Source organism: Phyllobates terribilis, unplaced genomic scaffold, assembly GCF_046119375.1.
Source record: "Phyllobates terribilis strain yellow unplaced genomic scaffold, ASM4611937v1 Scaffold_7__3_contigs__length_470593459, whole genome shotgun sequence".
In the NCBI taxonomy this organism is placed as follows: Eukaryota; Metazoa; Chordata; class Amphibia; order Anura; family Dendrobatidae; genus Phyllobates; species Phyllobates terribilis.
This window is the reverse complement of record NW_027362767.1, coordinates 92,373,704-92,662,061: the sequence shown is the minus strand read 5'-3', so window position 1 is coordinate 92,662,061 and position 288,358 is coordinate 92,373,704. Positions and strand designations below refer to the sequence as shown.

Genomic DNA, 288,358 nt, shown 5'->3' with positions numbered 1-288,358 from the left:
AGTGATATTTTAAAGGTTTAGACTTTTACAAACGTGGTGATATCAAATATATTTATTTTTGTAAGGAGCATCATTTATGGTTTTGTGTTACCTTTTTAATTATCTTTTACTCTCCTTAGGGGACTTGATCCTGCAAAAAATTGCCATCTGATTATGCTATGGCTGTGGCTGGGATAAGCAGGAGAGGAGTACAATATTGGCGGACTCTTCAGTAAGACGCCAACTGCTATGAAAACTCCTCAGCACCCTGTGATTGTGTTGTGGTGTGATAACAATGGCCAGACAGAGGGAGTCTGTGGTCACTTTAATCTCAGCATTTGCTGTGAAAACCCAGCTGTGAGTTACAGCCATGCCACAATCTTGTGGGATCAATAGACATACCTCACAACCGACATATCTGTCATTGTTCCTTAATGGATGGCAAACTGTCTCTTCAGAGGGGAAGAGGACTAGAACTCTAGCGCCACCTATTGGAAGCAGCAATCCTAAAAGTCAATTTTGACTCTTTAACAAGCGTTGCCACATGACTTAGGATAAAAGCCAAACCAGAATCTCAATTTGCAGACACGTGTTTTGGGGTGTTGCCTCTCGTCAGTGCAAAGTACGAGATTTGATTTGGCTAGGTGAGAAGCTCTGGACTGAGGTCTAAAGGGTAAAAAGAAGGTTTGCTGGACTCACCGCATGTGTTTAGCGTGTTCTCCACTCATGTATTATGTGGGAGCCATTCACTGCTGGTCTGCAGTATAGTCAGAAAAAAATCAAGGGAAAAAGTAATTGGCACTCCCAGGAGAGATATAAGAACAAGATTTTCTTTATTGATATCTTCGTTAAAAATATCGCATATGCGGTTCCATGTTAACCCTCCGACACATTTCTGGTGTATCGCACTCCCTTGTTCAGTAAGCAAAACACAGATCCGGTAGAAATAAAAGAAAAAAAACGGATGGCATGTGAACACAGTCTAACCCACCCACTGAAGCTTCATCGCTGGCTCTCCATCAATGTCTGGTCTTTGGTGATAGGTTGTAGTGGTGAAGTCATGACTACAGCGCAAGTGACCACTGCAGCCAATCACTCGGCTCAGCAGCGATGTCGAGATAGTCACCACTAAGTTCAGTGATTGGCTACAGCGGTCAAAAGCGCTATAGTTGTTACAACACTAATGCAGCCTATCAACAAAAAGCCAGTACTAGAGCAGATATGTGAGTAGGCCTTGGTTCATTTTTAATCTTTTGCAAGTCTTATTAGGCTGTGTGCCCACGATGCATTTTTTTTAAGCGTTTCCGCAGCGGCAATTCCGCTGTAGAAACGCTTAAAAAACGCTTGGTAGAAGGCCTGCCATGTTCCCCAATGATAATCCGCATGTGCTATGCACATGCTGCGGAAATTTCCGCTGCGGATTATCATTGGGGAAAAAAAACGCAGCACTACCAATTATTTTGCGGAAGCGCTGCATTTTCGCCGCCATTGACTTGCATTGGAACGCATGGAATATGCATCACGGCATCTGCACATGCGGAATCCAAGCGTTTCAATGTGCGGATGGTACCTGGGTGTGGAGGACAGGAGACTCTCCTCCGGACCCGGGTACCATAGAACCTGTAAAAAAAAGAATAAAATAAAAAATAAATATTATATTTACCTTCTGATGGCACCAGGTCTCCTTGTCTTGGCTTGCCGGCAGATCGCGGTGGACTGAAGGACCTGCGCTGACGTCATTTAGTCATGTGACGGGTCACGCGACGCTGACGTCGGCAGATCCTTTAGTCTACTGCGAGCTGCCGGCAAGCTAGGACGGATTGAATAAAGACTCCGGGGGCCATCAGAAGGTAAGTATAGATTTATTTTTTACCATTCTTTACGGTCACACTATAAAAATCTATGCAGTTTGCATGGATTTATATAGTGTGACCAAGTTGTCAAGCACTTTCCAAGTCATGCTAAAATCGCTTGGAAAGCGCTTGACAACCCGCATGCAGAAATGCATGTGAAGAACACTTCACATCCACTTGTCCCTGGCAAGAAAAACGCATGTACAATCCGCATGCTTTTTTTCTGACAGGGAGATGCAGAAATGCTCAGGAAAAAATCCGGAGCATTTCTGCATCGTGGACACATAGCCTTACTTGGAAAACCCCTTGTATAACAGCCACATAGGTACTTTGTGACAACCGGACCATAGCACTGCCGACTTCCTACCTGCTGGCACCTCTGATTACCAGGCACCGTGTTGTCCTTGGGTAACAAGTGCCTGAGATGCCAGCAGGTAGTGGGAAGTTTGCCATACTCTGACCCGGATCCATAGCAGCGTAGGAAGTCTTGGTAACTTGGTGATCGGTGGGGTCTGACTGCTGGGATCCCGACAACAGGGGTGTCTGAATGGACCTGTGTATGCTGGGCGTGCACCCCACCGCTCCGTACACCGTCTATATGAGGGGCGCTGTACGCGACTCTCTCCAGCTGTACCATAGACAACGAATCATGGGCAGCTATAAGTCTAAGGCCTCATTCACACATCAGTTTTTCACGCACAAGTGCTATCTTGTACTGATGACAGTCTATGGGGCTGTTCACGTCAGATTTTTTCCTTGGACTGAGTGGGTCGTGCAAAATCACTCAGACATGTCCAATATTGATTTCAACGCATGTCTATGGGTACATGAGAAACCTGACAGCACTCGGATGCCATCGGTGTGCAGTCTGCTTTTCACTGATTGGTACATTAGTGAAGGTGGAGAAACTTTTTTTTGTTTTTTCATTAGTGGAAAAAAAATGTTGGAACTCTGATGACATTCAGTATGTTTTTCTTCTACGTGAAAAATATGTCTGAATGAGTCTCATTCACACATCAGTATTTATAAACAGCATTTAATCAGTATTTGTTTGCAAAACTGGGGGTTTCTCCAAAACACAGAACTGATGTCAGTTTTTGGCCATGGCCCCACTATCAGTATTTGGTCAGTATTCTGTCAGTATTTTTCTCAGGAGTGGGAGCCAAAACCAGGAGTGGGTGATAAATGCAGAATTGGTGACTTGTTTCTATTATACTTTTCTCTGATTATTCCTCACCTGGTTTTGTCTCCCACTCCTGAGAAAAAATACTGACTGAATACTGACCAAATACTGATCGTGGGGCCGTGGCATTTCCATTATAGTTTTTCTCTGTAAGTTCCACTACTGGTTTTGGCATACAAATACTGATCAAAAATACTGATGTGTGTATGAGATCACACTGTGTATGGGGGGTCACACTCTGTATGGGGGGGGGGTCATACTATGTATGGGGGGTCACACTCTGTATGGGGGGTCATACTATGTATGGGGGTCACACTGTGCATGGAGTTATACTGTGTATGAGGTTAAACTATTCGGGGATCACACTATGAATGGGGGCACACTGTGTATGGGGGTCACATTGTGTTTGGGTGGTCATACTATGTATGGGGGGGGGGGTCACACTATGTATGGGGGGGTGGTTATACTATGTCCCATCACTCTGCACCCTCCTCCTCCTTGTTACTGCCCACTACACAGAAACTCGCGAGATAACTCTAAACGTAGTGACGTAACGTGGAACCTCACTTCCGGCTGCCTTTACGTCACTTCTGGGTTGTTTCTAAACGCGCGACCTAATTTTCGCCGGAAGTTGCCGAGAGTGCTTCCTGGCAGGTGTACGGTTGGTGTGTGTTTTGTGCAGAGCTCGGATATGGTGAGTACGGGCGCGGCCTGGTAATGCATCCTGCTGGCTGTGCTCCCGGCTCATACACTGCTGGGCCCGGGGTCTCCGCCCGCTGTGTGCTCCGGCTCCGCGTGCTGCGGCCTGTATGCGGCCGCTGCAGGATGCGTTGTTGACTTGCGTTTTTTTTTTTTCCTGAAAGCTGCGACTTTAGAGCTGAGCTGCAGGTCCGCGTGCGCTGCTAAAGGGGGATTCCAGCCTCTAGGAATATTAAGCCAGATAGAAGGACCCCGCAAACTTTCACTCCTTAGTGATCCGGGTTATCCTGCTGGTGTTTAACCCGTTCATGACCGGGCCATTTTAATTCTTCTTATGTGACGTTGTAGAAGATCTAATGTGTTGTTTTTTTTTTTGTTTTGTTTTGTTTTTTTTCCTTTGTTGCTCATATAATTTTTTAGATCGTGCAGCCTAATTTTTATCTTCGTGTTTATTTTTTGTTGATATCTGGGGGAAAATTAAACATTTACTGTTTTTTCCTTTACAGTTTCAAATGACCACAAAGGGCTACTAGGATATATTTTAAATTGTGCACCCCTTCTTTCCCTTAAAAGGGGTTTTCCCGTTTTCTAGAATTCTGCAGACTTTTGACTCTATGAAGCTTGCTCACCACGTGCTGTCAGGATTCTCTGGAGCTTGTAAGAGCGGGAGGTCACAAGTATGAGATCTGTATCATCCCAGACACATTCCCACTAGACGTGCGCAACTTTGCACAGTGCAAGTGCAATGAGAGAACAGAGCACGTCTAGTCTGAAGGCTGTCAGGATTCAGAAATTGGTAGTCGCATGGAGTAAGTGCCGACTTATAAGATGTCCGGACCACCCCTTTAACATCTGCATTTTTTTTTAAGAAGTTGGATGATGGAGACATTTTTTTTCCCCTCATCTTCTCCTGACCCGATGGGGTCAGATCACACATAATCTGCCTTATTCTCTTGGATGAGAGCATACACAGCCATCTGCACCTGCCCTTAGACTGTCACATACTTTCCATAGTGCATGAGACAGCTGGCTCCCAGGGCAAGCATTAGCGTCAAGAATAAAGTCAAATGGTTCGCTTATCGAAACTCACTTTCATGTTCGAAACAAGTCAGAAAGCATGATATATTGGTTAGTGTGTTTTCATTGGATTGTGTGTGCTGCCAGCGCCATTTTTCTTTGGGGATACTAGTCGTTCTTAAAGCAGCTTCATGTCGTAGCACCCATAGGGCACAAGTACAAAGAGGGCTAACCCCTTTAATTTAATATATATACATTTAAAGAGGTCATCCAACTTGTTTAAAAAAAAAAAAAAAAGTGCAGATGTTAAAGGGGTGGTGCAGACATCTGGTAAGTCTGCAGTTACTCCATGTGACTCCAGCCTTCTGAATCCTGACAGCCTTCCGACTAGACGTGCTCTGTTCTCTCATTGCGCTTGTATTGAGTGAGGCTGCTCACGTCTAGTTGGAATGTGTCTGGTAGGATGCAGATCTCCTACTTATGACCTCCCACTCTCACCAGCATAGGAGAATCTTGACAGCATGCAGTGAGCATGTTTTAAAGAGTCAGAAGTCTGCAGACTTCTAGAAGACTGGAAAATCTCTTTAAAGGGAATGGGTGCACAATTTAAAATGTTAGTAGCCCATTCTGTCAGTGCGCTGAAGTCAACCACACTCAGATGTCATCCGAGTGCGGTCCAATGATTTCCACAGACTCTTGACTTTCATGTCCGAGTTCCATCTGATTAAACTCCGGCATGCTGTGATTTTTCTTTTTGTCTGGATATGTGCACGGCCCATAGAGTAACATTGGTCCGAGTGTGATCCGATGTGTTGTCGGATCGCACACAGAGAAAAAATCCGCTGCTGTACACCTGCCATAAAGCAGCGTTTCCAATCTCCAGGCCTCACAGCCCCTATCATGATTTTTGGCTTTCCCTAAAATTGCACAGGGGAGAGAAACTGGCAATTTCTGATGACTTGAGAATAACTCCATCCCTGGTGCAATGCTAAGGAAATCCTGAAAACATCTGTTGGGGCCATGAAGACTTGAAACTGCTGCTCTAAAGCCGCCTTCTTTATCTCAGAACAACTCTGATCTGATGCGTTTTATGGACTCCCGATAATTCATGACTTCCACTAGCAATAAGAGCTGATCCTCAGTGATGAGTTGATTGCTGCTTGGGCCTCAGGTTTTAGATAACATCTGCTTAAATTGAACAAATTCTTTAGCCCTAATTTGTGATGCTGCCTTTCCTTGGCCTTCTTATGTCAAGCACATGGCTTTCGTTTTATTTTTATTTTACTTCTCACACCCACTAATTACAAAACCAAACCCTTTAGGCTACATGTCTACGAGGAGTATTTGAGTTTTTGATGTTGCCGAATTCCTGCACCTAATAGGTAAATCTGGTTACTTGCTTTTTTTTTACCTGTGGATTTTCCTCATCTAATGCAATTATATGGAGAAAATCAACACACAAAACTTTGTACTCGAAGAGAAATTGACTTGGATTTCAAACATGCAAAAAAACAGTGGGCAGGAGATTTCTATAAATCCTCTTTACTGTCAGATACCGATTGTTTTCTTTGTATGTGATCACTGCAGCAAGGTAAGCAAAGACTTTGGGACCACCAAGGCAGTAATGCTGGAGCACGTGGTTTGACAGGTGGTAATTCATTTAATTTTATCACTTTTTTTTTTTATCCTTGACAATCCTTCTAAACTCATAATAATTCTATTACAGTAGTTATCCGGATCAGCTCACTTCTGTCTGAGGAGTGGCACTGATGGCATTACAACCCCATACACCCGGCACTGGGCCTGGCACCTCTCTAGCAGCTATTACATTGCAGTGTGTATATCTGGCCACTGATCCGGTTGTGGTAACATGCATGTAGCCAGGGAGATAACTGACTGCCAGTCACGTCTGACACTTCTGTCTGCAGGGTTTTCTTTTTCTCAAGAAGTCTTGAATGCACAATGATAGTTAAAACACAACAGCCGTCTATAGAAATAGCGTATTAATGTACAAATACATTTTTTTATTTTGCAGTCTCATACAATCTTGCTTGTCCAGCCTACGAAGAGGCCTGAAGGAAGAACATATGCAGATTATGAATCGGTCAATGAATGCATGGAGGGTATGAGCTCGTTATTTGACTCTCAAGTATAGTACATCATGTGCAATACATATTTTATTTTTTTTTACGTTTTATGCAACCTTTATCCAACATTGCAGTAATATATTACATATAACAGAAAAAAAGTTGTCAGCACTGCTGTTGTCAGCATGTACAACCCCTGGCAAAAAATTATGGAATCACCGGGCTCGGAGGATGTTCATTCAGTAGTTTAATGTTGTTGAAAAAAAGCAGATGATAGACATGGCACAAAACTAAAGTAATTTCAAATGGCAACTTTAGGGCTTTAAGAAACACTAAAAGAAATCAAGATAAAAAATGTGGTAGTCAGTAAGGGTAATTTTTTTCAGACCAAGCAGAGGGAAAAAATTATGGAATCACCCTGTAAATTTTCATTTCCAAAACTAACACCTGCATCAAATTAGATCTGCTCGTTAGTCTGCATCTAAAAAGGAGTGATCACACCTTGGAGAGGTGTTGCACCAAGTGGACTGACATGAATCATGGCTTCAACACGAGAGAGGTCAATTGAAACAAAGGAGAGGATTATCAGACTCTTAAAAGAAGGTAAATCATCATGCAGTGTTGCAAAAGATGTTGGTTGTTCAGTCAGCTGTGTCTAAAATCTGGACCAAATACAAACAGCATGGGAAGGTTGTTAAAGGCAAACATACTGGTAGACCAAGGAAGACATCAAAGCGTCAAGACCGGAAACTTAAAGCAATATGTCTCCAAAACAGGAAATGCAAAACAAATGAGGAACGAATGGGAGGAAACTGGAGTCAATGTCTGTGACCGAACTGTAAGAAACCGCCTAAAGGAAATGGGATTTACATACAGAAAAGCTAAACCTAAGCCATCATTAACACCTAAACAGAACAAAAACAAGGTTACAATGGGCTAAGAAAAAGCAATCGTGGACTGTGGATGACTTGATGAAAGTCATATTCAGTGATGAATTGTGAATCTGCATTGGGCAAGGTGATGATGCTGGAACTTTTGTTTGGTGCCGTTCCAATGAGATTTATGAAGATGACTGCATGAAAACAACATGCAAATTTCCACAGTCATTGATGATATGCGGCTGCATGTCAGGTAAAGGCACTTGAGGAGATGGCTGTCATTACATCTTCAATAAATGCACAAGTTTACATTGATATTTTGGACAGTTTTCTTATCCCATCAATTGAAAGGATGTTTGGGGATGATGACATCATTTTTCAAGATGATAGTGCATCCTGCCATAGAGCAAAAACTGTGAAAACATTCCTTGAAAGAAGACACATAAGGTCAATGTCATGGCCTGCAAATAGTCCGAATCTCAATCCAATTGAAAATCTTTGGTGGAAGTTGAAGAAAAAAAGGTCCATGACAAGGCTCCAACCTGCAAAGCTGATCTGGCAACAGCAATCAGAGAAAGTTGAAGCCAGATTGATGAAGAGTACGGTTTGTCACTCATTAAGTCCATGCCTCAGAGACGGCAAGCTGTTATTAAAGCCAGAGGTGGTGCAACAAAATATTAGTGATGTATTGGAGTGTTCTTTTGTGTGTTTGTTTTTCATGATTCCAGAATTTTTTCCTCAGAATTGAGTGATTTCATAATTTTTTCCCTCTGCTTGGTCTGAAAAAAATTCCCCTTACTGAGTACCACATTTTTAATCTTGATTTCTTTTAGTGTTTCTTAAAGTCCTAAAGTTGCCATTTGAAATGACTTTAGTTTTGTGCCATGTCTGTGATCTGCTTTTTTTCAACAACATTAAACAACTGAATCTTCCGAGCCCGGTGATTCCATAATTTTTGCCAGGGGTTGTAATCAAGGGAAGAAGTTATGGCATTCGCCCTTTAGTGAAATATTAGCGAAACAGGGCAAAAGCAGGGATAACATGTAGCACCCAGCCATTTCAGCTCCTCAAACACTTTCTCAATCCTTACCATCGGGATTGGTCATCAATATCCAATCGGTGGAGGTCTGCCACCCCACCGATCAGCTGTTCAGTGGCGGACGGATGTACGCAGTAGTGGGACTGAGCAGCACGGCTCCATGAATTGTTCAGTGGCTGCTGTCGGACACTGCCGATCCAATTCTATTCATTTGGATTTTAATTAGGATTGGTTATCAATATCAGGTTGGTGGAAGTCCAGCACTCGTCTCCCCGTCCGATCAGCCGTTCATGTACGCAGAGCTGACCAGCCACGTTTAGTGGCCGCTGCTGGGTACTGAATATCTAGTCCTATTCGGTTTTACAGGAGCGGATCCGCAGTACTAGCCCACAACCACTGTACAGATGACGTAGCTGTGCTGGTCAGCTCTGCATATGGCTGACACTGAGAACAGCTGATTGTTGGAAGTCTTGGATCTCCACCATTGTTAGAAGCAGCAGCAGACTGTTTCTGATGACCTAATTTTCCCCACACATCCAATTCTCTTAAGCTGCAAAATTCTTTTGATTCAAGCAATAAAAAATAAGTAGCAACAAAAATTCTCCCGAGATATTTCATAAATAATTGTCACATTTCAGCTGTATAAGACAATTTATCATTCATCAGTTATGTTCTTATGAAGGGGCAAGCAACAAATCTATTAAAATGTAGATATTCCCTATTGATAGTTTTTTTTTCTTTTGACCTTTATTGAGAGATCATCAGACTGATGGGTAATTATTCAGTAGGAGTTCTCCCACATTTTCTCATCACACTTCTTTGTTATGATACAGGAGTGTGTAAGATGTATGAAGAACATTTAAAGAGAATGAATCCCAACAGCCCGTCCATCACGTATGATATCAGCCAGCTGTTTGACTTCATTGATGACCTGGCAGACCTTAGCTGTCTAGTGTAAGTATATGAGCACTTCACCATATAATAAAACAACTCTGATTACCATAAGGTGGTGGGTAATACAGGTTCAAGTATAAAATGAGCACTAAACTGCAGAAAACCTCTGTATTTCCACCCTTATTGCTGCAAGAAAGTGTGGTCTGTTCCCTAAAAATTGCATTGCAGTATTAGGAAAGTGGAAGGATTTATTTTCCAGTCGTAAAAATTCTCCCAACGTTGCCCCAGCTCTACCAGTTGACTCCACGTCATCCTTGTCCCTTTGAAGGTATCACTGGACACCATGTAGTATAGGCTCTGGTGTTACACAAACATAAATAGAAGGACTATAATTGCAACAGGAAGACCCTGGAGATTAATATAAATATATTATTTATTATTATAATGCCATTTATTCCATGGCACTTTACATGTGAAAAAGGGTGTATACATAGCAAAAAGAATTACAATAATCTTGAACAAAACGTGACGGCGACTGGTACAGGAGGAAAGAGGTGAGGGTAGAGCTGGTCGTGCAGTGTTATGGTGGAGCGATGGTTACTGCAGGTTGTGGGCTTGTCGGGAGAGGTGGGTCTTCAGGTTCCTTTTGAAGGTCTCCATGGTAGGCGAGAGTCTGATATGTTGGGGTAGAGAGTTCCAGAGTAGGGGGGATGCACGGGAGAAATCTTGTATATGATTGTGGGAGGAGGGGATAAGAGCGGAGTAGAGCAGGAGATCTTGTGAGGATCGGAGGTTGCGTGCAGGTAAGTACCGGTAGACTAGAACACGTATATGGAGGAGACAGGTTGTGAATGGCTTTGTATGTCATGGTTAGGGTTTGAACTGGAGTCTCTGAGCAATGGGGAGCCAGTGAAGAGATTGACAGAGAGGAGAGGCTGGGGAATAGCGGGGGGACAGGTGGATTAGTCGGGCAGCAGAGTTTAGGATAGATTGCAGGGGTGTGAGAGTGGTAGAAGGGAGGCCACAGAGCAGGAGGTTGCAGTAGTTGAGGCAGGAGATGATTAGGTCGTGCACTAGTGTTTTTGCAGATTCGATGTTGAGGAATGTGTGGATTCAGGAGATATTTTTGAGTTGGAGTCGGCAGAAAGTGGAAAGGGCTTGGATATGTGGTTTGAAGGCAACAAACTTGCGGGACTGGGGAGAGTGAACAGCCATTGACTGATGGATAGGTCTGTTTGGGGGGGTTGAATTAGATGGGGAGGGGGGGGGGTGAATTCTGTTTTGTCCATGTTAAGTTTTAGAAATCTAACAGAGAAGAAAGATGAAATAGTGGACAGGCAGTGTGGGATTCTGATTAGTAAGGAGGTGATACCAGTTCTAGAGAGGTAGATCTGTGTGTCATCAGCATAGAGGTGATAATGAAAGCCATGAGACTATGAGCTGTCCCAGGCCGAAGGTGTAGATGGAGAAGAGCAGGGGTCCTAGAACTGAACCTTGAGGGACACTGACAGATGGGGGGCGAGATGAGGAGGTGGTGTGTGAGTGGGAGACGCTGAATTTCCGGTCTGTTAGGTATAAGGAGATACAGGATAGGGCCAAGTCTGTGATGCCGAAAGATGAGCGAGTCTGGAGTAAGAGGGAGTGGTCCACTGTGTCGAAGGCAGATGACTGATCCAGGAGTACTAGGACGGAGTAGTGACGCTTGGATTTGGCGATTAGTAGGTCGTTGGTGACTTTAGTCAGGGCAGTTTCAGTGGAGTGATGCGGTCAGAAGCCAGATTGTAACCTGTCAAAAATGGAGCAGGAGAAGTGGGAGGACAGTTCAAAATGGACGTGTTGTTCCAGTAGTTTTGAGGCATAGGGGAGAAGTGAGATATAGATAGAGATTTGTGTGTGTGTGTATATATTATATATTCCCTTGCGCTACCCACAGACATGCATGCTTGGTTGAGCTTGCAAGTTTGTGCATTAGGTAACAGGTCACTAAGCCCCTGCTACTTATTGTGTGTGGGTTGAGGGGGCGGTTTCTACAGTATTAATCCCAGAATAAAAAAAGATTAAACTTGTTGAAATTAAAAAACGACCGACCCTCTTGTATCCCAACATATGCTGTTTGGGGGGACATTTCTGATGGCCTCTTTAATATTTATCCCAAGGTCACTTTCACATTGCTCTTTTCTGCACTTTCATTGGTTGCATTGGGGCTTCCATCCGAACCACCCAGCAAAACTGGATTTGCACGTATGCTCCGGCAGGGCCATAACTATAATGTTGCTGACAGAGTAAATGTGTGCTCTGATGTACATCATTTTTGGGCATATATACGCCTACTGGAGGCGGACACCCAAACGCAGTCAACTACGTCTGAATTTCTGCCTCCAGTAGGCTTATATGCCCAAAAATAATGCACACAGAAATGAAAATAATTGAAAAAGGGAACGTTAAGTTTGTCAATTATTGATTATTTTATGTTTTGTTTTTTTTTTACTAAAATGTTCCTGTGCTGTGCCCCTGCAGGTATCGGGCGGACACTCAGACATATCAGCCCTATAACAAAGATTGGATCAAAGAGAAGATTTACGTCCTCCTTCGTCGACAGGCTCAGCAAGCGGGGAAATAGGGAAGTGTGGAGGATGACGGTGTACAGCGGGCAGTAGAGGGCGGTTTTGTTTTGTAATATAGTGCTTTGTGTTTTGTTTGTACTAGGGGACAACGTTTTAGACCAATATGGAAAAGTCATATGTTACAAACTTACACACGACTTCTGTTAAGTTTTGTTCTCTTTGACCAACAGAATTAAAATAGCGACCGATTCTTTGCTTGTACCCCTGATAACCCTGCACAGTCTGGCTCTACCTTTCAGGATGGCTGGAGTGTGCAACATTTTTCAAAGCTCCTTTTTTTTGAATGGATTCACTATGCCCTAAAATTTAATATTTCAGACAAAAATAAAGTTACTTGGTAGTTAAAATCTGTGTTTTATTTATTTTTTTTTAAATGTATGATTGTAATAAGCAGCAGTAATGCTCAAAACACTAGTGGGCATTTTTTTCCTCTTGACCATTGCATTCATAGAAAAGGTTTTCCACATTTTTCTTCCACAATGCTTCTCCGATGCTGTCTCTAGTCTTTTAACATTTCTTTAGATGTGATGTCATGACTGCAGCATATGACCACTGCAGCCAATCACAGGGTGCATCTTTGACTGCTGATCTTAGTACTGGCAGCAGTAATCATGTGCTGTAGATACGATGTCACCACTACAGCCCTGTCAACAAAGGCCGGGGGTAGTGGAGTACAGACCATGGAGCCGCAGCAGTTAAAGGGGATTCCCATCTTCAAGATCCTATCCCAATATGTAGCAGGTGTAATAATATTAGCAATTTCTTTAATTAGAAACGTAGTGTATTGTGATTCACTATTTTGCTTACCCCATGTGCAGGGCATTGCAGTAGCTTAGGTATACATGGTTACAACCACTGACAACTGTCACTGAGTGGTCGTAACCATGGATGCCTAAGCTACTGCAATGCACATGGGGAAAGGTATATAGCGAATCAGAAGAACTATACTACATTTCTAATTGGAAGTATTTGCTAATATTATACACCTACTACATATTGGGCTAGGATCTTGGAGATGGGAATACCCCTTTTAAAAGGGACTCAGTTTGAGCAGTCATTCCGTGCTGACAAAGTCCTGCCGCTCTGTACTTCACGGCGGGACCAATCATTTATATACACATTCCCACCTGCTTGTTTTTCATCTATCTCCACCTCTTATTTTATTGACAGCTCTGGTTTCATAGGGCCAAAGAGGAGCTGAGATAGATGGAAACCAAGCAGGTGGGAAGGTGTATATAAATGATTGGCCCTGCCGTGAAGCACTGAGTGCCTGTGCTTGGTTTGAACAGTCATTCTGTGCTGATAGTCCCTTTAATGTCAGGTTGCCCTCCTTGATGAAACTCACTATGAAAATTAATTTTACAATTTTTTTTTTTCCTGCTCTCAAGTAATTGGAATTATTCTGACATCCTCACCCTATGTACACTAAGTAATTTACTGCTTCTATATTTAACAGTTTTCTGATTATAGCAAGTTATGTCTTATCCATAGGATGGATACGTTTCCAGGGTCTCGTCACTTACAACCTCGCCCCACTTGTGTTTTCCTGACCCCCATTTTGTATAGTGGCGTGGTCACGAATGGTATGCCGCCAATCCATTTACTCGCTACTGCTTGACCGGAGATATCTGAGCGTTGTCCTCTGCTGTCTGTCAGTCCCATAGACTATATGAAGTGTGGCTTGTGTCACTGCCTCTTAATTTATTCTTGGCAATGAAAGGTAATTTCTCCTATATGATGAGCAGCCTGAAGAATGGTGTTTTTATCTGCTACTGAGGAGACAGGTTGGTACGGGGTGGGGTGGCACACTAGGGTTTGGTGGTTGCACTGGAACCTTGCCATTGTTCTATTAGGCGGCATAGATTTGCGCCTTTAAAAACAGATTTTCTCCATGAATACGAAGTGGTCTTTACCCTTTAAGTCGACGTCCGTTGTGTCCACATGTCCGCTCCCTTTTCCAAAGCAGAGATTTTTCCCTGGTGTTGGAACTTCTACATCTTCAAACTGAGAGATTGTTGTCTTCTGCTCCATTCTCTCCCGAATGTTCTGTAGGTCTGCTGTTAGCAGGGCCACGTCAGTCTTCACGTCCTCAATCCCCCTTGGAGGTGACAGTCTAGGATTGGATCGTGGGTAACGCCTGCTTCAGCTTGAGCTCAGGTTCCTTATCCTAATCTTACACTGCTCCAACATAAGGCATCGGCTTATCCAAGGGTATGTGCAAAAAATTTCTTCATCAGGAGAGGAAGATGCTTTAGGAATGCCTGCTTTTTTTTTTTTTTCCAGAAATGTCCTTTTTGCAGGGGGGGGGGGTTGTTTTTGACCACCCGTGTTTAGGTTTTGTTTTTTTTCTTGAGCATTTTTGTGGCTGCTTTTGCACTGGAATTTTCCAGACCTTTTTTTTTTTTTTATTATTTTTTAATTTTTTTTTAACTGCAGTCAAAAAAGAAGAAACAGCATTGAGCACTTTTTTTTTTTTTTTTGCTTTAAAAAACACCTGGGTGTCTTATTGACTTCTATTGTAAAGTATAGAGAGTTTTCAGAGAAGAAAATGCCTGAAGAATAGTAAGCTCATTAGGATCGTCCCTCTTAAGCCATTTATATCGGCATGCAGGTCATGTGAAGCTGAATAAATTGATACCTTGATATCTGCGATCCAATGTCTTATTTTAGAGAAATCCATGTTTTTCTTATATGTAAATGATCTGTGGGCTGGACACTGATCTGCGGGGCTCGGAAGGGAAGGAGCACCATTTGACTTTTTAAATGCAGAATTTGCTGTAATAATTAGCGGACGCCATGTCGTGTTTGGAGAGCCCCTGATGTGCCTAAACAGTGGAACACCACACCCCCCCTCCTCCCCCAAGTGACCCTGTTTTTGAAACTAGACCCCTCAAGGATTTTATCTAGACGTGGTGAGCATCTTGAACCCACAGGTGCTTCACAGAATTTTACGTTGATCTGTCAAAATGAAGAAAAAATTTTTTTCCATAAAAATGTTGTTTTAGCCTCAAATCTTTTAATTTTCATGAGGATAGCAGGAGAAAATGGACCCCAAAATTTATTGTGCAATTTCTCCTGAGTACATCGTGACCCCCATATGTGGTTGAAAACTACTTTTGAGGCATAGTGCAAAGCTCAGAAGGGAAGAAGCGCCATGTTGGAGATCAGGTTTTGCTGGACTGGTTTGACGGTGCCATGTCACATTGGTAGAGCCCCTGAGGTGCCAGAACAGCAGACCCCCCCCCCCCCCCCTCCCCCAAATACCTCAAAACCCCCCCCCCCCATAAGTGACCGCATTTTACAAACTATACCTCTCAATTAATTCATCTAGGGGTACAGTGATCATATTGACATCACAGAATTTTATACCATTGTGTGATGAAGAAATAATAATTACAAAATGTTTTGGCCCCAAGTTTTTAATTTTTATAAGGGATAATAGGAGAAAATGGACCTTTCAGCTTGTTGTGCAGTTTCTCCTGTATGCTCCAATACTCTACATGTAATGGGGAACTACTTTTGAGGCACAGTGCAAAGGTCAGAAGGGAAGGAGCGCCGTATTAGTGCAGATTTTACTGATATGGTTTGCGGGTGCTGTGACTCTGGCAGAGCCCCTGAGGTGCCAGAACAGCAGAACCCCGCTTATAAGTGACCCCATTTTATATAACATATAATAATCTATAGGAGAAGATTTGCACTCCTTCCTTTCTGGTGTTGTTACTGATTTTGATTGAGTCTGATTCTCCAAGTCATTAGTGGCTGGGGAGGACATTTTTCTATGGCTCCGTAAGCCACATTCAGTATTGTACATCAGTATTTGTAAGCCAAAACCAGGAGGGGTGATAAATACAGAAGTGGTGACGTGTTTCTATTATACTTTTCCTCTGATTGTTTCACTCCTGGTTTTGTCTTACAAATACTGATGTACAATACTGACTGTGTGCACATGGTCTTAGATGGGACTCCTTAAATTACTTAATTTGTCCCTTTTTGGAACTTTTAAATCATTCTTTTTCAATTGAAAGCTTAAAACATGAACTTCAGCACTATTTCCTTACTTAATAAATACATTAGACACTTTTTATAGGTTATCCTTATTTCTGGGCATATACCGCAGGACAGGTAACTTATTAATTACTGTTCGTTATTAGGTTAGTTTCTGGCTCTGCACTTTCAGTGATATGGTAATTCCTTCTTGGGTACATATTGAAAAGAGGTACTATACATATTCAAAGATGGCCTGTCAGCAGGTCAAAAGTGACCAGTTTTGCCCTTATGTAATTCCCGCTGGCCCCTATAATTCTGATTTTTTTGTTTCTTTAAAATCTGCCATACAGTTCCAGAAATATGGGCCTTTTTATTTCATGCTAATTTTTATGCTCTTTACAAGGGGACGGTGCTCATAAAAATTAGCACTAAATAAAAAAAAAAAACATATCTCTGGAACCATATGGCAGATTTAACACCTTCACAACATGCACATAACATTGAAGGCCTCCATGTTTGTCATTGCAGAGCTCTTTGAAACCCAGTTTCTGTCTGGGCTTGAACCCCTTCACGACCGATAACGTATAGGTACAGCGGAAGCGTGTCACGAGACACAGCCATCGGCACCTCTGTCACATGATTGCGGGACGCCTATGGGTTGTTACGCCACCCCGGGGGCTCTGCAGAAGACCCCCATGCCTGTCGTTGTAAATATCCTATGAACATCGGCCCGTGGCCATCGTTCATAGGAGATCATGATCTATGCTACGATGTATAGCACAAGCAATCGGATGATCACAGCTTCAAGGCTCCTAAGGGAATTATTAAAACTAGAGCAGAGATGGGGTATCTGCGCTGGTCTAGGTGGATGTAGAGATACTAAAGAAGTGGCTGTAGACAGATATTAAAATCAAAGTATTTATTCGTAATTAAACATCAGTTAGAAAGGTAGTTTAAAAAGTATGGGTGTCACATATACGGGGTTCAATAAAATGAGTGGGGGTGACTAGCCCCCTAAAAACAGGTAAAAAGTGACGCTGAGTGCCGTGATAGTAGGAAGGTAACTTGAAGCTTGCTTCAGGGGGTATTATAGGTGATGGCCTGAGGTAGATGGAGGAGGCCTAGGAGAGAGGAAGGGAGGGGTAGTTAGATAGGCCTAACACTTGAGGGTTTATACCCTAGATTTGATATGGGAAGGAGGTAATTACCTGTTTAGGGTTGTAGGGTATTTGATGTAGGGTGATGGAACGGCTTCAGAAGGTTGGTCTGAAGTCCAGGTCTGTGGGAAAAAGGGATATTTAGGGGAAAGGAAAAGCAGCTGCACGCAGATTGACCAGTGGGTGGTGATGTACCTGAGTCCTTTGGGGTGCTGGAGGTTGCTGGTAGAGTGCAGGTTCAGTGTGGTCACGTGACTGCAGGCTGCTACGTCTGACTGGTCAAGTTTAGATAAAATTGGTATAGTAGAGTATATGGTGTCCTGTTTGTTAAGGGGATAAGGATAATTAGTACTGATATTATTATTAATATTACCTTGTATTTAGGTAGAGAAATTGTTCCTGTGTACCACTGGGTTACATTCCTTAATGTATCATGGAGCACTGAGGCTGGTGGACAGGAAGGGAGGATTATCCCCCTTCAGGTGCTCAGGAATCACTGTCCGTGATGCTGAGCGTGGATGAAGGGCAGCAGAGCCTTGTTGTGTCGGTACAGAGGTCGCGTACCTGTTAGAATGGTGGTGGCTGCTGGCGTCGCAGGCACGTGGATTTGCTGCAACTTCGCTCGTTGGTGGTGCTGAGTGGATCCGCAGACAAACATTGAGGCTCAACCAAGGATATCAAAATTACGGGTATCCAAATTGTGCAGAAATATTGGAGACGGGGCAATTACATCAACCAAATGTCCCGTATCGAAAGCAGCTGGATTTTTAAACTCAACTCACTGAGACCTAAAGGTCTTAACAGTGAGATAGAATTGTTTGCATTTAATTAGACTGCACAACCGGAATACCTATTAATTGCAGCTCTCAATCTATTAACCTATCTATCCAAGCTATACTTTATAATCAGCAGCAAGTTGCTATTAATCCCTATTAAGGACTCTAGTAACCACAAGAACTTGCTCATCTCATCTGTACATTAATGGATTCAATTAAGGAGCACATGAGGACCGAGTACTTACCTATATCAGGAAGCATCCAGCACTGAAGGACCATCCCTGACGAAGGATTCCGTGCAAATCCGAAACGCGTAGGAAAGGTCCTCAGTGCTACCCGTACCTGCTCCATCGCGAGACTCCGCGGGATCCTACGTCACACACCACGTGACCGGACGTCCTGCCTATCTGCGCGATTAGGAAACAGGTACCTGGAACGCTCGCTACCACCGGAGCCTCCGGCCGGGACTCCATGTGCGGCGCGACGCAGCCAGACCATCCGGCTCTCATCACCAGGTCAGTACCTGCGGATCCACTCAGCACCACCAACGAGCGAAGTTGCAGCAAATCCACGTGCCTGCGACGCCAGCAGCCACCACCATTCTAACAGGTATGCGACCTCTGTACCGACACAACAAGGCTCTGCTGCCCTTCATCCACGCTCAGCATCACGGACAGTGATTCCTGAGCACCTGAAGGGGGATAATCCTCCCTCCCTGTCCACCAGCCTCAGTGCTCCATGATACACTAAGGACTGTAGCCCAGTGGTACACAGGAACAATTTCTCTACCTAAATACAAGGTAATATTAATAATAATATCAGTACTAATTATCCTTATCCCCTTAACAAACAGGACACCATATACTCTACTATACTAATTTTATCTAAACTTGACCAGTCAGACGTAGCAGCCTGCAGTCACGTGACCACACTGAACCTGCACTCTACCAGCAACCTCCAGCACCCCAAAGGACTCAGGTACATCACCACCCACTGGTCAATCTGCGTGCAGCTGCTTTTCCTTTCCCCTAAATATCCCTTTTTCCCACAGACCTGGACTTCAGACCAACCTTCTGAAGCCGTTCCATCACCCTACATCAAATACCCTACAACCCTAAACAGGTAATTACCTCCTTCCCATATCAAATCTAGGGTATAAACCCTCAAGTGTTAGGCCTATCTAACTACCCCTCCCTTCCTCTCTCCTAGGCCTCCTCCATCTACCTCAGGCCATCACCTATAATACCCCCTGAAGCAAGCTTCAAGTTACCTTCCTACTATCACGGCACTCAGCGTCACTTTTTACCTGTTTTTAGGGGGCTAGTCACCCCCACTCATTTTATTGAACCCTTATATGTGACACCCATACTTTTTAAACTACCTTTCTAATTGATGTTTAATTACGAATAAATACTTTCATTTTAATATCTGTCTACAGCCACTTCTTTAGTATCTCTACATCCACCTAGACCAGCGCAGATACCCCATCTCTGTTTTTTACCTAGGCAGCCTTTTTGGTTCACTGTAAGTATCAGCAGCAGGTCCAGGTTGTGAGTTTACCAGCGCCACCTACTAGTATCTTCAATAACTATTAAAACTATTAAAACAAGAAAGTTTTTAAAAATATGAAAAAAAAGCTTAAATCACCCCCCTTTTGTCCCGTTCAAAATAAACAAAAAAATACACGTTTGGCTTCACTGCGTTCAGAAATATCCGATCTATCAAAATATAAAGTAAATTACCGTATTTTTCGGACTATATGACGCACCGTGCCGTAAGACGCACCTAGGTGTTAAAGGAGGAAAATAGGGAAAAAAATGGAAGCAAAAAATGTGGTCATGATGCCCTTTTATGGGGGAGGGGTTCTGCTGCTGACACTGGTATTGGGGTAATGTCCCCCAATTCTGTTAATATCCTCCATCCTGGTATGTATGGCCCCTCCTTCCTGGTATAAGTGGCCCCCATCCCATCCTAGTATGCATGGCACACCTTTATCCCCCATCTTGGTATGCGTATGCATGGCACCCCTTTATACCCCATCTTGGTATTCATGACACCCCTTGATTCCCCATCCTGGTATGCATGGCACCCCCTGAGCCCCCATCCTGGTATGCATGACACCCCTTGAGCCCCCATCCTGGTATGCATAGCACCCTCTGAGCCCTCATCCTGATATGCATGGCACCCTCTGAGCCCCCATCCTGGTATGCGTGACACCCCTTGAGCCCCCATCCTGGTATGCATGGCACCCTCTGAGCCCCCATCCTGGTATGCGTGACACCCCTTGAGCCCCCATCCTGGTATGCATGGCACCCTCTGAGCCCCCATCCTGGTATGCATGGCACTCCTTGAGCCCTCATCCTGGTATGCATGGCACCCTCTGAGCCCTCATCCTGGTATGCATAGCACCCTCTGAGCCCTCATCCTGGTATGCATAGCACCCTCTGAGCCCTCATCCTGGTATGCATGGCACCCTCTGAGCCCCCATCCTGGTATGCATGGCACCCTCTGAGCCCTCATCCTGGTATGCATAGCACCCTCTGAGCCCTCGTCCTGGTATGCATGGCACCCTCTGAGCCCCCATCCTGGTATGCATGGCACCATCTGAGCCCCCATCCTGGTATGCATGGCACCCTCTGAGCCCCCATCCTGGTATGCGTGACACCCCTTGAGCCCCCATCCTGGTATGCTTGGCACCCTCTGAGCCCCCATCCTGGTGTGCATGGCACCCCTTGAGCCCTCATCCTGGTATGCGTGGCACCCTCTGAGCCCCCATCCTGGTATGCGTGGCACCCCCTGAGCCCCCATCCTGGTATGCATGGCACCCTCTGAGCCCCCATCCTGGTATGCATGGCACCCTCTAAGCCCCCATCCTGGTATGCATAGCACCCTCTGAGCCCCCATCCTGGTATGCGTGACACCCCTTGAGCCCCCATCCTGGTATGCTTGACACCCCTTGAGCCCCCATCCTGGTATGCTTGGCACCCTCTGAGCCCCCATCCTGGTATGCATGGCACCCTCTGAGCCCCCATCCTGGTATGCGTGGCACCCTCTGAGCCCCCATCCTGGTATGCGTGGCACCCTCTGAGCCCCCATCCTGGTATGCGTGGCACCCCCTGAGCCCCCATCCTGGTATGCATGGCACCCTCTGAGCCCCCATCCTGGTATGCATGGCACCCTCTAAGCCCCCATCCTGGTATGCATGGCACCCTCTGAGCCCCCATCCTGGTATGCATGGCACCCTCTGAGCCCCCATCACGCTGCCTGCAACAACAAAAAATAAACACTCATACTCACCTCCTCTCTCCTCCAGCGCTGTCACACTCTGCTGCTGACACTCACTGTGTGAGCCGCGCATGGCAGGGCGCGCATGGCGTCCCTGCCATGCGCCCTCACACAGTGTGAGACGCTGTGCTGGAATAGTCACCGCTCCCCACGCACAGAGTCCCATTCAGTGACCATTCAGTCTCTTCAATAGCCGGTACACGGTACTGCAGCGCGGCTCCTGCTGGGGCCGGCGGTCAGTATGCCCGCTATTAAAGACCATGCATATTCACTACAACCCATGGGAGTGGGTTGTAGGGAATATTTGACGCGCCCCTGGGCCTGTGTCGTGCTGCGTTGCGCACGCGGGAGCTTACCCGGAGCCGGATCTGTTGAGGGTTGTAGTCTCGTGGCGGTGACCTGGTCCGTGCCCAGGGAGTCAAACTGAGCGGCGATGTATCAGCGGTAGATGACTACGCCACCCGTTGAGTACAGCTAAGGAGCTGCTGCTGCAGGGCAGACCGCTGAGGCCGGTGGTAGGATTGTGCAGCGTGATAGTATAACCCCCAACGGGAGGGGTATGGCCTCAGGGCAGCCGACGTGGATGATGGGGGTAGCAGGAACCACTCGGAGACGATACGGTGTAGTTCAGGGTCTTTACTGGTGACAAAGATAGACCCTCCCGGAGTACTGGCTAGCGATTGGGGCCTGGTCAGTCCTTGAGCAGATGGGATCTCCCCTGGCCAGGCGGAGTTGTAGGCCTCCCAAACTAACTGTACTCTTCTGGCTACCTTGCTAGAGGCGGGTATAAGTAGCCCACGTCCCTGAGTGTACCGTGTGGTGCTCACCCGTATGGCCGGTGACTCGGGGCCTTCTAGTAGCTTCCGCTCCACGACGGCGGTGCTGGTCCCATGCGTGTGACCGTGCCTTCGGGTTTCTTGGCCAGAGGACCTGGAATCCCCTGCCTGACGGATTCTGCTGCTGGGTAGGAGTTAGTCCCCACAACCTCGGACTCCGGGTCCGGTAAGAAATCTTCTCAGTCAGGGCGAGCTCTGCAGCTGCCAGCCCCTGACTCCTTGTAACACTGCTCCCACAGAGCTCCTGATGTTCTGTTCCTATATTTGCTTCTTTTCTCTGTCTCTACTTCTTCTCTACTCACTAACCCTGCCTCAGCCCTAGGTTTATATAGGGGAAGTTCTTCCCCTCCCAGGACTGGGCAGGAGGTGTGGTATGCATAGGATTCCTGACCAAGAGACCTCCCACCTGCTCTCAGACATAACATTGCTGTTACTGTGGAAACCAGATCCCTGGGGTGCCACATTCCCCCCTAGTGAAATTTAGTACTCCGGGACTAAACATATTTTAGAAAAACATAACAAGATATAACAATAACAATACAATAAAGAAACACATAAAGGTGGTCACGGCATGTCCGTAACCGGATGCAGTCTTTGAAGAAAGCAAGGTGTCCATTTCACCAAAACAGGGAGACGTAACCAGGTAGGGGTCTGTCCTGCCCCGAGTCCTTAACAGTCTTTAGTCCGTCCTTGGTTACGCTCCAACTATGTACACAGGATTCCCGGTAAATCCACCAAAGACTCCTATAAACAACTAGAAACACATAATTATACACAAGCAACAAGAAAAACAGGTAACCACAAATAAAACAATTTATACACTTCAAATCCTCCAACGTGCGGGTAACTGGCCTCTAGTGGTCCTAGTGGACCTACGGAGCTGACTGTCTGGCCCTGAACTACAGGGTGTAGGAGCTGTTAAGGGTAAACTGGGCAGCGGTCTACGGGCTCTTTGGCTCACTAGGGATATGGCAGGCTCACTGCAAGCAGAGGGTTGATCCTCCTGGTCTGCTGGTGTGGGGTCTTCTGCCTCCTGGACCGGCTGTTCTTCCAGCTCTACCTGTTGCTCCGTAGGTGCTTGGGATGCTGGTTGGAGGAAGGTGAGTACGGGTACCACAACTGCACCATTGACTTGAGTCCAAGACCGAGGGAAGTCTCCGAGCACAGTACTAACCATATCTTCCCTTTCCTCTACGGGTCGATGGTCTTCTTGTTCCTCTTCAGGGTTCCGTAGCTGTTCAGGACACTTCTTCAGGTGATCCCGGGATACAATGGCTGTGGTCTCCCCTCCGTCTTTACTGATGGTACAGACCTTCGGGTTCTCGTGGCTTGAGGGCAGTACGGTGTACGGGTCCTTCTCCCACTGGTCGTCCAACTTGTGGAGCCGTCTTTTCCTCTTCAAGACCTGCTCTCCGGGCACCAGGGGAACAGCGGGAGCATACTGGTTGTAAGTTTTCTCTTGTCTCTCCCTAGCCTGACAGAGACTTCGCTCCACGCTCTCCTGTACTTTCTGGTACTGCTGCTGCCTCTCTGTGTCCCAGTCTGCTTCTGGTGAAGTGTCCTCGGGTGTCAGGACTCCCATTTCCAGGTCAACAGGTAACTTACCAGGTCTCGCCCTCATTAGGTAAGCCGGGGTACAGTTGGTGGAACCTACCGGGATGTGGTTGTATAGGTCCACCAGATCGGGCAGCTTCTCAGGCCACAGACTGCGTTCTTCCAGGGGCAACGTTTTCAGAAGATCCATTACCACCTGGTTCATTTTCTCACAAAGTCCATTAGTTTGCGGATGATAGGGTGTCGTCCTTATCTTCCGGCAGCCATACAGATTGCAGAATTCCTGGAAGACCTCCGCTTCAAAGGCAGGTCCCTGGTCCGTCAGCACTTGGTCCGCGTACCCGTGTGGACGGCAGAAGTGCTGCTGGAAGGCTCTAGCTGCTGTTTGAGCCGTTAAGTCCTTGACGGGGACGACAACCAAGAACCGGGAGTAATGATCCACGATGGTTAACGCGTAGACGTAGCCACTTCTGCTTGGGGTCAGTTTTACATGATCCAAGGCTACCAGTTCCAACGGCTGCCGGGTGACGATGGACTGCAGGGGAGTCTTCTGGCTGGCACGGTCCTTCCTCCTCAGGTTGCACGGGCCACAGTCTCTGCACCACCTCTCGATGGTTCCCCTCATGCCTACCCAATGGAACCGCCCGCGCAGCAGGAACTCCAGCTTCTTCCATCCGAAATGCCCAGCTCCATCGTGGTATGCCTCCATCACCATGGCTGCCTCTCGTCGTGGCACCACTACTTGCCAGATTAGTTCATGTGTCCGGGAGTTAACCATCCTGCGGCACAACTTCCCCTTGTAAAGGAACAGTCTACTCTTTTCTGCCCACAGTTGCTTGGCTTCCTCCGGAGCGTCTGGGTCAAGGCGAGCCTCTGGCTGAGTCAGCATCTCCTTCACCAGCCGGACAGCAGGGTCACTGTCTTGCGTTTCCGCCCAGTTGTAGTGAGGTAAGGGGTTAAGCGTAGCGCCTTGCTTACTCCTTACCCGATGGGAATACTGGATAGTCCCATGACGGTGAAACGCGGGGAGTTCGACTTCTTCCAGTCCCTCTGGATCTTCTCCTACGTCCGGTAGGTTTGGCATCCTGGACAGGGCGTCCGCGTTGGTATTGGAGCGTCCTGCCCGGTATTTGATGGTGAACTCGTAGTTGGACAGGCGGGCCATCCATCTCTGCTCTAGGGCACCGAGTCTTGCCGTGTCCAGGTGTGTCAACGGGTTGTTATCCGTGTACACGACGAACCGGGAAGAAGCGAGGTAGTGCTTAAAGTGTTCGGTGACTGCCCACACCACTGCCAGGAACTCTAGCTTAAATGAGCTGTAATTCTCAGGGTTTCTTTCGGTGGGTCGCAGTTTTCAGCTGGCGTAAGCGATTACTCGCTCTTTCCCCTGCTGGATCTGGGACAGCACGGCTCCTAGCCCGATGTTACTTGCGTCGGTGTAGAGGATAAAGGGCTGGCTGTAATCCGGGTACGCCAGGATTTCATCCCCCGTGAGGGCCATCTTCAGCTGGCGGAAGGACTCTTCTTCCAACTTCTCCCATCTGAAGGGCGGCTTCTGGTTCTTGGCCTTCCGGGACTGGCCTATCAGGAGGTCCTGCATAGGAGCTGCCTTTTTGGTGAAACCGGGGATGAACCTGTGGTAGTAGCCTACCAACCCGAGGAACTGCCGCACTTCCTTTACACTGGAGGGACTTGGCCATTCCTTAATTGCGGTGATCTTATCAGGGTCGGGAGCCACTCCGTCAGCGCTCACCACGTGTCCCAGGTACTGCACCTTTGGTTTCAGGAGGTGACACTTGGAGGGTTTCACCTTTAGGCCGTAGCTTGCCACAGCTTCGAACACTTCCGCCAGGTGTTTCAGGTGGTCCTCATAAGTCTTAGAATATACGATGACATCGTCCAGGTACAACAGGACCGTCTCGAAGTTTCTGTGGCCCAGACAGCACTCCATTAATCGTTGGAAGGTTCCTGGTGCGTTGCAGAGTCCGAACGGCATGCAGGTAAACTCGCTAAGTCCCATCGGGGTGGTGAATGCGGTCTTCTCCCGGTCCGCCTCTGCTACAGGAACCTGCCAGTACCCGCTAGTGAGATCCAAGGTAGAGAAGAAGTTAGCAGATCTTAAAGCAGCCAAAGACTCCTCTATCCTTGGTAAGGGGTACGCATCCTTGTGTGTGATACGGTTGATTTTCCGGTAATCTACACACATCCTCATGGTGTTGTCTTTCTTTTTGACTAAGACTAGTGGAGCTGCCCAGGGGCTACAGCTATCCCTGATCACCCCAGCCTCCTTCATGTCTCTAAGCATCCCCTTGGCGTGTTGGTAGTGTGCAGGGGGTACGGGTCGATACCTCTCTTTTATGGGAGGATGGTCTCCCGTGGGGATGTGGTGTTCTACCCCCTTGACTCGCCCGAAGTCTAACGGGTGTTTACTAAACACTCTCTCGTACTCTTGAACCACCCGATAGACTCCCTGTTTCTGGTGTGAGGGAGTGGAGTCAGTACCCAAATGTAGTTGCTGACACCAGTCCTCCATTGTTTTCTTAGAGCCGTTACCTTCCTCCGGGTGAGATGGAGGCAAGGGTTCCACAGATTGTATAGCATTTTGGTTAATGGTATATAATTTGGCTAGCGTGGCATACCGGGGCAGGTACACTTCCCTCTTCCCGATATTGATTATGCGAACGGGCACCCTCCCATGGCGTACATTAACCACCCCCCGTGCTGTCAAGATGGTGGGCCTACTGTCTGAGTAAACTGGTTCTACCATTGCCTGGTAATCTCTACCTCTCAGACCAATAGCTGCCCGACACCAAATCATCATTTCACTTTTTGGGGGCATGGCAATAGGGAAAGGGTCACACATTCTCACGCTACCAATCTCACCGCCGGAGAGTTCCACCTGTTGCCGTCGCATCAGTGCCCGGATCTCTTTTTGGAGCACTCGCTGCTCGCCGGAGCTGGCGTTCTTGGCAACCTGCTGTAAAAGGAAAATCACCTCTGCAAGACAATTTTCAATTACATTAGTTCCTAGAGTTATCTTTGGGTGACTCTCGTGTTTGTCAATGTCTACAATGATCAGTCCCTGTGCTGCCAGTTCAACTCTACCAATTTTAATGATCACCTCTTTAAATCCGATCTGTGGCACGGGCTGGCCATTGCTGGCGATGATACTCAAGTCGTCGTCAGGGTAGCGGGTAATATCCGAGTCATTCCAGTACTGCTTGAAGAGCACGTACGGGATGGTGGTGACCTGTGACCCGGTGTCCAGTAGGGCACTCATAGGAATGCCATCCAGTACCACAGGCAAGACTGGACGTCCTCCCACATATTTGTCGCGCCAGTTCGATGGGCCTGATGATCTTTTTCCTAGGGGTTGGCCCTCTACCCTAGGTTGTGCCAGTTTAAAGGACAGTACCTTGCCATATGTCCGGGTTGATTACAGCGGCGGCAGATGGGTCGTCCGTCCTCGTTGTATCGGTCGCTGGGTCTTCCTCTGGCCGGTGGGGTCCTCCTTGGTCGACGCCACGGGATGTCCTCCGGTCCGGATGCCAGCTGGATCTTCCCTGGAGTAGAAACCTGTAAAGACTGCACAGTTCGGGTTAGCGCAGCAACGCTTTTAGCTAGCTCTTGGACCTGATGGTGCAGGTCTGGAGCCGGGTCATTGCTCAAAGCCTGCGCATCAGCTCCCACAGGCCCTGCCGACAAGGGCGCCGCCTCCTGGTGGTAAGTAGTAGTGGGGCGTCTGTGGGTCACAACGCCACCTGGTGCCGGTTCTCGGAGCACCCGTATGGCTCTGTCCTTGAACTGTGCAAATCCCAGATGAGGGTCCTGTAAGGCCATTGCCCGCAACTGGGTTCGGTGGGCATTGCAATATAAACCCTCTATAAATTGTTCAGTCAACAGCCTGTCCTCGTCTCCCACGCCGTCAGGGTCGGTCTGCTTAATGGCTCTCAGGGCCTCTTGTAGGTTCAGGGCATAGTCCCTTATACTCTCATGTGCCCGCTGTTTGCACCCGTAGAATCTAAGCTTGATCTCGGCTGAGGTGCGGGTATCAAAGGTGTCCCTCAGCCGGGTTAGTATCCCTGCGACAGTCCTCCCCCCAGGTGGCCAGGACTTTACCTCCCTTCGGGCTGCCCCAGTTAATTGGGCCACCAGGATGCTCACTTTTTGCTCTTCTGTGAGGGGGTACACCTGGAAGAGGCTATCCAGCTTTTCTCTAAAGTCATGCAGGGTATGTGACTCCCCTGAGTACTGGGGTAGCCAGGCCGCTCCCGGGATATAGGGCATGGTGAAAGGCATGACTGCAGCAGCGATGGCGCTGGCGGGGGTTGAGGCAGTGAAGCTCTCCTCCGTATCCGACATCCTCCTCCCCCCTAGTGGACCGTGGCCTACCTTGCGATGATCCTCTTCCGTAGGCCGCGGCTCCGCAGTAGATCGTCAGGGTTGAGGACCTTCCGTCGCGCTCCTGTGACGTCGGCGTCTGCTGGGCTCCTTCCAGGACCTTACGCGACGTCCGGACGTGAGGCGGGGCTTCAGTTCTCGCGCGCTTTCGGAGTCCACGCCCCTCTTCTTCCCGCGCGACGTCTTCAAGATGGCGTCCAACGGCGGGAAAACTCCACGGAAGGCGGGAAGAAGGCTGAAAATGGCGCCGGATGGCGGGAATCTTCACCGATGGCGGGAAGATGGCTGAAGATGGCGCCGGATGGCGGGAATCTTCACCACAGGTAAGTTTGAACAGTCTCTTTCAGGCACGCAGTACCCGGTGGTTGCGGGCACGACATCCTGCCGACTACGCCAAAAGTTGACGCGCCCCTGGGCCTGTGTCGCGCTGCGTTGCGCACGCGGGAGCTTACCCGGAGCCGGATCTGTTGAGGGTTGTAGTCTCGTGGCGGTGACCCGGTCCGTGCCCAGTGAGTCAAACTGAGCGGCGATGTATCAGCGGTAGATGTTGGACGACTACGCCACCCGTTGAGTACAGCTAAGGAGCTGCTGCTGCAGGGCAGACCGCTGAGGCCGGTGGTAGGATTGTGCAGCGTGATAGTATAACCCCCAACGGGAGGGGTATGGCCTCAGGGCAGCCGACGTGGATGATGGGGGTAGCAGGAACCACTCGGAGACGATACGGTGTAGTTCAGGGTCTTTACTGGTGACAAAGATAGACCCTCCCGGAGTACTGGCTAGCGATTGGGGCCTGGTCAGTCCTTGAGCAGATGGGATCTCCCCTGGCCAGGCGGAGTTGTAGGCCTCCCAAACTAACTGTACTCTTCTGGCTACCTTGCTAGAGGCGGGTATAAGTAGCCCACGTCCCTGAGTGTACCGTGTGGTGCTCACCCGTATGGCCGGTGACTCGGGGCCTTCTAGTAGCTTCCGCTCCACGACGGCGGTGCTGGTCCCATGCGTGTGACCGTGCCTTCGGGTTTCTTGGCCAGAGGACCTGGAATCCCCTGCCTGACGGATTCTGCTGCTGGGTAGGAGTTAGTCCCCACAACCTCGGACTCCGGGTCCGGTAAGAAATCTTCTCAGTCAGGGCGAGCTCTGCAGCTGCCAGCCCCTGACTCCTTGTAACACTGCTCCCACAGAGCTCCTGATGTTCTGTTCCTATATTTGCTTCTTTTCTCTGTCTCTACTTCTTCTCTACTCACTAACCCTGCCTCAGCCCTAGGTTTATATAGGGGAAGTTCTTCCCCTCCCAGGACTGGGCAGGAGGTGTGGCATGCATAGGATTCCTGACCAAGAGACCTCCCACCTGCTCTCAGACATAACATTGCTGTTACTGTGGAAACCAGATCCCTGGGGTGCCACATATTCATGAGCTTTAATAGTGGGCACACAGACCGCAGAGCGCAGCAGGAGCCATGCTGCGGTTCCAGTGTGCCGGCTATTAAGAGAATTGAATATTCATTGCTCTCCACGCCCATGGGTGTGGGGAGCAGGGAATATTCATTTTTTTTAGTAGCGGGCACAGGCTAGGCTGCAGCAGGCGGCTGCTGCCTCCTGTGCCCCGCTATTCCCCCGCTGCCGCTCCCCCACACCCACCACCATGCGGCCATACAATAATATAGTATTCGGACTATAAGACGCACCCCCCCACTTTCCTCCAAAATTTTGGAGGAAAAAAGTGCATCTTATAGTCCGAAAAAATACTGTAATCAGATCGATAAACATCGTAATGAGAACTGAAATCGAAACCCCAGAATTAAGTTTTTGGCTCCACAACATTGCAATAAAAGGCGATCAAAACATAGTCTCTACCCCAAAATGCTATCGATAAAAGTGTCAACTTGGCACGCAAAAAATAAGCCCTCACTCGGCCCCAGATCCCGAAAAATGGAGAGGCTACGAGTCTCGGAAAATGGCGACATATGGAGACACTACGAGTCTCGGAAAATGGCGACATATGGAGACACTACGAGTCTCGGAAAATGGCGTCATATGGAGACACTACGAGTCTCGGAAAATGGCGACATATGGAGACGCTACAAGTCTCGGAAAATGTTGACTTTTTTTTTCTGACAAACTTTGGATTTTTTTTTCACCAAATAAAAAATAACCTATACTTGTTTGATATCTGCGAACTCGTAATGACCTGGAGAATCATAATGGCAGGTCAGTTTTAGCATTTAGTGGACATGGTAATTAAAAAAACAAAAAAACAATTGTGGAATTACACTTTTTTTGTAGTTTCAGCGCACTTGGAATTTTTTTCCCATTTTCCAGTACACAATATGGTAAAACCAATGGTGTCGTTAAAAATGTCACCTCGTCCCGCAAAAAAACAAGCCCTACATGGCCATATTGACGGAAAAATAAAAACATTATGGCTCTGCAAACAAGGGGAGCGAAAAACGGAAAATCGCCAGGGGTTAAGGGGTTGAAGGAGACCATGATTTTCACTATATGCAGCAATGGTGTGGCATTGCTGTATAAAACACAAGTGATCAGATGATAGCAGCTTCAAGTCCCCTAATGGGGACTAACAAGAATAGTGAAAAGTAAAAAAAAATGTTTTAAAAAATATAATCCCCTCTCCCCCCCCCCAAAAAAAAAATTCTAATCACCCCCCTTTATCTCATTAAAAATAAAGATAATAAAAAAACGTGTGTGTGGTATCACTGCACTCAGAAAAGTCAGATCTATCAAAATATAAAAATAACTCAATTGGTAAACACCATAAACGGAAAAAATTCAAAAATGCCCAAATTAATTTTTTTTTTAAGTCGCTGCAATACCACAAAAAATGTTGTAACAAGTGGTCAAAACGTCATATCTATCCAACAATGATATCAATAAAAATGCTGTCTTGCCCCACGAAAAACAAGCCAATACACAGCTCCATCGACCGAAAAATGAAAACGTTTTGGGTCTTGGAAAATGGCTACACAATGCCAAAAATGTATTTTTGCAAACTTCTTTTTTTTTTTTTTTCACTAATAAAATAAAAAAAACTGGGCATGTGTGGTATCACTGTGATCATACTGATAAGCAGAATCATTACCAGAAAATGTACACTGTAAAAGCAATTCCCAAAAAACAATGTCAGAATTGCGGGGTTTTTAATTTTACAATGTCCCCCCACTTGGAATTTTTGGCCCATTTTCCAGTACGCGATGTGGTAAAATGAATAGTGTCATTTAGTTGTGTAACTGGAGTTTGATGGGCCCCAGTGCAAGATTTGGACCCGCCCAATCCTGGTATATACAGTGGGGAAAAAAGTATTTAGTCAGCCACCAATTGTGCAAGTTCTCCCACTTAAAAAGATGAGAGAGGCCTGTAATTGACATCATAGGTAGACCCCAACTATGAGAGACAAAATGAGAAAACAAATCCTGAAAATCACATTGTCTGATTTGAAAATAATTTTTTTTTCAAATTTTGGTGGAAAATAAGGGTATGTGTGTAGCACCCTGAGGATTCGGCTGCTACAGGGGTATTGCACCTCAACCCAGAGGTGTGATATTCCACTCCCGGGTAAGGATGGAGTGTGGACCTGAGCTCGGTAGGCTGCATGCACTACACACATCCCATTTCCGAGGAGCAGACCGACGGTACTCCCACTTAGAAATGTGCAGGTACGACCGAGTCTGTTCCTGGCTGGAGTGGGAGGGGGGTGGTACATCCCAAGTAGTGTAGGGGCAGATAGGGGGAGCAGCCTGGGTAAAGATAGGAGCTCATTGGGTGCTGGTCACCTGAGCTCACACATAGAGGGTGTATATAAGGTGGGCACCATCAAAGAACAGGGTCAGTCAGTCAGCCTTTGCAGAGGAGTCAGAGGAAGAGGAGCAGAGAAGCCCTAGAGAGAGAGAGAGAGGAGAAAGAAGGAAAGACCCAGAGAGGGGACAAAGAGAGGACTCTGAGAGCCCAAATCCAATCTACGGGTGAAGAGTCGGCATCAGGGTACCGGAACCCAAGCTGGTGGGGGCAAAAACACACCCCAGCCAGAGACCGGAGGCCGTGGGCAGCGTCTGCCACGGCCACCCACCACATCCACCACGAAGGCATACCACGTGGAGGGTCAGGGAACCCAAGGCCAAGGGTCACCCAACAGAAGGCCCGAGGGAGCTGGACCTGGGTGGATCAATAGTGGGGACGGCCAGAGAAAGGACAGAAGGAGAGCTCAGGGTCACGCTCCGGACTCGCTTGGGGGTTGGCTGGATCCAGGACCTGGTGGACGCAGCACGGCTCGGGAGGTCACTTGAAGCTGGAGTGACCGGAACATCAGCAGTGAGTAAATACCCTAAACTGCACAACCCGACTCTGTCTTCCTTTAACATCTATGCTGCACCACCACAACCCCCATCCTCTGCACCTGACCCCCTGAGGCTATACCCCACCCGTTGGGGGTTATACCACCAAAAGCTGCACCTACACCATCAGCCTCAGCGGACCCTGCTGCAGCGGCGGCCATAGTGACCGCAATACAACGGGTGGCGTAGTCGACAATAAAGAACTTAATAACATCTGTAGGACTGCCACATACAACTGAGTTTGACACCCTGGGCACGGACCGGGTCACAGCCACTCGGAAGACTACAACTCCCATCTGATCCGGCTCCGGATATTCCCCCTAAAGAATATGGCCCAGGGGGCGCGTCATGTGCCCACGCAGCGTTTTACAAGCGTATATGCTGCGGAATTTCCGCAGCGTAAACGCTTGTGAAACGCTTGTTAATCCGTCCCCCATGGTCCCCAATGAGAATCCGCAATTTTTCCGCAGTGTTTTTGATGTACTCAAAAATCCACAGCATGTCCATTAATTTTGCGTTTACGCTTGCGGAATTGCCTTGTCAATGCAATAAAAAATGCAAGACAATTCCGCATGTCACAAACGCTTCAAAAACGCGCGAAAAACGCTTGCCAAATTCTGCAAGCTTTTTTCCGGGAGAGGACTTGCGGAAATTAAGCAGAAATTTTTTGCTTCATTTCTGCAACGTGGGCACATAGCCTAAGTATTTGGTCAATTACAAAAGTTCATCTCAATACTTTGTAATATATATTCTTTGTTGGCAATGACAGAGGTCAAACGTTTTCTGTAAGTCTTCACAAGGTTGGCACACACTGTTGCTGGTATGTTGGCCCATTCCTCCATGCAGATCTCCTCTAGAGCAGTGATGTTTTGGGGCTGTTGCTGGGCAACACAGACTTTCAAATCCCTCCAAAGGTTTTCTATAGGGTTTAGATCTGGAGACTGGCTAGGCCACTCCAGGCTTGAAATGCTTCTTACGAAGCCACTCCTTCGTTGCCCTGGCGGAGTGCTTGGGATCATTGTCATGCTGAAAGACCCAGCCACGTTTCATCTTCAATGCCCTTGCTGATGGAAGGAGGTTGGCACTCAAAATCTCACGATACATGGCCCCATTCATTCTTTCATGTACACGGATCAATCGTCCTGGTCCCTTAACAAAGAAACAGGCCCAAAGCATGATGTTGCCACCCCCATGCTTCACAGTAGGTATGGTGTTCTATGGATGCAACTCAGAATTCTTTCTCCTCCAAACACGACGAGTTGTGTTTCTACCAAACAGTTCTACTTTGGTTTCATCTGACCATATGACAGTCTCCCAATACTCTTCTGGATCATCCAAATGCTCTCTAGCACTTCAGACGGGCCCGGACATGTAATGGCTTAAGCAGGGGGACACGTCTGGCATTGCAGGATCTGAGTCCCTGGCGGCGTAGTGTGTTACTGATGGTAGCCTGTGTAACGTTGGTCCCAGCTCTCTGCAGGTCATTCACTAGGTCCCCCTGTGTGGGAGTTTGGAGGGAGTTGAAAGTCTGTGTTGCCCAGCGACAGCCCCAAAACATCACTGCTCTAGAGGAGATCTGCATGGAGGAATGGGACAAAATACCAGCAACAGTGTGTGCCAACCTTGTGAAGACTTACAGAAAACGTTTGACCTCTGTCATTGCCAACAAATGATATATAGCAAAGTATTGAGATAAGTATTTGGTCAATTACAAAAGTTCATTTTCCACCAAAATTTGAAAAAAAAATTGTTTCCAAATCAGACAATGTGATTTTCAGGATTTATTTTCTCATTTTGTCTCTCATAGTTGAGGTCTACCTATGATGTCAATTACAGGCCTCTCTCATCTTTTTAAGTGGGAGAACTTGCACAATTGGTGGCTGACTAAATACTTTTTTCCCCACTGTATATGCCCTCCATCCAGTGTCTATGTCCCCCTTTCTGGCTCCATCCTGATATATCCGTATATCCCCTATCCTTGTATATGTACCTTATCCTGGTATGTATGTCCCCCATCCTGGTATATATCTCCCATTTTGCTGCTGTTCTTTAATGTATAGAAAAAAAAAAAACAATTATACTCACCTTCCCTCTGCTCCCCCGCCATTTGGCGTCCTCTTCTGAAGCCGTCAGCTGACTTCAGCGTGCAGGCGACAGGAGCACATGTCACTGCCATGCTCCCCCAGTCAGGTGCACACTGACGTCAGCTATTGGCCTCTGATTGGCTGGCAGCGTCTATTGCCACGCACTGACCAGACGGGTCTGTGTGCCGCAATACACTTCAGCTGAATGTGCGGGCCTCTACCCACACGGACCTGGTCGCAGTTGCGACTTCTTTGACCGCCTTAGTTACGCCCCTGGTGTCATTCAAAAGTACAACTCGTCACGCAAAAAACAAGCCCTCATATGTTTATGTTGACAGAAAAATTAAAAAGTTATGGCTCTTGGAAAAAAGGGGAGGAAAAAAAAGTGCAAAAAAACGGAAAATCGGTTGGGAAGCGATTAAAAGGCGCTCAAAAGCCTGTATATATAAAGAGAAAGTAATTTACCCATACCAGTGAATAAGACAATTTTTTCTAGCTTTCTGTCAGCGTTTTTTTCCGGCCTTTTTATGATTCATAGAGGCAGAAAAAGATGCATTGTGAACGTAGCCTAATGGATGTAAAAATTGGCCAAAAAAAACACTAAAAAAGGGAAAAAAAGAAAACACACCAAAAACGCCCCAAAAAAGGTTATTAAAAACATCAACAGAAATATTAACAAAACGCTTCAGGAAACAAGCAGATAAAAAGCAGCCGGAAAAACAAATGCAACATTTCCGCTAAGTGAGAACATGGCTTTTAATAAAAGGTGCCCACACCAGTACACAATAACAATCTTCTCTGATTATTTTGTTTTCCTGATTTCTTAATGCTTTTATTTAATGCTTTTATTTAATGGGTTTTTGTTCTAGCATTTCTTAATGCGCTTTTTTTTTTAAGTACAGAAATGCTTTGATTCTGCACTTAAAAACACAGCTGCGATTTTTACGTGCATTTTTTCAGGCTCCCCTTGGAAACCTATAAAGAAAAAAACGCTCCAAAAACCGCACAGTTCAACAGAGTCTATAACTGCACAGTGGATATAAGTTTTCATGAAATCACATCCATTTTGCTTGGACAGGTAAATGTAAGCAGATTTTATCATGGAAAAACCCAGCGGACAATACTCAGTATTTACCCAACTTGGGAACATGGCCTAAGAAAAATGCTTTAGGATAAAAAAGCCTGGCATTTTCTTAAGTGGTTTCTGCTTGAAAAAATTTTTAGTTTTAGACCACCAAAAAAAAAAAAAAATACATAGATTTTTTTTAACTTAGATTTTTCTGGCATGATAAGCTGAAACTGTATAAAAACAAATAAAGACGAGCTAGCTTTTTCATACTTTTGGTGTGTTTAGTACAATAGGCAAATTTGGTGTGTTTTCCATGCTGAAAATGCCTCAAGAATTTATATGGAGTGAGGTTTTTTGTGTTTTTTTTTCTTTTCCTGAAAAAAGCATGCTTGAAAAACAAAAAGTGTTTCACTATACATGCATTTTTCCATTGGAATCAAGAGGAATACACATTTTTTGGTGGTTTTGATGTGTAGTTTGAAGCGGAATCGGCTCCAAAAGCTATGCAAAAATTTTCTTTTAAAACACCCTTTTATGCTGCCAATTTTTTTTGGGTGTGAAAACGACCTTAGAGAGTGAAAAAAATGAACCCAATGAGGAATGGTGAAGCCTGGATCCTGTTGGAAATCCTGCATCCAGCACTTTGTGATTAGGTCTCCATGACAACCCAGCACCTGGTAGTTTCCCAGTGCAGGCTTCAGGCCTAAAATCTCCTGGCTCCGCAAGCTCATGGCAGCACCCAAGTAAAAGGTATTAACCGTATTTTTAACATAGTTAATGTACTTTAAGGGGCTTTTTAATATGTATTTTTTGGTGAACAATAATATTCTTCTTTAATTACATTTTAATACACTTAATATTTTTATTATTTATGCCATCCTAAGGGGACTAAAAAATAAAGTAAAAAAAATGTTAAACACCAAAAAATGTAAGTTTGAATCACTCCCATTATCTCCCAATTAAAATAGAAAAATACTCATGGTATCATTATGTCAGTAATCCTGATCTATCAAAATATATGAAGCAACTCCACAAAGAAATGCAATAACCATAAAAGTCTGTTCACACATTACTTTTTTTGCTGCAGCCAAAATCTACATTCTGGCAGTAAAAAAAAAAGCCGGTTTGCTTCACTTTTATTTATTTTTTTAGTGCAGATTATAATTGTGAGTTGTCTACAGTATATGTAATAAAGTTAGTTTTATTCACCAAAAAGGCAGCACAAACATCGTTACGTTTATGCAGAGCTTTAGCAGTTTCTCATAACTTGCAATGGGTAAGAAATGCAATAAGAGTCCGTTCACACATTTCTTTTTTTGATGCATTTTTTTTCTTCAGCCAAAACTTTCATTCTTGGCAGTAAAAAAAAAAAAGTTTTTGTTATTTTAGTGCAGATTAAAAGTGTGAATTGTCTACAGTACGTTTAATAAAGTTAGTTTTATTCACCAGAATCGCTGCAGAGTTTTTGCAGTTTCTCATAACTTTCAATGGGTCAAAAAAAATGCAGCAAAAATGCTGAAAGAAGTGACGTGCTGCAGATTTTACAAAACGCTGCTCAAATTTGGTCAGGGAAAAAACAAAACAAGCGTATGCATGATACTTCTGAAATCTCATTGCTTTTGCTGCTACTGTAAAAAGCAGCTTATTTTTCACCCCACAAAAACGCATCCAAAAAAGCAGCATATGAACATACCCTAAGAAGCTCTTAAAATGCCGTATCTATCCTAAAATGGTTTTAACCATTAACGTCCACCAATATGCCTTTTAACAGTGTTCATTAAGCGGCCATATTCCTCAGCGCTGCTTTTTAACGGCACTAAGTACTAAGTGAATGGCACCGCCCCGCGGCTGATATTCACACTGGTGACAGTTGTACATGATAGCTGACTGCCTGTGGTATCGGCCCGGTCAGTTTTGAAACCGATCGGGGCCAATTAACCCCTTAAATACCACTGTCAATCGCAACAGCGGTACAACAGCATTATCTAAGTGGTTTAAAAGGGGGGTTATAAGACCCCTTTAGGAAGGATTGCCCCCCCCACCCCTGTGATTCGTAATCGCAGGTGACGATCATTGCCATGGGTATCCTGAGGTCATCTGATGACCCCAGGGTGCGGTGGCCTGTGACATCCTGCTATAAGCTGGTTCTTACAGGCTCTGTCACTGATACTTTGATCACTGGTCTCGTGTACTGCAGTGTAACAAAATATACTTGTCCCACAGTGAGACTAAGTGGAAAAGTAAAAAAAACAAGCGCGCAAAAATCACAAAAAGCAGTTTCGCCACTAAAAATGATAAATTTGGAGAAAAATGCGGAGTATTATAGACTCAGATAAAATAAATATTTATTGGAAATATATTAAAATACACATATTAATTCATACAACACAGACAGAACAGACAATAAATTTATAAAGTCGTGTGCAGCCCTAGGTATCACCATTTAACCTTTAATGGAGTCCCACCAAAGCTGTAGTGGACAGTTAAGATACAGAATATATTGCCAAGGAGGAGGGCAGAGCCATAGATAGCAATTTCCCACACTTGTGATTGTAAAACATAATGACTCGACTTCTATCTCTCACACAATAAGCAAGAAAAGTCCATAGGTAAATGCATTTACATAGTATCAATCAAGTGATATGTTCACAACCTACCCAGGTAGCAGGACAGCCTGAAGTAAGGGAGGCTGATACACAAGATTCCCCCTAAGAGACCCCTACGCGCGTTTCGCTTCCAGTGTTTACCGCTTCATCATGGCGGATATAGCCAGCAGCCCATATAGGACCTTTAAATCCACATGGTAACGTGTCACATGGTATGAGGGTGGCCAATAGTAAAGTGCTCACGGCGCATATGCGCCATAGTGAACATATCACCAGGACCAGCTTTGCAGGTCACATGGTGGCAATAACGCCACCCCCATTTGGTGATGCGTGTCGGCGCATGCGCGCTCAGATACACGCAGCCCGGCGGTACGCCGGCAGCGTCACCGCCATTGCGCGGGAGCCAGGACGCGTCACCAAGGTGCACGCGCACAGCAGTACTGGACGCCCCGGGAACCCTGGACCACGGGAACCGAGCAGCGCATGTGCACCGCACCACCAATTGCCTAATACAGACCCCGGAGGACCACAAACAAATACAGATACAAAAAAGTAAGAACATAATTCTGGCATAAATAACAAAGATAGAACACATGATGTCCTCTTGGATAAACAGCTTTCTGATAAAATCCGTATAGAAAGTGATAGCAGCATAGATGGTGCACATAACACAGACACAATATGCAGTATACTCTTGAATAAATGACTTCCAAAAAGAGGGTCCAAATTTATCATTGTTACATATGGAGTTTAATTGGGTTGCGCAGTCGATACTTTTTTGGCTGAGCACCTGAATATACATATAATGCCTTATCTGGGGTTGTTTGTGTCGCTACTAAAAATACAGCCTTTGCGATAAAAAAAAAAAATCGTAATGATGCTCAGCTTACATTTATCCTGTGCTCTCCCCTGAGCGCTTACATCAGGTTTTCCCAAAAACCGTGATTCAGATGAAACCCCCGGCGGAACCACTCACTTATGAAGCACATCAAGTCCCTTTGGACTCCGTCTGGTCTCTGTGCCAGTGGTGTCCTATCATTTTAGACATCTTTTTAGCACACAAGTGTGGTTGACCACAATCCTGTGCATGCCTAGAAAGATGGATACCACCGGAGCCGATGCCAAACGGACTCCAAAGTGACTCCATCTGCCTCTGGAAAACCAACATGGCTCTCGTCCCCGCAAATAAAATCCAGTGAAATCTGCATTCCCAAATCCAATTGACTCCTTCTGAGCCCCACTGTGCCTAAACCGTAGTAAGCAGCCTCATATTTGGCATTACTGTGGAGATCTGTTAACAATTTACGGGGAGAGTGTTGCCAGAAGCACAATGTATGGGGGCACTAAAATATATGGGGGCACAATGCATGGGCTCTAAACTGACAGATTTGCAATTGTCCAAAAAAATGCACAGCATGGATGTTACAAAATAGTCACTGCAGCCGTAGATGAATTCATTGAGAGGTGTAATTTCTACAATGGGGTCACTTTTGTTTTTTTTTCTGCTGTTCTGGCATCTTAGGGGCTTCACACGTGTCGCCTGCCAACTATTCTAGGAAAATCTGTGCTCCAAATAGTGCTCCTTACTTCTCAGCCCTAACATGTGGCCTAACACTAATTACTGACGACATATAGGGCATCACCACGTTCGGGAGAAATTGCACAATAAATTGTGGGATCTAGTGTCACCTATGATCCCTTGTGTAACTGTCAAATTTGTAGCAAATAAAAATAAATTACATTTTACGACTAAAATGTTATATTTCCACATCCTAATGTTATAACATTATGTGAGGCACCTGTGGGTTCAATATACTCACTACACCCCAGATGAATTCCTTAAGCAGTGAAGGTTCCATTATGGGGTCACTTGTGAGGGTTTCTGGTGTTCTGGCACCTCAGGGGCTCGGCTAATGACACCCACAATCTATTCAAACTGAAAGTGCATTCTAAAAGCTAAGTAACGCTCCGTCCCATCTGATCTCTGCTGTGTGCTGAAATAGTAATGTACAACCACATATAGGGTACTGCCACATTCAGTAAAAATTGTATATCAAATTATGGGGTCCATTTTCTCCTATTACCCCTTGTGTAAATTAGAAAGTTTTGTGAATCACCTGTAGGTTAAAAATGTGCAGGACACCAATAGATGAATTCCTTGAGGGGTCTAGTTTCCAAAATAGGGTCACTTATGTGGGGTTTCTGCTGTTTTGACATCTCAGTAGTTCGGCTAATGGAGACCAAAATCTGGTCAAACAGAGTCTGCATTCTAAAAGCCAAGTAGCGCTTATTCTTATCCGATCCATTTTGTGTGCTCAAACATTAGTATATAACCACATATGAGTTACTGCTACATTCAGTATAAATTGCATAACAAATTATGGGGTCCATTTTCTCCTATAACCCCTCGTGTACATTACAGATTTGGGGCTAAAACAATATTTTAGCGGAAAAACATAATTTTAATCTTCACATCCACATTTTAAAAAGGTCTGTGATACACCTATGGGTTCAACAAGCTCAACACACCCCTAGATGAATTCCTTGATGAGTCTAATTTCCAAAACGGGTCACTTGTGGCGATTTCTGCTGTATTGGTACCCCAGGGATTGTGCAAATGAGACATATGATGTCTGCAATCTATTCCAACCAAATTTACATTCCGAATTCTAAATTTAGCTTCTTCCTTTCTGAGCCCTGCCGTGTGTGCAAACAGAACTTTTTGACTTAATTTTAGGTATTGCCATGCTCAGAAGAAAGTAGGTAACAAAATGTGGGGTTCACTTTTTCAAGTTACCTCTTGCGAAAGTGAAAAATTTGGGGCTAAAGGACATTTTCATGAAAAAAAAATGAAAATTTTCAATATGGCTACCTAATGTTATCAAATTCTGTGTAATACCTTTAGCAGTCACTTTAAATTTCACATGGGCTGGAAAACGTTATAGAATTCCAAAGACTGTAATGTTGGCTGATAAAAAGATAAGAGGCCTAGCGGCACCTAACTTTGTTCATTATTATTGGGCATCACACCTTCGCACGATCCCATCGTGGTCTTCTAAACCTGCCTATACAAAATGGATGGAGATTGAAAAATTATGGTTAACCCCAGCTCAACATAACTCCCTGATCTGGAATGGGGCTTACAATCCCCCTTCAATAGACCCACTAGGTCCAATGATGCACACCAGAAATATATGGAGGGTCTGCTCTAAAAAATTCAATCTGGCATCAACGAATTCCACTCTTACTTCCTTCTTTTTCCATCCGAATTTCCCTGAAAGTCTAACCCACTCATTGACAGGAGTATGGACTCAATCTGGCTTGTTTAACTTCGCCTACATAATCGACTATAAAACGTGAATTTTACATTCCTATGATGAGCTGAAAACAAAGTTCTCTCTCCATTCTTTTTCATTATTCCAATACATTAAGATTAGGTACTGTACTTTGCCTCATCATTATTCCACGGTCTGCAGACCTCCATTCCCACCTCCTTCAAGAGACTGGGATTCCTTTTGGCCATGTTAAATATTTGACCTGTATGAGATGGATACAAATAGGTCATAACATTCCATATAATTTCTCCCCCTTTCCTTTTGTCTGAGTCTGTGTTTGTTTGTAAGGTTTTATTCTTTATATACTTGAAAATGTTTAACCAAATGTTAAAGTATTACTATAATATAAGATTGGTTGACAACCTATAAATGATAGTGAAAAATTTAAAATAGCTATTTTTTTTTCCAATAAAAATTGAAAAATGTATTTCAATAAAAAAAAAAAATCTGTGTAATACCTGTGAGTTCAAAATGCTGCCTATATTCCTGGATAAAATTCTTGACGGGTGTAGTTTCCAAAATGGGGTAAATTGTTTAGGGTTTCTGCTGTTTAGGGACATTATGGGCCCTGCAAATGCAACATGGCGTCAGCAATCTATTTCAGCCAAATTTGTGTTCCAATATTCAAATGGTACTTTTTCCCTTCTGAGCCCTCCCGTTTGTCCAAACAGAGGTTTCTGACCACATGTAGGGTATCGGCGCTCAGAAGAAACTGGGTAACAAATTTGGCAGTCCGTTTTGTCATGCTGTCTGTCAAGGATGACAGACGGGAGATCACGCAAATCCCACAGTTGCCATCAAATTATCAAGGAACCAACAGGTGGAATCACACAGATCTCCCGGCTGGTACTGATTTGTCAAGGATAGCACCAATATGTCAGTGAACAACACTCCGCATCCTCCAATCGTCAGCACAATTATGCAAGTGACTGGATGAGTGATGGACAGGACCGTGTCGGTTTCCACCACTAGGACAGTTGTTGGGGAACTCACAGTGAGCGTATAGTATAGACACATCCGATTCCAACACATGGAATATGTACTGTGTGTGTGTGTGTGTGTGTGTGTGTGTATATATACAGTTGAAACCAGAATTTTACATACACTATATAAAAAGACACATGCATGTTTTTCTCAATATCTGACATGAAATCAGAATAAACCTTTCCTGTTTTAGGTCAATTAGGATTACCATAATTTTTAATATTTGCCAAATGCCAGAATAATGAGAGAGAATGTTTTAATGCATTTTTATTACTTACTGCAAAGTCTAAAGTTTACATATATTTCATTAGTATTTGGTACCATTGCCCTTAAACTGAATGACTTTTGGGCCCATTCCTCCTGACAAAACTGGTGTAACTGATTCAGGTCGCCTTGCTCGCACCTGCCTTGTCAGCTTTCCCCATAAATTTTCAATAGGATTGAGATCAGGGCTTTGTGATGGTCACTCCAAAAATTGACTTTGTTATCCTTAAGCCACTTTGTTACCATTTTGGCATTATGCTTTGTGTCATTGTCCATTTGGAAGACCCATTTCCATCCAAGCTTTAACTTCCTGGCTAATGTCTTGAGATGCTGCTTCAGTATTGCCACATAATCTTCTTTTGTCATGGAGATGTGTCACCCAGGGTGATATAGGGGACTTGGTACCCGTGCCTTTTACCTTGCTTAGGATGTCACGGCAGTCGGCTCCCGGGCCCGTACTCTGGGGTCTCTCTTGAAAAAGGGATTTTTAGTGTATGGTTTGTTTCGTGACACCACCTGTGGTTTCCGGTAATGGTTACGGGCGCTGCTGCAGACCTTCGGGGGGTGATGAAATGGCAGCTGGGATGTTTCTGCTCCCCATAGGCGGAGCGGACCCCCGGGGCAGAGTTGATGGAAGGGATGCACGTGAGAGATGGCCAGGTCAAGGGGAATGACGGACACTCACACAGGGGATTCGCTTCAGTACCTTTACTGGTGTAACGGCAGGTATGGTCCAGGGTACTTGCTAGGAAGGGTCCACTTCAGGACTTCTCCCCAGTGAGCGGGTGTAAGGCCTCCTGATCCGTGTCTCGCTCTCTCTAAGCTTCTTGCCAGCCTGAAACTTGGCCTAGCTTCTGTGTTGTGTTGCTCTCTCACCTGACCGCTTGGTAGTAGGACCTTTCTTTGGCAACCACTATCCCTGGACACCGGGGCCTTTGTGGTTCCTAGTCCTGTTATTGCTGGTAGCTCCAGGATGACCAGGGGTCTGGAAGCCTCCTGGTATGCCGGTTGTCCCTACTGGGTATAGAGGACCCTGTAGGCGCAGACCCGGTGTCCGGATTATGTATTCTGGGGTGAGCCTGTGATGCTCCTCTGCCCCCTTAACTCCTTTCTCCTCTCCTCTTTGCCTCCGGCCACACTCGGGACCCTCAGAACACAGCAGCAGAGGTGCTGCTCCTTCACTGGTCTCAGCGCCAGCACGCTCTCAGACTTCCTCTCTGTCTGAACTGAACTCTCTAACTGACTGCCTAACTCCACCCTCCATATATATATCCCTAACAGGGCTCCCTCTGGTGGTATGAGGTGGAAGGGTGGAGGTGTCTGCATGTAATGAGGGCCTCTTGTGGAGAAGTCCGTCCATGCACCCTTTTGGGTCCTGTGGTACCTGTGGTAGCAGGGTGCCACATCCCCCCCCTAGTACAATTCAGTACTCCTGGACTGAAGCATTTTAAAACGGGTAATAACAACAAGTTATAATTATTATAATAACAATAATAAAGTTACAGTAAGTCCCGTAACCTGGTGTCCATTTCACCGAAGAAAGAACATGAGGGACCCGCCTGAAAACCCTCAACGTAGGCCCTGGGCGTGGCTACAGGGCATAAGTGATCCAGGTGTTGGACCAAGTCTTCGGCCACGCCAAACGAGTTTTTGTTCTGTGGTCAAATAAGGGGGCACTTTTGATGAGTGCAACTATTTACAAGGAAAGTTTTTGGCTGCTCACAGTTCTCAGCCTACAAGTCTTTATACCCTGACGGGTAACTACAGGCACACATTAATTTCAGTTTACACAATAAACAATATGCAATACCCAACTGGGTAACTATTTATACTTTAGGCATTTTGTATTTTAATCCCTAAACCTGGCAGGGATTTGGCCTTGTGTGCTGCGAGTGGACCTTCGTAGCACTGGGGTGATACTGTTGTCTGTGCATGCACTCTCTGCTAACCTATCAGGTGTACGTGCTGGTAGATTATAAAACTGCCTCAATCTCTCTATGGGACTGGCAAGTACACTGATTACTGGGCCTTCAGGCTCTGCTTCAACGGGTGATCCTCCTCTGACTGGGGACTCTTCCTGTTCCTGAGCAGGTTCCTCTAGGGCGCCCACAGGTTCTTCTTGTGGTTGATAGAAGTATATTACTGGTATAATAACTGCTCCATCAAGTTGAGGCCAGTCCGCAGGGAAATCTCCTAGAACTATGTGAAGCACATCTTCCTTGGGTTCTTCCGGTGCTATAGGAGGTACTTCTTCCTCCATTGTCTTCAGTAGACCTGGGTACACCTTCAAGTGGTCTCTTGAGACTGTTGCGGTTGTCTTACCGCCATCCTTACTAATCAGGCAGGTTTTACTGTTGTCAAATCTGGAGTTTAACACAGTGTAGGGCTCTCTTTCCCACTGGTCATCGAGCTTGTGACCTCTTCTTTTTCGCTTTAGCACTATCTTTCCAGGTGCCAAGGGTTCTGCTGGTGCATGTTTGTTATACTGCTCTTCCTGTCTTTCCCTCCCCTTGTTTAGACTGTCTTCGACACAGGCCTGTACCTTCCTGTACTGCTCTTGCCGACTTGTGTCCCAGTCTTCAGTGGACGTATCTGCAGCAGGTTCTACCACTCCGAGCTCCAGGTCCATGGGCAATTTTCCAGGTCTGGTTCTCATAAGGTACGCTGGGGTACAATTAGAAGAACTCACGGGTATGTGGTTATACAGGTCCACTAGGTCAGGTAGCTTTTCTGGCCACTTCCAAAGGTAGGGTTTTCAACAGGTCTATAACGATGTTATTCATTTTCTCGCAAATACCGTTGGTTTGCGGATGATATGGCGTAGTCCGGATCTTCTTGCATCCATACAGGTGACAGAATTCCTTGAATAGCTCAGCTTCAAAAGCAGGGCCTTGATCTGTGAGCACCTTTTCCGGATATCCATGGGGTCTGCAGAAGTAGGCTTGGAACGTTCTTGCTGCAGTTTCTGCTGTCAGGTCCTTGACAGGGGCTACCACCAGGAATCGGGAATAGTGATCCACCATGGTCAGGGCATAGGAGTAGCCTGATCTGCTGGGTGACAGTTTGACGTGATCCAGAGCGACAATCTCCAGGGGTTGGGTTGTTTTAATGGATTGTAAGGGTGCTTTCTGGCTGCCGTAGTCTTTCCTTCTGAGGCTACAGGGCCCACAATTCCAGCACCACCTTTCTATGGAACTCCGCATTCCAACCCAATAGAACCGGTCTTTCAGCAGGGTTTCCAGCTTCTTCCAGCCAAAGTGACCTGCCTGGTCGTGGTAGGCCTCTAACACCATCTGGATATCTGTCCTAGGTACAACAATCTGCCACACCATTTCATGGGTCTTGGGGTTGACATACCTTCTGTACAGCTTCTCTCTGTAGATGAACAGCCGGCTTCTCTCATTCCACAGGTGTTTGGCTTGTGGGGGAGCATTCTTCTCCAGGTGAGAACCTTCTTGGGTTATCAGTCTTTTGATGAGGCTGACAACCGGGTCACTGTCCTGGGTCTCCTTCCAGCTGTGATGAGGTAGAGGGTTTGGCGTCCTACCATGACATCTTCTGGAGGCGTGCTGCTCGTGGACCATTCCATTTCTGTGGAAAGCAGGTAGTTAAATTTCTTCGAGATCATCCACTTCTTCCTCGGTGTCCGACTGGTGGGGCATTCTCGACAAGGCATCAGCATTGGTATTCTTGTGACCTGCCCGGTACTTGATTGTGAACTGATAATTCGACAGTCTGGCCACCCAACGCTGTTCCATGGCTCCCAACCTGGCTGTCTCCAGGTGTGTCAAGGGATTATTGTCGGTAAAGGCTGTGAACTTAGTTGAGGCTAGGTAATGCTTGAATCTTTCAGTGATAGCCCAGACCAAGGCCAGGAACTCCAGCTTGAAGGAACTGTAATTCTCCGGGTTCCTCTCAGTAGGGCGAAGCTTCCTACTGGCATAGGCAATTGCCTTCTCTCTGCCGTTTTGCTTCTGGGACAACACAGCTCCCAGTCCCTCGTTGCTGGCGTCGGTGTACAACAGGAAAGGCTGGCTGTAGTCAGGGTAAGCCAGGACTTCTTCACCAGTTAGGACTTCCTTCATTACTGCAAAGGATTCAGCCTGTTCCTTACCCCACTGGAATGGGGGACTTTTACCTCTCGTGGACTGTCCTACCAGGAGATCTTGTAAAGGTGCTGCCTTTTTGGTGTAATCCTTTATGAACCTCCTGTAGTACCTGACCAGTCCCAGAAACTGACGTACTTCCTTGATTTTTCTCGGTTCAGGCCACTTCTGGATGGCAGTGACCTTCTCCGGGTCTGGTGCTACTCCCTCCGAGCTGACTCCGTGTCCCAGGTACTGAACCTTCTGTTTGAGCAGGTGGCACTTGGAAGGTTTTAGTTTCATCCCATACCGGGACAATGCTTCAAATTCCTCCGCCAGGTGCTTCAGATGGTCTTCATACGTCCTCGAGTACACGATAACGTCATCCAGGTACAGCAGCACTGTCTCAAAGTTCCGGTGTCCTAAGCAACACTCCATCAGCCTCTGGAACGTCCCGGGGGCGTTGCAGAGCCCAAACGGCATACTGTTGAACTCGCATAATCCCATCGGGGTGGTGAAGGCTGTCTTCTCTCGGTCTTCCTCAGCAACAGAGCTTGCCAGTACCCACTAGTGAGATCCAATGTGGAGAAGTAATTGGCAGATTTTAGTGCAGCCAGGGATTCCTCTATACGGGGCAAAGGGTAACATAGTAACATAGTTTGTAAAGCCGAATAAAGACTTGCGTCCATCAAGTTCGACCTGTTAGTTCTGTAATTGCTAAAGTTGATCCAGAGGAGGGCAAAAACCCCAAATGATTTAGCCAATCTTCACCTGAGGAAAAATTCCCTCCCGACTCTGAAACCAGCAGTCAGAATAAATCCCTGTATCAACATACTATTTTATTTTATTTTTAAGTATATGCTGAAATCTGCCTGGTATCTAGAAATGCATCCAGTCCCCGCTTGAACTGGTGTAGTGAATCTGACATTACCGTCTCCTCACTCAGTGAATTCCATATTCTCACTGCTCTTACCGTAAAGAACCCCTTCCTATGCTGGTGCTGAAACCTTTTCTCTTCCAGTCTTAGTGAATGCCCTCTTGTTACCGTAATATCCCTCCTTTTGAACAAATCCCGGGCAAGATCTCTATACTGTCCCCTAACATATTTGTACACATTTATTATGTCCCCCCTCAACCTTCTCTTTTCCAGGCTGAATAGTCCTAGTTTTGCCAACCTCTCTGGGTATTGCAGTCCCTCCATTCCCTTTATTAATTTTGTTGCCCTCCTTTGTACCTTTTCAAGCTCATTTATATCCTTTCTATATATTGGGGCCCATAACTGAGCACAGTATTCCAAGTGTGGTCTGACCAGTGCTTTGTACAGTGGAAGAACAATGTTCTCATCCTTTGCAGCTATACCTCTTCTGATACATCCCATTACCCTGTTTGCCCTTACAGCAGCGGCCTGACTTTGGGCACTCCAATTTAGTTTGCTATCAATCAAGATGCCCAAGTCCTTCTCCATCTCTGAATTCCCCAATGATTTCCCATTCAGTGAGTACTGGTGACTTCCATTTTTCCTTCCCATATGTATGACCTTACATTTCTCCTCGTTAAACCTCATTTGCCATTTAATGCTCCACCTACCCAGCTTATCCAAATCCCTCTGTAAGTCTGCACTGTCCTCTTTTGTATTAATTGTTTTACATAACTTTGTGTCATCTGCAATTATTGATATTTTACTATTTATCCCGTTGACTATGTCGTTAATAAAGATATTAAATAACATTGGGCCTAGTACAGATCCCTGTGGTACCCCACTAGTGATGCTTACCCAATATGAGTATATTCCATTTATAACCACCCTCTGCCTTCTATCCCTTAGCCAGTTAGCTACCCACTTGCAGACATTTTCCCCCAGCCCCATCATTCTCATTTTGTATACCAACCTATTATGTGGCACGCTATCGAACGCTTTTGAGAAGTCGAGATACACGACATCCACTGGTTCCCCCTGATCTACTCGAGAGCTAACCTCCTCGTAGAAGTCAATCAGGTTTGTTTGGCAGGAGCAATTCCTCATGAATCCATGTTGGTTCGGGATTAAAAGATTATTAGCATCAAGATGCTCCGTAATTACCTCTTTAATGAAGCTTTCAAAAATTTTGCCCACAACGGACGTCAGACTCACCGGCCGATAGTTTCCGGTGTCACTTTTCGCTCCCTTTTTGAATATTGGCACTACATTCGCCTGTCGCCAATCAAGTGGTACAGACCCAGTCTCAACAGAGTCCTTAAATATAAGATATAACGGTCTGTCTAGCACATTACTTAGTTCCCTTAGTACCCGTGGGTGTATGCCATCAGGTCCTGGTGATTTGTTTATTTTAATGTTACTGAGGCGTTTCTGTACCCCAGCTTGGGTTAGATTTGTCATACTTAGTGGAGGATTAAGCTTGTCACTTCTCATTTCTCCTGTTAGTTCTATTTCCTTTGTGAAAGTTGTCGAAAAAAAATAATTTAATAGATTAGCTTTATCCTCATCTTTCTCTATGATTTTGCCTTCCTCACTTTTTATCGGTCCAATATTATCCGATTTAATCCTTTTACTATTTATATACGTAAAGAACAGTTTGGGATTTGATCTACTTTCCCTAGCAATACGTCTCTCTGTTTCCTCCTTCGCTATTTTTATTTGTTTTTTACAGGTTCTCGTTTTTTCCTTGTAACACATTAGTGCCTCCTTACTGTTTTCCTGTTTTAATCTCTTGAATGCCTCTTTTTTGCTATTTAACACCCCTTTTGCGTTCTTGTTCAACCATATTGGTTTCCTCTTATTTCTGGCCCTTTTATTCCCATACGGTATATATCTCTCGCACTGAGTATTCAGAATTCTTTTGAAGGTTTCCCATTTACTATTCGTATTCCATTGATTAAGTACTTTGTCCCAGTCAACAAGTTGAAGGTTTTCTTTCAGCTGATCAAACTTCGCCCTCCTAAAGTTTAATGTTTTTGTTGTTCCCTTATTGATAACCCTACTGAAGGGCATTTTGAAGTCGATAATATTATGATCGCTATTACCTAGGTGCCCCCCTATCTGTACCTCAGTTATTCTATCAGGCCTATTAGTCAATATTAAGTCCAACACGGCCTTCCCTCTCGTTGGTTCCTGCACTAGTTGGGAGAGATAATTATCCTTAATATTTGTCAAGAACCTTTTTCCTTTCTGAGATCTACAGGTTTCTGTTTCCCAGTCAATATCCGGGTAGTTGAAATCCCCCATTACAATCACTTCATTATGTTTTGCTACTTTGTCTATTTGTCCTAATAGCAGATTCTCATTCTCCTCTGTTTTATTTGGTGGCTTATAGCAGACCCCCAGTAATATTTTATTATTATTTTTTGCCCCCTCTATCTCTACCCACATGGACTCGACCCCCTCTTCTCCCTCTCCTATATCTTCCCTTAGTCTGGGTTTTAGACATGACTTTACATATAAGCAGACTCCTCCGCCTTTCCCCTGTTTCCGGTCCCTTCTAAATAAACTATAATCTAATAAATTTACCGCCCAGTCGTAGCTATCGTCTAACCAAGTCTCTGTTATACCTACGATGTCATACCTCTCCTCCGATATAAGCGCCCGCAGCTCATCCGCCTTATTGGTCAGGCTTCTTGCGTTGGTCAGCATGCAAGATAAAACTTTAGGGTTATTTAGCATCCTATTCTTCTCTAACGATCTAACTGTACTATCCCCACCCCCCTCTCCACCCTCATTATATTCACTTCTCCCCTTCCCCCTTGCTTGCCTCACATCCCACCTATTTCCTTGGTTTCCCCCCCCGTCTCTAGTTTAAAAACTCCTCCAACCTATTAGCCATCTTCTTCCCCAGCACCGCTGCACCCTCCCCATTGAGGTGCAGCCCGTCCCTACGGTAGAGCCTGTAGCCGACCGCGAAGTCGGCCGAGTTCTCCATGAACCCAAACCCTTCTGCCTTGCACCAACTCTTTAGCCACTTATTCACCTCCCTAACTTCCCGTTGGCGCTCCTGTGTGGCTCGCGGGATTGGTAGTATTTCTGAGAAAACTACCTTGGAGGTCCTTGCCCTAAGCTTCCTACCTAGGTCCCTGAAATCATTTTTAAGGACCCTCCATCTACCACTCACTTTGTCATTGGTGCCGATGTGGACCATGACCGCTGGGTCTTCGCCAGCCCCACCCAGTAACCTGTCAACCCGATCCGCGATGTGCCGGACTCGAGCGCCAGGGAGGCAGCACACCGTTCGGCGATCCCGGTATTTGTGACAGATTGCCCTGTCTGTCCCCCTAATAATAGAGTCACCCACTACCAGAACCTGTCTTGCCTGCCCTACACTTCCCCCCTCCCCCTCATTACTGGAGCATACACTCCCCCGGCGGTCAGAGGATCTGTCGTGCTCCAATAATGCCGGTTCTAAACCAGCCTTCCTATACTTCTTCCCTCTATCCCTCCTAACTGTTATCCAGCTCCCTGCCTGTTCAGCCTGTACTTCCCCTCTATGCTCCACCCCCAGTATTGACCCATTGAGTGTCTGCTCGGTGAGCAGCAAACTCCGTTCCATGTTGTCGATGCTCCTCAGTACTGCTATCTGAGCACTTGGATCCAGAATTTGGGCTTCCAAGTGCACGATATGCTCACATCTCTCGCAGCAGTATGGATCCTCGAGCGGTTGCTCACGGAATGCATACATTGCGCAAGATGTACACTCCACGGCTTCGGCCAACATGGACGTCATTCTAAATATGGGGATACAGTCAGTATATATATACACAAGTACAAAACACAACTATTTATATATAGGTGTATGGACGGGGATCAATTAGGGATGTGCAAGTGTATCAATTAGATATCGGCGGGGGATCAGTTAAGTATGGACGGGGGATCAATTAAGTATCAAGTATGGACGGGGAATCAGATAAGTAGGTCAGGTGGATTAATTAAGTAAAAAGTAAAGTAAAGAAAGATATGCATCTTTATGTGTTATTCGATTAATTTGTCTATAATCTACACACATCCTCATGCTACCGTCCTTCTTTCTGACCAGGACCATGGGAGCTGCCCAGGAGCTACAGCTATCCCTTACTACCCCTGCCTTTTTCATGTCATGCAACATTTCCTTGGCTTTTTGGTAATGTGCTGGTGGTACGGGTCTGTAACGCTCCTTAATGGGTGGATGGTTACCGGTGGGTATGTGGTGTTGTACCCCTTTAACCCTACCAAAATCAAGTGGGTGTTTACTAAACACTTGTTCATATTCCTGAACCACTCTGTGGACACCGTGTTTTTGATGGACAGGAGTGGCGTCCGTTCCAACATGGAGCTGTTGACACCAATCCTCCAGCTGAGCTTCGGAGTCATTGTTCTCCACTGTGTCTGGTGGGGTCAAGGATTCCGCTGTGTGTATGGCATCATTATTCACAGTATACAATCTGGCAACAGTGGCGTATCTTGGCAATTTAACTTCCTCCTCCCCACAATTTAGGAGACGTACAGGTACCCTTCCATTGGCAACATCAACTACCCCTCTAGCAGTTAGGAGTGTAGGTCTGTGCTCTGAGCTAATGGGCTCCACTACCGCCTGGTAGTTCTGTCCCTTGAGATCTATTGCTGCCCTACACCAAATCAGCCTTTCAATCTTTGGGGGAATCACAATGGGTATCGGGTCTGTCACCCGTACATTACCAATCTCACCACCTGTTAGTTTTACCTGTTGCTGGTACAGGAGGGCTTGAATTTCTTTCTGGAGCACCTTCCTCTGCCCTGGTTTGGCAGTGTCAGCAATCTGTTGAAGTAAAAACAACACTTCTCCCAAACAGTTACCAACAATATTTGTACCAAGTATCATATACGGATTGGTATCACCAGAGTTAGATTCTATGACAATTAGTCCTTGGTCCTTTAGTTCCACTCTCCCAACCTTCACTGTCACGTCCTTAACCCTTACTAGGTTAAGAGGAAGGCCGTTAGAGGCATACACAGAGAGGTTCGGGGCTGGCAGGTGGAGTTCATCTATGGACCAGTACCTTTTGTAGAGGACATCAGGTATGATGGTTACCTGTGAGCCGGTGTCCAGTAATGCAGGTGTTACTATGCCGTCCAGCACGATGGACAGGAAAGGCCTTCCTCCTACGAACCGGTCGTACCAGCTGGATGGGCCTGGTTGATCTACTCCTGGGTGTCGGCCCTTGGCCCCAGGGTTTGCCCGTTTAAAGGACAGTTCCGCCCGGTGTGGCCTGCCTTGTGGCAACGGTAGCAGATGAAGTCTCCTGGAGGGTGACGTTGGTCGTTGGTCCTCCCACGGGGTGGCGTTGTCCTCCTATGGGGTGGCGTCCTTCTTCTTCTCCTCATCCAGGGGACATCCTCAGGACTGTCGGCGAGTAGGATCCTTCCCTCCGGCTCGGGCTCCGCCTGTAGCTGCAGCGCGCTCAGGACAGTGGTCAGGGTTTTACTTAGCTGACGAACTTCAGAGCGCAGGCTGTCCAGCTCGCTAGGGGGCACTGTTTTCATCTTTGTTTCAGCCGTTAATGAAGGAGCAGTGGGTGCTGCGGGCACTGGGGTGGCCCCACCCTGGTAACGCTGGATAGCAGTATCTGATGGTTCCAGGGGCTGCAGACCCTTAATAGCCATGTCCTTCAGGGCGTCAAAGGTGGCATTTGGATGATCTAAGGACCACCACCGTACGGTTCTGCTTTCCTCCTGGGACCTCAACCCTCGGATGAACTGTTCTGTCAGCATTTTGTCCTCACCATGTATGCTGGCTGGACTAACCTGTTTCAGGGCCCGCAGGGCTTCCTGTAAGCACCAGGCATAGTCCCGGATACTGTCCTCAGGTTTCTGCACACAGTGGTAGACCCTCATCCGGAGATCTGTCTCAGTGCAGTTTTCAAAGACAGTTTGCAGTCTCTTAAAGATAATGGATACTGATTCCTGGTCTGCGGCTGGCCAGGTTTCAACTTCCCGCTCTGCGGCACCAGTCAATTGTCCCAGCACAACAGCGGCTCTCTGCTTACCAGTCATTGAGTACATATCCAGTACACTGCATATTTTCCTTTTGAATCCAGACAGGGTGTCTGGTTTGCCGTCATACTGGGGAAGCCATTTTGCTCCAGGGATATACGGCAGGGCAATGGGTATTAACGGAGTCACGACCCCTGCTGGTGGGGCGGCCACTCTGGCCTGAGCAGCGCCGGGTGCAAGTTGAGCATCGAGAGCGTTATGCGGTGCTCCGGCGTCTTGCTGGTCGTTGGCCATGGTTGCGCCCCCCTAGTGAACCGTAGCCTACCTCCTTTACTTTTGATCGGGTAGGCCGCAGCTCCGCAGGCGACGGTCTCCTTCCAGGACCTGATACTTCCTGGTTCGGCGTCGAGGCGCGAGGCGGGGCTTGAGCTTCGCGCGCTACCAACAGTCACGCCTCTCTGGTTCCCGCGGTTACGCCCCTCTTCTTCCCGCGCGGCGACGCGGTAATGGCGACGATGTTCACCACAGTTTAAACACAGTTCAATTACGGCACACAGTACCCGGTGGCAACGGGCACGAAATCCTGTTCGCGACGCCAGGAAGAGAGATGTGTCACCCAGGGGGATATAGGGGACTCGGTACCCGGGCCTTTTACCTTGCTTAGGATGTCACGGCAGTCGGCTCCCGGGCCCGTACTCTGGGGTCTCTCTTGAAAAAGGGATTTTTAGTGTATGGTTTGTTTCGTGACGCCACCTGTGGTTTCCGGTAATCGTTACCGGCGCTGCTGCAGACCTCCGGGGGGTGATGAAATGGCAGCTGGGATGTTTCTGCTCCCCACAGGCAGAGCGGACCCCCGGGGCAGAGTTGATGGAAGGGATGCGGTGAGAGATGGCCAGGTCAAGGGGAATGACGGACACTCACACAGGGGATTCGCTTCAGTACCTTTACTGGTGTAACGGCAGGTATGGTCCAGGGTACTTGCTAGGAAGGGTGCACTTCAGGACTTCTCCCCAGTGAGCGGGTGTAAGGCCTCCTGATCCGTGTCTCCCTCTCTCTAAGCTTCTAGCCAGCCTGAAACTTGGCCTAGCTTCTGTGTTGTGTTGCTCTCTCACCTGACCGCTTGGTAGTAGGACCTTTCTTTGGCAACCACTATCCCTGGACGCCGGGGCCTTCGTGGTTCCTAGTCCTATTATTGCTGGTAGCTTCAGGATGACCAGGGGTCTGGAAGCCTCCTAGTATGCCGGTTGTCCCTACTGGGTATAGAGGACCCTGTAGGCGTGGACCCGGTGTCCGGATTATGTATTCTGGAGTGAGCCTGTGATGCTCCTCTGCCCCCCTAACTCCTTTCTCCTCTCCTCTTTGCCTCCGGCCACACTCGGTGCCCTCAGAACACAGCAGCAGACGTGCTGCTCCTTCACTGGTCTGATCGCCAGCACGCTCTCAGACTTCCTCTCTGTCTGAACTGAACTCTCTAACTGACTGCCTAACTCCACCCTCCATATATATATCCCTAACAGGGCTCCCTCTGGTGGTATGAGGTGGAAGGGTGGAGGTGTCTGCATGTAATGAGGGCCTCTTGTGGAGAAGTCCGTCCATGCACCCTTTTGGGTCCTGTGGTACCTGTGGAAGCAGGGTGCCACAATGCCATCTATTTTATGAAGTGCACCAGTCCCTCCTGCAGCAAAACATCCCCACAACATGATGCTGCCACCCCAGTGATTCACAATTGGGATGGTGTTCTTTGGCTTCCAAGCTTCTCCCTTTTTCCTCCAAAAGTAACAATGGTCATTATGCCCAAAAAGTTCAATTTTAGTTTCATCATACCACAGGACATGTCTCCAAAAATGAAGGCTTTTTTTTCTGTGTGCGTTTGCAAACATGAATCTGGCTTTTTTATGTTTCTTTTGGAGTAATGGCTTCTTCCTGGCAGAGTGGCCTTTAAGCCCATGTTGATACAGTACTCGTTTCACTGTGGTTATTGACACAATCTTACCAGCTCCCACCATCATCTTCACAAGGTCTTTTGCTTTTGACCTTGGTTTGATATGCACATGTCGGACCAAAGCACGTTCATCTCTGGGACACAGAACCCGTCTCCTTCCTGAGCGGTATGATGGCTGGGCATTCCCATCTTTTTTGTACTTGCGTATAATTGTTTGTACAGTATGTATTGTATAAGTACATATTTCACATAATCATAGTGTGTCCATGAGACAAAAACTAAAAATCTTACTCTCTGCTGAATAATGTGTATAAAGAGGTTTAGGCTGGGCTTTCAAGAAAATATGACTCCTCTGGTGGTACACTGTGGGGTAGAGGTATGGTAACATTGTAGGATCAGGTGCTGCCGTTATGAGTAAAGTGGTGAAGTATAGGAGGTACCTTATTGTAATCCAGGTGGCGCTGGCTTTGGGTAAGTCTAAGGGGAATGGGACAATGAATGATTATTGGGGTTAATTGGATATAGGTATAGGTTATATAGCAATGAATTTTGTGGACACAGGTATATTGGCAGCCAATAGAAAGTTATTACCTTATGCGTGGAAGCCGGTATGTAGCCCGTAGCGGGGCTTGGATGTCCGTAGGATGTCAGTTGTGGACAGCGGCGCTAGCTGCGCCTTGCTTCTGGGAGGCCGTGGTGTGTAAGGGGAGGAGGGCCCTTCTAAAAGTCCGCGCGGTCGCCTGACCGGAAGGGGCTGGCCGTCGGATATGGCGTGGCTGTGCAGGGAAGGTTGCTATGGGTACCATCTAAACAGTGAGTCCAGTGGCGCCTGCACAGTGTGTGCGGTTATGGGGGCGTGTGGTGGGCGCGTGCGCAGTAAGAAGTATAGGATACTTGTAGGTGGCTGTGTTTAGACTGCAGGAGGGGCGCCACATGAGCGCTAGTGCAGCATACATGGTAGGCATATATATAGAGGGAATGGATGCATGTATCCAGGGAGTGGGAGCACAGTCAGATTTACATATGGGTTGGGGAGGGAAGGAGATATGATGTTGTTAATAGGGGTGGACAGGGGCTGGTTAATGCTATTTGGGGAACGGGGTACCTAGACTACTAGGGGTGGACAGAGACTGGTTAGTGCTATTTGGGGAACGGGGGTGTCTAGACTACTTACCCCAAAGGAAGAGTTGGATCATTGTGTCTGTAAGGGAGATAAAATTAAAATGATTATTAGTTGATCCAATCAATTTCCCTATTCAGACCTTTTGGGGAAAGCGTTTGTAGGGTAAAGATCCAGTATGCCTCACGTTCCTTCAATATCCTAATGTGATTACCTCCCCTCCTTGGTCTAGAGACATGTTCAATAAACTGGAATCGTAGTTGCGCTATGGTGTGTTTAAATTTGGTAAAGTGATCTGGTAGTGGAAGCCAGTTTTTACCGCAGCGGATTGTAGATTTGTGGCTGGCTATGCGATCCCTTATGTGCTGCGTTGTCTCACCTACGTAGATAGAGTAGGCCACATGGACACTTGATTACATACACAACAAAGTTCGAGTCGCATGTATAGAACCCTTTGATTGGGTAGCTTTTACCCATCCTAGAGTGCGTAATGGTATCAGATTTGGTTATATTGGAGCACGCGGCACAGCTCAGGCAGGGGAAGGTACCGTGTCTCTTTGCGCTAAAGAGGCGTTGTGTGGCAGTGACCTGGGAACTGCCTAGGTCAGCCTTGATAATTTTATCTCTGATATTGGGGGCCCTTCTAGTACACATAAGGGCCGGGTTAGAAAACGCAGCAATTTCTGGGTAGGCTCTGGAGAGTAGTGACCAGTGTTCTTGATCGTGGTATGTATTTTCGACATCAAGGGGTGGTAGGTGTGTACGAATGGGACTCGTTCCGTGTTGGAAGAGGGGGTCCGTTGTTGTCTGGGTTCTAGTGCTCTCGATCTTTCCTCATCGAGGAGTTTAGTGGGTTAGTGCCCGGCTTGAAATTTTTGTGACATGGTCTGTATTCGTTTGGGGAGAAGGTCCGGATTGCTGATGATACGTGTGACGCGATGGAACTGGTAACTGGGTAGGCTGTTTTTAGTAGTTCTGGGGTGACAGCTGGATAAATGTAAAAGACTGTTACAGTCTGTGGGCTTGGTGTATAAATCGGTCGTAAGGTGACCATCTGAATCTTTGAGGACAAAAGTTTCCAGGAAGGAGATCTGAGCTGGGTCATGGTTCAGAGTATATTGGAGTTCTGATCTGATGGAGTTGAGTGTGGTGAAGAAGGTGGTCAGGGTATTTGTGGGCCCTTACCAGATGCAGAAGATATCATCAATATAGCGGTGATACGTGATGCAGTGTAGTTCATTAGTGTAGATGTAGTCTTCCTCAAATTTATGCATGTACGCATTGGCATAGGCTGGCCCTACGTTAGAGCCCATCGCGGTACCACTCTTCTGTATATAAAAATCATCCCTGAACATGAAATAATTTTCATGTAGAACTAGAGAAAGTAGTTCCAAGCATAGTCGGATGGAGTTGGGTGATAAATTGGACAGAGAGAGTAGGTGTGCGGTCTCTTCTAGTCCTCTAACGTGGGAGATGGAGGTATATAGGCTATTTACATCAATTGTAACCAGCGTACTTTCAGGGGGGATGTTCGGGATGTTCCTAATGATGTTCAAATATTGGTTAGTATCGAGTAAAAAGGCCTTGGTTTTCTGGACCAGTGGTGTAAGGATTTTCTCCAGATACTTTGCTAGGGGCGAAAGGATAGAGTCGGTGGAGGCCACGATGGGGCGGCCTGGTAGGTTGGTAAGTGACTTATGAATTTTGGGTATTACATAGAATACCGGGATTACAGGGTGTGGAATGGTCAGGAATGTGACTGTTTTGGAGCCAATGGTATTGAGGGTGAGGTGTTTCTTGAGTACATCCTGAATTTTAGAGTGGATGGTACTGGTGGGATCGTGGTGGATTCTGCTGTATGTGTCTGTATCTGTTAGTTGGCGATAGATTACATGTAATACGACTGGTCCATGATGACCGTTGCCCCTCCTTTGTCCGCCGGTTTGATCACAATGTGTTTGTTGTTTTGTAGGGACCTTAGGGCTTGTTTCTCATCGTTAAAGAGGTTTTGGTGTGTATGGTAGAATCCTAGGTGTTGTAACAGACCTTTGATATCTTTATCAATAAGAAATACTGTAGTCTCAGCTGCATGGTAAATGTGTGGTGGTGAGAACGAGCTTGCATTGCTTAACCCTAGGGATACAATAGAGAGTTCTGGTACAGGCGTGCCCCCGGTTGGGGGAACTCTGTTAACGGATGTCTCAATAGAAAGTCCAAAATGAGTCTTGAGGCGTATTGAGCGGTAAAATCGCTGAAGGTCCTTTTCCAGTCAGAGATAGGTTTGCTGCGAGTTGAGTTTCTGTTGCCGCAATGCTTTTTCCTGTATCCTTGATAGCCTTCTGTAAATGCTCAATGGTCAAGATGATTATATCAAGTGAACATTTATTAAGGATTTTCTTAAATGTATCACAGTACTCGATATTGTCGGTAAAAAGAGTGGGGCGGAGTTGACTCCGTAGGCCCCTGGGGATTTTCCCCAGTCTATGGTACTCAGCGAGAGTAGTAAGGTGTAGGTCATAGGAGACCTATCTTTATCTCTCTCTTTCGTAATCTCTTGTATGGATTTCCTCAGAAGGGATTCTGAGGAAATCATTGGATGTAGTGACTAGTGACAGTATACTGTTACTGGTGGCATTATCATAAGCAAAGGTATTCGAGGTCATTGGTAGACTGGTGCAGACGCCCAAGCAGTCATTAATAAGGGGTTAAGTTGGTGTGCACTCTGTCTTGAAGCGAGGTACAGATGCAATGGGCTTGTTTGCCCAAGCTTACACAATAAAGTTAATTCATCGCACTCTCATAATTATGATGATACAAAGTGTGATTTATTTATACAGCATAAACCAAGACAATTAATCAAACCAGAGGTGGGTGGCGACAATAAATTGAAACGTTTCGGCCTGAACTCGCCTTATTCAATTCAGTTGCTACTGTAAGAAAAGAATAGGTGCATAAATAAAGGTGATCAGTTCAATAAAATGGTTTAGTGACAGTGGTACAACAAATAAAACAATGAAACAATAAAACATAGAATTCCAAGTTGTTCAGGGAGAACATCTAATGCCAGGGACAGGGGGAGGGGGTTGGGGTGGTGGTGGGGGGGGGGGAGGGAGAAAGGAATAGGGGAGAAAGACATCAGTATGTATTGTATAAGTACATATTTCACATAATCATAGTGTGGCCGTGAGACAAAAACAAGATCTCGCCTCGTGGGTAAGGCCGTTTTCACACGTCCGGATATTTCCGGTAACAGAGATATCCATGCACCGTGTGCCCTTGTGTGTGTTTTACGTGTAAGGGTATGACTCGAAATGTTCCTCACCAGATGGGTCATCTTACCTGGGACCGAGTGGTCATTTGTTGTCCTCCGAGATCTTCTGGTGGGTCTACGCGTTGGCGGCCTCCTCGTCTGCCTCTCCATAAAAAACGTCCTTTTGGGCCAGTGGAGGAGTCTCTTCCAGAGCTGAAGGATCCTTGGATGCGTTGTGGATACTGTCGATGAGAGTAGTTGGCAGAGGAGGTGTTCCATCTGTATACACGATCGTTGGCGTAGTCGTCGTTATCACGTGGAGCACACGGACACATGGTCCGCAAAAACACACTGAGGTGTACACAGACCCATCCATTTGAATGGGTCTGCATGTGTCAGTGTTTCCGGTACGTGTGGAAACTGTCACCACTCGTACCGGAGATACTGACATGTGAAAGAGCTCTAAGGATGATTCTGAGAAAGGTCATGAATCAGCCCAGAACTACACAGGAGGACCTGGTCAATGACCTGAAGAGAGCTGGGACCACAGTCTCAAACATGACTGCGTAGTGTGTTGCTAATGGTAATGGATTAAAATCCTACAGGGCACACAAGGTCCCCCGGCTCACGCCAGCACATGTCCAGACCCGTTTGAAGTTAACCAGTGACCATTTGGATGATCCAGAAGAGGCACGGGAGAAGGTCATGTGGTCAGATGAGACCAAAATAGAACTTTTTGGTATCAACTACACTCTCCATGTTTGGAGGAAGAAGGATGAGTACAACCCCAATAACACCGTCCCAACTGTGAAGCATGGTAGGGGTGCTTTTCTGCGAAGGGGACAGGACGACTACACCCTATTGAAGAAAAATGGATGGGGTCATGCATCGCAAGATTTTGGCCAACAACATCCTTCCCTCAATTAGAGCATTGAAAATGGGTCGTGGCAGGGTCTTCCAGCATGACAATGACCCGAAACACACAGCCAGGGCAAATAAGGAGTGGCTCCGTAAGAAGCATTTCAAGATCCTTGAGTGGCCTAGCCAGTGTCCAGACCTGAACCCAATAGAAAATCTTTTGAGGTTGCAGAATATGTTGCCCAGCGGCAGCCCCGAACCTAAAAGATCTGGAGAAGATCTGTATGGAGGAGTGGGCCAAAATCCCTGCTACAGGGTGTGCAAACTTGGTCAAGAACTACAGGAAATGTCTGACCTCTGTAAATGCAAACAAAGGTTTCTGTACCAAATATTAAGTTCTGTTTTTCTATTGTATCAAATACTTATTTCATGCAATAAAATGCAAATTACTGCGGTAGAAATCAAACAATGTGATTTTTCTGGATTCTTTTTTAAGATTGTCTCTCACAATTGAAGTGTACCTACGATAAAAATTACACACCTCTCCATTCTTTGTAGGTGGGAAAACTTGCAAAATCGGCAGTGTATCAAATACTTATTTTCCTCAGTGTGCGTGTGTGTGTGTGTGTGTGTGTGTATGCACACATACAGTGTGTATATATATATATATATATATATATATATATATATATATATATATATATATATATATATATATATATATATATATATATATACATACACTGCTCAAAAATATAAAGGGAACAGTCAAATAACACATCCTAGATCTGAATGAATGAAATATTCTCATTGAATGCTTTGTTCTGTACAAAGTTGAATGTGCTGACAACAAAATCACACAAAAATCATCAATGGAAATCAAATTTATTAACCAATGGAGGCCTGGATTTGAAGTCACCCCCAAAATTTAACTGAAAAAACACACTACAGGCTGATCCAACTTTGATGTAATGTCCTTAAAACGTGACGTTGGTGAATAGAGCGAGACATGATGTCCCAGATGTGCTCAATCGGATTCAGGTCTGGGGAACGGGCGGGCTAGTCCATAGCTTCAATGCCATCATCTTGCAGGAACTGCTGACACACTCCAGCCACATGAGGTCTGGCATTGTCCTGCATTAGGAGGAACCCAGGGCCAACCGCACCAGCATATGGTCTCACAAGGGGTCTGAGGATCTCATCTCGGTACCTAATGGCAGTCAGGCTACCTCTGGTGAGCACATGGAGGGCTGTGCGGCCCTCCAAAGAAATGCCACCCCACACCATTACTGACCCACTGCCAAACCGGTCATGCTGAAGGATGTTGCAGGCAGCAGATCGCTCTCCACCGCGTCTCCAGACTCTGTCACGTCTGTCACATGTGCTCAGTGTGAACCTGCTTTCATCTGCGAAGAGCACAGGGTGCCAGTGGTGACTTTGCCAATCCTGGTGCTCTGTGGCAAATGCAAAGCGTCCTGCACGGTGTTGGGCTGTGAGCACAACCCCCATCTGTGGACGTCGGGCCCTCATGCCACCCTCATGGAGTCGGTTTCTAACCGTTTGTGCAGACACATGCACATTTGTGGCCTGCTGGAGGTCATTTTGCAGGGCTCTGGCTGTGCTTCTCCTGTTCCTCCTTGCACAAAGGCGGAGGTAACGGTCCTGCTGCAGGGTTCTTGCCCTCCTACGGCCCCCTCCATGTCTCCTGGTAGCGCCTCCAGCCTCTGGACACTACGCTGACAGATACAGCAAACCTTCTTGCCACAGCTCGCATTGATGTGCCATCCTGGATGAGCTGCACTACCTGAGCAACTTCTGTGGGTTGTAGAGTCCGTCTCATGCTATCACGAGTATGAAAGCACAACCAACATTCAAAAGTGACCAAAACATCAGCCAGAAAGCATTGGATTGGTACTGAGATGTGGTCTGTTGTCCCCACCTGCAGAACCACTCCTTTATTGCGTGTGTCTTGATAATTGCCAGTAATTTCCATCTATTGTCTATTCCATTTGCACAGCAGCATGTGAAATTGATTGTCAATCAATGTTGCTTCCTAAGTGGACAGTTTGATTTCACAGAAGTTTGATTTACTTGGAGTTATATTCTGTTGTTTAAGTGTTCCCTTTATTTTTTTGAACAGTGTATATATATAATAATATATATTATACATGCCCGCACACTCGTGGCCGAAAGTGTTGACACCCTTGAAATTGTTCCAGAAAATGAAGTTTTTCTTCCAGAAAACTAATGCAACTACATATGTTTCGTTACACATGTTTATTTCCAGTGTGTGTATTGGAACAATAGAGAAAAAAGGCAAAATTGGACATAATGTCACACAAAACCCCAAAAATGGGCGAGACAAAATTGTTGGCACTTTTCCAAAATTGTGAGTAAATAACTTTATTTCAAGCATGTGATGCTCGTTCAAATTCACCTGTTGCAAGTAACAGGTGTGAGCAATATGAAAATCACACATGAAACCACATAAATAGCGGAGGAGTTGACCCAATCTTTCTATTGGGTGTCTGTGTGTACCACACTAAGCATGGAGAACAAAAAGAGAAGAGAACTGTCTGAGAACTTGAGAATCAAAATTGTTGAACAATATAAACAATCTCAAGGTTACAAATCTATCTCCAGAGATCTTGATGATCCTTTGTCCATGGTGCGCAACATAATCAAGAAGTTTACAGTTCATGGCACTGTAGTTAGTCTCCTTGGACGTGGATGGCAGAGAGAAAGTGATGAAAGATTGCAACACCGGATAGCCTGCATGGTGAATAGGCAGCACCGATCAGGTTCCAAAGAAATTCAGACTGTCCTGCAGGCTCACGGTGCATCAGTGTCAGGTCGAACTATTTGTCGACATTTGAATGAAATGAAACTCTATGGCAGGAGACTCAGGAGGACCCCACTCCTGACACAGAGACATAAAAAAAAGCTTAACTGAAATTTGCCAAAATGTACGTGAGTAAGCCAAAATCCTTCACGGAAAATGTCTTGTGGACATATGAGATCAAGGTAGAATTTTTGGTAAAGCACATCATTCTACTCTTTAACGAAAACAGAATGAGGCCTAAAAAGAAAAAGAACACGGTACCTACAGTAAAATATGGTGAAGGTTCAAAGATACTTTGGGGTTGTTCTGCTGCCTCTGGCACTGTGTGCCTTGACTGTGTGCAAGGCATAATGAAATCTGAAGATTATCAAAGGATTTTGGATAACAAGGTTGCAATGTGGTGCCTAGTGTCAGCAAACTGGGTTTGTGTTCTAAGTCTTCCAGCAGGACAATGACACAGTGGATTACCGCCAATGGCGGCAGGCCACGCGGCTGCTATGGGGCCTATCAGCTGGGGTGCCTGGTGTCCGCGCTAGCACTGGATCCCCCTTCCTCGTCATTGCAAGTTCAACTACACACATGGTCAAAATTGTTGATACCCCTCGTTTAATAAAAGAAAAATCCACAATGGTCACAGAAATAACTTGAATCTGACAAAGTAATAATAAATTAAAAATCTATGAAAATGAACAAATGAAAGTCAGACATTGCTTTTCAACCCTGCTTCCACAGAATAAAAAAAAAATTAAACTCATGAAATAGGCCTGGACAGAAATGATGGTACACCTGAAAATAATGTGACAAAAGGAACATGTTTAATCAAGTTGTGTCCACTAATTAGCATCACAATTGTCTACAATCTTGTAATCAGTCAGTGGGCCTGTATATAAGGCTACAGATACTCACTGTGCTGTTTGGTGATATGGTGTGTACCACACTCAACATGGACCAGAGGAAGCAAAGGAAAAAGCTGTCTCAGGAAATTAGAAAGAAAATTATAGACAAGCATGTTAAAGGTAAAGGTTATAAGACCATCTCCAAGCAGCTTGATGTTCCTGTGACTACAGTTGCACATATTATTCAGAAATTTAAGATCCATGGGACTGTAGCCAACCTTACTGGACGTGGCCGCAGGAGGAAAATTGATGACAAATCAAAGAGACGGATAATACGAATGGTAACATAAGAGCCCAGGATAACTTCTAAAGAGATTAAAGGTTAACTTCAAGCTCAAGGAACATCAGTGTCAGATCGCACCATCCGTCGTTGTTTGATCCTAACTGGACTTCATGGAGGCGACCAAGGAGAACACCATTGTTGAAAAAAAAAAAAAAAAAATGTGCCAAACTACATGTTGACAAGCCACAAAGCTTCTGTCTGATCTGTCCTATGGACAGATGAGACAAAAATGGAAGTTTTTGGCAAGGCACATCAGCTCTAAGTTCACAGATGGGAAAAAAAAAAGCATATCAAGAAATGAACACTGTCCGTACTATGAAACATGGAGGAGGCTCTATTATGTTCTGGGGCTGCTTTGCTGCATCTGGCACAGGGTGTCTTGAATCTGTGCAGGGTACAATGAAATCTCAAGACTATCAAGGGATTCTAGAGCGAAATGTGCTGCCCAGTGTCAAAGCTTGGTCTCAGTCGCAGGTCATGGGTCTTGCAACAGGATAATGACCCAAAGCACACAGCTAAAAACACCCAAGAATGGCTAAGAGGAAAACATTGGACTATTCTGAAGATTCAAGTTATTTCTGTGACCATTGTGGGTTTTTCTTTCATTAAACGAGGGGTACCAACAATTTTGACCACGTGTGTATATCCTCCAAACAATATACTGTGCTCCCCATAGTCCTCCATACAGTATAATGGGTACCACATAGTCCTCCATACAGTATACTGTGCTTCTCATAGTCCTCCATACAGTATACTGCGCTCCCCATAGTCCTCCATACAGTATACTGCACTCCCCATAGTCCTCCATACAGTATACTGCTCTCCCCATAGTCCTCCATACAGTATACTGCTCTCCCCATGGTCCTCCATACAGTATACTGCGCTCCCCATGGTCCTCCATACAGTGTACTGCTCTTCCCATAGTCGTCCATACAGTGTACTGCGCTTCCCATAGTCCTCCATACAGTGTAATGCACTCCCCATGGTCCTTCATACAGTCTAAAGCGCTCCCCATGGTCCTCCATATAATGTACTGCGCTCCCCGTAGTCCTCCATACAGTGTACTGCGTTCCCTGTAGTCCTCCATACAGTGTTCTGCGTTCCCCGTAGTCCTCCATACAGTGTAATGCGCTCCCCGTAGTCCTCCATACAGTGTACTGCGCTCCCCGTAGTCCTCCATATAGTGTAATGCGCTCCCCGTAGTCCTCCATACAGTGTACTGCGCTCCCCGTAGTCCTCCATACAGTGTAATGCGCTCCCCGTAGTCCTCCATACAGTGTACTGCGCTCCCCGTAGTCCTCCATATAGTGTAATGCGCTCCCCGTAGTCCTCCACAGTTCATACAGTATAATGCATTCCCCATAGTCATCTATACAGTATTATAGCCACCACAATTTACTCATTGATTAAAAAAAAACAATACTCAGCTCTTCTTGTTTCCCTGCTGCTTCGATCTAGGCAGCAAGCACCCTAAAGCACCAGGGCATCTTAGCAAAGTGGGCACCATGTAGTGACGTCATCGAGCCTGCTGCGCTGAGACGTCAGGTGCCAAGGAAGCAGGATGGGGAAGGTAGCACAGTATAATGTTTGGAGGACTATGGGGAGCACAGTATACTGTATGGAGATCTATGGGGAGCGCAGTATACTGTATGGAGGACTATGGGGAGCGCAGTATACTGTATGGAGGGCTATGTGGGGGCCATTATAATATTTGGAGAGCTATGTGGGGGCCATTATAATATTTGGAGAGCTATGTGGGGGCTATTACACTGTATGCAAGCAATTATACAGTGTGAAGGTTTGTATGGGGTCCATCATACTGTGTGGGGGCCATTATACTTTTTGGAGGTCCATTATAAAGTACTGCATGGAGGGCTGTGTGGGGGTCACAGGTGGGGGATCATACTATATTGGGGTCACTATACTTTGCCGGGGAAGTTGAGATGAGGTACAGTAGGGTCATCATACTGGCGTGTGGAGGGCACTGTGGAAGAATTCACTGTGGGGGTATCATACAGTGTTTGGGGGGCTCTTTTGTTGGCATCATACTTTATGGGTGCAATAAAAGAGGAATCTAGGGCTTCAGTAGAAGGATAATTACTTTGTGAAGGCTGCAAAGTTCTGAGATATGCTCTTCTGTGACCCCACCGAATATATATATTTTTTTTTTGGGTGGGGGCCCAATTAGAACTGCTGCTATGGGGCCCCATGATTTCTAAGTACGCCCCAGCAATGACCCCAAACATACTTCAAGAAGCACCCAGATATGGATGGAAACAAAGTACTGGAGAGTTCTGAAGAGGCCAGCAATGAGTCCGGATTTAAATCCCATTGAACACCTGTGGAGAATTCTTAAAATTGCTTTTAGGAGAAGGCGCCTTCAAATATGAGAGATCTGGAGCAGTTTGTAAAGAAAGAGTGATCCAAAATTCCAGTGGAGAGGTGTAAGAAGCTTGTTGGTGGTTATAGGAAGCGATTGATTGCAGTTATTTAAACACACACACACACACTGCTCAAAAAATAAAGAGAACACTAAAATACCACATCCTAGATATCACTGAATGAAATATTCCAGTTGCAAATCTTTATTCTTTACATAGTGGAATGCGTTGAGAACAATAAAACATAAAAATGATCAATGTAAATCAAAATTATTATCCCATGAAGGTCTGGATTTGGAATGATACTCAAAATCAAAGTGGAAAATCAAATTACAGGCTGATCCAATTTCAGTGGAAATGCCTCAAGACAAGGAAATGATGCTCAGTAGTATGTGGCCTCCACGTGCCTGTATGACCTCCCCACAACGCCTGGGCATGCTCCTGATGAGGTAGCGGAAGGTCTCCTGTGGGATCTCCTCCCAGACCTGGACTAAAGCATCCGCCAACTCCTGGACAGTCTGTGGTGCAACATTGGTGGATGGAACGAGAAATGATGTCCCAGATGTTCTCGATTGGATTCAGGTCTTGGGAACGAGCGGGCCAGTCCAAAGCATCAATGCCTTCATCATGCAGGAACTGCTGGCACACTTTAGCCACATAAGGCCTAGCATTATCATGCATCAGAAGGAACCCAGGGCACACTGCACCTGCACATGGTCTCACAATAGGTCTGAGGATCTCATCCCGGTACCTAATGGCAGTCAGGCTACCTCTGGCTAGCACATGGAGGGCTGTGAGGCCCTCCAAAGAAATGCTTCCCCACACCATTACTGACCCACAGCCAAACCGATCATGCTGGTGGATGTTGCAGGCAGCAGAACGTTCTCCACGGCGTCTCCAGACTCTGTCACGTCTGTCACATGTGCTCAGTGTGAACCTGCTCTCATTCCTGAAGAGCACTGGGCGCCAATGTGTAATCTGCCAATCTTGGTGTTGTCTGGCATATGCCAATCGCCCTGCACGGTGTTTGGCTGTAAGCACAACACCCACTTGTGGATGTTGTATTCTGATGCTGTCCTGATGGTGGGTTGTTGCCCTCCTACCGCCCCCTTCACGTCACCTGGTGTACTGTCCTGCCTCCTGATACAATATCTGCTCCATGCTCTAGACCAGAGGTCTCAAACACGCGGCCCACGGGCCACCCTGAGGCTTCTCTATGCGGTCCGCAGGCACCACAGAGTCAGACCCCAACCTGGTCCAGGAGTAGCCGCCGACAGCAACGCTGCATTGCCGCGCATTGCGTGCAGAGACAGTCTCCCAGCACAGCATTACCAATGCCAGCCGCCGGCCAATCAGAGGCCAGCAACTGACATTTGTGTGCCGGCGCAGCGGCGTATGACGTCACTGCCATGGGCAGATATCAGCTGCTGGCCTCTGATTGGTCGGCGGCTGGCATTGGTAATGCTGTACTGGGAGACTGTCTCTGCGCGCAGTACGCGGCAATGCAGCACTGCTGTCGGCGGCTCCTCCTGGACCAGGTCGGGATCATCAAGGGGTCTGACTCTGTGGTGCCTGCGGGCCACATGTGCAGAAAGGATGCCAAGGAACGGAGGACAGGTGATAATAATCTTTTTTTTTCTCTTTTATGTGCGTGAAGAACAGCAAAATAGGGGACATAGCCACAACATGGGGAGCTGGATGGGGGACATAGCCACAACATGGGGACATAGCCACAACATGGGGACATAGCCACAGCATGGGGACATTGATGGGGACATAGCCACAGCGTGGGGACATTGATGGGGACATAGCCACAGCATGGGGACATCGATGGGGACATAGCCACAGCATGGGGACCTGGATGGGGACATAGCCACAATATGGGGACCTGGATGGGGGACATATCTACAATATGGGGACATATCTACAATATGGGGACCTGGATGGGGATATAGCCACAGCATGGGGACCAGGATGGGGACATAGCCACAACATGGTGACCTTGATGGGGACATAGCCACAACATGGTGACCTTGATGGGGACATAGCCACAACATGGGTACCTGGATGCGGACATAGCCACAACATGGGGACCTGGATGGTGACATATCTACAATATGGCGACATATCTACAATATGGGGACCTGGATGGGGACATATCTACAATATGAGGACATATCTACAACATGGGGACCTGAATGGGGACATAGCCACAATATGGGGACCTGGGTGGGGACATAGCCACAATATGGGGACCTGGATGGGGGACATATCTACAATATGGGGACATATCTATAATATGGGGACCTGGATGGGGATATAGCCACAAGATGAGGACCTGGATGGTGACATATCTACAATATGGGGACCTGGATGGGGGCATATCTACAATATGGGGACCTGGATGGGGACATACAATATGGGGACCTGGTTGGAGACATATCTACAATATGTTGACATATCTACAATAAGGGGACATACCTACAATATGGGGACCTGGATGGGGGACATAGCCACAGTATGGGGACCTGGATGGGGGACATAGCCACAGTATGGGGACCGGGATGGGGTACATAGCCACAGTATGGGGACCGGGATGGGGGACATAGCCACAGTATGGGGACCGGGATGGGGGACATAGCCACAGTATGGGGACCGGGATGGGGGGCATAGCCACAGTATGGGGACCAGGATGGGGGGGCATAGCCACAGTATGGCGACCGGGATGGGGGACATAGCCACAGTATGGCGACCGGGATGGGGGACATAGCCACAGTATGGCGACCGGGATGGGGGACATTACTACAAGATGGGAACATTACTCCATGATGGGGACCAGGATGGGGCATTACTCCAAGATGGGGACCTATTTGGGTACATTGCTACAAGATGAGTACCGGGATGGGGCACATTACTACAAGATGAGTACCGGGATGGGGTTCATTACTACAAGATGAGGACCGGGATGGGGCACATTACTACAAGATGAGGACCGGGATGGGGCACATTACTACAAGATGGGGACCGGGATGGGGCACATTACTACAAGATGGGGACCGGGATGGGCCCATTACTACAAGATGAGTACCGGGATGGGGCACATTACTACAAGATGGGGACCGGGATGGGGCACATTACTACAAGATGAGTACCGGGATGGGGCACATTACTACAAGATGGGAACCGGGATGGGGCACATTACTACAAGATGAGTACCGGGATGGGGCACATTACTACAAGATGAGGACCTGGATGGTGACATATCTGCAATATGGGGACCTGGATGGGGGCATATCTACAATATGGGGACCTGGATGGGGGACATAGCCACAGTATGGGGACCTGGATGGGGGACATAGCCACAGTATGGGGACCGGGATGGGGTACATAGCCACAGTATGGGGACCGGGATGGGGGACATAGCCACAGTATGGGGACCGGGATGGGGGGCATAGCCACAGTATGGGGACCGGGATGGGGGGGCATAGCCACAGTATGGGGACCGGGATGGGGGGGCATAGCCACAGTATGGCGACTGGGATGGGGGGGCATAGCCACAGTATGGCGACCGGGATGGGGGACATAGCCACAGTATGGCGACCGGGATGGGGGACATTACTCCATGATGGGGACCAGGATGGGGCATTACTCCAAGATGGGGACCTATTTGGGTACATTGCTACAAGATGAGTACCGGGATTGGGCACATTACTACAAGATGAGTACTGGGATGGGGCACATTACTACAAGATGAGGACCGGGATGGGGCACATTACTACAAGATGAGGACTGGGATGGGGCCCATTACTACAAGATGGGGACCGGGATGGGCCCATTACTACAAGATGGGGACCGGGATGGGTCACATTACTACAAGATGAGTACCGGGATGGGGCACATTACTACAAGATGGGGACCGGGATGGGGCACATTACTACAAGATGAGTACCGGGATGGGGCACATTACTACAAGATGGGAACCGGGATGGGGCACATTACTACAAGATGAGTACCGGGATGGGGCACATTACTACAAGATGAGTACCGGGATGGGGCACATTACTACAAGATGAGTACCGGGATGGGGCACATTACTACAAGATGGGGACCGGGATGGGGCACATTACTACAAGATGGGGACCGGGATGGGGCACATTACTACAAGATGGGGACCGGGATGGGCACATTACTACAAGATGGGGACCGGGATGGGGCACATTACTACAAGATGGGGACCGGGATGGGCACATTACTACAAGATGGGGACCGGGATGGGGCACATTACTACAAGATGGGGACCGGGATGGGGCACATTACTACAAGATGGGGACCGGGATGTGGCACATTACTACAAGATGGGGACCGGGATGGGGCACATTACTACAAGATGGGGACCGGGATGGGTCACATAACTACAAGATTTAGACCGGGAGGGGCACATTACTAGAAGATTGGGACCGGGATGGGGCACATTACTACAAAATGAGGACCAGGATGGGGCACATTACTACAAAATGAGGACCAGGATGGGGAGCATTACTGCAAGATGAGGACCAGTATGGGACATTACTACAAAATGAAGACCAGGATGGAGAACATTACTGCAAGATGTTTGCCAGAATTATTATATGGTGCTAATTGTAAGACAGTATTAATGTATGTGGCCAATTGGGGAAACAAAATTGTAAAAGTTAAAAAAATAAATAAAAATAAAGCATGAAAAATATTTTGGCACTAAAAATGCTGTTTTATATATAAACTAAAGTAAACATTAAAAAGTGCACGTTTATTATCGTCCCATCCATTATGACCCAAGCTATAAAAAAAATAAAATAAACACAGCAAAAATGTTCAAAAGGTGTATCACTAAAAATGTCACTTTGACCTGCAAAGAATGCAGCCCCCCAAATTCAAATTTTTCCATGTGCTGCCCATATACTCAGCCGCGTTTGAGACCCCTGCTCTAGACACTGTGCTGACAAACACAGCTACCCTTCTGTCAGAATTCCTGTTGTCTTTCTACAGTTTGACCACTAGTGGCTGCTATTGTTCACCTTAATAATTATGCTGCTATCCCACTCCTTACCACTGGAGGCTGATGTTGTGTTCTTCAATTGCCCTCTACTAAGATGGCAGATTCTGAACCTTGGAATCCATCTTGTATCCTGTTTGGGCCTACTTAAAGCCACATGGATTTCTCACTCATTGCTTGAGTGTTGTGTCTAGCTGTTAGCTTAGTTCCAGTCACAACTCCTGAACATTATTTCCCGGACTGTTCTCATTCATCTACGGATTGAATGACTCCTCCTACAACTCCTTTTTATATCCAAGAAGCGCTTGCTGTTCCTGCCCGTTCTCCTTCGGCCACTGGTTTCCAGCAGTTCTACGCCAGTATCGTAACACCTTTTTGTCACAGCTCTCATTGATGTGCCATCCTGGGTGAGCTGTACTACCTGAGCAACTTCTGTGGGTTGGGACGCCACCTCATGCTACTGTACCTCTAGGGGTGAGAGCAATTACAAAATGCAATATTGTCCAAAACAACAGCCAAAAAGGATGAGAACAGAGAAATGGTCTGTGGTCACCACCTGCAGAACCTCTCCTTTATAGGGGGTGTCTTGCTAATTGCCTATCATTCCTACCGCTTGTCTGTTCCATTTGCACAATAGCAGGAGAAATTAATTCACAATCAGTGTTGCTTCATAACTGAACAGGTTGATTTCACAGAAGTGTGATTGACTTGGAGTTACATTGTGTTATTTAGTGTTCCCTTTTATTTTTTTGAGCATTATATATATATAATTAGGCACACATATACAGGTGCATCTCACTAAATTAGAATATCATCAAAAAGTTAATTTATTTCAGTTCTTAAGTACAAAAAGTGAAACTCATATATTATATAGAGTCATTACAAACAGAGTGATCTATTTCAAGTGTTTATTTCTGTTAATGCTGATGATTATGGCTTACAGCCAATGAAAACACAAGAGTCATTATCTCAGTAAGTTAAAATAATTAACAAAAAACACCTGCAAAGTCTTCCTAAGCGTTTAAAACGGTTCCTTAGTCTGTTTCAGTAGGCTCCACAATCATGGAGAAGACTGCTAACTTGACAGATGTCCAGAAGGCAGTCATTGACTCACTTCACAAGGTCCCAGAGTTCCAATTTTCATTTGGAAATCAAGGTTCCAGAGTCTGGAGGAAGAGTGGAGATACCACAATCCAAGCTGTTTGAGGTCTAGTGTGAAGTTTCCACAATCAGTGATGGTTTGGGGAGCCATGTCATATGCTGGGGGAGGTCCACTGTGTTTTATCAAGACCAAAGTCAGCGCAGTCGTCTACCAGGAAATTTTAGAGCACTTCATGCTTCCCTCTGCCGACAAGCTTTTTGGAGATGGAAATTTCATTCTCCTGCAGGACTTGGCACCTGTCCACACTGCCAAAAGTACCAATACCTGGTTTACACACAACAGTATCACTGTGCTTGATTGGCAGCAAACTCGCCTGACCTTAACCCCATAGAGAATCTATGATGTATTGTCAAGAGGAAGATGAGAGACACCAGACCCAACAATGCAGACGAGCTGAAGGCTGCTATCAAAGCAACCTGGGCTTCCATAACACCTCAGCAGTGTCACAGGCTGATCGCCCCCCATGCCACATTGCCGCATTGATGCAGTAATTGATGCAAAAGGAGCCCCGACCAAGTATTGAGTCCATTTACTGAACATACATTTCAGTAGGCCAACATTTTGGATTTTAAAAACATTTTTCAAGCTGTTGTTATAAAGTATTCTAATTAACTGAGATAATGACTTTTGTGTTTTCATTGGCTTTAAGCCATAATCATCAATATTAACAGAAATAAACACTTGAAATAGATCACTCTGTTTGTATTGACTCTATATAATATGAGTTTCACTTTTTGTATTGAAGAACTGAAATAAATTAACTTTTTGATGATATTCTAATTTAGTGAGATGCACCTGTATTTACACACATAGATATACAGTGGGGAAAAAAAGTATTTAGTCAGCCACCAATTGTGCAAGTTCTCCCAATTAAAAAGATGAGAAAGACCTGTAATTGACAACATAGGTAAACCTCAACAATGAGAGACAAAATGAGAAAACAAATCCTGAAAATCACATTGTCTGATTTGGAAAGAATTTTTTTTTTTCAAATTATGGTGGAAAATAAGTATTTGGTCAATTACAAAAGTTCATCTCAATACTTTGTTATATATCCTTTGTCGGCAATGACAGAGGTTAAACGTTTTCTGTAAGTCTTCACAAGGTTGGCACACACTGTTGCTGGTATTTTGTCCCATTCCTCCATGCAGATCTCCTTTAGAGCAGTGATGTTTTGGGGCTGTCGCTGGGTAACACGGACTTTCAACTCCCTCCAAAGGTTTTCTATAGGGTTTAGATCAGGAGACTGGCTTGGCCACTCCAGGACCTTGAGGCTATGTGCCCACGATGCAGAAATGAAGCAGAAAATTTCTGCAGCATTTCTGCATCTCCCTGGCAGAAAAAACGCATGTAGATTGTGCATGCGTTTTTCCTGCAGAATACATGCGGATCCACATGCGGATTCACATGCGTTTCCGCATGCAGATTGACAAGCGCTTTCCAGGCGATAGCATCACTTGGAAAGTGCTTGACAACTAGGTCACACTGTATAAATCCATGCAAACAGCATGGATTTATACAGTGTGAACCGTAAAAATTAAAACAAATAAAGCTATATTCACCCCCGAGGCCCCGGCGTGGCTGCAGCGCTCGTTCCTGTCTGGTTCCCGGCTGCCGGCATATCGCGAGACAGAGCGGTGAAGGGCCTGCGGTCACATGACTGTGACGTCACCGCAGGTCCTTCAGCGATGCCGGCATTCAGAGAGAAGCCTTCGGAAAGGTGAGTATAAACTTTATTTGTTATTTTATTCATTTTTTACAGGTACAATGGTACCCAGGTCTGGATGAGAGTCTTCTCTCCTCCAGAACTGGGTACCATCCGCACATAGAGACGCATAGAAGCCGCTTGTAAAAATGTACAGTCGCGGTTTCTGTGCGTCTCAATGCAAGTCAATGGCGGGAGTTCCGCTGCGCTTACGCAAAATTAAATGACATGCTGCGGATTTTTGTACGCAGCATAAACGCTGCAGAAAAATCCGCAGCATGTGCATAGAACATGCGGAATCCCCTTGGGGACCATGGGGTGCGGATTACCTAGCGTTTCACAAGCGTTTCCGCTGCGGAAATTCCGCAGCATAAACGCATGAAAAACGCTACGTGGGCACACAGCCTGAAATGCTTCTTACGAAGCCACTCCTTCATTGCACTGGCAGGTGCTTGGGATCATTGTCATGCTGAAAGACCCAGCCATGTTTCATCTTCAATGCCCTTGCTGATGGAAGGAGGTTTGCACTCAAAATCTCACAATACATGGCCTCATTCATTCTTTCATGTACACGGATTAGTCGTCCTGTTCCCTTGGCAGAGAAACAGCCCCAATTCATGATGTTGCCACCCCATGCTTCACAGTAGATATGGTGTTCTTTGGATGCAACTCAGCATTCTTTCTCCTCCAAACACGACGAGTTGTGTTTTTACCAAACAGTTCAACTTTAGTTTCATCTGACCATATGACATTCTCCCAATACTTTGCTGGATCATCCAAATGCTCTCTAGCAAACTTCAGACGGGCCCAGACATGTAATGGCTTAAGCAGGGGGACTCGTCTGGCACAGCAGGATCTGAGTCCCTGGCGGCATAGTGTGTTACTGATGGTAGCCTGTGTAACGTTGGTCCCAGCTCTCTGCAGGTCATTCACTAGGTCCCACCGTGTGGTTCTGGGATTTTTGCTCACCGTTCTTGAGATCATTTTGACCCCATGGCGTGAGATCTTGTGTGAAGCCCCAGATCAAAGGAGATTATCAGTGGTCTTGTATGTCTTTCATTTTCTAATTATTGCTCCCACAGTTGATTTCTTCACACCAAGCTGCTTGCCTATTGCAGATTCAGTCTTCCCAGCCTGGTGCAGGGCTACAATTTTGTTTCTGGTGTCTTTCTATGGCTCTTTGGTCTTCACCATAGTGGAGTTTGGAGTGTGACTGTTTGAGGTTGCGGACAGGCGTCTTTTATACTGATAACAAGTTCAAACAGGTGCCAGTAGTACAGGTAATGAGTGGAGGACAGAGGAGCCTCTTAAAGAAGAAGCTACAGGTCTGTGAGAGACAGAAATCTTGCTTGTTTGTAACTGACCAAATACTTATTTTCCACCAAAATTTGAAAAAAATTTCTTTCCAAATCAGACAATGTGATTTTCAGGATTTGTTTTCTCATTTTGTCTCTCATAGTTGAGGTCGACTTATGATGTCAGTTACAGGCCTCTCGCATCTTTTTAAGTGGGAGAACTTGCACAATTGGTGGCTGACTAAATACTTTTTTCCCCACTGTAGATATGTGTAAATATATATATTGTAAGGTGGCTAATGTTCGCGTAGTCAATGGGAGATATGTGTCACAGAGACGGCTGGTCTTTGTTATGTAGCCCGGAGTGTTTCTCTAGGGCACATAAGCACTAAGAGGATCGTTTGGTGCACCTGGGAGCCGGGGTACGGGTTGCTAGGAGAGAATGGGCGGGTCCAGCTACCCACATACTTCACCTCTGGGTGTGGCTAACAGCCTATAAAATGGAGGCTGTTGTTTGGCACATGGTCTGTGTATTTGGAGGGAGAAGGCCTCCTGTGTGTTGTTGTCTCCAGACTAAGCCATAATACTGGACGCTACCCCAGCCTGTGGGCTACACAGGCCTGAGTGAGAGACCTGCTAAGGGCGTTTACTTTGTTTGCCTGATCTAAAGGCTATTTGCTTTTCTGTTTATGAAGCAGTAAACCCACATGAACTTTTAAAGGAACATGCTCCCTGTTTTCCTCCTGTCGCACCCAAGTGAGTAAAACCCCTAGAATTGGTGTTAGACGTGCGGGCAGCGTTCCCAGCAGAGACATGTGACTTCTACAGGACAGACTGCATGTCCTGGGTAAAATCTGCAACAAGCCAGCAAGCATCGCCAGACAAAATGGAGGACCTGCTGAAACACCTGGTCCAGTCACAGCAGCAGGAGACCAACAGGCTGTTGTTACCGGAGATCCAGCAGCACCTGCAGGAACACCCGCAGCAGATGCAGCTTCTGGCAACCGCCATCCAGAGCAGGACGAGCGCCCCAACCCCCAGTCCGGCTGATGAGACCCACGTCCGGAAGGCGGTAAGATGGGCTCTGCAGAAAAGAGCCCCAGAAGGCGTACTATGATTTAGCTTTCCAGGACGCCAAGAGTATGGCAACTTAAAAACTGATATTCTTGGGGGTAACAATGACTATCAGGGCACAGTGGGTTCACCGCTGGGTGTATCACTCGGACAAACCACCTTGCTCCCAAATGTTTGACCTGTTGCACCTGGTCCAGAAGTGGCTGCAGTCGGAGTCCTCTATGCTTGCGCAGATGGTAGAGCGCGTGGTGATGGACCGGTTTGTGCACTCCCTGCCGAGGCCCATACAGACTTGGGTTGTCCAGGGTGATCCCCAGAATGCGGATGAACTTGTTGGACTGGTCAAGAGATACCAGGGGGTTGAAGGTTCCTTGGGAAGGCAGCCCACTCCATACTGGGGGTCCCAACAGGGCATGGAGGCCCAAAAGGGGGTGGGGCGTCCAAGGTCCAAAGGGGCGGGGGAGGTGGTGCCCCAGGTCCCTACGACTGATGTTGTTTGCTGGAGGTGCCACGGCCCAGGCCATATGGCTGCCCGTTGTCCCCTGACCGTCAAGCCGATGAACTGCAGCATAGGACGCTGTTGTTCATATTATGCATATCCGGCCTGCAGTGTGAACTGTCCACCCAGTGAGGGGCCTCAAGCATGTCTCTTGAAGGTGAAAGGGCGGGAGGTAACGGCACTGCTAGACTCCAGGGGTCTTGTGACCCTTGTGAGGGCCATCCTTCCTCTTCAAATGATCCTGGTAAAAAAAGTCAGCGTTTGGTGCATTCATGATGATGCTAAGGACTACCCTATGGCCAGAGTGGACATTGAAACGGCCCACGGTACTGAGTCCCACGAGGTCGGCGTTGTTCAGGACTTATTGCACCCTATTATTATAGGCCGGGACTTTTGTTTATTTTGGGAACTGTGGGGAAGGATTCCAGGTTTGCTGTCTCAGATAAGAAAACAGTTAACCCTGATGAGGTATCACCACACCTAGAGTCAGACAGGTTTCCCTTTTGTGTCCTTGTGGGGGACGAGGAGATAGTGCCCCCTGAGTCTAACATTCTAGAGTTAGGGGTGACCAGCGAGAATTTTGGGTCTGCCCGACATAGGGACCTTACTCTGAAGGAAGCCTTTAATAATGTCACTGTCATAAATGGGGTTGCACAGGAGCCGGGGGCTGACACAAGGTTTCCCCATTTTATGATGAGTGGGGAGTTGTTGTACCCGGTCACGAAAGTGAGGAAGGAGCGTGTGGAGCAGTTAATAGTGCCGGGCTCCTATAGACGGAAGGTGTTGGACATGGCCCATTCACATGTCTTGGGGGGACATCAGGGAGTTGGAAAAATGCAGGAACGGATTGTGCAGAGTTTTTTTTGGCCCGGATGTCACCGGGAAATATTGAAGTATGGCAGGTCTTGCCCTAAGTGTCAGTTAACCGCCCCCACCTCTCACTTTCAAAGTCCCCTCGTGCCATTGCCCATTATTGAAGTGCCGTTCGAGAGAATTGCTATGGACTTGGTCGGTCCCCTGGTTAAATCTGCTCGTGGGCATCAATATATATTGGTTATCCTGGACTATGGCACCCGCTATCCTGAAGCGATTCCACTGAGAAACTCTTCCATAAAGAGTATAGCCCGCGAGTTGGTCCACGTTTTTTCCTGAACAGGCTTACCAAAGGAGATCCTGACCGACCAGGGAACTCCCTTTATGAGTAAGGTGATGAGGTAGTTATGCAAAGTCCTGCAAATTTCCCAACTGAGGACTTCAGTGTATCATCTTCAGACAGTTGTTTTGTTTTGAATGATTTATTTATTATGAATCAAAGAGTAAAGACATATCAGAAAACATCAATGGTGGAGCAATACCTGGAAATAGGATTTTACAGGAAAATCAAAATTAGAGAGCAAAAAGAAGTGCCAGTTGTGGCAAGATAAAGGTTAGAATGAGTTCCGTCAAAGAAGAGGGAAAACTTAGATAAATTATTCAAGTTTTTTTCATGAACAAGAATAAATACTAAAATCAATTTTAACAATTTTAGACGTTTCTATAATAACAAGATTAAACAATAGAGTCAGAGTTAACAATTCTAGTCATTTCTGAAATCTTAGGTAAGGAAAGGAATGAAAATAACTAGAAAATGGGAAGTCATTAAAGAAGAGGGGAAGGGAGGTGGAGAATTAGAAGGGGGGGGGGAATAGATCCATAGATAAGTTAAAGATTTTACATTTCTATAAGTAAGATCTAGGTGATTAAGGGAATAAATTTGACCGATTTCCTAAAAGTTTCCCATGGAGACCAGATTTTAGTGAAAAAGGAAAAGTTTTTTTGTGAAAGAGCAGCCACCTCTTCAATATGATACAATTGGTCAATTTTAAGAATCAATTGTTTCTTGCTTGGGATGTTAGGTGTGCGCCAAAGCGCGGGAATAAGGAGTTTACTTGCTGATAAAATGAAAAAGGCTAGTTTTGATTCAGATTTTTTGTTTACGTCTATTGGTAGATTCAAGAAAATATGTTCAGGCGTTAGAACAACGTGCATGTGAAGAACTTCAGACAGAATTTGGGATACGATTTTCCAAAATGCTTGTATGGTCTGGCAAGACCACCAAACATGGAGGTATGAACCTTTTTCACTTTCACATCTCCAGCAAAGATCTGAGGTGGTAGGAAACCATTTGTGCGTCTGGAGAGGTGTGCTGTACCATTGGGTAATTATTTTGTAGCTATTTTCATGGACTCTAATGCATTGTGAAGGGACATGGGAGAATTTATGAATGTCTTTAATTTGAGGTTCAGTGAAAATAGAACCTAATTCTTTTCCCCATTTCAGTAAGAAAGCTCTTTTCGAAGAAGCATCTCTTGTAATCAAAATATTGTAGACGGATGAAAGTACTTTTTTCAGGGTTTTTATCTGTGAGCACATGGTTTCAAACTCGGTTAGCGATCTTGTGGGATCTCCTCTAGATATGATTTATTGTATTGTCTTCTTTAACCCTAGAACGCATACCTGGAGCCTCGCAGGCACGCCCTGTTAATTGTTTTCTATTTTCTGCAAGATTTCTTTAGTTAGAATTTTGAAACTCTAGGTATTCCTCAGATATATAGTTGTTTGTCATTTCCAGTTGGTCATTTATTTATTATTTGCACACGGCCTAAAAGGCCCCAGGTATGTGAAAGTGTAGATTTTTATGGTCATGCTTTCTAGGGTTAAGGATTCGTAATGGATAAAGGTGTAGTTTGACATTGTGGGAAGTGTATTTAGTTCTTGAAAGGAGATGAAGGAGCCTTCATTATATAACTCATCAATTAGAGGTGATGTAGCAGAGGTTGTGTCTTTTTCTAAGTCTGGTGCTATGATCTCTGATATTCGAGCTAGTGGGGACGGGGTTGGAGAAAGGTGGGCCGCAGCTAGTTTCCAGCATTTGGCCGTTGTGCATGTAAGGAGGTTGTGAAATGTAATTTTATGCGTAAGTGTAGAGGGGGAAAGAATAATTGACCGCAATTGGATGGGAGACATATGTTCCTCTAAGGAGAGCCAGGGTTTCTCCTTTGGTTTCCTTGCCCACTCAATAGTCCTAGACAGTGTGGCAGCTAAATAATAGTTACGGTATATATATTGGGAGCTCCCATGCCTCCATGTCTCTTTGGCAATGAAAGTGTGTGTGAGTTAAGCCTTGGTCGGTGTTTGTTCCAGATGTAGTTAAAGAATGCAGAATTGATTTTGGAAAGGAATGATTTTGGAAGAGCGATGGGTAACATTTGAAAAAGGTAGATGAGTTTAGGCAATAGGATACTTTTCATAAACTTTTTTCTACCCATCCAGGAGAGGAATGGGGCCTTCCATTTTTTAGTTTGATCTAGAATTGAAGTAAGGAGTTGTTTGTAGTTCAGGTTAAAGAGATATTTATTGGATGTGCTAATCTTAATGCCCAGGTACTTTATATACAGTATTTATCTGGCCAATTGAAAGGAAATTGGGATTTAAGATGTACTAAAGCGCTTGTAGGTATGTTTATTCCCAGAGAACAAGACTCTGAAGAGTATGTTGAGGAAGGCTATATATATATATATAGGAATGTCCATATACCTACATTCTGGCATATATGCGGAGTTTTCTCTTCACCTTCCGTGTGGCTGGACCTGCGCATGCGCTCCTGCGCACCTCAGCTGTCGCTCATTCTCCGGCACTCGGGCGACGCGCGCACACGTGGGTCAGGGGAAGTGCACCCTCTGACCCATGCGCGTCGCTGTGAAACCCCGGATACTGGGCATTACACAGCGTGTGTGATGGCACACATGTGCTGGGTTGGTCCTGACCACTAATTGTACAGCTGCGTTTGCAGTATATAAGAAACACAAGCCTCCTCCCACACCAGGTCACTTTCCCCTTGAAAAAGGTGCTATATGCACCGAAACGTGCGTAGGGGCACGGGGTACTGATCCAGCAGTGCAGAAAATCAGGATAGGTACTTATCACATGGAGAGATTTTCTTTACATGTTTATTAACTTTTACAGCCCTGGTTTAATGAGAGATTTGGACGCTTAATCTATGTCTAATGAAGCTTGTTTGCTTCATGTATAAATAACCCTTTTTTCCATGAGTTAAACTTACATATAACATGCACAAATGTGATTTATGACTCATGGTAAGGGATTTAGTGTTCTGTGACCAGTGGTACTTTCTGGTCTTATTCCCTCTTCTCGTATGCACAAACATGTGAGCTGCACTGCAATATCTTTTTTGAAGCCTATATCTGGACCTCGTCTTAACTGTATGAGGCATTGTCCTCTTGTTCTGGTGTTCATTTGAACCCAGCTCTTTTATTGTATTTGTATGAATTTTGTCTAATAAAACTGTGTCTACTTTTTCAAAATGATTGACTTTTTGGATCTTTTTATGACTCTTATTTGGTGTGTTGTAGGTTAGTTATATATATAGGACGGTAGAGACTGGGACTGTCTCATACCGTATCTGTTGTTTTCCATCCGAGAGGTTCCACAGGCCTCTGCAGGGTTCTTCCCATTCAAACTCCTATATGGCCGACATCCACGGGTCTCCTGGATGTCGCAAAGGAAACCTGGGAAGCCGAGGTCATGCCCCACAGCAGCATGATCGAGCATGTCGCTCTGATGGAGGAGAGGATTGCGAAGGTGATTCCCATCGTAAAAGAACATCTCCTCCAGGCACAAGAAGCTCAGGCCAGGGTCTACAACTGGCCTGCCAGAGTGAGGCAATTCAATCTGGGAGACTGAGTCCTCGTGCTAATTGCTACGCGGGAGAGTAAGTTCTTGGCCAAGTGGCAAGGGCCGTATGAGGTGGCAGAAAAAGGGGGTGAAGTGAACTACAAAGTTCATCAACCGGGACGATGTAAGCCATATCAGATATACCACGTCAACCTCATCAAGCTTTGGCAAGACAGAGAAGCTGTGGAAGCTCCATGCTTGCGGTGCAAGCCAGAAGGTGACTTGGAGGAGTTGCAATAGCGGAAACGCTAACGAAGGCTCAGAAACAGCAGTGTCAGGAGTTGCTGCAGAAGAACCGGCATCTGTTCTATGAATTGCCGGGCTGCACAATGGTCATAGAACACAAGGTTGTGATGGAGCCACGTGCTGTTGAATTTGAAGCCCTATCGAATACCTGAGGCCCGATGAGAGTTGATCTCCAAAGAGGTGGCTCGTATGCTTAAACTCCGTGTCATTGAAGAATCCAAGAGCGGTTGGTCGAGCCCGATCGTTTTGGTCCCAAAGCCCGATGGTGAGTTGAGATTCTGCAATGACTAACGGAAGTTGAATGAGGTCTCCAAATTCAACGTATATCCTATGCCAAGTGTCGATGAGCTGATTAAGAGGCTTGGGCCAGCGAGGTACATAACCACATTGGATCTGATGAAGGGATATTAACCGATCCCCATGGCACAGGGAGCAAAAGAGAAGACTGCGTTTTCTAAGCTGGACGGATGCTTCCAGTATGTCCTGATGCCGTTTGGACTGCAGGGGGCCCCTCCAACCTTCCAGAGAGCCATGGATCGCATCCTTGCATCCCATAAGAAATACGCCGCAGCATACCTGGGCGATATTGTTATTTTCAGCCCAGACTGGGAGAGTCATCTGGAAAAGGTCCAGGCGGTGTTTGATGCTGTGAAGAAGGCAGGGTATTCAATAAACCCGAAGAAATGTGCCATGGGGAAAGAAGAAGCCAAGTACCTCGGATATGTAGTAGGTAGAGGCGAGATAAAACCCTAAATATTAAAGTGGAAGCAATCCAAAATTGGCCGAGACCTTTGTCGAAAAAGCAAGTCAGAGCCTTCCTGGAAATCGTGGGATACTACAGGAGGTTCATCCCAAACTTCGCCATGATGGCCGCCCCACTAACTGACCTCCTTAAAAGGACAAAATCAGCCATGGCCAAGTGGACTGCAGAGGTGGAGACGGCCTTTCAAGAGTTGAAAGTGGCTTTGTGTAGGCTGCCGCTCCTGGTTGCCCCCGACTTCAAGAAAGAGTTTATACTCCAGACATATGCCTCAGATGTCGGTTTAGGAGCAGTCCTTTCCCAGGAGATACACGGGGAGGAGCACCCTGTCCTCTACCTGAGTAGAAAGCTGTCCTCCTGCGAGAAAAATTATTCGGTCATAGAGAAGGAGTGCTTGGCCATAAAGTGGGAGGTGGACACCTTACGGTACTATCTGTTAGGTTGAAAATTTAGATTAGTATCCAACCATGCCCCACCCAGATGGATGAGGGAAACAAAGGGAAAAAATGCCAGGGTCACCTGCTGGTTTTTAGCCCTACAGGACTTCCACTTCCATGTAGAACGTAGAGCAGGGAAGCTACATGGTAATGTCGATGTCCTCTCGAGAATCCCCTGTCTGGTAGTAGAAGGTGTCAAGCCCCATGGCTTTTGGCAGAGGGGGGAGATATGTAAGGTGGCTAATGGCTGCGTAGACGATGGGAGGTATGTGTCACAGAGATGGCTGGTGTCTGTGATGTAACCCGGAGTGTTTCTCTAGTGCACATAAGCACTAAGAGGATCGTTTGGTGCACCTGGGAGCCGGGTTACAGGTAACTAGGAAAGAATTGGCTGGTCCAGCTACCCACATACCTCACCTCTGGGTGTAGTTAACAGCCTATAAAATGGAGGCTGTTGTTTTGCACATGGTATATATAAATACACATATGCACATGTAGGGCCGGTTCCAGGTTTTTGTGTGAAAGAGTCTCAGTGGGCCCCTTTAACACATACCACGATTCATGATGCACAGATACCGCAGAGAAATATTTATATATTACAATGCCAAAGATTTCACTTCTTACATTACATGAGGGATATCTATTGTGAATTCTACAATAGCTCAGAAACCGGCGAATCTTCATGGCACACAGTGCAGACAGGACAGTATAGTCCTCCATACAGTATTGTGGGCACCATATATTGCTCAATACAGAATAATGGGCCCCATATAATGCTCCATACAGAATAATGGACCCCATATAACGCTCCATACAGGATACTGGCCCCCATATAATGCTCCATCCAGGATACTGGCCACCATATAACGCTCCATACAGGCTGTACCCACCCCACATAATGCCCCATGCAGGATGTCCACCCCACATAATGCCCCATGCAGGATGTCCACCCCACATAATGCCCCATGCAGGATGTCACCTCCTCCCCATATAATGCCCCATGCAGGATGTCACCTCCTCCCCCCCATATAATGCCCCATGCAGGACGTCACTTCCCCCCATATAATGCCCAATACGGAATGTCACTTCCCCCCCATATAATGCCCCATGCAGGATGTCACTTCCCCCCCCCATATAATGCCCCATGCAAGATGTCAACCCCCCATATAATGCTCCATGCAGGATGTCACCCCCCCCCTCATATAATGCCCCATGCAGAATGTCACCCCCCCATGTAATGCTCCATGCAGTATGTCACCCCCCCATATAATGCACCATGCAGGATGTCACCTCTCCCCCCCATATAATGCCCCATGCAGGATGTCACCCCCCCATATAATGCCCCATGCAGGATGTCACCTCCTCCCCATATAATGCCCCATGCAGGATGTCACCCCCCCCCATATAATGCCCCATGCAGGACATCACTTCCTCCCATATAATGCCCAATGCGGAATGTCACTTCCTCCCATATAATGCCCCATGCAGGATGTCACCTCTCCCCCCCCATATAATGCCCCATGCAAGATGTCAACCCCCCCATATAATGCCCCATGCAGGATGTCACCCCCCCATATAATGCCCCATGCAGGATGTCACCCACCCTCATATAATGCCCCATGCAGGATGTCACCCCCCCATGTAATGCTCCATGCAGTATGTCACCCCCCCCATATAATGCACCATGCAGGATGTCACCTCTCCCCCTCATATAATGCCCCATGCAGGATGTCACCGCCCCCCCATATAATGCCCCATGCAGGATGTCACCCCCCCTCATATAATGCCCCATGCAGGATGTCACCCCCCCATATAATGCTCCATGCAATATGTCACCTCTCCCCCCATACAATGCCTCATGCAGGATGTCACCTCTCCCCCCATACAATGCCTCATGCAGGATGTCACCTCCCCCCCCATATAATGCCCCATGCAGGATGTCACCTCCCCCATATAATGCCCCATGCAGGATGTCACCTCCCCCTCTTATAATCCCCCATGCAGGATGTCACCCCCCCTCATATAATGCCCCATGCAGGATGTCACCACCCCTCCCCATATAATGCCCCATGCAGGATGTCACCCCCCCATATAATGCCCCATGCAGGATGTCACCTCTCCCCCCATATAATGCACCATGGAGGATATCACCCCCCATATAATGCCCCATGCAGGATGTCACCACCCTCCCCATATAATGCCCCACGCCTCCATACATAAAAAAAAATCAAATACTCACCTCACTTCTCCTCACCTGCTGCCGCTGCTCTGGTCTCCTCAGCGTTGCCGGCGTCTTCCTGCTCTGCGCTGTGACTGCTCAGGAGAGGGCGCAGTGGAAAGACGTCACTGCGCCCTCTGACCTGAGATGTCACAGTGCAGCAGCCGCGGCAGACTCTGGACCTTCTGCGAAGGCACGGGGAGAGGCAAGTATTGTCCCAGTTGCCGGGGCCCTGAACAAGCAGGTGGGGGGGTGCTGTCACCGGCACCGCTTTCCTCCGCTCATGGGTCCCATAGCGCGCCGGGGTGCCCGACGGCAAGCGGGCCCCCGCCTGTTCAGGGCCCGGCACTTGCCCGGGTGCGCCGGGTGCTGACGCCGGGCCTGGGCACATGCATACATAGACACACGTGTACATACATATACACACACTCACACATGCGTACAAACACTAGCATACATACACTCTCACATGTGCATACACTCACGCACAGGCTTGGACTGGCCCACCGGAGCAGGGCCGGCTCCAGGTTTTTCTGGGCCCCGGGCGAAAGAGTCTCAGTGGGCCCCTTTAACACATACCACGATTCATGATGCAGAGATACGGCGGAGAAATATATATATATATAGTACAATGCAAAGATTTCACTTCATGAGTGATATCTATTGTAAATTCCACAATAGCTCAGAAACCGGTGAATCGCTCCACACAGAATAGTGGCCCCCATATAAGGCTCCATACGGAATACTGGTCCCCATATAACGCCCATACGGAATACTGGCCCCCATATAACGCTTCATACGGAATACTGGCCCCCATATAAGGCCCCATACGGAATACTTGCCCCCATATAAGGCCCCATACGGAATACTGGCCCCCATATAAGACCCCATACGGAATACTGGCCCCCATATAAGACCCCATACGGAATACTGGCCCCCATATAAGGCCCCATACGGAATACTGGCCCCCATATGAGGCCCCATACGGAATACTGGCCCCCATATAAGACCCCATACGGAATACTGGCCCCCATATAAGACCCCATACGGAATACTGGCCCCCATATAAGACCCCATACGGAATACTGGCCCCCATATAAGGCCCCATACGGAATACTGACCCCCATATAAGGCTCCATGCGGAATACTGACCCCCATATAAGGCTCCATGCGGAATACTGACCCCCATATAAGGCTCCATGCGGAATACTGACCCCCATATAAGGCTCCATGCGGAATACTGACCCCCATATAAGGCTCCATGCGGAATACTGGCCCCCATATAAGGCTCCATACGGAATACTGGCCCCCATATAAGGCTCCATACGGAATACTGGCCCCCATATAAGGCCCCATATGGAACACTGGCCCCTATATAAGGCTCCATATGGAATACTGGCCCCCATATAAGGCTCCATAAGGAATACTGGCCCCCATATAAGGCTCCATACGGAATACTGGCCCCCATATAAGGCTCCATACGGAATACTGGCCCCCATATGGAATACTGGCCCCCATATAAGGCTCCATACGGAATACTGGCTTCCATATAAGGCTCCATACGGAATACTGGCCCCCATATAAGGCTCCATACAGAATACTGGCCCCCATATAACGCTCCATACAGGATACTGGCCCCCATATAACGCTCCATACAGGATACCGGTCCCCATATAATGCTGCATGCAGGCTGTTACCCCCCACATAATGCCCCATACAGGCTGTCCCCCCCTTATAATGCTCCATGCAGGCTGTTACCCCCCACATAATGCCCCATACAGGCCCCTCCCTTTTAATGCTCCATGCAGGCTGTTACCCCCCACATAATGCCCCATACAGGCTGCCCCCCCCCTTATAATGCTCCATGCAGGCTGTTCCCCCCCACATAATGCCCCATACAGGCCCCCCCTTTTAATGCTCCATGCAGGCTGTTACCCCCCACATAATGCCCCATACAGGCTTCCCCCCCCCCTTATAATGCTCCATGCAGGCTGTTCCCCCCCACATAATGCCCCATACAGGCCCCCCCCTTTTAATGCTCCATGCAGGCTGTTACCCCCCACATAATGCCCCATACAGGCTGCCCCCCCCTCTTTATAATGCCCCATGCAGGCTGTCACCCCTCCTCTTTATAATGCTCCATGCAGGCTGTCACCCCTCCTCTTTATACTGCCCCATGCAGGCTGTCACCCCTCCTCTTTATAATGCCCCATGCAGGATGTCCCCCCCTCTCTTTATAATGCCCCGTGCAGGCTGTTCCCCACCTTATAATGCCCCATGCAGGCTGGTCCCCACCTTATAATGCCCCATGCAGGCTGTCACCCCTCCTCATTATAATGCCCCAAGCAGGAATCCCCCCCTCTTTATAATGCCCCATGCAGGCTGTTCCCCACCTTATAATGCCCCATGCAGACTGTCACCCCTCCTCTTTATACTGCCCCATGCAGGCTGTCACCCCTCCTCTTTATAATGCCCCATGCAGGCTGTCACCCCTCCTCTTTATACTGCCCCATGCAGGCTGTCACCCCTCCTCTTTATAATGCCCCATGCAGGATGTCCCCCCCTCTCTTTATAATGCCCCGTGCAGGCTGTTCCCCACCTTATAATGCCCCATGCAGGCTGGTCCCCACCTTATAATGCCCCATGCAGGCTGTCACCCCTCCTCATTATAATGCCCCAAGCAGGAATCCCCCCCTCTTTATAATGCCCCATGCAGGCTGTTCCCCACCTTATAATGCCCCATGCAGGCTGTCACCCCTCCTCTTTATACTGCCCCATGCAGGCTGTCACCCCTCCTCTTTATAATGCCCCATGCAGGCTGTCACCCCTCCTCTTTATAATGCCCCATGCAGGCTGTCACCCCTCCTCTTTATACTGCCCCATGCAGGCTGTCACCCCTCCTCTTTATAATGCCCCATGCAGGATGTCCCCCCCTCTCTTTATAATGCCCCGTGCAGGCTGTTCCCCACCTTATAATACCCCATGCAGGCTTGTCCCCACCTTATAATGCCCCATGCAGGCTGTCACCCCTCCTCATTATAATGCCCCAAGCAGGAATCCCCCCCTCTTTATAATGCCCCATGCAGGCTGTTCCCCACCTTATAATGCCCCATGCAGGCTGTCACCCCTCCTCTTTATAATGCCCCATGCAGGATGCCCCCCCTCTCTTTATAATGCCCCGTGCAGGCTGTTCCCCACCTTATAATGCCCCATGCAGGCTGGTCCCCACCTTATAATGCCCCATGCAGGCTGTCACCCCTCCTCATTATAATGCCCCAAGCAGGAATCCCCCCCCTCTTTATAATGCCCCATGCAGGCTGTTCCCCACCTTATAATGCCCCATGCAGGCTGTCACCCCTCCTCTTTATAATGCCCCATGCAGGATGCCCCCCCTCTCTTTATAATGCCCCGTGCAGGCTGTTCCCCACCTTATAATGCCCCATGCAGGCTGGTCCCCACCTTATAATGCCCCATGCAGGCTGTCACCCCTCCTCATTATAATGCCCCAAGCAGGAATCCCCCCCTCTTTATAATGCCCCATGCAGGCTGTTCCCCACCTTATAATGCCCCATGCAGGCTGTCACCCCTCCTCTTTATAATGCCCCATGCAGGATGCCCCCCCTCCCCTCTTTATAATGCCCCATGCCTCCATACATTAAAAAAAAAAAAAAATCAAATACTCACCTCCCTTCTTCTCACCTGCTACCTGCTGCCCGCTGCCTGCTGCCCGCTGCTCGGCTCCGAACTCCAGCGTTGTCGGCGTCTTCCCGCTCAGCGCTCCCTGTGACGGCTCAGGGGAGGGCGCGGTGTAAAGACGTCACCGCGCCCTCTGACCTGAGACGTTACAGGGAGCGCAGAGCAGGAAGACAGCTGATCTGCGGAGGCACGGGGAGAGGTAAGTATCGGGCTGCCGGGGCCCTGAGCAAGCGGCGGAGAAGGGCGGGCGCTGACACCGCTCTCCTCCGCCCATAGCCCAGCGGGGTGCGCGACCGCCAGTGGGCCCCACTGCCTGCTCAGGGCCCCGGCATTTGCCCGGGTGCGCCGGGTGCTGACGCCGGCCCTGCACCGGAGGACAGGAGAATTCTCTGGTGGGCCCCTGTGCAAGAGTGGGCCATCACCCTTTTATATGAGCAGTACTTGGCACAATATACTTAAATCAATATTTACAGACAAAGGCAGCATCTTATTCATTTAACAATCAACCCAGTTCATTGTTATATAACTTTGTGATTGAGGATAATGTCACATTTACAAGTTATTGAAAAGTGGGGTCCTGAAGTTTGTTACTGGTGGGCCTTTGGCACCCCAGTCCAATACTGCTCACACACACATGCATACGTAAATACGGTTAGAAGAAAAAAAAGGTTTGGTACCATGTTAGCCAGTTGAGAAAAGATTGCTCTCAGTGGGAAAAACAAGATAATCTTGTAGTTACGATACCTTTCGAATGGCTAACAAAATTAAAATAAATGATGTTACAAAGCAAGCTTTTGAGACTTCTTAGGTCTCTTCCTCAGGCATGGTATAACAAAATTTCTAATGAAACACAAATATATGCACAAAAAAAGGCAGAGACATGGCATAATAAATGGACATTTAAATAAACACACAAACTGAGCTTGGAGAGTGAATCCTTAATTGGATTAAATTAGTGGTGTGAAAGTTTTGTGGTCCCAATATCCTTGTAAGATCAGAGATCTGGTGCTCTCCTGTCTCTGGCACAGATTTTTCAGATATTGTAGTGAGTCATAAATCCTCCTGACAGATTTAGTGTTGTGTAGAGGGAATGAAAGACTCTAATAAGTTTGTTTTCCTAAACCATTTGATGTTTCTCTGATTTAAAGTTGCCTTTTTATATGACAACTTTAATATTCTCGATGTTGTGTCCTGAACCACAGAAAAGTTTGGCCACTGGCAAATGTTTTTTTTTTGTTTTGTTTTTTTATCTGTAATTGTGTGGCGATGAGACTTAATCCTTGCTTTCAGTTTCTGTCCTGTTTCTCCCACATAGAGACCCCCAATAGAACATATAGTGCAAAGAATTAAGTACACCACATTGCAAGAGGAACATGTGAATGTCCTGCTGTGTGTTAGGGATCTGTATCCTGTCTTTGGTCTCTGCATGAGTGCAGGTTTTGCAGCTCTTCACATTGCCAGGAAAAGTTCATCTTGGTGCATCCGAGGGCATTGAACTTCGGATCATGATGTTTCTTAAATTTGGAGGTTGTCTGTAGCACAGCAAGGAAGAGTCTATGAATATTGTTTTAAATCGGTCATCCTTATGTAAGATGTGACTTTTTTTTATCAGTTTTTCTCAGTACCTCAAGCTGTGGGTTGTAGGTCACCACCAGAGGAACACGATTATTTTCCTTTTTTTCTCTGTATTGAAGAAATTGACTTTTAGGGATCCTTGTGGCTGTAATGATCTGATCATCAATAGAGGTGGGGAGGTAGCCTTGGTTTAAAAATGTCTTTTTAGGATGGGTTAAGCGTTCATCTGTCTGTTGGGCTGGAACAGATACGATTATATAAGTGGGAGTCGTTATACAAAGGAGAGCTTATTTTAGAGAAAGCATATAGGCTGTGTTTAATATTGTTATTGCAGTACTTGTATACTGCTGCTGCATCATTAAAAAAAAGTCCTTCTCAGGGATATATACTGTCCTCTCACTAGTAAAACCGCTGTGACTTGCATTCAGTGTAGGGATAGCTGGTTGCAGAGGGATAGTTTTGGATTAGAATTATATAGGCCGTGTTTAATATTACTATTTCAATACTTGTATATCACTGCTGCACCATTAGAAGAAAAGTCCTTTTCTGGGCTATATATGTTCTTTTCCCTATTAATACCAGAAAGTTTGCAGGCATATATTTACCTAATTTAAAATGCGCAAGCCATGAGCTAAGCAACAGGGAAATGGATGTGTTTCTGATGGTGCATGTAGAGACCGAGGCTGTGGGCCAGGTGAAACTGTGCCTGCTGCAGGAGCACAACAAACACGGTCATCCACAAGACCTAGCTTCTTGTTCCACTTTGCATGGGGGCATGGGACACCACTCTTGAAGCCAGGACAGTGCAAACAGGTGGTCGGTTGGATGGCAGATAATGCATCCAGTATGTTTCCCAGCACCATCCTGTCTTCCACATGGTCCAGTCTCACTAGCAAAGAGTCTGGACCACATAATCCTCACCCTGATCCTCTTTCCTCCCACCATGGTGAGTCCTAGGAGACAAGTGATCCCACACTCGGACTCTCCAAGTAGCTTTTTACAATGTCATTTATTGATTCTGGCCCCTCGCCCAGCACGTTTCAAGATGGACATGAGGAAATCGTATGTAGAGATGCCCAAATATTTGATCAGCCCCGGTGACGAGAAGACAACAGTGGGGTACGGCAATTAGTGTGTCAAGAGGTAGATTATGATAAGACACAGTTGCCAATGACTGATTGTCATTAAGTCAACAAGTCAGGAGGACCAGAGTGCGGAGGAAGTTGAAGACAATGTGGTGGACGATGAAGATATTGACCCAACCTGGGAAAGTGCCATGCAGAGAGGAATGTATCCACAACACCGCAACAGGCAGGAAGTGGGGTGGCCAGAGAGAGAAGGCGGGCAACTGTTCCCCAGAGCACCCACACGCTGCAACTTAACAGACCAAGGGTTAGGTGTTCCCCAGTCTGGCGTTTTTTTAAAGAAAGTGCAGACAATTAAAAGAATGGTCATTTGCAACCTGTGTCGCACCAAGATCAGCAGGAATCTGATCACTACCAGCCTGACCACCACCAGCTTGCTCAGGCATATGTCATCAAAGCACCTGACTAGGTGGGCCGAATGCCTGGGTCCACAATCAGTGTCTGCGGGTGACACCACTGCCTCTTCCCCTGTGTTACTTGCTTGTCAATCCCCTGTTAAGGACACAGGCTGTAATGCACATGCCCGGACTGACTGGCGTGTGCGTGTTTATGTAGTGATTCCACTGTGCCATGAACCGGAGAGTGTCTGGAGGGGCGTAACTAAGTATCTGCCCGATCCAACCAAGGTCGCACGACGGCATACGACGCCAGTGCACCAGGGAGGAACCGAGCAGAGGAACCAGGGTCTACTCCAGGTCAGACTCCGGACACGGCTGTTGACCCACACCGGGGAATACAGGAACAGGCTGGGTAGGGTCCAGTACAGACTGGGAGACAAATTCGAAACCGCAGACGCGGTGGACAGGGCAGAGCAAAGCGAAAACCGCAGACGCGGTGGACAGGGCTGAGCAAAGCGAAAACCGCAGACGCGGTGGACAGGGCTGAGCAAAGCGAAAACCGCAGACGCGGTGGACAGGGCTGAGCAAAGCGAAAACCGCAGACGCGGTGGACAGAGCTGAGCAAAGCGAAAACCGCAGACGCGGTGGACAGAGCTGAGCAAAGCGAAAACCGCAGACGTGGTGGACAGAGCTGAGCAAAGCGAAAACCGCAGACGCGGTGGACAGAGCTGAGCAAAGCGAAAACCGCAGACGCGGTGGACAGAGCTGAGCAACGCGAAAACCGCAGACACAGTGGACAGAGCTGAGCAAAGCGAAAACCGCAGACGCGGTGGACAGAGCTGAGCAAAGCGAAAACCGCAGACGCGGTGGACAGAGCTGAGCAAAGCGAAAACCGCAGATGCGGTGGACAGAGCTCTGTTCACACGGAACAGACTAGAAGGGAAAGGCAGAACCAGATACCCACAGGGTACTTGCAGAGAAGTAGCGAGTGGACCACAAACTCACAAACGGAAGTACAGTGACAACGAGCAGGAGTTAGGTACGAGTTCAGACTCTGCAGAAAAAGGGAAAGTACGAACATAGAGAAAAACAAAACAGGCTAGGAGAGAATACAGACAGGACACAGTTCAGACACGGGAACTGATACCGAAGGCAGGAAACATAAACGGGACCTGGCATATCAGTGACCAAAGGCCAACTGACAGAACACAATGCTCAGGCAGGGATTCATTGGAGCAGCTGGGTTAAATACCAGATGGCAGACAGCAATAGGCTGAGGACGCACAAGGGGTGTGTCTGCAGCAGGTACAAAAAGCAGGAAGTGATCGGGCGCGGCCCTTAAGCAGCAGACACAGAGGCAAACAGACAGCATGGAGGGAAGCCAGGCTAGCAAACTGGACTGGAGATCAAGTGCGCGCTCTTGCATAGTGGGAGATGGACCACTATGCAAGGACGCCGCCAGGTATGTTACAGTACCCCCCCCTTACGCCCCCTCTTCTTCAGGCCTGCCAGAATGTTCCGCAGGGAATTCGAGGACCAATCCTTTACTTCAAGGAGATCACTTCCACTGTCCACCGGAAAAACTGGTCTCCTCTGGGTAGCTAGGATGCTACCTCCTATCCAGCCATTCTCAGCAACAGACGAAACGGGTGGAGTACCAGGAATAGTACACAAGGAAGTCTCTCTCCACTTATTATCAGGTAGCACCCCAGAGGGTTCAGGAGACAACTGGAAGGCCTCCGACGGGTTGGAGTGGTGCAGAGACTCGGGGGTAACCTCTGCTTCGGGGTACATCTTGTCAAGCTCACAGGATGAAATGGGCGAGGTATCAGGTACAAGGTGTAGAAAAGTCACTGTCTCTTTGTTATCAGGTGGTACCCCGGAGGATTCAGGAAACAACTGGGGGTCCTCCGCCGGGTCAGAAGAGTGCAGAGACTCGGGGGTAACCTCTGCTTCGGAGTACACTAGGTCGGACTCACTGGAAGAAGCGGGCGAGGTATCAAGTACCGAGTATAGGAGAGTCTCTGTCCATTCGCTATCAGGTAGCACCCCGAAGGGTTCAGGAGACAACTGAAGGTCCTCCTCCTGGTCGGAGGGGTGTAGAGACTCTGGGATAACCTCTGCTTCGGAGTACACTAGGTCGGACTCACTGGAAGAAGCGGGCGAGGTATCAGGTACCGAGTATAGGAGAGTCTCTGTCCATTCGCTATCAGGTAGCACCCCGAAGGGTTCAGGAGACAACTGGAGGTCCTCCGCCTGGTCGGAGGGGTGTAGAGACTCGGGGATAACCTCTGCTTCGGAGTACACTTGTTCAGACTCACTGGATGAAGCAGCCGAGGTATTAGGTACCGAGTATAGGAGAGTCTCTGTCCATTCGCTATCAGGTAGCACCCCGAAGGGTTCAGGAGACAACTGGAGGTCCTCCGCCTGGTCGGAGGGGTGTAGAGACTCGGGGGTAACTACCGCTTTGAGGTACCCATTGTCAGGCTCACAGGACGGAGCAGACGAAGTATCGGATACCGGGTGTAGGGAAGTCTCTCTCCATTTGTCATCAGGTGGTATCCCGGAGGATTCAGGAGGCAACAGGGGGTCCTCCGCCAGGTAGTAGAGATGCACAGACTCGGAGGTAATCACTGCTTCAGAGTACCCTTGGACAGGCTCACCGGTTAAAGTGGGTGAAGCATCAGATACTGGGTGCAGGAAGTCCTCCAGTGTGGATTCTGGGTAGGCAGTAGTCTCTTCGGGCAGGAGAACTGGTGCGCTACCCACGCACATTACCCGTCGAGGCTGCTCCGGGATACAGGGAAGTGAAGCTTCAGCAGGAACCTCAATGTTGGAATCAGGAGGTCTTTGGGAGAACAGACCTTGGCGTGACGGCTTGCCTCTACGCCTAGCACTTCTTGACTGCCTCTTGAGGTCGTGAGAAGTATTCCGGAGAGCGTAGTCATCCTGTGTGGATTCTGGGTGGGCAGTAGTCTCTTCGGGCAGGAGGACTAGTGCGCTACCCACACACATTACCGGTCGGGGCTGCTCCGGGATATTGGGAAGTGAAGCTTCAGCAGGGGCTTCAGGGTTAGGGTCCTCAAAGACCATACGAAAGGCCACCAGGAAAGCCTGCAGGTCAAGGACGACAGGATCCCATGCTTCCCATAGGGGGGTGACCCATTTCAAGGCATCACCCGCTAGGTAGTCAATCAAAGGCCACTTTAGCCAAATCGGAAGGAAAATAGAGAGGGTAGGCCTTAAAGTGTAGCATGCATTGCTCCACAAATGCACGACTCTGTCTTGGATCCCCATAGTACCGTGGCGGATCCGCAGGAACGAGTGCAGAAAGATCCATCTGGACGGGTGCGTAATTCGCCTGGAACTCAGACAGAGAAAAAAAAAAAAAAAAAAATTATTTATTTATTTTTAATGCACGTATTCGCTGGAAAACGTCTCAGAGAGCGAAGGCCGTGGGGCTCAACGGGAACCATGGCCTGAGCATGCTGTAATGCACACGCCCGGACTGACTGGCGTGTGCGTGTTTATGTAGTGATTCCACTGTGCCATGAACCGGAGAGTGTCTGGAGGGGCGTAACTAAGTATCTGCCCGATCCGACCAAGGTCGCACGACGGCATGCGACGCCAGTGCACCAGGGAGGAACCGAGCAGAGGAACCAAGGATAACTCCAGGTCAGACTCCGGACACGGCTGTTGACCCACACCGGGGAATACAGGAACAGGCAGACTAGAGCACAGGCTGGGTAGGGTCCAGTACAGACTGGGAGACAAATTCGAAACCGCAGACGCGGTGGACAGGGCAGAGCAAAGCGAAAACCGCAGACGCGGTGGACAGGGCAGAGCAAAGCGAAAACCGCAGACGCGGTGGACAGGGCAGAGCAAAGCGAAAACCGCAGACGCGGTGGACAGGGCTGAGCAAAGCGAAAACCGCAGACGCGGTGGACAGGGCTGAGCAAAGCGAAAACCGCAGACGCGGTGGACAGGGCTGAGCAAAGCGAAAACCGCAGACGCGGTGGACAGGGCTGAGCAAAGCGAAAACCGCAGACGCGGTGGACAGGGCTGAGCAAAGCGAAAACCGCAGACGCGGTGGACAGGGCTGAGCAAAGTGAAAACCGCAGACGCGGTGGACAGAGCTGAGCAAAGCGAAAACCGCAGACGCGTTGGGCAGAGCTGAGCAAAGCGAAAACCGCAGACGCGGTGGGCAGAGCTGAGCAAAGCTAAAACCGCAGACGCGGTGGGCAGAGCTGAGCAAAGCGAAAACCGCAGACGTGGTGGGCAGAGCTGAGCAAAGCGAAAACCGCAGACGCGGTGGACAGAGCTGAGCAACGCGAAAACCGCAGACGTGGTGGGCAGAGCTGAGCAAAGCGAAAAGCGCAGACGCGGTGGACAGAGCTGAGCAACGCGAAAACCGCAGATGCGGTGGACAGAGCTGAGCAAAGCGAAAACCGCAGACGCGGTGGACAGAGCTGAGCAAAGCGAAAACCGCAGACGTGGTGGACAGAGCTCTGTTCACACGGAACAGACTAGAAGGGAAAGGCAGAACCAGATACCCACAGGGTACTTGCAGAGAAGTAGCGAGTGGACCACAAACTCACAAACGGAAGTACAGTGACAACGAGCAGGAGTTAGGTACGAGTTCAGACTCTGCAGAAAAAGGGAAAGTACGGACATAGAGGAAAACAAAACAGGCTAGGAGAGAATACAGACAGGACACAGTTCAGACACGGGAACTGATACCGAAGGCAGGAAACATAAACGGGACCTGGCATATCAGTGACCAAAGGCCAACTGACAGAACACAATGCTCAGGCAGGGATTCATTGGAGCAGCTGGGTTAAATACCAGATTGCAGACAGCAATAGGCTGAGGACGCACAAGGGGTGTGTCTGCAGCAGGTACAAAAAGCAGGAAGTGATCGGGCGCCGCCCTTAAGCAGCAGACACAGAGGCAAACAGACAGCATGGAGGGAAGCCAGGCTAGCAAACTGGACTGGAGATCAAGTGCGCGCTCTTGCACAGTGGGAGATGGACCACTATGCAAGGACGCCGCCAGGTATGTTACACAGGCGTAGATGCCTCCCACCCTGCACTTGTCGTTGCACATTCGCAAGAACCTTTAGCAGCCTCGTCCAATTGTTTGTCCCAGCTCAGTGTTCAGCAGTCCCTATCCCAGGCCTTGGAATGCAAACTGAAATACCCAGTCACCCACCCACAGGCCCAAACATTAAACGGACACATTTCCAGACTGTTTGCCTTGGAAATATTACTGTTTAGGCTTGTGGACACTCAGGCTTTCCACAAACTCATGGCGTCGGCTGGCCCTCGGTACTCTGTCCTTAGCCGACGCTATTTTTCCTGGTGTGCCATCTCCTCCTTACACACTGGTGTCCCATAGTCTCACCCATGCATTGACCAATGTAGTTACTGGGAAGGTCCACTTAACGACCGACATGTGGACAAGTGCTTGTGGCCAGTGACGCTACATTTCTGCACACGGAGTCAGACCCTGGGACGACACAAGCCATCGATGCTGAGGATTGTGGGCTGTAGTTCCATCAGGGTTTCCTCCACCTCCTGCACCCCCTCCTTCATATCCGAATTGTCATCTCTGAGCATGTCGTCCATATCAGTCTCAAGCTGGAAGCACTGCAGTACTGCTTCGGTGAATAAGTAACGGGCTCTGCTGAAACTAATTTGTTTAGGTGACAAACAGCACACCAGTGCAGAGTTGTGGAAAGGTATAATAGACCACACAGACCTGTGGGTCTTGCCACTGAACCTACAACCAGGCATGAAGAGACTAGCACTTGCTTCATCCATAAAATCAGGAACAATTCACACAGCAGTACTCCAGTGATTAAAGACCGAACAGGTCAGAAACGTGTTGGATTATCTTTTTTTAAGGTTTCCCTATATGCCTCATGGACCTCGAACACGTACCATGCCTGGCCCACGTGCTCAACTTAGTGGTCCAGCTACCGTTGCCACCAGTCTAACAGTGCTGCAGCAGTGCTTGCGAGTGCCAGCTCAATGACTGGTGTGCGACGTGACCACACTCTGGAACTCCACATTTCATATGTTGGCAAGGCTTTGTGAGCAGCAGAGGGCAGTAGTTGAAAACCAGCTACAACATGCCTGTCGGTATTCCGGTCAGCCTCCGTACATAACAACCGACAAGTGGGCTTGGATATCTGACATCTGTGAGGTTCTACAAAACTTTCAGGAATCAACCAAGATGGTAAGTGGCGATGATGACATAATCAGTGTAACCATCCCGCTTCTGTGTGTACTCAAACGTTTGCTGCTCACAATTTAAGAGGAATCTTTGCATGTGGACCAGGTTGAGAAGGAGGAAGAAAGTACACAGGGTGATACTACCCAGCCTCATCTCATCTTCCTCCTCCTCTTCAGCCTCCTCCTCATTATCACTCAATCCACGCTGAGAAGAACAGGAGATGGTTGCCTGCACTACAGAGGCTACTACCCATACCAGCTTCATCCCATCTGTTCAGCGTGGATGGGCTGAAGAGGAGGACGAGATGGAGAGTCGTCCTCCTGGTGGGGACAGAGAAGTCTTGCCTGTTGGGAGTCTTGCACACATGGCTGACTTTATGTCCCCCTGCCTTTCCCGTGACCCTCATGTTATACGCATTTTTGACAACACTGATTCCTGGTTGTTCACCCTTCTCGACTCGGACTACAAGGAGAACTTTCCATCTCTCTTTCCTGCGGCGGAGAGGGCTAGTAAAATGGTGCAATACCAGAAGGCCCTAGTCAAACAGTTAGTACAAAAATTCCCATATGACAACGCAGGAGGCAAAGGTCATAGATCCTTGGACAACCAAGGAGGAGAGACTAGGTCCAGCAGAGGTAGGGGAACACTATTAAAGTTCTGGGACAGTTTCATTAGACCCTCCCAGTGCCCAGGCCCTGATGCGCGGGATAGTATGACAAGGAGGGAAAAGTATTGGAGGATGGTGAAGGAGTACCTAGTCGACCGTATCAGCATCCTCTGTGATTCTTCTGTGCCATACAACTATAGGATATCCAAGCTGTACACATAGCATGAATTACCCATTCTACGTCTTGGAGGTGCTGGCCTGCCCTGCTACTAGCGTTTTGTCAGAGTGGGTTTTTAGTGCCACTGGGGGCATAAATGATAGGCGCATATGCTTGTCAGCTGAAAATGCTGACAGGCTTACTTAGCAAAACAAAGTCTGGATTGGCTCAGACTTCTCAACCCCGCCGGATGACAGCAGCGGAACATAGCCAATTCAAATGTTCCTTTTTTTCTGGTGTATTCCCATGCACCCGATGCCAACCAAAAAAAGGATATACAGTGCTGCTCACCATTATTGGCACCTCTTCATTTTTTTCATAGACTGTACAATATCTTCATAAATAAATGGAAATGTACCAAAGTTATATCCTTGGGATTTTTTAATTAGTGATCCAACGTAATGCAACAATAAAACATTGTTTTTCAACTTCCATGTTGCAATTTCAAAGAAGAAACAGAATAAACAGCATGTGCAGCAATAAAGGCACCCCTAATTAATACTTTGTTGCACACCCTTTGGCATTGCTGACAGCCTCCAAATGTTTCTTGTAGCCATCTATAAGCTACATAGCAGGATCTTATTATCCCACACATAAGCAGACGAATGTCTCTTAAGAGAGGAATTCACATTGATAGGGTCCTGGTATTTTGAGAAGCAACTTATTGCGGCTACCAGGTACACATAAATTGGCCAATTTATGTGCTAAGATTTCTCATTTATTTCTATTTTAAACAGCAGTAATGCTATTCATATTTCATGTTTGCATACTTAGCGTTACAGAGTGTTACTTTGTTTGTTAGTTGTATATGGAGATGGCTGCTCCTAGTAAGCACCTGTTCACACCTATTTCTTGTTTTGGAAGTGCCGGTCAGTTTTTTCTAGCTCAGGGAAGCTGGCCAGACTAGATGTGTCTTTGAGCTGAAGAGAGAGAGCCAGGCCAGAATCTTTCTCTGAGAAGTCTGCAGAGGCTGTGTGCAGAGAACCGCAAGCATCAGTGGTTACTAGGGACAATAACTTTTGTTTGACCGAGCTGGGGCTAGCTCAGCCGTGTCTGAGGAGCCAGGTTTTGCTCTGTTGTAGTTAGCGCCTGGACAAGTCTAGGTATTTATGTTTCAGTTTGTTCTGCTGCTGTACAACCTGTGGAAAGCAATAAAACCTGCACGTGTTTGGACCAAAACTGAATTGCCTGTGTGAACCCTTCCTAAGGCCGAATGCTTACCAGAGACAGCGAATCCTTACAATACATACATACATGAATATACACACGGTCAAAATTGTTGGTACCCCTCGTTTAATGAACGAAAAACCCACAATGGTCACAGAAATAGCTTGAATCTGACAAAAGTAATAATAAATTAAAAATCTTTGAAAATGAACAAATGAAAGTCAGACATTGCTTTTCTGCTTCCACGGAATTTAAAATAAAATTAAACTCATGAAATAGGCCTGGAGAGAAATGATGGTTCTTCTTAATTTAATATTTTTTGAACAACCTTTTTGGCCAATCACTGCAGTCAAACGATTCCTGTAACTGTCAATGAGACTTCTGCACCTCTCGACAGGTATTTTGACCATTCCTCATGAGCAAACTGCTCCAGTTGTCTCGTGTTTGAAGGTGGTCTTTTCCAGACGGCATGTTTCAGCTCTTTCCAAAGATGCCCAATAGGATTTAGGTCAGGGCTCATAGAAGGCCACTTCAGAATAGTCCAATGGTTTCCTCTCAGCCATTCTTGGGTGTTTTTAGCTGTGTGTTTTGGGTCATTATCCTGTTGCAAGACCCATGACATGCGACTGAGACCAAGCTTTCTGACACTGGGCAGCACATTTCTCTCTAGAATCCCTTGATAGTCTTGAGATTTCATTGTACCCTGCACAGATTCAAGACTCCCTGTGCCGGATGCTGCAAAGTAGCCCCAGAACATAACAGAGCCTCCTCCATGTTTCACAGTATGGACAGTGTTCTTTTCTTGATATGCTTCATTTTTCCATCTGTGAACATAGAGCTGATGTGCCTTGCCAAAAACTTCCATTTTTGTCTCTTTGTCTCATTTGTCCATAGCACATTCTCCCAGAAGCTTTGTGGCTTGTCAACATATAGTTTGGCAAATTCCAGTCTGGCTTTTTTATGTTTTTTTTTTTCAACAATGGTGTTCTCCTTGGTCACCTCCCATGAAGTCCACTTACGATCAAACAATGACGGATGGTGCGATATGACAATGATGTTTCTTGAGCTTGAAGTTAACCTTTAATCTCTTTAGAAGTTATCCTGGGCTCTTATGTTACCATTCGTATTATCCGTCTCTTTGATTTGTCATCAATTTTCCTCCTGCGGCCACATCCAGGGAGGTTGGCTACTGTCCCATGGATCTTAAATTTCTGAATAATATGTGCAACTGTAGTCACAGGAACAGAAAGCTGCTTGGAGATGGTCTTATAACTTTTACCTTTTAACATGCTTGTCTATAATTTTCTTTCTAATCTCCTGAGACAACTCTTTCCTTTGCTTCCTCTGGTCCATGTTGAGTGTGGTACACACCATGTCACCAAACAGCACAGTGAGTATCTGTAGCCCTATATACAGGCCCACTGACTGATTACAAGATTGTAGACACCTGTGATGCTAATTAGTGGACACAACTTGATTTAACATGTCCCTTTTGTCACATTATTTTCAGGGGTACCATCATTTCTGTCCAGGCCCATTTCATGACTTTTTTTAAAAAAATTCTGTGGAAGCAGGGTTGAAAAGCAATGTCTGACTTTCATTTGTTCATTTTCATAGATTTTTAATTTATTATTACTTTTGTCAGATTCAAGCTATTTCTGTGACTATTGTGGGTTTTTCTTTCATTAAATGAGGGGTACCAACAATTTTGACCACGTGTGTACATGCACAGCCACATATACACACATTTCACAAATACATATGCACACAAACACACAGATATATAACCCCTGGCAAAAATTGTGGAATCACCGGGCTCGGAGGATATTCATTCAGTTGTTTAATGTTGTTGAAAAAAAGCAGATCACAGACATGGCACAAAACTAAAGTCTTTTCAAATGGCAACTTTAGGGCTTTAAGAAACACTAAAAGAAATCAAGATAAAAATGTGGTACTCAGTAAGGCTGCGTGCACACGATGCGTTTTTCATGCGTTTATGCTGCGGAATTTCCGCAGCGGAAACGCATCAAAAATGCATGGTAATCCGCACCCCATGGTCCCCAATGGCATTCCGCAATGTCAATGCACATGCTGCGGATTTTTCCGCAGCGTTTCTGCAGCGCTCATAAATCCGCAGCATGTTCATTAATTTTGCGGAAGCGCAGCGGAAGCGCCGCCATTGACTTGCATTGAGACGCATAGAATCCGCGTCTGTACATTTGTACAAGCGGATTCTATGCGTCTCTATGTGCGGATGGTACCCAGTTCTGGAGGAGAGAAGACTCTCATCCAGACCTGGGTACCATTGTGCCTGTAAAAAAAAGAATAAAATAAAAAATACAGTTTATACTCACCTGTCCAACGGCTTCTCTCGGCATGCCGGCAGCGCTGAAGGACCTTCAGTGACGTCACAGTCATGTGACCGCAGGCCCTTCACCGCTGTGTCTCGCTATATGCCAGCAGCCGGGAGCCAGACAGGAACGAGCGCTGCAGCACACGCCGGGGCATCGGGGGTGAGTTTAGCTTTATTTTAAGCATTGTTTTACGGTCACACTATATAAATCCATGCTGTTTGCATGGATTTATATAGTGTGACCTAGTTGTCAAGCACTTTCCAAGTGATGCTAAATGCCTGGAAAGCGCTTGTCAATCTGCATGCGGAAACGCATGTGAATCCGCATGTATTCCGCATGTATCCTGCAGGAAAAACGCATGTACAATCTGCATGCGTTTTTCTGCCAGGGAGATGCAGAAATACTGCAGAAATTTTCTGCTTCATTTCTGCATCGTGGGCACATAGCCTAAGGGTAATTTTTTTCAGACCAAGCAGAGGGAAAAAATTATGGAATCATGAAAAACAAACACACAAAAGAACACACCAATACATCACTAGTATTTTGTTGCACCACCTCTGGCTTTAATAACAGCTTGCAGTCTCTGAGGCATGGACTTAATGAGTGACAAACAGTACTCTTCATCAATCCGGCTCCAACTTTCTCTGACTGCTGTTGCCAGATCAGCTTTGCAAGTTGGAGCCTTGTCATGGACCATTTCCTTCAACTTCCACCAAAGATTTTCAATTGGATTGAAATCCGGACTATTTGCAGGCCATGACATTGACCTTACGTGTCTTCTTTCAAGGAATGTTTTCACAGCTTTTGGTCTATGGCAGGATGCATTATCATCTTGAAAAATGATGTCATCATCCCCAAACATCCTTTCAATTGATGGGATAAGAAAACTGTCCAAAATATCAATGTAAACTTGGGCATTTATGGAAGATGTAATGACAGCCATCTGCCCAGTACCTTTACCTGACATGCAGCCCCATATCATCAATGACTGTGGAAATTTGCATGTTCTCTTCATGCAGTCATCTTTAGAAATCTCATTGGAACGGCACCAAACAAAAGTTCCAGCATCATCACCTTGCCCAATGCAGATTCGCGATTTATCATTGAATATGACTTTCATCCAGTCATCCACAGTCCACGATTGCTTTTCCTTAGCCCATTGTAACCTTGTTTTTTCTGTTTAGGTGTTAATAATGGCTTATGTTTAGGTTTTCTGTATGTAAATCCCATTTCCTTTAGGCAGTTTCTTACAGTTCGGTCACAGACATTGACTCCAGTTTCCTCCCATTCCATCATCATGTGTTTTGTTGTGCATTTCCTGTTTTGGAGACATATTGCTTTAAGTTTCTGGTCTTGACGCTTTGATGTCTTCCTTGGTCTACCTGTTAGAACCCTCCTGTTTGTTTTTGTTTCTATCTTGTGTTTTGCGGTCACGTGACCATCTGCCTATATATTCCAGCTCTGCCCTTCTGGCTTTGCTGGACTTCAGTGTTGTTTTGACTGTCTCTCTAGCCAGGTGCTTTTGTGCCTATCTCTCTCTAGTTCGCTTGGTCCTCTGGGACCTCTAGTACTTTTTGTCAGTTTATCTTTTTGCTCTGCAACAACTTCTGTTAGGAGGTGTCCCATATTGTCCCAGTCCTTCGTTCTTTTAGGGATCCCTCCCTTTCTCTATAGGTCTCCATTCAGACTAGCCGAGGACGAAGGCGGATCTGTTCACAAGGAACAGGTTGCCCGCTACATCGTAGGGACTCAGCTTAGTCTTACTGTAGGGACAGCTCTCCCCATATTTCCTTAGCCTATGTTGCAGATCATAACAGTAAGTTCAGCCCAAACAAAAACTTTAAGGAAAGAAATCTGGGGATCAGTATGGTTTGTGTTCAAGATTTGGCTCAATGCCTGCAGGGATTGTCTCTGGAGGTGTCAGAGCCCCGGCAACACGTGAGTAGCTGCTCTGGAGCGCATTTTGTGGAACCCAAGGTAGGACTGCCTGATATTTTTTATGGTAAACAACAAGATTTTTTTTCCTTTAAAAATGCTTGTTTATTATATTTTCGTTTGAGACCAAGGTCCTCTGGGAATGAATCACAGTGCATTGGGTTTATCATGTCACTTTTGCGCAAGGAACCACAGGGGTGGGCCTTTTCTCTCCAACCTAATGATCCCTGTTTTAGGTCAGTGGAGGATTTTTTTTCTGCTATGGGGCTATTGTATGACGATCCTGATCGAGTCTCATCTGCTGAGACAGAACGGAGACGTTTGAAGCAGGGGTCAGGTGATGTTGAAAATTACTGTAAACACTTCAGAAGGTGGTCCTCAGAAGTGAAATGGAATGATTCGGCAAGGGGCGTACATAGAAATCATGGGGCCCCATAGCAAAAGTCCAAATTGGGGCCCCCCTTCCCCGTAAAAAAAAAAATCTGCAATGTAACTGGAATCACAGTGTATAGGCGCAGTCACAAAAGGACATAGCTATCTACTTTTGAAGACAGGGAAATGGACATGTCTTGTAGCATATACATAGTAAATGTGCCCATACTGAAGCCTTTTAGTGTTCTCAACCCTTTTATCGCCCTATAGATTAAAATACCCCCAAAAATGCATCCAACACACTGTATAACCCTTACAGTAAATTCCCCTACTGTAACCCCCACATGCACAGTATGATGACTCCATAGTCCCCCCAGCAAAGTATGATGTCCACACAATATGATAGCTCTGACAGCACCCAAACACAGTATTGATGGTCCACACACACACCCCACAGCAACCCCCCCTCACACAGTATGAAGGTCCCCGCAAAGTATGATGATCCCCACAGACCCACATTGTATGATGATCCTCACACAGTTTGATGGCCCCATAGGCCCTCCACAGGACCTCCAAACAATATGATGAAGGTACCCACAGTATGATGGTCAGCACATTTCCCCCACACACAGTAAGCAGCACGGTGGCTCAGCGGTTAGCACTGTATGATGTCTCAGTGGTTAGCACTGCAGCCTTGCAGCGCTGGGGTACTGGGTTCAAATCCCACCAAGGACAATATCTGAAAGGAGTTTATATGTTCTCCCCGTGTTTGTGTGGGTTTCATCTGGGTTCTCCGGTTTCCTTCCACACTCAAAAGACATACTGATAGGGAATGTAGAGTGTGAGCCCCAATGGGGACAGTGCCGATAATGTCTGTAAAGCGTTGTGGAATTAATGGCGCTATATAAGTGAGTAAAATAAATATATACCGTAATTTGTGGATTATAAGACGCACCCCAAATTTTGGGGTGCAAAATAGAAAAAATATATATATATTTTTTTAAATAAAATGGTGCGCCTTATAATCCTTTTTACCTGGGGGCAGTGGTAGTGGAGGTGGGGTCACAGGAGCCAGGCTCACACATACCGGAGACTGGCGGCAGAGGAGGCTGCAGCAGGAAACGGACGATGCTGCGTCCCCGCCCTCAGAAGAAATGTCAGTGATTCAAGACGGTGGTGGTGGCGGCGGGAGCTAGGCGAGTTCAGCGAGGCGATGCTGCGGCCCTGTCCTCAGAAGTCGGCGGTGAGCGGAGGCGAGGTTCCCTATCTTGTACATAGCCCTGCGCTGTGCTTTTGTAAAATGGCCGCCGGAGCATGCACAGATCGAGATCTCTAGAGAACTCGGCCAGCTCCCGCCGCCATCACCACCGCCTTGAATCACGGACATTTCTTCTGAGGGCGGGGCCGAAGAATCGCCCCGCTACTGCCGCAGCCGCCGCCAACCTCCTGTGTTTGGGACCCCTATCCGACGCCGCCCCCAAAGTAACCATAACTTTTCATTATAAGACTCACACCCTTTTTCCTCCCAAATTTGGGGGGGGAAAGTGTGTCTTATAATCCGAAAACTACGGTGAGTAAAATAAAATAAATATTGGCCCCCACAGTAGTCCCCCCACCACAATATGATGGTCGCCACAAGCCCCCCACATCGTATGATGACCCCCTTTCAGTAGTCCCCATCACAGTATAAGACCCCACAGACCCTTACAAGTCCTGACTAGAAGAGCATGAGCTGCCGTGCAGATAAATGTGTGTAAAGCAGTAATTTATACAATTTATTAATGTTCAGCTGTAATCCCCTCTGGTCCCAGAAGTTCCTCCTCAAGCCTTTTGGTGACCGACACAGGACAGTGTGACAGTAGCTCTAGCTCGGTGTGAAGGAGGCTTCCTGACTCTCTTTGTGCACAATCACAGCCCTCCTCCAAATAAACCTGTAAATAGTTAGCAGAATTCTATTTACGACCCCTCCCCCTGCCGTAACACCCGCACATCCAACAATCAGCATGCAGGTGGAAACTCATCTGACTGAGTCATTTCACACAGAGAGCCCAGCGCTGCCCTGCTAACCTGCAGTGTCAGCTGAGTGTCACTCCTGCATCCAGGACGGCTCCCTCTGTCTCCATTAGCCAGACTCCAATGATCACCACGCTCCGGGTGCTCAGCTCCTCTCTGCTGTGCACGCAGTGCAGTGATCTAGAGGGGCGTGTCTATGGACAGAGCAGCTGGCTCCCGGCCCCCTGAACGCTGGGGCCCCATAGCAGTCGCGTGGTCTGCCTCTATGGGCGGTACGCCACTGGATTCAGCGTTAAAATGTTTTTTTCTTGCTGGTCTAAGTGAAAGGGTTAAGGATCTGCTGATTGCATTCCCTGCACCTGAGACCTTGCAGGAAGCCATGCAATTAGCTATACGTGTGGACAGGAGACTGCGTGCCAGGGTTAATGATAAAAAAATTCCTGAAATCGCAGCTCCTAGTTCCCAGAGGGTCTGCTCGGACGGCGGAGAACCGATGGAGGTTGGGGCGATATCACTCCACTCTCAGGAAAGAGACCGCAGGTTTTCCAAGGGATTGTGTTTTTATTGTGGTAAAACTGACCATTTGATTAAGAACTGTGAGCTTCGTTTAAGTAAAGAAAAAAAAAGGTCAGTTACGCCTGTATAGCTTGTTTGAGCTCTAAGGGAGTATTTCTTTCAGGGAGTACCTCATTGCAGGAAGATTTGATTGAATTTCAGGTATTTGTGGATTGTGGTTCAACACTTAATGTGATTGATAAGGTTTTTTTGGAAAAACTTAAATTGGAATCCAAACCTTTGTCATCACCTATTTCTGTGATGGCAATTGATAACACTCCTTTGAAATGTATTACTCACAAGGTTGCGGCATTTCCCCTCACTATCAATTGTATTCACCAAGAAATTTTGGACTTGGTGGTATTAAATAATTTACCCTCTCCAGTCGTTTTAGGTTTGCCTTGGTTAAAACTGCAAAATCCTTTACTGGACTGGTCTACTAATGAGATTAAGTCTTGGAGTCCTAAGTGCTATGATAAGTGTTGTAATGGTCGCATTGCGGCTGTGGAAAAAGGGGAATTACCTGTACCTATTCAGGATTTTTGGAAGTTTTTTTCAGAAGAGGAGTCAAAAGTTTTACCTCCTCATAGGGACTATGATTGCACCATTGAGTTTGTTCCTGGAGCTACTCTTCCCAAGAGTCGCTTATTTAATCTGACTATCCCTGAGAGAAAGGCCTTGGAGGAATACATACAGACGAGCTTGGCTGCTGGTCACATTAGACCTTCTAAGTCACCTGTGGCCGTTGGATTTTTCTTTGTTAAAAAAAAAGGACGGCGGTTTACGTCCATGTCTGGACTTTCGTGAAATTAATAAGATTACCGTACGCAATTCTTACCCATTGCCGTTAATTCCTGACTTGTTTAACCAGTTAGTGGGGGCCAAGTGGTTCTCTAAAATTGATCTCCGGGGGGCATACAATTTGTTACGTATGAAGAAGGGTGATGAATGGAAAACTGCTTCTAACACTCCGGTAGGTCATTTTGAGAATCTGGTGATGCCTTTTGGTCTTATCAATGCACCCGCGTTTTTTCAGAACCTTATTAATAACATCCTGAGACCTTTGATTGGTAAGAATGTGGTTGTGTATTTGGATGACATTTTGATTTATTCACCAGATCTCGAGTCCCATTGGCAGAGTGTACGTGAAGTGTTGCAGTTATTGAGTGATAATTCACTTTTTGCTAAGCTGGAGAAATGTGAGTTCGCTGTGCAGAGAATTAGTTTTCTGGGCTACATTATCTCCAGCGAGGGCTTTGAGATGGACCCGGTGAAGGTTCAGGCTGTGCAGGAATGGCCTAGGCCTATTGGTTTGAAATCGATACAGAGATTTTTGGGTTTCGCCAATTATTACAGGAAATTCATTAAGAATTTTTCTGCAATTGTTATGCCGCTGACAGATCTCACCAGGAAAGGTGCGAATACGGTCCAGTGGACTACTGAGGCCATTGAAGCTTTTGTGTATCTCAAAGAGAGGTTCAGTTCTGCCCCTATCCTTATGCAGCCCGATGAGACCAAGCCTTTTTTGGTCGAGGTCGATGCTTCTTCGGTGGGGGTTGGTGCAGTTTTGTCTCAGGAGAACAAGGATGGAGTACATCCCTGTGCTTTTTTTTTGAAAAAATTTTCAGAAACCAAAATTAATTACGATGTTGGTAATCGGGAATTGCTGGCAATTAAACTCGTGTTTGAACATTGGCGTCATTTCTTGGAAGGTGCTAGATTTCCTATTCAGATTTTCACAGATCATAAGAATTTGATCTATCTGGATGCTGCCAAACGCTTGAATGCCCGTCAAGCTAGGTGGGCACTTTTTTTTTCTCAGTTTAATTTTTCTGTTACTTATATCCCTGGTACTAAGAATGTTAAAGCCGATGCTTTATCTCGCAGTTTTTCTCCCATGGTTGGTACCGAGGAGGAGGAGAGAATTTTACAGAAAGGAGTTGTGGTAGCAGCATTGGACTCCATTTTGGAAGATGTGATTCTTAAAGCCCAAGAGGATGCCCCATCTAACACTCCCCATGGGAGGTTGTTTGTGCCCAGAACCTTTAGGAGAGATTTTTTTGTAGAGTATCATGAGTCTCGGTTGGCAGGTCATCCAGGAATTTCTGAGACTAAGAGACTTATCAGTCGCAGTTTTTGGTGGCCTGGGTGGCAGAAGGAGGTCATCAAGTGGGTGCGTCAATGTACGGTGTGTGCTAGGTCAAAGGCTTCACATACTCCTGCTGCGGGGTTGCTTTGCCCTCTGGAGGTTCCTAGTGCGCCTTGGACGCATCTTGCAATGGATTTTATTACTGACCTTCCTGTGTCCGAGGGTTTCACTGTCATCTGGGTGGTCGTGGACCGTTTTAGCAAGACGTGTCATTTGGTTCCATTCATTAAGCAACCCTGCGCTAAGACACTCGCTAAGGCGTTTGTTAAGGAAATTGTCAGGCTCCATGGCGTTCCCACCGACATTGTTTCTGATAGGGGACCTCAGTTTGTGGCTCGCTTTTGGCGTGCTTTTTGTGACAGGTTGGGAGTCCATTTGTCATTTTCATCTGGGTATCATCCTGAGTCTAATGGACAGACTGAAAGAAAGAACCAGGATGTTGAACAGTTTTTGCGTTGTTTTGTGGCAGACAATCAAGAGGGGTAGTCTGAGTTTCTGGCACTCGCAGAATTTGCTCTTAACAACCATACATCCTCCTCTGCTGGGTGTTCTCCTTTTTTTTGTTGTACTGGGAGACATCAGTCTTTTGGTTCGTTCTAAAAATTGGGGTCGGCGATGCCAGAGGAGGAGAATTTTTCCGGTGATTTGGAGAGAGTTTGGACTAATGTACGTTGTAACCTTCAAGAGGCTAACAAAAAGTCCAACAAGTATTTTAACAGGAAACGTAAAGAGGTTTTGTTTACTGTGGGTGACATGGTTTGGTTGTCCTCAAAGAATCTGCGGTTGAGGATTCCCTCTAAAAAATTGGGTCTGAAGTTTGTGGGGCCATTTAAGGTGCTTCAGGTGGTTAACCAGTCTACTGTTAGGTTGGAGGTCCCCACCTCCTGGAAGATTAATCCTGTGTTTCATGTTTCCTTGTTGAAAAAAGCTGATGTATCGGATAGGGAGGCCACTGTCACAGTTCCTCCTGTGGTGGAAGACGGCAAATATGAAATTTCTCGTATCCTGAATTCTAGAGGGCATAGAGGGAGATTGCAGTATCTCGTCGCTTGGAAAGGTTTCGGTCCCGAGGATAACTCCTGGGTAAGGGCGGATGATGTCTCTGCCCCTAGACTTGTCAGAGCTTTCCACAGGAGATTTCCTGATAGGCCTGGACCTGGAGGATCCGGAGGATCCTCGTAAAAGAGGGGGTACTGTTAGAACCAAACAGGAGGGTTCTATCTTGTGTTTTGCGGTCACGTGACCATCTGCCTATATATTCCAGCTCCGCCCTTCTGGCTTTGCTGTACTTCAGTGTTGTTTTGACTGTCTCTCTAGCCAGGTGCTTTTGTGCCTATCTCTCTCTAGTTCGCTTGGTCCTCTGGGACCTCTAGTACTTTTTGTCAGTTTATCTTTTTGCTCTGCAACAACTTCTGTTAGGAGGTGTCCCATATTGTCTCAGTCCTTCGTTCTTTTAGGGATCCCTCCCTTTCTCTATAGGTCTCCATTCAGACTAGCCGAGGACGAAGGCGGGTCTGTTCACAAGGAACAGGTTGCCCGCTACATCGTAGGGACTCAGCTTAGTCTTACTGTAGGGACAGCTCTCCCCATATTTCCTTAGCCTATGTTGCAGATCATAACACTACCAGTATGTTTGCCTTTAACAACCTTCCCATGTTGTTTGTATTTGGTCAAGATTTTAGACACAGCTGACTGTGAACAACCAACATCTTTTGCAACATTGTGTGCCGATTTACCTTCTTTTAAGAGTTTGATAATCCTCTCCTTTGTTTCAATTGACATCTCTCGTGTTGGAGCCATGATTCATGTCAGTCCACTTGGTGCAACAGCTCTCCAAGGTGTGATCACTCCTTTTTAGAAGCAGACTAACGAGCAGATCTAATTTGATGCAGGCGTTAGTTTTGGAAATGAAAATTTATAGGGTGATTTCCATAATTTTTTCCTCAGAATTGAGTGATTTCATAATTTTTTCCCTCTGCTTGGTCTGAAAAAAATTACCCTTACTGACTACCACATTTTTAATCTTGATTTCTTTTAATGTTTCTTAAAGCCCTAAAGTTGCCATTTGAAATGACTTTAGTTTTGTGCCATGTCTATCATCTGCTTTTTTTCAACAACATTAAACTACTGAATGAACATCCTCCGAGCCCGGTGATTCCATAATTTTTTGCCAGGGGTTGTATATTCACATTCACCTATAATGGCATATATATCTATATACACACGTATGCAATAATACATATACACACACACACACGAACACATTTCAGATACTCATACCCACACATATACAGATTATTATACATACTCAAATATGCACAAACTTACATACACACAGACATATGTATTTACACATTCACTCATATGCACACACAATCTCACACTCCAATATACACACACATATATATATATATACACACACATATACTAATACATACACTGATATACGCACACATATATACACATTACATATGCACACATGTATACTTAATTATGCTTTGCTTATATAGTGCCATCATATTCTAGACATTATCATCACTATGTCCATTGGGGCTTACAATCTAAATTCCCTATCAGTATGTCTTTGGAGTGTGGGAGGAAACTCACGCAAACACAGGGTGAACATACAAATTCCTTAAAGCTGTTATGCTAACCACACACATATACATACCCATGCTCACACACACACACAAATACACTAAAACCCATATGCACACACATACATGTACACACAGATATACAAAAACTCATATGCTTACACATATACACGCAAATACATATCCACTTATTTACATGCGCACACGCACATACACACACAATGCCTGTGGAAAAGTATTCATAACCCGTAAACTTTTCTACATTTTTCACATTATGCCCACAAACTTAAATGTATTTTATTTGAATTTCATGTGATATACCGACACTAAGTGGTTGGTATAGGGGCATTACGACTGTCATATAGAGCATTGACCGCACTGTATGTTTTCATAATGGCATAGGGGGCTTTTTGGTTGTCATGGGGCACTGAAGTTGGTTGAGAAGTCATTGCAACTTGGCTTTTGAAGTTGTTTCAGAAGGTATTATGACTTTCCTGGAGACAGTGTGGTTGGCCAATTCAGTACTGATGACATTCTGACTTGTATGGTAAACTTTGTGGCTGGCATGGGAGCAATATGACTGGCATATGAGGCATTGACAGCATGGTTTCAATAAGAGTCATTGTAGCGGTCACGAGGGCACTTTGGCTCGAGTTAGTTATTTATATTGTGGGTATTATGATGGCATTGCAGTTTTTATAGAGACATTCTGGTTCTCATTTAGGGTATTGACTGTACTGTGACTGGCATGGCAGAAATTGTGGCTGAAGTAGGAGCATAATGACTCGCGTGACTTTCACGGAGAACATTGTGGTTATTATGGAGCATTAAAGAACCATGGGAACTGGTTTACTGTGACGGGGGCATTGACGTCTTTGTGGTGGTCATGGGGCTATTCTGTCTGAGATTAAGCACATTGTGACAGGTTTAGAGAGCATTGTGTCTGAAATGGGAGAATTGTTGCAGTCAAAGGGCATTTCGACTGCGACTGGCATAGGGAATATTGAAGCTTGCATAGGGGTCATTTCTTTTGTCATTGAGCTGTTAGCTTGTTTATATGGCAGTGATATCGTTGTAACAGTGGCTGAGATTGGGGTCACTGTGGCTGGGATGGTCTTTTGTAGCCAACATGGTAGCTCTCTGGGGGGAATCTGTGCATTGATGTTGAACAGGCTGCAATTAGGTACATTGTAGTGGTCATGTTCAGCATTCTGCAGACATTGAAGACCTTTTTAAGGAAATTTTTGTCATGGAGGTAGTATGGTTATTTGTTTGTTGTTAGCCATTGTTTTTGGAATAAAGTACATTCAGGTAGATTTATCAAAAAAAATTTTAGACTGTGCAATCTTAGGCTCGTTGCTCTGAAAACGTTACAGATATCACAGTGGCTTATGCAGGTTGAAAAATTCCATTCCATTTTACACAATAAATAGTATGTAGATAATCTTCAACTTCATTCTTAAGAATCCTCCCCTTGTCCAATTACTTCCATAAATGTAGAATCGTGGGGATTAGAGCTACCATATATACTTGTGTATAAGCCGACTTTTTCAGCACATTTTTTATGCTGAAAAAGCCCCCTCGGCTTATACTTGAGTGAGCAGGGGCGGACATACCACCAGTGCAGCTGCACCGGGGCCCGGAGGTGGAGGGGTGCCCCTTGCAGGACGGCTAATAATGAGGGCAATCTGGCCTGCTTCTTGGGGTCCAAGGCTCCGGGGGGCCCATGGCCAGGTTGCCCTCATTGTGTGCGGCGAGCAGGGAGTGATCCTGAAAATGGCAGCAGAGCGGAGTTGCAGGGAATCATCCTCTGCTTCCTGCCCGACGCTTTCTCCCTGACACAGGCACGCGCGGCTTGATGGCGTCATCATGAAGTGTGAGCCTGTGTCAGAGAGACGATGCTGCAGGGGAACGCGCTGAGAGGTGAGTTGTTGTTTTTTTTTTTTACTAATACACTGGTGAGAGGTCCAGGACAATATGGGGATAGGGGAGATGACAATGATGGAGATGGGGGAGAACAAGGATGGGGGAAAACAATGATGGAGGTGACCCTCTTTTCCACTTACAGAGCTAATTTACTGTTTTTCTTTTAAATAAATATTCAAAAACATTTAACCTACTGATGCCTCAATTAATGTAATTTAATTGGTATCTAATTTTATTTTTGAAATTTACCAGTAGTTGCTGCATTTCCCACCTTAGGCTTATACTCGAGTCAATAAGTTTTCCCAATTTTTTTGTGGTAAAATTAGGTGCCTCGACTTATATTCAGGTCGGCATATACTCGAGTATATACGGTAACTGGAAGCGCAGCAGATGGACAAATGAAGTGGAATCCAGCAGTGATGGATACGAGTTGAAACATAGTAGAAGAGATAATGGAGCATACAAAACAAGGAACACATGAGTCTCAATCCCAAGACACAGGTGTTTATGTCAATGGGCTTGAAATAGGGTTAGGGAGATGTCATTTATACACACCAGGCAACCTGCAATACCTGATGTGGAGCACAACAGACGGCAGCGAACCCAATAGAAGGGAGTGGAGCCTGGGATACGTGTGTAACACTGTCATTTTAGATATCTATTGATGACCAAGAGACTTTTTGAATGAATGTAAAAATAATGCATATAAAAAGTCTCATATTAATAAATCCTGATTGAAGGTGTTCTAAAGCAGGGTTCCCCAACTCCAGTCCTCAAGGCCCACCAACAGGTCATGTTTTCAGGATTTCCTTAGTATTGCACAGGTGATGGAATTATTGCCTGTGCAGGTGATGCAATTATCACCTGTGTAATACTAAGGAAATCCTGAAAACATGACCTGTTGGTGGGCCTTGAGGACTGGAGTTGGGGAACCCTGTTCTAAAGTAATAGTATTAAATCCTGTGTTTATATAGTATCAAGGAGATTGACAGTGGCATGGTTTCTGGTGATTTGTGAAATATTTAAAGACTCAATTTAGAGACAATTTGCTACTAGGGGAGCCCCAAATTGTAAATTATGGTAATATGAATTTTGAGCAGCACATTAGATTTATCTGAAAAAAATGTGGAAAGAAAATAAAACATATACAGATTGCTTAACACATAGACTTGTTCATCTGGTTCCACTTCTCTTTTCCTATGTTTTGTCATGAAGTTAAAAGTATCTGTCATAAAATACAGATGACCCTCTCCATAGCCAGATTTTCAGTGCGCTGGTATTGAATTGTCTGTGTGCGTTTAGCATGGGGAAACATCTTCTGCTAAAGGAATTGTACTAATAACACACTGTTCAATTACGGTAATTAAAAAGTTTGAGATTTTTCATATAAGCTCATACTGTATATTGAATGGTAGAAATATGAGCCATATATTTCAACACAAATTATGATCCGTAAAAGTATCTTTAACAAACACAATGACTGTTCAAAAAATTAGGTAAAATTATATATATATTTCAAATTTATTTTTTTGTGAGAACGGCTATTCCTATGGAACTGTGACTTCTTGGATAACGAGCCAATCAGCGGCCAAATGATTAGAGTCATGAAGTCAACAATGCAGAGGAATTGCGAACAATAAGTTAACATTAGATTATTACAAAATACTGTTGTCTTTCTGGTACAGTTTCCATTGAAAAGGAACGCAATAATATTTAACTTCTAAGACAATCAGCTCGGTCGTATACACAGGAACACAAAACTATTAAAGCTAGAGCTACAACTCCCCCATGTTTTATTGACATGCAGAGCCAAGTATCGGAGGGTTGGATGTCGGAGCCTCTAACATTTAGAATTACATGTATGATGAACCCCAGCAGAGCTTGAACATACAGAAAGGCCATTTGTTTTCCATCATCAAAAGACAATATCTGTGCAGCTTAGATCTTTGATCCATTCACATGGCCTCGAACACACAAATGTTAAGTATCACGTCCCTGGCTATTTCAAAGTCTTAAAAATTAGATTTTCGGTAACACGTATCACTTACTACACGTCAAGAAGTAACATGGTTATATTACTTTAGGATGAAAAGATCCCGGTAGCCTTAAATAACGTAACTGGTTTTAAGAACATCACATCTGTACTTACTGTGCAAAAGAATAAGTAAACTTGCTGAAAACATAAAATTAAGGGACCAAAATACCAAATATGATACCAAGGTGAATTAAAAACAGTTGGCGTCTGCCACATCCAGAAGCAAAATGGTCCCCTTTAAAAATAAAACCATGACAATATCATGTATTGCCACCCATGGTCTGGCAGTGTCTAAACACCTACAAGGAGTCTGTGTATTTGATGTTTAGAACCGGGTGGTCCATAAAATGTTCCAGTGTCCCCTCTTCATGGATCACGTCCATGCAAGATGGTGATGATATGCATTCAAGTTGCCTGAAGTAATTCCCACTGTTGACTTGTAAGATCCGACTGGCAAGGGTTGATCAGGACCCTGGAAGAATGAGTATCCAAGCACATTGCACTGCTCAGGTGCTGCAAGAAGTGTCCTTTCAACTTCCATTTCTACAAACAAAAAATAGGAATAAAAGTCAACATTATATACCAGTAATGCTGCCATAGTTTGAAATTTTTTTAAACACAATAAAAGGATCAGAAAGTTTGCTGTTTTACAATGGTGACACAATTTCTAAAATATGATGAAAGATGGGAAGGACAGCAATATAAAATTGTATTTTACAATTTTTATATTTTGCAAAATACAATATTATCAAGGACACGCTGTAAAGACAACAAAATAGTACTAATAATTTCTTGACTCGCACAAGTTAAGTAATTCAACCTGGCCAGACTGAGTGTCATATTTCAGGTATACTATGCCATCAGGGTATACACTGTGTAGGTGTTTCAGCTCTCTGGTATCCACTTGGATACGCACAGGCTTTTTATATCAAAACAGAATAATGTTTATTGTCCTTCAGAAACTTTACAGATCCAAAATGAAAACAGCCATTTTTCAGCACAAATGAATAACAGAACAATCCTTTCATAAGCACAAATGTATCAGAGAACAGTCTTTTCTCTGAGTAAGGCAAAGAAAATCAAACAGTCTAACCAACTTGGTATTACAGGCACTTCTCAGTGTCTAGCACAGACTACTCACCATGAACGGTCGTTCTTCAGCTCCAACACAACACACACTGCTGAGCTAACCGAGCTGCTTGTTTTTAGACTTGTAAGGCCTGGACTGGAGTATGGGAGCAACCTTTCCCTCCCAGGCTCTTTTGGTCGCTCCTAAGTCCCGGACCCAAAATCCAGTCAAAATAAAACCATCTCCGTAACACATACCTGCCATCCAAGACCTTACATCCTGCTTTTTATGATTATATTAATACGTTTGCTTTGCTGCATTAAATATACAATAATAGGTTTGCCAAGGCTTAAAGGGGTTGCTCACTACAATAAATAATGCCCCATCCATTTAAACTTTAGAAAGAATTTTTTTTGTAATTACCTTCCATTGTTATAAATGCCTGTGAGCGGCACTGTTGCTGACCATCACGTGACCCTGGCTGCAGTCGGCTCTGACATCCGCTGATGTCACGTCAAGTTCCGGATTCACGCAGGTGTGACCCAGTGACGCGCACCCCCTTGATTGATGGGCTGTGGGCGGGGTTTCACCGCATGTCACAGCCCAGCATCCAGCGCGCACTTGCAGGCAATAAATGAAGAGTAGAGGGAAAGCGTGCGGTGGACGCTGGCCTGTGACATGCAGTGAAACCCCGCCCACAGCCCATCAATCAGGGGGTGCGCGTCACTGGGTCACGCCTGCGTGAATTCGGAACTTGATGTGACATCAGCGGATGTCAGAGCCGGCTGCAGCCAGGGTCACGTGATGGTCAGCAATAGTGCCGCTCACAGGCACTTATAACAATGGAAGGTAATTACAAAAAAACCTCTTCTTTCTAAAGTTTAAATGGATGGAGGCATTATTTATAGTAGTGGACAACCTCTTTAAATTTATAATTTAGGATATATATGGATATTTTTCTAGTAAGCATTTACATCAATTATGTGAGCATTCTTTAATTTTTGGATTGTGCAACAAAATCATTGTGTTTATTGCCGCCTGGACTCATCTTTGGGTAGCCGAGTGGTAGCGCGCCTCGAGCATACGCTGATTCACCATTGTAGGGGGGCGCCGACGCTGTGCCGTATCTCCCGGGTAACTGACCCCATAATTAAACCGTGCGATCATGTAACCGGGTGACATGAGCACTGTGCGACGCCTCCACCATGTCACAGCAACATGACAATGGCATGCTCAGAACCGCCAGACAACCTCCACCTCCCTGTTTAGAGTCAGTATAAGAACACCCTTTTCTACATGTTATACCACATCCTGACGAAACTGCGGTTAGCGGTAAAATGCACATCAAGGTTTTTCTCATGGACCACATGCATGTCAGGATGTCAAAAAGTAACCCTTTGGCATTTTATTGCATATAAACGTCTTCATTAGTCAGTCAATGTTTGCAATTTACAGTGGATACGGAAAGTATTCAGACCCCTTTAAATTTTTCACTCTTTGTTTCATTGCAGCCATTTGGTAAATTCTAAAAAGTTCATTTTTTTTCATTAAAGTACACTCTGTACCCCATCATGACTAAAAAAAACAGAAATGTAGAAATGTTTGCAAATTTATTAAAAAAGAAAAACTGAAATATCACATGGTCATAAGTATTCAGACCCTTTGCTCAGACACTCCTATTTAAGTCAGATGCTGTCCATTTCCTTGTGATCCTCCTTGAGATGGTTCTACTCCTTCATTAGAGTCCAGCTGTGTTTAATTAAACTGATACGACTTGATTTGTAAAGGCACACACCTGTCTATATAAGACCTCACAACTCACACTGCATGTCAGACCAAATGAGAATCATGAGCTCAAAGGAACTGCCCAAGGAGCTCAGAGACAGAATTGTGGCAAGGCACAGATCGGGCCAAGGTTATAAAAGAATTCCTGCATTACTCAAGGTTCCTAAGAGCACAGTGGCTTCCAAAATCCTTAAATGGAAGAAATTTGGGACCACCAGTAGTCTTCCTAGACCTGGCCATCCAGCCAAACTGAGCAATCGTGGGAGAAGAGCCTTGGTGAGATAGGTAAAGAAGAACCCCAAGATCACTGTGGCTGAGCTCCAAAGATGCAGTAGAAAGATGGGAGAAAGTTCCACAAAGTCAACTATCACTGCAGCCCTCCACTAGTTGGGCCTTTATGGCAGAGTGGCCCGACGGAAGCCTCTCCTCAGTGCAAGACATATGAAAGGCCGCATAGAGTTTGCTCAAAAACACATGAAGGACTCCCAGAATATGAGAAATAAGATTCTCTGGTCTGATGAGACGAAGATAGAACTTTTTGGTGATAATTATAAGCGGTATGTGTGGAGAAAACCAGGCACTGCTCATCACCTACCCAATACAATCCCAACAGTGACACATGGTGGTGGCAGCATCATGCTATGGGGGTGTTTTTTAGCTGCAGGGATAGGATGACTGGTTGCAATTGAAGGAAACATGAATGCAGCCAAGTACAGAGATATCCTGGATGAAAACCTCTTCGAGAGTGCTCTGGACCTCAGACTTGGCCTAAGGTTTCCCTTCCAACAAGACAATGACCCTAAGCACACAGCTAAAATAACAAAGGAGTGGCTTCAGAACAACTCTGTGACCATTCGTGACTGGCCCAGTCAGAGCCCTGACCTAAACCCAATTGAGCATCTCTGGAGACACCTGAAAATGGCTGTCCACCAATGTTCACCATCCAACCTGATGGAACTGGAGAGGATCTGCAAGGAAGAATGGCAGAGGATCCCCAAATCCAGGTGTGAAAAACTTGTTGCATCATTCCCAAGAAGACTAATAGCTGTACTAGCTCAAAAGGGTGCTTCTAGTCAATACTGAGCAAAGGGTCTGAATACTTATGACCATGTGATATTTCAGTTTTTCTTTTTTAATAAATTTGCAAAAATGTATACATTTCTGTTTTCTTTCAGTCAAGATGGGGTGCAGATTGTACTTTAATGAGAAAAAAATGAACTTTTAGAATTTACCAAATAACTGCAATGAAACAGAGTGAAAAATTTAAAAGGGGCCTGAATACTTTCCATACCCACTGTATACAGTTATATGAAAAAGTTTGGGCACCCCTATTAATCTTAAGCTTAATGTTTTATAAAAATTGGTGTTTTTGCAACAGCTATTTCAGTTTGATATATGTAATAACTGTTGGACACAGTAATGTTTCTGCCTTGAAATGAGGTTTATTGTACTAACAGAAAATGTGCAATCTGCATTCAAACAAAATTTGACAGGTGCATAAGTATGGGCACCCTTATCATTTTCTTGTTTTAAATACTCCTACCTACTTTTTACTGACTTACTAAAGCACTTTTTTTGGTTTTGTAACCTCATTGAGCTTTGAACTTCATAGCCAGGTGTATGCAATCATGAGAAAAGCTACTTAAAGTGGCCACTTGCAAGTTGTTCTCCTGTTTGAATCTCCTCTGAAGAGTGGCATCATGGGCTCCTCAAAACAACTGTCAAATGATCTGAAAACAAAGATTATTCAACATAGTTGTTCAGGGGAAGGATACAAAAAGCTGTCTCAGAGATTTAACCTGTCAGTTTCCACTGTGAGGAACATAGTAAGGAAATGGAAGAACACAGGGACAGTTCTTGTTAAGGCCAGAAGTGGCAGGCCAAGAAAAACATCAGAAAGGCAGAGAAGAAGAATGGTGAGATCAGTCAAGGACAATCCTCAGACCACCTCCAGAGAGCTGCAGCATCAACTTGCTGCAGATGGTGTCACTGTGCATCGGTCAACTATACAACGCACTTTGCACAAGGAGAAGCTGTATGGAGAGTGATGCGAAAGAAGTCGTTTCTGCAAGCACGCCACAAACAGAGTCGGCTGAGGTATGCAAAAGCACATTTGGAGAAGCCAATTTCATTTTGGAAGAAGGTCCTGTGGACTGATGAAACCAAGACTGAGTTGTTTGGTCATACAAAAAGGCGTTATGCATGGCGGCAAAAAAACACAGCATTCCAAGAAAAACACTTGCTACCCACAGTAAAATTTGGTGGAGGTTCCATCATGTTTTGGGGCTGTGTGGCCAATGCCGGCACTGGGAATCTTGTTAAAGTTGAGGGACGCATGGATTCCACTCAGTATCAGCAGATTCTTGACAATAATGTTCAAGAATCAGTGATAAAGTTGAAGTTACGCAGGGGATGGATCTTTCAGCAAGACAATGATCCAAAACACCGCTCCAAATCTTCTCAGGCATTCATGCAGAGGAACAATTACAATGTTCTGAAATGGCCATCCCAGTCCCCAGACCTGAATATCATTGAACATCTGTGAGATCATTTGAAGAGGGCTGTCCATGCTCGGCGACCATCAAACTTAACTGAACTGGAATTGTTTTGTAAAGAGGAATGGTCAAAAATACCTTCATCCAGGATCCAGGAACTCATTAAAAGCTACAGGAAGCGACTAGAGGCTGTTATTTTTGCAAAAGGAGGATCTACTAAATATTAATGTCACTTTTCTGGTGAGGTGCCCATACTTATGTACCTGTCAAATTTTGTTTGAATGCAGATTGCACATTTTCTGTTAGTACAATAAACCTCATTTCAAGGCAGAAACATTACTGTGTCCAACAGTTATTACATATATCAAACTGAAATAGCTGTTGCAAAAACACCAATTTTTATAAAACAATAAGCTTAAGATTAATAGGGGTGCCCAAACTTTTTCATATAACTGTATATTTACTGCAATAAGTGCCCAAATTACTGGAGACATATTCTTAATATAGGGACAGCTTGAGCCTTGACATTATTATTATATTGATATACTGTTTTTTTTCTGTTTTTCATAAATCAATAGTACACATGAAAATAAGTAACTTTGTAAAATATTTTATCAGAGAAATCTGCTTCTTATTCCTCCAGGACTGATCATTCATTCTCAATTCATAGGTAAAATTTGTACTCCGTGAAAACAGATTTTCCCATTGCTAAATTAGGAGATGGCGGATAGTGCTTTTAATATTCTATGGAGAGGAAGGGAAGTGCTAGAGGCAAATACGGACACTGCAAGTTCCATAGAAGTTTATGAGCACCAACTGTTATCTCTCTCAGTTATGGATAGATCTGCTTCTTCTATTTTCTGCTGTGTAAACCTGGGTCCTGTAGCAAGAGAAATCATGTATATGGTAGTTATAGAAGTATAGTCACCTGTCTGCTGTCTTTCTGGTTGCATGGTTCAAGCATAACCAAGGCGCCTGTTGAAAATGAGGTGATGGACAAGCATTTATCTTGTTGTCGGATCAAAGTCTCACTGAGCGCCCACTCCTGGAATAAAAACAGATCAGATTTATTAAAAAAATACAACTCTACTAGCACAACTGTATACATGGCGCCAACTTCTCCACACTCACTCCGGTCACATTTACTTCCCTTTCCAATATTTTGACTTCTTCCCACCTTTGACTGTATGAGTCACATGACCATTGGAACCAAATAAGGAAGTACAGAGAAATTTGGGCGACCCAAGCAGCGTTGAAACAGGAAAATTGATATTGATAATTATCTTTAATTTTTTTTTTTTTTAAACAACAAAATAAATAAATAATAAGGACTGTGAACTTTTAAATCTCCGGTCATTTTCCTCACTTACCTGCGTGGCCGGTGCAGTGCTTGCACTTCCCTTGCAGCTTCCGACCCCGGCCAACGTGTTTCCCGCTGTGTCTGGTCCCTGGGATTCCAAACAGTTTCCTCCCTGCTTTATAATCCCGGTGATCACTTCTTTCTCTGGGATCCTATTTTACATAACAATGTAATGAATATAGAAAAATACATGTGACACAATTTACTTTTAAATTTAATAGCTACAATAGATCCAGATATACTATGGAAAGATTACACCAGGGTCCGGTACATACATTGTAGGTTTTCTATTTACACCCTACACCCCTTAAAATTGAACATGTCCACTCCGGTCACAGCACAGAAATTAAATTTTTTTTTGCACAATTTTGTTGCATGCAAAGATTTGTAACAATGGTGGGTGCAGTTTATGCCAAAAACTGGTGCAAATTCATTGATAAATGTCCCCACATTGTCTGCAAGGAGAATGTATACCTTCAATATAAAGTCGTATGGCTACTGTGTGCTGCTGTAATCTATGTACAGGGATATTTTCCCCTATAAGCAATGCTTTCTTATATCCAAGGATAGAGTCTACTTAAAAGGGTATCCCAGCGCCACTCACCTTATTGGTGGGTGACTTGTGTCTCCTCATACCTTTCAAGACGCGCGCACCATCGACAGTTATCTTTCACTTGTCCTCTTCCCAATGAATAGGTCAGATGCATGATACCTGCTGCGCATGATACCAGCTGCGCATGATACCTGCTGCGCATGATACCTGCTGCGCATGATACCAGCTGCGCATGATACCAGCTGCGCATGATACCAGCTGCGCATGATACCAGCTGCGCATGATACAAGCTGCGCATGATACAAGCTGCGCATGATACCTGCTGCGCATGATACCTGCTGCGCATGATACCTGCTGGTAGATGGGATACATCGGCCCCAATCACATCCAAACATGGAAGTGAGCTTTACCGAAATTACCCCTTTAATTAAACTCCATGGACCAGATTTACAAAAGCTCTGAATAATCGTATAATTTTTGTGCAACTGGCAGCTGAGGTAAAGTTATGTGACATTTGGCTCTCTCATGCCATTTTTGCCAAGCTCTGACAAAGTGGGCAGAACTGGTTTGGGACAGGGGCGTAGAGACTACTGCTCGTCATAAGGCTCTTCATAAATCAGGAGCTCCTGACTCCAGCACATCTCCTCATCAAGACTGGTGTGAACTTGGGCATAAGAAAGCATTGAATGATCTTTTTTCTTCTACCTGACTTACAAAGAATGCAGCAGAAAAAAAGAAAACATATTAAACTGTAGACATGAAAAATGCCTTCTGCCCCTCTATGGCAGCCCATCTATAGCTCTGTACAAAACGGAGCAGTAACACAGTCGCAGGTATGATCCCCCCCTGTGAGGCAGTGACCGGAATCGTATACGAGGGACGTTATATATCCCCCAGATTGTGTACAGAGACCTGTTAAATCCATTGGAGTGCATTGCAGTCACAGACACACCTGCGGCTGCAATGCAGGAATGAAGGTGAGCATTGACCTGGTCAGGCTATCTGGCTAAGGCAGATTAGTAAAACCCGGCAGGGCCTTCATTTCTTGGAGGAGGCTGCAGAAAGGAAGTGGGGCGACCTCCCTCCAACCCGGGTTTTCCAGTGGCTTTTGCCACAGGTCCTTTAAAAACCCAGCATTAAGGATTAGTGTTGTTCAGTGTTGGGACCTGCTAGGAACATATCAGGAAAGCTTGGCGGGCCTGTGTGTAGCTGAACCTACGCCTGGGAAGGCTCTGCACCCATCAGGCTCTGCACCCATCAGGCTCTGAGCGGCCCGGCGCGGCCGTTGCCCCCGGCAACAGTTTTTATGGACAGATGTTAACGCGGCTGCGAACCGGAGGACTTTCTGTTTTACCTGTGAGTGCTGAATAAAAGCAGTTTATGTTGTACTTGCTTGGGTCACTGCCTCAGTTGTGAACACCGCCGCTTTACAGCTTAGTGGAGGATGCGGGCATTGTGCCTGAGGCATAGCCCACCGGCAGCTGCATGACCATAATCCAGCCGGCCGCCTTTCAGCCCAACCCCGTGGACAAAATGGAGGAGCTGTTAAGGCAATTGGTCGTCACACAGCGGCAGCAACAGGAGCAGTTCAAGCAGCAGCAGCAGCACACCAATGAGCTGATCGTGCAGCAGCTCACAGCCCTGTGGGAGACGCCGATGGCACCAGCCCTGGAACGTCGAGAGGCCCAGGACAAGGTTCGCTCAGCATTGAGGAAGATGGGACCGGAGGACGACGTGAAAGCCTTCCTGTCCATCTACGAACGTACAGCAGAACGGGAAAACTACCAGAGGCTCAAAGGTGAGATCCTTGCCCGACTGGGTGTCAATACATACTTGAGGGCTCAGCGTGTATTTTCATGGGCCTATGTGGAGACCCGACCTGACCGGTCTCAGGCTTATGACCTTTTGCAGCTGGTAAAGAGGTGGCTCCAGCCTGAGTCTTTGACTCCAGCCCAGATGGTGGAGAGGGTGGTGGTCGACCGGCTGGTTAGGACTCTGCCGGCCGCTATCCAACTTTGGGTGGGGCAAGGGGACCTCGGCACCCTCGAGCAGGTGGTCAGCCTGATCGAGCGCTACTCGGCAACTCAGGACTTTATCCGGGACTCTGCTCCCTCGCGGCTGTCACACCGATCCCTGCCAACCCAGGAACCGGGAAAGGGGTCGCGTCCCTCTACTGAGGACAGTCAGCACCATACCCGTGCTGAAGGGAAACCCCAGAGTGAGAGTGGCAGGAGACCGGTTCCCTCCCAAACAGTCATAAGACCTAACAGTACCTCCACCATTAGGTGCTGGAGGTGTCAGGGGCCGGGACATGTGATTGCTAACTGCCCCCTGACTACGGAACCCATGGACTGCGGGTATAACCGCCGGGTCTCAATGTACACCCAGACGGTCTGCATTGCGAGTGCCGATCCCTCAGACAGTGCACCTCAACTGTGCCAGGTACTGGTTAATGGGTACCCCACGGAGGCCCTCCTAGACTCGGGGAGCCTAGTGACTTTGGTACATGGGTCGCTGGTGGCAGGAGACAACCCCAGTGGACGGACAGTCGGGGTTGTGTGTATCCATGGGGACCTCAGAGAGTACCCAACCACAGAGGTAGTTTTGTCCATGCCATGTGGAGACATAAAACATGTGGTGGGGTTGGTAAAAACTCTTCCCAATGGGACTGTGTTGGGAAGAGACTTGCCCCTGTTCTGGACACTGTGGAAAAACAAAATCCACTCTCCCCCAGTAAAATTTGTTACAGGCGCTGTACCGGACGAACCCGAATCAGGGGTACCTGCCGTACGAGTGTCCAACCTAGGGACAGAGTGTGACCCCGATAGGTCTCCCCTAGAGGTGCTGGCAGGAGAGGTTGAGGAGACCCCATCGATTCCCGAGCTGGAAATGTCACGGGACACGTTTGGGACAGCTCAGCTACAGGATCCCACCCTGACTCGGGCGCGGGAAAGGGTGTTAGAGGTAAATGGCGTAACTCAACAGCCCGGTACAGATACTGTATTTCCATGCATGGTAGACAACAGTGAGTTGCTCTATAGGGTAGACAAAATCAGGGACGACGTCGTGGAATAGTTAGTGGTACCCCAGTCGTACCGTCGGGCGGTTCGGGAGATAGCACACACACACACACACACACACACCTGCTGGGTGGACACTTAGGGGTTAAAAAGATGCAAGAACATATCTTGCAGCGGTTCTTTTGGCCTGGGATTTACGCGGAGGTCCAAAAGTACTTCTAATCCTGCCCCGAATCTCAACTGACCACACCCACCGCCAGTTTCCGTAGCCCATTGGTACCTCTGCCAGTGATAAAGGTACCTTTTGAACGGATTGCAATGGACTTGGTAGGGCCCATTGTAAAATCCACTTGTGGCCACCAACATATACTTGTGGTCATCTTCTATGCCACCCGGTACCCAGAGGCTGTACCGCTACGCCACACCTCGGCGAAACTGATTGCATGGGAGCTGTTTGCCATGTTCTGTCGCCTTGGGCTACCTAAGGAGATCCTGATGGATCAAGGGACTCCTTTTATGTCCAAGGTGACGAGGGAACTGTGCAAACTGCTAAAAATAAAACAATTGCGCACCTCGGTGTACCACCCTCAAACCGACAGACTAGTAGAATGGTTCGATAATACTCTCAAGTCCATGTTAAAAAAGGTGGTTTCTAAGGACGGAAGGGATTGGGACATGTTGCTACCCTATTTGATGTTCGCCGTCCGTGAGGTACCCCAGGCTTCCACAGGGTTCTCTCCCTTTGAGTTATTGTATGGCAGATACCCTAGGGGTCTGTTGGACGTAGCCAAAGAGACGTGAGAACAAGAGCAGACGCCACATAGGAGTATAATTGAACACGTGGCTAGTATGCAGGACCGGATCGCGGCGATCATGCCCATCGTGAAAGAACATCTGTTAGATGCCCAGGCAGCACAGAAGCGTACATATAATAAAAGAGCCATGGTCAGGTCTTTTAACAAGGGCGATCGGGTGTTAGTACTGGTACCCACAGCCGAGAGTAAGCTCATGGCCAATTGGCAAGGGCGATATGAGGTTCGAGAAAAGGTGGGGGAGGTAAATTACCGGGTGTATCAGCCCGGACGGAGGAAACCTGAGCAGCTTTATCATGTAAACCTGCTAAAGCCTTGGAAAGAACAAGAGTGTTTAGTTACAGACGTCACTCAGGGCATATCGCCAGAGAGTTCTCTACCTTCAGCCAGGGATGCGTCCGGGGGAGAGCTCAGGATAAGTGATGCTCTCACTAAACAGCAGCGACGGGAGGCTCGCTCGCTGGTGCAGCAGAATACCGACGTGTTCTCAGAGCTACCGGGTAGGACTACGGTTCTCCAACATGACATGGTCATCGAACCTGGGGTAAGGGTACGAATGAGACCGTACCGGGTACCCGAAGCCCGGAGGCAAGCCATCACGGATGAGGTAAAACAAATGCTCCAGTAAGGCATCATCGAGGAATCACGGAGAGAGTGGGCTAGCCACATCGTACTGATTCCGAAACCAGACGGATCGTTACGCTTCTGTAACGATTTCCGGAAATTAAATGAATTGTCGAAGTTTGACCTTTTTCCAATGCCCAGGGTGGATGAGCTGATTGAGAGACTGGGGCAGGCCCAGTACTTTATCACGCTCGATCTCACCACGGGTTACTGGCAGGTACCTCTCACGAAATCGGCGAAGGAAAAGACTGCCTTCATAACTCCGGAGGGTCTATATCACTATGCGGTCTTACCTTTTGGGTTACATGGGGCCCCGGCTAAATTCCAGAGGCTGATGGACATAGTGCTCAAGCCTCATCAGGAATACGCGTTCACATATCTAGATGATATTATCATCTTTAGCACCGACTGGCATACGCACCTATCCCAGGTACAAGCGGTGCTGGATTCTCTCAGAGCTACGGGGTTAACGGCAACCCCCCCCCAAAAAAAAGTGCGATAGGGCGAGAGGAAGCCCGATATTTGGGGTATGTGATTGACCGAGGAGTTATCAAGCCCCAAATCAATAAAGTTGAGGCCATTAAAAACTGGCCTAAACCGTTAAGTACAAAACAGATGAGGGCGTTCCTTGGCATCCTTGGGTATTACCGCCGGTTTATACCTAATTTTGAAGGGAGAACAGCGGCCCTGACCGATCTCATGAAAGGGAAAAAAAATCGGTAATGGTTCGTGGAACCCTCAGGCAGAAGAAGCCTTTCAGTCCATGAAATTGGCCCTGTGTGGACAGCCGGTCCTCATCAGCTCCAACTTCAAGGAAACCTTCTTTGTACAGACAGATGCATCGGAGGTAGGCCTCGGGGCGGTATTGTCACAAAAAGTGAATGGTGAAGAGCACCCGGTCACCTACTTGAGTAGAAAGCTTATCCCGGCAGAGAAAAACTATAGCATGGTAGAGAAGGAGTTTTTGGCTATTAAGTGGGCCTTGGAATTGCTATGTTATTATTTACTCGGGGGTCAGTTCAGCTTGGTGACGGACCACTCACCCTTGGTATGGATGAGGAACGCCAAGGAGAGGAATGCGCGAGTCACCAGGTGGTTCCTGTCACTGCAAAATTTCAGTTTCTCTGTAGAACATCGCCCTGGGAAGTCGCAGGCAAACGCAGATGCCCTTTCCCGGGCACCCTGTATGGTGACAAATGTTCAACCCCACAAGTTTGAACAGAGGGGGGGGATATGTGAGGCAGTGACCGGGATCGTATACGAGGGACGTTATATATCCCCCAGAATGTGGACAGAGACCTATTAAATCCATTGGAGTGCATTGCAGTCACAAACTCACCTGCGGCTGCAATGTAGGAATGAAGGTGAGCATTGACCTGGTCAGGCTATCTGGCTAAGGCAGATTAAGTAAAACCCGGAAGGGCCTTCAATTCTTGGAGGAGGCTACAGGAAGGCAGTGGGGCGGCCTCCTCCCTCCAACCTGGGTTTTCCAGTGGCTCTTGCCACAGGTCCTTTAAAAATCCTGCATAAAAGATTAGTGTTGTTCAGTGTTGGGACCTGCTAGGAACATAGCAGGAAAGGTTGGCGGGCCTGTGTGTAGCTGAACCTACGCCTGAGAAGGCTCTGCACCTGTCAGGCTCTGAGTGGCCCGGCGCGGCCATTGCCCACAGCAACCGTTGTTATGGACTGATGTTAACCCGGCTGCGAACCGGAGGACTTTCAGTTTTACCCGTGAGTGCTGAATAAAAGCTGCTTATGTTGGTTTTGCTTGGGTCACTGCCTCAGTTACTGCACGGTGTGAACACCGCCGCCTTACAGCCCCAACACAGGAACCCCCGGTCAGGCACTGACTTACTTCAGTTCTGGGTAGACGTTCTGGAGATACCACTGGAATGTTTTACAGCTCATCTTCTTCCTCAGGTCCAGTCGGTCAGACACACTACAGAGAGGAGACAAATATCGATGGTTAAAACACTAAATGTTTGATTTCTCTAGAAATAACCAAGAAAAAAAATCCAGCAAGGTAGAGATTTCTGCCACTAGAACGGAAGCGATGGGCAAAATTGAATAGCGAGATTAACCCCTTTCCGGCCCAAGGCGTACTAATACGTAGCTGTGCCCTGGGCCTTATTGGCCTGATACATATTAGTATGCCGTGGCGATTTCGCCCGCACACAAGCGGTGCGGGCGAGATCGCAGCTGGGTGTCAGCTGATTGTTACAGCCGACACCCGGTGCTATGTGCAGAGAGCAGTCCCGCACTGCTCCCGGCGCATTAGCCCCTGAAATGCTGTGATCGAAATCGATCGCAGCATTCCGGTGGCAAGAGGAGGTAAGTGCGATACTTACTTTCTCTGCCGGCGTCTCGCGGCGTCTGAGTCCGGTCCCGGATGTTGCCATGGTGACCCGACGTCATCATGACAACATCCAGGTCACCAGGAAGCTGCTTTGATCATGCGCAGTGTACGACCAAAGTAACTTCTCCCTGTGCAGCGCTGACAGGCTGCATAGCACAGAGATGGTTTTGCATTCCTGTGCTATGCAGCCGATCAGGCTGCAAAAAGTGAAAGTCCCATAGTGGGACAATGTGTAAAAGATCAAAAAGTGCCAGAAAGTGAAAAAAAAATTAAATTTTTTTAAAATATTAAAAAAATAAATTATATTATATTATATATATATATATATATATATATATATATATATATATATATATATATATATATATAACCCATAAATAATCTTATGAAAACAAAAAATAAACCAATAAAAGTACACATATTTGGTATCGCCGCGTCCGGAACGACCTGACCTATAAAACTGACCCGCTAGTTAACCCCTTTAGTGAACACGGTAAAAAAAAATAAAATAAAAAACGAAACATAAAACAATGTTTTATCATCATACCGCCAAACAAAAAATGGAATAAAACGCGATCAAAAAGACGAATGTAAATAAAAATGGTACCGCTGAAAATGTAATCTTGTCCCGCAAAAAGCAAGCAACCATACAGCTCCAACAACCGAAAAATAAAAAAGTTATCAGAATAAAGTGATGCAAAAACAATTCTTTTTTCTATAAAATAGTTTTTATTGTGTAAAAGCTCCAAAATATAAAAAAATATATATATAAATGCGGTACCGCTGTAAACATACTGACCCGAAGAATAAAGCTGCCTTATCAATTTTACCACACGCAGAACGGCATAAAAAAACAACAAAACAATTCCTGAATTGTTGTTTTTTGTTTATTCTGCCTCCCAAAAATCGGAATAGAAAGCGATCAAAAAATGTCATTTGCCCGAAAATGGTACCAATAAAAACGTCAACTTGTCCCGCAAAAAACAAGCCATCACATGACTCTGACGGCCGAAATATGGAAAAATTACAACTCTCAAAATATGGCGATGCAAAAACTAGTCTTTGCAAAAAAATGCGTCTTTTATTGTGTGACAGCCGTCAATCATAAAAACCCGATATGAATCTGGCATCGCTGTAATTGCACCGACCCAAGAATAAAGACGTCTAATCACTTATACCGCACGAGGAACAGCATAAAAAATAAACTTTAGGGTTAGGGTTGTGCTAGGGTTAGGGTTGTGCTAGGGTTTCGGTTAGGGTTGTGCTAGGGTTAGGGCTGGGTTAAGGTTGGGCTAAGGTTAGGGTTGGGGTTGGGATTTTTTCAGTAGTAAAGAAAAAAAATGAAGACGATATGGTGACTAATGTTGAGCGCAAGTGCTCGCTACTTGAGTTTGCATTGGGTACTCAGGTATGCACCGAGTATAGCGGGTGCTCGAGTGACATGCTCGAGTCGCCGCCCCAAATGTTTTGCAGCTGTTATACAGCCAAAAAAACCTTGCGGGGATTTCCTGCCATGCACGAGCGATCCCCACATGTTTTTTTTTGGGTGTCTAATAACCGTGAAACATGCGGGGCAGGGACTCGAACATGTCACTTGAGCACCCGCGACACATGGTGCCTACCTGAGTACCTGATGCAAACTCAAATAGCGAGCACTTGCAGTCAAGACTAATGACAACTTATTCAATATGATGACCTAATGTTATCAAATTCTGTGTCGTACCTCTGGGTTCAAAATTTTCACTATGACCCTTGATAAAATCCTGGAGGGGTGTAGTTTCCAAAATTGAGTCACTGGGGGGAGGGTGGGGTGGTTTCCACTATTTAGGCACATCAGGGGCTCCCCAAACCCAACATGGCGTCCGCTAATTATTCAAGCAAATTTTACATTCAAAAAGTCAAATGGCGCTCCTTCCATTCCGAACCCTGCCGTGCGCCCAAACAGTGGTTTCCCCCCACATATGGGGTATCGGCTTACTCAGTAGAAATTGCACAACAAATTGCATGGTGCAATTTCTCCTGTTACCCTTATTAAAATGCAAAATTGGGGGCTGAAAAACATTTTAGTTGAGAAAATGTGAAAATTTTATTTTTACGGCTCAATGTTATAAACTTCTGTGAAGCACCTGGGGGTTCAAGGTGCTCACCACACATCTAGATAAGTTCCCTGAGGGGTCTAGTTTCCAAAATGGTGTCAATTGTGGGGGGTTTCCACTGTTTAGGCACATCAGGGGCTCCCCAAACGCAACATGGTGTCCGCTAATTATTCAAGCAAATTTTACATTCAAAAAGTCAAATGGCGCTCCCCCACATATGGGGTATCTGCGTGCTGAGAGGAAATTGCACAACTAATTTTGGGGTCCATTTTTTCCTGTTATCCCTGCGAAAATAAAAAAATTGGGTCTAAAGTAACATTTTTGTGAAAAAAGTTAAATGTTCATTTTTTTCTTCCACATTCCAAAAATTCATGTGAAACAGCTGAAGGGTTAATAAACTTCTTGAATATGGTTTTGAGCACCTTGAGGGGTGCAGCATTTATAATGGTATCACTTTTGGGTATTTTCTGTCATAAAGACCCCTCAAAGTCACTTCAAATGTGATGTGGTCTCTAAAAAAATGGTTTGTTGTAAAAATGAGAAATCTCTGCTCAACTTTTAACCCTTATAGCTCCCTACTAAAAAAAAAAATTTGGTTCCAAAATTGTGCTGATGTAAAGTTGACATGTGGGAAATGTTATTTATTAACTATTTTGTGTAACATATCTCTCTGATTTAAGAGCATAAAAATAAAAATTTTGAAAATTGCGAAATTTTCGCCAAATTTCTGATTTTTTCACAAATAAACGCAAGTGACTTTCATGAAGTACAATATGTCACGAAAAAACAATCTCAGAATCAGGGGGATCCGTTGAAGCGTTCCTGAGTAATTACCTCATAAAGTGACAGTGGTCAGAATTGTAAAAATTGGCCTGGTCATTAACGTGCAAACCACCCTCGGGGGTAAAGGGGTTAAAATAAACTTCCTTAACTAAAGCTTAAAGGGAATCTGTCACCCCCTGGGCGATATCAGACCTCTACTATGGGCATACATACCTGTATGGCCCATAGTAGAGGTTTGATGGCAGACAAAAGCATTTTAATCAATTCTGCTTTGTACAGGCTTGGTGTCCGGGGGACACCAAGAAATCCCCGCCTATGTGTTTATTAATCCCCGAAATCCCGCCTATATGCTTAATTATCATATTCCCCCCTCCCCTGCACGTCACAGGTCCCTGTGATGTGCACTGTGCTCCCTGACTTCCCGGGCATAGAGCATGCTTTGCTTCCTCCCGGCCAGTCTCTCCGTGCATTGCGCTGCAGAGTTCTATTGCGCAGGCGCCAGGAAGTGACAGTGAGTCCCCGGCGCCTGCGCAGTAGAACCCAGCGGCGCAGTGTATAGACAGACGGGGCCGGGATGAAGCAAAGCGCGCTCTATGTGAGTGGCGCTTTGTGCATGCCCGAAAGTCAGGGAGCACAGTGCACATCACAGGGCCCTGTGACGTGCAGGGGAGGGGGGAATATGATAATTAAGCATATAGGCGGGGATTTTGGGGAATAATAATGAGATGGGCTGGGATTTCTTGGCGTCCCCTGGACGCCAAGCCTGTGCAAAACAGTATTGATTAAAATGCTTTTTTCTGCAATCAGACCTCTGCTATGGGCCATACAGGTATATATAGATTTACTTTTCTATACCCTGTATGGCCATAGTAGAGGTCTGATAACTCCAAAGTGGTGACAGATTCCCTTTAAATATTTATGGGGAGTTCTCATGGGATCCATTTACTGTGGAAATTTTGTGCAGCAATTCGAAATACATCTGCAGGGAAATCTGCATGAAATTGTGCTGTGGATATAAGGCTGGGTGCCCATTGGGTTTGTGGACACAAAATCATTGCTTATAGCTAGTGACTGGATCTGTGAAAGAAAAAAACAAGAACAAATATTGTCCATGGATTAGCAGCATTAGTATACATAAAGACAGAGCAGAGAAAATGGGTTAATGTTGAGCTGTACAGTTTCTCTGATTGGTAATATGCAGCCTCAGATGTGGCCTTTGATTCTATTAAAGGGCCATATATTACATTTCATGGCTGCACTTTATGACATCAAAAAGGGATATGGCTCCATGCCCCTTGAAAACGGCAGTGCCACAAGCTACCCAATAGACAGTGCAGTCTCTTGACCTCTGGAACAACTCAACATGTCCCCAATATACAGTATCTCACCACCTAACTCCAGGTTCCTACTGTCAAGTGTTGACCTGAGCAGGAATTCACTTTGCTGTAAGATGCTGCCACCTACTGGCCACATTGATTATGTCCATTTTATGCACTAAAGCTTGTCAAGTTGAATAATTGCAGTCTAGAAGCCCATACATCTGACCAACACACGGGGGTGGCCAGTTCCAAATCTTGCATCGGGATCCATCGGACTCTCGTTATGCCACTGGGTGCCAGAGATGTCTGGTGGTGGCTTATCTCAGGAAGAACAATGCTATCAGCAGTCAGAAATCGAACATGCCCAACAATCACTTGTCCTGAGTCTGCTAATATCTGCTAGTTTGTATTTAAAGCAAAAGACAGTTCCAGCATTTCTGAAATTACAAAAATATTGTATCTATGTGTCAAAACAATCTACTCACCTTCCAAAGGATTTTCCTATGGCAGAAGGTCTGGCCTGGTAATAATACTGCTTATATTCATCCATCCAAACCTCTGCTGTGCGTTTTGTGTTTCTGAAGGGGTAAGAAAATGCAATTTTAGGCTTAAAGCACATATCAAAACAGGTTATCCCGCTCACGCAGAACTACTGGAAACTCATAATTAGTCCCTTTTCTTCAAGGAAATGTGCTGTCAGAAAATAACCTAATGTTTAAATTGGTTTTGTATTAATCCATCTCTTTTATGTCATTACAATTTTTCATTGTAATGATTTTTAATATTTTTTAAATTTCATTATTTCTAATATTCAAGGATTCCATATTAAAAGGGTCTGTACCACAGGACAACAAATGTGGTGCAAATATTCAAAAAGGGGACAAAATCTGAACCTGGAAATCATAAACCGGTAAGATATCTTCTACAGTGGGCAAAATTTTTGAGTATTTTCTAAGAGATGGCATTTTGGATTATTTCACTAAAAATAACCTCACAACCAAGCAAAAACATGGGTTTTAGAGGGAAAGGCCTTGTCAAACTAATCTGATCATCTATGAGAAGGTAAGTTCCAGACTGGAACAGGAAAATGCCATGGATGATGTCTACCTGGATTTTTTAAAGGCGTTTGAAATAGTGCCACAGAAAAGGTTGTTACACAAAATGAGAGAAATGAGATTGGAGGAAAATATGTGTAACTGGGTTAACAACTGGCTCAGAGACTGGGAGCAAGGGGTAGTCATTAATGGAACATACTCGGATTAACAGTGAAGTACCAAATTGGTCAGTATTGGGCCCTCTTCTTTTTAACAGTTATTAATGACCTTATAGAGGGCATATAGAGAATAATTGTAAATATTTGCAGGTGTTACTAAACTGCAAGGTAATCAACACAGAAGAAGATAATGTAATATTACAAAGGGATTATGTAAGCTTGAGGCATGAGCAGAGAAATGGCAATTGAAGTTTAATGTAGATAAGTGTAAGGTTATGTACTCGGACCGAGAAAATAAAATGTATAATTATGTACTAAATTGTAAAACACTAGGTAAAACTGTCCCTGAAAAAGACTTGGGTGTATAGGACGACGGCAAACGCAACTTAGTAACCAGGGCCAGGCAGCTGTTGCCAAGGCAAGTAAAATCTTTGGATGTGTTAAAAAGGCTTAGATCACACCCAGATACCTTTTTTAAGTACTGGAAACAACAATTTGATGATGTAGATATCCCTAAAAAGATTAGAACGGGTTGGAGGTTATTCATGAAACATATTATAAATGAGTCTTGGAGAGAAACTCAGTTCAAAATCATGCATGGTCGATATACGCCTTTAATCTACCAAAAAAGACCAACTTTCTAATAGACTAATTGCATGTCCCAAGTGCCAATATCCACACTCTGGCCTCCTACACGGCCTTTGGTCCTGTCCTGCATCGGTTTCTTATTGGGACCAGGTAGCTGACATGATTAACACCACATGGAGACCAGGATATGTCCTTTCTCCATGTTTAGCCCTGCTGCATGTTTGGATTAACATAAACAACCCTAACAAATTAATAGGGAGTCCCCCCAAGCTACTACATACTTGGCTTACACTAGCAAAAAAACTGCTCCTAAAGCATTGGCTAGATCCCAATATCCCCCCCATTACGGAACGAATAGCACAAATGAAGCATTATATGGAGGTAGAACAACAATATGCCCTGTGTAATAAAGAGAAGCAAGCAGGCGAATATCTTATAAAATGGAAATGTGGCGCGCTGCTGCGCATCGGTGCCACAGATCCCAGAGGGGTGCATGGACGGATTCCTCCACAAGAGGCCCTCATAGCATACACACACCTCCACCTTCCACCTCAGACCACCAGAGGGAGCCCGGATAGGGATATAAAAAGGGAAGGTGGAGCTAGGCAGTTTAAGTCTGGAGTCCACAGAAAGTCAGTTCAGTACAGACTCGGGGAGCTCAGGTTAGTGAGCCTAAGGTGTGCCGACGCCATAAGAGCGGTGAAGAGTAGCGAGGCCTACTGCCAGTGTGAAGCCTAGTGAGGGCCCCGAGCGTGGCCGAAGGCAAGTGGAGTAAGCGAGCTACATAGGGGGCAGAGGAGCTTAACCAGCTCACCCCACAAGCATTTACCGGACACCGGGTCCGCGTCTGCAGGGATCCCTAAGGCCCAGCAGAAACAACCAGAACCCCTGGCGAACTACATGTCCCAGGTACACCAAAAGCTGACTGTCATACCAGGGTCAGGAGCCACTGAGGCCCAAGAAACCGGGGAGTGTGATCTCCAACAGAAGGCCCTACCACCAGGTCAGCCGGTGCAAGACAGAGACCAAGTTAGGCCTAGCTCCAGGCAGGTCACAAACTTATCAGGAAAAGGCAAGAATCAGGAGGCCCCACACCCGCTCATTGGAGAGAGTCCTGAAATGCACCCTTCACCCTACAGTGCCCTGGATCGTGCCTGAAAACACCACCAGTAAAGGTACTGAAGTGAACGGTTATGAGTGTGCCTATTCTTCTTCCGACCCAGCTGGGTCCCCTCTATCCTGCATCCCTTCTCCTACGCAGCCCTGAGGCCCTGCTCCACCTGTGGGGAGCCGCACCAACTAAGCTGCCTGACCACTGGCCTCAGAGGACTGCCGCAGCACTGGTGATTCTCACCAGACACCACGGGTGGCGTTACGAACTTTCCCTATCCCATACACCTTTTTTACAATTCCTTGCTTTTTAAGAGTGACCCCAGGGTATGGCCCCAGGAGCCGGCCACCGCGGCATCCCCCAAAACCAACAAGGCCCGGGCGCCGAGTCGTCCCCATCCCCTGGGCGCGTCAGAAACAGTTTATTATAAATTGCTGTTCAATAGAGGACAAAAGGAAAATGGTAGAACCCTTTACATCTACAGCATGGTATATACTAGAAGATCTCAAAAATAACTTAGGTCCACTTCGTTTAACTTAAAATGAAGAAGAGAAAGGTGAGGAGAACAATCAATCGACCAGGACTTCTGGCATAGATATAAATGTATTAATTATCCATGATGGCGACATACTGTCAACTAATTCATTTTGTTATTGTTATATCTGTTATACCAATTAAATATGTGAATAGAGTTGTTATAGACCCAGTCTGCGTACGGGCACTCTTACCTCTATGTACCAGATTAGATGTATGTTATGTATTTGTGTCTTGAAAAATCAAATAAAAATAATGTTGGAAAAAAAAAAAAAAGGCTTAGATGCTCATGACGAGAACATAGTTTGTATCTATACAAGTCACACATAGAATACTGTGTACAATTTAGGGCTCTGGTGTATAAGAAGGACATAGCTGGAGCGATCATGGTTATTAAAGGGAATGGGTGGACTGCAACACCAAGAAAAATTAACCAACTTGGAGTTATTCTGTTAGGAAAAATAAAGGCTTAGAGGATATCTTACTACAATGTACAAATGTATGAGAGGACAGTATACAGATCTTTTACACTTAGGCCTGCGATAACGACAAGAGACAGTGTTTCCCACAGATCATGTTTTCAGGGTTTCCACAGTACTGCACAGGTGAGAGAAACTGTGGCAATTTCGGATGCCTTGATATAAACTGCATCACCTGTACAAATACTAAGAAAATCCTAAAAACATAATCTGTTGGGTGACTGGAGTTTGGGAACACTGGTCTAGAGGAAAGGAGGTTTAATCCTCATCATCAGAGATATCGATTCTTTACTGTAAGAGCAGTGAGTTTATGGATTATTAACTGTAAAAGCAGTGAGATTATGGAACCTTCTGCCACTTCATGTTGTATTAGGCTGTGTGCCCACTATGCGTTTTTTAAGCGTTTCCACAGCGGCAATTCCGCCGCAGAAACTCTTAAAAAACGCTTGGTAGAAGGTCTACAATGTTCCCCAATGATAATCCGCATGCGCTGTGCACATGCTGCGGAAATTTCCGCTGTGGATTATCATTGCGGAAAAATCCGCAGCACTACCAATTATTTTGCGGAATTGCGGCGTTTTTGCCGCCATTGACTTGCATTGAATGGCTTAATATCTGCATGACTACATGTGCACATGCGGATATTAAGCAATTCAATGTGCAGATGGTACCCGGGTCTGGAGAAGAGGAGACTCTCCTCCAGACCCGGGTACCATGGTACCTGTAAAAAAAAAAAAAAGAATTTAAAATAAAAAAAAAACACATTATACTCACCTTCTGATGGCCCGTGGTCTTCTATCTGGTACGTCTTGGCTTCCCGGTCGCTCGCGATGGAGTAAAAGGACCTTCCATGACGTCATTCAGTCATGTGACAGGTCACGTGACCGCTGATGTCGGCAGTAGCGTGACCTGTCACATGACTAAATGACGTCATGAAAGGTCCTTTTACACCACCGCGAGGCATCGGAGAAGGAGACCGGGGGCCATCGGAAGGTGAGTATAATGTTTTTTTTTATTTTTTACCATTTTTATTCTTTTTTTTAACTAACTTGGTCACACTATATATGCCGTTTGCATGGATTTATATAGTGTGAACAAGTTGTCAAGCACTTTTCCAAGTGATGCTAAAATCGCTTGGAAAGCGCTTGACAACCCGCATGCGAAATTGCATGTGCAAAACGCGTGACAAACACTTGTCCCTGGCAGGAAAAACGCATGTACAATCCGCATGTACAATCCACATGCGTTTTTTCTGCCAGGGAGATGCAGAAACGCTCAGGAAAATTCCGGAGCATTTCTGCATCGTGGGCACATAGCCTAAGTCGATTAAGAAAGTACAAGGAGGCCTGGATGCCTTTCTTGAAAAATATAATATTATAGCTTATGGGCACTAGATTCTGTGATAGTGCGTTGATCCAGGGAGCTAGTCTGATTGCCGTATGTGGAGTCCGGAAGGAACTTTTCCCCTAATATATGGTGTAATTAGCAACGGCCTCCTGAGGTTTTTGCTTTCTTCTGGATCAACATGTTAGGGTACGATGGACTATGAAGTATATACAGCAAAAAATTTTAGTAAAAATTGCTTGTTTGCTTTCTATTTCTTCTCAGTGGATCGCTGTTTTTGCCTACTTCAGTGCCATTGCACTCCACCGAAACCTGAAGAAGCAAAAGCTGCCTCTGCTTGAAGCATCTGGAGAGTAAAGTTCGAGCCACCAGCACAACCACAAACTGCTAATGAATCAGAAGCGCACTGCTCCCTGGATCGCGAGAAGCCAGGAGGCAGGGGAGTGGTGCGCTCCTGCTCAACAAAATGAGGATAAATAATACATTGTTTTACTCGGAGTATAGGGCATAAGGGGCAGTGCAGCTTCAAAGAAAGCCAAAAATAGTAGACATGCACCACTTCAGTTATTGATTTTGGTTTTTTTTTTGTGTGCTTTTTAAAGCTACCCATACAGATTTAATAAATGGGTTTTGGAACATTTTTACATGCTCAGTCATTTATTCACTCAAAAATAAACTGCTGCCAGACATCTCTTCCTTTCTCCCCTGCTTATTGAAAGAAAACAGGTACAATTTGGCTGATCCAATAGATCTTTCAGATAAGGACAAATGGAAAAGAAACCTAAATTAAATGGTTAAATACTGCAACTACTGTATACAGTGCCTACAAGTAGTATTCAACCCCCTGCAGATTTAGCTGGTTGAAACATGCGGAATTAACTTGGCATTGTGACATTTGTACTGTAGATCAGCCTGGAAGTGGGAAATGCACTGCAGCAAATTTTGTTTTTGTTTTTGTTTTTTTAAAACGTAAAAAGTTAATTCAGAGTGTCATTTATTATTCAACCCCTCAAACCACAAGAATTCTGTTTGGTCCCCCTAAAGTATTAAGAAGTAGTTCAGGCACCAAGAATAATGAGCTTCACATGTGTGGATTAAAGATCTCTTTTGCCAGCCTTTTCTGACTATTTAAGACCCTCCCCAAACTTGTGAACAGCACTCAGACATGGTCAACATGGGAAAGACAAAGGAGCATTCCAAGGCCATCAGAGACAAGATCGTGGAGGGTCACAAGGCTGGCAAGGGGTACAAAACCCTTTCCAAGGAGTTGGGCCTACCTGTCTCCACTGTTGGGAGCATCATCCGTAAGTGGAAGGCTTATGGACCTACTGTTAGCCTTCCACGGCCAGGACAGCCTTTGAAAGTGTCCCCCCGTGCCGAGGCCAGGCTTGTCCGAAGAGTCAAGGCTAACCCAAGGACAACAAGGAAGGAGCTCCGGGAAGATCTCATGGCAGTGGGGACATTGGTTTCAGTCAATACCATAAGTAACGTACTCCACCGCAATGGTCTCCGTTCCAGACGAGCCCGTAAGGTACCTTTACTTTCAAAGCGTCATGTCAAGGCTCGTCTACAGTTTGCTCATGATCACTTGGAGGACTCTGAGACAGACTGGTTCAAGGTTCTATGGTCTGATGAGACCAAGATCGAGATCTTTGGTGCCAACCACACACGTGACGTTTGGAGACTGGATGGCACTGCATACGACCCCAAGAATACCATCCCTACAGTCAAGCATGGTGGTGGCAGCATCATGCTGTGGGGCTGTTTCTCTGCCAAGGGGCCTGGCCATCTGGTCCGCATCCATGGGAAGATGGATAGCACTGCCTACCTGGAGATTTTGGCCAAGAACCTCCGCTCCTCCATCAAGGATCTTAAGATGGATCGTAATTTCATCTTCCAACAAGACAACGACCCAAAGCACACAGCCAAGAAAACCAAGGCCTGGTTCAAGAGGGAAAAAGTCAAGGTGTTGGAGTGGCCTAGTCAGTCTCCTGACCTTAACCCAATTGAAAACTTGTGGAAGGAGCTCAAGAATAAAGTCCATATGAGACACCCAAAGAACCTAGATAACTTGGAGAAGATCTGCATGGAGGAGTGGGCCAAGATAACTCCACAGACCTGTGCCGGCCTGATCAGGTCTTATAAAAGACGATTATTAGCTGTAATTGCAAACAAGGGTTATTCCACAAAATATTAAACATAGGGGTTGTATAATAATTGACCCACACTTTTATGTTTAAAATTTAATAAAATTCAACTGAGCAACATAACTTTTTGGTTTGTAAGATTTATGCTTCTGTTCATAAAACCTACTCTCGTTTGCAGTTTGAAGGCTCTAACTTATTTGCATCTTATCAAACCAGCTAAATCTGCAGGGGGTTGAATACTACTTGTAGGCACTGTATGTGGCTGCAGTTTCCAGCATGTAAGGGAGTGTTGCCACTTCTTGGTACAGACTCATTACAGAGCAGATTTTACAGGCTGCATTAAAACATTTATTATGAAGGCATAAGTCAGATTTAATTGATCAGAAAATGTTTTGCCGATTTTGGCATCTGCTAAAGCCCTCGCTGCTATAAGCATAGCCATTAATAACATTTGATTACATGCTCTATGGATTTTCCATCTAGTTTTCTTAAAACAGATAACTGTTTAAATGACAGCACTTATTTTATGCTTGTACCGTCACTTACACCAACTGTGTTAATCTAACCAGTACCACATCCCGATATTCGTTTTATATGAACTTTCAGGCAAAATTAACTCTATCATAAGCCGGCTCCCATATGTTACGGTCTGTGCACAGAAGCAATTTCTGGACCCACTGTGGTTTTCATAACTCTGAACTAACAGTCTGTGACCATTTACTCTGTGTGAAGGTGGCCTGGGATGTCCAGGAAATCAGTGCATACACTGTTATGGATGTCCTGGGAACCAGCGCATGGAAGCGTGTTGTGCCTGGAACATATACGCTTGTAGGATAATCTAACTTAGATCTATGTCTGTCATGGAAAATAACAAGGAGATCACGCAGATCCCACCGCTGCCCCCAGTATGTCAAAAGAATCCAGCCGGGGAATCATGCAGATCTCCTGGCTCGTATCAACTTGTCAGGGAACAACACTCCGTTGCCTCCACTCGTTAGGACGATTACACAATTGACTGACAAGTGATGGATGAGGCTGCAGCTGTTTTCACTTCTAGGCTAGTTATTGGGGAACTCACAGTGAGCGTATAGTATATACACATCCGATTCCAAAGCATGGAAGATTATATATATATACACCCCGTTATGGTCACTGCCAAACTCCACATTAACAAAAGGAGCTAGCTGCCACTACTAGTCGTTGGTATTGGCCGGTTGGACACCCGTTACAGATAGTGTGTGGCTTCAGGGGTGCAGTTTACAGAGCAAGAGGAACGGAGCTATTACATTTTATATATTTAATTTAAAAAGTAGGCAGTGTTTATAAAAATATACAAAGATGTTACAAAATGTGAACAAAATAATACAGTATATCAATCACATAAAATAAAAGGGAATAACAAAAGAAAGTACTAAACCTGTGTGTCACAGAAGTGGCATAGATCGTAGTGGAGGGAAGCACTCCTTTTAGGGAAATGGTACAGAACCACAGTGCACTGTATCTTCCAGGACTGACCATGACAAAAACTCAAAGCTCCGATTTTATTAGATAAAAAACACGCCCACATATCTCTCCTCAGTGAAATCATATGGGGGCTAGTCATGGGATGTGTCTAGGGTTCCAAAAATTAAGAGATCTCCAACTTTCAGGGCATTTTTGTCCCAGGATGTCCCAGGCAGGAGATGTACATGTCATATTTCCTATTAAGATTTTAGATTTCTATAGATAGGAAACATGGCATTTATAATGTTAACCATCTGTTAAATTTTAATTTGGGACTGATGCGGCAAGCGCACAGTGATGCAAAATGCGTTACGTTCGCCACTTCGTCACGATGCTGAAAATATGTTTGTTTACCACTCTTAGAATCTACGCTGTTCATAAACAACCAAATGTTCATAACTGGAATGGGAACAAAGCAGTCTGTTTGTAGTTCTCTGTAAATAGGGTGGCTAGGGCCATAAGGCATCTCCATGGGCCATAAATCTGTCGCCTTCCACATTCTTTTGCAAGCTGTTACTGGATTTTGTGTCTGTGATCCACCAGATAACCAACTTTGATTACCTATTTGCAGCAGGAGGGTCTCAGTTGAATAAGGGTCATGTGGAGTGTCATGGAGTGTAAGCCTTCCTTCAATGTTCACAGGAGAACTATGTGATGGCTTTATAGATTTTACAATTACATCTATGACAATGTCCCTTACTTAAAATTAAATCCACCCCTAACACATTAGAGACCATACAGAACCTCTCTAAAAATCATCGCCACCACCAGTCTCGGCATCATGTGACTCATTCCTGAGACCTAAACTTCTTCCGAGCCATTACACTCTAAGCTTTATCATATAATTGAGCCAAGGGCCATCATCTGTTGTGTTACAATGGATATAAAGGGTACAGATGAGCATTACAGAGAACATTGCTTTCATTGGGACCTGCTGTAATAGAGTAACACATCGAAAGACAACAAACAAAAGCATACAGCAGCACACTGCAAGCGCTAAGGTGTATGCAAATATTTAATACATGAAATTTAACCTAAATTACTTCTATATAGAATATACTTTTAAAAATCAACATACTTCTTAGCACATAAATTGGCTCTCATGAATTAACCAGTCAGTCATAACAAGGCAACCTTTCTTTGATAGGACCCTAAACCTAATATACCTCTCCCGGGCTAAAAGTCTACAAATTCAAAGGGCAGGTAGAAGTTATCACTAATCATAATCTGGATCCTACCTACCCTTTAAATTCATAGACTTTTAGCCTGGAAGAAGCATAGGTTAGGATCCCGTCAAAGAAGGATGCCTCGTGCTAATGGGTTTTCATGAATTAGCCAATTTATGCGCCAAGTACCTTCCTTTTTATAAGTATGTTCTAAATTTGAGCAATGCTTTCAAATTTCATGTGTAGCGCAGAGTGCTGCTGTATTCTTTGGTTTGTGCATTATGCAGTCATAGCAGCTTGCACCTGTCCACACTTGCTTTATTCTGTTCGGAGGTACTGGTCAGTTTTTTTTTTTTGTAATTCTACAGAACACAACGTTACAGGATATTTAAAAGCTGTCATTCTGTAACCTCCTTAAAGGAGTTTTCCCAGCATTATAATTGGTGAAAAATTGCAAACTGCTTGTAAAAACAAGTAAATTAGCAAAATCCTCTTTATTCTCAAGAATAGGTGGGACTTTAATGTTATTGTATACTGGTCTTTGCCTAGTTTACCAGCTAGGTCTCCAAAGCAGGGATCACAGAGTTCTTTGTTATTGAGCTTGTAAGCGCTGCTCTGAAGTTGGTAGAAATTCTGGCCAGCTGCCATGCAACTACACTTCTCTGATGCTGCAGAGACAGCATCAGGAGAACACAACTATGCCTGCTGGTTCCAAACTGTCATTCAGAAGCATGAAAACCCGAGGCAGAGGAGCGGTGCGCTCCTGAACAGCAATGATGAGACAGCACTTTCCGTCAAGATAGCAAAAGGTATAACATTGTCTTTAAAAATACAATATATGATCTATACTATGATAGGGTGTAGCGCCGGCGTCCCTGCCCTCTGCTAGGCAGGGACGCTGTTCCCCTCACCTCTCTGCTCCGTGCCCGGCGTCCTCCTCCCGCTCTGCTGGCAGCGGCCGCTCCTTCCCGTCCACTGTTCTTAGGGCGCGCGCGCTCTCCCTCCCTCTTAAAGGGGCCGCGCGCGCCGTCCTAAGGAGTCCCCGGCCAATGGCCGGAGGACTTCACCATATATAAGGCACCTCCTCCAAAATGGAGGTGCCCGAGCAATGTTGTTGCACTGTTCACTACTCTGCTTCAGCCCTCAGGTCCCGTTGCCAGTTACCTGCCAGATACCTGCTAGATTCCTGCCAGCTTGCTGTCTTATTCCTGCCTGCTAGCCTGAGGTCCGACGGTCTGCCTTACTACTCCTGTCAGTCTGTCTAAGGACCAGCTTGCCCGTTCACCTGGGAGCGCACATCAACTACCTGCCTGCTTGCCTGAGGTCCGACGGTCTGCCTTCCAACTCTTGTCAGTCTGTCTATGGACCAGCTTGCCCGCTCACCTGGGAGCGCACATCTGCTACCTGCCTGCTAGCCTACCTGGAGGCTCTGCCGTCACGTGCTGTGACCACCTGCCTGTCCAGTGACTCCTGCCCGCTCACCTGGGAGCGCTCATCTGCTGCCTGTCTGCTAGCCTACCTGGAGGCTCTGCCGTCACGTGCTGTGACCACCCGCCTGTCCAGAGACTTCTGCCCGCTCACCTGGGAGCGCTCATCTGCCGCCTGTCTGTTGGTCTTCCTGGAGGCTCCGCCGTCACATGCTGTGACCACCCGTTCATCCAGAGACTCTCGCCTGCTCACCTGGGAGCTCACGTCTACCATCAGCCGCCACAGGTCGTACCAACCCTTTACCCAGAGACTGCCCCGGTCACTTGCCGTGACCATCTGCCCGTTCACCCAGAGACTGCCCCGGTCACTTGCCGTGACCATCTGCCCGTTCACCCAGAGACTGCCCCGGTCACTTGCCGTGACCATCTGCCCGTTCATCCAGAGACTGCCCCGGTCACTTGCCGTGACCTCCTGCCCGTTCTTCTAGAGACTGTCCCGGTCACCTGCTGTGACTGCCTGCCTGGTCGCCACCCGCTCCCTTACAAGGACCGCCCCCTTGTATAGTAGCTCAGAGGTTCCGCCTCCCAGACCCGTTACATAGGGCAGTACCCATGTATTTCCCCTCTACTTGTTTTGCATTAATATATTATAAATATAAATCATGTTACCACATACTTGATATAGGTCAGAGCATTGCCATCAGGAAATTCATAGGGGTGGCGTTTTCTAAAGACATGACCAACACGGCTGCAGGGAACAATTTCTAGGCTACCTCCACACATCCAGACCCGGAAGGAGAGTTCTGCAATACAACAGGTCATTAAATCTCAAAAGCTAGACATAATTAGACAGCAAATACATACATTTTTGACTTTTGATTTACAGGTTATCCAATAGGACTAGAAAAGATCAACTCTAATAATAAGGTTATTGAACAGTACAATCTATAAAACATTTTGAACAAAAGGGATTATTCCCATTTTGGGGATTTTTGTCAAATAGGTAACAATTTCAGCTATGGGAACTACACTGATAGAGAAAACAGGGATCCGGCAACCAACATTCACAAATTTAATGCAGTTTCAAGCATCAGCTTTTTCTGTTGCAATCAAAGGGGTACATCAAACAGCCAGGCAAACAGATTTTAAAGGCCATAAATGTCTAATACCTTTTTAAGGGGAATCTGTCACCAGGTTTATCTTATGTAATTTGAGAGCAGCATGATAACTGGGTAGAGACCCTGATTCCAAGGATGTGTCACTTACTAGGCTGTGTGTTGCTGTTTCAATAAAATCAGTGTTTTATCAGCAGGAGATTATCACTACAGACTAAGGGTCTCATGCCTCCAAGTCAACTCCTGTGTGTAACCCCGCCCACACCACTGATTGGCAGCCTTGTGTCAATATACAGTGTACACAGAAAGCTGTCAGTCAGTGGTGTGGACAGGGTTATACAGAGCTCAGCATTCTGAGCTCTGCTAGCTCTGCAGCAGAGAAAACTGATTCCATCACAACCTCTGCACCCTGTAAACCAAGTGATACAGTGCTGGAATCGTTGGAAAAATACAAAAACAGCTGCAGTAGAGAGGGGTTAGACTATTATTTAGGCATGGTGCTCTAATATAAAGGCATGCAACTTATTCAAAGCCACACTATACAATCAGAATAGTAGCAGTTTATTTTTAGAGAGATTAATACAATGTACTAGATAGTGAAGATGTAGATAGATAAAAAAGGAAAACTATTAGGACAGTTAGGCTTGTGTTTAATGAATACTTTATGGGTTTGCAAACTAAGACTTCTTGTGATTGCTAGAACAAAGGTTGCAGCATCGATGTGAAGCCAATGCCCAATCGCATTGTAGTATAAAGCACCACGCCAGCCAGTGCTGTGGAGTCAGAGTATAAAATGGACCGGCAGGATGTGCTGTAGATTTTTTCATAAGAATTTGGTAAAGTTATGATATGTCCTATAAATGTCTGTTCTGTTCCTGATCTAAGGATCTTGGCTTTTAGTTGAGATGAATCTGTGCTGTACTTTATGTACATGCTCAGTAGTGAAGCTCCTGGGAAGGAATGCCTGCACTCATCTCAGAACTGCTAGAGTGAGCAGGAAAACAGGATTAAGGCAAGTACAGATGTTACTCAGTATGTTTTTTGTTGAAAACAGTTTTTTTCCCACTTTCTGCATAGTGTATTGCATATTTACAATTTATTAAAAAATTTTTGTGTTCTAAAATTGTATTTCAATAAATATATTTTATGTTCTACCTAAATAGCTTGATTATTGTATCATAATGGTGATGAAAAGACTGATGTTACCATTTTACTACAGTAAATTTATCACTTAAACACGAGCCATGTATGTTGGAGTTGGAGTCAAGGAAATTGAAGAGTTGGAAGTTTGGCTTACCGATGTCACGAGTGTGTCAGAAGTGACAGACAGTCACCCTGCAGTTGGTTGCAGGAGATCTCTACATTTGGCATTACAGACATCTTCTTAGAGGCGGTCTCTAGGACCCAGCGGCTACCTCCCTCTGGTTAATTAACACACTGCCTGGGTGTATAAATACCTACTGTGTTTCAGAGGGAGGTGCAGGCGATTACTTCTGAAGGCTTTAGCAAGAGCAGTACTTCGTCCTCTCTGGAGCTTGAGGATGTGTGCGCATTTGTCTGGAGTCGTCTAAAGCTAAGCTAACCAATTTCCCCGTTTGTTCACTCTTGTTGTCCATAGTGTTCAGTGGAGATCGACTAGTGCTCATCTCCTCCCTTCCCTAGCCTTAGCCGTACGCCATGGAAAGACAGGACGAGGCACGCGTGGGGTGACTGGTGAAGAGCCAATACAGGGACGTTAGTGGAGACAGGGTGACGCTAGATCAACCTAGGAGGTCTCCACTGCCCCCTTTCCCTAGAGTCTGGGCTCCCTTCTCCTCTTCCCTTTGTGTTGCACTAAGTCTTTCCCACACCTTGTGTGACAACCGACTCAACAGCCCTGATGCCAGCGGGCTTTTTTATTTTACCGCTGGAATGGTGCCACTGATCTAAGTTCCCTGTCCCTAGTCTTATACTCACCAGCCGCCGCCTTCTTCTGTTATCGACGGCGCTCCGGTCAGTTTTCTGCAGGTTGTGACCTGCCGGACTGCTTCAGTGTTTGCTGGGGGACCCGAAAGTTACTACTCAATGTAAGTCTATGAGAGCCAGAACGAGGATCTTTATAGACTTGCATTGAGAACTTGTGAATGTTACATGTAACTTCCGATCAATCAAAAGTTGTGGTCACAAAATGGCGTATTGGGACCAGAGCGGTGCTGGGAACAGCTGAAAATGGTGGCTAAATTATAGAAAATAAAAATATTGGAGTGGCGCTTTAAAAAAATGCTATATTCCAGGAGATTCCTGAACTAAATGCTAACAGTGCTGCTATTCACAAAGGGTGCAGTAACAATGGCCGATCATCAGGAACAAGCATTAATAGTAGCAAGTGTTCATAAGCTGCCAATCACCCGACAATTGAAAATTATTGTTCTCGGCAGCACTAAACAAGTGATGTGCTGCCAAGAACAATGATTCTCTACTGTGCACAGAATGATCAGTAACATGATTGTTCTGTGTGCATAAAGTGTGGTCTGACGATCTAAACAGGCTATTAAATGACCAGTCTGCACGTAGCCGATTGGCAGTCGTTTTACGTCTGCCGGTTGGCAAGTGTAAGCCCACTTTTAAATGAGGCTGCAGTACATCGCGCCCATTGAACTCAATGCAGTGTTCTTGTAATATATACGTCTAGGGGGTCAGCCCCTGCTAAGAACTGAATTACACTGACTTTAAGAGCCAGTGCTCCCCTCTGATTTGTGTGGACTTGGACTAGTCCTTTTCCCCTGCAGCTTGCTGTGTGTTGGTTTTGAAGGAGAAGCAGGAAGTGTGTTGGGTCAGGAAGTAGGGTGGGACAGGCAGGACAATAAGTGTAAACGAAAAAGACAGACCGTCACTTCCAAAACAGAAAACTGGTCTGTACAGGTGCTTACTAAGAGTAGCCATCTCCATATATAACTAACAAATAAAGTAGCACTCTAAAGTATGCAAACTTGAAATATATGAAATTTGAATTGCATTACTGTTCAAGGAAATAGAAATAATTGAGAAATCTTAGCACATAAATTAGCCAATTCATGTATACATATATTTATGCGCTAATATTTCTTAATTATTTCTATTTTCTTGAGCAGTAATGCTATTCAAATTTCATATATTTCATGTTTGTATACTTTGCGTTACAGAGTGCCACTTTATTTGTTAGGACAATAAGTGTGTCCTAACAATGAGAGACTGGTAAATGAACTAGATTAAAAAAAAAAATTTAAAATTAAGTTACAGAGGTTGTATACAGTGCCTACAAGTAGTATTCAACCCCCTGCAGATTTAGCTGGTTTGATAAGATGCAAATAAGTTAGAGCCTTCAAACTGCAAACGAGAGTAGGTTTTATGGACAGAAGCATAAATCTTACAAACCAAAAAGTTATGTTGCTCAGTTGAATTTTATTAAATTTTAAACATAAAAGTGTGGGTCAATTATTATACAACCCCTATGTTTAATATTTTGTGGAATAACCCTTGTTTGCAATTACAGCTAATAATCGTCTTTTATAAGACCTGATCAGGCCGGCACAGGTCTGTGGAGTTATCTTGGCCCACTCCTCCATGCAGATCTTCTCCAAGTTATCTAGGTTCTTTGGGTGTCTCATTTGGACTTTATTCTTGAGCTCTTTCCACAAGTTTTCAATTGGGTTAAGGTCAGGAGACTGACTAGGCCACTCCAACACCTTGACTTTTTGCCTCTTGAACCAGGCCTTGGTTTTCTTGGCTGTGTGCTTTGGGTCGTTGTCTTGTTGGAAGATGAAATTACGACCCATCTTAAGATCCTTGATGGAGGAGCGGAGGTTCTTGGCCAAAATCTCCAGGTAGGCCGTGCTATCCATCTTCCCATGGATGCGGACCAGATGGCCAGGCCCCTTGGCAGAGAAACAGCCCCACAGCATGATGCTGCCACCACCATGCTTGACTGTAGGGATGGTATTCTTGGGGTCATATGCAGTGCCATCCAGTCTCCAAACGTCACGTGTGTGGTTGGCACCAAAGATCTCGATCTTGGTCTCATCAGACCATAGAACCTTGAACCAGTCTGTCTCAGAGTCCTCCAAGTGATCATGAGCAAACTGTAGATGAGCCTTGACATGACGCTTTGAAAGTAAAGGTACCTTACGGGCTCGTCTGGAACGGAGACCATTGCGGTGGAGTACGTTACTTATGGTATTGACTGAAACCAATGTCCCCACTGCCATGAGATCTTCCCGGAGCTCCTTCCTTGTTGTCCTTGGGTTAGCCTTGACTCTTCGGACAAGCCTGGCCTCGGCACGGGAGGACACTTTCAAAGGCTGTCCTGGCCGTGGAAGGCTAACAGTAGTTCCATAAGCCTTCCACTTACGGATGATGCTCCCAACAGTGGAGACAGGTAGGCCCAACTCCTTGGAAAGGGTTTTGTACCCCTTGCCAGCCTTGTGACCCTCCACGATCTTGTCTCTGATGGCCTTGGAATGCTCCTTTGTCTTTCCCATGTTGACCATGTCTGAGTGCTGTTCACAAGTTTGGGGAGGGTCTTAAATAGTCAGAAAAGGCTGGCAAAAGAGATCTTTAATCCACACATGTGAAGCTCATTATTCTTGGTGCCTGAACTACTTCTTAATACTTTAGGGGGACCAAACAGAATTCTTGTGGTTTGAGGGGTTGAATAATAAATGACACTCTGAATTAACTTTTAACGTTTTAAAAAAACAAACAAAAAAAAAACAAAAACAAAATTTGCTGCAGTGCATTTCCCACTTCCAGGCTGATCTACAGTACAAATGTCACAATGCCAAGTTAATTCCGCATGTGTCAACCAGCTAAATCTGCAGGGGGTTGAATACTACTTGTAGGCACTGTATGTGCGGTAGAGAGCGTAATTAATAAAATTGGATAAAATTGGATAAATAGATAGGTAAAATGAGTAAATAAAATAGAGATTAGTAGTTCAAGCTTGTGCTTCTAGGGTTCCTTGGAATGCGAGGATGGAATCGGTAGGCTAGAGGGTACAATCATACCAGACCTAACACCCCCCTATCCTTTTCTTCAACTAGGTTTCCAAAGTTGCACCCTCTAGCCCAGAGGTCCCCAACCACCGGTCCGCGGACCAGGACCGGGCCGTTGGGGTTTTTCAGCCGGTCCGCGGGGAGAGGGGGCCCCTCCAGCCTCCAGCAGGGCCGCCATCAGGGCATGACTGCCCTGACTCCAGTATGGGGCCCGGCCGGTAGGAGCCCCCTCGGAGCCCCCCTCTTGTGCGTCTCTCTCCTCATGGGGCCCCCGGCCGCATGCTAAGCGCCGGGTCCGGGACATCTTAGCGCTGCGCTGCTGCGGCAGCACCTTCATGATTCCCCTGACTTCCGGTCATGTGACGGCGCCGTCACATGGCCGGAAGTCAGGAGAACCTGGTGTCAGCGATTTGGACGAGCGCCAGGATTCTGCAGGGATCGCATGGGGGTAAGTATAACAAGTTTTATTTTTTTTTAAATACAATTAACTAGGAGTGGGGGGAATGGGAGATGCACATGGGGGGAGGGGAGAGATGAGAGATGCACATGGGGGAGGGGAGAGATGAGAGATCCACATGGGGGGGAGGGGAGAGATGAGAGATGCACATGGGGGAGGGGAGAGATGAGAGATCCACATGGGGGGGGAGGGGAGAGATGAGAGATGCACATGGGGGGAGGGGAGAGATGAGAGATGCACATGGGAGGGAGGGGAGAGATGAGAGATGCACGGGGGGGTGAGATGCACGGGGGGGATGAGAGATGCACGGGGGGTGGATGAGAGATGCACGGGGGGTGGATGAGAGATGCACGGGGGGGTTGAGAGATGCACGGGGGGGATGAGAGATGCACGGGGGGTGGATGAGAGATGCACGGGGGGGATGAGAGATGCACGGGGGGTGGATGAGAGATGCACGGGGGGTGGATGAGAGATGCACGGGGGGTGGATGAGAGATGCACGGGGGGTGGATGAGAGATGCACGGGGGGTGGATGAGAGATGCACGGGGGGTGGATGAGAGATGCACGGGGGGTGGATGAGAGATGCACGGGGGGTGGATGAGAGATGCACGGGGGGTGGATGAGAGATGCACGGGGGGTGGATGAGAGATGCACGGGGGGTGGATGAGAGATGCACGGGGGGTGGATGAGAGATGCACGGGGGGTGGATGAGAGATGCACGGGGGGTGGATGAGAGATGCACGGGGGGTGGATGAGAGATGCACGGGGGGTGGATGAGAGATGCACGGGGGTGAGCTGCACATGGGGGGGTGAGAGATGCACATGGGGGGGTTATGTTTACATAACTTTGTTGCCTTATGAAGGGCGGGGGGGGCCCCCAAAAATTTCTTGCACAGGGGCCCACTACAGTCTGTGTCCGCCCCTGGGATGAAGTAAATGCAGCTGAACAGCAGCTGTCAGGACAGCTGCCCTGTCCTGCTGCAGGGCGTGATGGGGCCTCAGTGATGCGGCTCCTGGCACAGCACATTATGTGGGGCTCCTGGCGGGGACCTGGTCTACACTATATGATAAGTATGCACTAAACTCCAAATCCCTCCATTACCCCGCCCCCATATGACCAAAGCCCTGCCCACCCCACCCCCTCCTTGCTGGGCCATGGAAAAATGATCTTGCTTCAAGCCGGTCCCTGGTGCAAAAAAGGTTGGGGACCACTGCTCTAGCCTACCGATTCCATCCTCGCATTCCAAGGAACCCTAGAAGCACAAGCTTGAACTACTAATCTCTATTTTATTTACTCATTTTACCTATCTATTTATCCAATTTTATTAATTACGCTCTCTACCACACATATACAACCTCTGTAACTTAATTTTAAAATTTATGTTTTAATCTATGATCCAATAAAGGAATTTTATCTTTCTCCCGTATTCGTCTCACTACTACCAGTGCAAATTAATACCCTAACTACTAGTTTGCATAGATTACGGACACCAGGTGGTTCCCTGTCCAAATTCGCAGCTACTGATAGTGAATAGCCTGTCAGCGCCTCCTTTACCCAACCCACACATGGTAAATGAACTAACTGCGTCAAGGGAAAAGATAGTGCCTGGTTACCGCAGGATCGATCACCAGGCTTGCCAAGCTGGTTCTCCCCAAGCACCTGTAACCTGAGAGAGGAAAAAATGCTGTGGTACCAGTAATCTGTCAACATTGAAAGTGGGAACGATACTTGCCCGGATCCAGCAGAAGACAGATCAGTTCACCTGAAGGAAGAGCTCAACACAACGAACTCAGCTCCACTACATCAGGACCAAGCAGCAGCTACCAGATTTTCTTCTAAGCGCTACAGGACTGTGAGTGTGACACCGGTGTTCAACTGTGTTAGGGTGTAGAGCAGGTTTCTTTAGCCAGTGTGCTGTAGCAGCACGGCCCGATTATCGGAAGCCAGGTAGGAAGTTAGAAGAGAGTAGTTTGTAGAAATTGTTTATACTGTTTATATTGAACTTTGCATTGCCATAGCTGGAGCACAGCTTGTGTGACACGCTCCAGCTATCTCTCCTTGTATCTATTATTGCTATTATCATTACAATAACTGTTAATCTAATTTTCCGGCATATAATCTTCTGTCTTTCAATAAAGCGGGTGTTTTGTTTCTGGCTCCTCATCTACTGTACCGTATTGGGGGAGTACTGCCCGGCGGTGTCGTTCAGTCCCCACTACATACGGTTGCATATAGTCCTCAAGACCATGAAAAAAAAAGAAGCATACCCAGCTATTGGCATACTTCCGCTGATTAGTGTATTGTGCTTGATGGTGTAATCCCATCAGGTCAGAGCCATAGATAGGTTTTCTTTCACATGAGGAAATGATTGCGTTTGCTGCAGTAGTCCTGTGTCTACATACCCTAGACAAGGCAAAGTGGCCCTGGCACTCCGTACCGGTGGTGCACACTCCAGGTGAACGCTCGCCCCCTTTCCCAGCTACACTTCTGATCAGGGCATAGACCAATGCTCCCCAACCAGAGATCCACTGAACATGGCAGTGTTGCTCCTAAAAATCAATCTTGGCTGACTTCATCTACAGCCTACATTTTTCTAATGCAGAAAATACAATATATTCTCTGGCTGCCATAGGTACCAAGATTCATTTTATTAAGAGACATTTCTGATGCTTTGGTAAATATAGGGTTAACCGTTTTATAGCCCATCATCAATGTAAACTGCGCACATTTACTATTCCTCAGTATATGGAGCTTTAAATCGCTCTCTTTTTTTTTCCGCCAAGTTAATAAAGTGTAATAAAAATCACAGACACACAGAGGAGGCAGCAGCTTCACCCACACATTTGCTACAAATCATAAGATTTATGGGGAGACTCAGGCAGATAAATAGCTGGAAGAATGATTCATCCTTATTTTATGGTGCAAGACTCGGATAAATGGGTCCAAAACGAGCAAATTTCTGCCGAGTTTACTTTCACATCAGTGCGGCTTTAGCGATTACTCATCAGCACCCAGCACAACAGAATATGACAAATACACACAAATGATCATTTACTGTCCATCTGTTATAGTCACGAGAAGAAGCAACACTCTCAGCACAGAGAGAACAGGCGGAAAGAAACCGCGTCGTGTTCATTACATGCAGAGGCTTCGAGATTTAGGGCAGAAACAAATGTTAGCAGCGTGCACAGCTCGTAATAAATTGTGTTTGCTTGTTCTTTTCTCTTATTATATATTCAATGAATAAAGAATAAATAGAAATCTGGTAATCACAAGCACATTAGACTTAATTCTGAGTGTTAAGGCTCGTGCACACGACTGATTTTCTTGTTCAAGTGCTGTCCGTGAAAACCTTGTATACCACTCATTCCTGTGATATTCTATGGGGCTCTGCACATGTCTGATTTTTCCTCGGACCTTGTGGTCCATGGAAAAAGTCAGACATGTTAGATTGGCTTAGATCAAAGTCGCCAATGCAAGTCTATGGGTCCGTGAAAAAATCTGATTTTTATGGACTGACATAAAGGACAAGGTGGAGAAACGATTTTTTTTTCTCTTGTATGAGAAAATTCCACCTGATTTGGAGGTGCTAGTGGCCCCCTAGCTTGTTGGGCCCGGCTGCACCAGTCGTATGTCCACCTCTGAATCTGACCGTTATCTAGCGAAAAAAACATCCTCTGTTTAGAAAAAAAAAATCCGATCTGAAAACCCAAAATGAATGTCTATGAGGCTAGGTGGATCTTGGCACGCCAGAGCAGGTTTGTCACTCTCCACAAGGAGAAACGTTACCCCTTAGACCTCAGTCCAGAGCCGCTCACCTAGCCAAATCAGTTCTCATGCTTTGCAATGATGAGGGCCAATAGCCCGAAACACCGTGTCTGCAAATTGAGATTCTGATTTGGCTTTGATCCTAAGTCATATTGCACGACTCGTTAAAGGGTCGATTGTGAATTGTAGGATTGCTGCTTCCAATAGGTGGCGCTATAGAGTACAAGTCCTCTTTTCCTCTGAAGAGGCAATTTGCATATGAGGCAAGGGGAACTGAGCTGTTTTGATGTGCAAGTTTGGTGTTTGTGGGGTTTTTTTTTGTATAGCACCCTACAAAACCTCAGTGGATTATCGGCCAGTGTAAATGGGCCCTTATTCTGGGCAGACAGCTTTATCACAATAAAATAGTTGTCTTTCTACTGGCTGAGGAACACAGTGATCTATTCTCTTTTGCCTTTATTTGATGTTATGCCTAGTTAAGAATCTCATTAGACCCTTCTGAAGATGAAACAATGGCCTGTTTGGTCTCTTTATGCAAGAAAACATCTCCTGATAAATATAAATCACATATGACACTTTATTAGGAGGCTGTGATCAGCAGTGATACTTTTACGCCTACACGACTACTGCAGCTCTCCATAACAAATACACAGCTGCACAAATTTGCTTAAATGCCAAGGAGCTTCACACCTACTGCTGCAATCCCTTCTGTAGAATGTCACCCCTCCAAAAGACACAAAACTAAAATAAACTCACCAAAGTTTTCACCTCCCCAAATGTCCATCTGAGTATCGTACTTTCCTAACTGGTTGAACCATGACTTGTCAATCACAAATATGCCACCAGCAATTACAGGAGTCCTGAAAAATAAAAAAGGAAAAAACAAGATAATTGGAGTTAGCAAGCGGCACTCAAAACAATTATACTTTAGCCATATTCCCACATTGGTTCGTTCGGAAAATCTGTTGCGTTTAAAAGTTCAAGTAAAGTGGAAGAGATTTCATGCACACCTATAATCACCATCCATTTAAAGGGGATATCCGGCCTTGGGGTACAAGTCTGCAGTCACTCTAACTGCAGACTTATGAATCCTCACATCATCCGCACTGTGTGCTATGAGAATTCTTCAGTGCTGGCACTGAAAGCGGGTGGTCATGTCACCGAAAGTATGTAATTCGCATATTTCCGGCCACATTCAGAATAGACGTACCTGGCCTTGCTCAATACACTTTTATTGAGCGAGGCTGCGCACGTCTAGTTGGCTTGTGACCACATGCATGCAAATCACATATCTGCGGTCACGCACCAGCCGCTCCCAGCACAGGAAAATCATTACAGTGTGCAGTGTGCGCAACATGAGTGTTCACAAGTCTGCAGTAACAGAGTAACTGCAGACTTGTACGCCAAGGCAGGCCAGCTAATCTGGATAACCCGGCCCCCATGACTGACAGTCAGCTTTCTGCCTATGCACAGTATACACAGGAAGCTGCCAATCAGTGGTGTGGGCAAGGTTATACAAAGCTTAGCATTCATAGCACTGCAACATCTACAGCAGAGAAAACAGGGATGCTATCAAAACTTCACCAAGCAGCCCAGTATGTGACACATCGCCAAAATCAGACTCTGTGCTCCTACATCATGCTACTTTCAGATTACATTGCAAAAATCAGCTGTCATGGGCCCCTAACAGCCGCGGTGGAATCACCATCCACCCGTGGCTGTTAACACGTTAAATGCCGCTGTCAATCTCCGACAGCGGCATTTAACATGGTCACGCTGGAAGCGCGTCATAAGACCCACCCATCGGTGCCCTTGTTACATGACCGCAAGGTTGCCGATGCGTTGGCATGACAACCTGGGGTCTGCTGGAGACCCCTGCGGTTGTCATTGCCGGGATGCTATGAGCACCGCCCAGCAGTCGGCGTTCATAGCAAGTGAGCAAAAAAAAATCTATAAAAAGTTCAAATCACCCCCTTTCTCCCCATTCAAAATAAAACAATTAAAAAAATCAAATATACACATATTTGGTATCGCCACGTTCAGAATCGCCCGATCTATCAATATAAAAAAAATTAATACGATTGGTAACTGGCGTAATGAGAAAAAAAATCAAAACTACAGAATTGCGTTTTTTTGGTTGCCGCAACATTGCAATAAAATGCAATAATGGGAGATCAAAACATCGTATCTAACCCAAAATCATATCAATAAAAACGTCAGCACGGAAAACAAAAAATAAGCTCTCACCCGACCCCAGATCACGAAAAATGGAAACACTACGTGTCTTGGAAAATGGCATCTTTTTTTTTTTTTTTTACAAACTCTTATTTTAGTGGCGAACAAAAATTCAAAGAATGTATTACATGTTTGGTATCTATGAACTCGTGATGACCTGGAGAATCATAATGGCAGGTCAGTATTAGCATTTAGTGAACATGGTAAAAAAAAAAAAAAAAAAAAGCAACTGTGGAGTTGCACTTTTTATGCAATTTCACAGTACTTGGAATTTGTTTCCCATTTTCCAGTATATAATATGGTAAAACCAATGGTGTCGTTCAAAAGTACAATTCATCCCGGAAGTCCTTACACGGCCATATAGACCAAAAAATAAAAAAGTTATGGCTCTGTGAAGGAGAGGAGCAAAAAACAAAAGCACAAAAACAGAAAAGGGAAGCGGCAGGAAGCACCAAGAAATGGGCAATGTGGAGGACCAAAGGCACTGAACAAACTTAGTGCGGCAGCTTTAAGATACATCATGCCTACTTCTCTTTAAAATTAGATGATGTCCAGCAGTGCCATCATCTCAGAACTGACAGAAACCATGGGGACCCAACTACGCTCATCTACCGTTCAAAGATGTGTGTACAGAAGTGATCTTCATGGAAGAATTGCAGCCAAAAAAACATACTGCTGAGATGGAAAAAAGGCCAGGAGACTCAACAATATGCACAAAAACATAAGAACTGATGTGCAGAAAAATGGCAGCAGGTGCTCTAGACTGAGGAGTTAAAATGTAAAATATTTGCGTCTGCAGAAATCAGTGAAGCATGGTGGAGGGTCTTTGCAAGTGTGGGGCTGCATTTCAGCAAATTTAGTTGAGGATTTGGTCAGGATTAATGATGTCATCAATGTTGTGAAATACGGGCAGATACTTATCCATCATGTAATACCATCAGGAGGCGTCTAATTGACTCCAAATGTATTCTACAGCAGAACAACAACCCCAAATCTACAACCAATAAGAACCATCTTCAGCACAAAGGACAAGGAGTCCTGGAAGTGATGATCCGACCCCCACAGAGCCCTGATCTCAGCATCATCTAGTCTGTCTAGGATTACACGAACAAAAGGATTTGTGCAATGCTACATCCACAGAAGATCTGTAATTGGTTTTCTATGCAAGTGATCCTAGAAGAATTGATGCAGTTTTGTAGACATGGGATGGTCACACCAGATATTGATTGATAAAAATAAACACTATTTTTGAAAGCATTCTTATTTTGCAGTATTATGTACCACACCTGCAAAGGCGTAACTAATAGGTGCAGTGATTGCAATCGCCAAAAATGAAAAAAAAACTATTACTATTAAAAACCTGTGATAATTGGAGTTCGTGTTGGAGATTTTGCATTGGGGCACAAGATTCAAGTTACACCACTGCACACCTGCCTAAAACTGTTGCACATTACTGTATACACTTTAAAGATTTAATGGAGTTACGGGTATTTGTAAGTGAAAAAACTGCCTTCACTCAAACACACTTTTTTCTAAAAAATGCATGTAAATATGCAAATCTTTCCAATTATTAAGCATTCTTTGGTGCATTTTCTTAAAATTAATGCATATTTATACCTTTTTTTCTTGATTGTGTCTTTTTAGCTGTGTTCTTAAGATTACAAATCATGTGATTCATAAGTCATGTGATTCATAAGTCATGTGATTCCCAGTCTCAGTTTCAAATTATTCTTATTTTTTTATAGAGTGCAAGAAAAACAAACAAAAAAAACAACAATGGAGATCTAGTAGTCTACAGTATGCACAATTACAAAAATACTCGGAAAATGAAGAAAATCCGCAAAAAAAAAAAAAAAAAAAAAAAAAAGAAGTAGGTTTTGCAATTAGCATTTTCCCAAGAAATTGCAAATGGCAGAAATTAAGCTTTATAATGCAGCATTTTTTTAAGCTGTGTGTGAAGGCATCTGAAATGTTGCCTGGACTACAGCGAGCCGAGACTCCTGCCTCCTCCAACCACTCAGAGTAATGGTCGGCACGCATCATATACAAACCTGGCAGCATTTAATAAAATACTAAATCAAATCATAGACAATTATAAATCCCTGAGCTCAGCATCTCTCCCGCCATCATATAATGCCCCCAGGTAGTAAAGCATAGGAGACCTGACAGATTTAATAAAGGAACATATTAATGGGAAGAAAAGAAGCAGAGCTCACCGTATGGAGGACGTTGGGTCTGTGCGGGACATCTTTTGTTCTATAGGAATCTGTTCCCACTTGAAATGTAGACTCCAGTCAAAACCTAATAAAAAATAGGATAAACCGCAAAATCATGAGCAGCGGGCATTAGGTTTTGTCTTATGTAGCAAGCTTATTCTTATTTAAGGATAATGGGCAAAGTCATGGCTGCAGAAGTAGTATTCTAAAGGTGCTATCGAGATGAAATCTCACCAGATGTTGGCAACAACCCATCCACACAGGCAAAGAAATCACCACAGGTGTCCATAAATTATGTGTAATAATGAGAAATTACACAGGGGAAAAAAGTATTGAACACATGAAGAAAGAGGTGCAAAAAGCCCTGGAAAGACATGACACCAGCTGAAATCTATCAGTAATTAGAAAGCAATCCTTCCACTTAGTGAAAAATAATATCAACTGGTTCAACTAATAGACTATAAAAAGGGGTCTCATTACCAAGGTGCCGCACAAGAAACATCTCATGATATGTAAAACCAGTGAGCTGTCTCAAGACCTTCGCAACCTTATTGTTGGAAAATATACTGATTGCATTGATTACAGAAGAATTTCTAAACTACTGAAGGTTCCAGTGAGCGCTGTTGAGGGCCATAGTCAGGAAGTGGAAAGAGCATAATTTCACCATAAACTAGCCACGACCAGGTGCTCCCCGCAAGATTTCAGACAGAGGAGCAGAAAGATTATCAGAAGAGTTGTCATAGAGCCAAGGACCACCTGTGGAGAGCTATAGAAAGACCTGGAATCACTGTATGCACGCTCACAACGCAAGGCTCCTTTGCTGAACAAAAAGCATGTTCAAGCGCATTTAAAGTTTGCTTAACAACATTTAGACAAGCCTGTGAAATACTGGGAGAATATAGTCTGGTCAGATGAGACCAACATTGAACTCTTTGGATGCCATAATATTTACTATGTTTGGAGACCAAAAGGCACAGCATATCACCCCAAAAACACCATACCAACAGTGAAGTTTGGAGGTGGGAACATCATGGTGTGAGGTGGTTTTTCAGCACACGGCACTGGCAAACTTGATATGATTGAAGGAAGGATGAATGGACAAATGTTCCAAAGCATTTTAAAAATATTCTGCTGCCATCTACCAGGATGATGAAAATAAAACGAGGGTGGACATTTCAGGATGACAATGATCCCAAACACACAGTCAAGGAAACTCTCCATCGGTTTCAGAGAAAGAAAATAAAGCTGCTAGAATGGCCGAGCCAATCACCGAACCTGAATCCAATAGAAAATGTATGGAAAGAACTAAAGCTCAGAGTTCATAGAAGGAGCCCACAGGACCTTCAGGATTTGAAGAGTGTTTGTGTGGAAGAATGGGCCAAAGTCACACCTGAGCAATGCATGTAACTAGTTTCTCCCTACAGGAGGCGTCTTGTAGCTGTCATCACCAATAAAGGCTTTTGTAAAAAGTATTAAAATTTCAGTAAGTGTGTTCAATACTTTTTCCCTGTGTCATTTCTCATTATTATACATAACATAATTTATGGACATCTATGATTTGATTTCTCTGCCTGTATGGATTGGATGGGCTGTTACTGACATCTGGAGAGAATTTCACGTCAATAGCGCCTTTAGTAATATATTTACTTAGAAAATTGGTGATTTGTTTAATACTTATTTCACCCAGTGTATAGGAAGACACAACAACTTTAGTTTTTCCGTTAATTAACAATTTGGTAAAAGAAACTTCAAAATCTCTTTGTGATCTAAAGATATGAAGAATATGTTAATATCTCCTTTTTACATTAGAGGTTTTGCCTGATGTATACCTTTGGTGTGTACATTGGGCACTAAACAGCCAGGATATGCCAAAAGAGTGCCCTTTTGGCCAACACTTAGTTAGATTGCATCAGCACAAATTTTAAAATTATTATGTAGGAAAGCAAAGTCAATGGCCAATATATAGGTCATATAAAAAGTCCCAATATTTATCTGAGACGCTGCCAAGAAAGAGATGTATAAGAAAACCTACAAGGAGTATAAGGAGCTATATATAAGGGGCCAAAATGCACCAATAAATTCAAGAATACCCATGTAGAAATGTGCAAGGCTCAAAATCAATCTAAAATATATTCATTATTGGATAACATAATAACTAAAAACATAAAAGTACACATACAAAAGTCAGACATATAAAATACTGAAGGTAGGTAAGTGATCATAACAAAATCTCCCTTGTGTCAATACTACAAATCAATGCAGGGTTATATTGTGTGCAATCATAGTTTTGAGGACGGATACTCAAAAGGTACAAGCCAAAATAGCAAGTGCTGTGTAATGTAATGCTCTCTAAGGTACATACAGATAAATAAGGAGAGAGTGATATCACATGAAAGGTCACGTAATGATAATAAGGCACAGTGGCATGGAGTACACTTCAACTATCAATGAAAAAGCACCCGACTCATGTTTCGCATCAAGCTTCGTCAAAAGGAAGAATGAGATGTAAACAGAGCATTGATTTTACTCACTTATATAGCACCATTAATTCCACAGCGCTTTACATTATCGGCACTGTCCCCGTTGGGGCTCACAATCTACATTCTCTATCACTATGTCTTTGGAGTGTGGGAGGAAACCGGAGAACCCGGAGGAAACCCACGCAAACACGGGGAGAACATACAGACTCCTTGCAGATGTTGTGCTTGGTGGGATTTGAACCCAGGACCCCAGTTATGCAAGGCTGCAGCGCTAACCATTCACACATGTGGTTCAGTTTTTACACTAGTGTAAATTGAACAGTTTCACATGAATTTTTTCTAATCCTATTTCAAAAACAGAAGGAGGTAAAATGTCTATTTTTTTCCATTGACTCTTAGAAATAGACCAGTTAAAAAACGATGAAGCACAATGGAATTCTGAAGAAAAAAAAAACTCCTTCCGATTTTCATCCGTTTTTAACAGATCCCCATAGAGCATGTCTTATTCTGATCTATTTCGAAAATAAAAGTTTGTCGGGGTGGTGGGGGAAGGATGGAGCGTGATTCGCCTGATTTGTTAAGATGCCTGAGTCCTAATGAATCAAGCAAGGTGGAGTAAGATTTGTGGCATAGGGAACACCATGAATTTGATGAGTGGGGATCACCATGCCCTAATAACTGGAAGAGAGCGGCTGCAGGTAGAATATAAATACATTTTCTCACTGCAGCCACATGCATGGTTTTTAAAACAGTATCTACCTGCAGATTATCACCTACCGCTGCAGGGAAATACCGGTTGTTGCTGACTGCATGTACTCGGTCACATGCAGACCAGAGTCTCAGCTGCGTTTTGCAATGGTCTATTGAGCACATCAACTGCGACTTTAGTTGTCATGTGAATGTTGCTATGTAAATCAAATGCTTTCGGTCATTTGACAACTGCTGGTACCTGCAAGTAGAGCCGAATCCTAACAGTTTATCCATTACACACAGTTAGGCTTCAGTAAGCCTCTTGCATTTGCCAAGGATTTCACCATGGGTGGACAACCCCTACTACCTTTCTAAATGTGACCACATAAAACCTATATTTAAAGACATTATTGAAGCCCTACAGTTTTTTATAGCGCGGTTTTATGCATAGACACTAATCTGAATACGGTCGTCTGCATCTTCTAATCTGCAGTATTGCAGAGGTCACAGGTACGGATTAGATTAACCCATTTCTTACACCTGCCTACAATATGAGATCAAAAAAAAGTTTCTCCCAAATTGTGCTTTGTGAATTGGTGAGAGGCGGCATAAGTAGTAGGTTTCATACAGTGCAGAAATGAAGACAGTAATAGTATCGCATAGTACTAAACCATCTGTAATATGAGTAACAGCAAATAAATAACTATATTCAGCAAGTTATAGCAAAGGTAAAAGGTTAGAGCCAAAAATAAAATGGGAAAAAAAAATTACAAAGTAATTAAAACTCAGACATCATGGCATAAAGTATTACAGAAAGGAAATCTTACTCACCACCCCTGAGATCTGCAGAAGCTGCCAGATAAGCAAAGTTGTCCAGACTGATGACATCAATAATTGGGCTAACAACACGGGTGTGATCCTATGGAAGACATGAAATGTGAACACGCATACAGTTTAGTCTAAGAGGAGTCTGCTAGGAAAACATATTAAGAACTTCAAGGGGGTTTTCCACTACCACCTAGATATTGATAACCAGGGCCGGCTCCAGGTTTTCGTGGGCCCCGGGTGAAAGAGTCTCAGTGGGTCCCTTTAACACATACATTCATGATGCACAGATGCAGCAGAGAAATATAGGTATAGTACACAGGACCCAGGCTGTCCCCTCATCTTTCACGTATGGAAACATGCACGCGCACACAGTCTGCAGACATGCACTCTCACACACAGTCCGCACACATGCACTATTGCACACATACACAGTCTGCAGACATGCACTCTCACACACAGTCCGCACACATGCACAGTCTGCAGACATGCACTCTCACACACAGTCCGCACACATGCACTATTGCACACATACACAGTCTGCAGACATGCACTCTCACACACAGTCCGCACACATGCACTATTGCACACATACACAGTCTGCAGACATGCACTCTCACACACAGTCCGCACACATGCACTATTGCACACATACACAGTCTGCAGACATGCACTCTCACACACACACAGTCTGCAGACATGCACTCTCACACACAGTCCGCACACATGCACTATTGCACACAGTACGCAGACATGCATGCACACACACACAGTATGCAGATATGCACAAACACACAGTACACAGACATGCACGCACTCGGAGCAATGTTATTCTATGGGGCCGTGCACATGTCCAATATTTTCCTTGGACCGAGCCGGTGGTAGGGAAAAAGTATCATAGCATGCACGAGCTGGATCAGACTATCAAATCGCACTTGGTCATGGAAGTCAATGAGTCCATGGAAAACATCAGAATGCACTCCGATTTCTGCGTTCTGACAAAATGAAGAAGATGGAGATTTTTTTTCCATCTTCTCCTCATCCCAAAAAGTCGGATCACACTATGATCAAACCCTAATCAAAGTCTGATCAGAGTGTGATTTGCATAATCAAATTATCCAATAGGTAAATAGACCCAGCTTAATAATAATAATAATAATCTTTATTTTTATATAGCGCCAACATATTCCGAAGCATTTTTACATACATTATCATTGTTGTCCCCATCGGGGCTCACAATCTAGATTCCCTATCAGTATGTGTCTGGAGTGTGGGAGGAAACCGGAGAACCCAGAGGAAACCCATGCAAACATGGGGAGAACATACAGACTCTTTTCAGATGTTGTCCTTGGTGGGATTTGAACCCAGGACCTCAGCGCTGCAGTGCTAACCACTGAGCCACCGTGCTGCCCTTAAGCTTAAAGGATATTGTGCTTAAAACTTGACATTTATTTAAAAAACATGATCTATATTAATTAAAAACACTAAAGTGCTGTTGCTGTATGAAAATTATTTTAGATTCCTATATTAGGTATCACTAGACTAGCCCCAGTCCCTTGATGAAGCCGGTCTAGGCGAAACATGTCAGGGAGGCTATGAGCCAATCTTAATTAGCTTTAGTGGTCTTGCACACAATACTCCTCAGGATACAATTATCCTCAGAAGGCTACTCTAGGTAGTGGACTGCAGCCATTTATCTACCTCGCAGGTAGGAGAATCGTTAGCCGATAGGATAGTGATACCTAATATAGGAATCTAAAAGAATTTTCATTCAGCAACACCATTTTAGTGTTTTTAATTAATATACACCATGTTTAGTAAATAAATACCAATAAAAGTCAAGTTTTAGTCACAATATCCCTTAAATTGGGTTTATTTACCCATTGGGTAATTTGTTAATAGATTTCATCCCTAAAGGATTTTGTTAGACATCTAGTTGTTTGTTGATTTGCATAACCGGCCCAATTCTCTTGGATGAGAGAAAATACGCTGGTGTGACCCTACCCTAAGGACAGGTCATAAATATTAGATTGGTGGGGGTCCGAGAACCAGCTCCCCACAAATCAGGTGTATATATAGACTAGGATGACAATCCAGAGAAAGACGGACTTAATAGGACCATCTGATGACATCCCAAAACAAAAAGGGAGACGAGTTGTCACCTTTGTGTCGACCACCAAGAAGTATTAAATGTCCGTGACAGAAAAACGAAGTCAAAAAGTGAAGGTAGCTTTAAATATTTTTAACAAATGAATATTGGAGAAGTGTTTACTTTTTGTACACCGTGTCCTTTTCAATATAACTTTTGGATGACAAACCCTTTAATGATGGCAGTGAGAGATAAGACCTTTGATAGGAACCTACCTCCTTGACTCTCTGAAGCAGAGGCTGAAGCCACTCATTGTTGACCTCACAGTGGCTGTCCAAAAACGTGAGAATTCCAGCAACAGCGGCCTCAGCTCCTCGGACCCTGGAACGGATCAGTCCTACAAGCAAAGCCAAAAAATAAATCAGGAGTCAAGATTTTAGCCATTTTCATCCTGACGTTGCATTAATAAAGGCTGTATGAAGTTTGGAGTTTGTCTAAGTGTCTCTATTCATATTATAGCTTTACTTTTGTACTGGGAAAATGTGAGTGCAATGTCAGAATTCAGGAGCAGAATGAACATGGCCTCATGTCTGCATGCCCCATCAGATGCAGTATTTATGGAGGAATTCTCCCTGAGAAGTCATGCTTCCATAGGGGGAAAGATCAATATACAGTGCACCCAAACAAAGCCTTTCCAGCAGCACATGGAGGCCATACAGTCACAGTTTTTTTCTGTAGATCTAGCAGAGCTCTGAATGCTGAACAGTGTATGACTCCGCCCACACCACTGATTGTCTCTCTGTGTACACTGTGCAAAAGCAGAAAGCAGCCAATCCGTGGTGGGGGCGGGGTTATACAGAGCAGTTGACTAGGAGGCACCAGACACCTAGTCCTGTAGTGATAATCTCCTGCTAATAAAACACTGATTGTAATGAACAGCAACACACAGCCCAGTAAGTGACACATCGCTAAAATCAAGGTCTCAGCCCCTACATCATGCTGCTCTCAGATTACATAGCAAAAATCTTGTGAGATATTCCCTTTAACCTTTACCGTCTGATAGTAAATTTACTAAGAAACCTTAATCCTAAAACGTAAATAGCTTTAACACTCTGCCACCCTACAAGACTATAAGACAAGAAAATAGCGGCAAAGTTTCCATTGAAAATCAGACCCAGAAAAACATGTTAACTCCTTGCAAAAAATTCACAAAATACACAACAGGGCAGCTTTACAAGTGTCACTCTTATTAGCCTGTGTGGATTTATCATGCATAGACGGTATCCGTGCGTCATGCATAGGATATGATGTAAGCAGTTTATATAGTGGACAGATCACCACGTTTTCCCACATGCAAAATATACTGGAATGTTTTTTCACAGAACATTGAGTTTGTGGTAATGGAACAAAAATTCAATCACCTGCAGAAATTTGAACAATTACAAGATCTATTCAGCAAGAAGCCTAGAGGAGGCCTGCATGCGCTACATATTTCTCAACTTTTTGTGAATTTGCTCATTCTACGTGCACAATTGCTGAGAGGGACATCTCTATGTCTATTTGAGGACAAACAACCCTCCTTTTCTGTATGACAACCCTGTGATGAGCTAAACATGGGAACTTCATCAGTACATGGCTCTTGGCACTAGAGGATTAGCTCCTGAAGAAATTACTTCACAAGTCCATTTCTATTTCTTTCTATAGATAAGTTGTAATACTTTCTCCCTTTATTCAGAGAAAACAACCATACACATCATGGTAATGAAACCGCATTCGGCTCCCCGGGGAAATACCAGCCATCAGCGGAGAACTGATGGTCTATTAATATAGAGAGGATATTAAACCTAAACTCACATTTTCTCTTGCTGTGAAGTTGAATGCAATCTGTACCGTTCCTACTGCTATTTAAAGCCCCATACACATTAGACTAATGTTGGCCAAAATCTTCAAATAATGACACGTTCAACCAACAGTCTATTTTGTATGGGACCCCCTGACAATTAATTGTTGGGGTAGTTACAGAAATTCTATCAGTAGGATCAGCCCTCCTAATCCATCTATATGGTCATGTAGGTCATAGGAAGCTGAATAAAATGATACCTCGATAGCTGAGATCCGATGTCTTACTGCAGAGAAATCCACATTTTTCTCAATATGTAAATGAACTGTTAAGATCTCTGGGTGGGACATAGATCTCCCTGAGAATCTGCCTCTAGGGCTTATTTTATATTATTATATTTATTATTATAGCGCCATTTATTCCATGGCGCTTTACATGTGAAAAGGGGTATACATAGCAAAAAAAAAAAACAACTAAAATAATCTTGAGTAAAAACGAGTCAGCGACTGGTACAGGAGGAGAGAGGACCCTGCCCATGAGGGCTCACAGTCTACAAGGTATATGAAAGGTTTTTACCAGTGTGAGACATGTAATGGCTGACAGTCTGCTCTCCTGATCTACATGTCTCACACTGGCAACGCCACATTTTATTTAAAATAATCTCTGGAGGCAGATTCTCAGGGAGATCTATGGCCCACCAATAGATCTTAACAACTCATTTACATATTAAGAAAAACATGGATTTCTCTGGAATAAGACATCAGATCGCAGATATCAAATTATCATTTTATTCAACTTTCTATGACCTACATGGCCATAAAGACGTCTTACCAGAGTAGATCCTACTGATCCTTTTGTTCTCCCTGACAAAAGCCACAATCGGCTCTCTCATAGGGGACACAGGAGAGGTTGGCTGAGCAAGTGCTACTGTGTTATGTCTAAGGACTCATTCAGACGTCAGTAATTTTCTCGTACTAGAGAAATCAGTCCGAGTTTCATCAATGATTTTTTTTATCAGTTTTAATAAAGTTAGGTCAGAGGGTAATTTTTTAACAACAGGGTTTGGCCTATCTTTTCCTCTCTAGCAATCTGTAAAAAACAAGCAGTAGTCAGATGGCATCTAAGTGTTTTCTAATTTTTTCAGAGGCCCATAGACACTCCTATCAAAATTGGACATGTCTCCGTGATCTGCAAAAAAATCACTTACATGTGAACAGCCCCATTCACTATTATAGGCATGAGTGCTCTCCATGAAAATCATGGATAGCACTCGTATGCAAAATAACTGACGTCTGAATGAGCCCCAAGGGAGACATGGCTGACAGCCATCCAATGTGAACGCAAGGTTTAAAGGGGTATTCCCATCTCTAAGATTCTATCCCAATATGTAGTAGGTGTAATAATATTATTAGCAAATACCTCCAATTAGCAATGTAGTATCGTTTTTCTGATTCCCTATGTCTCATTCCTCATGTGCAGGCATTGTAGGACCTTAGGTATCCATGGTTACGACCATTAGCAACTAGCTAACTAATTGTCACTATATCAGTGGTCGTAACCATGGATACCTAAGGTCCTACAATGCCTGTGTGGCGCCCCTGAGGGTTCAGTCGCCACAGAGGTACTGCACCTCACCCAGAGGTGTGGTGTCTCCTTCTCTCAGGTAAGGAGGGAGTGCAGCCCGGAACCCCAACACCCACATTCAACACTACACTACGCCAGGCCAGCAGGAGGGGCAAGATGCAATGTATGTTCCTGCTGAGCCCTGACCCTGGCTGGAGTGGGGGGAACCCAAAGGTAGGTGGAACCAGTAGTGGGTGTGGGTGGAGGAAGTAGTTAAGGGGAGCACCATAGTGGTAGATATATATAAGGAAGCCATCTTAGGGTGGCAGTTCAGTCAGTAGGAGAGCAGTTCAGAAGAACAGTCCGGGAGCAGAGTCTCAGTAGGAGCTCTGCTCCACAAGTAGGGCCTAGTGTCAGAGACCCAGGAGGGGAGCAGGGAGTAGGCTCCATTCTAAGAAGGGATCCTAGGGGGTACGGCGAGTGCAGGACAGCACCCGTATGCCTCGCACCTGTCAGGGGGATCATAAGCCGCATTCTAATCCCCAGGAGGGTCAAGCAGGTCCGGGATCCGACGCACAGGAGGGACTTCAGAGCACCCGAGCGGGATTGAGTGTGGGCAGCGCAGGGCAGGAGGGAGAAAGACCCAGTGTGAAGACGGTCTAAATAGGAACACATGAAAGTGGGGTTCTGACAGGTACCCCTGATCTACCTGAGGAAGCACTGAACCCCTGCCTGGTGAACGCAGCGCGACGCGGGAGGCTGTAAGCTGACAGTCCACCCTGAGGAACTAAAGAACTGTGAGTAAAGACTCGGATGACTGCACCTCACCGCCTCTGTCCATTATTTCATCTGTGCCATCATTCCCTCCCTGCACTACAACGCCCAGCGCAACCCACACCACCATCTACCTACACTGCCCTGGAGCTAGCTCTACCTGTGGAGAGCCACACCATCCCTGCTGCCGTAACACCAGCTCCAGAGGACTGCTCCGCAGCGGCGGCTCCCTCTAGCCGCAATCCACAGGTGGCATCACAAACTTTCCCAAATCCCCTATATTTTATCTCCCCCCTTTTACTGACCGCCCTGGGTCACGGACCGGGCCAGCCACCGTGATATCCCCCACCGGCATTCAGAGGCCCGGCTGCCGAGTACCCCACGACCCAGGGGGCGCGTCATTGTCTTGGCGTCACGAACAGGATGCGTGACCAGCCCGTACCGGCGGGTGAAGTGTGCCTAGAGAACTGTGTTATGTTACTGAATGTGGCGCCCGCCCCAGAAGAACGGGCGCCATTATGTGCGTGATCAAAGACAACAGTATGGAACCTCCCATCGTGGGCCGGGTCCCAGAATGGCGCCAAAAGCATACCCTGCCCCTTGCAACAGTGACTGTCCATATAGATGTGTCCGTCAAGGCAGGGAGGCCATCACAGGGAGTGACCGACAGCAGATTGCCATGGGACCGCCCCCGAAAGAAAAGAGGAGGAGGAGAAAAGGAATGGAGACAGGGTGTGGTCTTAACCAGTCTAGACAGACCGCATCCGGCAGCCAGCATGGACGGACGTTAGACGAAGACGAAGCCTCTGGCCTGCTCGAGTGGAAAGCAAATCCCCTCACCCAGGAGGGAGAAATCAGAAAGTTGTCCCCGGAGGACGCGGAGTTCCTCCAAAGTGAAGTCCTGGAGCTGAGTCGGCAAGTGGAACAGGCTCAGCAGGCAGCGGTTGCCAGATGGAGGAGCGAGCTGCTAGAGAAGATGGCAGCACGGCGGAAAACGGCACCGGAAGCCAGCAGCGGCACCACAGCCCCGGCGGAGCTCGCTGAGTACCAGGAGGCCGGATGCAGCACAGGAGCAGGTAGGAGAGAGTCCCCTGTCCCAGGCGCTGCAAGAGCCAACCTGCTCCTGGGCCTCTTTCCCCAGCACTCACCGTATGCCGCCATGCCCTCCCTGGAGCAGCTGCTCAGCCTGGAACCTCCACCCCCGGGCGCTGACCCTGAGAAGCCTCCACCTAGTGCCCTCCCGGAATCTTCACTCCCGGGCACGGAAGCAGGGAGCCTTCTATTGGGTTCCTTCCCGGCGCCTTCACCTCCGGCACCCGAGTGGGTGTACGGCGCGCCGGTCTTCGACTGGTTCGCCCGCATCGAGGACCAGCAGCCGAGCATGCTACTCCCGATACCAACACCCCTGGTTGCCTATTCTGACAGAGAGGAGCTTTGCTGGGACAACCAGGGGGGAGACCTGATGGGGTTCCCGCGGGAGACCCAGGCCGAAGCCCTGCAAAGGAAGGAGTTCTGCAGGCGGGAGCTCCAGCAACCGGAGGAGCGGCGCACTCGACAGGCGTGCTGTGAACGCCTGGAGGCCCGGGACAAGACCGCCAAGGCCCATGTCCGCCAGGCGGAGTCAGCCCACCCCAGCCCCCGCGACGAGGAAGTCGTGGTAAAGTTTGATCTGAAGGTTGGGTGGGGCTTCATTAGAGATCCAAATTTTGCACGGGACATTCTTTGTTAACTGGCGGGATGTGGAGCCCGAGCTGGAAGAGGGCCATCCCGACTGGAATCTGTACCCTGGTGATAAAGTTACCTACACACGTCACCACGGGGAACGCGGGTGGTACGCCCTGCAAGTGTACCGCGTCATCAAAGACACACCCCCGCAGGACATACCGTATGACCCGGCTGGGTCGGGTAAGAATCAGCCGTACCCCAGGCGGGGACCCCACTATTAGTCCAGCAAGTGGGACTAACTGCAAGTATTCACCCATGTGGGTGCAATAGTTAAAGTTGAAAATAATGTTTTTGAGTGTGAGTTTCTATCATTACCCGTCAGGGTACAGGCTGGGGACTGTGAACAGCCGGACATTGACTTTGTAAATAGTTCTGCACTTCTTAAAGTGCACCCTATTGGTTTTATATTAGTAACCATGACCACAGAACAAAAACCCGTTTGGCGTGGCGGAAGCCGTGGTCCAACTCCAGGATCACCATGCCCTGCAGCCAAGCCCAGGGCCTACGTTGAGGGTTTGCGGACGGGTCCCTCATGCTGCTACTTGTTGCACCTGTTAAAAAGTAAAATGGACACCCGGTTACAGTATGAACTGTAACCTATTACAAGAAACGTTTATGAAAAGTGTTTTATAGTGTTTGAAACATGTAACCTGCAACGTTAAAGTGATGTGCCTCCCATAAAGGGAAGAAATGTAATGTTTTATAATCTTATATGCGAATGCATTCTTAAAAATTTTGCATGTCAATTTACCCTGTCTTACTCTGTTCCAGCCCGCGGACGTGCTGTGTTTCACCAGGGGGGGGGTGTGGCGCCCCTGAGGGTTCAGTCGCCACAGAGGTACTGCACCTCACCCAGAGGTGTGGTGTCTCCTTCTCTCAGGTAAGGAGGGAGTGCTGCACGGAACCCCAACACTTGCATCCAACACTACCCTGCTCCAGGCCAGCAGGAGGGGCAAGACGCAATGTATGTTCCTGCTGAGCCCTGACCCTGGCTGGAGTGGGGGGAACCCAAAGGTAGGGGGAACCAGTAGTGGGTGTGGGTGGAGGAAGTAGTTAAGGTTAGCACCATAGTAGTAGATATATATAGGGAAGCCATCTTAGGGTGGCAGTTCAGTCAGTAGGAGAGCAGTTCAGAAGAACAGCTCGGGACAGTTCAGAAGAACAGTCCGGGAGCAGAGTCTCAGTAGGAGCTCTGCTCCACAAGTAGGGCCTAGTGTCAGAGGCCCAGGAGGGGAGCAGGGAGTAGGCTCCGTTCTAAGAAGGGATCCTAGGGGGTACAGCGAGTGCAGGACGCGCCATCATTCCCTCCCTGCACTACAACGCCCAGCGCAACCCACACCACCATCTACCTACACTGCCGTGGAGCTAGCTCTACCTGTGGAGAGCCACACCATCCCTGCTGCCGTAACACCAGCTCCAGAGGACTGCTCCGCAGCGGCGGCTCCCTCTAGCCGCAATCCACAGGTGGCGTCACAAACTTTCCCAAATCCCCTATAATTTATCTCTGCCCTTTTGCTGACCGCCCTGGGTCACGGACCGGGCCAGCCACCGTGATATCCCCCACCGGCATCAAGAGGCCCGGCTGCCGAGTACCCCACGGCCCAGGGGGCGCGTCACCTGCACATGAGGAATGAGACATAGGGAATCAGAAAAACGATACTACATTTCTAATTGGAGGTATTTGCTATTATTATTATTACACCTACTACATATTGGGATAGGATCTTGGAGATGGGAATACCCTTTTAAGGCTTTAAAGAAGCTGACTGTAGTGGTTTAAAATAAGATTACCGAGTGACAGGCTGAATAATGTCTGTCTGATCACTATTTTATCTCATATCCACATATCAACAACCCTGGAGTGCAGAGCCAGTGCAAAAAGTGGAACATGGTGATGAGCGGATCCTCTCTAAGTGAACCTGTCGAGATGGAACAGTTGTTATAAGCTCCATTTATCTCAAAGATTTTCCTAGTCTGCTGTCTGTGTGCAAAGTTCTGGTGAACACGAGAGATTTCCCACAAAAAGCATTAAAAACAATGTCAGCACAAGGAAGACATGACAGGGCTAATTTCAATAATGCCACATGGCACAGAGCCCGTGTGCCCGGCAGCAATGCAGGAGAGCAAAAAACAGACACAATCACATCTGCAATACGCAAATTTCCACATTTGATTGAACGCAGTTGGAATCTGATAGAAATCTCAATAATTATTAAGCACCATAATACTTTTTATTTCGCACCTTCTCTCCGGTTATTTCTCAAGCATTTAACCTTGGGTATCTTTGTGAGGAGCTGGCAGTCATCGGCTGTGAAAAGAAGACGAGAAACAAACAATTGGCACACTGTAATTATGATTTGCCTGACAAAAAAGAAAAAAATTAACTCCCAAGAGTGTTTCCATAGGAAGAATCTGCTTTCACTTATTATCGTATTAATCAGACTGACAGCCCTAATCCTCTCAGCTAAAGTGCACTCATGCTCATCTGCTCAGATAGAAACCACTTCACATGGTGAGCGCCATCATCGCTCCTCATCCGGTCATTCACGCAGAAACCACACTCAATTACAGATCCATCTAATGCACAACTTGTCTGCAGACAGATCTGGGCAGCAAGCAGCTCCAAATAGATGCCATCTTCTAGGTGCTGAACATTGCGGGATACATGATAGGGAACCTGTCATTAGATCTATGCTGCCTGAACCGCGGGCGGCAAGAATCTGAGCCTGGCAGCGTGATTGCAGCTAGGTATGTTTGGTCTGAAATAATGTGACGTTTAAGATTAAACATGGTTTTCTCAATCGGATGGGGACCATAGGGAAAGACCCGATCAGTCCGGTGAAACCCTTGGCGGCTTCTCCCCGCCTCGCTTTAGGTGATTGACAGATCTCTCCCATGTGTGGACATAGAGCAAGATTTGTCAATTAACTGGGGTGAGAGTAAGCCGGCTGGGGCCGCACCAGACTAATCAGGTCTTTAGCTACAGTCCCCTGATAGCTTTTCAAACTATGCTGCCGCGTTTCAGAGACAAACATACTTTGCTGCAATCACACCGCCAGGTTCTGATTCATGCTACTTTTGGTTCGGGCATTATTTATCCAATGACAAATTCTCTTTTAATATTAATCACAAAATATGGAATTTTTAAAAACATTTTTCACTAAACAAAGAAAACACAAGTCCCTGTGACTTTGTATGTTATCTCAGTTTTAATAAATAATACTTGTTTGCTATACATCTAACAAATTTGTGAGATTCACCTATCACATGGTAGAGACTACAACTCGTTACAAGAACTGTAAATCAAAACATATCTCACGGCCTAGTGTAAATGGCCAGATATATAGTGACGACCACATGAGTTGAATAAAAAATTATTTTTTATTCTAACAATTAAAAAAACAAATTAATAATATACAATACAATTTATAGGTAACTCAATAAAGGAAGGACACTCATTAGACATATATATATATATCATGCAATAGTTGGTAGGTTTCAAAGTAAAGTCAAATGAGCTAATGCTTTGTCAATAATTCTAGCTATCAAAGATATGCATTTCAGTATGACAAATTAGAACATTAGTTTAAGACTTCCATATAATTACCCGTAAATGCAGTATAGATCAGTGAAAATAGGTCCTGTGCCCCTCCAACCCGACGCGCGTTTCGTACCACTTCCTCACGGGGTGTGAAAGTCAAATGAGCTCACTCTGAAACCTAGCAAGAACTATTGCATGATCTACCGTATAATATATATATACTATATATATAATATATAATATAACGCTGCAAGTGTGTCTCTGTCTGAAGCCTCGATAGACTGCGAATGCGCGACGCGCAGTCTGGTTCCAGACAGAATCACGCATCCAGCCGTTACAGGTAAGAGGCGTGTGTACGGCGCCGGAGATCGCAGTATGCATAGGCACTGAATGCATACCGCGATCTCCGGCTCCATACTTACATACTTACCTGACCGGGAGGAGCGTTGCCACGGCGCCTCTCTTCGCCGGAGACCGGGGCAGAAGTGAGGCGTCGGATCGGCGCATGCGCATAGCGCTATCTGGCGCCATTTTACTGAAGACACATTTGCAGTGTGTCTTCAGCAAAATGGCGCCGGACAGCGCGGTGCTCCGGCGTCGCACTCTTCCCCCGGCCTCCAGCAGAACAGGAAGCAGCAGCACAGAGAAGAAAGGGGAGTATAACTGTTTATTTTTTTGTATGTGTGTACAGTGTGAAAGGAATGAGGCCGCACATACCAGGATTGGGGGGTGAGGGGATCATGCATACCAGGATGAGGGGTACCACACATACCAGGATTGGGGGGTGAGCGGACCATGCATACCTGGATTGGGGGGTGAGGGGTACCACACATACCAGGATTGGGGGGTGAGGGGACCATGCATACCAGGATTGGGGGGTGAGGGGTACCACACATACCAGGATTGGGGGGTGAGGGGACCACGCATACCAGGATTAGGGGTTGAGGGGACCACGCATACCAGGATTGGGGGGTGAGGGGACCATGCATACCAGGATTGGGGGGGGTGAGGGGACCATGCATACCAGGATTGGGGGGGGTGAGGAGTACCACGCATACCAGGATTTCGGGGTGAGGGGACCACGCATACCAGGTTTGGGGGGTGAGGGGTACCACGCATACCAGGATTGGGGGGTGAGGGGACAACGCATACCAGGATGAGGGGTACCACACATACCATGATTGGGGGGTGAGGGGACCACGCATACCAGGATTGAGGGGTGAGGGGACCACGCATACCAGGATTGGGGATAAGGGGTACCACACATACCAGGATTGGGGGGTGAGGGAACCATGCATACCAGGATGAGGGGTACCACACATACCAGGATTGGGGGGTGATGGGACTACGCATACCAGGATTGAGGGGTGAGGGGACTACGCATACCAGGATTGGGGGGTGAGGGGACCATGCATACCAGGATTGGAGGGGGTGAGGGGTGCCATGCATACCAGGATTGGGGGGGGATGAGGGGTGCCATGCATACCAGAATAGGGATGTGAGGGGTGCCATGCATACCAGAATAGGGATGAGGGGTACCATACATACCAGGATAGGAATGCGGGGTACAATGCATACCAGGATGAGGGGTATCATATATGCCAGGATAGGGATGAGGGGTACCATGTATGCCAGGATAGGGATGAGGGGTACCATGTATACCAGGATTGTGGATGAGGGGCCCATGTATAGCAGGATAGGGATGAGGAGTGCCATGCATACCAGGATGGGGATGAGGGGTGCCATGCATACCAGGATGTGGGTGAGGGGCCCATGCATACCAGGATGAGGGATACCATACATACCAGGATAGGGATGAGGGATGGGGTACCACACAAACCAGGATTGGGGATGAGGGGTGCCACGCATACCAGGATTGGGGGTGAGGGGTGCCATGCATACAAGGATTGGGGGTGAGGGGTGCCATGTATACCAGGATTGGGGTGAGGGGTGCCATGCATACCAGGATAGGATGGTGTGGACAGGATGGGGGCAGCACAAATACCAGGAGAAGGGCAGCACATAACAGCATGGGAGACCATATACCAATAAAAATGCTCGCAATATACATATACACACACACATACTGCTCAACAAAATAAAGGGAAAACTTAAATAACAGAATATAACTCCAAGTGAATCAAACTTCTGTGAAATCAAACTGTCCACTTAGGAAGCAACACTGATTGACAATCAATTTCACATGCTGTTGTGCAAATGGAATAGACAATAGATGGAAATTATTGGCAATTATCAAGACACACTCAATAAAGGAGTGGCTCTGCAGGTGGGGACCACAGACCACATCTCAGTACCAATGCTTTCTGCCTGATGTTTTGGTCACTTTTGAATGTTGGTTGTGCTTTCACACTCGTGGTAGCATGAGACAGACTCTACAACCCACAGAAGTTGCTCAGGTAGTGCAGCTCATCCAGGATGGCACATAAATGCGACCTGTGGCAAGAAGGTTTGCAGTGTCTGTCAGCGTAGTGTCCAGAGGTTGGAGGCGCTACCAGGAGACAGGCCAGTACACCAGGAGACGTGGAGGGGGCCGTAGGAGGGCAACAACCCAGCAGCAGGACCGCTACCTCCGCCTTTGTGCAAGGAGGAACAGGAGGAGCACTTTCAGAGCCCTGCAAAATGACCTTCAGCAGGCCACAAATGTGCATGTGTCTGCACAAACGGTTAGAAACCGACTCCATGAGAGTGGTATGAGGGCCCGACGTCCACAGATGGGGGTTGTGCTCACAGCCCAACACCGTGCAGGACGCTTGGCATCTGCCACAGAACACCAGGATTGGCAAAGTCGCCACTGGCGCCCTGTGCTCTTCACAGATGAAAGCAGGTTCACACTGAGCACATGTGACAGACGTGAGAGTCTGGAGACGCCGTGGCGAGCGATCAGCTGCCTACAACATCCTTCAGCATGACCTGTTTGGCAGTGGGTCAGTAATGGTGTGGGGTGGCATTTCTTTGGAGGGCCGCACAACCCTCTATGTGCTCGCCAGAGGTAGCCTGACTGCCATTAGGTACCGAGATGAGATCCTCAGACCCCTTGTGAGACCATATGCTGGTGCGGTTGGCCCTGGGTTCCTCCTAATGAAGGACAATGCCAGACCTCATGTGGCTGGAGTGTGTCAGCAGTTCCTGCAAGATGAAGGCATTGAAGCTATGGACTGGCCCGCTCCCCAGACCTGAATCCGATTGAGCACATCAGGGACATAATGTCTCGCTCCATCCACCAACGTCACGTTGCACCACAGACTGTCCAGGAGTTGGTGGATGCTTTAGTCCAGGTCTAGGCGGCGATCCCTCAGGAGACCAACCACAACCTCATCAGGAGCATGCCCAGGCGTTGTAGGGAGGTCATACAGGCACGTGGAGGCCATACACAATACTGAGCCTCACTTTGACTTGTTTTAAGGACATTACATCAAAGTAGGATAAGCCTGTAGTGTGTTTTTCCACTTTAATTTTGGGGGTGACTCCAAATCCAGGCCTCCATTGGTTAATAAATTTGATTTCCATTGAGGATTTGTGTGTGATTTTGTTGACAGCACATTCAACTTTGTACAGAACAAAGTATTCAATGAGAATATTTCATTCATTCAGATCTAGGATGTGTTATTTGAGTGTTCCCTTTATTTTTTTGAGCAGTGTATATATATATAAAATAAGAAAAAACACACACACATATATATATATATTTATCGAAAATAAGGAAAAAGAGGCCGCACTCCAAAAATCAAAGTGAAAAAACTGTGGCTTTACTGATCCATCAACAGTAACGATTCGGCAGATTTCTCTGCCTTTCTCAAGCACAGTATATATACAGTACTGACCAAAAGTTTGGACACACCTTCTCATATAAAGATTTTTCTGTATTTTCATGACTATGAAAATTGTACATTCACACTGAAGGCATCAAAACTATGAATTAACACATGTGGAATTATATACTTAACAAAAAAGTGTGAAACAACTGAAAATGTGTCTTATATTCTGGGTTCTTCAAAGTAGCCACCTTTTGCTTTGATGACTGCTTTGCACACCCTTGGCATTCTCTTGATGAGCTTCAAGAGGTAGTCACCGGAAATGGTTTTCACTTCACAGGTGTGCCCTGTCAGGTTTAATAAGTGGGATTTCTTGCCTTATAAATGGGGTTGGGACCATCAGTTGTGTTGTGCAGAAGTCTGGTGGATACACAGCTGATAATCCTACTGAATAGACTGTTTGAATTTGTATTATGGCAAGAAAAAAGCAGCTAAGTAAAGAAAAACAAGTGGCCATCATTACTTTAAGAAATGAAGGTCAGTCAGTCTGAAAAATTGGGCAAACTTTGAATGTGTCCCCAAGTACAGTTGCAAAAACCATCAAGCGCTACAAAGAAACTGGCTCACATGAGGACCGCCTCAGGAAAGGAAGACCAAGAGTCATCTCTGCTTCTGAGGATAAGTTTATCCGAGTCACCAGCCTCAGAAATCGCAGGTTAGCAGCAGCTCAGATTAGAGACCAGGTCAATGCCACACAGAGTTCTAGCAGCAGACACATCTCTACAACAACTGTTAAGAAGAGACTTTGTGCAGCAGGCCTTCATGGTAAAATAGCTGCTAGGAAACCACTGCTAAGGACAGGCAACAAGCAGAAGAGACTTGTTTGGGCTAAAGAACACAAGGAATGGACATTAGACCAGTGGAAATCTGTGCTTTGGTCTGATGAGTCCAAATTTGAGATCTTTGGTTCCAACCACCGTGTCTTTGTGCGACGCAGAAAAGGTGAACGGATGGACTCTACATGCCAGGTTCCCACCATGAAGCATGGAGGAGGAGGTGTGATGGTGTGGGGGTGCTTTGCTGGTGACACTGTTGGGGATTTATTCAAAATTGAAGGCATACTGAACCAGCATGGCTACCACAGCATCTTGCAACAGCATACTATTCCATCCGGTTTGCGTTTAGTTGGACCATCATTTATTTTTCAACAGGACAATGACCCCAAACACACCTCCAGGCTGTGTAAGGGCTATTTGACCAAGAAGGAGAGTGATGGGGTGCTACGCCAGATGACCTGGCCTCCACAGTCACCAGACCTGAACCCAATCGAGATGGTTTGGGGTGAGCTGGACCGCAGAGTGAAGGCAAAAGGGCCAACAAGTGCTAAGCATCTCTGAGAACTCCTTCAAGATTGTTGGAAGACCATTTCCGGTGACTACCTCTTGAAGCTCATCAACAGAATGCCAAGAGTGTGCAAAGCAGTCATCAAAGCAAAAGGTGGCTACTTTGAAGAACCGAGAATATAAGACATATTTTCAGTTGTTTCACACTTTTTTGTTAAGTATATAATTCCACATGTGTTAATTCATAGTTTTGGTGCCTTCAGTGTGAATGTACAATTTTCATAGTCATGAAAATACTGAAAAATCTTTAAATGAGAAGGTGTGTCCAAACTTTTGGTCTGTACTGATATATATATATATATATATATATATATATATATATATATGTGTGTGTCTTATGAGTGTACTTCCTTTATTGAGTTACCTATACATTGTATTGTATTTTATTAATTTGTTTTTTTAATTGTTATAATAAAAACTTAATTTTTATTGAATTCATGTGTTGGTCACGCTATATATCTGGTCATTTACACTAGGCAGTGAGATATATTTTGATTTTCATATCTAACACAATAGTGACCAATTTACTTATGGAGTAAATAATTGATCAGGACTCTAATTTTGATGTTCTATCGTTACAAGAACGGCTCCACAGAAACGACTGTGCATTCATAAGATTACCACTGCTTCATATTCTTGCAATCGCAAGCCGTCTGTAGGGCACAGCCATCCCAATACATGCAGCTTAATATGCCCTTTTATGAAACCCCCTCTATAAGTCAGAGCAGAAACTGACATTTTTTGATTGTCTACTGAATAATACTCCATTTCATGCAGACAGGGAAAATGTATGGCTTGCAGAAATATTCCCTGGTTTATTGAAAAGGTTACAGAATTCAGACCTTTTGCAGTTTTCATTTTCAGGAGCGGTTGTCCTAATGAGAAATCCCTTTAAGCCATTTCTGACAGTACTTGCATGTTTCTAATATCTTTCATTTGCTGCATTTTTTTCCTATAAGCCAGTTCCATGATCTGATCTCACGCAGTTACACCCAAGATGTAGCTAACTTCACAGCAGCCATTAGTAATTAGGTTTCATTAAATGAACAGTCCCTGCCTGCTGTATTTCAGCACCGACTCGATGAAGTACCGGATCTTGGGCAGTCAGGTTATTAAAACTTGTAATATTTTACAATATCCTCCATTAGTTCCTGATTAAGTTCCTTTTTGTATCACCATGCTCGAGCCCGGCCGTAAAAATGAGGTTAATGCACGCTCAGATTGGCCGAGCATGCATAGTTATTGCTATGAGTGCCGTCTGCAAGAAAACCATTCCTCGGTCAATAAGTGGAAAGTGGGATATTATTTTTCAAAATGCATTATGCATATCTAAAATATGGTATTTCACTTTTCTGTCCAGTAAGCTTCACAAATTCATCTCTAACAAAGTATTAAAGTACTTTTCTGACCCCAAAAATCTGTGGCTTTACTAAATGAAAAATGTACTTTCTGTCATCTAGTTAAGCAGTTTTTCCATTGTAGTCAATGTATCAATCAAGTAAATTTAATAAAGAGACGTCAATTAATCCAACTTCTTTATGAGTATATCATGGAATGGACTCTGCATTTTGTAATAATATTTATCACATTAGGGGCAAATTGGTAGTGGGCGGTTGCACTTGCTCCCTGGAGCCTAGGGGAGGAAAGAAAGTCCATTTGGCACATATAAGTCCACAAAAACAATTAAAGACCCGTGATAGTTGGGGGTCCTGTTGTAGATTTTGCATGGGATCCACCAGGTTAAAGTTACGCCTCTGATCAGGTTTAAAGTCAGTGTTTGCCTATGAAGACTGCATGGATGTGTGAAGGATTTTTTAACCTGTTGGCATTGTTGTGTGGTAATCTGGCTCCATTCGCTTCTGGAGGCCTCTGATGCCGCGTCTACAGAGGTCTCCCAGCTCATCTGAGCAGCAGGTATTGTGCACCTGTCCTATTCTCAACTCCACTCCATACCGGAAGGCGAGCGAGGCCAATGACATCAGTAGTATAAGCGGTATACCTGCTGCTCACAGGAGGCGGTATTTATTTGTAAGCGTGGTGTCACCTCCCAATACAAAAGGGAGTGGAGTCGGAGTGAGTTGTTTCAGACAAGAATATTATGGGCACATTTGTGATGGTAATTCTGGTCCAGACGGGATCTATGAAGCTGTGATTCTTAGCATCACTGCAGGATCAAAGTATTTTAAAAGGGGTCTGTCAGTAGGATCAACCCTCCTAAGTCTTCTATATGGGCATGTAGGTCATCGGAAGCGGAATAAAATGACACCTTGATATCTGAGATCCGATGTGTTAGTCCAGAGAAATCCATGTTTTTCTTAATATGTAAATGAGCTGTTAAGATCTATTGGCCGGACATAGATCTCCCTGAGAATCTGCTTCCAGATCTTATTTATAGTGTGAGACAAGTAATGACTGACAGTCAGCTCTCCTGATCTACAATGTCTCATATGGTAACGCCCCCTTTTTTTTTTTTAAATAATCTCTGGAGGCCGATTCCCAGAGAGATCCATGTCCGGCCCATAGATCTTAACAGCTCATTTACATTTTAGGAAAAACGTGGATATCTCTGGAATAAGACATCAGATTGCAGATATCAATGTATCATTTTATTCAGCTTCCCATGACCTACATGCTCATATAGACGGCTTAGGTGGGACGATCCTACTGACAGATTCCCTTTAAGGTGTGCCTAAGTTTTGTCAGAGGGCATCGCAGGTTTGACAACTGCCCATACGGCAACAGACTGTTCATCATCTGATACGCTCCAATCCCACGAAAGACAATGGACACCATCGTGATATCTACGCAATCGGAATCTGTGTAGGATTCAAACTCTCAAGTCTACAAAAGCCATAAATAGATCCCATCTGCTGCACGGAATAACACCTTCTGTACGCTCACGGCACAATTAGCTCATCTCCCTCACGCTATACCATGCATCACTATAGGAAAAAAAGCTTTCAAGAAGAAAATATTACACATGCAACATAAAGAAATACTCACGATCAGCGCTGTAGTCATCCACTAAAATAATCTCTTGTATTAAATTTGGAGGGCTCCGGATTAAAACGCTGTAGAGAACAGATATACAGAATGATGAGTTATGCACTGTATCATAGAGAGTCTATAATATACCCCATGTCCAAATGTGGCAAATACCAGCTAGATCTGTGTCTATCAGAACCTCCCAGCACTGAAAAGATTCACAGTTATCATGTAGCAAAAAATTCCAAAAGATTCTGGATCCCTTCTTTTTTTGCAGTTGACTGGAAATTAATATTTAATCCCTTATACACTGTGCATTACAATACCAAAAGTTTAACCTCTTAGATGCTGCTGTCAAATGTGACAGCGACATTTAAGAAGTAGTTTCTGACTCCCATGTCTTTACTGCTTGTAAAGTGTAAAGTGCTGAGGAATTATTATTAGCAATTGTACAACATGCTAAAGTATTTTTAGGCGACTAATAGACTATCAAGTGATGCTTAAAAAAACTAATTAAAAAAAGAAAAAAAAATAACAAATGTCGTATATTTTTTAAAATATACTAAACAAATATAAAAGTTTTAAATCACCCCATATATCCCTCCGCAAACCTAAATGGAGAAATATATAAAAACTTTTTTTTTACATTATCTATTCCTGCGTGCATCATTGTGCAAACTAAAATATAAAATACTAATAAATAAAATATTGATCCCTGTAATTGAAAAGGCAGATTCTGTACGTTTTTTTTTTGTTACTTTGTATTTCATTTATTTGTGGATGCCCAAAGATCAGCCTCATACAATAACATAGGGGCTGAAGCCAAATTTGTTTTCTTGCAGGTTTTTTTTATTTTTTAAACTACTGGTAGTTTTTAAAAAAATAATCCTATATAAATTTGCTATCATCATAACCATATGGACTTGTTAAAGTTACCAGGTCATTTTCATAATAATGAGACCCAAAACATTTCAGTACATTATATGGTAAAATGATGGTGTTATTCGAAACTGCAACTTGTCCTGCAAAGAAAGACCCCCAAAAAAACCTCGTGCCGCTATGTCAACAGAAAATAAAAAAAAAGTTAGGAATCCTGAAAGACAAGGAGTTTTTTGCTACCATATTTTATTCTTTTGCCCCAAGAAACCTAAAATAAAAGAAGTAAATAAAAACAACTTTGCAAATAGTCTGGATTCAAAATATCTTGTTATTTTGTGACTACAGCTTGTATGCAGGTCTATGTGTCCCTACGGACACAAAATAAAGGCTGATCCTGCGGTCTCGTGTTACTTCCTTCCATCTTTTTTTTTTTTAAACTTGTAGGCAGGCCCGGCGTCAGCACCCGGACAAGTACCGGGGCCCTGAGCAGGCGGGGGGGGCCCACTCGCCATCAGCGTCGGGTACCCCGACACACTATGGGACCCGTGAGTGGAGGAGAGCGGTGCCAGTGCCCGCCCCCATGCTTGCTCAGGGCCATGGCACAATACTTGCCTCTCCCCGTGTCTCCGCAGCAGGTCCTGTATCTTCCGAGGCTGCACTGTGACGTCTCGGGTCAGAGGGCACGGCGACGTCTTTCCACCGCGCCCTCTCCTGAGCAGTCACAGTGCAGAGCGGGAAGACGGCGACGCGGCTGAGAAGTCCGGAGCAGCAGCAGCAAGTGAGGAGAGGTATTTGATTTTAATTTTTTTATGTATGGAGGCATGGGGCATTATATGGGCACCTGCATGGGGCACTGTATGGGGCATTATATGGGGGCTCAGGAGGCATGGGGCACTATATCGGGCACCTGCATGGGGCATTATATGGGACACCTGCATGGGGCATTATATGGGGGCCCAGGAGGCATGGGTCAATATATGGGGCACCTGCATGGGACATTAGGTGGGGCACCTGCATGGGGTATTATATGGGGTACCTGCATGCGGCATTGTATGGGGGCCCCAGAGGCATGGGGCATTATATGGGGTACCTGCATGGGGCATTGAATGGGGGCCCCAGAGGCATGGGGCATTATATGGGGCACCTGCATAGGGCATTATATGGGGCATTATATGGAGGCCCAGGAGGCATGGGGCATTATATGGGGCACCTGCATGGGACATTAGGTGGGGCACCTGCATGGGACATTATATGGGGCACCTGCATGGGACATTATATGGGGGCCCAGGAGGCATGGGGCATTATATGGGGCACCTGCATGGGACATTAGGTGGGGCACCTGCATGGGACATTATATGGTGCATTATATGGAGGCCCAGGAGGCATGGGGCATTATATGGAGCACCTGCATGGGACATTAGGTGGGGCACCTGCATGGGACATTATATGGGGTACCTGCATGGGGCATTATATGGAGGCCCAGGAGGCATGGGGCATTATATGGGGCACCTGCATGGGACATTAGGTGGGGCACCAGCATGGGGCATTATATGGCACACCTGCATGGGGCATTTTACGGGGCACCTGCATGGGGCATTATATGGGGGCCCAAAAGGCAAGGGGCATTATATGGGGGCCAGTATTCTGTATGGAGCATTATATGGGGGCCAGCATTCTGTATGGAGCATTATATGAGGGCCAGTATTCTGTATGGAGCATTATATGAGGGCCAGTATTCGATATGGAGCGCAATATGGGGGCCAGTATTCTGTATGGAGCATTATATGGGGCCCAGGAGGCATGGGGCATTATATGGGGGCCCAACCTGCATGGGGCATTATATGGGGGCCAGTATTCTGTATGGAGCGTTATATGGGGGCCCAGGAGGCATGGGGCATTATATGGGGGCACAGCCTGCATGGAGCATTATATGGGGGCCAATATTCTGTATGGAGCGTTATATGGGGGTCAGTATTCTGTATGGAGAGTTATATGGGGACCAGTATTCTGTATGGAGCGTTATTTGGGGGCCAGTATCCTGTATGGAGCATTATAAGGGGGCCAGTATTCTGTATGGAGCATTATATGGGGGCCAGTATCCTTTATGGAGCATTATTTGGGGTCCATTATTCTGTATGGAGCATTGTATGGGGTCCATTATTCTGTATGGAGCATTATATGAGGTCCACTATTCTGTATGTAGCAATATATGGGGCCCATAATACTGTATGGAGGACTATGTGATGCCCATAATACTGTTTGGAGGACTTAGTGGTGCCCATAATACTGTATGGAGGACTATACTGTCTGGTCTGCACTGTGCGCTGTGAGGATTCGCCGGTTTCTGAGCTATTGTAGAATTTACAATAGATATCGCTCATGTAATGTAAGAAGTGAAATCTTTGGCATCATATCATATCTATATTTCTCTGCGGTATCTGTGCATCATGAATTGTGGTATGTGTTAAAGGGGCCCACTGAGACTTTTTCTCCGTGGTCCACAAAAACTTGGAGCCAGCCCTGCTTGTAGGGGTCTGCTTGTAAGTCTGTAACCATTAAGGCACATTGATTTGCATAGATGCAAAAATGATAAAATATTTTTAATCAACGTCATTTGAAAAGTTGTTTCATTTAATGTGTTAGATGCATGGGAAATGCTTGTACATTGTACTGTAGGTGCTGTGTTCATTTCTTTGTAGGCCTCCTTCAGTTTTCAGTAAACAGTAGAATGATGTGCTTTACCAAAAAGCTCTATATTGGTCTTAACTGTTGAGTCAGCTTCTCCCCTTTTTATCTGGTTTCAAATGTGATTTTCATATTGCCCACACCTGTTACTTGCCACAGTTACGTTTGAATGAGCATCACATAACCCCTTCTCCCCTTATACACAGCACCATGGAATCAATGGCGCTATATAAATAAATAATAATAATAATAATAATCATGCTTGAAATAAAGTTGTTTACCCTCAATATTGGAAAGGTGCTAACAATTTTTAGGATTATGTGTGTCCAATTTGCCTTTTTTTCTTCTGTATTTTTGTGTTGTTCCAATACACACAAAGGAAATAAACATGTGTAATTGCAATCATTTTTCTGGGAGAAATATTCATTTTCTGCAACAATATCAAGGGTGCCAAGACTTTCAGCCATGATTGTATAAAAGTCTTTAAAAGAACTGAGAATGGTGCAAGTGAGAAGCCAAAGTTTGGCATGAGAACAAGAGAGCAGTTATCATTGACGTTGATAATTTCTGTAAATTGTCGGAATTGTAAAGCGCTGGTGAATGTGTTGGCGCCGCTACATAAATAAAAAGATTATTATTATAATTTCCTTCAATCCAGGAGTAATAGTAAGAGTGAATGGATGCAGAACAATAGCTGGCACTTGACTGAAGGATCTGTAAATACTAGTAACGGTTTATTTATGGAAGGTAAAGTGCGACATACGACAAAAGAGCTTTTAATGGAATGTAGACTGTTGAGGTTATTGGGCTTTACACTGAATGTGCCATATGGGTGGAACAAGGGCAACACTGTTATCCTGAAACGTCTGGCACACAAGCGGTTCCTTATCTTAACGCCAATAAGGTGGAGAAAGAATTGGCATTTTTTGCCATGCAGACATGAGCTAATCCCCAGGAAAGGAATGTAAACTTAATTCCAAGTCAAACATTTTAGAGAGATTTCAGCTCATTTATACTGTAGTTGTCACATTTCCAACGTTCCAGGCAGAGCTCTGCAATTGAAGGGCATCATCTGAGAAATATTAAATATAAACATCAACGCTGGTAATGCTATGAAACAACAAAATCATCATTATCCTCCAGCACCGCCCCTCCGCTGCTCCCAGCCATCCTTTGCTTATAGGGCTGCAGGGGTGACATTCCCTTTACAGCACATGACTGATGCACAGGGCTCAGAGGACTCATGTCACCCACCCCGGCATCACTGGCTGCAATAGTCATATGTTGTAGACGGGATGTCACCGCACAGAATGACCGTGCAATGCTACATTTCCCCTTTAGTGGCCTCTAGATTCACAGATTGCAGTAGGTTGAATTTATGGTCCAGTAACCATTCTGACAAAGCAAAATAGGCCAAAGCAGACATCCACTTTATTTATTAAAAAGAGTATTCCCATCTCCAAAATCCTGTGTAATAATAATCATAATATTAGCCATTATCTCCAATTAGAAAAGTAGTATAGTTCTTCTGATTAGCTACGTTGCTTTCCCCGTGTGCAGGGCATTGCAGTAGCTTTGATATCCATGGTTATGAACACTAATAACTAACTGTCACTATTAAAGGGGTATTCCAATCTCAAAAATTCCATCCCAATATGTAGTAGGTGTAATAATATTAATATTAGCAAATACCTCCAATTAGACATTTAGTATAGTTCTTCACATTTGCTATGCCACTTACCTCATGTGGGGCATTACAATAGCTTAGGTATCTATGGTTATGACCACTCGGTCATAACCATGGATGCCTAAGCTATTGCAATGCCCTGCACATGGGGTAAGCGATATAGCGAATCTGAAAAACTATACTTTTAATTGGTGGTATTTACTAATTTTATTATTATTACAACTACTACATATTGGGATAGGATCTTGGAGATGTGAATACCCCTTTAACCATGGATACCTAAGCTACTGCAATGCCTTGCACATGGGGAAAGCGACATAGCTAATCAGAAGAACTATACTACTTTTCTAATTGCAAATATTTGCTACTAATATTATACCTACTACTTACTAGGGTAAGTAGTAATTGTATACTACTGACAAAATATGCTATAAAGTGGTGTGCGATCTGTAGCATTCAGTGAAAGTTTCTTATAAAATGGACCATTCTAAAAAAAATAATTCTGCTTTGTATTAAGGGAGTTGCCTCCTACACTTTCTCTATCCAGCCAGATCAAGCTGATATTTGAGTGTTAAACCTCTCTGTTCATTGAATTTGATGGACACCAAACCAATGTAGATGCACCCCACCCACCAATATCCCACCATTATCAGGTGATCACTAGAAAATCTGGTTATAGCAGAACATGTCTGTATGCAATGCCCACACATGACATTGTCCCAATTGGCCTCCACCATGAATACGTCCTGATTAGCAGGAAAAACGGAATGATTTAATGACAGCCAATCACCAGTCTTTATACATTGCACAATATGGCGGTCATTACTGAGACATTAGCCGTGTAAGAGAAGGCCGTCATTCATCACACTGTATGAAACAGAGGTACATCATCCAGGATCGCTACCAACCTTTTAATAGTTCTCAGCAGAGTAGACCGCGCTTCATTATGGAAAGTAATGATAACACTGGTGGAGGGGAGGTCGTTGTCATAATGTACAGAGGTGCATCTGGGAAGAAAGGAACAAGGGTCTGTTATAACAATCTGACGGGGAAAGATCTCTAATGACTAGAAGACTCATGGCTGGAAATGTAAAGTGCAGATTTTTGTAGATTTAAAAGGAACCTGTCACCAGCTTTGTCCTATACGAACTAAAACTATCACCTTATTTGCACTCCATAAATGATTATATAACCCACTGGCTCCCCATGTAAGCCCTCAAAACCTTTTTAAATTCTCTCGCCCTGCATGGTAATCCGGTCGGTCTGGTCCGATGGGCATGGTTTTGAGCCTCTCCATTCCTCCCCCCGGCTGTTGCAAGCCGTCCTCCTTCTTTAATTGACATGGAAGACGTCTTGCGTCATCCACATTGCAAGGCGAAATCTTGCTCCTGCGCCCAGAATTCACGGCTCGAGCCTGTGCACTATGCTTTGCCCTAATGTGGGCACAGCCGAAAACATGCGCCCACAGTAGGGCAAAGTATAGTGCGAGCGGTGATTTCTGTGCGAAGCAAGATTTCGCCCGCCGGCATCCGGTCAAGCACAGCTTCTCTATCACACTGTTGATAGATGACAATAGCTTACTTGTGCTACTCTTTAACAAGGACATGTCACTTGCTAAAAAAATACCTGTTAAATAAAAATCCCTGCACTTCTCTGATTTTGCAGCTCTTTTTCTTTTTTCGCTACGACCCTCCATTGCAGAGATGTTCACATTTGTTCCTTTTGGAGCGCAGTATGTGAAATCTCTGTTTGAGGATCAAATGAAAAAATCCTGGCACTACCACCACACCCAGTTACAAGGAAAAATAGGATCAAACAAAACATATCCAGATACTTGCCATACCTGGAAGTGCTCGGCTTAATACATGTGATCATGAAAATTCAGAGGAAAGCAAGAAAAGCGGCAATCACCACTGGTAATGCATTTTATTACGGTCACAGGGCTGCAGACAGACATCTGCTTTCTGCTCGCATACAGTGTACATATACGGCTGCCAATCAGTGATGGAGGTGGGGTTGGACTACCTGGCAGTAGGGTTACTAGTCCTGTACTGATACTCTGCTGCTGATACAACAGTGATTTTATCTAAACAGCCAGCAGCCCAATAAGTGATATATCAATGGAATCAGGGTCTCTTTCTCTACATTATGCTGCTCTCAGATTAGGTGGCAAAACGTCCTGACAGATTCCCTTTAATGGTATTTAACATACAGGTGCATCTCACTAAATTAGAATATCATCAAAAAGTTAATTTATTTCAGTTCTTCAATTCAAAAAGTGAAACTCATATATTATACAGAGTCATTACAAACACAGTGATCTATTTCAAGTGTTTATTTCTGTTAATGTTGATGATTATGGCTTACAGCCAATGAAAACACTAAAGTCATTATCTCAGTAAATTAGAATACTTTATAACAACAGCTTGAAAAATGTTTTTAAAATCCATAATGTTGGCCCACTGAAATGTATGTTCAGTAAATGCCCTCAATACTTGGTCGGGGCTCCTTTGGCATCAATTACTGCATCAATGCGGCGTGGCATGGAGGCGATCAGCCTGTGGCACTGCTGAGGTGTTATGGAAGCCCAGGTTGCTTTGATAGCAGCCTTCAGCTCGTCTGCATTGTTGGGTCTGGAGTCTCTCATCTTCCGCTTGACAATACCCCATAGATTCTCTATGGGGTTAAGGTCAGGTGAGTTTGCTGCCAATCAAGCACAGTGATACTGTTGTGTGTAAACCAGGTATTGGTACTTTTGGCAGTGTGGACAGGTGCCAAGTCCTGCTGGAGAATGACATTTCCATCTCCAAAAAGCTTGTCGGCAGAGGGAAGCATGAAGTGCTCTAAAATTTCCTGGTAGACGGCTGCGCTGACTTTGGTCTTGATAAAACACAGTGGACCTACACCAGCAGATGACATGGCCCCCCAAACCATCACTGATTGTGGAAACTTCACACTAGACCTCAAGCAGCTTGGATTGTGGCCTCTCCAGTCTTCCTCCAGACTTTGGGACCTTGTGGAGTGTGTCAATAACTGCCTTCTGGACATCTGTCAAGTCAGCAGTCTTCCCCATGATTGTGGAGCCTACTGAAACAGACTAAGGGACCTTTTTAAACGCTTAGGAAGCCTTTGCAGGTGTTTTTTGTTAATTATTTTAATTCACTGAGATAATGACTTTTGTGTTTTCATTGGCTGTAAGCCATAATCATCAACATTAACAGAAATAAACACTTGAAATAGATCACTGTTTGTAATGACTCTATATAATATATGAGTTTCACTTTTTGTATTGAAGAACTGAAATAAATTAACTTTTTGATGATATTCTAATTTAGTGAGATGCACCTGTATATACATGACATGAGTACATGTCACTCCATGACGGTTATATCTGGAGAGAGTGCTCTGTCAGCACATCGGCACCTCTTCTGAGCCATCACAGGGTGCCAATGGTTTGCTTTAGCAATTAGAGGACTAACAGTGGCCTCAGGGTCTTCCATGCACTACAGCCTATCAGATACCTCCAGAGCCGGGGACTGACTGGCAGGCCATATGCAGGCTCGGACTGGCCCACAGAACAGGAGAATCCTCCGGTGGACACATTAATTCACTATGTACAGGCAAAAGCAGGATCTCATCATTCATTCAACAAACTACCTAGATTATTTTTATATAGAAGCAGAAATAAATTTGAGAAAGGGGATAATATAATATTTGCATGAAGCTGAGCAGTGGGCCCCCCTTTCCCCTCCCCAAGTCAGTTACTGGTGGGCCCATGCCACCCCAGTCCAACACGGATCATATACAACCATAAGATCACATATTCATGCCCCCAAAACAGACTAATGAATATAATTTAAAAAATATCAGTTTCAAGTGTTTATAGAAAAAAAAAGTAAAAACACCTCCCCAAAATCCCAGTAAAAAATAAAATAAGAACAGGTCACATATTTAGTATTGCCACGTCCGTAATGACATTATCATTTATCCCACATGATAAATGCCAGGGAAAAAAAAAAGAAGAAAAAGAAATGTCAGAATTGCAGTTTTTGTTCATCCCATCTAAAAAAATAAATAAATAGTGATCAAAAATTTGTTCAAAAAGTGTAATAAAAAATTATCGATCTTATGTACCAGTAAATGGTTGCCCTGAAAACTACATCTTGTTATGCAAAAATTAAGCCTGTTGAAAAATTATAAAACGAATAGCTTTCGATGCCAACACAAAAGATAGTAATTTTCTGTGTATTTATTGTAGAAAAGTGAATAAATATAAATAAATCTATATCAATTTGCTTTTGTCATAATCGTGCTCACTCACACATTAACGTTTACACTATATTTGTGCAGCAAATGAAAAGCGGAAAATTTAAAAATGTCAAAAAACAGCAATATTGCTGCATTTTTTTTCCTGTTTCTCTCCATAAAAAAAAATTAGGTAATAAGTTATATGTATCCCAAAATGGTGCAACTGACAAATGCAATTTATTCTGTAAAAGAAAAAAAAATTCTCATACAGCTCCTTCGATGAAAAAATAAGGTATTATGGCTCCTGGAATGCGACAATAAGAAGAAATTAAAAAAAGGCTGCTTCCAAAAAGCTCAAAATGTGCATGTCCTTAAAGGGAATCTATCACCAGGTTTTTGCCACCTAATCTGAGAGCAGCATAATGTAGAGATAGAGACCCTGATTCCAGTGATGTGTCACTTACTGGGCTGCTTGCTGTAGTTTTTATAAAGTCTATGTTTTATCAGCAGGAGATTATCACTAGAGGACTAGTAAACCGGCTGCTATGTATTCCTCCATATTCATGAGCTCTGTATAACCCCACCCCACCACTAATTGGCAGCTTTATGCCTATGCACAGTCTATACAGAAAGCAGCCAATCAGTGGTGTGGGCGGGGTTATATGGAGCTCAGTATTCAGAGAACTGCTAGATCTGCAACAGATAAAACTGGGATTTTATCAAAACTGCAGTAAGCAGCCCAGTAAAGTGACACATCGCTGGAATCAGGGTCTCTGCCGAAATATCATGCTGAAATTTTTCTACAAAGACTGTTTTTTTTTTGTGCATGAATGAAAATGGAAACCTCTGAAAACTTTATTCCCCTGACCCTACACCCTCCCCACCCACCCCCAAAAAAAGACACAACTGAAGAATTTCTGCAAGTGTATCCTGGATTAGTAAATTCCGTGGATATAATCTGCACAGATGTTTGACACGGAGCCAGGGAAGCAGGGTCCAGCACAGTTTACCATGACCTTTTCTACTCTCCCCATAAAACATCTGCTTTTACTCATTTTTCCATACATGTAATCTACCTGTAATGTCGTGTGTCCCGAATGGGCCGGTCACTGCTCAGCTTGTCACTTTCCAGCTGGTTGAAGGCATGCTGTCGGTAAGGATCTTCTCCAGCCTTTAGAATCTTGGAGGATAGATACAACTTCTCATCGAAGCCATTCAGCTTCCCCTTCTCTGTCTGCAAGGCTGACGTCACCTGGAACAAAACCCATTTCATGAAACGTGCTCCGACTACATTGTAGCCTGAAAATCCCTATACAATTCTCCACACTCAGAGATTTCTGGCAGATGTAAAAAGGTGAAGCTGCGAGGACTTTGTGCAGTACTGACTGTCTGAGACATTGGGATATATGCAACAAGTTACATTCAGAAAGGATCAGCTATGCTACAATGTCTTACCTTTCATCCAGATATTCAGTGTAACAACTTCACAATTCCACCACAACTTCACTAACATTCAACATAATCACTTTGCCGATCTCTGGTAAGAACAGACTTACAAATCAACTCTTCTCTACACATATCATTAGTATGAAAAGATAGAACATAATAATTCCAACAAATAAGTTACTACTACCAATCAATACAACATTTCTAACAAGAACCTGCTGCATTTACAGGGAACCGGTCACCAGTTTTTCAGAATCCATACAAAAGCCACCACCTTTAACTACTCCTTTGTCGCAGTCCACAAACCTGTATATTATATTCCAAAAAGTAACATTTTTAATTTTTCCGGCGCTGTATGCAAATTACTTTGGTCCGGTCGGATGGACGTCATCGATGTATTGTCTGCGCCTCCTCCATTTTCATTTAATAGCCATTCTCTGGATTTGATTGACGTAAATGCATCCTGCCTCATCCAGATAGCGCAGTAACATCACAGGCCCCCAGAAAACAAAACTGTGAAAGCTACCAGGAACGTAAAAGCCGGAATGACATTTTGCACGGAGCATGCACATTGAGAGGTTATGCTCTGTCCTCGGTAGGGTAGAACCAAGTACAATTTTGCAGTGAGTGATCTATTGCGCAGACGCAACAGTGGATGAAGCGGGACATCAATCAAAGTCATAGGACGACAAATAGGAAAACGGAGGAGGCGCAGACAACATGGCCATGACATCCACTGGACCCGACTGTATCAACTTGTACATATGCTATGTTTTGTGATATATAGAGGCAGTTAATAGACAATATACAGTACAGACCAAAAGTTTGGACACACCTTCTCATTTAAAGATTTTTCTGTATTTTCATGACTATGAAAATTGTACATTCACACTGAAGGCATCAAAACTATGAATTAACACATGTGGAATTATATACTTAATAAAAAAGTGTGAAACAACTGAAAATATGTCTTTGAAGAACCTAGAATATAAGACATATTTTCAGTTGTTTCACATTTTTTTATTAAGTATATAATTCCACATGTGTTAATTCATAGTTTTGATGCCTTCAGTGTGAATGTACAATTTTCATAGTCATGAAAATACAGAAAAATCTTTAAATGAGGTGTGTCCAAACTTTTGGTCTGTACTGTACATGTCAGGATTCCACCCCTCAGTGTGTCTAGGATGCAGTGACTGACAGCTCAGCTGTCCAATCTGCTGCAGGGGTGTTCTGAGCTGTTGGTGTTTTGACTGACAGCTTGGCTGTCCAATCTGAGACTGGGAGGTGCTGGCTGTCTCCAGGTGTTCATTATCCCAGGTGATTGTCCATCTACTTAATTGGGCTGTTACTCCCAGACCTCTGCCGAATTAAAAGTCAGCTAAGTGTGGTTTGTTCTCTGTGCTTTGTATTCTGTTTGATGATCTTTCGTTGCCCGATGTTGGACCTCGTTCTGAACATCGGTCTGTTTAACCCCTTCTGCTGTGATCTGCTTTCCTCCTGGTATTCTGACCTCGGACGGTTACCTGACTACGCCTTTGTCTCTTCTTTCTGTTTAAGACGTATCGTCCTGACCTTATGACCTCGGACTTCTTGACTATCCCGACTCACAGCTTGTCCATGAGAAGTGTTTCAGCATCACAATACAGGATTGTGGACTGCGATAAAGGAGTAGTTAAAGGAGGGGACTTATTTGAATACTAAAAAAAACTGGTAACAAGTTCCCTTTAGGAGTTTCACTGTAATAAGAGGTACAGTAAATTTCACAGCACATCATACACACGGACTGAAATGTCTTTGTAGAATTGCTCAGATATTTGCTCCCATCATGACAATTACAGATTTGCATTTAATATCTTATGTATATTTGCAAAAAAAAAATCACCAATGCCCATTTGCCTTATTGTTGCACATACAAGGGGTAGAAAGTGTAGCGCCGGCGTCCCTGCCCTCTGCTAGGCAGGGACGCTGTTCCCCTCACCTCCCTGCTCCGTGCCCGGCGTCCTCCTCCCGCTCTGCTGGCAGCGCGCGCTCCTTCCTGTCCACTGTGCTTAGGGCGCGCGCGCTCTCCCTCCCTCTTAAAGGGGCCGCGCGCGCCGTCCTAAGGAGTCCCCGGCCAATGGCCGGAGGACTTCACCATATATAAGGCACCTCCTCCAAAATGGAGGTGCCCGAGCAATGTTGTTGCACTGTTCACTACTCTGCTTCAGCCCTCAGGTCCCGTTGCCAGTTACCTGCCAGATACCTGCCAGATTCCTGCCTGATTATCTGCTACCTGCCTGCTAGTCTGAGGTCCGACGGTCTGCCTTACTACTCCTGTCAGTCTGTCTAAGGACCAGCCTGCCCGCTCACCTGGGAGCGCACATCAGCCACCTGCCTGCTTGCCTGAGGTCCGACGGTCTGCCTTCCAACTCCTGTCAGTCTGTCTATGGACCAGCTTGCCCGCTCACCTGGGAGCACACACCTGCTACCTGCCTGCTAGTCTACCTGGAGGCTCCGCCGTCACGTGCTGTGACCACCTGCCTGTCCAGTGACTCCTGCTCGCTCACCTGGGAGCGCTCATCTGCTGCCTGTCTGCTAGCCTACCTGGAGGCTCTGCCGTCACGTGCTGTGACCACCCGCCTGTCCAGAGACTTCTGCCCGCTCACCTGGGAGCGCTCATCTGCCGCCTGTCTGTTGGTCTTCCTGGAGGCTCCGCCGTCACATGCTGTGACCACCCGTTCATCCAGAGACTCTCGCCTGCTCACCTGGGAGCTCACGTCTATCATCAGCCGCCACAGGTCGTACCAACCCTTTACCTAGAGACTGCCCCGGTCACTTGCCGTGACCATCTGCCCGTTCATCCAGAGACTGCCCCGGTCACTTGCCGTGACCATCTGCCCGTTCATTCAGAGACTGCCCCGGTCACTTGCCGTGACCTCCAGCCCGTTCACTCAGAGACTGTCCCGGTCACCTGCTGTGACCTCCTGCCCATCTTCCCTGGTCGCCACCCGCTCCCTTACAAGGACTGCCCCCTTGTATAGTAGCTCAGAGGTTCCGCCTCCCAGACCCGTTACAGTTTGCTCGGGCCATGGAACCCGGTGGCACCCAAGCTCCCTCGCTCTCGGACCTGTGTCATGAACTGTCCCGTCAAAGGGGGCTCTTCACCCGGTAATAATTTACACTGACCACAAGAACTTGGCTTACCTCCAGCATGCCCAGAGACTTAACCCGCGCCAAGCCCGGTGGTCCTTGTTTTTTGCTCGCTTTGATTTTGTTCTTCATTTTCGCCCAGCTGACAAAAACGTCAAAGCAGATGCCTTGTCCCGATCCTTTCTGGTGTCCGATCTCGAGGAAGAACCTAAACATATCATCGATCCCGCCAGAGTAATGCAGGTGGCTCCCGTGAGCCTAAATCGTCTCCCTCCCGGTAAGACGTTTGCATCAGTACCTGATCGGTAGAAGATCCTACACTGGGGTCACTCGTCTAAACTAGCTGGCCACGCCGGTCAGAAAAAGACCCTCCAGCTTATTGCCCGGCACTACTGGTGGCCTACCCTGCGCAAGGACGTAATAGACTTTGTTTCTGCCTGTGTGTCCTGCGCCCGCAACAAAGTCCCGAGACACCTGCCAGCCGGTCGCCTTCTTCCGCTTCCTGTGCCTGCTGCCCCCTGGCAGCATATTGCTATGGACTTCATAACTGATCTCCCCGTCTCTGCCGGTTGTACGGTCATTTGGGTGGTCGCTGACCGCTTTTCCAAGATGGCTCACTTTATTCCCCTGCCTGGTCTCCCGTCTGCACCCGAGCTGGCTAAAGACTTTATCCGCCACATCTTCCGTCTTCATGGCCTGCCCCTCCACATCGTGTCGGATCGTGGGGTACAGTTCACCTCACGTTTCTGGAGAGCCACTTGTAAACTGCTAGACGTCACCCTGGACTTCTCTTCCGCTTACCACCCACAGTCCAATGGTCAAGTGGAGCGGATCAATCAGAACCTGACCAGTTACCTCCGGCACTTCGTTAATGCCCATCATTCTGACTGGGTGGATCTCCTAGCATGGGCCGAGTTCTCCTATAACAATCACGAGAGCGAATCCTCTTCCAAATCCCCGTTTTTTGTAGTCTTCGGTCAGCATCCTCGGATTCCTTTTCCTGTCTCCACCTCTGTGGACAACCCGGCTGCGGAATCTCTCGTTAGCAAATTTTCCTCCATTTGGGAGAGTACCCGATCCGCACTCCTCCAGTCGTCCGAACGGATGAAAAGACACGCTGACAAAAAACGCCTGGATCCTCCACAATTTCGTCCTGGAGATAAAGTCTGGCTCTCGTCTAAATATGTCCGACTCAAGATACCTTCTTACAAGTTAGGGCCTCGGTTCATCGGTCCTCTGGAGGTCATCAGTCAGATCAACCCGGTGGCCTATAAATTAAAACTCCCGGCCAACTTACGGATCCCTAACTCCTTCCATGTATCTCTCCTCAAACCTGTGGTACTTAACTCTTTTTCCAAGTCTACAGGTACGCCTCCTGCTCCGGTTTCTGCTGAGGACGAGTTTGAGGTAGAGAACATTCTTGCCACCAAAAGGGTAAGAGGAAAGACCTTTTTTCTAGTGGATTGGAGGGGGTTTGGTCCTGAGGAGAGAACGTGGGAGCCCCGGGAGAACATCCATGCCCCTCTTATCCTAGCTAAATTTCTGTCTGGCCTAAAAAAGGGGGGGCCTAAAGGGGGGGGTACTGTAGCGCCGGCGTCCCTGCCCTCTGCTAGGCAGGGACGCTGTTCCCCTCACCTCCCAGCTCCGTGCCCGGCGTCCTCCTCCCGCTCTGCTGGCAGCGCGCGCTCCTTCCCGTCCACTGTGCTTAGGGCGCGCGCGCTCTCCCTCCCTCTTAAAGGGGCCGCGCGCGCCGTCCTAAGGAGTCCCCGGCCAATGGCCGGAGGACTTCACCATATATAAGGCACCTCCTCCAAAATGGAGGTGCCCGAGCAATGTTGTTGCACTGTTCACTACTCTGCTTCAGCCCTCAGGTCCCGTTGCCAGTTACCTGCCAGATTCCTGCCTGATTATCTGCTACCTGCCTGCTAGTCTGAGGTCCGACGGTCTGCCTTACTACTCCTGTCAGTCTGTCTAAGGACCAGCTTGCCCGCTCACCTGGGAGCGCACATCAACTACCTGCCTGCTTGCCTGAGGTCCGACGGTCTGCCTTCCAACTCCTGTCAGTCTGTCTATGGACCAGCCTGCCCGCTCACCTGGGAGCGCACATCAGATACCTGCCTGCCTGAGGTCCGACGGTCTGCCTTCCTACTCCCGTCAGTCTGTCTATGGACCAGCTTGCCCGCTCACCTGGGAGCACACACCTGCTACCTGCCTGCTAGTCTACCTGGAGGCTCCGCCGTCATGTGCTGTGACCACCTGCCTGTCCAGTGACTCCTGCTCGCTCACCTGGGAGCGCTCATCTGCTGCCTGCTTGCCTACCTGGAGGCTCTGCCGTCACGTGCTGTGACCACCCGCCTGTCCAGAGACTTCTGCCCGCTCACCTGGGAGCGCTCATCTGCCGCCTGTCTGTTGGTCTTCCTGGAGGCTCCGCCGTCACATGCTGTGACCACCCGTTCATCCAGAGACTCTCGCCTGCTCACCTGGGAGCTCACGTCTATCATCAGCCGCCACAGGTCGTACCAATCCTTTACCTAGAGACTGCCCCGGTCACTTGCCGTGACCATCTGCCCGTTCATCCAGAGACTGCCCCGGTCACTTGCCGTGACCATCAGCCCGTTCATCCAGAGACTGCCCCGGTCACTTGCCGTGACCATCTGCCCGTTCATTCAGAGACTGTCCCGGTCACCTGCTGTGACCTCCTGCCCATCTTCCCTGGTCGCCACCCGCTCCCTTACAAGGACTGCCCCCTTGTATAGTAGCTCAGAGGTTCCGCCTCCCAGACCCGTTACAGAAAGTAGGCTAGGTTCACATGACAGTAATTTCTCCCATTTGAGAGAATTGGTCCAATTATGCTAATCACACTGATGAAATTCTGATAATAGTGTGATCAGATTTTTTCAGATGTGGACAAGATAGAAAAAAAAATCCTCCATCTTCTCCAATCTGTCAGTTCCGGAAAATCAGACTGCACTCAGATGTCATCAGAGTTCAGTCTGATTTTTTCCAAGGACTAATTGACTTTCAAGGCCGAGTGCGATCCGAATATCAGATGCAAATCATGCATGCTGCTATTTTTTTCCTCTGACAGACTTGGCCCCAAGGAATAACATTGTTCCAAGTGCAATCCAATGTTTTCTCGGATCGTACTAGGACCAAAATAACGTCCGTCTGCATGAGCCGCAAGTTGTGGACTTAAAAAAAGGACAACCCCTTTAAACTGTGTATGCTCTACTTTTGAAATAACACACTCCCATCGTGGAGAAATAAAACTTTAGGCAAGAAACATGTAGTAATGTATACATTGTATACATAAGAGTGTAGGAGTTGTCGGAGGTCTGGTCTGCTAGGAAAGTGCAGACTTAACACAAAGGGAACTTGTGCAGAATTCTATATGGAACTTTTTGAGCAAGGTCAAAAAAAAAAGTGATAAAATTAACCCTCAGTGCCATCTGCAATACATTTACCATGTTGGCACTGTATATTTCACACCAAGTCTCTTAGACAGAGCGGTGATCATGCAGGCACGGGAGCTGAGCCTGCACCATCTGTAGTGGGTTTCAGCTGTATATTACATAAAGTTCGTTTATGTGCATCAGTCCCAAACACTTTGAAAGGAGTGGCACAGGGCACGGAAGACCTTGGTGCCATCTTTAGGACATTTACGAGGTTGACATTAAGTAGTTTGTGCCAAGTACCATAAATGTGTAGCACAAAGAAGCTGTGCCCTCCCCGTCTACAGCTGGTGTTGGCTTTATGTGACACCTGGTATACAACGTTTGTCTATCTACATCATTCCCAAAAAGTCTGAATAAAGCAGCACAGTGGGTATGTGACTGCCACTCTAATTCAAGGACATGATAGAAGGGGGTCTATCTTCATGATAGAAGGGGGTTTCAGCAGTGAGACCTCATTGGTTGGGCACCTTTTCCGATTGGAAATGTAATGCCACTCTAGCCTCATACAAGCTGGAGGTAGGGGTGGATAAAGCAATCTATAATTCTCATCCAGTGCTATAATTTGACTCAGTTATGGTTACTGTTTTTATAACCCCTTAAAGGGAATCGGTCTCCAGATTTTTGCTACCTCATCTAGGAGCATTATAATGTAGGGACAGAGACACTGATTCCAGTGATGTATCACATATTTAGCTGGGCTCAGCAGTTGTGATACAATCAGAGTTTTTAGATTTAGCATGTAGCAGAGCTCAAAAGCTAACCCCTAGTAAGCTGCTAATCAGTGATGGGGGCAGGGTTAGACCAGGGCTCACACAAGCTGTAGTCCAGGCAGGGAATCTCCTCGTGATAAAACACTCATTGTACTGAAACTACAGCACACAGCCTAATAAGTAACACATCAGTGAAATCAGTGTCTCAGCCCCTACCTCATGCTGCCCTCAGATTACATAGCATAGATCTGCTGACTGATTCCCTTTAAGTATAACAAGATCAATACCTTATCAAAAAAAGTGTTTAAAAACCACATGAATAAAGAGAAAATTTCAGCTCACCCCTGAGATGTAATCCCAGTCTGGCATGGAGCACGGCGTCCTCGCTGCTGCACAGCGTCTGGGTCAATGAGGAAGTGAAGATGGATCCAGCTCAACACACCGGGCAATTAATTAAAATTCAACAATCTAGATTGGCAAACCCTTTAAAAAACTTGTAGAAAAGACAAAAAATGGACATCTCAGACGACAAAGCATATATCATGGGGTGGTGTGTATAAAATATACCATACGTGTTTTGAGTGAAAAACTCTTGTACACTGGCAATGAAAAAAAATATTCTGAACTGGACTTAAGTATACTAACAAATAATCATGGATACAAAAAACACATGAAAACAATCAAGAAAATACCAATCACAGAGAAGACTAGACTGAACATATGAAAAGAAAAAGGTGGAAACAAAACAAAAAATATACCCTGGAAAAACTGAATGAGAAATCTGTAATATAATACATATGAACAACTATGTGCGTATACATATGAGAAAGTCCTAGAGAAAACTTGTACAAGTAAGGGCAGAAAATATCTCAAAGGAAAAAGAGAGAAAAGGGGGAAAAAAACAAAAAAAAACCAGCAGACAATAAATATGTCCATGAATAAATTTTCAATAAACAATAACTGCAGAAAACTCTAGATTTAAAAAAAAAATTGTTTTATCCTTTTTCTTTGTCTTTTTCCTTTTGGACTCAGTATTATGCTTTTGATAGTATAACATAATTTCTCATCTGAGATTAAGCCCTAATGGAGCATATGTGTTCAGAGAAAAATGAATAAATAATATATATATATATAAATAAAAAATGTATCCTTTTCCTGCTTTCTCTCTTTCCTTTCAGGGCTCAATATTATGCCTTTAGTAATGTAACATAATTTCTCGTCTGAGATTAAGCCCTGATGGAGCATACGTGTTCAGAGAAAATATCCAGAAAGCTTCTTTGTTTCGGACCGCATGACTACCGCCTCTAACATGTTTCGGTATTTGTTCTATATACACGCAGACCAATTTTACTGCGATTATGACATTCCACAAAATGTTTTGAGATATTAGAGATGCTCCTTTCTGTGGGCTCTTCAATGTCATAAAAGGTGCTCCCTGATTCTAAACTTGAGCTTACAGATAGTTGAACCAACATATTTGAGGTTACAGATCGTGCATTCCGCAGCATAAACTACCCGATCACTATTGCAGTTTAAGAAGCTTTTTATACTGAATTTTTCACTCTGATCGGAATTGTAAAAATGATTGGTTTTAAACGACACTGTGCAGGTTTTGCATGGAGGGATATTGCATGGGGATATTTTGTGCCCTTACTTGTACAAGTTTTCTCTAGGACTTTCTCATATGTATACGCACATAGTTGTTCATATGTATTATATTACAGATTTCTCATTCAGTTTTTCCAGGGTATATTTTTTGTTTTGTTTCCACCTTTTTCTTTTCATATATTCAGTCTAGTCTTCTCTGTGATTGGTATTTTCTTGATTGTTTTCATGTGTTTTTTGTATCCATGATTATTTGTTAGTATACTTAAGTCCAGTTCAGAATATTTTTTTCAATGCCAGTGTACAAGAGTTTTTCACTCAAAACACGTATGGTATATTTTATACACACCACCCCATAATATATGCTTTGTCGTCTGAGATGTCCATTTTTTTGTCTTTTCTACAAGTTTATAAAAGGGTTTGCCAATAAAGATTGTTGAATTTTAATTAATTGCCCGGTGTGTTGAGCTGGATCCATCTTCACTTCCTCTTTAAAAACCACATATATTTTACTACAAAAAGATGCAAGTTTTGAGATTCGGTTATTGTCCAAGAATTGACAAAAATCGTGTGATGCCTGTTCTGTCATAATAACATTCATGGGGGAAGGCTCTGTAAGAAAGGAGGGAAAAAAGTATACGAATATATAACAGCCAGATGAATGGAGGCCTAAGGAGAAATGTGACAAATATGCCGGGAGCTTTCCTTGTGCATATGCTAAATGCAGACCGCTTAGTAGAACTGCACCCAAACGGACATATGATGCGTGGATACTTTAGACATAGACATATGCCCAAGGCGAGTTACAACATCAACTTGTTGGCAGGTGTCAACAGGGTCTGCCGACAGTCTGATATTAGAGGCAGCCCGATGCCACTGATTATGGTATAGCCTGTTCTAGTCTGACATACTTGATCTTTTGTTTAAAGGGTTATTCCAAAAAAATCAACTTCTCCCCTTATTCATAGATCGCTCTGCGGTCCTGCTCTTAATGGAGTGGAGGGGCACATGTGCAGACTTCACTGCACTGATTGTCTAGGTGACTGGCAAAAATAGCTCACCACCTTACTAAGCAGTCCATTAGATAATGAATGGAGCAGAGTCTGAATATGTGCACCTCTGACGCATTCAAGACGGAGATGCAGAGCCTTCTTCTCAGGATCACTGGGGGTCCCAGCAATCAGACCGCCAGCAATCAGCAAGCCATTCTATGGATTACAGGTTAACTTGATTTTTTTGGGGAATAACCCTTTAACTAGTTGATTCTATTCTGCAACCTCCTGCTCTGTGGCCTTCCCTCTAACACTCTCGCACCCCTCCAATCTATCCTAAACTCTGCTGCTCGACTAATCCACCTGTCCCCCCGCTATTCCCCAGCATCCCCCCTCTGTCAATCCCTTCACTGGCTCCCCATTGCTCAGAGACTCCAGTTCAAAACCCTAACCATGGCATACAAAGCCACCCACAACCTGTCTCCTCCATATATCTCTGACCTAGTCTCCCGTTACATACCCGCACGCAACCTCCGATCCTCACAAGATCTCCTTCTCTACTCCCCTCTAATCTCCTCCTCCCACAATCGCATACAAGATTTCTACCGTGCATCCCCCCTACTCTGGAACTCTCTACCCCAACATATCAGACTCTCGCCTACCATGGAAGCCTTCAAAAGGAACCTGAACACCCACCTCTTCCGACAAGCCTACAACCTGCAGTAACCACCGCTCCACCAAACCGCTGCACGACCAGCTCTACCCTCACCTACTGTATCCTCACCCATCCCTTGTAGACTGTGAGCCCTCGCGGGCAGGGTCCTCGCTCCTCCTGTACCAGTTGCTGTCACATTGTGTTCAAGATTATTGTAATTATTCTTGTATTATACCCCTTTTTCACATGTAAAGTGCCATGGAATAAATGGCGCTATAATAATAAATAATAATAATAATAATAATTCTGCCAAAGGGATAATGCATGAGAACGGTCAGCAGTGGCCCGATACCGAGTGACATAAGGTGGGTGGTTTGCTACATATCTAACACTAAACCATCTGGAGACTTTATTTCCATCCACTGTTGGTGCCAGACCTCCTGCGTTGTGGAGGAACACATTTCCATATAAAGGAAGGATGCTCTTACTTCATTCTCTATAGACTAATATATTTTGCTAAAAAAAAAACTAAAACACAGAAAGGAAACTCTTAACACATGGAAAACATATTCCATGTTAGAAGTACTTTGCATAAAGGTGCAAGTCCTGTAACATCAGTAATCTATTCTACAAATCATAGAGGTCTTAAAGGGAATCTGTCAGTAGGATCAACCCTCCTAAGCGGTCTCTATAGGCATCCAGGTCATATCAAGTTGAATAAAATGATACCTTAATATCTGTGATCCGATGTCTTATTGAAGATGAATCCAGGTTTTTCTTATATGTAAATGAGCTGTTAAGATCTATGGGCCAGACATAGATCTCCTGAGAATTTGCCTTCAAAGCTTAATTTAAGTGAAAGGGGGAGTTACCATTGTGAGACATGTAATGGCCGGCACTTTGATCTCCATCACACACAGCTCTGCATTGAGATTAGAACAAAGACCATACAGTACAGCAGAAGTGAACTTTGTCTCATTACAAATACATTTGCAGCAGCAGTTGTCCTCTTATAGTGCTGTCAGCTCTACTGCAGTGCTGTGCCTGATTAGAACTAACAGTACAGTAGAGTTTAACCTTGTCTCATTACAAACACAACAATCACATTTGCAGCTGTCCTCTCACACTGCTGTCAGCTCTGCTGTACTGCCCTTCTCCCACGCTGGCTGCCTGCCAGATGGAAGCTGAAGCAGCATTAGAGGAAAACTGCAGCTGCAAATGTTTTTGTAATGAGACAAAGTTCACTTCTGCTGTCCTGTGTTAGTTTTGATCTCACTGCAGAACTGTGTGATTACTAGAGCAGACTATCAGTCATGTCACATCAAACTGGTAACGCTCCTTTGCTCTAGAGGCAGATTCTCAGGGAGATCTAGGTCCCGCCCATAGATCTTAACAGCTCATTTACATATATGAAATATTTAGATTCCTCTGGAATAAGACATCTTCTGTTGAGAATCCATTGGGATGCTGCCTTCTTCTGTTTCACCATCGTTTACATATGTACATACTTATTAATACTTAGGAATATGGGTTGGCGCAACAAATCTGATCACAAACTTTGCTCTCTTAGATTGTAAGCACAGTCTTTTCTCATTATAAATTTATTGTATCCATTATTGTAAACTTGTAACTTATTCAACATCATGGCAGAAAATGTTGGCACTTTACAGCACAATTCTCTCTCCAAGAACTCTCAGTACGCTATGAAGAATCAGAGAGATCTTTGCTGAATGTCAATTGAATAAAATTGCACAACATGAAAACGTCACGACCGTACAGTCACAGGCTCATTAAAACGCATCTCTTATTTCTCTTCTGGCCAAATAGTTTCTTGGTTATATCACAGTGGACCGAGCCATTATTCTTACAAGCAGATGTTCTTTTGTGGGCTAGCCGAGCTCACAGCAGTGCTACAGCCGCTCTACTCCAACATTAGCTATGAAAAGTTGATGAAAAGCAACATATTGCAGATTTCTGTAACAGATGACACCCACATCACCGGCCAAAGAGATAACCAAACCGATAACTGCTGCCAAGAAAAAAAAAGGTGGGTTGTTTCAAGATTTTGCACAGGCAATAGATTTGTGAGCTACTGAAGAAAGTAAAGATAAAGTTGGATGTAAAATGCATTTCTTGCACAATTTATTTCTTAGCAGACAAAGCCACGTTTGCAAGTAAAATATAATTGGTAGGTAATCTGTCTGGAAGCAGCTCTGCACGTTACTATGAAATTATTATAAAGTAATGATAAAAAAATAACTTTAAAAGACACATATATACCAATCACCCATCTCCAGAAATGGGACTTATTTATTTATTTATATATTTACACTGTGTTCCAAATTATTATGCAAATAATATTTTCTCAGATTTTCCCAAATTACCTATATGCATGAAAATGATCTTGCTGCGGAATACACGGTTCTTCTTCTTGAACCATGGAAGGAAATGCTGTTTGAGAAACTCAACATACATTATGGAGTTCATCTTTACCCCTTCAGGGATCCTAAAAGGGCCGACAATCTCTCTCCCCATGATTCCAGCCCAAAACATTACTCTACCTCCTCCTTGTTAGCGCCGTAGCCGTGTTTGCATGGAGTGTTCATCAACCAGCCATCCTCCACTCCATCCATCTTGACCATCGAGATCATTTCATGCATGATAATGCCCCGTCTCATGCTGCACATAACACATCTGCCTCTCTGGCTGCTATGGGCATAAAAGGGGACAAACTTATGGTGTGGCACCCATGCTCCCCTGACCTCAACCCCATTGAGAACCTCTGGAGCATCATCAAAAGGAGTGTCTATGATGGCGGGAGGCAGTTCACATCTAAGCAACAGCTCTGGGAGGGTATTCTGTCCTCATGCAAAACAATTGAAGCAGAAACCATCCAAAACCTGACAAATTCAATGGACGAGAGAGTTCAGAAGCTCCTTTCGAACAAGAGGTCCTATGTGCAAATGTAACATCACCTAGAATAAAGTTTTGAGTTGAAAACTGTTTGATTTCAGTTTGTAATAACCTGCTTGTAACATACCTGGCGGCGTCCTTGCATAGTGGTCCATCTCCCACTGTGCAAGAGCGCGCACTTGATCTCCTGTCCAGAATGTCTCTCTGGCTTCCCTCCATGCTGTCTGTTTGTGTCTGTTTCTGCTGCTTAAGGGCGGCGCCCGATCACTTCCTGCTTTTTGTACCTGCTGTGGGTCACACCCCTTGTGCGTCCTCAGCCTATTGCTGTCTGTCACCTGGTATATAGCTCAGCTGCTCCCATCTATCCCTGCCTGAGCATAGTGTTTCATTCAGTGTGTGCTTGCACTCTGAAGGTGCCAGGTCCCGTTCTGTGTTCTCTTGTCTGCCTATCCTGGAGGCTGTATTTCCAGGCCTGTCTGAACACGCTCCTAGCCTGTTCCTCCTGCCTTCTAGGGGCCGATTACCTAGACCCGTTCCTGTATCTTGTCTGACCTGTCTGAACACGCTCCTAGCCTGTTCCTCCTGCCTTCTAGGGGCCGATTACCTAGACCTGCTCCTGTATCTTGTCTGTCCTGTCTGAACACGCACCTTGCCTGTTCGTCCTGCCTCTCTGGGGGCCGTATTCCCAGACCCGCTCCTGTATTCCGCTGCAGTGTCGGTCTCCTCCGTACACTCAGTTCCAGTCTGAACTCTCTCCTATCCTTTACCTGTTTTGCCTCTATGTCCGTTCCCTTCCTTTTTCTGCAGAGTCTGAACTCGTACCTAACTCCTGCTTGTTGTCTCTGTACTCCCGTTTGTGAGTTTGTGGTCCACTCGCTACTTCTCTGCTAGTACCCTGTGGGTGTCTGGCTCTGCCTTTCCCTTCCTGTCTGTTCCATGTGAACAGAGCCCTGTCCCCCCTACTCAGCCTAGCCTGCTCTGACTCCTTTGCTCACCGCTCCGGTGGTTCTAGCCTGCTCTGACTCCTTTGCTCACCGCTCCGGTGGTTCTAGCCTGCTCTGACTCCTTTGCTCACCGCTCCGGCGGTTCTAGTCTGCTCTGACTCCTTTGCTTACCGCTCCGGCGGTTCTAGCCTGCCCTGCTTCTGCCCACTGCTCCGGCAGTCCTGTCCTGCCCTGCTTCTGCCCGCTGCTCCCGCAGTCCTGTCCTGCCCTGCTTCTGCCCGCCGCTCCGGCAGTCCTGTCCTGCCCTGCTTCTGCCCGCCGCTCCGGCAGTCCTGTCCTGCCCTGCTTCTGCCCGCCGCTCCGGCAGTCCTGTCCTGCCCTGCTTCTGCCCGCTGCTCCGGCAGTCCTGTCCTGCCCTGCTTCTGCCCGCTGCTCCGGCAGTCCTGTCCTGCCCTGCTTCTGCCCGCTGCTCCGGCAGTCCTGTCCTGCTTCTGCCCGCTGCTCCGGCAGTCCTGTCCTGCCCTGCTTCTGCCCGCTGCTCCGGCAGTCCTGTCCTGCCCTGCTTCTGCCCGCTGCTCCGGCAGTCCTGTCCTGCCCTGCTTGTGCCCGCTGCTCCGGCAGTCCTGTCCTGCCCTGCTTGTGCCCGCTGCTCCGGCAGTCCTGTCCTGCCCTGCTTGTGCTCGCTGCTCCTGCAGCCCCGTCCTGCTCTGTTCTTGCCCACCGCTTCGGGCGTTCCCTCTCTGCTGTGGTTGTCTACCGCATCTGCGGTTCTGTGACCCAGTCTGTACTGGGTCTTAACCTTTCTGTGCTCCAGCCCGTCCTTTCGGCCAGTACCTCCCTGCCTGCATACTCGCCTGTATCCACCCATCTGCATACCTGCCGTGTTTGCTTATATCCACCAGTCTGTGCCAGCCTAACCTGCCTGTTCCTGAGTCCCAGTGTGTACTGGGTCCTATCCCGCCTGTGTTCCTACCTGCTAGTGCCTCCCTGTCTGCACTCTAGCTGTGCTTGCCTGTACCCCTCTACCTGTATTGTTCCTGAGTCCCAGTGTGTACTGGGTCCTATCCCGCCTGTGTTCCTACCTGCTAGTGCCTCCCTGTCTGCACTCTAGCTGCACTTGCCTTTACCCGCCTGCCTGCATACCAGTCGTGCCTGCCTATACCCTCCAGTCTGTGCGCCAGCCTAACCAGCCTGATCCAGTAATCCCTGTGTGGGTCAACCCCCGTGTCCGGAGTTTGACCTGGAGTAGCACCTGGTCCCTCTGCCCGGTTTCTCCCTGGTGCACTGGCGTCGTATGCCGTCGTGCCATCTTGGTCAGATCGGCCAGATACTTAGTCACGCCCCTCCAGGCACTCTCCGGTTCATGGTCCAGTGGAATCACTACAATCACACGCACACGCCGCTCAGCCCGGGCGTGTGCATAACAGCATGCTCAGGCCATGGTTCCCGTTGAGCCCCACGGCCTTCGCTCTCTGAGAAGTTTTCCAGCGAATACATGCATTAAAATAAATAAATAAATTTTTTTTTTCCTTTAGCTGAGTTCCAGGCGAATTACGCACCCGTCCAGATGGATCTATCTGCTCTCGTTCCCGCGGATCCGCTACGTTATTATGGAGATCCTAGACAAAGTCGTGCATTTGTGGAGCAATGCATGCTACACTTCAAGTTCTACCCTCTATGTTTTCCCACCGATCGGGTTAAGGTGGCATTCATTATGTCTTACCTGGCGGGTGATGCCTTGGAATGGATCAACCCCCTATATGAAACACAGGATCCGATCCTCCTGGACCTAATGGCCTTCCTGGTGGCCTTTCTAATGGTCTTCGATGATCCTAACCCGGAGGCTCCTGCTGAAGCTTCACTTCCCAATATCCCGGAGCAGCCCCAATGGGTAATGTGTGTGGGTAGCGCAATAGTCCTCCAGCCCAATGAGACTACTGCCCACCCAGAATCCTCACAGGGTGACTACGCTTTCCGGAATACTTCTCCCAACCTCAAGAGGCAGTCCAGACGTGCTAGACGTAGAGGCAAGCCGTCACGCCAGGGTCTGTCCTCCCTGAGACCTCCTGACCCCAACCTTGAAGTCCCTACTGAAGCTTCATCTCCCTGTATCCCGGAGAAGCCCCAACGGGTAATGTGCGTGGGTAGTGCACCAGTTCTCCTGCCCGAAGAGACTTCTGCCCATCCAGACTCCACACAGGAGAACTTCCTGCACCCGGCATCAGATGCTTCACCCACTTTAACCGGTGTGCATGTCCAAGGATGCTCCAAAGCTGTGGTTACCTCAGAGTCTGTGCACCTCTACTACCTGGCGGAGGACCCCCTGTTGCCTCCTGAATCCTCCGGGATACCACTCGATGACAAATGGAGAGAGAATTCTCTACACCCGGTACTCGATACTTTGTCCGCTTCGTCCTGTGAGCCTGACAATGGGTACCCCAAAGTGGTAGTTACCCCCGAGTCTCTACACCCCTCCGACCAGGCGGAGGACCTCCAGTTGTCTCCTGAACCCTTCGGGGTGCTACCTGGTAGCGAAAGGACAGAGACTCTCCTATACTCTGTACCTGATACCTCGCTCGCTTCGTCCAGTGAGTCCAACCTAGTGTACTCCGAAGCAGAGGTTACTCCCGAGTCTCTACACCCCTCCGACCAGGCGGAGGACCTCCAGTTGTCTCCTGAACCCTTCGGGGTGCTACCTGGTAGCGAAAGGACAGAGACTCTCCTATACTCTGTACCTGATACCTCGCTCGCTTCGTCCAGTGAGTCCAACCTAGTGTACTCTGAAGCAGTGGTTACTCCCGAGTCTCTACACTCCTCTGACCAGGCGGAGGACCTCCAGTTGTCTCCAGAACCCTTCGGGGTGCCACCTGGTGGTAAATGGACAGAGACTTTCCTATATCCTGGATCTGATACCTCGCTTGCTTCGTCCAGTGAGTCCGACCTAGTGTACTCTGAAGCAGAGGTTACCCGTGAGTCTCTACACCCCTCTGACCAGGCGGAGGACCGCCAGTTGTCTCCAGAACCCTTCGGGGTGCCACCTGGTGGAGAATGGACAGAGACTTTCCTATACTCGGTACCCGATACCTCGCCTGCTTCGTCCAGTGAGTCCGACCTAGTGTACTCTGAAGCAGATGTTTTCTCTGAGCCTCTGCACTCTTCTGACCCGGCGGAGGACCTCCAGTTGTTTCCTGAATCCTCCGGGGTACCACCAGAAAACAAAGAGACAGTGACTTTTCCTCATTATGTACCTGATAACCCGTCTATTTCTTCCTGTGAGCTTGACAAGATGTACCTCGAAGCAGAGATTACCCCCAAGTCTCTGTCCCCCTCCAACCCGGTGGAGGACTTCCAGTTGTCTCCTGTACCCTCTGGGGTGCCACCTGAAAATATGTGGAGAGAGACTTCCTTGTGTGCTGTTCCTGGTACTCCACCCGTTTCGTCTGTTGCTAAGGGTGGCTGGATGGGAGGTAGCATCCTAGCTACCCAGAGGAGACCAGTTTTTCCGGTGGACAGGGGAAGTGATCTCTTCGAAGTGAAGAATTGGCCCTCGAATTCCCTGCGGAAGATTCTGGCAGGCCTGAAGAAGAGGGGGCGTAAAGGGGGGGGTACTGTAACATACCTGGCGGCGTCCTTGCATAGTGGTCCATCTCCCACTGTGCAAGAGCGCGCACTTGATCTCCTGTCCAGAATGTCTCTCTGGCTTCCCTCCATGCTGTCTGTTTGTGTCTGTTTCTGCTGCTTAAGGGCGGCGCCCGATCACTTCCTGCTTTTTGTACCTGCTGTGGGTCACACCCCTTGTGCGTCCTCAGCCTATTGCTGTCTGTCACCTGGTATATAGCTCAGCTGCTCCCATCTATCCCTGCCTGACATAGTGTTTCATTCAGTGTGTGCTTGCACTCTGAAGGTGCCAGGTCCCGTTCTGTGTTCTCTTGTCTGCCTATCCTGGAGGCTGTATTTCCAGGCCTGTCTGAACACGCTCCTAGCCTGTTCCTCCTGCCTTCTAGGGGCCGATTACCTAGACCCGTTCCTGTATCTTGTCTGACCTGTCTGAACACGCTCCTAGCCTGTTCCTCCTGCCTTCTAGGGGCCGATTACCTAGACCTGCTCCTGTATCTTGTCTGTCCTGTCTGAACACGCACCTTGCCTGTTCGTCCTGCCTCTCTGGGGGCCGTATTCCCAGACCCGCTCCTGTATTCCGCTGCAGTGTCGGTCTCCTCCGTACACTCAGTTCCAGTCTGAACTCTCTCCTATCCTTTACCTGTTTTGCCTCTATGTCCGTTCCCTTCCTTTTTCTGCAGAGTCTGAACTCGTACCTAACTCCTGCTTGTTGTCTCTGTACTCCCGTTTGTGAGTTTGTGGTCCACTCGCTACTTCTCTGCTAGTACCCTGTGGGTGTCTGGCTCTGCCTTTCCCTTCCTGTCTGTTCCGTGTGAACAGAGCCCTGTCCCCCCTACTCAGCCTAGCCTGCTCTGACTCCTTTGCTCACCGCTCCGGTGGTTCTAGCCTGCTCTGACTCCTTTGCTCACCGCTCCGGTGGTTCTAGCCTGCTCTGACTCCTTTGCTCACCGCTCCGGCGGTTCTAGTCTGCTCTGACTCCTTTGCTTACCGCTCCGGCGGTTCTAGCCTGCCCTGCTTCTGCCCGCTGCTCCGGCAGTCCTGTCCTGCCCTGCTTCTGCCCGCTGCTCCGGCAGTCCTGTCCTGCCCTGCTTCTGCCCGCTGCTCCGGCAGTCCTGTCCTGCCCTGCTTCTGCCCGCCGCTCCGGCAGTCCTGTCCTGCCCTGCTTCTGCCCGCCGCTCCGGCAGTCCTGTCCTGCCCTGCTTCTGCCCGCCGCTCCGGCAGTCCTGTCCTGCCCTGCTTCTGCCCGCCGCTCCGGCAGTCCTGTCCTGCCCTGCTTCTGCCCGCTGCTCCGGCAGTCCTGTCCTGCCCTGCTTCTGCCCGCTGCTCCGGCAGTCCTGTCCTGCCCTGCTTCTGCCCGCTGCTCCGGCAGTCCTGTCCTGCCCTGCTTCTGCCCGCTGCTCCGGCAGTCCTGTCCTGCCCTGCTTGTGCCCGCTGCTCCGGCAGTCCTGTCCTGCCCTGCTTGTGCTCGCTGCTCCTGCAGCCCCGTCCTGCTCTGTTCTTGCCCACCGCTTCGGGCGTTCCCTCTCTGCTGTGGTTGTCTACCGCATCTGCGGTTCTGTGACCCAGTCTGTACTGGGTCTTAACCTTTCTGTGCTCCAGCCCGTCCTTTCGGCCAGTACCTCCCTGCCTGCATACTCGCCTGTATCCACCCATCTGCATACCTGCCGTGTTTGCTTATATCCACCAGTCTGTGCCAGCCTAACCTGCCTGTTCCTGAGTCCCAGTGTGTACTGGGTCCTATCCCGCCTGTGTTCCTACCTGCTAGTGCCTCCCTGTCTGCACTCTAGCTGCGCTTGCCTTTACCCGCCTGCCTGCATACCAGTCGTGCCTGCCTATACCCTCCAGTCTGTGCGCCAGCCTAACCAGCCTGATCCAGTAATCCCTGTGTGGGTCAACCCCCGTGTCCGGAGTTTGACCTGGAGTAGCACCTGGTCCCTCTGCCCGGTTTCTCCCTGGTGCACTGGCGTCGTATGCCGTCGTGCCATCTTGGTCAGATCGGCCAGATACTTAGTCACGCCCCTCCAGGCACTCTCCGGTTCATGGTCCAGTGGAATCACTACAATCACACGCACACGCCGCTCAGCCCGGGCGTGTGCATAACACTGCTAATGCTTATAATTTCAAAAATGACCATTTTTTTGTTCTTTTTTAAAATGAAAAGGTTGAAAACTTTGCTGTGCATAATAATTTGGAACATGCATTTTGAGTGCAGTTTGAGTTTGTTTTTTTTTTTTTTTTAAATATACTGTTATCATAGGCAGTTTGTACAAAAAACCTTTCAATTGTACTCTAATAGTTATTTGACTGGAAAATTACAATGACTGCAATTCATATAGGTAATTTGGGAAAATCTGAGAAAATATTTGCATAATAATTTGGAACACAGTGTATATAGTGTCATCACATTAAGCAGAGCTTTAAAGACATTGTCATCATTGTCCCCATTGGAGCTCACAATCTAGATTCCCTATCAGTATGTCTTCGGAGTGTGGGAGGAAACCGGAGAACCCAGAGGAAACCCACGCAAACACGGGAGAACATACAAACTCCTTGCAGATGTTGTTATTTGATGGGCATTGAACCGAGAACTCCAGTGCTGCAAAGTAACAGTGCTAACCACTGAGCCACTGTTTTTTAGTACATACCCGGTCACTAGAGGATGTTGTGATAATGGCATGTACTTGGTCTGCGCAAGTTAAAGTAAGGCTGGATTAAGACATTTGTGTTTGGCAGTGTACGGGCTGACCGTCCATCGATCTGAATTCAACAGCCTCATAGACATATATAAGAATGTCGAGTTTGAATCAACAGTGAAACATGGATGTGTAAATCCGGCCTACTGGTTTGCCTTCTTTTCATAGTGCATAGTGGAGTCATCTCCTACACAAATAATTGAAATACACAAACCAACATGATGTAGAAGAAAACATGATCGGTCAGATCAGGCATCTTTTGTTAAAGGACTTATTCAGGACTTTTATTATTTTTGTGTATGAGGCTAAGAACTGCTAACTACCCGTCTTCTCTGCAGTGCAACGATCTCTGCCGGCTCAGCCGGCGAGTCCTTCACTTCGTATCACCTCTCGTCTACAGAGCAGCTCTTCCTCTTCCGTTCTGCTCTGTTGACAGGGTGTCACTGCAGACATCATGCTGATTGACAACCGGCTTCACACAGCTAGGCAGCAGGGAACATTCTGTCAATCAACCTGACATTGGCAGAGACGCCCCATCAACAGAGCAGAACAGAAGGGAAGACTCTGCTCTGTCGAGGTGACATCAGCAGCGGCCGCATAATCACTGTCAGGAGCGGTCCGTGAGCCTGGATAGATTGGCGCTGTGCACAACAGGCAGGTATAGTTAGCAACTTCCTGCCTTTCAGTTCTTAGCCCCATACGCAAAAAATAAAAAATCCTGAAAAACCACTTTAAAAGGGTTGTCCACCACTAGAATAACCCCTTCTTGATCTAAATGTTTGGCCCCCATAAAATAAAAAGGTCCATACTCCCCTCCCGTGCTGGCGCCGGTCCTGCGGTGTCAGCACTCACATTCCTGGGGCCCTCATGCGGTTGTTATGACACGTGAGCCCGGCGCCTAATCAGCCCTGGCGTCACCGTCTCTGCCTTCGGACAAATCGAACATCAAAGAGGAACTGAGAGATCAGCTGCAGTCCGGACTGTCTCTTCATGTTCAATTTGTCCTAAAGAGAGGACAGCATTGATTGGGTGCCAGGATCACGTATCATAACAACAGCACAAGAGCCGCAGGAGGCGAGTGTAAGATTTTTATTTTATCAATGCGAATTGTGGGGTATGACAAGGGTTTGTCCAAGTAGTGGACAACTTCTTTGAGTTCTGGTGTTCATGAACTGACTGTTCTGATATCTTTCTGTAAGGGACAACAGTAGCATTTCAGGAATCTGTAACGTTCTTGTCTAGTCTTTACTCACCACACGCATCACTCAGTCATTGGAACACATTATGGGCTCTTTCACACGTCAGTTATTTATGTACAAGTGATATCCGTGTTTTCAAGGATAGCACTCGTACCTGTGATAGTCTATGGGGCTGTTCACATGTCAGTGATTTTTTTTTGCGGATCAAACTCTGCAATGAAAATCTACAGATCCATGATAAAATGAGATAGCACTTGGATGCCATCCATGTGCTGTCCGTTTTTCACTGACTGATAGATATTAGAAGGTTTCTCATTAGTGAAAAAAACTGATGAAACTCTGACCAAAACCACTGGTGAAACGCGGTCCGTTTCTCTCGTACGTGAAAAAACTGACATCTGAATGAGGCCTTAGGTAGCTACTAATCACTTCATAACAGGAACAGCTTTCAAGATCTGCAGGTTTAGAAGTGTTCTAATCCATCATAATTTGATCCTTGTCAAAATAACTTAGATCTCAACTTAGGTCCTTTTCCTACCTCTATTATATTAGCTTGAATAACGTTTTTTTTTTTTGTCTTATTAACATAAATAATGTGGTAAATTAGGAAAAACACAGCCAAAAATGTAGACTGTGACGATACAGCTTATAATCTTAATCAGCCAGATGATTAGATTTGTTAATCCAAGAGAAATACACTATTGTGTTTATGTTGACTTGTAAATGTATGTGTACTTCTGTGGCTGGGGAAGGGCAGACCAGTATTTGTATAACCCTGAATGTTGACTTCTGTTGGTCTGTGGAACAATGAATGTTCGCCAATTATGTTGATTAACCATTGTGTGGACCCAGTGGCTTGTTGACTCACAAAACAGGAGGACAAACTACGCAAATTCGTTAAATGCTCAAACAATGAGACCTGAGAGTAATACCCTCCCTAACTCCTTATCTGTGAATGTGTACTTTAAAGGACAACTGTAACTATTTTAAGGGATATGTGCCTGTGTAGCAGATAGATTTGAAACAGAGATTGGAAAGAGACTTTACAAGGAGAATCACAGATCAGAGACTCTCTCAGACCATCAGATTGGAAGCATGGCTTTAACCAAAGAGACACAGATTTGGATTCTCCATGATTCCAGCCTAAGGGTATATAGCCCTGACTGGAAAGATAAAGATCTGCTACATTGACCATCAGAGAGCCCATGGATACATTTAGGGAGACCAGGTTGGGACAATGAAGTCACCTGGTCCCATGGATATGTTGTTTGGGGTTGCCAGGTGGGACCCTCCGGTTGCTTGGAAACCATGAAGACATTCGGAGAAGCCAGATTGGGACCAGATGGTCATCTGGCCCTATGGAAACTCTCAGAGAGGCCAGAGTGGGACCCTCGGGTCTCCTGGCCTTGTACCTCGATGGACTGCTAGCTTCCTAAGCTTGCCATCACCTTCTCTCTGTGGCGGACCACCAGAAGCAGGGGTCCACTGGTTGAGGTAGTTGGCCCTGGAAGTCCAAAAGTCGCAGCTGTTCTATCCCAGGCAGGCCAGCGGAAGGGTGAGACTGTGTAATGTTGTACCATCTTGGGTATTAGCTGGGACAGGTTCTATCTGTTTATTGTTCGTTTTGTGGTTCAATAAAGTATTGCCACACTGGTTTACCCTCACCCTGTGTTGTCTGAGTGGTATTACGCCCACGGAAGACCCCGTGTCTTCACATAAACAATATATATATATACACTGGTTTAAACAATAGATCATTTTCTGAAGATACATACCCTTCTAACCCTAATTCTGACTGTTGAGATTGAATGCCAATTTACAAGCATATTTAACAAATAGTTAAATAATAAATAGTTAATATTTACTTTTTGACGTGCTTTATTATAATAATTTTTGTGCATTCTGTACAGAAATGTTTGCAAAAACACTAAAGAAACTCATATGCCATCATTTCCCTTTCATTTACCATGCAAGATAACATACTCTACCTTCCATATCTGTAGAGATTCTAAAAGTGTAGTGCTTCTATCATAAATCAGGATCCAGCACAATCAAGGAATAAATCAAGCAAAAAAAAAAAAAGATGCATTTTTTCCTCAATTTCAGAAAATGTTGCCAAAAAAACAGAGCGATTGCATCACGTAAATATATTCTTAAGTCTTTGCTTAGGTACAAGAGACAGTCTTTGGAGTAATATCCATTTACTTCAGGGGGTCTTTACTTTGCATCAATACTTAACGAGGACCTTTGACTTGCTCAAAGATATTTTGCTAAATACTGTATAAAAATTCCTGATTCAGCAGCTCTTTTCCGCTTTGTGGTGCATTCCTCCATTTTAGAGATATTCACATTTATTGCTTTTGACGCGCCCCTGGGCCTGCTTTCTGGTGTAGCGTTGCGCACGCAGGGGTTACCCGGAGCCGGATCTATTAGGGGTGGTAGTCCTTGTGGCGGTGACCCGGTCCGTGCCCAGGGAGTCAGACTGAGTGGCGGTGTACGTAGCAGTAGACATTGGACGACTACGCCACCCGTTGAATGCAGCTATGGAGCCGCCGCTGCAGGGCAGACCGCTGAGGCCGGTGACACAGTTGTGCAGCGGAGATGGTATAACCCCCAACGGGAGGGGTATGGCCTCAGGGCAGCCGACGTGGATGATGGGGGTAGCAGGAACCACTCGGAGACGGTACGGTGTAGTTCAGGGTCTTTACTGGTGACAAAGACAGACCCTCCCGGAGTACTGGCTAGCGAATGGGGCCTGGTCAGTCCTTGAGCAGATGGGATTTCCCCTGGCCAGGCGGAGCTGTAGGCCTTCCCAACTAACTGTACTCTTCTGGCTACCTTGCTAGAGGCGGGTAAAAGTAGCCCATGTCCCTGAGTGTACCGTGTGGTGCTCACCCGTATGGCCGGTGACTCGGGGCCTTCTATTTGCTTCCGCTCCACGACGGCGGTGCTGGTCCCACGCGTGTGACCGTGCCTTCGGGTTTCTTGGCCAGAGGACCGGAAATCCCCTGCCTGACGGATTCTGCTGCTGGGTAAAAGTTAGTCCCCACAGCCTCGGACTCCGGGTCCGGTGAGAAAGCTTCGATCAGGGCGAGCTCTACAGCTACCAGCCCCTGACCTCTTCTTAGCACGATTCCCACAGAGCTCCTGGTCTTTCTTTCCTATTACTGCTTCTCTTCTTCTCTCTACTCTTCTTCCTAACCCTGCCTCAGCCCCAGGTTTATATAGGGGAAGTTCTTCCCCTCCCAGGACTGGGCAGGAGGTGTGGCATGCATAGGATCCCTGACCAAGAGACCTCCCACCTGCTCTCAGACATAACATTGCTGTTACTGTGGAAACCAGACCCCTGGGGTGCCATATTTTTACAGCGCAGTATGTGAAATCTCGGCTTTGCCCTCCAACTAGGCAATCTTTCACCTCTCCCTCCCAGATATTGCAAATTACAATTCAGCAGCATCTAAAACTAATAGACTGCTAAATCAGCAGCCAAACTGTGATTGTCAGTGTTTGGGAGGGAGGGGTGAAAGAGCACAGCCCCAAAGAACGCTCAGTTGGAGTGTAAAGCAGAGATTTCACATACTGTGCGGCAAAAGCTACAAATATGAATATCTCTGCAATGGAGCGATGCAGAGTAAAACGGAAAAGAGTGGCAGAATCAGGGGAGCTCAGGGATTTATTTTTAGGAGGTATTTAATGCTATTTTTTTCAAATGCATTGGGCATGTAACAGACAGCCTATAGTGATTCTCTATGGGATTCAGGGAAAGGTCGAGAAAAAAAAAAAAAGTTATGCCCACCATCACCGCACACATTTTTTTCAGTTTACCATATTAAAAGGGTATAGAAACTGCTATTTAGCGGTTTAGAGAACCATAAAATCTCCAGACAACCATCTATGTGCTACATGATGGGCACACAGCTCTCATGAACTCTCCTGCTGAATACAGTCTTCATTTTGCCTTGAATAGGACATTGTTCGGCATGGTCGCACAGCTTATGGAAAGTAAGACACCTGTAATTTTCCCCATATTAATCGTGGTTTTGCAGGCTCCTTTCCTGTTACATGCTACAGAGCGGGAGAGGTTCAGAGTCTAAAATCCTAGTGGAGATGCCATTGTGCTGCACTTTACAATGCATGAATTATGTATGTTATATAGGGCGAGAGGGTTAGACATACAGTTTGCTCAGATAAGGTTCACATTAAATGGCTTCTCTGGGACTAGTTAGATAAGATTTACCAGTGCACAGAATCTCCCCATGCTATGCCTATGTGGCTGTTGGACTTGGGTCAGTAGACTCACGCCGGTCTAGATACTGCAATCCGCAGTTAAGCCGTGAATGCTGAAAGCGTGAAACCAGCCATAGAGAGACAAATTATTTGTTATTTTTGTTAGTTACTGAAAAGTTTCATAACTACAAGATTATTATTTTATTTCTTTAAGGGCGCAGTCAGACGGCCGTATAATGCATGGACTGGCCGGCGGCTCGAACGACCCAAGCATGACAGCTTCATAGAAATACATGAAATTGTTCCGCTCGGGTCAGGAGAGCCACCGGCCAGTTCGTGCATTGCTTTCCAATCTCGCTACGATTTATACGGCCGTCTGACTGCGCCCTTTCTGTGAACGCCATAAGACGGTAATGGCCAATCCATTGTACCATGTGCGGCAACCAAACCAAAAACCACTGCTTCGTATGCTTTATCCCCAGCCATAGGAAAGTTGTATTTTGTGTCATCTTTACCTTTTAGACACAGTTATAAAATTCGACCACCGTTTTCAATGAATTTTATGTTAAGTTTGCCAATTTTATTTTGAATTTGTCAAAAAGAGGCCGCTTACCACCATTTTCCCGATTTTAGCCATAATTATAACTTGCGACTTAAAAAAAAAAAAAGTCACAAACTCACTCAGTCTAATAGGGGGTCGGCGTAAAAAAAGTGAATAAACATTTCTAGATAGAAGTGTAATATCTTAAGAAGCACAAAATGTATCAAACATCCTGCGACACTTCGATAAATTTGGCAAATAATGGCAACGCCACCAAAAGCAAAACGGACTTCAAAAATAAATTTTCTCATATAGTCTGACACGCTGGCCCTAATCGGAGAGAAACATAATGAATGAGGAGAAACTTGACCCTCAGAGGAGAATCCCTTGGGGTATTGTGCCGTCTGGCAAAAGGTCAGAATCCCACAATCCTACGTTAAAGCAAGTTTCAGATGTACTTGCCTGGGGCCATGGAGAACAGATATGTGGATGATCACATAGCAGGGGTGGAAAATATATATACTGTATATATTTAAATGTTTAAAATCTAAGAGGAAGAGGGTGGGGAAACCCTAGTAAGGAACCCCTGCTGTTTTTATAAATTCACATCTGATTTCTGTGTGTAAAACATAATTGTATAAATGAATCCAGACATCTGACTGGCAGCTCCAGCACCGCGACCCTCTGGGACATTACACTACATATTGCAGATCATTATTCCAGCGCTGCTTTCCATCTCTGCAGCACATATGAAATCACATCTATCCTTTGTGATTTGTCTATGTAGTGCTGCTGATTAGAATTAAGCTACATATGTTTCTCAATCACATTTGCTCTTTATTAGTTTTTGGAGCATTACCAGTCGTATGTCTGGACTCCACTCTTTCCAAAATATTGCAGATGCGCAAAATATTATAGTTTAGTGCAGCGATTCCCAAAGATTTATCTACGGGGGGGGGGGGGGGGAAACTAATGTAAATTACCCATGCAATGCACTGCAATCTCAAAAGAAACTCAGCGTTCAATAAGGGTCCCATATACACATTAGATGGCTGTCAGACGATCAATGCTTTGGCCGAGCGTTTGGTCAAAAGCCATTTTAGCTGGTTCTCCCATATACAGGTGCACTCGTTTGGCCGAGCGCTCCTGTGTTCTTTGCAGCGCTGGGGTCCAGGGTTCAAATCCCACCAAGGACAAATCTGCAAGGAGTTTGTATGTTCTCCCCGTGTTTGTGTGGGTTTCCTCCGGATTCTCCGGTTTCCTCCCTCACTCCAAAGATATACTGATAGGGAATCTAGATTGTGAGCCCCAATGGGGACAGTGATGACCAGGGGCATACATAGAAATCATGAGGCCCCTCAGCAGAAGTTCTAATTAGCCCCCCCAAAAAAAATAAAATAAAATAAATATTTGTCGGGGTCACAGAAGAGCATATCTCACAACTTTCCAGCCTTTACAAAGTAATTTTCCTCTTGCTAAAGTCCTACATTCCTCTTTCATTGCCCCCATATAGTATGATGCCAACAAAAGTGCCCACATGCACAATATAATGACCCTACATCAACTCCCAGGGCAAAGTATGGTGAACTCAACACAGTATGATCCCCCAAACGGTGACCCCCACACAGCCCTCCATGCATTATACTGGGCCTACATACAGTATAATAGCCCCACACAAACCGTTATACTGCAAAATTGCTTGCATACAGTATAATGGCCTCTCACATAGCCCTCCAAATATTATAATGCACTCCCCATGGTCCTCCACAGAGTATAACGCGCTCCCCATGGTCCTCCACAGAGTATAACGCGCTCCCCACGGTCCTCCACAGAATATAACGCACTCCCCATGGTCCTCCACAGAGTATAACGCGCTCCCCATGGTCTTCCACTGAGTATAACGCGCTCCCCATGGTCCTCCGCAGAGTATAACGCGCTCCTCATGGTCCTCCACAGAGTATAACACGCTCAACATGGTCCTCCACAGAGTTTAATGTGGTCCTCATAGACCTCCACACAGTAAAATGCACCCCCTCATAGAGATGAATAAAGAGAAAAACGATTTTATTACGCAGTGTAAAATCTACACGTCTAATGAAATATCAAAAAAACGCACCTACATATGTACATTATGAAAATAGTGTTCATTGATCTAACAATCACACATTTTTGAAACCTAGGAGGATTTATCAAAATACCGAAAAAAAAAAAATGACGCTAGTTCCAATAAAAACCAACCACATTACTGCTTCTATCTGCCATGGGCCTTCTGAAAAATGAGAGTTGGGTACAATTCATCCACTTATCCCTAATAAAAATGTTGATAATTCCCTCAATATTCGCAAAACTATTATTTCCTAAGCCAGCACCTAGATCAGAAGAGAACCACAAGGTTTATCCTTTTATGCTTTACTATTCAAACCATCAAAAATAGTTCTTATCCTTTGTACACAACCAGTAGAAAAGCGAGAGACGATCCTCCAGACTCCCCACCTGCTGACACGAAAGGTAAGGAGTAAATTCATCAAAGTGCGCGTGACGCGCGTCCATACACCTGGCTTCAAACACTTCAGCGACTACTCTAATGAGCCAGGAGTTCCTACATTCAAGTGAGAAAACTAACTTTCTGCAGAACAAAAGTATAAAAAAAATGAAAAAAGTATGAAATATCTGACAGTCAGTTACCTTATCCTTATTGGACTTTAGATATCACAGAGAGCATATATCAAATACACGGATATAACTGTATTAATTTAACATTGAGTTAATTAAAGCTGGGGGTGATAGTGTTTGAAGCCAAATGTATAGACTGAGCCTTTAAAGAGTAATAGTCCTTTTAAATTTCATAATTCAATAATACACATGAAAATAAGAAACTTTGTAATAACTTATCAGTGAAATCTGCTTCTTTCTCCACCAGAACTGATCAGTCATTATCAAAATTCTCAATTCAGTGGTAAAATTTGTATTCAGTGAAAACAGATTTTTACATTCCTGAAATAGGAGATGGCAGTTACTATGTTACTATGAGACTGTATGTAGATGAGAGAGGAGAAGAGGAGGGAAAAGCTCCGTCTGTCTCCCATGTCATCCTTCTCCCACCCCTCTAAATAGAATTTTATCAGTAGAAGCTGCCATCTTCTATCTCAGTAATGTAAAAATCTGTCTTCACTGAATACAGATTTTACCAAGGAATTCAGAATTTTGAAAATGACTGATCAGTTCTGGAGAAAGAAGCAGATTTCTCTGATAATATACCTTACAAAGTTTATTATTTTCACATGTATTATTGATTTATGAAATAAAAATTAAAACAATGGTTACACTTTAAGATTAGCCCTTGGTTTTCTGCACTTTGTGTACAAAGGGAGAATATCTATTTTGTACTGTTTTTATATATGTACAGGCTATAGACAATCTAAAGCTTTTGTCTAATGTCTCTGGCAATGCCTGAAAATTTATTTCCCAGTTAACCCCTTAACAACCTTGGACATATAGCTCGTCTAAGGTCGCCTCCCCCTCTTTGGCGCAGGCTCTGGCGATGAGTCCGCAACTTTCCGGGCACATGACAGCTGATCTGATCAGCTGTCATGTGCCCCTAACAGCCGTGGGTGAAATCGCGATCCACCCATGGCTGTTAACATTTTAAATGCCGCTGTCAATCTCCGCTGCCGCTGGTTGTCTTAGTCGATCTGCTATGAGAGTCGCCTAGTGGAAAATCAATGGTGTTGTTCCAAAGTACAACTTGCCCTGCAAAAAAACAAGCCCTCACACGGCCATATTAACGGAAAAATAAAAAAGTTATGGCTCTGGGAAGAAGAGGAGCAAAAATTGAAAAGGGAAAAAAGGAAAAACCCAAGGTGGTGAAGGGGTTAAAAGGTACTTTTCCTGTTAGTTAGTCTGTTGTTTTGAGAGAACTGGTGCTAACATTGTATGTGTTTGCTGCTCTCAATGCCAATGCTCTGAATGTGGAGCCTTGTATAACCCCGCCCCCACCAGTGATTGGCAGCTTTCTGTGTACACTGTGCATAGGCAGAAAATGGTCAGTAGTAGGGCCCGGGTTTAGTGATGGGCAGTTCAGCACTTTTTGGTGATCTGGCTCATTTGGCTCCGCTCACCAAAAAGAGATGGCTCTTTTATATCCTAAATGGATCCCTGTTGACCATAGGTGAACAACCATTTAAGATAAGGTTAATGGAGTTGAAATCCCACCCATCCACAGCTGAAACCCCACATACTTTCAGCTTTTTGCCTCAAATCAGTTGCGAACGACCCATCACTGGCAGGGTTATACAGAGTTCATGAATATGAAAGACTACATGGCACGAGACAACTAGTCCTCTAGTGATAATTTCCTGCTGATAAAATTGTGATTGTTTAGCAAGCAGCCCAGTAAGTGACATATTACTGGCCTCAGGATCTCTGTCTCTACATTAAGCTGCTTTCAGATAAGAAGGCAAAATTTGATGACAGATTCTCTTTAAAGGGAAAACGATTATATTACTTTTCATGCCACTGAAGCTACCACATAAGCCCCAGATACAGGGAAAAACAGAAAATGCTGATGTACTTCAATCACTGGAATAATAATTAAGCACAATGTATCTTAGAGGGTTTTTCCATCTGAACCATTCATGGCTCTAGATGGGAATAACTCTTTCCAGGTGCCGACCACCTGGAAACAACCGAGCGCAGTGGAGCTACGCCATTTTTGTAATCCTCATAGAAATGAATGGGTGTATAGCACTGTGAGCTATAGGCTATAGCTGGTCATATGCGGTAGAGTTTTCCCCCTAATTTGAATTTGCCCCTTTATTAAGGTCTTAAAGGCATACTATACATTACAAGATACCCATGATGATGGGAAGAATTTTCCGCTGTTGTAAATATTCTTCCGACTTCACAGACCGCGGTCTCTGGATATACAGGGTTATTGCTCAGCGGTAGACAATGCTAAGTAACATCTCTACACCTCAGAACGCTAATTTGAAAACATTAGCAACGTTTACACAGGATTGTAAATTGAAGATAGTTACATAGGCACAATACCAGGGTCACGTCAGCTCAGCCGGCATTTCTATCAATAGTGCTTAAAAGAAGAACAAAATGTCTACAAAAGCACTTTACGGCCAAGTGAAGTTTTATTTGCCGTCATTAATCTGCGAGAGGTCACTGGAGTCAAGATCACTTTAAATACAATAATGTAGCTACGGTTACCATAGAAACAGAACTCCGCAACGGTTTGTTAAGCAAATAAAAAGTCCAAACGTAGCGGATCTAGCATTTCTCTGCACAGAAACGATATTCCAAGTCTTGAGCACCTATAAGTCTAAGGAAATGTGCCCAGGAGGTTTTTTTTTTTCCTTTTACAAATATCAAAAGAAAAAATATGCTGCTATCCTCGCATATATTACCCATAGATCTACCTTCTCTTTTCATTTCTGCAGAAGAAAATTAATTGGGAATTGATGAGATGCGATGCTATGATGGGAAGGATGGGGCATGTGTCCTGGGATTTGAGAAGGGGAGCGCCACTGGTACCAGCCGCAAAAACTTTTACCTTCCAGCAGCGGACTCACTTACTGAGGGAAAGTAAGGAACCACATGGCAATGGTAAACTACAGGTCTGACCAGTGACCTACAAATGTATCCTTTCAGCATATACAGATTTAAAGGTATGACTTTAAGGTGGAGGTGCAGCGGACTAAATAACCGCCCCATATAAAAGGGAGCTTAGCATTGCTTCTAACAACTGTTTCATATCCTGTCCGATACAATTTAGTGTAATCAATTAATAAAGGATCACAAACAGATTATTTTGAGTCCAAATGTAAAAATTAATCTGTCAATAGGATCAACCCTCCTAAGTCTGGGCATGCAGGTCTTAGAAAGTTGAATAAAATGATACCTTGATATCTGCGATTCAATGATTATTGCAGAGAAATCTATGTTTTTCTTAATATGTAAATGAGGTGTTAAGATCTCTGGGTGGGACAGAGATCTTACCAGGAGCCTGCCTCCAGAGCTTGTTTTAATGCTTAGCGATTGCTCTCTTTGTAAATAGATTCCTCGCTGTTTGTGTGACATCAGGCTCCATTCATGAAATCTTGGGTGCGCACAAATCAGCCACAGTCTTCTGCCCTTCTATATGGGTGCTGGCCTCAACTTTCTTCTACGCAGATGCCACCCAGTCACGCATTATGAAGTTGAAGCCAGTACCCGTAGATGGGCAGAACACTGGGCAGAAGCGAGGTCAGTGGCAACCTGCGCACACCCAAGATTTTGGGACCAAAGCCCAATATCACACATGCAGCCAGGGGATCAATTTATATACAGAGGCATCGTTAAGCTTTAAAATAAGCCCTGGACATACACTCTCATTCAGACGTCCCATTTTTTTTCACGTATAAGAAAAATCGGACCAATTATTTTGATCACATTCTAAATCAGAGTTTGATCAGAGTGTGGTCCAAGTGTCATCCAATTTTCTCGTGTGTGAAGAAATTTTTTTAAAAAAAATTCTTCACCTTCTCCATTCTGACAGTCTGTGAATGACGGACCTCACTCGGATGTCATACAAGTGCACTCCGATTTTTTTCACAGACCCATAAATTTGCATTGCTGATTTTGATCCGACCCTTGGATCAAAACTTCGGCAATTCTCTGATATATTCAATAGACCACTAGGTCCGAGGGGAAAAAAATAAATATTGAGCATGTGTATGGCCCCACAGACTATCACAGGTATGAGTGCCATCTGTGAAAAAGACTGATAGCGCTTGTGTGTGAAAATCGAATGTCTGAATGAGGCCTAAGACCTTAACACCTCATTTACATATTAAAAAAATGTGGATTTCTCTGCAATAAGTAATCAGATCACAGATATCAAGGGATCATTTTATTCAGCCTCCTATGACCTACATGCCCATATAGACTGCTCTGCAGGGTGGATCCTACTAACAGATTCCTTCTACCCATGCCCAGATTTTGTCCATTACGAAGAAACAAAAAAATAAACCTACTACCCATTTGTAGATCAATAAGTACAAATATACAAAGTGGCACATTTATACAATTTGTAGGTCGCATACTCTCCTCCCAGTTGGTCCATCTGGTCTACATCTGGTAAAATCTGTGCCTTTTTAGACAATTTAACAAAATGCCAGATGTGGGCTTCTTTCAAATTGCTTCCGTTTGCCAGCGCCATGTACAATTTTTTTCTACAATCCGAGCCAATAAGACAACTCCAAGCTGAGATAAACATGGCGGAATTCCTTGCACCACATAAAACACAACAGATTCACTTAAATATGTCCTTCCTCCTTAAATGTAGCAGACGTTCCCCGCTGTGCACGGCGCATCGCTTCTGTATAGAACGCTTTCATTACTGTAAATTCTTCATGCTCTATAGAGCGATCGCTTTTCACATGAAAATAGTTTGAGAAATGCCGTCTGCGAAAACGTTCTAATATAATAGTTATCTGCAATTAAGTGAGAATCAGGATAATTAAGGGGCGCAGTGTAAAAAAAACAAAAAAACATCCCTATTATGAAAGTCATGAAGTTACGTCTCCTGAATGTGCATTTAAAATGGAGTTTTAGCAGAAAAAGGATTTGAATACAGATCTTCCATCGGCACATAGCTAGTGTCTATTAATGATTTATTTTAATTACATTTTATAATAATTAAAAAGTTAGTTTCAAGGCTTTCACACAACAGAGCTTGATGGCAGCACAACGCATCTGTACAGCTCCATACTATACAATCGTAGGCACTCCAGACAGACTAAACCTCTGTATTATTTACCTGGAAGCATACAATGGTGGTGTGGCCCCACTGAGGTTCTACTTTACAGCTCCATGTAACTTAGAGTGTGTACAGAGTTGTAATATCGCTGTGTGCACCATAAGGTCTTAAGACTGAATAATCCAAGGGGTAATGTTTCCCCTTGTGGAGAGTGACATGCCAATCCTGGCATGCCAATGTGAGGAGACTTACAGGCTGTGCAATGCTCCTCTTTTAAATTAAATATGCAAATTGTCTCTTCAGAGAGGAAGAGGAGTAAAACTCTAGAGTCACCTATTGGAAGTAACAATCCTAAAAGTCAATATCGACCCTTTAACAAGCCTTGCCACATGACTTAGGATAAAAGTCAATCCAGAATCTCAATTTGCAGACACCATTACAGGCATTGCAAGCATTACAAGGTATAAAAGTCTCCAGGCTTGGAATGTCACTATCCACAAGGAGAAACGTTACCCTTTGGATCCCAGTCCAAACAATTAACTACAGCAAAATGGCACTGGCGGACGCACATGCAGAGTAGCATCTATCAGCTAGCGATAGATGCTACTGCGCATCTGCTGGCGCCATTTTGCTGTAGTTACTTTTTTTTTTTTTTAAAGACCACAATATGAACTGTACAAGCGCAGTATTTAAAATAGGAGGCAGATGACTAAAGGTTCAGTGACCTGTCATTTAAGCCACAATGATGAATATGAGAACAGAGCCCAAAGAAAAGACCGGCCCATAGACCGCCCCGGAGCATGAGCATATCATTATCTCCAAACTGCAATCAAAGATTACACAACAACCACAAGACGGATTTCATTAACCCCTTACTGGCCTGGGGGTGGAATCGCGATCCACCAGCGGCTGTTAACCAGTTAAATGCCGCTGTCAATCTCAGACAGCAGCATTTAACATTGCTGTGTCGGAAGTGCGGCATTAGCCCCGGCCATCTGTGACCCCGTCACATGATCGCGGGTCACCGATGGGTTGGCATGACAACCCGGGGTCTGCAGCAGACCCCTGTGGTTGTCATGTCTCACTTGCTATGAGCGTCACCTAGTGGTTGGCGCTCATAGCACATGAGCATTTCTGCTGCACAGAGGCGATCTGCTCATGACCTCTGTGTAACAGAGCTGATCAGACAACTGCAGCTTCTAATCTCCTATGGAGACTATTGAAGCCTGCAGAAAGTGTAAAAAAATGTTTTTAAAAATATGAAAAAAAAAAATACTAAAGTTTAAATCACCCCCCTTTTCGCCCCATTCAAAATAAAATAATAATAAAAAAAAAACACATACACATATTTGGTATCGCCGCATTCAGAATTGCCCAATCAATATAAAAAAAGAATTAATCCGATCAGTAAACGGCGTAACGAGAAAAAAAATTCTAAACGCCAGATTTACATTTTTTTGGTCGTCGCAACATTGAAATAAAATGCAATAACGGGCGATCAAAACATCATATCTGCCCCTAAATAGTATCAATAAAAACGTCAGCTCAACATGCAAAAAATAAGCCCTCACTTAGCCCCAGATCCTGAAAAATAGAGACGCTATGGGTCTCGGAAAATGGCGCCATCTTTTTTTTTTTTTTTTTGTAGCAAAGTTTAGATATATTTTTCACCACTTAAATAAAAAAGAACCTATACATGTTTGGTGTCTACGAACTCGTAAGAATAATAATGGCAGGTCAGTTTTAGCATTCAGTGAAACGTGGTAAAAAAGAAAAAAAACAACAACTGTGGAATTGCATTTTTTTTTGCAATTTCAGCGCACTGTTTTCCAGTATACGATATGATAAAACCAGTGATGGCGTTTAAAAGTACAACTTGTCCCACAAAAAATAAGCCCTCACGTGGCCATATTGAACGAAAAATAAAAAGGCTATGGCTCTGGGAAGAAGGGGGGCAAAAAATGAAAATGCAAAAACGGAAAATGCTCCGGTCATGAAGGGGTTAACCCATGTATCATTTTAATCAGTGCAGCAGCCCCAAGATGACACTGCCTGTAGTTTACTTAGCAAAATCCTGATGACAGGTTCGCTTTAAACTGTATCTGCTCTCTTGGGATGCTGAAACCATTCAAAACTATGAGAAGAAACCAACAAATCCTATGGGCCACACGACAATGCGCAGGACCCCAGCACAAGCGGGCGAGATATTACTGCATCATGCACAGGCATTGGCTTGCTGACATCACCGGTCACAAAAGGCCTCAGCTGCTGTGCTCCTTATGGGATCAGGGTCAGTCAAGAAGAGGTGTACTCATCTTTGGGAAAAGGATGACTCAAACGGGAACATTTTTCTGTTGACACAAAGGGAGCTTGTTTTTTCTAGTTTTGCTGCAGAAACTTTTTTATTTTTTATTTTTAAGGAGCACAGTGGGCAAAGAAGACATTATTACTTTGTAAGGGGCACAAAGGTGGGCATTTTTACTGTGTGATGGCATAAAAGGGACACTTAGCTTGAGGTTCACTGTCAATGTCAGGTGTACGAAATTAGCACTTATTTTTAGGGGCACTGTCTGTTTGGCACTATTATATTTTGGAGGTAAATTATAGTGTAGGTAATACCAAGTGTTTTGGAAGTACAGTTTTTGGGAGCGTAACTTGAAGCTTGTGAAATCTCCAACTGAGCCCCCCAACCATCATAGGTCTATAATAGTGTTGGTCTTTTAATATGGGCCAAAGTGACTGTTTGGGCCACCTTAGGCTCCAGGGCTCAGGTGCAACTGCAACCCCTGCACCTATTATAGTTACACCTCTGGGAGCACTGTAACACAGCAGGTGCAGAAGCAAGGGCAAATCAATGGGCAGACACTTGGAGTATCAGACGTATATGAAGTTTGTATAGGTTGGAAACAATGAGAGAGATTACCCCTTAGACTCCAATCAGAGGCCTCTCATGCAGCCAAATCAGATCTCTTGTTTTGCACTGAGGAGTGGCGACACCCCGAAACACATGTCTGAAAAAAAAAAGAGATCCTGGTTTGGCTTTTATCCTGTCCTGTGGCAGTGCTCGTTAAAGGGTCGATATTGCTACCTCCAATAGATGGCGCTAGAGTTCAAGTCCTTTTCTTCTCTGAAGAGGCAATTTGCGTATTTAATTTCCCAGAGGAGCATTGCATGTGCACTGGCATATCAGAAATGTCACTCTTCACAAGGAGAGATGATACCCTTTAGGTCCTATGTTAGTGGCACATATGTCCAGCATGCAAGTGAATCGGGTGTCATTTATTCTACAGGTGATAGGGATGGCGTCAATTGTATTAGTGGGTGTGTGTGCAAGGCATGTTGGTGCTGCGCCTGCATTTTTTTTTTATATAATGAAAAATATATTATTCTTGGCCTTGAAGGCATCCAGTTGGCATTGAATGGAGAGATGGGGCACACACACTTCTTGCACATGGGTCCATCCCTGCTACAGTTTTTCAATATAATGCTCCTCTGTTGAATAAACCTGTTCACAGTATACACAGCCTGCAATTATTTTTTTTTCATTTAATTATATAGTTTGGCTTTTTGGTTTTGTTTCACTTCACAACCAGTTTCATAGAACCGCAACCTATACTAACAGATATTGGAACCTTTTCCAAGAAGAAAGGTGAATGTGTCGATACGTGCCATTCAGTGACATTCTCCTTACGTTGCGGAGTTGTCAGGCACGCGGAAAGAGAGGTTATTCAATGATGTTTTGCTGATCGTCACTAAAAATACTAGAAACAATATAAATAAATGATATGAAAGAACAGTAAATGGTTTGATCAAGATAGGTAATATATAATAATGGATTCATCACTTTGTAAGTGAAAACTACTTAATATTACCGTCAGTCTACTGTTGTATTTTACGTACACGGTAAAAGGCTCTATGGCTAATTTATGGACGTTCCATTTACATAAGAGATTTCTGGCTGCATAGCCATTACACCAGCTGCATTATATGGTCATATATTATATATGGAGATGGATATAAATAGCAATGCTTTGTCTGAGATCTTTTGGACCCTTTCCTATTATCCTCGCATAATTCAACGACACATGAATCTATTTATCTAAATATCACAATTTGATGGAGTCACTGCTGCCAAGCTGCTTTTCTCTTCTCCGCCGTCAGTCATGTGTTCGTCCAAGTTTGAGATGATCATTTACATATGACACCTTAAGGCTACGTTTACATGACCGTATTTTTGGTCTTTGTGTTGCTTGTGGAAAAAACTGATCTCACATGGACAGTGCTCGGACTAGTTATTTAATTGGGCTCTTTTTTTTCACAGGAAGAGGAAGAGGAAAAAAGAAGAAGAGGAAGAGGAAAAAAGAAGAAGAGGAAGAGGAAAAAAGAAGAAGAGGAAGAGGAAAAAAGAAGAAGAGGAAGAGGAAAAAAGAAGAAGAAGAGGAAGAGGAAAAAAGAAGAAGAAGAGGAAGAGGAAAAAAGAAGAAGAGGAAGAGGAAAAAAGAAGAAGAAGAGGAAGAGGAAAAAAGAAGAAGAGGAAGAGGAAAAAAGAAGAAGAGGAAGAGGAAAAAAGAAGAAGAAGAGGAAGAGGAAAAAAGAAGAAGAAGATGAAGAGGAAAAAAGAAGAAGAAGATGAAGAGGAAAAAAGAAGAAGAAGATGAAGAGGAAAAAAGAAGAAGAAGATGAAGAGGAAAAGAGAAGAAGAGGAAGAAGAGGAAAAAAGAAGAGCAAGAGGAAAAAAGAAGAAGAAGAATATGGCTATGTGCCCACGATGCAGAAATGAAGCGGAGAATTTTCGCTTCATTTCTGCATGTCCTTGCCCGGAAAAACGCGTGTGGAATTTAACAAGCGTTTTTGAAGCGTTTTGCACATGCGAAATTGCCTTGCGTTTTTTAATGCATTGAGAAGGCAATTCCGCATGCGTAAACGCACAAATAATGGACATGCTGCGGATTTTTCCGCACATCAAAAACGCTGCGGAAAATTCCGCAGCATGGGCATTGAAATTGCGTTTTGTCATTGGGGGCCATGGGGCACGGATTACCAAGCGTTTTAAAAGCGTTTACACTGCGGAAATTCCGCAGCAAAAACGCTTGAAAAACGCATCGTGGGCACACAGCCTATATGCTGTATATTTAGGACTCAAATTTCCACTTCTCCTTTTCGTTTGTCTAATTGTTGAACGAGTGAACAATCTCCATTTATATTACACAATTTTCAAAAAGATGAATGAAAATGTTTTTCGATTTCAAGCACGACGAACAAGCAATTTTCGACAGATCGTTCAGTCACTCGACCCATTCACATTACACAATTATAGAGAACGATGGGTCGTTAGCGTTAGAATCTGAAGGATTATTGGCCAGTGAAAATGCACCTTAAGGCTATGTGCCCACGATGCAGAAATGCTCAGGATTTTTTCCTGAGCGTTTCTGCATGTCCCTGGCAGAAAAAACGCATGCGGATTGTACATGCGGATTGTACATGCGTTTTTCCTGCCAGGGACATGCGGATGTGAAGCATTCTTCACATGCATTTCCACATGCGGGTTGTCAAGCGCTGCCCAAGCGATTTTAGCATCACTTGGAAAGTGCTTGACAAGTTGGTCACACTATATAAATCCATGCAAACAGCATGGATTTATATAGTGTGACCCGAGAGAATGGTAAAAAATAAAAAAATAAATCTATACTTGCCTTCTGATGGCCCCCGGAGTCTTTATACGCTCTGTCCTGGCTGCCGGCAGCTCGCGGTACACTACACTGAAGGACCTGCCGTCACATGACTATGACGTCAGTGCAGGTCCTTCACTCCACTGCGATCTGCCGGCAAGCGAAGACAAGCACACCGGGGGCCATCAGAAGGTAAATATAATATTTATTTTTTATTTTATTCTTTTTTTTACAGGTTCTATGGTACCCGGGTCCGGAGGAGAGTCTCCTCTCCTCCACACCCGGGTACGATCCGCACATTGGAACGCGTGGAATACGCATCTACAGATGCAGTGATGCGGAATCCATGCGTTCCAATGCAAGTCAATGGTGGCGAAAACACAGCACTTCCGCAAAAAAATTGGTAGTGCTGCGTTTTTTTTAAGCAATGATAATCCGCAGCGGAAATTTCTGCAGCATGTGCACAGCACATGCGGATTATCATTAGGGAACATGGCAGACCTTCTACCATGCGTTTTTTAAGTGTTTCTGCAGCGTTTTTGCCGCTGCGGAAACGCTTAAAAAACGCATCGTGGGCACACAGCCTAACTGGTCAGAAAGTGGTGGGGGCTCCCTCTGTTACCCTGCGAAGCAATTGTGGGGTGACAATTGGTTCTTCTGAAGGCCCCCCAAGACTTCCAAACTTGTACCCCTATTAACTGTTGCCACTAGAGATACTGAAAAGACAATATATCGCAATCCAGGAACAAGTAATCAAGCAAGGATTAACTAATCGTAGGTTCATGTCTCCCAGAGGGGTGGTTGCAGAATTGTAAAAAATAACTTTTACAAGAATAGATCTTATAAATAAATTCACCCTCCTTAAAACAGTAAACCTATTTGGTTTTGCCACATCTGTAAAAGTCTAAACTTCTAAACTATCTCATTAATTATCCTGCACAATAAACAAATGAATACAAAATGCCAGAACTGCTCCTGAAAAAAATAAAGAGCAAAACTGTACTAATTAAAAAATAAAAAAACAGCTCGCCCTGCAAAAAGAAAAGAAAAATCCTCATGTTGACATAAAAAAAAAGTATGGTTCTTGGTAGATAGAGATAAAGAAATGGAGGAGAAAAAAAAAAAAGAAAAAAAGATTGCCGTGGAGCAGTATGAAGCATATCATATTCAGAAAGAGAATCGAAATACACTCCTATAATGAAAATGTTCTTTTACAGAAAGTCCACATTTGCATTTCTGAGATATTTTCTGGAAGACTGTGCATAGATAATGTCCTTTCTGTTGTGCCAATGCCATGTGGACCATCTCATACATTTTCCTTATATGCAATGGCTGATGTCACGAAGTACAAATTGTAATAATTCACTTCTTGGAAAATAAAACCCGTGGTCTTCAACTAATTATTTTGCTTACATCAGCGGGATGTTCCTAGAGGGACATATTTGTTATTATAAATATATATGAACCTCACCGAAAGGAGAACGGCTGCCCATTTGTAATTTCTAAATCAATTTCCGAGCATAAAAGGCCATGCACACTGCTAGAAATTTAGGGGAAAAAAAATTTCTCCATCTTCAGCATTCTGTTAGTCCATGAAAATTGGACCACACTCAGTTGTCATCCGAGAGCAGTTCGAGGTTTTCCATGGACTCGTTGACTTGCAAGGCCGAGTGCGATACGATAAACAGATCCAACTTGGGCATGATGTCACGTTTTCCTCGGACTGTCTCGGTCCAAGGGAGAAAAAAAATATATCATATATCTCATGTGCCCAGCCCCATAGAATAACATTGGTCCCAGTACGATCCAATGTTTTGTTGGATCGCACTCGGACCCAAAACACGGTCATGGGCACAAGCCTTTTCTCTGAACAACTTCCAGAATATCAGCGGTCAAGTGACTGGATTGGTGTGTCATCAGCTGTGTCCCTGATGACTCGTTGTTTCAGTCACTTCACTTGACCTCTGCAGGCAATCATAACCTTCAGTAGTCAAGTGACCAAAGAATGGGTTGACAACACCTCCAGCACAGACTACCGGAGCAGACTGCTGGATTCTCAGTTGGCGAGCAAGACTCAGGTAATTATTTTAAAATCATCCCAGCAGTTGGAATTTTTTTTTTCTTTTATCACGTTTGACACCCCCTTTAAACCGGCCGCATATCTTAGAGAGCAGTCAGCCGAATGCTTGCTTGGCCGACATCTATTTCCCTTTACTGCCCTCCCTACTGTCCAGGAATGAACTAATGGTTGTCATCTCGCACTGTTCCCTGGTAATACAGATCCAGTAGAATTTTTATATGGAACGAAGCATAAGTGCAATATAAAGAAGAAGCTTTGCAATATAAGCAAAGTATTTTCAAAAAGTTACATTTTTTTTTTTTTTTCAAAAGTTCTCACTAAGGCCGGGTTAACATCACGTTATAGCCACAAGTCAGTGGCTCAATCGGAGCTTCCATTGGGGCTTTTGATTGAAAAATTGGATTCAGGCGTATCTGCTGACAGGGCCGTTGACTTTAATGAAACAGAGGGAGTCACCTTGTTTTCTGTCTGATCTCATTTTCAACAGCATCCACCTTTTTAAAGGCAGGTAAAAAAAACCTGGTTGACTGCATTTTTGTGCCAGTCTCAAAAAAGAGGGACAATGACGAGAATGAGATCGGACAGAGCACAGTGACTCCGCTTGCTTCATTAAAGTCATTGGTGGATACGCCCAAATCCCACTTTTCAGGGCCGCAGATGGAAGACCCTGACGTATGGTTAAAGTGTGATGTGAACTTGGCATTTCAGAAGCGTTCCCACAAAACTTTTTATTGCATACACCTGTGTAAATGTTTGTGTAGTTTAAGTTCGATAACATACTCACCGATCGCAGTCATCCCTAGTTTCCAGCACTGCTCCGGCCCTCTTCTGGGTCACATGACAGCTCTTCAGACTTGCCAGATCACACATAGACCCGACATGCTTCTGGATTCGAACTCTCGATTCTGTGGTCAGCATCTCTTTCAGCTGAGCCACAGCTGATACACCTTTTCTTTGGGTGTTTTAGTTCTGTTATCTTTGTTTCTGTCATTTTGGGTTACAGGTGTTTTTCATTTACTCTGTTTGTCTGTCCTATCACTTTTCGAGTGCAGCTTCCCCTACTGGTGTTTCCTGCTGATGATAGAGTTTGTTGGATTCATTTACTTTGCTGTAGTTTATGTTGGTTGCAATAGTTTTGTGTGTGATTCTTTTATTGCTTAGGGAACTGCTACTCTAGCGATCCTAGGAGCTGCTAAGGACATTCTAGGCAAACCGCCATCGAGAGGGGGTGCCATTACATTATCTTAGGGTGCCAACCTCCGCGGTCAGGCAGAGACAGACCAGGGTCAGAAAAGGGTTTTTTCCTAGTCTGAAAAGGGACCTGTCAGGTTCAAGTATTTGTCTTCCAGGATTGTACGTTACCCGTGTGAATGTGCTTTGGCAGGCATAACAAGACCTCAGTGTGATCTGGCAAGTCAGAATAGTTGTCACATGACCCAGAAGAGGACCAGAGCGGTGGTGGAAACCAGGGATGTCTGCGATTGGTAAGTATATTACACTACACATACATTTACTCAAGTGCAGTAGGTGCGGTAAAATACTCACTTATCACCGTCTCCCTTGGTTTCCAGCACCACTCTGGTCCTCTTCTGGGTCACATGATGACTATTCTGTCTTGCTGGATCACACTGTGGTTTAGGTGTGATCCCAGCAATTCGGAGGAGCTGTCACGTGACCCAGAGGAGGACCAGAGCGGTGCTTGAAACGGGAGAAGATGATGATCAGTGAGTATATTACCGCACTTACACTACACATACATTTACACAGGTATAAGCAATAAAAGGTTTTGTGGGATTGCTTCTTTTAGCTTGCAGTTGGAGGAGGCCAAGACTTAGCTGTGTAGTTTGTCAAACAGAATTATAGCAGGTGAATACATTCATTGGAGAGTCTCCAAATAATACTTCAATCTGCATCAATTACTGCATATAACTTCCTTTCTCACTGTTGAGTAATAGGGCTATGCACAGATAATACATCCACCCACAAAAAAACCTACTGACATCCTATTGTAATGGAAGGATAGATCTTACCAGCAATGCAGTAATAAGTGCCATTAACTGTATGGAAGCATTCTGTAGCGGAATAAATTTTCTAGACGTAATCAATCCCTGTAATAGTATTGCACTGGAGAAGTATAGATTTCTGATAGTACTCTGCAATATAATATATTCTAGAGTTTCTTATATGACCTTCAGGTTGTCATTGATGATGTCTTGTAATTATTTTAAGGCTAAGTTCACACAGCCGTATGGTTTATTGGACCAGTCACGTCCGCAAATTGCAGAATTGACTGGCATCATTTGCCCATCCGCAGAGCATATGGGTGCAGGAGCGGCCTACTATTTTTTTTGTTTTATTTAGCTTTATTAAGTTTTGAAAAGGAAATACAAATGCAAACACCGGCCACTAGTTGTGCCACAAGTAGTAGAGCTGCCTACTATTTATATGCAAAAGTCCGGTCCGTAAATCAGATGCCCTAAAAAAAAAAATCCCTTAAAAAGATTTCTAGTCTTCTTTTCTCCCGTCCCCCCTGACTACCGACTTCCCGGGGCGGGGGGGGGGGTTGGTGGGGGTGCGCTCCTGAAACTTGACATTTCAAACTAATGGCATGATGGCACCACTTGTCCAAACTGTGTTCTCCACTGGCTGCAAGCTGAAGCAGCTTTGATTGTGCAGCCTCAGAGAAGAGCTGGGGCACTGAAGTTGATTAGATCCAGTGATCCAGCCAGATTTAGAGCAGCACTTTCCTAGGTAACTGTCCACCTCTGATAGACTGCAGAGGTAGCAAGTAATCTAGGCAACGAGCAGGAAAGTATGGAATTAGAAATCCCTCCGTTTTTGAGAACAGAGAAAATTTAAAATAAGAAGTAAATCGCAAAGTTGCAGGTTTACTCATTTAACAAGATTAAAAAATCCTCTTTAAACTGAGTTTTCAGAAAGATCATTGGCATAGTCATACAGATGAAGGGTATGTTCACACGTATGTCTGATATGGATTTTATTGCAGGAAATTCTGCAACTGTCCCGTGCATCTGAAAACCCTATTCAGATAAATTGAACCAATTTTAATTCTCAGAAATTTTTGCAACAAAACCTGCAGGATGGGAATTCAGCCTAAAGGTCGTCATACACATTAGACTAACGTTTGCCAAACCAGCCGATATCTGCCTACAGTTTAATGTGCATGGAAGCCTCGCGATACTCCCCCAACAGAAGATGCAGAGAGGAGAAGGATCTGGCAGTATTCATAGTATAGGTAATAATTTATAGATCGGTGGGGGACTGACTGCTGTGACCCCTCAACGATTGCCAAAATGGGACACTTTTATCTCCATTGGAATGGAGCAGCGGTGCATTGATTGACCCGTCACTCTGCTCAGCTTTTGGTAGCCCTATAGAGAATAAATGTAGTGGCGGCCAAGCATGCGCACTGCTGATCTATTCTAATGGGGATAAAAGTGCCCCATTCTGGTGATCAATGAGAGACCCCAGCAATCGGACCCCTACTAATATGGCCTGATAGATGATAACTTCTTTTCACTAAGTAACTGCTTAAAAGGGAACCTGCTGTCAGATTCATTGCACGTAAACCTGGGGCAGTAAGAATCAGAGTTAAGCTGGGCAACTTCAACAGGTAGGTCCTTCTCTGAAACTCTGAAAAGTTGATGGGGGACTGTGTGTCTCGAATGACTAGTCCGACGTGGTCCCCAGCGGCTTCTCCCTGTCCTGCTCCAGTTGAGTGACACGTCTCTCCCTCTGTGTGTACATATAAATATCAATTCCAGTCGGCACTCAAAGTCCGTGGTGCTCGTGGCTAGGGTTGGCATCCCATTTCAAACAACATAAGAAGACCGGCACTCACTTGCAAGTTTGCAGAATTTATAGATTTTTATTCCATGCTCTTCAGAAAACAATAGTGTTACGAGTTTCGGCTTGAACACAAGCCTTTTTCAAACATCTGAAACGCTGAAACTTTGAAAAGTTGATTGGGGACTACGTCTCAAGTAACTAGTCCAATGAGGTCCCAGTGGCTTCTCCCCATCCTGCTACAGTTGAGTGACACGTCTGTCCCTATGTGTGTACATAAGGAGAGCCCTGTCAGTTGAGGCAAGTGTGGCAGGGGGAAGGCGGTCGGGACCACATCGGACTAGTCATTCAAGACTAGTTGTGTGCATATACCCTTAGTCGCCCAATTAGGAAATTAGTACTTTTTAAATGTAGACCCAAAAAGGTCATGAGGGCAAGAAACATTTTCTATGAATGCATCATCAGCCAAAGAAATTACTCAACATTTTGGAAAGTTTTCATATGGTGATGAACATGTTCCAGATGATTCACTTGTCATCATCTGTGCTGGTGAGATTGACAGGATTTCCATCTAATGCCACCCACAGACAGCCCTAAAAAGTAGAGATGACAGCATGATATGGGCATTTATAGGGAGTGATGGGCAGCAGGGGTATTGCCAAGACCTTTTCTTTGCAGTTACTGTTTTTTACGGGTAACAGGACATTTTCTTTCATCTGATATCTTACCATTTTTGGAAATTATGTGCCGACATCAGGATATTAGGTAACAAAGTAACAATGGTTTTGGACTGTTTGCATTGTCCATTGTATATATTCACAGCAGTTTTAAATACGTAGTCTACAGTATAGCATATGGGCGCGGGTGCACTATTCTACGAACGTTAGAAGACAAGCACCGTTTCTTATTAATAGTTTTTTAATTATAAATTTTCATTGTATGTAAAACATCATCTTCTGTACGCGCATTAATAAAAAATTAAAACTTATATGCAAAACAATTCCCAGATTATATAAAATGGCTTAACGATTTCAGAAGTGTAGTCAGTCATCAGTCGGGCGGCTCCTGCCCACGAGCCAGCTGTACACGTCTACCCACACTGCCCATAGAAAGATGAGACTTGGCAAAAATATAGATGTACTTTTATTAGAGAGGTACTCGGTGTTTGTATGAAGTTCATTAATCAAAGCACATGATGAGCAGAAGACATCTTCAGCAATCATACGGTCCTTAAGAACAGATCTCAAGGACCAGGGCTCCAATAAATCAGGAAAGGGGTTCTGTCTCGCAACGGGCAGGAGAAAAAGAAAAACAATTGCAGCCTTCTCCAGTGTGCTGCCTCATGGAGCAGAATACTGAAGTCTGCACATACGCCAAGAAGGGCTTGTATTCTCCAGATATTTGCAACAAAACATAAGATCTGCAGTTACTTTCTTCTTTTTAATGATGGGGAAAAAATGTACTCTTCCACTAAATAGCAGAAAAGAAACAAACAAACCATCATCACACGTCAGGTTTTTTTTCACGTTCGGGAAAAATGGACCAAGTTTCATCAGAGTTTGGTTTGAGCGGCATCAGTTTTTTTCATACGTGAAAAATACGTGAAAGGTTTTTGCAAATTACAATCCTACACGATCTACACAGTGTCCTCCATCGCATTCCTGCGCAGGCGTACATCTCTCTGCCCTGCTGAGGTGAGAGCAAAGTATTGTAGTGCGCATGCACGGGGAAAGAGCACAGGTGACCTGGAAGTAAAGTCGGCGCATGCGCATTACTCGTGCTCTGCCCTCGGCAAGGTAGAGCGAAGTGCACCTGCGCAGGAGCGCGATGAGGGACACTGTATGGATGAAGTAATCCACATGACGCGATTGCAAGAAGAGACTAGGCACCGGATCAAGACCAGAGATGCCCATAGGACCGGACAGCACTGTATAGGAGGAGAAAAAAAAAAGTTATGGAGAGGGGTTGGGGACTTACATACAGCTTACTAGAATACTATAAAAGAGTTCTTAAAGGTGGTGGCTGTACTTCATATTGGGAAAATCTGGTGACAGGATCCCTTTAATCCATATTTCTTAAAACTGATTACACGTACATGTCTGTACATCAGTACTACGCTGAGTTCCTACGATAAGTCTTTGGAGCGCTTTTGAGGCTACGTAATTTCCCTGTGCAAAAAACACAGAATCTTATATTCCAGTAAAGTCTACGGTATATAGAGAAATCTCATTTCCACCATGTTGTTTTTTTATTTGTTTTTTTTTTTAAGCTGCGGTAACTGACCTGCGGTGGGTTTTTGAAATCCTCAACATGTCAATTTTTCTTGTAGAAAATATGTATTTTATTTGTGGATTTTCCCCATAGACGAAAACGTGACAAATAAAAAAAAAACAAAAAAAACACAAGTAACCTAAGGCTACGTTCCCACGGTGAGTTTTGATGTTGCAGGTTTTCTGCACCCATTAAGATGGGTTACTTGCATTTTTTCAAAAATATGCAGAGTAAAAAAAACACCAAGAACTCAGAGCGATCATAGCCTAATTTAGGTAAATGGTGCAGAAAATCTGCAACATCAAAAGCTCACCAAATACTCATTGTGTGAACTTAGCCTGAGGGTATGTTTCAAATCTGCTTACAACAAGCTTCCCATTCATTTGTAAGAGAAAACTCACATATACTGCATATGTTCTCTTATTCGTATGTTTTTAATGTGTTAAAAAAAGAGTCATGTCAATTCATTGGCGCTTTTTGAATGTGTAAGTCTGTGCATTTTACTTGCTTTTTTATGCGTTTTTAACAGTAGAAATGTGCCAAAATCCACACAGATTGATACGTCCAATATTTGAATTTAAAATGCAGCAAAACCACGGTAAAAAAGTAAAAAGAACGCGTCATAACCACACCAAAACCAAGTGTTTTTCGGACACATTGCTTTGATGCTCTCTTTTGCATTTTAATAGTAATGTGAGGTGTAGTAATAGTGGTTTTGGCTGCAAAATGCACATTAAAAACCACATGTTTTGGCGCAGTTTATGAGTGGAAAACCAGCTAAAGAATTGTCATGAGGCTTTTTCCAAAGTGCATTGAAAAATATGCAGAAAAAAATGCAACATGTGCACTATTGGCGCGTTGTCTCTTTCAGGTGAATGCGAAACTTGTTGCAAGTGGATTTTAAGCATTTTTAAGCAGCTTTTGACACGCAATCTGTGCTAAAATCCATGTAAAAAACCTTAGCCAAAATAGTTATTTTCACACTATGTTCACATGGAGGTTTTAGAGAAGTTAAAAACCAAGAATTATTTCAAGCAATAACTGCTTCAGAAAAGGCTTTTTTTTTAGACTTTTTAATGCATTTTTGGAGTTAAAACTCAGTTTTTGAGAAGTTCTGAGATTTGGAGAGTGTTTGCAAAAGTTTCTGCTCCAAAACCTCCTAAAAAACAAAAACAAAACACCCGAGTGCATATACCCTCAGAAAACCGCCTGAAAAACACATCCGATAACGCTCAAAAGAATGAACATAAGCAATTCTATGTAAAAACGACTTGCTGTGCTTATGGTTATTTTTTTGACCGTCTTTTAACCACTTCAGTTGTCCAAAAACACCAAAAGTTTAAAAGAAGCAACGTCCCTTCTTCTGGCGTTTTCTCCTCAGAAGACATTCTGTACTTTACAATACAAGTCAAAGAAGGCGCCTGAGTCCTTTTTGAGTGTTTTGCCATTGTTTCTGCTTATAAAAAGCACTAGCCGTTTCTTGATTATTCAATGGAGCAGAACAAAAAAAAAAGACTAGAAAAGGACAGTAAAAAAAAGGATGCAAAACCATGGGAAAATACTCTATAAACCACTGGCGGTCAAAACAGTCAGAAAAACGCTCAGGAAATTACCCTAAGGGAAGAGCCAGATGGCCGTATAACTCTGTCAAGGATCGCAACGCAATATTCGGACCGGCCGGCGGCTCTCCCAACCTGAGCGCAACAGCTTGTATTTCTATGCAGCTGTCACGCTTGGGTCAGGAGATCCGCCGGCCAGTCTGAGTATTGCGTTGCGATCCTTGACCAAGTTATACGGCCGTCTGGCTCTTCCCTTAAGCGGTGTGCCTACAATGAACTTTTGAAGCTGCATATTTTTGCTGAATCAAAAACGCAGCATCTTACAGTCCTAGAGCAACGTGGATGGGATTTATAGAAATCTCCTGCCCACTGGGCCTCTTTTTTACCCAGTGTAAACTGACCTGCGGTGCGTGTTGCAAATCCTCAGCATGTCAATTTCTCTTGTGGATACGCTGAGTTTTATGTGCAGATTTTTCCGATAGACTTACATTAGATCCAGAAAATCCGCAGGTAAAAAAAAGCCCAGTGTGCATGAGATTTCTATAAATCCCATACACTTTGCTGGAACTGTAAGACGCTGCGTTTCTGACTCTTTTGGCAAAAAATATGCAGCGTCAATAACACATCGAAAACTCATTGCGGGCGCGCTCCTATATTGTAAATGATGCTATTTTTTACCCCACGTAGAAAAAGCAAGATGTAAATACTTAAAGGGGTATTCCCATCTCCAGAACCTATGACAATATGTAGTAGGTGTAATAACAACAACCACATATACCTCCAATTAGAAATGTAGTATCGTTTTTCTGATTCGCTATGTCTCTTTCCTCATGTGCAGGCATTGCAGGACCTTAGGTATCTATGGTTGTGATCACTACCAAGTAGCTAGATCAGTGGTCGTAACCATGGATACCTAAGGTCCTGTATTGCCTGCACATGAGGAAAGAGACACAGCGAATCAGAAAAACGATACTACATTTCTAAGTTGTTGTTGTACAACAACAACAGCAACAACATATACCTCCAATTACAAATGTAGTATCGTTTTTCTGATTCGCTATGTCTCTTTCCTCATGTGCAGGCAATACAGGACCTTAGGTATCCATGGTTACGACCACTGATCTAGCTACTTGGTAGTGATCACAACCATAGATACCTAAGGTGCTGCAATGCCCTGCACATGAGGAAAGACAAAGCGAATCAGAAAACTATGCTACGTCTCTTTCCTCATGTGCAGGGCATTGCAGCACCTTAGGTATCTATGGTTGTGATCACTACCAAGTAGCTAGATCAGTGGTCGTAACCATGGATACCTAAGGTCCTGTATTGTCTGCACATGAGGAAAGAGACATAGCGAATCAGAAAAGCGATACTACATTTCTAATTGGAGGTATTTGCTAATACTATTATTATTACTACTACACCTACTACATAATGGGATAGGATCTTGGATATGGGAATACCCCTTTAAGGCTTTTCTGCTTGAAAAAAACCAAAACGCTTCAAAAGTGACCACTCAACCAATAGAAGCAGAAAAATACGCTCTTAAAAAAATGTTTATTTTTTTTCTTTTTGTATGTGGTTTATGAATGTGGACTTTTCAGACAGAAAAAAAAAACCTTCTGTGTGAACATTCCCTGATAAAGATTTCAAGGCATTGTGTATAGAAATGCAGGTGTGCACCAATAATCATACATACAGATACTTACAGCATATAAAATATATGGGATCCAGCACTATCAATGTCGGCTTTCACAACTAATTAAAACAAATCAAGTCCCTTTAAATTCTAACATTTCTCTGAGAATCAATGCCATTCCAGGAATTTTCTCTCTTTCATGTTCACATACCCTACGGGCATTATGACGACATGGCTCATCAATAAATCAATCAAACCTTAGGCCTTTTCTATCATGTATATAAGAGTGGTATATTTTCCGCTCGGTGCACACGTAGGTCACTGGATCCATTGTATTAACTCAGACAAAAGCCATTTCTCTCTGAACATTTTAGATTTCAAGGTTTTATCGGAAGAGTGAGCTACAAGGTAACAGGAGAAGCTCTGGCCAATGTATCAATGCAGGGATCTAGAGCTTTTCTATAGAAATGTGTGTCACATATCGTTCCCCGTAGGATTTGGCAGCCGAGTACACATTTATAACATTTCAGAGGTCATCCATGAAGAAAAAAGCCTTAACAATCCAGGGTAACTGCAAATTCAGGTTCCCAAGTGAACGTCTGCATTCAGCTGCAAAGTCCGCACCAGATTTCATAAAAAGCCAGGAGACATACAATCACATTTCTCGAACATTGGCTGCCATGGATACCAGAACACATAATATCAGCATGTACACACAGAGATTAAAAGCTATCCACCCCACACATCTTCACTATGACCCAAACCTACAACCTGTACCAATAGGGAGTGGATACAATTCCCAAGTATCAGGATCTTTGGTGGCCACAATGTAACATGTAGATTAATTATGTGATAGATACAAAGTTACAAACCAACAACAAAGGGGAACCTGTCAAAAATGTCTACACCCCAAAACTATTTATATGACTGTGTAGCTCTTTAATAGACTAAGCAAGTAGATCTCTTTATGACCCCAAAGCTACCCTCAAGCAGAGTGAAATCACATTATGAAGTTCTGGATATATGTGTCTGGAAGTGAATTGAGGTGTGACGATTCACTTACAGCTTCTCAGCCTCTCCCTGTGTAGCACCACTCTACACTGGTTGATTGACAGGTCGTTGGCTCTGATACACGGCTTATCAGTATCCCGCTGTATTCCCTTCCTAGAGCTATTCTCCTCTGGTTGACCGACAGGTCGTTGGCTCCAATACACGGCAAGGAATACAGCCTGAGAAGCTGTAAGTGCATCTTTACACTCCTAGACACATTTATACAGAACTTCAAAACGCACTCTCTCGCTACTGGAGAATCGCTTTGGGGTCAAAAAGGGATGAACTTAATTCTTTTTTAAAGGGCTACATAGTCTTATAAATGGTTTTGGGGGGAGAAGTTTCCTTTTAAAGAGAATTCACTCGAAATAATCTTTTACATAGAGCGCTGATCAGCCAAACTAATGATTATTCCCAATCATAGCCCATCAATCAAATGACAGAATGCAACACATTCTCTTGTATAGACATGGAGTGTAAAATGTATGACAAGAGGGATAAAGAATGATCGCATGAGCGAATGTTCACAAGAAACCATTTCGCAATCATTGTCACATGCAAAATGATAGCAAACAATCGCCATTCCACTTGCTATATTGTCAATTAGCGCTCATTGCGGGCACTTTATCTGGCCATGTAAGAAGAGATGCTATGAGAGACACTGGGAGAGTCTATGTGATCAGACTGCCAGAGACTCTCAAAACAAAAAATATACGCTGCATGAAAACACGCCATCCAGTGCGGAATAGAGAATTTCAGTCCTTTCAAAAGGTTAGAATTGATTGAAAAGGAGAGCCATCTGGAAGACTATCGGAAAAAAATGTCTAGGGACAGAAGTCCTAGAGCAGTGACAAATTGCTTCAGACTTCTATAGAAATTAAATTTTTAAATTGTGTGGGTCAAAATTAATTCCCACTGTAGGGATCATAGGCCCCATTCATATCATGGTTCTATATTGAGGATGTGCACTGGGAAAGCCAACGATGTCCATCTAAAAATGTATAATGCATATGGGACCATCAGTCAGATGGAGGCCAAAAGAGTTTCCTTCCTGCGTTTACCTGGCAATATTAGTATACCCGCAAAAAAACAAAACAAAAAAAACACATGAAATAATTTCTGAGACTACTATTCTATGGAATTCGATAAAAAAATATATATATTATATATATATATTGTAAGGCAGCGCTAGTCATCATACTGGGGGATACTCGCTGCACCAGGTCAATTAAAGCACACCAGCCACGTTTTTCAGTTTTCACACTTCAGTAGTTTATTGCACTTCATAACTGCTTATCACACAGTCCATCTTAGTGGCTCACCGGCATATTACCCACATAACATTCGGGAGCCTTTCCAGCGACAGACACGTCCACTTGGCTCCAGTTACAGCCCTCAGCTAGGCAACAACATAAATGTCCATATAACGCAGTGTTTTTACCTTTGGCGGGGTTTAGCTGCTTCAGGGTTATTCTGCCACCACTGTGGCTTTACGGCTTCCCAGATGGGGGTCTCCAGCCCTCGTACCATCCAAGGCTACTGGTATGCTTACACAGCCAACATCCAGCCTCCGCCTTTCAGGCTCTTGCCTTCCAAGTCTCTGGCCCTCCAAGGCTACTGGGATCGCTTACACCGCTAAGGATCCAGCCTCCGCCTTTCAGGCTTCACCAGGCTTCAATAGGCCTCACACTCTAGCGGTGTCCCACACAGGAACAGGCCTCACGCCTTACACACACCTGTGTCAAGACTACTAGGATTTATATATCCTGTAGTACACACCCATAGGACCTGTGCTGATGTCACAGTCATGTGATCAGACATTCTGTGTGCACAGGACCTGCACTATGTCACAGTCATGTGACCAGTCACCTGAGGGGGAAGGTACCTGGTCAGGCAAAACACATCCTGGACCATTACCATAATGCCAAGCAAGCCGCTGCATTACAATATATTTAGTGCTGTACTTTTTACAGCTTTTTTTTTTACATAATAGCCTATGGACAAACCCAATACCACCGACCGGAAATGCTCATGATAGTGTAGCAACTCACTCGCAAAAATAGGTAACATACTAAAAACTGCAACTGACCCTGCCGGTTTCTGTACAGACTACAAATCCTGACCCTGCAGTCCCTAGTGGTTCCCACATGAGCAGAGATAGCCCTAATCACAGACTAGAAGATGGTAGCTCACATCTATGCAGCCTGAAAGGCCGTTGAGCGCTTCACATTTCTCCTAAAGAAAAGGAGGGCAGAGCAGAGTGCAAATTACCTACAGAAAGGAAAGTGTGCTGAAATAGAAGAGATCCTAGAGTGAGTAAAACAAACCACGAAATACAAAATAAAGGATTAAGTACGTACTATTAGACAATATGCTGCCTATTTCTTAAAAAGAAACCGAAGATAGTTGCAGGGTAAAGAACAAACAGCAGAGAGATAAACCCTAGCTGGTCCTTCACTGACTGATTTAAACTATCCTTCACTGACTGATTTAAACTACAGCAGTATGGCTGGACATCTAAATTAAACCATCACCAGCAGGAAATACTAGCAGGGGAAAGTATAAAAAGCCGGGCTAGAAAGGTGATAGGGCAGACAAATGAGTAAATGAAAACACCGGTTATCCTTGCTTCAGTCTTTTTAGGGTAACAGAAACTAAACACCCGAAGAAAAAAAAAGTGTATTTGCTGTGGCTCGGCGGACAGAGAAGCCAACCACAAAGCAAATACCACAAATACATATGACAGCTCAATTGCAGAGCTGCTCCATCTTCTGATAGTGACCACAGCAGGGTACTGCACCTTCGTCTCCTATTGATTTGAATAGGAGGCGCATGTGCAGTACCCAGCCTCGGCCAGTTTGAGAAGACGGAGCAGCTCCGCAATTGACCATTTCCCGCCGGCAGCCACCGAGAACAGCTGACTGGCGGGGCTGCCGGGTGTCAGACTCCGACCGATCAAACCTAGATGACCTAACCTAAGGATAGGTCATCAATTATAAAGTAGTGGACAACCTCTTTAAATGCCTACAGGTGACTGAGCCTTTGGCAAATACCCAACAATGGTAATTAACATATATTTATACAATACAGGTCAAAAGTTTGAACACATCTGTTTATTTCATGGTTTTTCTTATTCTTAATAGAATGTGCACATTGTATATTCAGACTGAAGGTAGCAAGAAAAGAAGAAACAAATATGGAAACAAGGAGTAAATAAACACCCCCCTTTAATTCTGCTAACCGCTTCCCCCCCTCTCGGCATTCTCTTCAACAGCTTCATCAGGTATCACCTGGAATGGCTTCCAATTAACAGTTCTGCCTCATCAAGAGTTAATTTGTGGAATCACTATCCTTCAGAAAAGTGTTTGCAGTTTTGCAGTGATAGTGTTGGTGCACAGTTCCATACAGGGCTAAGCTCTATTTCATAATTGTTCTAAGCCAGAATATGGCAAGAATCATGCAAATAAGTAAAGAGAAACGACAGTGCATCATTACTATAAGATATGAAGGTCGGCCAATCTGGAAAACTGCTAGAACCTTGACGGTATCTTCAAGTATAGTTATGAAAACTATCAATCACTATGATGAATCTGGTTCTTATGAAGACTGCCCCAGGAAAAAAAGACCAAGAATTACCTCTGCTGCAGAGGATAAGTTCATCAGAGTTAAAAGCAAAATGACAGCACCTCAGATAACAGCCCTCATAAATGATGCATAGACATCAAATAGCAGACAGATCTCAAAATCAACAGTTCGGAGTTTGCGAGAAGCAGCCTTTATTGACAAATTTCTGGAAAGAAGCCAATACTGAGAACTGCAAGCAAGAAAAAAAAAACCTTGCTGAGGCAAAGAAGCACAAGGTTTAAATCAGTGGAAATCTGTACTGTGGTTTGATGAATCACAATTTGAGATTTGATACCAAGTGCCACGTCTTTCTGAAACGCAGACAAGGTGAGCTGATGGTTTTTACATGTGTGGTGCCCACCATGAAGCATGGAGGGAGAGGTGTAATGGTGTGGGGGTGCACTGGTGACACTGTCTGTAATTTATTCCAAATTCAAGGCACTCTTACCCAGCATGGCTACCACAGCATTCTGCAATGATATGCAGTTACATCTAGTTTGTACTTAGAAGGACCATAATATGTGTTGCAATAGGACAATGACCCCAAAAATCTCCAGGCTTTGTAAGGGCTCTGCAACCAAGAAGGAGAGAATTGGAGGCTATGTCAGATAACATGGCCTCCACAATCACCCGACCTCAATCCAACTGAGATCGTTTAGGATGATTTGGACGCAGAGTAAAGTAAAGCAGTCAACAAGTGCTCAGCACCTCCGAGAACTCCTTCAATGGCTGGGACGCCATTCCAGGTGATCACCTGAGAAAGCTGCTTGAAAGAATGCCAAGGGGGTGTAAAGCTGTTGAAGTGACCGCGGGCAAGGCCGCGCATTGGTATCTATGATCTGGCCCAGCAAGATCCCCACACACAGACTCTATCTTGATAACCGTATCTTTACTCGTATACATTTTTAACACAGCAAAGAAAAACAATAAATGACAATCGTAAATATGCACAATAATAACGTGTAGTGATAAGCTGACCCTCACTGTCCCTACTCACACGTTACCAGTCCTTTACTCCAGAAGGATGTGTCCCCCGTCGCAGGCCTGTCTGTCTTTGCAGGAGGGCGTCCCAGACGGAAAAAAAAACAGGAACAGCAGAATTCGCGGAAAGAAAGGAAGGGATACTTCAGCCTCTCGCCAGAGGTCCCGCTTAAAGTCTCTCTGATCCGGATAGAAGCTCTGGTGGGTCCCCTTATGTAGTCCACACTCCAGTAGCAGGGAGTGTAATAGCTGTATCCTTCAGCAGTGCAGGAGCTGGGGAAGGCTCCGAGGATATGGTGTTAGATAGAAGAAATCACGTTGAGAGTCTCTCCTGCGCCACACACGAGGGCCTGCACACCGTCCTGGCTCTTTTCACAGACCACAGCAGACTCTTCGCGCGCTTTTTCCTGCTTCCCACTTTGGTCACGTGACTCTCTAGGGCGGGACACAGGAGGCTCAGTCTTTTTCTCTGTCATCACACCCTGCGCAGGTGCAACCTCTGGCCACAAGGTGGCAACATCATCCTGTGTAATCACTTCTGTAACAGGCTCTATATCAATTATCACAGAACAGCCAGAGCCGGCCAGCTCACTACACGCCCCCCCACTCAAAGGTTGGCAGTCCCTGCCAACGACCGGCTCCAGGGCGGCGATGGCTGTGGATGTGACAGGGAGTGGCTGGGAAGAGGGCCACACATATTGGTCTCTGTAGGACTGTCCTGGAGGTACCCCTGCAGTGGTCCTCATTGTCCGCCTAACGGGTTGGATCCCCTCTCTGTATTTAATTTTGTACTGGAATCTAGAGAGCCTGGCCATCCAGCGCTGTTCCATTGCCCCTAGTTTGGCATTCTCTAGGTGGGCAAGAGGATTGTTGTCCGTCATGACCAGCACCTCCGCTCCTGTCAGATAGCCGGCAAATTTCTCCGTCATAGCCCAAGTCAGAGCCAAGAGTTCCAAGCGGAATGAGCTGTAGTTGACGGGATTCTTTTCGGTGTCGCGGAGAGACCTACTGGCATAGGCTATCACGCGTTCTTTATTATCTTGAACTTGAGAGAGGACCGCCCCTAGACCTTGAAGGCTGGCGTCGGTGTGCAACTGAAACGGTAATGTGTAGTCTGCATATGCCAGAACAGGGGGTGATGTTAGAGCAGCCTTAAGTGCCTGAAAGGATTTTTCTCGGTCAGGCCCCCAACTGATGCGTCGTCCTCTGGGGCTGTTCGCGGTCCCTCGGAGAACCTCATGCAGTGGTTCAGCAAGCCGAGCAAAGTCCTTGACAAACCGACGGTAGTAGCCTGCGGCCACTCTTGAACGGCTGCTATCTTCTCCGGAGAGGGCTGGACGCCTTCGGCCGAGATCCGGTGACCCAAGTAGTCGATTTCCTGCTGGAACAGACGGCACTTGCTGGGCTTCAACTTCAAGCCGTGTCGCCTCAAGCGCTGGAACACTTGGCCAAGCTTGTGAAGATGATCTTCAAAGGTGGCGGAGTATACCACGATGTCGTCAAGGTATATCAGCGTAAACTCAAAGTTGAAGTCCCCCAGACAGCGTTCCATTAGTCTCTGAAAGGTCCCCGATGCGTTATTCAAGCCGAACGGCATCCGGTCGAACTCATACAGGCCCATGGGAAGGATGAAGGCGGTCTGTTCCCTGTCCTTCTCACTCATTGGAACCTGCCAATATCCACTGGCCAGGTCTAGGGATGAAAAATATTTGGCCTTCTTCAGGGCGGTCAGTGACTCTTCGATCCGAGGAAGTGGATATGAGTCCCGGATAGTGCAAGCGTTCAGCCTACGATAGTCCACGCAAAACCTTAGGGAACCATCTTTCTTTTTGACTATCACCACGGGTGCAGCCCACGGGCTCTGGCTTTCACGTACCACTCCGGCGTGTAGCATAGATTCTAATAGGCTTTTCACCTCCTGGTATTGCTGAGGTGGTATCTGCCGGTACCTCTCGCGGATGGGGGGGGGGGTATCGCCCGTGGGTATCTCGTGCTGGATACTGGTGGTACACCCAAAGTCTGTGTCATGCTTTGCAAAGGAGTCTTGGTGTTCCCGCAGGAGTTCCTCCACTTGAGACACTTCTTGTTTGGTGTACTGATACGTGTCTAGCTGCACTTTTTCCCGTAGTTTTCGCCCAATGTCTTCATCGTCTACTTGAGCGTTTATGGCTGAGACGGTTACCGTCCAGTCGCCTTCTGTAGACGGGGTGAATTCTAGGGGCCCAATGGGATTCACTTCCGTGGGTAGAGCATATACCCGGGCAAGTTGAGTGCCGGCTTCAAGGGCTAGGCCTACGTCTGCGGTGTTGTTTAGCCTGACAGGGACTCTCCCGTTCCTCACGACGGCTAGAGTGCGAGCAACTAGTGGGTTTAGCTTACCCCCACTTGGGGTCCTCGGCTCGATCAACACTTCAACCCCCTCAAGTTGTCGGTGGGTGTTAAGGGGTAAGGAAATGACTGTCTCTTTTTCAGCGGGCAAAGTAATCCGGGTACGGCGTGGCACCGTAATGGCGGCTAGGGGTAGTTGTTCCTCTGCCATCTGTTGAAGTCCAACGGTCCGGATTACGCGCTGGAACGCCAGACGAGTCGGCTTATGTTTGGTGACTTTCTGCCAGTATTTCGGTCCTTTTCTTGTCAACAGCATAAGATCTAGGTCTTTCAAGATGTTCATTCCAACTATCACTGGGGTTTCGGAGCCGAAACCTTCCTTGACGATGACGATCCCTCGTTTCCCTAAGTCCTGTCCGCAGGCCTTTGTGTCCATCCAAGCAACTCCGGTCACTGGAATGGGTAGATTATTAGCTGCAATAATCTTAATGGCGGTGTCTGGGTCACGAGCAGTTCTTGGTTTGAGGTAATTTTCGTAAAACTGTTCAGAGATCGTGGTCACTTGTGACCCGGTGTCCATCAGTCCCTGTACGGCAATTCCTTCCAGGACAACTTCAAGTGTCGGGCTATTCGCGGCAAGAGCACTCCGCCATCGGCTCTGTTTTTCCACATCCCTCTCTTTGGCCTCCCCTGCTGCGCGAGCCTCAGCTGCAGGGGTGTCTAGTTTAACGGCGGCCATTGTGGTGAGGCCCGGCGTGGTAGCTCTGCTTGTGGATATGGCTGGGGTTCCATTCGCTGGTCTGATCGAAATTCCCTTCGCTGGAGTGACTGAGGGTTTGGTCGTTGGTGCGACGGAGGTTGTTGCGGAGGGAAGTGTTGAGGACAACGATTTGCCCTATGGCGAGGATCACCGCATGACCAACACTGTCCCACGGGACGACTAAGCTGTCTTCGCTGGTCTCCCTGTCGGTCTAATGTTAACTGTAATATCTGTCTCTGTAAGTCTGCTACCATCTGTTTCAGGTCTTCCGTGTCACTGTTCGGATTTTTAATGTCAGATATGGATCTGCACGCAGCACCTGGAATCCCCACATCCATGACGGGTCCCCTTGAACGTTCTATGGCTTCCTGTTTGACTTCAGCAAAAGTAAGAGCCGGCATCATCCGGATCAAGTCCTGTAACGTGCGGTTAAGATACTGGTCTCTCAGTCCTATTACAAATTGGTCTCTCAGTACCAGGTCACGAGAAGCCATACCAGCTAGTTGCTCCCCTTTTCCACAGGTTTGTTCAAGGAGTACCTGAAGGGCGTTCGCATATTGGGGAATATCCTCCCATTCAAGCTGCGTCCGTCTAAAGCAGGGTTCCCCAACTCCAGTCCTCAAGGCCCACCAACAGGTCATGTTTTCAGGATTTCCTTAGTATTGCACAGGTGATGGAATTATTGCCTGTGCAGGTGATGCAATTATCACCTGTGCAATACTAAGGAAATCCTGAAAACATGACCTGTTGGTGGGCCTTGAGGACTGGAGTTGGGGAACCCTGGTCTAAAGAACATGTGTCGCAGTGTTCCCTGGTACGTGGTCGGCCCATAGGTGTTCTCCATCACCTGCACCAAATCATCTACTGTACGCTGGCCCCTGACCGTTTCCAGTCTGACTGTCGTCCATGCCTCCCCCTCTAGCGTCAGTACCGCCATTTCTGCCAAGGTCTTAGGGTCAATATTATACATTTCCCCCCGTATCCGGACTTGTTCCGCCCACTCTGGTACAGGGTAGTTTCGTCCGCCAAATTTCCTGACCTGATTCACAATAGACACCGGCGGGGCTTTCTGACTGTACACATGGCCTGGGTGGGAATCCTGTTGGTCACAGATCCTGTCGACTACACCAGATGAAGTGACCGCGGGCAAGGCCGCACATTGGTATCTATGATCTGGCCCAGCAAGATCCCCACACACAGACTCTATCTTGATAACCGTATCTTTACTCGTATACATTTTTAACACAGCAAAGAAAAACAATAAATGACAACCGTAAATATGCACAGTAATAACGTGTACTGATAAGCTGACCCTCACTGTCCCTACTCACACGTTACCAGTCCTTGACTCCAGAAGGATGTGTCCCCCGTCGCAGGCCTGTCTGTCTTTGCAGGAGGGCGTCCCAGACGGAAAAAAAAACAGGAACAGCAGAATTCGCGGAAAGAAAGGAAGGGATACTTCGGCCTCTCGCCAGAGGACCCGCTTACAGTCTCTCTGATCCGGATAGCAGCTTTGGTGGATCCCTTATGTAGTCCACACTCCAGTAGCAGGGAGTGTAATAGCTGAATCCTTCAGCAGTGCAGGAGCTGGGGAAGGCTCCGAGGATATGGTGTTAGATAGAAGAAATCACGTTGAGAGTCTCTCCTGCGCCACACACGAGGGCCTGCACACCGTCCTGGCTCTTTTCACAGACCACAGCAAACTCTTCGCGCGCTTTTTCCTGCTTCCCACTTTGGTCACGTGACTCTCTAGGGCGGGACACAGGAGGCTCAGTCTTTTTCTCTGTCATCACACCCTGCGCAGGTGCAACCTCTGGCCACAAGGTGGCAACATCATCCTGTGTAATCACTTCTGTAACAGGCTCTATATCAATTATCACAGAACAGCCAGAGCCGGCCAGCTCACTACACGGTCATCAAAGTAAAAGGTGGGGACTATGAGGAAACCAAAAAGTTTAATAAACACATATTCCGCTTTTGTTTCATACATTTCTTTACGTCTTGTCTCCATATGTTTTCCTTCCTCTGTGAGTTTTTGCTGCCTTCAGTCTGAATCAACAATGTACACATTCCACTAAGAACAAGGAAAACCATTGCATGAACAGGTGTGCTCAAAGATTTAACCGCTACATGATGTATCTGTTACATGGATGCCAACATAGCATATGGGTAACGCCACTCTTTGTAAAGGACCACACATGGGTTGCATCCACAATCACATCACTGACCCACCCATTGAAATGTATTGCTTTAGTCAGCGAATTGGGCCAAACTCAGACATGTCTTTACTTATTTTGCACATGTATGTCAAAACAGGTGTGTGAATGACGCCTCAAGATTACATCACAGCCTCGGTTTACCATATAATATATAAATGCAACAGTAATAAAAATAACTAGATGCAAATGAGGCCTAAAATTATAAGGACGTGATATTGTACTCTGGAGGGGTAGGGGGGGGGTTCACAGTACGGATTTGCATAGGAAATTCAGTGGCATAATACAGTAGGATCATTGTCAAAAAATCTCATACAACCGAGGGAGTCCATTAACAGACCACACTGCAAACACAAATGGTCAGCATTAGGGATGAGCGGACCCGTGGAAGTTCAGGTTCTGGTGCCCGACCCAAACTTTATTTCAAAGTTCGGTTTGGGTACCAGAACTTTACCCGAACCTGAACCCTAATGAAAATAATGGGGACCCAAATTTTAAGGTGGAGAATTCTCTCTCCTCCCAGACTTCCCCCGGAGCTCAGAACATTACAACGGACTTTTGGGAGAAGTCCAAGTTCTGCATTTAGCACTGGACACTATGCGGTACGAGGGTTCGCTCATCCCTATTCAGCATCTAAAACTATGCTGTAGTTTAGCTCCTTTGTACAGTAATGAAATATTTGGAAATGCAGTAGCATTTGCGCAACAAAATCTGGAGTGATTTTTTTGGCTGCAGACTTTGATGTAGGGAGATTTTCTGCTACGGAAAGTCTCTATTTGGTCGGAATCACGCAAATAAGAGATAACAAAAATTCTATAAAAATTCAGTGAAAAATTCTTCTTCCAAGCGGAAAACTCTAGAAAAATGGCCATTCATTCTTTTAACCACTTGGCGTTTTTAGAAACCTGAAGTGGCTAAAAGACGTTCAAAATCCTGAACACACACAAGTGGATTGTACATAGAATTGTTTATGTTCATTCTTTGGAACATTTTCCTATTTTTTCAGGCGGTTTCCGTGGTTGAATTTGCTTGAAAAAGACGTTGCGTCCATTGTTTTTGGGAAGAGGTTTTCTTTTTGCTGAAACATTTTTTTAAAGTGTTTTTTTTTTTCCCCGTACGGAATCAAATTTGCAGTGGATTCCAAGAGGAACTCAAAACCTTGTCGGAAATAAACTCAACTCACTGTCTGAACGACAAAAAGGATAGGAAGAATTTTCCAGGAGTATATTAAACTTTTTTTTCGGTGGATTTTGAAGGGGATCGGTTTTAAAATCCTCCTCCAAAAAAAGAACCTGGCCTCACAATCAGCAATATGGTTTTCATAGCATTCTCTTATTAGCTGCGATCTGACAGGGCATCACACGTGTGGACAGTTATTTAGGCAACAGGTAAAACCAACGAAGACGGCGCAGCGCGCAACGGGACCAAGGGCAGGAAAGCAATGGTAACGGGGCAATATTAGTGACTAAATCTGAGTCATATATTAAAATAATAAAACTCTAAATGGTACATGAGTGATTGTTCTTCTCTGGCTGTGGGGACACTACAACTCCCAGCATGCTATGACAGCCTCCTTGGGGTGTAAGGGCATATTAGTTGTAGTTTTGGAGAGACTTATGATGAAGACGACTTATATATTTATTATTATAACAATCGGTGATTACAATGAATGAATGCAGAATAAAAAAACAACTCTGCCAATAGAAAGTGATCCATCATGGGTGCAAAATAGTCAATGAATGGATGGCGGACAAGTACCCGATCTGATACCAGGGCTCGTTATTAGTCCTACGGTGCGGAAACCGATTAGAGGTCTTGGATTAGATCTGTAATCTTGGCTATGCAATAAGTTTTAGGGACAGGTAAGCGCCAGGAATACAATGAGAAGTTATTCTGGGCAGGAGACTTTATGGAAGCTACAGAACCAGAATACATCTCCAGATTTCGGATTTACAAATCTTACAGCAATTAATTAGCGGGGACGGACTGGTCGGTGACGGAATCCTTGTATAGTAGAGACAGAGGGACCAGTCCTCAATCCCCCTCCCCCTGATGGGGATACATGACAAGGTGCTGATACTTACAACCCCAGGGCTGGTCCTGTCCTCTCTGTGCCCCTCCTGCCTCACTGCTGCCCGGCTTTTGCTTGGTGATCTGCTGGATGTTGCAGGATGGGGTTTGTTGTCTTGCCATAGGTAGTAGAAGGTGCCCAGGATCCAGGCGACAGTCAGGATGGCGATGGCATTAGCCCTGATCCTTCTCATGCTTACTGCAGGCAGGATGATAGAGAGATTTGTATGAATGGGGGGAGGTGAGGGGCTGCCAGCTCCTTTACATTCTCCCCCAGCCTGTGGCAGATCTACCCCCTGTGATGTGCTCCTGCTGCTGCCTCCTTCCAGCCTCCAGTCTCCCCCTCTCCCCTGTATCCCTGTGTCTGCCTCCCTCTCCCTGGATCTCCCTCCCTTCCCTTCTGCTCTCACTCAGCTGTTTGTTTTAGCTCAGTCCTGCAGAGAGAGAACATCCTCCTCAGGGTCCTAAGGTCCACCCTGCCGCTCACATGGAAATATGCCTCTCCACATCACAATGACCATTCATCCATAGATAATGCTGCGCATCAGTAAGAAAGCCATGACCGCTCCACCATTATTTATTTTTTATTTTTTGCAGTGTGATTGGATTATATTGTGGCTTTCTAAACGTTATAGCACATATCAAGAAAGACTCACACGTCTGTATTAGACTACGTTCCGCGATGAGTTTTTTTACGCTATGTTCGAAAAAATGCAAGTAACTTATTTTCCTTAATGGGCGCAGAAAATCTGCAACATCAAAAGCTCATCGTGAGAATGTAACTTTAAAGAGAGTATAAAAACGGGAATAAAAAGATCCATTTCAGCACCAATATTTGAATGAGTTTTTAGGTTTCCTAAAAAATTAATCTGTTTGCATCCAAAGCAATCCGTTCTTGGAGAGACCAAAAATCGCAGACCGCACAACTTTTTTTCTCAGACAGAAAAGGAACAGCAGACAAATCTTTTATATCTAAAGTTTTAATTTTTTTCACAAATCAATAGTAGACATGAAAATAAGAAACTTTGTTCGAAATCTTTTTAGAGAAATCTGATTCTTTCTCCTCCTTCATTGTCAAAATGTTCAATCCACCGAGAAAATCTGAATCTGCTGGTGCTCATAAAGTTCTATGGAGAACTGTAAGGCTACTTTCCCACAATGAGTATTTGGTGAGTTTTTTCCCGCTGCGCATTTTTGAAAGAGGAAAGTAACCTATTTTACTTAATGGGCGTAGAAATGGTGCAACATCAAAAACTCACCAAAAGCTCATAGTGGGGATGTAGCCAAAGGGTATGTCCACACGTTGCATTTTTGCAGAATTTTTTATGTAAATTAAAAGCTGCTTTTGACAGTGCCAGTAAAATGCATGAGATTTCAGAAAACTCATGCACATGATTGTTTTTTTTTTCCTGACTAAATTGGAAAACTGCTGCTTTTTGAAAACTGCTGCGTCAATTCTTTCAGCGTTTTTGCAGCTTTTTTTTTACCATAGAAAGCAATGAGAAAGTGCAAAAACGCTGCAAAAAACAACCATACATTTTTTGCTGCTTTTTTTTGATGAATGAAACTAACTTTATTAAACATATACTGTAGACAAATGAAACATGTAATCTGCACCAGAAACACGACTGCGGCTTTTTGGCTGCAGAAAAAAAAACACAGCAAAAACCCAACGTGTGAACATAGCCTAAGGGCTCCTTCACACATCAGTCAAGGTATCATCAGTGTTTTTGATCAGAGTCATCAGAGTTTGGTCAGTTTTTTTGGGGATTGTGCTTTGAGCACTAGAGACATTCAGAGACGCCTGTAGTAAAAATGGATCAGTTCACAGCGGAACAAAAACGGATGCAAACAGATACAAATCGGAAGCTTTGGTCTTGGCTTAGTATCCATTTTCATAAGTTTTTTCTTTTTTTATACAAACAGATCCCAAATGGACATGTCACCAGATCCTTATTTTACTCCAGGTATAATCAATAATGAGACTTTTTTGACCAGGAAATACATATTGTGAAGATAAAGCATTTGTGGCAGGATTCTGCTCTGTACTGATCTCTATGCAGAACAGGAAGGATGAATTCACATATTGCAGCCAATTGCAATTTTGCAAAAGCAGTTTTGCAAAATCTGCCTTTTTTTGGGGGTGTTAGATGACCATATGTGCCAAAAAGGCATAAAGGCAGAAGTGGTCATGGGGAAGACCACCTTTCTCACAATCACGTATTTTCTCATAAGCATTTTGTTTTGCAAAAAACACAATTTTGACAGAACTAAGTTAGGCTATGTTCACACATCATGTTTTTTTCAGCATTTTTTTTCTGCAGCAAAACTGCAGCAAAACCTGATCTCTTGCCAGGAGGTTGTTCAGGATTTTTCTTGCTTTTTTGCTTGTTTTTGGTGCATTTTTTCAGCATTTTTTTCACTGTCCTTTTGTCTCTTTTCTGCATGTACATAAAGTTCAGTGAAAAAAAATTCTCATTCTGGTTTTGGAACAAAAAAACGCTGAAAAACCTGACACCTGCGTTTTTGGTGCATTTTTTTCACCACCCATTACTTCCAATGGGTGAAAAAACGCTGAAAGAAGTGACATGCTCTATTTTGGAAAAACACATGCAAAGCACAAAATCCTGAACAAACAAAAAAAACATGTTGGTTGCATGAGATTTCTGTAATCTCATAGACTTTGCTGGTATTGTGAAACACAGATGAAAATTAGCATAAAAAAAAAACACTGAAAAAAACATGATGTGTGAACATAGCCTAAGAGAGCTGTGCAGATTTGCTTCACATCTATTGCAGACCCTTATCAAAATCTGTAAAACAACTTATATACATTCATGAAATTGTTCCAGAAAATGAAGTATTTCTCCCAGAAAATTATTGTAATTACAAAGATTTTGCTATATACAGTACAGACCAAAAGTTTGGACACACCTTCCCATTTAAAGATTTTTCTGCATTTTCATGACTATGAATATTGTACATTCACACTGAAGGCATCAAAACTATGAATTACCGTATTTTTCGGACCATAAGACGCACTTTTTTCCTCCAAAATTTTGGAGGAAAATGGGGGGTGCGTCTTATGGTCCGAATGTTGGGGGGGGTGTATATTTATGTGTGGTGTGGGGGGAGCGGTATTGGTGGAGGAGCGGGGCACAGGAGGCAGCAGCCTACTGCAGCCTACACTGTCCCCGCTGCTAAAGAAAATGAATATTCACTGCTCCCCACACCCATGGGGCGTGGGGAGCACTGAATATTCATGCTCCTTAATAGCGGTATACAGTGTAGCCGCTCTGCGGCTCCTGCTGCTGCCGGCTATCTCCTGTGCCCGCTGTTAAAGGGCATGAATATTCAACCTCTCTCCACGCCCATGGGCGTGGGGAGAGGGTGAATATTCATACCCTTTAATGAGCGGGCACAGGAGATAGCCGGCAGCAGCCGCAGCGCGGCTCCGCTGAGTGCCGGCTATGAAGGAGAGTGAGGTCACTGCTCCCCGCGCACACAGTCCTGGCGTGGGGAGCAGTGACTTCTGGCAGCTGATCTCTCCATGTGAGCAGCGCATGGCAGTGACGTCATGCGCGGCTCACATGGAGAGATCAGTGCAGGCAGACCGGACGCAGTGCTGGAGGAGAGAAGAGAGGTGAGTATGAGTGTTTATTTTTTTTTTTATGTGCAGCCTGATGGGGATTAGGGGGACCATGCATACTAGGACAGGGATTAGGGGTGCCATGCATACTAGGACAGGGTTTAGGGGTGCCAAGCATACCAGGACAGGGATGAGGGGTGCCATGCATACCAGGACAGGGATGAGGGGTGCCATGCATACCAGGATAGGGATGATGGGTGCCATGCATACCAGGACAGGGATTAGGGGTGCCATGCATACCAGGACAGGGATGAGGGGTGCCATGCATACCAGGACAGGGATTATGGGTGTGTAGCACCCTGAGGGCTCGGTTGCTACAGAGGTATTGCATCTCATCCAGATGTGCGATATCTCAATTCCAGGTAAGGAGGGAGTGTGGATCAGGACCCCCAACACCTGCATGCATTACACCACATTTCCAGGGGACAGGGCGACCGATATGCTCCAAGCAGAGCGCGACAGTCCCTGTCCCTGGCTGGAGTGGGGGGAGGGAACACCGAGGAAGGGGGAACCCTGCAGTGCAGGAGCAGGGAGAGAGCAGTTCCTGGGTGCACCTAAAGGGAGGTATAAAAGGTGGGCACCATCTTAGATCAGGAGTGAGTTCAGTGAGAGAAGACAGGGAGCAGAGCCTCTGCATGGGCTCTGCTCCGCAGGCAGGCCTAAGAGAGAGGCCGGAGCCTGGAGGAAGCAGAAGGAAGGAGAAGGAAGGAAGAGGAGCAGAGGAGGCTCCAGGAACAAGGGACCCCAGGGGTGTGGACCGGCGAGTAGCCACCGCACGCCCAAATCTACCTGCGTAGAAGGGTCAGGCCAAAGGGGGAGACCGGTCCCCGAAACTAGTGGAGGCGGGGAACTACCCTCAGCTAGAAACCGGAGTCTGTGACATTGTACGTGGTGCAGCCCCTCGCTACACCCGCTAGGAAAGCACCATATAGGGTCAGGGAAACTGGCGCCAAGTTTACCAAGAGAAGGCTCGAGGCAGCCGGACAGAAGCGTGGTCACTGGTGGGGTATGACAGGCCAGAGAAAGGACACACAAAGGGGGTCCTGTGAAACACTCCGGAGACACCTGGGAGTTGGCCGAGCCCCTCACCTGGTGAGCACAGTACGACGTGGGCAGCCGTTACCTGCAGAAGTGGTCTGGAAAATAAGAACTGTGAGTAAAGGCCCTGGACTGCATCACTGACTCTGTGTCGTTACTGCTGCTCCACTGCACCATCACCCCCATCCTCCGCATACACTGCCCTGAGGCTATACTCCTCCCGTGGGGAGTTATACTACGCTCAGCTGCATCCACAACACCAGCCTCAGCGGTCTGCCCTGCAGCGGCGGTTCATCCTGACCGCAATCCACGGGTGGCGTAGTCGGACATTTAATATCATCAAAACCACATAAATAGACTGCCATTTGAGTTGACCACCCTGAGCCACGGGACCGGGTCCCCGCCACACGAGGACTACAACCCCCAGCTTCTGCAACGGGTCCGGGTATCCCCACACACGCGCGGCCCAGGGGGCGCGTCAACTTTTGGCGTAGTCGGCAGGATTTCGTGCCCGCCACCAACGGGTACTGCGTGCCTGAAAAGAGACTGTTTCACTGTATTGAAAATGGCGCCCGCCCCAGCAGAACGGACGTCATAATGTGCGCGCCAAAAGACAACAAGAAGCCACCTCCCATCGTGGGCCAGGTCCCAGAATGGCGCCAAAGAAGGAGCCCACCCCCAACAGCCTTGAGTGCGGCTGTAGAGATGTCCATCAACGTGGGGGGGCTGCCCCTAAGAGTGATTGTCAGAAGATTGCCCCAGGACCACCCCCAACAGGGGCGGAAAGAGAAGAAAACTGGGGGGCAGGGTGTGGTTTGGATCAGTCTCGGCAGATCACACCCGGAGATGGCGAGCAGCACCGACTGCAGCACCCTGACGGGTGGCTTGCTGCATGCCATCGCGGCCCCGTACAGCCTCAGGGAGCTGATGGCGTAGCTCCCTGGAGAAGACTCGGAGTTCCTTCGAACGGCGTTGGAGGATTTGGACGGGAGGATGGTCCAGGCGCAGCGAGAAGCTGTAACAGAGTGGAGAGAGGAGATGGCCCGGCGGGTTGCGGCCCCGCAGCACAGGACGCCGCCTGCACCGGCGGCCAGCGAGCCAGCCCCTGAGGACGAGGAGCGGAGGCCAGAAGCTGAGAGCAGCGCAGCCCTGGAAGCAGGTAAGGGGGGCACCCCTGCCACCAGCCCTAATGCCACCAACCTGCCTCTGGACCCTGTCGCGGAGCCAGACGTTCCGGGCGTCACTGCGCCTCCCCTGCTCCCGCCGCCGGTACGCAGGCCCCAAGCTGTGAGCCCCGTCGCCGGATCAAGCCCCAGGCCATGCCCACTGACCCCGGGTGCGGTCGGAAGCGGCCCGCTCCAGGACCAGTCGCAAGGCCTGACCTCCCCAGGCGCCTCCGAACCGCGTGCGCCACAGGTCCCGAAGCCACCACCCCTTGGGACCGACCTGTACAGCCAGCTCGCCGGACCCGATGGAGAGCTGGTCCCTATACCAGAGGGATGGGTTCACCCCAGTCAGCGGAAGAACCTGTCCGCAGAGGCCGAGGCCCCGCTTGCTCTGCTCCGGCCCGTGCCACAGTCAGTCGCCATCCCCCAGCTCCCGGAGGAAGAGGTCCAGATCGAATGGGACCAGACCGGGGAGGATCTGATGGGGTTTGCGCAGGAGACGCGGGCGGCCGCAGCCCGCAGGCAGGAGTTCTATGAGCAGGAAATCAGGCAGCTCGAGAAGGAGGAGCGGGCGTGGCGCCAGAGGAGGGAGCAGCTGCAGGCCCGGAGGGCGGAGGAGAAGACACAAACCCGCCGAAACCCCCAAGCTGCATGCGGTCCTAAAACTGCTGGGACCGTGGTAAAGTTCCACCAAGAGAAAGGGTGGGGGTTCATCCGGGACTCTACCACAGCCACAGACCTCTATGTTGACAGGAGGGACGTGGAGGGTCACCTGCCAGCGGGTCACCCGAAGCGGGAGTTGTTCCCGGGAGATCGGGTAATATACACCCGACATCGAGGCCTGAAAGGGTGGAATGCCCTCAATGTCCAGAGGGTGGAGTAAGAGCACTACCGTGAGCATTACTACCCAGAGGACCCGGACGGGTCTGAAGAGTATGACGAGGAGGAAGAGTGTGCACAAGGAGGACGCCGCTATTAAAGGAAAATGTGAGTGCACTGTACATAGTTGCCCGTTAGGGTACAGGAAGAAAAAGTTCACCCCAGACGGGGACTGTTGCCTGGCTGTTGCCTGTTTATTTGTGCTGAAAGTTATCCGAAAAGGGTCTGTGAAAAGTATTCGGCTGAGGACTGGGAGCAGCCAACTTTTGTGAACTATCCGGCCGAGGACTGGGAGCGGTCAACTTTGTAAATAATTGCACTTCTTAAAGTGCCCCCTACTGGCTTTATAAGGAACTACAACAACTGACCTCAGAACAAAAACCCGTTAGAGGTGGCCGAAGACGAGGTCCAGCAGCTGGATCAGCTACGCCCTGCAGCCACCCCAGGGCCTTCGTTGAGGGTTTACGAACTGGTCCCTCATGTTCGTCTGTTACCTGTTTGCAAGTTTGCACCTTATTGAAAAATGGACACCTGGTTGCAAGTTGCACTGCGGCTAGTACAAGAGAGTCCACTTGAAAATGATTTATATGGAAAGTTTTATATACCGAAATGCTTTATATGATGCTTTACATGATGTTTGCTAAAAGAGTTCCAGTAATATTAAAAGTGCACTTATAATGGTGAAAAGAGAAAATGTTTCCCATAAAGGGAAGAAATGTGCAGTTGACAGTTAAAAAAAAAAAATAATAATTTTGCATGTCCTAATTTGTATTGTCTTTTGCTCTGTTCCAGCCCGCGGACGTGCTGTGATTTACCAGGGGGGAATGTAGCACCCCGAGGGCTCGGTTGCTACAGAGGTATTGCATCTAATCCAGGTGTGCGATATCTCACTTCCAGGTAAGGATGGAGTGTGGATCAGGACCCCGACACCTGCATGCATTACACCACATTTCTGGGGGACAGGGCGGCCGATATGCTCCAAGCAGAGCGCGACAGTCCCTGTCCCTGGCTGGAGTGGCGGGAGGGAACACCGAGGAAGGGGGAACCCTGTAGTGCAGGAGCAGGGAGAGAGCAGTTCCTGGGTGCACCTAGAGGGAGGTATAAAAGGTGGGCACCATCTTAGATCAGGAGTGAGTTCAGTGAGAGAAGACAGGGAGCAGAGCCTCTGCATGGGCTCTGCTCCGCAGGCAGGCCTAAGAGAGAGGCCGGAGCCTGGAGGAAGCAGAAGGAAGGAGAAGGAAGGAAGAGGAGCAGAGGAGGCTCCAGGAACAAGGAACGAAGGGACCCCAGGGGTGTGGACCGGCGAGTAGCCACCGCACGCCCGAATCTACCTGCGTAGAAGGGTCAGGCCAAAGGGGGAGACCGGTCCCCGAAACTAGTGGAGGCGGGGAACTACCCTCAGCTAGAAACCGGAGGCTGTGACATTGTACGTGGCGCAGCCCCTCGCTACACCCGCTAGGAAGGGACCATATAGGGTCAGGGAAACTGGCGCCAAGTTTACCAAGAGAAGGCTCGAGGCAGCCGGACAGAAGCGTGGTCACTGGTGGGGTATGACAGGCCAGAGAAAGGACACACAAAGGGGGTCCTGTGAAACACTCCGGAGATACCTGGGAGTTGGCCGAGCCCCTCACCTGGTGAGCACAGTACGAGGGGGGCAGCCGTTACCTTCAGAAGTGGTCTGGATAATAAGAACTGTGAGTAAAGGCCCTGGACTGCATCACTGACTCTGTGTCTTTAATGCTGCTCCACTGCACCATCACCCCCATCCTCCACATACACTGCCCTGAGGCTATACTCCTCCCGTGGGGAGTTATACTACGCTCAGCTGCATCCACAACACCAGCCTCAGCGGTCTGCCCTGCAGCGGCAGTTCATCCTGATCCACGGGTGGCGTAGTCGGACATTTAATATAATCAAAACCACATAAATAGACTGCCATTTGAGATGACCACCCTGAGCCACGGGACTGGGTCCCCGCCACACGAGGACTACAACCCCCAGCTTCCGCAACGGGTCCGGTTCCGGGTATCCCCACACACGCACGGCCCAGGGGGCGCGTCAGGTGCCTGCATACCAGGACAGGGATGAGGGGTGCCATGCATACCAGGACAGGGATGATGGGTGCCATGCATATCAGGATAGGTATGAGGGGTGCCATGCATACCAGGATAAGGATGAGGGGTGCCATGCATACCAGGATGGAGGGATGCCAGGCATACCATGATGGGGATGGGGACCACATATAAAAGAAAGGGGGGCGGCATATGTACCAGGATGGGGGATATTGTCAGAATTGGGGGACATTACCCCTATACCAGTGTCAGCAGAAGACCCCCTCCCCCTTAAAAGTGCATCATGACCACATTTTTTTCTTGAATTTTTATTTTTTTATTTTCCTCCTCTAAAACCTAGGTGCGTCTTATGGTCCGGTGCGTCTTATAGTCCGAAAAATACGGTAACACATGTGGAATTATATACTTAACAAAAAGTGTGAAATAACTGAAAATATGTCTTATATTCTAGGTTCTTCAAAGTAGCCACCTTTTGCTTTGATGACTGCTTTGCACACTCTTGGCATTCTCTTGATGAGCTTCAAGAGGTAGTCACCGGAAATGGTTTTCACTTCACAGGTGTGCCCTGTCAGGTTTAATAAGTGGGATTTCTTGCCTTATAAATGGGGTTGGGACCATCAGTTGTGTTGTGCAGAAGTCTGGTGGATACACAGCTGATAGTCCTACTGAATAGACTGTTAGAATTTGTATTATGGCAAGAAAAAAGCAGCTAAGTAAAGAAAAACGAGTGGCCATCATTACTTTAAGAAATGAAGGTCAGTCAGTCCAAAAAATTGGGAAAACTTTGAAAGTGTCCCCAAGTGCAGTTGCAAAAACCATCAAGCGCTACAAAGAAACTGGCTCACATGAGGACCGCCCCAGGAAAGGAAGACCAAGAGTCACCTCTGCTTCTGAGGATAAGTTTATTCGAGTCACCAGCCTCAGAAATCGCAGGTTAACAGCAGCTCAGATTAGAGACCAGGTCAATGCCACACACAGTTCTAGCAGCAGACACATCTCTTCAACAACTGTTAAGAGGAGACTTTGTGCAGCAGGCCTTCATGTAAAATAGCTGCTAGGAAACCACTGCTAAGGACAGGCAACAAGCAGAAGAGACTTGTTTGGGCTAAAGAACACAAGGAATGGACATTAGACCAGTGGAAATCTGTGCTTTGGTCTGATGAGTCCAAATTTGAGATCTTTGGTTCCAACCACCTTGTCTTTGTGCGACGCAGAAAAGGTGAACGGATGGACTCTACATGCCTGGTTCCCACCGTGAAGCATGGAGGAAGAGGTGTGATGGTGTGGGGGTGCTTTGCTGGTGACACTGTTGGGGATTTATTCAAAATTGAAGGCATACTGAACCAGCATGGCTACCACAGCATCTTGTAGCAGCATGCTATTCCATCCGGTTTGCGTTTAGTTGGACCATCATTTATTTTTCAACAGGACAATGACCCCAAACACACCTCCAGGCTGTGTAAGGGCTATTTGACCAAGAAGGAGAGTGATGGGGTGCTACACCAGATGATCTGGCCTCCACAGTCACCAGACCTGAACCCAATCGAGATGGTTTGGGGTGAGCTGGACCCCAGAGTGAAGGCAAAAGGGCCAACAAGTGCTAAGCATCTCTAGGAGCTCCTTCAAGATTGTTGGAAGACCATTTCCGGTGACTACCACTTGAAACTCATCAAGAGAATGCCAAGAGTGTGCAAAGCAGTCATCAAAGCAAAAGGTGGCTACTTTGAAGAACCTAGAATCTAAGACATATTTTCAGTTGTTTCACACTTTTTTGTTAAGTATATAATTCCACATGTGTTAATTCATAGTTTTGATGCCTTCAGTGTGAATGCACAATTTTCATAGTCATGAAAATACAGAAAAATCTTTAAATGAGGTGTGTCCAAACTTTTGGTCTGTACTGTACATGTATATTTCCTTTTTGTGTATTGGAACAACAAAAAAAAACAGAGAAAAAATAGTCAAATAGGACATAATTTCACAGAAAACCCCAACATTGTTGGCACCTTTCTAAAATTGTGGATAAACAATTTTGCTTCAAGCATGTGATACTCATTCAAACTCACCTGTGGCAAGTAACAGGTGTGGGCAATATGAAAATCACATCTAAAACCAGATAAAAGGGGAAGAAATGGACTCATTCTTTGCATTGTGTGTCTGTATGTGCCACACTAAGCATGGAGAACAGAAAGAGGAGAAGAGAACTGTCTGAGGACTTGAGATCAACATTGTTAAACAATCTCAAGGCTACAAGTCCATCTCCAGAGCTCTTGATGTTCTTTTTTTTTTACATGTGTTTGTATCATGTTTTTGACACAGGTGCTATTGGCTGTGACAAAACTTTATTGATATAGTCTTATGCGGCTTACATTTCATTTTTACAAGCAGATTTTCCGCATCTAATGCAAGTTTATGAGGAAAATCCACACATAAAACTCAGCGTACCCGCAAGAAAAATTAACATGTTGCGCATTTCAAAAAAGCACAAGTCAGGTCACGCAGAATAAAAAAAAAAGTACAGTGGGCGTGAGATTGTATAAATCGCATCCACTTTGCTGGATCTATAAGAAGCTGCGTTTTTTGTGCAACGAAAAAACAGCGTCAAAAACTCATTTTGAGAACTAAACCTTAAACCAAATTTGTGTGGATTTTGCAGCGGATTTTGTCCTATGCATTACAATCCACGCTGCAGATTTCTTTTTGCAGCATGTGGATGAAATGAGGTAGGCTCTTAGATGCGGACATGCCCGCTGAATTTTGCAAGAGGAAGGCACTTTAGGAAAACATAAGCAGTGTTCTTCCTAAAGCACCTTCCTTGGCCTCTAGGTGCAGTCTTTTTGCGGTAGATTTGCCTTTGGATGACAATCAAATGATGAACAATCATTTGTCATTTGTACGAATCTTTGTTTGTGCGACAGCACCGGACACATGTCCAATTACATTGTACAAATATATGTTAGATGAAGCCATACATTTCCGATGACTAGTGAACAAAAACGAAAATATGGGATGAAGCTAATGAAATAAAGTTTTACGAACAATCAGCAGATACACATTGTCATCCCCGATAGTCATACGAAAATATCAGACATGCCTGATCAATCCTTCGGACAACTATTGCTTACCACCTAGAAACTATACAACGAAAGATCCATTTTGTCAAAATCATATATTTAGTACAACTTTGGTCTAATGTTTATGGGGTCCTAAGGCTACATTCACACATCCATGATTAAACCACCCAACCGATATACAGTATGTGCAGCATAATACTTAATGTATAATGATAATCCTCTGGCTATATGCCCTTGGGGACTACGAAATAAAGGGACATAACCGCTAAAGAATATCAGAACCACCAACTAGTGATGAGCGAGTATGTTCGGTTAACCCTTTCGGCGAGTATGCTCGGGCGAGTACCGAGTATCTTCAGCGTGCTCGGTGATATGTTTGAATCACTCATGAAGCATTCCTCACATGTATTAAAGCTGTCAAACAGTCGCAAATCATGCACACGGGAGCGATTCAAACATATCACCGAGTACGCTGAAGATACTCGGCACCCGCCCGATCATACTAGCCGAAAGGGTTAAACGAACATACTCGCTCATCACTACCACCAACCAAAAAATAACGATCAAAAAATTCCAAATGATATAAAGTATCAAATAAAACACAGAATCTTTATTAAAGCATACTTAAAATTTACAGGTGACAGGGAAAATAACATGCACATGATGAACGGACGTGCGTATCACCCAGAGATAGCACAGGATGTCTTCATATAGTACAAATAATTGTGTACACCAAAGTGTTAATATTATATTTAAATCCTATTACCACACTCCCCTTAGACCAACAATAAAGTATACAACGTTAATACAACTTATGACCTATGTAAGTATGGCAAACAGGGCAAAAAACTACTGGTAGTGCAATAGAAAGCAGATAAGATTGGTATATACCTGATACACTGTGACCACGGGGGTAATGGACTCCCTGGGTGAGCGCACGTCTACCCCAACGCACGTTTTGGCTGAGCCTTCGTCAGGGAACTATCCATGTGAATTTTATCATACGTGAGAAATGAACTGTTCTTTTTCTCATGTGTCATCCCTAATGCCTTTGGGTGACATCCTGGTCTCTTCCCCTTTTTTTTTTCATCTGTTTTACTTCACTGCTCCAAAGTCAATAAAAAGACCCATGGGAGGTCATACGCTTTTATCCAAATTTATCACTAAGTAACAGAACCATGAGACATGGATACAAAACCGGAAGCAAATCATTAGCTTTCTGATTGGTATACATGTTTCATGGATCCCCATACACTTGAATGGCTTATTCTAACAGCACACAGATATGTAAATGTTGCTTAAAGGGAATATGTCGTCAGAAAATGACTTCTTGTTTAAATCAGATTTTTGTGTTACATATATTTTTTTAAAAATTTTTTGCCAATGTTTAATTTTCTTTTCATTTTACAATGTTTATTAAAATACAAAATTAGTAATTTTGCAGTTTTCACACTCTCCACTGGGGTTATTTTAGAATCATACTTACTGTCTAAAAAAGGCCCGGTAGTCAGTGTGAAAAGTGCAAAATTTCTATTTTTTTTATTTTTAATACAGATTGTGATATAGAAAAAGAAACATTGGCAAAAAAGTTTAAGCAATTCTCCCTTTCCCTCGATCTAGAGGCCAATTCATTGGACCAATTCTGGCATAAACTGTATGAAATGTTGCAAACATTGTGGAACTTTTGGCATTTTTATGCCAGTCTTGGCTAACTCCACCAACTTTATTAATAGTAAACAGAGCCAAGTTGGAGGTTGCGTGGAAAAACATGTCTGGCAAAATTCACATAAAGCACATGGACACATTTTTGTATATGGCATTTTTCATAAGTCCACCAAAAAGAAAACAAGAGACTTGTCCACATTTTAATGATTGCTTTGCAGCTCTGGGGTCCTGGGTTCAAATCCCACCAAGGACAACATCTGTAAGTTTGTTTGTTCTCCTTGTATTTGTGTGGGTTTCCTCCAGGTTCTCCAGTTTCCTCCCACACTCCAAAGACTTACTGATAGGGAATTTAGATTATGAGCCCCAATGGGGACAGCGATGATGAGGTCTGTAAAGTGCTGCAAAAGAGGGAAATTGGATAGTGGTCTTTCAATGGGATATCAATCCGGAGAGTCTACGTACGGTCTAAGAAAGCAGTCTTTACTCTTTACAAGGAGATAGCCCGCTCTGGCCAGTGATGTAGATTTTTTGGATGAATACCCTCTCAAATTTTTCCTTAATGTAGATATACATCACTTCAGTCTCTGTAAGACAGAGAATATACTCTTACTCTGGGTGGATCATCCCCTGGGAGAAGAGGAATAGCGCAGACAAACAGACGATGAAGAGATGTAGTTGAAGAGTATGTCCGGGACAAACGTGCTCTTCATCACTCGCTACTAAAGTGGGTGCTACAAGTGCATAGAGTATTACGAGCACCAATGCAAATGGTTTATGTGTTATATTGTGACTACCATTTTATAGATATTTAATATGTGGATGATTAAAATGTAGTTTGATGATGTAATGTGTATTGTATTGACTATAGGGACAGTATAAGGATAGGAAATTAGGACATAGGTATAGGAATAGGATAAAGTGTTAGATATAGATAGGAATGGAAAGTGCAGTGGAGGGCACACTCGAACTAGGAAATAGACAGGTTTAGCATAGGAACAGTTAAAGTGTTTGGGAGCTGCCCCAATTTGGGAGGGGAAAGCTTGGTTAAAAGAGGGGTCACTTCCTGCTTTAGGCAGATGAGGAGATAAGATAGAGACAGAGTGAGAGATTAGATGGAAAGGAAGATTAGGCCAGTGGGCTGAAAAGCATGGAAAAGTACAAAACTTTTGGGAGCAGCACGCGGAGAGCAGTCACTAACTTCAGCGGTCCTTCCTGGGACGTCCGGGGCCTACGGCCCGAATTAGGTACAGTAATTTACTTGTTGACTTACTGTAGGGTATTTATTCATTTTGTTTTTATTCTAAGCTACTTTTGAAAAGTTTTTTTGAAAGTATTAAGGAAAGGGGACCCACTAATGTGTTAAAATGTTTCTCCAGGTAAGTGAGACGTGCAGGAAGGTAATGTACGCTTAACAGCGGTCATATGTTGCTATTTCATGCTTAAAGTATGTTGCATTATCAGTAGAAATTGTAAAATGTATAAGAGGATGTCATAAATGAAATAGTAACAGCTCTGGCTCGACTTCATTGTACACAGTAATCAGCGTGTAACATGATCTTCTCGCACGATGCTGTCTAATATGACTACACATTATAATTACATTTGCAATACCCTGTGCACAAATCCTTAATTAGCGCAGCTCAAATTAAAATGCTAATTTTTATTATAACTCCTGAAAGTGAAACTGGTTACTTCAAAGACAAGTAAATTTTATAAAATGATTTTGCTTTCACCTTCTGTGATCTGTCACGGAATACTAAAACTAGCACATAAGTGAGAGCATAACTCTGAATGTACAATAGGCCTTATTGAAGAAAGTAACATTTTCTATCATATAAAGTAAAAAAAATATATATAACTATCATTATAACAAGATGCTTTTCCTAAAGAGGACCTGTCACTTGCTCAAAAAAATTAAGCTATATCCCTTTTTTCTGCCATTTTTTTCCGTTTTGAGCTGCATCGTTCCACTGCAGAGATATTCACATTTGTTACTTTTGGAGTACAGTATGTGAAATCTCTACTTGCAGTCCAATTGGGCGTTTCTTCAGAGTCTTCTCTGAGGGCGTGCACTTTCTCCGCTCCCAGATGCTACCAATCATAGCTCATCATCATCTCAGCTTTTTAGGCTGCTAGATCAGCTGCCGAGCTGTGATTGGCTGCGTCGGGGGAGGGCTCACTGTTAGTTGTTCTGCCTCTCATACCGGAGATCCTGATTATGAAACTGGCAGTGCCAAGAGGCTTTTTATCTCAACATACTTTGTAGGAGAATTTTGACAGTATGCTCTGTTTGATTTTTTACTAGTGTTCTGTGTATGGAAAACTACACGTAACAGGTAAATGCAGAGGAAAAAGCAGCAGTACACCGTCTCGCTTTCAATGGGCCTTAGCATCTTGATAGTTATGCAGTCAATGAGTGTTAAAAAGTTTGGATGGAAAAAAAACACCAATGAACATGCCATGTTCCATAATTTCAGTGTTGCATCCTTTACCAAGGTCATGTATAAAACAGGCAGGCAGTTGCAATGGGGTCCTATGTAACAGTAGCTCAGCTCATATTCATTTCTTGTTTCCTTTTTTGTCTTAAAGGGAATCAGACACCATTTTTTTGCTATGCGATTTGACAGCAGCATGATGTAGGAGCTGCGACCCTGATTCAAGAAATGTATGTGTCACGCACAGTGTGGGAAAGACTAAGTGCAACACGAAGGGATGAGGGGAAGGAAGCCCAGACACTAGGGAAAGGGAGAGTCGAGACCCCTAGGCATATCTAATAACACCCTGCCTACCCTACCGTCCCTATATTGGTTCTACACCAATAGCCGAGCAGGAAACCTAAGCCCTGTATATCCCTAGAGCTAAGCCCTAGAAAGGGAGGGGGGTGAGGACTGGTCAGTCCCCACTATAAACTAAAGATACAAGGGAGACAAACAAAGTGGGGAAAACTTAGTTTGAGCAGACACCAGAGAGATGACCCCAAACGTCCTCCAAGAGCACCAGAGAGGAAGCTAGCCAACTGCTATAGCTCCAAGTCTTCACAAGGTAAAAATGAGAATATCACCGGACAGTCACTGAAGCAGACTGAGAGTTTATAAACACCCAGGCCAGAGTGTGTCAATCAGAGCAGGAGGGAGGTTGCCGCTGGGTCCAAAAATCAGAAGGCGTCGGCAATGCCAAACACAGTGACCTTCTGCAGCCAGATTCAGAGCGACTGCTGTTACATCTGACACACCTGTGAGAGTATCACTTTCTGCATTGCTTTTGCAGTTTTGATAAAATCACAGTTTTATCAGCAGGAGATTATCATTAGAAGACTAGTAAACCTGCTGCCAGGTAGTCCAACCCCGCCCTCCACACTGATGCCTAGGCACAGTGTACACCGAAAGGTGCCAATCAGTGGTGTGGGCGGGTTATACAGAGCTCAGCATTCTGAGAACTGGTAGATCTGCAGCAGAGAAAACTGTGATTTTATCAAAACGACAGCAAGCAGCCCAGTAAGTGACACATCAATAAAATCAGGGTCTCTGCCCCTACATTATGCTGCTCTTTGATTAGGTGGCAAAAACCTGGTGACAGATTCCCTTTAAAAGAATTCATACATAATCTTCAAAAAACCTAGCATTGGAAGACAAATTAGATCCTGCATGTGGGGTATTAAGTCATGTTCACACAAGGTTGTAGTTTGTGTCTCGTATGTTCAATCTTTGAGCAGATTATAAAAATAGTGATCTTACAAATATTCAGCTTGGTTATCCTAAAGCTTTTGACATACCGTCACATGGGAATATTCAGTATAAATTGGATAACATTGGCCTGGGGAAATTAGCTTGTACTGAAGGACGGAGCGAAGGGGACATTCTATAGTTGACATATAAAGTGAATTACTTAAGGGTTTTGTCTAGTTCTGCTCTTGAATTTAGTTATTGTGTTCAGTTTGACATCAGTCTCAGCGCTCAGTGATGTATTATGTGTAAAGTGGAGAAAATAGCTCAGGATATTGTAATATTTGTGTTGTAAAACAAAGAACTATAGAGTATAGATTATATATATATATATATATATATATATATATATATATATATAGAGTATAGATTATAGTCTTTGGCTCTTTTCACATACCACTTTTTTTCTTGCTGACCGATGATTTGCAAAAAAACCTAAAATGTTATGAAACATGCACAATATTTACTGCTTGCACATGCGAGCCAGCAGATCTTCAGAAGTAATGACTGTAACGCCGGCATCCCTGCATGGTTCCTCTCCTTCTTTCCAGCAGGGACGCCGACATGCTCACTGTCAAGGTCGCTTGGCGAGATCCTGTGCTCTGTCCCTCGCCGCAGCTTCCTGCGTCCGCACATGTCACGCAGGTCTCCCAGCAGTGTACTTAGGGCACGGGCACACTCGCTTTTTAAAAGGGCAGCGTTCGCACTCCGGAAATGCCCCCTAGCCCATAGCTGGGAGGCATTAGGTATTTAAGGCACCCTCCCCTGTAGGGAGGTGCCGGAGCAACTTCAGTACCTACTTAGTGTTGTACTTACTAGTTCATTATTGGGTACTTGTTATCCAGAACCCACTCTGCCAGAACCTAATCCTGTACTTGAACCCGTCCTGTCTGTATTAGTCATTCTGTTTGAACCTGTACCCGCTCCGTCTGAACCAGCACAAGTATCCATACAGCCAGTGAACCGGTTCCTATCCTGCCTCATACTCCGAGTCCGTACCTGCGTCCCTGACCCCAGGGACTGCCCTGGAGGGGTACCTGGCGGCTACTTGCAGCACAAGCCTAACCACACCATCAAAGGCTCTAATGAAGACCAGGTAGCCCCTCCAGGGTAAGCCCGGCCCGTGGCACAGTAGGTCCACAACCCACCAGCATGACAGTAACCAGTTCTGCTCCCTACCCAATGCCAAGGTGTATTGGTGCGGGATTAAATTAAGTCTTAATGCACATTAGCTTTATTGTAAATGAAAATGCAAATATTGACAATGAAGAGTGCATATAAATTGTATTATTAGCACGCTATCTTTTTATCTCTATTTCTATAAATTTTCTTGTAAAACAGATCTCTCTATTAAATATAAATTTGGCCAAAGACCACGTTTTATCTGACAGTTACACACATGTTTTGTGCAGATTAATGTGCGTGTAACTTCAATAAAACAGGAGAATATAATCTGCTGCTATGACAATACCTTATAATTTGAAGGCTTTTGGCAGGGGAGAGGTATGTTTGATAAAAATTAGGCTAGGGTCCCATCAGAGAAAGGTACGGCTTGTTGTGGCTGGTGGGCACACATCGGTTGGCCAATTTGTGCATTAGGTACCTCAATTTTACAAGTACTGTATAGTGTATTTGGCATTATGCTGTTTAAAAAAATTCATGCTTATATCTTGGTGCATGCGGTGTGCTGCTGTATCCTTCAGTTTGTGTTATATAGGAATTTTTTTGTTTAAAAAAATGGATTTAAACATTTGCCCCAAAAACTAACTTACAGAGGTTTAACATATAAATAATAGATAAAGTAAAGTCCTGCAGGGTTCATATATACCACAATTATCTACTCCAACAAGAGCATGTACTATTAATAATTCCGATTAGAGGTCAGGCAATATCAAGGGCTTTATGCACATGTCAGTGATTTTCTCGGTCCATGGTTCATCAGTGTTTTTGATCAGATTTTCATCAGAGTTTGGTCAGAGTTTCAGCAGTTTTTCTCTGATGAGGAAAACAAAATGTTTCTACACCTTTTCCCATCATTCCATAAAAAACGGACAGCACTCAGTTGGCATCTGAGCGCTGTCCGATTTTCTGATGGTGCCATAAACTTTCATTGGCGAGTTTGATCCAACACTCGGATCAACATCAGACACATCACAGCGATTTTGCACGGACCACTCGGTCGGCAAAAATATCACGGACATGTGAACAGCCCCATAGATTGTCATAGGTACAAATGCTATCCGTGAAAAGCACAGATAGTGCTCGTGCACAAAAAACTATATGTTAGTGAGCCCTAAATTAGTTAAAACCACATGCTACCCACTGCAAACAGCTACCATTGTACAATATTTGAGAGTGCGCAATATAATACATAAAAAATATGACTAATTTTTACACAGGCAAAAGTGATTATATGCAAAAATTGCACAGAAATTCCAATACGTGGCTCAAATGCAATCAAAAGTACTCTGCAAAAATAACTGGCTGCAGAATGAGTTAACTGAGAATCTGTCAGTTAACCAGCTATGACGATCTGATGGTGAGTTTGTAACTCTTATTATATGACCGTAAACCCCATCCAAAGTCAATATGACATCACACCCAAACTTTCCATAAATAATAAGAACTGGATTTGGAGGACCATAAACTGCACATTCTCGTGAACTCTGTTTAATAATGCAAAAAAAATGCTTTTTTTTCAGATTTTTATTTTCTGCTGGTGTCGACGCCAAAATACGCAATAGTAATCTGAAATTATTATCTTGTTTTCGTTGCATTTTTTTCTGTGTTTTTGATACAGTGTTTTTCTTTATACATTTTTAGTACAGAAATTCAAGGACTCCGAACTGTAAAACGCAATTGCATTTTTTCATGCGTTTTTTGGGTTCTCCACTAAAGCTTATGGGTGAAAAACGCTCAAAAAGACACAAAGTCCAACAGCATCTTGAAATGCGCAGTGGGCAAGAGTTTGCGTGAAAGCATTAAAATCACATCCATTTTGCTACAATGTGAAATCCAGCAAAATTTCTGTATAAAAAAAAATTCAAAAGGGACAAACTTAACACTACGTGGGAACACGGCCTAAGAGATTTGAGAAGCACAAAAAAACACATATTGCGATTGTCTGAAAGCGGCCAAATAATTTTCTGCGGAGCTAGTTAGGAATGATGTTTATGGCAACCGTCATTACTGACTATAAATCTGTTCCATCTGTTAGACATGAATAAGACAAGCTTTTCACTGGACAACACACATTTTGGTGTCTCCATTGTTAGACCTGTCTCTGGGTATATTTGACCTGCCGATTCCATAAATAGCATTAGTTTTCTCCTATCAACGCTAGTTTTTCAGATCCAGAACATATGCCATACACCACTCTTCTCTCTGCACACCCATAAAAAAATAAGACATTTTAATGTAGTGTTTAAATTAATATCTTGTAAACATGAAGCAAACCTGTTAAAAATTAAAAGAAAAGTTTACTACATGAAAATCATGAACATTTCATATCAACAGCACAGATATATAACATTGCAGTCATTCGACACACAAGAAGATCCCTTTATAAAACTTCCAAAAGCGGGATCTGCCAGGACAATCTCCAATAAGATTCCAACAATAGTCTGCCATCATATGTGCATCCCTTCTTCCTAGGTATCTGGCGTCCATTGTTTTTATGTCTTGGTGAAATCTGTCACCTTGCGCTTCACATATGTCAATATAGTTGTCCGGAAAGCGATCTGAGGCTTGCCATACGCATTAGATGTCTGTCGGCCAAACGATGCTTCGGCCAACAGTCATCTCAGCCGTATCTACCATACACAGGAATCATAGAATCATGTTAGAATTGGAAAAGACCTCCGGGGTCATCGTGTCCAGCCCCCTGCTCAATGCAGGATTCACTAAACCATCTCAGACAGATGTCTGTCCAGCCTCTGCTTGAAGGCTTCCATTGGAGGAGACCTCACCACCTCTCGTGGCCGCCTGTTTGGCCAAGCGCTCCTGTGCTCTCTATGAGAAAGTCACCGATTGACACCCCGGCTAGAGGTTTATCTTAGAGAGAACAATGCTATCAGAAGTCCAAAATCAGACATGCCCGATCAACATCTTTCCCAACTATCAGTCATCCGTTGTCCCCATACACATTAGACCGTTAGCCGAACCTGTCGATATTGGCGAGTTCGCCAACATTAGTCTAATGTTCATGGGGTTCGTAAGTGACTATGCAGATCATGGACTTTAACACTCATGTTACAGCCAAGCCTGTTAAAATGAAAGAGTGTATCCAACAAAAACTAATGAAGACCAGGCACCTGATTGATGCTATGAAATGTTGATCAGTTGTCTGATCTGTGGACCATTGAAAATTGTTGCCTTCAGTTTTTCCATGATAAGTCCAGGTGACTTATTTGCTATTTATTCACTGCATGAACTGTTTTTTTTTTTTTTCAAAACCTTTGCAGTTTTTTTCATCAGGTTTAGCTTTATATGTAGTAGTGGCATACAACCATATCCAAAGCTTTGCTCCCACGATGAGTATTTGGTGAGTTTTTTATGTTGCAGATTTTTTAAAAAATGCAAGTAAGCTATTTTACTTAATGGGTGCAGAAAATATGCCACATCAAAAACTCACCAAAAGCTCATAGTGGGAACGTAGCCTAAGGAACCAGAACCGATGCAGCCAATCCAATGTCATTTTCTAATTCAGCGCCCCAAATAACCCCAGGAACAGACCTAATTACCAAGACGCCAAGATATCTTTTTTTATTGGGCTGTGAGTCAGCATTGCTATGCTTGTAGCATGTAACGGTATTGTTATAGAAGTCGGCATATTTAATGTGAAAGATTGGAAAGGAAATGTGTAAAATGGTGAGGTGAGAGCCGGCTGAAGGGAAGGCTTTATCTCATAGTTGTAATTTAAAAGGAACCTGTCACCAGAAAAAATGCAGGTTAATAGCGTTACTAACCTGCCCGGCGCCTGCACGTAGCCCAATTCTGCAGGTGGAAAATTAACTTTATTCTCCCCGGCAGCGTTCAGCTTCAGTCACAGGGGCGGCGCAGGTTTCTGCACCTCTGGCCCTCACTGACAGCCGGCCCCAATGCAGAGCCAGCGTCAGTCAGACTGAACCAGCGCTGGCACCGCCCCCGTGACTGAAACCGGAATGCTGCCGGGGAGAATACAGTTCATTTTCTCCTCATAGCCTTCAGCTAAGTGTGGGTGCTGAGCAGATTAGTAATACTATTAACCTGCAGATTATCCCCATATTTGCAGGTTAATAGCGTTTTTTTCTGATGACAGGTTCCCTTAAAGTTTAAGAGACTTATTTTAAAACAAGAACAAGATCATAGCTCTGGCTACAATCTAGCCTGGGAGTATGTATCGCATACAGTTTTAGCTACCGATGTGCCTTCCCAAAAAGACATATGACAGATGTCCTTGGCAAGGAAAGGGTCTCTTGGCATGTGTTTTAGTAATTAAAGAAGTTGTCCACTACTTTATATGAACCCACCAATGTATCCCCCCGGGGACCAGAAGTGTTTTTGTAAATACTTTGCGGTACCTTTTCTGCCTCTGAGCGGCGCTATCGTGACCCGTCACTGATGTCACGTCAAGTGAGGCGTGACATCAGTGACGCGCTGCCCGCAGTGGACGCTAGGCTGTGGGCGGAGTTACCCCGTGCGTCACACCCAACATCCACCCAGTGAATGAGGAGAGGGAGAGCGTGCGGTGGATGCGGGGTAACCCCGCCCACAGCCCAGCAGCCACCGATGGAATGCGGAAGAGGGATCCTCGGCTGCATCCTGGACTTGTCATGACGTCAGCGGATGTCAGAGCCGGCTGCAGACGGGGGTCACGTGATGCCTGTGAGCGGCCAGTTATAGCGCTGCTCACAAGTAGAAAAGGCACCACAAGGTATTTAGAGAAACACTTATGAGCCCTGGGGGAATACATTGGGGGATCATATAAAGTAGTAATCTTTTTTTTTATAACTCTGTATTATACTCTCCCTCCATTATTTCCATTATTCTTCTAAGGAATGGGATTTAAGAGGGAACCTTCCTCCTTGTGGAGAGTGCCAAGCTAGTGTAAGGAGACTTGTAGGCCATGCAATGCTCCTTTGGGAAATTAAATATGCAGATAGCCTCTTCAGAGAGGAAGGGGACTTGAACTCTAAGGGTGTTCAAGGAGAAAAGATCCCCGTTAGACCACCTGTCAGAGGTCTCTCACTCAGCCAAATCAGAACTCCTGCATTGCACTGATGAAGGGAAAACACCCTGAAACACGTCTGCAAATGAAGTGTATTGTTTGACTTCTTATCCTAAGTCATGTGGCAAGGCTTGTTTAAAGGTTGATATAGACTTTTAAGCATCGCTACCCCCCCAATACGTGGCACTAGAGTTCAAGTCTTCTTCCTCTCTGAATAGGCTACTACATATCCTATAAAAAATGAATGAAGAAATGAATAAAGTTACGATTGGCTGTCACTAGCTGTGTGTGCTTCCCCGCACACACTGACACCGTCCAATCAGACTGTGTGGAGACAAACCCATTTAAAAAGACTAACTATAACACAGTCGTCAATTTAATCAAAAATTTGCAAGAGGAATAACAGAAGGACTATTTTCATAAAAAAAACCACATTAGGATCCAGTTTAGACTGCAATCCTCATAAATATATGTCACAGAAAATGTTTTATTTTTCCTAAAATTAACTATTGTTCATGAATCAAAAAACATGTCCAATGGGTCTAACATGGTGTGTAACAACAATCTATGGGACATATCTCATATCTGCAATAAAATCTATATTTTTGATAAATCTTGTGTCCTATAATCATGTCTGAAGGACCTAGAAACTTCTGATGTTGCAGTTAACAGCTGTGTTGCCTGGGGCAAGTAGTCCAGATGCTTGGATTCAATGGTATAATAATTTTGCCAAACGATGGCTGGAATATGATTTATTGCAAAGAAATGTATGTCTAGAATTGTAGCATGCGGAATGTCTCCTAATGTGTGTGACTTATCTTCTTTCATATAACTATAAAATTCCCCCCTATTGTTCCCCAACAAAGAATTTTGAAGCTACATGTTCTAGTCGGGCCAGGAAGACCAAGGATATGTAAGCAGCCGCTCCCCAGCCCTCCCGCATAAGGATTTCCATGCATCTTCTGCTGAACAGAATGTGTGATAAAGGGAGGAATGAATGAGATAACTGCTGGCTGAACTGCATTTCAACAAGCGGTTATGTCATGTGTACAGTCCGCTAACAAATTATACAAGGAGGCTTAAAATAACAATTTGTGTAACTACGTGTTCCTTGGATATCTACTTAGAGGGCAGTTACGAAGCACAATTTAACACATTTAATTAAAAAAAAGGGTGGAATATTGAGCTCAATAAATTCTGAAAATGTTCTGTTAGCAAAGACTTGCCAAATCATAATCTTTCTGCAAACCTAATTAGCAATTTAGCCTTGACTGTAACTCTACATGCAAAACCTAAGATATAAACAAAATGAGCAAACACCCAAGTAAGTAAAAAGTAATAGCGCATATAAATAACATAAGGGACTTAGTAAAGACTGTTTTTGATGAAAAGAAAGCATAAAAGCCATCCCACCAGGAAAAGGTGTACCCAATCAGGATGGTTCTCTACTATCTAAACCTTACCAGGTGTCAAAACCGACCTCAATGTGAATAAGGGCCGAGCAGAACTGGAGCCCGACTGTGGACACCCAGCCGTGGGAAGCTATATAAATATAATGTCCAGCTCAAGGAAAAGGAGGACATAAAGCAAAACCAAAAAAACTCTACATACAGATTATAAGGATATATTTACACATGCCATTTCTTTTTATATACGGTATATATTTTTAAGAAATTAAAAAAAAAAGTGTTTTACAGATAATAAGTAAAAATAGCTGCCAACATTTAATACAAAAGAAGGAGGGGGTTCTTATTTTGATTACATGTTTATATCAAAATTGTACTGATATAATCTCATATTGATGCCACCATGTATTAGCATTCAGAGTTTCGCTTTTATGGTACGCCTAATGAATAAAAATGATCAGTTTTGCTTCTGATTGAGGTTTATTAAAGTTAAAATCTTTTTAAAAGAGCCTCTTAGCAGGGGTTTGTGAGCAGCTCCTCTAACATTTTTCAATTTCTAAAGGATTCCCCAGGGATTCAAGATTGTGTTATGTGCGTCCAATTTATTAATTCTCCATCTGTTTTTTTTTTTTTTTTGCAAAATTGTTAATTGATGAAATTTCATTACACCGTTCTTTGTAACTTACATTGTGCCTAACTTTCCAGTATCTCAGAATCAAATTTTGTGGTGAGAGGATGTTGCAGATTTTTTTTTTTCATTTTTTAAGTCATAGGGTTTGTGTCCCTGGGCTAATTCGGGGGTGCTGTCACTCATCTCCGCACTTCGCTGGCATCAAGCCCTGCCCCGCCCCGGCTGTGAGTGATAAACCAATGTACACAAGAAAGAACAGGGAGGAGGAACAGAGGGAAGACTTGTTCTCCTCCTCCCTGTTCTTTCTGCACAAGCTGGTTTATCAAAAAGTGCAAAAGTGCTTTGTGTTGACCATGATTAAGTTTATAGATCACAAATATATAATACATGAATATATCTGGTCAACAATAAGAATATACTCCAAGTGGAAGTTACACCACAATTGCATATAAAAATGATGGCCAATCAAAGAAATAATAGAGGGTACAACATACTCATAAGCAGGACACACTACAGATCCCCTCACACCACTCCAACGCGCGTTTCGCTCTCGCTTAGTCATTTTTGCACTTTTTGGTAGTTTACTTACTTTATATTAGGTATTATTCATTATGGTCCATAGACTAATTTTGATTGTTCAGGCACTTGCACTTTTTCATGATATTATTTATTCACATTTACTATATTGATATATCACATGATCATGTACTGCATGTAGATATTTATATTGTACTTATATTTTTTTGATACTCATATAATCAATTATTTTTGCACATTGCACTTTTATAAGGACTTATGTAATACCATCATGTGCTGACTTTTGCATATGGGTCTACATTTATGAAATTTATGGATACACCCAGATCTCCTCTACTTTTATATTTCGTGTTTTTATTGTGTTTTTATTCTGTGTTGTGTAAACCTTGAATTAATAAATTGATTTCTTATCTATGATATGTCTAGTCTCAGAATGCATTGTTTGGTGTCCGCCTTTCTGTGTTAGTATTATGCTTGTGTAAAATTGGCCTAAAGTTTTCACTATTCACTATGATGCCCGCCAGCAGCCTCCCAATCAGTATCATGTCCCCCAGCAGCCTCCCATTTAGTATGATTAGCCCACACCAGCCCCCCAATCAGTATGATTAGCCCATACCAGCCTACCATTCAGTAAGATTGGCCCTCACCAGCCCACCATTCAGTAAGATTGGTCCTCACCAGCCCGCCATTCAGTAAGATTGGCCCTCACCAGCCCGCCATTCAGTATGATTAGCCCTCAATCAGTATGATTAGCCCACACCAGCCCACCATTCAGTATGATTAGCCCCCACCAGCCCCCCAATCAGTATGATTAGCCCACACCAGCTCACCATTCAGTATGATTAGCCCACACCAGCCCACCATTCAGTATGATTAGCCCACACCAAACCCTCATTCAGTATGATCAGCCCACACCAGACCCTCATTCGGTATGACTAGCCCACACCAGCTCACCAGTCAGTATGACTAGCCCACACCAGCCCACCATTCAGTATGATTAGCC

At 45.3% G+C, this 288,358-nt stretch overlaps 2 protein-coding genes across 2 annotated transcripts; one reads left to right on the top strand and one right to left on the bottom strand.

Annotated features, from left to right (window-relative positions):
* The first annotated feature begins 3,527 nt into the window (after nt 1-3,527).
* ERH (ERH mRNA splicing and mitosis factor) lies at nt 3,528-12,600 on the top strand. The gene is made up of 4 exons (XM_073637554.1): nt 3,528-3,709; nt 6,767-6,854; nt 9,569-9,689; nt 12,147-12,600. The coding sequence occupies exons 1-4, from the start codon at nt 3,707-3,709 to the stop codon at nt 12,247-12,249; spliced, it is 315 nt and encodes a 104-aa protein (XP_073493655.1). The 5' UTR covers nt 3,528-3,706; the 3' UTR covers nt 12,250-12,600.
* A 104,472-nt stretch (nt 12,601-117,072) lies between these two features.
* Nucleotides 117,073-261,749, bottom strand: GALNT16 (polypeptide N-acetylgalactosaminyltransferase 16). The gene is made up of 15 exons (XM_073638982.1): nt 261,323-261,749; nt 196,454-196,629; nt 192,038-192,136; nt 185,897-185,964; nt 176,419-176,484; nt 168,550-168,671; nt 166,192-166,279; nt 162,191-162,275; nt 158,496-158,599; nt 148,066-148,192; nt 136,363-136,455; nt 131,179-131,262; nt 124,325-124,466; nt 123,883-123,999; nt 117,073-118,148 (listed from the first exon to the last, which is right to left on the bottom strand). Exons 1-15 carry the CDS (start codon nt 261,500-261,502, stop codon nt 118,011-118,013), a joined length of 1,689 nt encoding a protein of 562 aa, XP_073495083.1. The 5' UTR covers nt 261,503-261,749; the 3' UTR covers nt 117,073-118,010.
* Nucleotides 261,750-288,358: the final 26,609 nt, after the last annotated feature.

Bases quoted from the DNA above. Each gene is read 5' to 3' on its own strand.
- ERH (XM_073637554.1), top strand. The intron at 6,855-9,568 runs GTATGAGCTCGT...GTTATGATACAG, and splicing joins GGTCAATGAATGCATGGAGG to GAGTGTGTAAGATGTATGAA. The intron at 9,690-12,146 runs GTAAGTATATGA...GTGCCCCTGCAG, and splicing joins GCAGACCTTAGCTGTCTAGT to GTATCGGGCGGACACTCAGA.
- GALNT16 (XM_073638982.1), bottom strand. From the start codon at position 261,502: ATGAGAAGGATCAGGGCTAATGCCATCGCCATCCTGACTGTCGCCTGG. The intron at 166,280-168,549 runs GTAGGTTCCTAT...TGTCTTCCATAG, and splicing joins TGCTTCAGAGAGTCAAGGAG to GATCACACCCGTGTTGTTAG. The intron at 148,193-158,495 runs GTGAGTTTATTT...GTTGTATTGCAG, and splicing joins TTGGGGAGGTGAAAACTTTG to AACTCTCCTTCCGGGTCTGG.